A 247,285-nucleotide genomic window follows, 5' to 3' on the forward strand; every position below is an offset into this window, starting at 1 on the left:
AATGAAACAGCAAAAAGCTGGAATGAGAGGCATGGCTCAAGTGGTAGAGTGCAAGCTGTGAGTAGATAAAACAAGGCAAGGGTGTGAGACCTTGAGTTCAAGCTCTAGTTCTGATGATCCATAAGGAATCTATACTGCCAAGGGGAAAACAATCATGTTATATTATGATAAACACTTCGGAATATATGACTATCAAGACTTTTTAATGATATAAGGAAATGGTCATGACACAACTGTATTAATGAAATTGAATATGCATTATGATACAAACAGTGTAAAAATAGCTGTAAGTTGTGCACAAGAAACTGGTGAAGAGTCCCAAAATGTTTGTGCTTTCTACACATGAAGTATAGATGACTTTATTCATTTTATAGACCATCCTGGAAAGACCCATATTGAATATGTAGGAAAATATTATTAAAGGTACAACATCTAAAATCTGTAAAATGCCAGGCAGCGGTGGCTCATGCCTGTAACCCTAGCTATTCAGGAGGCTGCGACTTGAGGATCACAGCTCAAATCCAGCTCAGGCAGGAAAGTCTGTGAGACTCTTAACTCCAATAAACCACCAGAAAACCAGAAGTGGCGCTGTGGCTCAAGCGGTAGAGCGCTAGCCTTGAGCTGAAGAGCTAAGGGACAGTGCCCAGGCCCTGAGTTCAAGCCCATGACATAAATAAATAAATAAATAAATAAATAAATAAATAAAATCTGTAAAACATTCTCTCATTCAGGGCCTCAATTGGTAACAAGAAGCACATTCAAATCACTTTCTTTTCTGGTACCAGTCCTGGGACTTGAACAGAGTCTAGGCACTGTCCCTGAGATTTTTGATTCAAGGCTAGTGTTCTACCACTTGAGCCACAGTTCTACTTCCAGCTTTTTGATGGTTAATTAAGAGATAAGTGTCTCATAGACTTTCCTGCACAGGCTGACTTTGAACTGTGGTCTTCAGATCTTAGTCTCCTGAGTAGCTAGGATTGATTAGAGGCTTAAGCCACCTGAGCCCAGTACAACTTACATTTTGAGGATGGTTGGCAACAAATTTAAATACAACAGCATGGGAATGCAGGGGCTGCTGTAGGATCTCTGATCTGGCAGCAACCATCCTTAAGATGAAGGGAAGAGAGACAAGGAAGGAGTTAACTGAACCTTAAGTTGAAGAAACAGGCAGTCAAAATCCAATGATCCTTTCCTCTGATTTCCTGTGGCTCTCTACTAGACAGAACCAGCTAGAAGCTTATACACTGCATAGGGTCTGAATTAGGAGGCCCAGAGCAAGAGGCAAAAGGATAGATGGAGGGTGAGGGATATAGAGTATAACCAGAGCAGAGTTTTAAAAAGGGATTTATGGGGAAAAAACTCAAGTAATTTATTCAATGGAGCTAGTTTGGATGTTAGGGGATTTCTCGTCTAACTGTATCTATCTTCAATTTTAAAGTATATTATTACCAGCTTCTTCATTGGCACCTCTAGGCATAGGCAACCCCCTTACCACTCCTGGAAAACCCCAACTCTTTGAACAAAAATGGTTATTAGAGAGAGAGAGAGAGTAAGTGCTGTAATGAGAAGAGCAGAGATTAAAAACAATGACTGCCACTTGGACAATTTGTCTTGGTCTGTTTCCTCATGTGTAAAATCACAGCAGAGGCATGTATCTAACAGATTCATTGTGACTATAAGAAGCCATCACAAATAGGAAGAAACCGTGTACACCTCACACATGGGAAGCCCCTGAATGATGCAGCTGGAAACTATTTTGTTGTTGTTGTTGTTGTTGTTTTTAAGATAGAGGTTTACGATGTAGTCCAGGTTAGTCTTGAATTTATGACCCTCTTGTTTCAGTATCTCAAATGTTGGGATTACAGGCATGTACCACCACACCCAGCTCTTCTGGAAATTTCTATCTATAGGTGCCTTAGTAACCTAGAGCATGTTCTCGATCCTTCTCTTAAGGGCCCTTCAGATGCTGAAAGATAACTGGAATATTCCCCTTACCGAGTGTTCTCTGCTTCAAACTAAGTTTTTATATTTCCTTTGGCCATTTTTGTTTCTTTTGAAGATACTTTCTCTTCCTCCAAATGAGGGTTTGTCTTGTTCTCAATGGCCCAATTCCAAAGCTAGAGTGGATTGCATAGAGGAAGTATTTGACTCATTCGATTCCCATCTTGGAAGTTCCAAATAGAAGTAGCTCCTCTCTCCTGCCAGGAGCAAGGGAATATGAGGTATGGAAATCCTGGCAGCCAAGTTTTCTGCCAGGTAACTGAAGTAGGTTGGATGGGACAAAGGATGAAAGTGATCCTGGGAGGAACAGAAAGATGAGGAGTGGTAGAATTCAGGCATCTGGTTGCCATTGCTCTGAAGCCCAGCGCTTTCTCTGTCCCTCCAGGGCACTGTTACTCTGTTCTTCCAGAATTCTGTGAACTAATGAAGTCCCTTTATTTTAAACCAATTCTCAAGTAAAAGGGTTCCATTGGCCACATTTGAAAGTGGAGGGCCTGGGCTTCCAGGATGAAAACCTGAGTTTGGCCGGTGGCTCACGCCTGTAATCTTAGCTACTCAGGAGGCTGGGATCTGAGGATCCCAGTTCAAAGCCAGCCCGGGCAGGAAAGTCCGTGAGACTCTTATCTCCAATAAACCACTAGAAAACCAGAAGTGGTGCTGTGGCTCAAGTGGTAGAGCACTAGCCTTGAGCTGAAGAGCTGAGGGACAGCGCCCAGGCCCAGAGTTCAAGCCCCATGACCAAAAAAAAAAAAAAAAAAGAAAGAAAAGAAAAAAAGAAAAGCTGAGTTTGAATTCAGAATCAACTGTTGAGCAGCCCTGTGACCTTGAGGACGCTAAACTACTCCGTGCCTATTTTCTTAAACAACAACTCCACACCCTCACTCTCCACCATATTGTATGTAGTAAGAAAGGCTAGTGTATGGAAAGCCCCCTTTGGTACCTGGCACACACAGATGTCTCAAGTTTGCAGCTAATTCAGATATTCACATGAGCTGTCATAAAAATCAGTTTTCCCAGCTTTGAACTTATACTGACTTTTTGAGTCGAATTGAGCGATCTTAAGAATTTCCCTGTGCTCAATCTCCCCTTTGTTAATCCCCAAGAAATTGTTTAATAGGAATGTTGAAAGTTTTGAAGAGACAGATGTTCTTCTGTCCCCAAGGAAGCCTCTGACTTGTGTTGTTTACAGCTTCATGATAGGAGCCACGGCAGCAATCCACGTTTAAAGAAGTCTTTCTCCTCTGCTGCGTGCACATTCTTGGGGCCTTTCCCAGAAAAGACTTTCCAGAATCATTGTCCTAGAAAGCCACACACAGATGGCCTGTCTGCTGAACCGCCACACATTACAGTCAATTCACATTCAACCATAATGGTGATATGCAAAAAAAAAAATCCAAACCCTTTGACTTGCAATGAGAAGATTCTGAGTTCCAATCCCAGCTCAAGAAATGTCCAGGCTTTTTTTGGTTTCTAGTAAGTGTTTGCTGGTAGTATAGAAACATCAAGCAGAATGTTTCATTCACGTATAATTCATTCAACACATATTTAATGAGCACACTTTATGATTCAGGCCCTGTAGGGGCTGGAATGGGAGTCAGAAGATGAATACCTACTACTTATCTCAAAGAGAAAAATCTCTTCAGATCCTACAGAAAGAGATCACAAGCATGCCTATAATTTAATGAGTGCAGTAGTCACTGTAACTAATGGTAGGAGCTTCAATAAACAGCCCTCACCAAAGGAATGGTCAATTCCTTTAGCAATAGCTTACATGACTGCTTCCTGACTAGCCAAGCCACCAGCACCTCTACCTACCCTGATGTTATCTTAAAATGTCTTTTCAATTTTATCTCCACTCTGAACTCCTTCTCTGAGTATTTCTATTCAAATTCCTGCAATAGGCAAACTGATGAGCTTAGCAAGTCAAGCCCTCCTAAGCTGTTAGCAATCTTATAGGCTGATGCCTTTGTGCTGGGACTTAACCTCTGCACCAATTGGCTGTGGGGAGTCCAGAGGGTGGGGGAAGAATGTCAGAGCCCTAGGGATTCTCTATCAGAAGGAAGAGTAGGGGTGGGGAAGTGGTGTGAGAAAGGAGTCTAGTGTATTTTTTTGGGTGGAGCACAATGGCTTGAACTCAGGGCCTTGCATTTTTCTATGCAGGCCCAATGCTCCTTGACCTATGTCCATGACCCTTTTTGCTAAAGTCGTTTTTCAAATAAATCCCCATGTTCATGCTTAGACCAGTCTGGACCATGATCCTCCTTTTTATACTCTATCTATCTATCTATCTATCTATCTATCTATCTATCTATCTATCTATCTATCTATCTATCTATCTATCTATCTATGTCAGTCATGGGGCTTGAACTCTGGGCCTGGGCACTGTCCCTCAACTCTTCAGCTCAAGGCTAGTGCTCTACCACTGGAGCCACAGCACTACCTCCAGCTTTTTTTGCTTATGTGGTGCTGAGGAATTGAACCCAGGGCCTCATGCATGCAAGGCAAGCACTCTACCACTGAGCCACCTTCCCAGTCCCCTTTTTATACTTCTTGTGTAGCTAAGCCTGTAGGTGTGAACCACTGTGCCAAGCCTTGGGTCCAGCATATTTTAAAGGATAGTTGGCTTCAGAGTGAATGAAGCCCCTGAAAGTCCAGGTTAAGAGGAAGAATCAGGGCTGGGAATGTGGCTTGCCTTGCACTCATGAGGCCCAGGGTTTGATTCCTCAGTACCACATAAACAGAAAAGGCCGGAAGTGGCACTGTGGCCCAAGTGGTAGAGTGATGGCCTTGAGCTGAAGAGCTCAGGGACAGTGCCTATGCACAGAGTTCAAGCCCCATGACTGACAAAAAAAAAAAAAAAAAAGAGGGAGAATCAGATGCTGAGTCCAACCAAGAAGAAGGCAGGGCTGCTGCCCCTATGTTCTTGTTAAGGAGAAAACCAGTTTGATTTGGAGTGAAGGTTTCAAGGAGGCAGGGTGAGAAGAGGGTATGTGTGGAATGAAGCTTTGTGGGGGTGGCCCTGCCCAGTTTCAAGGAGTCTCAGATTCTAGATATCAGAGAAGGATCATGGGAAGGAGGTAGTGGAGAGCCCAGAAACAGTGCAAAAGAGGTGACCATCCGTCAAGTGTCAACTTCCTCCACAGTGAGCCCTCAGCCTGCCCCTGGGACAGGTGCTTCCAAACCATGGGCTGGGGCCTGCCACTCAGTATTTTCTCCCATTTCTCTAGGTCACCTTACAGCAACCACCAGTACCTCAAATCTCTGCAGCAGCCTTTCCTCCTGCAGGAGGGCCTACCTGAGAGATGTAAAACAAGGGTCCCACAGTTTCATTTTTCATTGCCTTAATCATCTCTCAAGTTGTAGAAGATAGGGCCAGAGGTGTTATCTGCTATCTAGGATGCTGCCTACTACCAGAGTGCCTAGTCTGATGCCGCTATTTAAATCCAGTGATATTTAAGTAAGTTTACTTCTCTGAACCTCTGTCAATGGACAATTGCTCATCAGTTTGTTCATTCCATAACCGTTTACTGAACACAAGTTGTGTGATTAGGGTTGGGGTCACAACAAAGAGCAAGACAGATGCTTGCTTGAAGATCAGCTTCTAAGGCAACACTGTCCAATAGAAAGAACTTTGCAATGATGGGAATGTTCTATCACTTGTGTGGCCCACGATGGTGGGCACTAGACACATGTGGCTAATGAGCACTGATAGGATGGAAACATCTCGGTCCATTTCTCTCTTTCAGTACCAGTACAGTTAAGACTTTATGGGTGCTGGCCTGTTTCCATCATGTGTGCATAATACAATGTGGAAGATAAAGACAGAGCTGTCGTCTGGATGTTGTGCTCCCTCAGAATTCATACATGGAGGCCCAACCACCCTCACCACTATGGTATTAGGAGGTACAGCTTTGGGAGGTCATTAGGTCATAAGGGTGGAGTCCTCATGAACAGGGTTAGTGCCCTATAAGGGCTGAGGAGACCAAAGTTCTTCCCTTTCACTAGGTAGAAAACAGTGAAAAGATAGCCAGTGAACTAGAAAGTGAGTCCTTTAAGAAAAGTGAGGGGCCAGACACTGGTGACTCACACCTGTAATCCTAGCTACACAAGAGGCTGAGATCTGAGGATCGTGGTTCAAAGTCAGCCCATGCAGGAAAGTCCATGAGTCTCTTATCTCCAATTAACATGAGAAAACTAAAAGTGGCACTGTGGCTCAAGTGGTAGAGTGCTCCCCTTGAGCTAAAGAGCTCAAGGACAGTGCCCAGGCCCAGAATTCAAGCCCCACAATCAACAAAAAGAAAAGAAAAAGGAAAAGGAAAAGAAAAGAAAAGTGAGGGAAGGGGTGGGTTGGGAAGGATGGGTGAGAAGTTAACAGGGTTGATATTAAGACACATTGTATTCATGTAGTCATTCATGCTTTGTTGAATGGTAAGCTCCTTTGTATAACTACTTAAAGTTAATAAAAATATCATTTTAAAAAAAGAAACAAGAAGAGTGAGTCCTCACTAGACAGAGAATATGCTGGCACATTGATCATAGAACTTCAATTTCCAGAGCTATGAGGAATAGATTTCTTTGGCTTATAAGCTAGTCAGTGTATGAATTTTAATATTTCATATGATTGGGGTTGGGGTTAGAGATTTCATTCCCTCCTAAAATGACAGTCCAGCCACCAGCTCTGTGCTTCCCCAGGGAGATGGGAACAAGTTGACGGTTGAAAAGAAACTAGGATGAGAAACATTCCTTCTCTGTCTTCTTGGCCACATGCAGATGTGGGGGCTGAGTTTGTATCACCTGTGAGGTATGGGGATCCTAAGTGGAGAAATGAATGCAAAAACTTCTTCAGAGCAGATAAAACTTAGGAGATCTGAGGACTCTTGAGACCACAATACAGGAAAACCTCCAGCCAGGGGTCAGGGGTGCTCACAGAAATCCTCTGAAGTGAGTGTGCGATACATTTACAATCCCACAGGAGCAAATAAGCCATACACAGTTAGCAGCTGCCACAAATTGAGTTTTGGAGCCCAAGAACAATATAGCATAACCTGAAAGCTTGAGGCAAGCAGGTTTAAAACGTTTGAAGACACAGTTACTTCAAGCCCTGAAGCAAGAGCAGCACAAAATAACAAGGATAAGCAGGTTTGATGAAGATCTGCACAGAAATTCTAGGAACGATGTAATACAGTTCTCAAAATTAAGGGAAACCTTGAGGCCAGAAATCGGAGGTAAAAAGACATGGCTTTTCAAAGGATGTTTTTGTTAATGATAAAATCGTTAGTCTTCTGAGAATCAGACACTATTTCAGGCATTGCAAATATATTACTGCATTTCATCTGCTTGGCTGCTCTACTAAGTGAGTAACACTGCTCTTCTTCCTCTTCTTTCTTCCTCTCCCTTTCTTCCTCTCCTCTTCCTTTCTCCCTCCTCCTTCCCTTCTTCTCTTCATCCTTTACCTCTTCTTCCAGTCTTCCTCTGTCTCTTCTTTCCTTCTCCTCTCCCCCTCCTCTTCTCTACCTTTCTCCTCCTCCTGCTGCTCTTTTTCTGAATCGTCTTCCTTTGTAGCCTAAGATGGTCTGGAACTTACAAGATGTACCCATGGAGCAGTTATTTCTAGGACAGTCAAGGAGGAATAATTCTATTAAGAATGCCAGTATTATTAGAAACGGCAGCATTAGTAGAAACAGAAGCATTTTACAGGTGTCATTTCATGGATTCCTTCTAGCAACCTTTCATAGTAGGGGTTACCATCACCTCCATTTTACAAAGCATTGCTTCTTTAATGTTGACAAAGTCACCCAATAGTTTTCTGCAGTTTAAATCAAGGCCAGTTGAATTCATCGTCCAGGCTCTCAACAATGGTGCTCAGGAGCTAGCGGGTATCCAGTCCATGATCACTGCATTAGATGGTACTGAATACAGTGGTCATCAACCTCCAACTGATTTCAAAGGTTCCTAAAGTATAGGAACCTTTCTCTCAGGCAATCAGAGCTCCCAGGGTCTTGTGGAAACTTACAGAGTTATTTGTGCCTAGAGTCATAAATGGTCAGAAGCTAGACACATGTACTTACAGAGATGATATTTCCTATCCTCATTTTCATGCGCTCTCAAAACCTTCCTCGATAGGTTTTCTTGTATCTTGTTGTTTCCATTTGCTCTTGGAGAGCATTCAAGAGTAGTAAGCAATACTAATAATATAGGATGTGGACTATTACTAGTAAATAAGAACAATACAGAATAATAGATTGTATATTATAGAAGAATATATATTATAAGAAAATAATGATTCAGAAGAAAAATAATGAAGGAGCAAAAGTTTTCCTCATTCTTGTTTGTGACTATAGCATATTCCAGGGAAGGAATGTCATAGTTTCTCTAACTAGGGCTGGGCTGTAGCTCGGTATAGGGTGACTTCTCAGCATGCTCAAGATACTGGACTCAGTCACTAGAAACACAGCAGCAAACATTATTTAACTAGACCTGCATGATGGGCATCCAGCTTGTTCCCTCTCTCCTACCATTACCATGCCTCATTACGATGTTGGATGCTCAGTCTACAGATGGAGAATCTGTTCCTGAACGTTGAATTGCTGGGACAAAGCCAAATGCATTTGCAATAGAGGTTATACCTAACCGATTACACAAAAGTCATTGAGACCTTTTGAAGAAGAATTTTTTTTTCTTTCACATGATAAAAAAACCATAAAACAACTATAACAAAGAATCATAAAACACAAAACATAGCAATTATGGAAAGACCTAAGCTGCTCCTAGAGATGCTCATAAATCTTCAGAGCCTGTTTTTGTGTATAGACATATACACAAGCACCCCTTGGCCCTCAGTTGCTTAGTTCTTTTAATCTAGACTTTTGCCCTGAAAACTGTGTTATAATCATGTTTTATTTTATTTGGACATTCTTTGTAAGTAGTATTTTCATGATTGCAGTAATCTTGTGACAGGATCACATCACAATGTGTTGACCCTCATCCTTAATATTATACATTTGTTTCTAAGTTTTCCATATTTGAGAAACCTCAGCAATGAGTGCTGTTGTATATAAATCACAGTTCCAAATCCTGTTTTGTTTCCTAATCACTTTTAATTTTCATCATTAGAATCAGTGACAAGTAGTTTTTCCTATGCATATTTTATTTTAGCATGAGAATTGATAACTACAAGTTGGGCTCGAGAATTTGAATTCAATCTTCTAGAAGGTTGTACTCATTTATACTCCAATGCTCCTGTTTTGCTGCTCCCTTATCAACGTTAAATTCTTTTAAATTTTTTACTACCGTTAAGCAGTTGCACGAAGGAGGTGCCATATAATAAAACAGTTGATGAATACAGAGCAACTTGATCAGTGTCACCTCTTCAACATTCTCTCCCCACCTTTGACCGACCCTCTCACTTACTTTTCTTAATTTTGTTGTATATACAATGAATTCTTGACTGCATTCTCTCCCAGCCTTCTTTCCACCATTTGTTCTCCCCCTCTTCCCTTGGCCCTATTCCCCCAAGTTGGATGAATCCATTTCCTGGTCCAACATTGACTCTTAAAGGGAATTTAGCAAAAGGTTGCACCTACTGTATTTTTGTTGTTGGTGGTGGTGGTAGTAGAGCTTGAACTCAGGGCCTGGGTACAGTCCCTGAGCTCTTTTGCTCAAGTTCTACCACTTTAAGACACAACTACACGTCCTGTTTTGGAGTAGTTAATTGGAGATAAGAGTCTCGTGAGGACTTTTCTCCCAGGGCTGGCTTGGAATCGTGATCTTCAGATCTCAGCCTCCTGAGTAGGCAGGATTACAGGTATGAGCCACCAGCTCCTGGCCTACTATATATATATATTTTTATTGTTGTTGGATTGTTTTTGAAACTATGATACCTAGGCTTGCCTCAAACTTCTGGTTTTAAGAGATCATCCTGTCTCAGCCTCCTGAGTTGCTGGAGTTGCAGGCACATGCCATCAAGCTCTGCTTGTATTTTTCTTTGGATTATGTATGTAAGTCTTGCTTATTATTTTTAAAATGCAGAAATCAACAAAATTTAAAAAAACAAAACAAGGGCTGGGAAGGTGGCTCAGTGGTAAAGTGCTTGCCTGGCATGTATGAGGCCCTGGGTTCGATTCCTCAGCACCACATAAGCAGAAAAAGCCAGAAATAGTCCTGTGGCTCAAATGGTAGAGCACTAGCCTAGAGCTGAAGAGCTAAGGGACAGTGCTCAGGCCTAGAGTTCAGGACCCATGACTGACAAAAAAAAAAAAAAAAAAGACAAAAAACAAATTTCCTATGAAAAGTTTTCAGAAATCTTAAAGGTTGGGCATTGGAGTGAATACCTATAATCCTAGCATTCAGGAAGCTAAGGCAGAAGGATTGTGAATCATAAATTCAAAGACCAGCCTAGGCTATAAGGTAAGACCCTGTCTCAAAACAAAAGCTTCCTTACTCTTTAAAACGCAATATTGATCTAATATTGTTGACTTCCTTTCACTATTCAAATATCTTTTCCATAAAAATGATCATTACATATGCTTCAATTTCACCTAGATTTAGTTAAAAATGGCATCTCATTTTAATGTTATATTTATTGAAAATACTTTTATCCGTTTCTTGATTACTGTTTTTATTGTGTTTATGATGCTCTGAATTGTGGTGTGGAAAGCTCTAGAAATCTTATTCTATCCTTCTATCCACAGCCCTTAAAACACTTCTTGCTATGAGGACAGGATGCTAAATAACATAGGAAGATGACAGGGGTGGCTCACGCCTGTAATCCTAGATACTTAGGAGGTTGAGATCTGAGGATCGCAGTTCAAAGTCCATGACTCTCTTATCTCCAATTAACCACCAGAAAACCAAAAGTAGTGCTGTAACTCAAAGTGGTACAGTGGTAAAGGGCCTGGGCACTGAGTTCAAGCCACATGATCGACAAAAGAAAGAAAGAAAGGGAAAGAAAAAAGAAAGAAAGAAAGAAAGAAAGAAAGAAAGAAAGAAAGAAAGAAAGAAAGAAAGAAAGAAAGAAAGAAAGAAAGAAAGAAAGAAAAAAGAAAGAAAGAAAGAAGAAAGGAAGGAAGGAAGGAAGAGAAAAGAAAAAGGAAGATGATTAGCTTCACCAGAGCCTTGAGTAGCTACGCAACACTCTACTACTGAGCAACATTTCCAGTTCTTGAATGATTTTACTACTCTTGAAGATCTGACTTTGAAGTAATATAGTTTTAATTCAAATAACACAGAGCTGGAGCTGGGTAATTCTTGCATATCTGGATGAAGCTTCTGGACACTCTTCAGGGCAGCATGCCAAGTGTTCTGGTCTGATAGGCTCATTACAGAACTGACCAAAACATCAGTGCCTTAGTCTAGAGTGTAGCTCTCTCCAAATATCCCTCTCTTTCCTTGACATGCTGATTTTCACTGTCCCCCTCCTTCTTGGTAGTACTTGTGAGTTTAAGCTTGGAGCCTTGTATTTGGCAGTCAGGTAGGTACTCTACCTCTTAGAACAGGTCCTTCAGCCTTGTTTTTTGCTAGTTGATTTTGAGATAGGATCTCCCAGACTTTTATGCCCAGGTTGGCCTGAAACTTTAATCCTTTTCAGCTCAGTTTCCTCAACAGATAAAAATACAGGCATCAGCAACCAGCTTTGTAGCTGCTTGAGTCTAGTCATCAAGTGGTTTGCTATTCATCACTGGGCTACAGTGATTGTTCCAATGGGTGAGTATTTAACCTGAGATGCTCCAATAAAAACACTCCACAAAGCAGCACTAAGTTGGAATGGAGGGAGTGCTCTCTATTTTGGAACTTTAGAGACTGAAGCACAATATACTAGGTCATTTGAAGCCATCAAAAATAATGAAGACTGTAAGAAACAAAAGGAGTCAAGAGTCCAATTCCCTGCATCAGTAGCTCTTATATTTGATTTTGCTGGTAGGGTAAATGTTTTTCACTAATATTACTTTTTCATTAATATTAAGATCTTATTACTAATACATGCATTAGTAGCACTATTTCAACCTTGAAATGTATACAAATAATAAGCATTATAAAAATTTACACTACAATTGTAAACAAGAAGAGGAAAGGAACACCCATCTATAACCCTTCTGGATAAAGCCACTCTGAACCACAGTAGCCACGCTGACATTCTCCCAGCTTCCTTTTGCTATCTCTATATCACTTTATCTTTATCCATCCATCCATCCATCCACCAATCCATCTCTGATCTATTATCTACCACCTATCCATCATCTTTGTATCACCTGCTTTTGATCTATATCAGCAGTTTACCTTTTATCCATCTAAAACAATAATAGATTAACACAGCACTTTGATTTTCCACATAAATCAATCTGCATGATACTCCTTATCTCCCATACATAGACAAGCAACTGAAGTTCAGAAAAGCTTCCAGAAGGAAAGCAGGCTTAGAGAGGTTAGGTAACTTTAACCAAGGACCTGCATATCTGAGTGCTGTTGCACAAACAAGCCTTCAACACATTAGCCTTTGGGGACATTTCATATAGAAAATTTAACACAATATTAATACTCCATTATTTTGTGTTTTTTTAATGGCCAAATAATGTGCCATTATGTAGATATACCACATTTTGCTTATCCAGTCACTGGGTAATGGGTATGTGGATTGTTTCTACTTTTTGGCCTATGAAGAATTCTGTTCTAAACTTCTTTTTAGTTCTTAATAGCATGAAGGAAAAGGAAGATAGACCTCTTTCCTGAAGTAAAGGAGAAAGGTTTGAAAACAGGTTAAAAGTGTTTTCCTGGGAGGGCCTACCTGAGTCCAGTGTGCGTATAAGTAGGAAAAGAATAGTAATAGAGGAGATTGGAGGCTGGGTATCTAGAAGGAAAAGGTTAGCTCTTTGGTCACTGTACTCTTCTAACCAAGGCAAATAATAGAAATCTTACAAGTTTTTTGCAGCTGGGGGAAAGCTATTTTTGATGCACTTTAGCATTTGTTTTAGAGTGCGTTCCTCTAGGTTCCTCTCAGTTAATTCCAATTCAGGTTATCGAGTTTTTCTGGTGGCTTATAAATAGTGTGTCTTTTGTTTAGAAACTTGACTTACTGGCATGGATTATTATCAAGGTTGTTCTCATTTACACCCCTTCTGAGTTTGCCAGGTGGGCCTCTCTGGTCTCAGGGAAATTGGAGAGAGTTCAGTTTCTCTCTGGAGCTCCAGGGGCTTAGGTCAAAGTCATGTCACAGCAGGGCCCGAGACTTGCAGCAGCTCTGCTGTGAGCAGGGCTATGTCTTGGGTATGTCTTGAGTATTTTAAAGTATTTTATCTCTTGCACCCCCCACCCTTCACCATTCAGTTTTATCAGCTATGTTGATAGTTGTCACACATGACTTAATACATGCAGTACACAGAAATGAGATAGGAGGCTGATCAAATAGGACAGAGGGTGGGATTTGTGCAATTGACCCCTTGTGGGTGAGGAGACTTCATGTTGTGCTATGTCAGGCAAGAACACCTTTAAACTTTAGAAACCTGAAAAACGTTGGATGGCAAAGAAGTAGATTCTAGAGAGACATTTGATTTTGTTTACTCATCAACATTTGTAGACACCTCCACCACAGAGGGAGGATAACCTCCCGCATATCATGTTACAGGTACAAGAAAGTGCCATTTCCAGACTCTCTTGCAGCTAGGTGTATGCATGTAAGCTAGGCTCTGCCAGTGGAAAGCATCTGCCCTTCCCTATCCCCACCCAGCCCAGTCTGGCCAGAACTCAGAGAGGCTAAGGAGTATACTGCAATAGTTAGTTCCAGGGAGGTGACTGCTGAAGGGCCATTGATAGAGTGGGTCCAGAAATGTCAATGGTTCACACAGGGCTCTGTGCCTAGGGGCAGTGGCATAGAGTCTTTGGAGAATGTGTGGGTGGGATTTTTGGCACTGTTCCTGGTCACGCCACTCTAGAAGTGTCCCCATGCCTGCATGCACACATGCATTTTGTTTGTGGACATAGGAGAGGCTACAGAAGAGACAGCTCCTCCTGTTATTCACGGTTATCTGTGTCTGGCATTAAATGAAAAGAGGCAAGTGAAGGCCTCTCGCACACAAGGCTTATGCTTATCAAATGTGTATTCAGTCAGTTCATGGACTTGCTTTTGGGGGGTAACCAAGCAGTTCTGAAAGTCAACAGAAGTGCAGATTCTTACCCCAGAGTCTCCCATCCAAGAGATGGAAAGAGTTCCAGCTAGGGCAAAGAGGTCTCAGCTTAGACCAAAAAGTTACAAGCACTGCCAAGTTCTATGTGGATTCCAGAACACAACAGAACATGTCTTATGTGAGGAAGGATGGTCCACACTGTCAGCTTGCACAGTGCTAGGGGCTCAATTCAGTGTCATGTAGAGAAGGACAAAGATGGAGACCTAGCTGAGTGAGGGGAGCAGATGTCAGACCAGACAGGGGTGTGGTAGGTTTGAGGAGGGTGTGCTCCCCATTTACACTTTTGAACCCTACCTAAGAAAACCACATACAGTCCCTGTGCCAAGACCACCCATCTGCACAGGACATGGGGCCTGAGGTTTGGGCCTCTCTCTAGGCCCCACCTTGCTTTGCTCTAGAGAGCCAGGCTCTCTTCTTTGTGTTTCCAGAGGCTCTTGGGGAAAGGGAGGCTTCTGGGAGTTCAGGCATGCTGAGAAGGAAGAGAAAGTTCAGGGGCAGCTAGGACCTCTGAATACAATTGAGAATTTGCTGCAATGGATAGAATCATGTCCTCCATATTCATAGGTTGCAGCCATAACTTCCATGGGGATGATATTTGGAGCTGGGAGATAAATAGGTTTGGACAAGGTCATAAGGCCACTAAGCAAGGAGAAAAAGAGACCAAGCCTTGCTTACTTTGCCATTTGAGGACACGGTGTGAAGGCAGCAGCCTGCCAGCCAGCAACCAAATCAGCCAGCACCTTGATCTTGAAAGGCTCTCCAGAATAGTGAGAAAGAAATGTCATTCTACGAGTCACCCAGGCTCTGGTGTTACGTTATAGCAGGGAAAGCAGACTATGATAGTCATGCATTCACTCCAGAGAGGCTGTTTTAATGGGTGGATCTGATTACAGAAATATTTCTAATAAATTAAGATGTAAATAGGAACAACATGACAGTCACTACTGGAGCTATCTTGTTAGTGTCTGCAACAATAGTTCATCTTCAGCCATAGCTGCATGAGCCTCCTGAGACTGGTTATGTCCCTAATGTACTTCAGGGACAAAGACTAAGCTCACCGACTTTCCTACATATAGTGACACCCATATCTACACAACTGCTAACTGGAAAACTTCCTAGTCCTGGCTTCTCCCTGTATGTGCCTGTTAGCCATCAACCATCACTTTCCTTCTCCTGGGAGATAGGTTTGGGCTACAGCACTTACCTCCTTCCTCCTGCTACTGTATCCCCATGACTTTCAGTGTCTGCCTCCTCTTCTTCACTCTTCCTCTGGTTTGGACAGTCCTGTTGGAAGCCTAAGGGCAGCTTGGGGGAAATCCTGGACACTCACCTGATCACAACAGGAATCCAGCGGTTCAGGGACAAATACCCCAAGTGTCCAGAGTACACAGAGATGAAGATTGGCTTGCATAAGTTGCGGGTGGTGCACGTGTGAGGGGCCCCTGGGCAGGATGGTAAAGTTTCCTGAAGAGGTTTTGTCTGTGTCATCAGTCCATTCCTACCTAAACGATGTGTGCCCATGATGGTGTTGACTCTGGCTGACATGCTGAACTTCAAGGTGAGAGTGGGGAGGGCCAGTTTTGCTTCAATGAGAGATTTGTATTTGCTTCTGTGTGTACTGTCTTCCGTGGGTAATTCCTCATAGGTTAGACCTTCAGTAGATTTGAAGACAAGGAAAATGCAGAGGAGGCTGTCATGTGTCCAAATCATCATCTCGCTTCTTCATTGAAATTCCTGGGTTTGGGGTATATAAGGTATTATCTAGAACTCAGACAAGTTTTACCCTCTCTTGTAGTTAGTTAGCAGCCACATGACTAAAAAATTGTGGTGAAATGCATGTAAACCAGAGTAATACAAAACCTTAAGGAGTTACCTTCAAGGAAAAAGGAAGTATCGTAAAGGAAAAATGCCTTTCCTCTTTTTTTCTGGATGTGATGAGTAGAGGCAGAACAATATTGGACCAAGAGGAAGGCATAAAATAATATATTGAGGGAAACAAAGTGACCAAATTGGAGGAGCATGATTTCCTAATGATTGAGGAGCCACTGTTCTAGCTTGGGACTGTCAATATTTACATGAACAAAAAATAAATCAGATACCTTTAGTTATTCAATATTTTTTTGGAGTACTGGGATTTGAACTCAAGTGTTTTGTGCTTGCTGAACCAACACTCTGCTAGTGTCTGTGTTTTTTGTGGAGGTAGGATATCCCTTTATACCTGGGACAGAACTATGATCCCATTTGTGTTTCCTTTTGTTCCTGGGATGTCAGGCATGCACTACTCAGCCTAGCCATTGTGCTTTCCCCGATAGCTGGGGTAAAAACGCATACACTACCACACCCAGCCATCGGTTTGAAGTGTATGTAGGCGTAAGAGCCTAGCCTGGCTTTGAAACAAGATCCTGATCTCTGCCTCCCAAGTAGCTAGGCTTGAGCCTTATAATCTTGGCTTTTATTTTAGGTTTTGGGTGTAGAATTTGATACTTGAAAATTGGGATGCTGCAGATGACACCTAAATGTGATGAAGGAACTGGTAGGTCGGAAGATGGCAAAGGCACATATTGTCTCAGATAATGACAAAACATTTGGAGACTGTCGTCCATGGGATCTTGAAAAAGAGACCACATGCTGAGGCCCCAGCCACAGGCAATGGTGGGAGAGGAAAAGGTGTGAAGATGGTTCCAGGTTGCCTTTCCCAAGGTGCTATGAGAGTGAGCTGAGCCTGGGTTAGAGCCAGACAGACTGCAGACACCAAAGGAGGGCAGGGAGTGAGCCCCATTCTGCCCCAGGAACTGAGGTTTGTGGGCTGCACTCAGCTAATTAAAGTCCCGAAGTGTTGAAAATGCCAACTGTGTTTGTCCTCTAAAATGTAGCTATTAGCAGTGGCCTTGAAGAGAGAGGGAGATGGCTGGGCCAGCAAGACCTTCTTGGCTGTATGTGTGAGCCAGGCAGCTCCAGGACAGGTTGAGGTCAGGTGTCTATTCAGGGGGCAGACTCCTGCTCTGAAGTCTCCTTATCCACCCTGGGTAGCCTGTAGCAGGAATTCCCTGGCTCAAACTTTCCGCTTTCCCACCTCACAAGTGAGTTTTCAGTGGTTGTTCTTCTCCTACTCAGTGCTGTTTATAGAGCGAGGATGGGGTGGAGAACTAGTCTGTATTTATTTATTTATTGTGGTGCTAGGGATGGAACTCAGGGCCTTGAGCATGCTAGACCAGCTTATATCCTATTTTTTAAGTCATCTGAACCACTCTTCAAAATAATTTTACTTAGCTTCTTGTATAGTTTGCTGTTCCTTTGGGGGAAAAGATGGACAGGTTCCTTGTGGGGGGAAGAAGGGCAAAGGACTGAGCTACAACAGAGTCCACTGGTTGTTCCCTCAAGTTCATTCTTTTCTCATTTCTCAAATTGTAGCTAGGCACATGGTTGTTTTGAGTAAAAATCACCCTCCCAGCAGGTATGGCCCTGTGATGAAATTCTAATCAATGGGATGGTGAACATCCAGGTGATATCCCCTGGGTAAAAGTCTTGCTTTTACCCTCTCCTTCTTTCAGTTCTTAGTTGGCGTATGAACATGGCCCAGCTGCCATATGTATTCTGAGAATGGCAGAGCAACAAGGCTCTGCTGAACTACCCTGTAGCCCTACATGCTGTAGGATAAGCTGGTTCCTTGATTAAGCTACTTCTCTGATGACCATGGGATCTAATGCTGATGTGGAATTGGCCTTACAAGATCAAAGGAGAGATAGGGACTGGGGATGGTAGGCCCATGCTTCTAACCAAAGAGAAGGTGAGATGGGAAGAAAAGTATTCTCTTTCAATAGTTGATTGATATTTGGGGAGGGAGGGTGTGGAGAGGAAAGCAAGCAAGCAAAATAAGAAACGAAGCAGAAACCAAACATTCACAAGAATAAAAATGTCAACAGACAATAAGAGTATTGCATAGCTTGAATGTTTTTATATTGATAAAATTATTTCTCCAATAGTCACTGCAAGAACAGGTCAGAATGAAAAACATTCCCATATTTACAGAAAAAAAAAGTATTGCTCATCAATTAAGATACTTTTCAAAACAATATGGCTTAATACAATCCTTTGGTTGCTCCAAATGGAACAGGAGCTATCAAGATGGCAAGACAGCTGGCGTGAGACCCCATGAGTTTGGCTCCCTGGGTAAAAGTCCACCACGTAGGCTCTCCCTAGGATGACAGGCAAGAAGCAGTAGGTGGAAAGCCTTGTCTTTCTTTTCAATAGAGCACAGTTTGAAGGGCAAGCTCTCAGGGACAAGTTACGACAGTGAGATTTGTTGCTCTATGGTAGCTATCTAGATTTGGTTAAGAATTCATTTGACTTCTCTAGAATATGAAGCCCAGATGAAAAATCTTGATCTTTTCTAGTCCAGCTCAACTGTCCCCTTCTACATAAAAGGAAGCTGAGTGTAACAGCTTTTGCTTAGGTCCAGGCCTGGACTGAGTGTTGCCTCTACAATTGTCTCCCATTGATGCTGCCTCTGTATTGCCTCTCTTACTCCAAGTGATCATTTCTGTGTAACAAAAACATACGTCAACCAGAAGCATAAGGACATTTACCCTAAAATTTATACTCGTCTACATAAATGACCGTGGCAGGAAATTAATCATTGGTGTGACTTTGGGTTCCAGCATCCTCACCTCACCACACACAACCAAACTGAGTGGAATTGTTTTCTCTAGAAAATCAAAACACAGCACAGAGGTTCTAGAGAGCGACACCAGCAGGGAGTCGATCCTGATTAAGCCAGCACATTGACGTGTCTAATTAGATCTTCTAGAAAGCGCCAGAATGTAGGATGTTAATGGCTTCTCCATTCATATCTAGCCAAATTTCCCAGACAAAATATTTACCCTGCTTTGACTGCAGTTCTTCACTTAGGATGAATAAAGACTTCTTAAGAGAAATTGCTGAAGTGCAAGAAATGGTGAACCAGCAGTTCTTGAGCTATGCGTTTTAATTGGTCACATCTACAGTATTTACTTGTGTATTCTGTAAAAATTTTGCTCCTTTAGGTAATTTTCTTGTTTTGTCCTTTTCCAATATTTCAACTTTTTTCTTTCTTTCTTGGCAACATGTGCTGGGCTGGAAACTGCTGGCCCACACAGTGGCAGAATAAGGCTGGCGGCAACCTTTTCAAAGCTTTTTAGAAAATGTATGTAACCATAATAGCAGTGTTTTCACAGCCACATGAAAGTGTTTTGTTTTTAAAAATAATAAAACACCCATCTCCAAGGATACTTAAGACTTTTCAAGCATTTTTGCACTCAGGGTGCTGATGTACTTTTACCGAATGGCAATGATCTGCTAAATATCCTGGTGGTATTCAAATGTAGCCAGCGTCTCCTCCTTTTGGCGCTTGACGAAGAATGTTTCTGAGTCCAGATTGAGCAAAGCTACACTGGTATCCTTTACGTTCCTGCTCATGCGTTCTAGAAGAAAACTGCTCTCCTATAAAAACCTGACGAGATTCTCCTTCTGTTTGATGTGTTGGGGGCAGGGGGATCTTTGAGCAATCAGCGTTTCCAGTAGGAAAGTAGTAGGGTCAAGATGATATTCCAGGGATTGAAATTCATATGCATGAACTGATTCAGTTCTCATGTTTGACCCTAAGTCCTAGTATTGTTTCTCTTATTTTACAGATGAGGAAAACAGAGGAAACAAGAGCTACAACTCCTTGGTGCCTGTTTGAGAGCTAGTTAGTATTGAGTAGAATCAGGAACCAATTTCTCAGCTTTTATCCCAACTTTCCAGAAAGTATGGGGTTAAGGGCAATGGGTATCACCTCCTTCCCACTCATGCCATTTAGTAGTAAAATATGCATGGGGAAGAGACGGGAAATTTAGAGTAGAAATGCTGGGTCCAGATGGGTGCTGGTGGCTCACACCTATAATCCTAGCTACTCAGGAGGCTGAGATCTGAAGACCAAGGTTTGAAGCCAGCCTAGGCAGGAAAGTCCATGAGCCTCTTATCTTCAGTTAACGACCCCAAAAGCAGTACAGCACTCTGAGTTCAAGCCCTAGGACCAACACACACACACACACACACACACACACACACACACACACACACACACACACACACACACACACACACACACACACACACACACACACACACACACACACACACACACACACACGGAAAAAGAAAAAAATGCTGGGTCTGCAAATAAAGAACTTTTAGAAACCTTGCCCCCTCTAGATAGGTCTGTATCTACCTCAAACCGGAAATTATTTAAATTGGTCCAGTGTCTGCTAAATACCAAGATATTTCATTATGTGCACTGTAATATGCACACATCCCTTTTCTATAAATACCATTAAGAAACTGGCTGAGCTTCCTCTTCTGGATACACAAAAAAATGCTATTTAAAAATGTCACATTGAAATGCTTATGTAATTTATTTTCTTTAAATAATAATTTGCTACAATCCTGTCACAAATTAAAAAAAAATCAACACAGTATTCACAAAGGCAGAATTCCTTAGGACAATCATGGGGTAACTGAGAATAAATTAACATCAAATTGTGTGTATATTCAGATAGTCTGATCTTCTTCTTTGAAATGAAATGGAGACCATTGTAACTGAGGGTGAATGCACACATTTGTTCTTCTATACAGAGACTCATTCTTTATATAAACTCAACCGTAATTTGAATCGAGTTAGGAATCCTGAGAACACTTACCCGAGGGAGGGTGCATGCACACACATGCACACCCACCCGCAGGGGACTCGGGAGGAGCCGAGTTTTCCGTGGTCAGTGACTCCTATGTCTTTTCTCAGAAGGGCCAAAGATTTGGAATAGTTAGATGCTATCATTACCCCCCACCTTGGAAAATTGTCTCATTGAAGTAGCAGCAAATCCATGTCGTAGATTCAGTAGTCAGCGCGTCCAGTACTGGCATCTGAGTAGACAGGGAGAGGCTGAGAGGCTGGCAGAGGCAAGAGACACACCTGGCTTCTGGCTTCTTCCATTAAGACAAGGGCTCACATGCAGCCTGCTTAGTCTTGGCTGAAAGTCACCTGAATACCCATTATCAATCTGGTTCAGGCACTGGGTGTGAACCTGAAATGGTGAGGGGCGGGGAGGGAGCAAGGAAAGGGGAAAGCAGGGGTGTCTTAGGGATGATTCTCCAGAATCTGGGAGGAGACAGAGAGATGAGGCGAGGGAAGGAGGGCAGCACATGTACTGCTTTTGTCCTTAGCCCGAAGCCCCTGTGCCCTCCGTGTGGACATTCATCAGGGGTCCCTGGCATCAGCAGGCAGTGGGTTGAATACCAACTGCTCCAGTCCTGCCCAAGAGGCCTAGGAAGCTCAGCCCCGAGTCCTACGCATATCAACACACAAAACACCCAAGCAACCCTAAGAACCACACTACTGGTGGTTTCTGGGGGTCAACAGTCCTGCTGGCGTCCCCTCTCAGCTGCTTAGGAGGGCTGACAGGACACGATAATGTCTAGGGAGGAAGGCATTTGGACAGGCACCAAAACCGAGATCCCTTTGGCTTATTTCTCTCTGGCCTAAAGGAAGCCATAGCTGCATGCATATCTACAACAGTTCCTATGTACAGGATACCTCTTCTTTAGAAAGTTAAAGTGCCTGGGTTCAAATGTATTCATCCCTTTCCCACAGCAACCAGTTCCTCTTGAGGCCTCTGGAGGAAAGTGTGTCCCCCTGGGGAATGAGGAATGAACGCTTCACAGTTGTCCTAACTGGGATCCAGCCTCTGGACTAAGCCTTCTTCATACACACGAAGGATTGCTTCACACACAAACTTGTACTGGCTCTGGAAAAGAAGAAACAGGTCAAGTCCAGGATCTTCGGGAATGATGTATCCCGCTGTGTACTCAGGAGTCTTTGCATCGTTCTTGATGACTTGCTAAGAGCCTGGGCCATGGGTTGGGGCAGAGTGGGGTGAACTCAAGTCCTGCCTGATAAGTGAGGAGCTAGTTACTCCAGTGAAGCTCATCAAAATCCTCCTGTTGTGACTTGGAATACTTATGTATGCACAGGGTAAAGTGCAGACACAGGTGGGCTGGGCTCTGGGTGTGGGGTAAGGAGTCTGGATTTTGTCTTAAAAAGGAGGTCACTGAAAAATGCTCAGCAGGATATGGCTATTTATATGGCTTTCCCTCAGTTTCTGAGACTGGTTCCAGGATCCCCTGTAGATATACACATCCACAGATGTTCAAGTCCCTGATAAAAACTGGCACAGTATTTGACACAATCTATAAACAACCTCCACACTTAAATCACCTCTAGGTACTTACATTATCTAATGCAATGTAAAGGCTATGTGCACAGTTGTTATATCAGATGACTTAGGGAAAGAGGGCATGCGTTCCATATAGATGCAAAATTTCCCTTAATAGTTTTCCTTTGTGATCTAGCTGAATCCTTAGATTCAGATACACAGAGCTACTTATTAACATTAGATACATATTTCAGAGAGTATACAAGGAGAATCAAGAGCATGTAGAACTTCTCCAGCCAGGAACATCTGCCCAGGTAAGAGGCTCTTTCTTCTTAACCAGCAGTCAGATTGTCCATGTCATTAAACAAGACAGAGAATGACATTAGATACGCTGATTTCTTTTTTTTCTTCTGGTCATAACCAGAGTTCCTGGGCACAAACTAATATACAACTACAAGGGCTCACAATCTATTAGGGTAATCTCACAAACTGTCCACAAGCCATGAGGACCATAATACAGAGCTGGTAGGAACATAAAGTTCTTGTTCTTTGTTTTGCTTTGCTAGCTCCTTCTTGCTTACCCTGGGGGCTTGCCTGGAGGCCACTTCTGCAGGAAGTCTACCTTATTTTTCCAAGGCTTGCTTTAGATAGCTTTCCAGCATGTTCTCAGATACCCGGCATCCACCTATCACTGCTGAGATGTACAAAGGACTAACCCAGTTCTACTTGATGCAAGCTTAGGCGTCTCCCACTTGCACAATTAGCAGCTGAATGAATGAGTGAATGTGAATATGGAGGCCACTTTGTGGATGGAGAGATGAAGCTATGAGAAAGGCTAAGAGACCATTTAAAGGTGCCAGAGCCATTTCTTTCTATACTACCATCCTGCCTCTTGCAATTCTGGAGCAAAACCTAGAGATTTCCTCTTGAGGAAATCTGTGGTGCTAAGTGTGCAGTTATCAGGAGACAGCCCAGAGGAGGAGAAGAGGGAGGGAAGGGGCAGGGGAGCCCCAGGCCTTTGCTGACTTCTGATGGACAATGATGGGCTGTGGCTCCATGTGCAGAAGCAGGTGGAGCTGCTCCCTGGCAGCAGAACTCAGGCTGGGTGGGTGTGGGTTTTAGGGGTCTGGAGCCCCTGGCAAGTTCTGTGACCTTGGGCAGGTGACTCAGTTCCTTCAAGTCTCAGGCTCATCATAAAGCTCTTTTTCTCATGCCTGTGTCCAGCAAGCAGGAGCTCAGGACATGTGGACCATGGTTATTTTGATTATTGGATTTCTACTCACTGATGTCTGCACCATCATGGCACGCTGGTCTCGCATTTTCCGGACAATATCCAGTGGGTAAACAGGCAGGTTTCTTTCAATTAAGCACATGGCCGTTTCCATGGTGACTAGTACCCCTGTTCGACCTATTCCAGCGCTAGAGAGGGAGGAGAAACAGAGACTTGGGATCTGCCGGAGTAGCCTGTCTGCACAGCCCAGCCGAGCTGCTAGCCAGCGTCCTCAGAAACAGAGGAAACCTGGCTCTGGTATTCGAGAATACAAAGTATCCCCCCGCCCCAAGGTGTGTTCTCAGGCTAAGATAGCCTCTCCTTATAGGGCCTGAGACTGGGGCTTAACCGAAGGAGAGACACCCAGTACTAAGTGCCAAAGCCACGCTTTCTTAGTCACACCTGCAGTGAAGGGCAGATGGGAGCGGGGTAGGGTTCTCCTCTTTGGCTCTGGGTTACATTCATGTATTTATGAGTTTGTAGGGCTTTGTAAGAGCATACAACTTTGTGGGGGGGTGGATTTAGGGTAGGATTGGTATCTGCTGCTTTTCTCCAGGCCTTTCCCAAACAAATGGACAAAATCACAGTACCTGCAGTGAACTAAGACAGGCTCTCCATCCACTCTCAGGGACCTCACATAGTTCACAAATTCCAGGAAGTCTGAGGAGTCATCAGGCACGCCATGGTCAGGCCATGCAACATACTGGAGATGTGTCACAGTGTGTTCTTCTCCAGTCTGCAGAGATACGGGGGCTTCGGTGAATTCATCAAGACGGTGGGCCCTGCCTGAAACCAACCTAGATGGCCCCATTTCCTCCCACTGGGTCCCGCTCCGCTGTGGCACCTGCTAACTCCTGCCACCGCCTCTGGGACACCCATCCTGTTGGGCTCAGCTCAGCCATCTCCTCCAACACTGCCTTCCCCATCTCTCTTGCCTACTGCCATGGTACCTTACAGACCTGACCACCAGGGGGCCACAGAGCAGGCCTGGCTGTCTGGGACCACCTGGCCCCTACCCTCTACTGCCTCAGACTTCAGCTCACCTCCGTATTTGTGACCAGCATCTCTCGGGACACGTAGGCAATGGTACAGTCCTCTGACCGACACTGGATGTGAAAGACACCGTGGTCCATGACGGCAGGAGGATCTGGCCAGTACTGGTGACATTTGGTCTGTAAGAAACAGGGTGAGTGGACCTCCTCTGTGGGGGTTGGCTGCAGGGGGTGGAGCCCAGCCAGGAGGCTTCAGGAGGTCAAGAGACTTCTTTTCCTCCCCAGGGTTCCTTTAATAGATACCCAGCACAGGCCTCGGACATAGGCCTGGGCTTCTGAACTTCTGAACAGCCTCCCCTCTAACTCAGGCCCAGCCAGTCCCTCAGGCCCCTTTTCTGCTCTCAGCAGATCTTCCTGCCTCTGCCCTCCTCCCCCACAGGCAGGCACCTCAGGCTGGCACTTTTGGGTCAGACAGAGCCTAGCCTGTATCATCTCCATCTCCAGACCTGACGGCAAACAGTCATCTTGAAGTCTCTGATATTCAGTTTTTCACTTAAAAGGGGGGGATGGCACCTCCCTCCAGGGCAGTGACAGGCCGAAAGGTGTGCGAGGTATGGCTTACTTGAAGGTCAGGTCAACTGTCCTTATTACAGACATTGTACCAGTTGAGAAGTGGTGAGTAAAGAAACTTCCATGCTGAGATGGCCCTCCCTCACCCTCACAGAAAATTCTCTATGGATCCAGCATTCCCCTAAAAGATTAGGATCCCAGGCCTCAGAACACCAAGGAGCTCACCCAAGGCCAGAGCTGCAGTGACCTCTGTCACTGTCTCTAATGACTTAATACAGCTGTGGGTTCCCCAGTGTAGTGGAAGAAAAGGCTGTTTGTGGAACTTCTAGGTTTTGATCCTGGCTGATTAATAAGCTCGGTTAGTCTACTGGAATGTCTTGGGTAATTAATTTAATTTCTTTGAGCCTGTTTTTACTGTCTTTAGCATATAGGGAACTAAGCACTGAAGGGTGCTTTTCATGAGCACAATGGTATCTTGACTTCAGACATAACCCAAGATGGCTGTTGGTAGTTGTCTGTTTTTCATATGAATAAACTGAGGTTCAGAGGAGGAGTCAACCTGTGTCAGATCACAGGCATAGGAATGGGGTCTGAGCCAGAATTTCACTCCCAGGCTGTGATCTTAGGCAGGTAACTCAGGCAAAGGGCCTGGCGCTGTAGAAAGGGAAGTCACCAGAGGACAAAGTTCAGTGGAGCTGGCCAGTGGACAGGCGGGTGCTGGGAATAAAATCCCCCTAGACAAGATTTTGTGAGAGGAATGCAGACCGCTGAGCAGGAAGTGTGTCTCTCCTTCCATTCTCAAGCCATCCAGAGGCTTTGTGGAGACACTTCACAAAGGGAAATCTGACCATTGAAATAGCTTTGGAAAGGGTGCATGCATGCAGAGCAGAAGGAACATGCTGAAGGCTGGCTTCCTGGTGGGGAAGAGCATTATCCCCAGAAGATGAACTAGATGGGGTTGTGTGGGAGAGCCATAGACCCTCTTAAGCAGCTTTATTGGGAGGAGCTTGCTTTCTTGCTCTCTTGGTCAGTCAACAAAATATCCCTGGGATGGGTGTGTGTGTGTGGGGGGGGGAGGGGTTGTGATGAATCAGGTCAAGTATGGCACTATCTTTGAGATGCTCTCAGACCTGGGGTAGGTGGACAGAAAGAGGCGGTAGCCATCAGGACAAGGTGGCGGGAGCAGGGACTGAAGGCCTAGGGTGCTCCCTAGGCAGGTGGGTGAGGCAGAGGGTGTGGAACATACACGGTAAAGAGGATTCTGTGTGCTTAGGGCACAACACAGCCCACACAACTGCAACAGAGTGACAAGTCTGTCTGTGGAGCAGGACATACAGGCCCAGGCTCGCCTTCCGGCAAAGCCAGCTGCAAACTGTGCTCAGGGCCAGACTAGCCTAGGGAGAGACTGGGTCAGTGGTCACAAGAGAGGCTGCTGCAGTTCCCGCAGAGAAGTGCAAAGCCTCTGACAGCAGGCAGGCTGTGGGGATACGAGGAGGGGGTGGAGTGGGATACAGATGGTGGTCAGTGGGCGGGGGGGGTAAAGACTGTTGACTTGGGTGAGCCGATAGAGGCCTCTGGCTGGGGCGTGGGCTCTGAGGATGGGTGTGTGCATGTGTGTGTGGCTGGTGGCTTTGGGCTCATCTTGTGAGAGGACATTTGGGCAGACACGTCTAATAGGAAGGAGCTGATCTGGGCCAGGAGCCAGCGGAAGTCAGTATTCAGTTTCATTTGCTGGACCACTCACCAGGCAGGATGACACCTGACTCAGAAATAAGTGCCCTGGGGTGGGAGGGAGCCACATAGCCTGTACTTTGCCAAGCACAGATAACAAGAGTTTCCAGAGCACGGTGCCACTTCAAACCATTTCCTGTCATCCTCAAGGCACTCTGGGGTCCCTGATATTACAGAAAAGCCATCTGCCTTTGGTTCAGAGATGACAACGGAATCCAGAGTTGCTGACCCACTCAAAACACTTAGCTTGAGACAGGTCTGAGGTCATTTTGGCGTGTGTCTGTGTGTGTTTGTGGGGTGATACTTAGGTTTGAACTCAGGGCCTCACGTTTTCCTAGACAGGTGCTAACCAAGCCTTCAGCCCTTTTTCACATTTGTTATTTTAAGATTCCTGGGCTGCACCTAGACTTGGATCCCCAGTTTATGCTTCCCACTGCAGCTCAGATGATAGGCAGACAGCCCCATGCCCAGCTTCTTCCCTTGAGATGGAATCTTATGGATTTTTTGCCTAAGTCTAAGCTAGTCTAGAACTGTGATTTTTCTCAATGCTCAGCCTTCTGTTAGCTGGGATATGACAGATTCACACCACTATACCTAGCTATTAATTAAAAAGGGGTCTCACAAACTTCTTGCCTGGGCTGGCCTTGAATCTCAGTCCTCTCAAGCTCAGTCTCCCAATTAGCTAGGATTATAGACCACCATATATCCTGAGGTCATGCTTAATCCTCAAAACAACCCGAGAGAGAGAGACACTACTGCCAATGATGAGGACACTGAGCTGGAGTTCTGCAGGAAGTTATCCAGTTAAAGGCAAGGGTTCCAAATCCAAATGCCACCTCTGATCTCAAAGCCTGTGTCTTAAAGGACTTGCTGCCTGGGAAGGAAGATTTTCTGTATTATTAAGTACATCAGTATAAAAACAACAAGAAGAAACCTCAAGAATATCTGCTGGAAGGTAAAGCAAAAGGAAAATGATTTTTCCCACTGAGAAGTGATTTCTATAGAAAGGATGCCCCTACGCACAGTGAAGGCCACTGTGACCAGAAATGAGAAAAGTGAGCAATTCCAAGAACCCCACCATGACCGGAAGGGGTTGGGGCCTCTGGTCAGTGCTCACCTGCTGGGTGAGCACAATATGGGACAAATGCACAATATCCTAAAAGAAATAGGATGCACTGGGAGATTCATCACTCAGAAAAAGATAATGTGGCAAAGCGGTTCACCCAGAATGACCAGCTCTGAAAACAATCCGGAAGAACTGGCAACCAGGATGCCATGGCGATTGCAGGACAAAGAGTGGTAACCTGAGAGTGGAAACATGAATCCTGGGTTTTGGAAGAACAGGTTTTTTTTTCACAACTGATAAAGAGTTATTTCCCAGGGCCAGACATGTAGAAGGGAATGGCAGGTCTCACGGGAGAGGGGAATCGAATTCAGAAAACCTAAGGCAAGCAGCTGAGCCGTTAAGGAGGAGGAGCTAGAAACAAAGGAATGTTCTGGGTTGGATGAACTGGGTTCAGAGTGGACACTGGCAAGCCAGTGGGAACAGGAGAGCTAGGGCTTTTCGCCTGCAGAAGGGCCTTTTTTTCCCCAGAGCTGAAACAGGTAGAGCCAGGAAAAGAAGGTGGCTGCTATTCCACTGCTGAGGGGGTTCCTTTTTCTCTGAGGATGTCTGTCCGTCCAGCTGGAAAGGGGAGAATGAACTTTAAGAGAGAAAGAAGAAGCCAGTGACAGTGCTGAGCCCAAATGGAGTCAGCTCTGAGGAGCTGCACCATGAAGTAAAGGCACTCAGGAGACAGCGCAGTGGCACCCCCATAAATTGCTCCCCGCCCAAAAAATCTAAAGTACTTACATCCAACATAACAGAATATGGGGCTGAGTGAAAACAGAGAAGGAAATGACAATGTACAAGATTTGATGTTTATGGGCCAGTCACACTGGTGCATGAATGTAATCTTGGCTACTCATGAGGCACAGAATGAAAAAGGACAATGGATTTTGGCTACCCTGGGCAAAAAGTTAACAAGACCTCATCTCAACCAACAAGCTGGCCATGTAATCCTAGCTACAGAAGAGGCTAGAGGTAGGAGACCCTATTCAAAAAATAAAGCAAAGAGGGCTCAAGTGGCAGAGTACCTGCTTAACAAGCTCAAGACCCTGAGTTCAAACCCCTTTATCACAACAAATAAAACCATGTGATGTCTTCTACTATTTATAAAATGCCAGAATGACCCAGACTTGAGCCCATCAGTTTTTCTTTGCCTTGTGGGAGATTGAATCTGCATTAAGCAGTACAGAACCACATGGTGGGAGAGAAATTTCTTTTCATGCAGTATTTTTAGTTGTGCCATGGAGAGAGACTGATTTGGGTTTGGGGTTACTTTAATACTCCATCCCTAATATTTGAACTCTATTTTATAATACAGACAGAGTGAGAAAGAGTAGGCCTCAGGTTCAGAGCCTGGAAAGCAAGAGAATTTAGAGCTTAATAAATATCATTTTGTGCTTTTACATATTTTAAGCATATTTTATATTTATGGCAAGTGATACTTGGACTTCTAGTTAAGAAATACACCTTAATTTATAAAAGCTAAAAAAAAAAGTGAGATGAGTCAATTCAAAGAAAACAATGAACAGACTACAAAATAAATATAGTACAGTTCTGCTAATAGTCATTTGGTTCGCACCCAAGTTACTAACTACTACTGCTGGCTAATATTTATACATTTTCTGTGTTCCAATTACTTTTACAAAAGGCTACCTGTATTAACTCCAATTCTCCCATAGGGGTTATTGTTATACCATTTACACAGCTCATTAATCACACAGGTAGAAAGTGGTAATGTCAGGTATTGATCTTGGGAAGTATGGCTTTCTGCCTTCTTACCTACAACACCACATAACCAGATAGCCATAGGCCTTTTTGAAAAAAATAGCACTACAAGCTGACTTAGGGAACAGAGGCTCCCCAAGTCATATAAAAAATGGTCCAAGTGTCTAGCGCCACAGGCTCACACCTGTAGTCCTAGCTACCCAGGAAGTCCTAGCTAACCAACTCAGGAAGATAATTCCTTGAGATACTTATCTCTAATTAACCACCCAAACGGAAGTTCTAGCCCCAGTACTGACCAAAAAAGATCCAAGTACATTCATTTATTATTAAAACAAAACATAGGCAGTTATGATGCTTCCAGAGAGATCAGTTAATTGCCACAAAGCTGCAGATAATAATTCCAGTCATAACTCAGTCTCCCATGTAACTGGGTGTGGAGATAGAGAAATGGAAGGAGAGGAACAGAGCTGCCTAGCGCCCCCCGCCCCCCCCCCCCCCCCCCCCCCAGCCCAGGGCAGTGCATACTCTCCTTGCCTTTGATGAGCAGCATTTCGGAAGAAGTTTCTACTACTGCCTCTTCTCTATTTCCTATCAACAGTTTATGTGATAAGAAAAAAAATTCTGACCAAATCTGTGACTAGAAGCTACGAGTGATAACTGATGCCATGAAATAAGGAAGCGGCAAAGTGCCGCCTAAAGGTCAGAGGTGAGGACTGAATACAGCTGCTGCTGCTGCTGCTGGTGACAATACAGCACCACCGCAGCATTTGCCAGATACCTGTAGAAGAGAATTGCCTAAGCTCTTTATATGTATTGTCTCATTGTTTTTTCTTTATTGCTGGTACTGAGGTTCCAACTCGGGGCTTTGTACTAGCTCAGCTGGTACTCTCTCACCTGAGCCAAACCTCCAGGCTAGCCTTTTGCTGGTTATTTTTTGGATTTGGACTATCATGGCTTTTCTGCCTCAGCTCACTTTGAATTACGATCTTCCAGATTTCAGCCAATGGAGTAGTTAGGGTTATAGGTGTGAGTCTTCAGGGCTCAGCTGTATTGTCTCTTTCTGCACCAACCAGGTCAAGGTGGTCACTGTATATTTAGGGGAGCCTGGCTCAATGGCAATTTCAAGACAATGTCTACACAAGCTCTGATCTTAGTGGAAACCCAAGGCTATTTTCAGGTATCTGAAGGGACATCACGCAGAAGAGCGGGGAACCTACTCTGTGTCTTCCATGTAAGTACAACTAAATGGGATGGAGGTTAACAGTGACACGTTCATTGTGAAGAGGAAGTTTTGAAAGTCAGACCTGAGCAGCCACAGGACAGATCTTGGGAGTGGTTAAGCAGAGATAGAGATCTATTTATCTAGGACAACATATATAAAAGCTGTCTAAATGCATGGGATTCTGTAGAATTAGTAGGAATTCCTATTTTGTGGTTTCAGGTTAACCTCTTCAAAGGTACTACCCAAGTCATATGCACTCTCATTTTCAACATGGACTACTTCAGCACTGAGAACAACCACTAGGGAAGGAACCACCGGGGGCGGGGGGGGGGGGGGGCAAACAGATTATTCAAACGAATTTATTTATGGTGCTGGAATGTGTTTCTGAATGTACATTTCATAATAAAGATATTCAGATATATCCAGAGGTCAAGGAATTCATGATGGAAGTAGTCTTCACGCACTGATTTCTGTGATGTCACCTGCTCTATTTCTGTGGAAAATGGAACAATAATACAACTTTACTTTTTTTTTTTTTTGGTGCCAATCCTGGTGCTTGAACTCAGGACCTGTGCACTGTCCCTGAGCCTTTCTGTGCTCAAGGTTAGCAGTCTACCACTTAAGCCACAGTGCCACTTCCAGCTTTTTCTGTTTATGTGGTACTGACGAATCGAACCCAGGGCTTCATGCATGCCAGGCAAGCACTCTACCACTAAGCCACCTTCCCAGCCCAAAGTCAAGTCTTTTTTTTTTTTATGTTGGTCGTGGGGCTTGAACTCTGGGCCTGGGTGCTGTTCCTGAGCTCTTCAGCTCAAGGCTAGAGCTCTACCACTTGAACCGTAGCACCACTTCCACAACTTGACTTTTTATAGACATTTTTTGCTAGTACACATTTCTCTCTCAAATGCAGAACTTGCTCCAGGTAGGCAAGGCCAAAGCCAACACAGAAGTCTGGGGCAGGTGGGGTAAAGCAAGAGGATTGCCTTCTGGCTTGTTGGAATGAATATCTGCTAGAGTGGGCAGGAAGACAGACTGTACATTTGAAGAGGGCAGACAGGAGATTTGGGGGTAGCAGAGAGGAGTCACATTCCACATAACATAGTGTGACACTGTATCCATTTGAATTGGAAATCAAGTCACTTACCCGCCCTCGCTCGGTGAGAGTTGTCAACATGACGATGAGTGACAACTTCTGATCCCAGACTACTTGCCAAAATTGTGCACAGGTATGTGGCAAGGGTCCCTGAGTGGCAATGTACTTGTTCACAAGGTTAGCAGCAGGAATTTCCATCTAGCAAGAGATTGGTAAAGCATTAGACTCTGTTACTGCCACCAATTCTACACTTTGAATTCTCCTAATTGCTAGTTGAATCACACCAGAAAACATCTCTATCAAATCAGTGAAGAAGATATAAATCAAAGAAGTGATTTCTACCAATCACTGAATAATGCTAGCATCAGGAACTTTAAGAGTAAATTGTATGATAGTCAGTAGGCAAAACTTGAAATGTCCCTGCAAGGTGCCAAGAGTTTAATTGACTTTAATTGGTCTAGTCTAAATATAGACAACATTAGTTATCTTCATTTCCAGCCATATGTGCCAACCCTACATTTAAGTCTTTCCCCATGCAAGGGTTTCCATAAAAATCTACATAGTTGGTTTTTTTAATGGCTTCATCAGGATATTCTTTAAACATTTTTAAAAATTATCTTTAGTTGTACAAAGGAGTTGCAGTTTATGAAGCAGTTTATAAATACAGTATGTCTTGATCAATGTCACTTGCTTTCAACATTGTCACCTACCATTCCCATTCAAATAGGATATTCTTTATACACCACCAAAATATAGTAGGAACTATTTACTTTTCTTTAAAACAAACATAAACTATGCAGGTTAATGCCACCAACTCAATGCATCTTGCTTCCGACATGGCTCCCAATGACTATACCATTAAGTTGAACAATGTTGGTGTTAAATGTTGAAGTGTTTTAAGTAAATACTTCTTCCATCCTGCCCTGTGGTTACCTTTTCCCCTCAGGACTGGGTCTTTTCTAGAAAAGAGCACTCAGAACAGACTGAGCTTTGGACTGGCACTGCAATTCATTCATTCCTCAGTGAAGCACATCTTCAATGACTCCTCAACCGTAAAGGCACTGGACTTCATGGGGTTACCACCCCACCATTCCTGAAACTATACGTTAAAGTGAGAGCCCACTAATCCTAAAGATGTTATGAAGCAAGTGGACTCACTTGTTTCAGACCAGTTTTTACTAGGGTAATTATTTTGCCATAATTTGAGGACTAATCTGAGAAATCATGATTATGTTTGGATCAGGATTTGGCTAATGAAGGCTTGAGGGCCACACCTGTCTGCAACTTTGAAACCTAAAAGTGGTTTTCAGCATTTGTTGTTTCAGTGGTTACATTTTCAATGTGAAGATGAGAGAGCTCCTACTGGTCCTCTACAGAAAAACTTTGCTGACCCAGGGTTTAGATGAAGCAATTGAAGTGTCAAGAAGTAAGTGATTATAACAAGTGGTTACTTATTATTATTAAGTTTTTGTTGTTATTAAACAGTGATACTAATAATGTGGGAAAAAAACACAGAAAGTTACAAACATACCACTAGCAGAAATAAAAAGGAAGTGAGCCCGTACAGGGACACAGGGGATGATGGAATTAGAAACACAGGGTGTTTTGGTGCTCATCCTCTCTTAGCTTTGTTATTATTCATTCTCTCGGAACTTTCGTTTCCTCCCCTGTAAAGCAAGCCTGCTTTGCCTTCCCTCCCGTGGCTGCTACACTACGGAGAGGTAGCCAACAGGACAGCGCTTATCAATGGCTGGGTCCCCGTTCTCATTACCCTAGTGAATGTGTTCTTTCTTTCTACTAAGATTTCTAACTTACATTCACATAACTCGCATTAATATAATCTTCGTTTCCCTGCAACGTTACCCGGGTGGTGTCATCTGTGAAAGAGAAAACATTACCGATTATTCTGGGTGTTATTTTTATCATATTAAGTAAACAAGGGTTCAGTTCCCAGCCCCATCTGTGGCTCTCTCCTCATTAGCATAAACACTATTCCCCAACTGTTCCCAGTCTGAGATGGCTGCAATAAAGACGGTGGTGTTTACAGAAACACTGAAAACCGTTCCAGAATACCAGACAATCTGTTTGAAAAGGGGAAACATTATCGCAGTGTAAGGCGGGAAGAAGGCATTCAGGCCAGATACTCACAAGGCAGTACATCTTTATATCGATTTTTGTCCAAATTTTGAGGCAGCTTTGCAAATGTGATGGGCAGACCAGGCTTCTTTCTGTAGAGTTGCTAGACACAAACATGAAAAATTATTACATAAAAATGGCTTTTGAACTAGGTGCCAGTGGCTCACACCTCTAATCCTAGCTACTCAGGAGGTGGAGATCTGAGGATCCCAGTTCAAAGCCAGCCCGGGCAGGAAACTCCGTGAGACTCCTATCTCCCAATCAACCACCAAAAGTTGAAAGTAAAATGTGGCACAAGTGCTAGAGCTCTAGCCTTGAGCACAAAAGCTCAGGGCCGTATTCAGGCGCTCAGTTCAAGCCCCAGGACTGGCACAAACAAAACAAAACAAAATAAAAATGGCTTTTGGTGCATGGCACCAAATATGTTAATATATGAAAAAGTCATCCCAATCAAGATTCTATAATTCTAGGAGAAATGGATTTAATTCTTCAATAATTCTTTTTTAAACTTTGAGTGAGAAAAAGTTATAGGCAGTCTGACTCATAGATAATGGCTCCCGGTAAGTAACACCTTCTTTATGACAATTATTTTCAAATAGAATTCTGACTCATCCAAATTCATCTAAAACCCCTCTTCCCTCCAACTCAATGGAATGAGCCATATCCTTTGCTAAAGAGCAAAAGTGTTTCATTCATCATTTTCGAAGTATATTTCCACGGTAAGACATTTACCCAATACACAATAATCTACCAAAATAGTCAAACAAAACAACACTTGCATATCTACAAGCACATCTAATACATGTTACACAGCACCAGACAAGAATCACACCGCAGCCCAGCTAGAGATATAACTACTCTTCTTATTTTGCAAGTGACAGCTAGAGGTTAATTGCTTAGCCCAAGAGCACAAGAGGATGCACTTGGTGCTTATTATCTCTTTTCTACACAGCTTCTCCCACTTAGACAACTATCACCAAGCCGTTTTCAGGAGTGGTTCTTATTAGCTCTCTGGGAATTTAAAAACAACTTGTTTTTTAAATCAATGTTGGAAGTGATATATTCTTTTTTCTAGAAAATTTCTCGATGTTGGAAAAGTATGTATTTCCAGAAAAGACCAGCAATTACATAACTCTGAGATAATCTTTTTATATATTTTTTTCTCTTTTTTTTAATGTATACATACTTACAAATATAAGCAAGTATGTATGGAAACAAATGATACATTTGTATGCGTTTTCTGAAAAGAAATGAGGTTGGACTACTATATATGCTAGCATTCCTCACACACATTCAGTAGAAACCAAGTATCTTAAAGTAATAATAGGTATCTTTTTCATGTGTTTTTTTTAAAAAAATTTTTTTTGTTGCCAGTATTGGGACTTGAATTAGGGTCTAGGCACTCTCCCTTAGTTTTCTTCATTCAAGACTGGTGTGCTACCACTTAAGCCATACCTCTACTTCCAGTTTTTTGCTGGTTAATTGGAGAATCTCAGACTTTTTTGTTTTAGCTGGCTTCAACCCTAGATTCTCAGATCGGAGTCTTCTAAGTAGCCAGGATTTCAGGCATGAGCCCCCAGCTCCTGGTTGGCACAGTTAATCTTGATGATCAACTTGACTAGACTGAGAGCTGCCTAAGAGATTAGTAAAAACACACCCATGGGTGTCTGTGAGGGAAGACCTATCCTGAACATGGGTGGCATCATCCAACAGACAGGGGGCTGGGATGGAAAAATAAAAGGGGAAAAGAGGAAGAAACCTGCTAGCACAGACTTTCTTCTCTCTGCTGCCATTAAGTATCTCCGCTCTACCATGCCCTTCTCCCTTCAGTCATGATATTATTCACTCAGGCCCAGCTGGCCCATGGAACCAACTGACTGTGGACTGTAACTTCTGAATCCATGAGCCAAACTACATCTTTCCTCCCTTTAAACTGTTTTTCTTAGATATTTGTTACAGCGATAAAAAGCTAACAACACTGTAATCCTTAGGAAAAGTTTGGAAGCTAACATACTTTAGGAAATCTTTACCTTAAGTACTATGAATTTCCTACAAGACAAGCCCTCCAATGCACACACCTGTTTAATTCTGATCAATGAAGCATTTCTCAAGCCAACTTAAACATTTAAGATAACTTGTGTCTTGGAAACATTACTAGAATTTTGAAGCCTGTTTTCCTCTTCTTATATAGATGACTTCTATTGGCTCAATAGTCCAGTTTACTCTAATTTACCTTAACTTTTCATTCTCTTTTCTCAATAGGCTGTTTTCAACTGTTTTATAAAGGTCCAAGAACAGAATCGTGACACAGAACATTTTTTTAAGGACTTTGCTACACACAACCAAGTTCTTTTGACAGGAATTTAAGTTATTTATGGTTATTTCACAAAATTGTAGCCAACACCCTTAATTGTCTAAATTCTGAGGAGGAGGAGGGGCTGGACAGGATTCCTTGGCCCTTTAGTTTTATGAATGGTGTAGTGTTTTGTAAACCAGCTTGTTAGTTTGTTTCTCTCTTAATAAAAAAATGGTACAGAACTCTTCTAAATTCACATGGAGATTGGCGTCATAGTGTTTAATTTTATTTATTGAATGTTTTGAATTCCCAAATTCTGTAAGAGTTCAGTTACTGATCTGATCACCCGTATAGTCTCAGTTTATGACAATCAAGTAGCTGCGGGACAACCTCTAGAGACCTTCAGGCTTTCCAGACTCTGAGTGCATTCTAGAAATAAATTCATGATTTATTGGAGGTTCTGGTTTGACACTGGTGGAAGGAGGACATGAGAGCCAACCACATTTATCTAAATGGCATTAACTGCATGGAGACAAAATCCAATTAAGTGAATATAAACCAGCACAACAAACCTTGAGCTAGAAAGGCACTTTTAAGTCACAGAAATGTAAGTGCAATTAACTTGAGGTCTAGCAGATGAGCAGAGCTCTAGCACTTTCGCTAGATTTGCTTATTTATGATAATATTTTAAATGCCTCGTGGTAGTGATGATGTGTTGATAGGACTGTTAAAATGCTGAACTTTTTTCTCACATCCTATGACGGTGTTAATTTTTTTTTAATGTATATACTCTGGACTTTATAGAAATAAATAATGACTCATGTCAGAGAAGTTTGTCTATAGCAAAACATTTACTGGCAGGAAACCAGAAACAGCCTGAACATCCCCCAACGAAGAGAAGGGTTGAACAAAACTGCGGTAAAGTCATGTCACAGAATGTTCATGCAAATAATAAAGCCACTGAGATAGGCTAAAAGTACAGTTGTGGGGAGTGAGTGGTGGTGGTGGGTGCTCACCCATCCACCCCTAAATGAAAAATGCATGTTATTGAGTAAACAATGGTGAGCCCATTCACATAACAGCAGCATACGCACAGTGCATATAATGTATACAAGCACAATCCTATGTGTGCACACGGTGCGAGGTGTATGTATACTTATTTGTGTAAGCATTGGATCAAGTGTGGAAGAGTCCACATCAATCAAACTGTTACTTCTAAGCTATAGCAAAGAGGAAGAAATTGAATAGGATGGGGGTTAGGAGACTTAACTGGTATGCTATTTCTGAATTCTGTGAATTATGATCATGAGAATGATGATTAAATGGCTGAAATGAGAAAAGAAATACAGTGAAAGAAATCTATCGATAAGATGAAAAAGAAATCCATCTCTGGAGAAAGCTGTGTGAACAAAGCACAGTTAAATACTGCGGCGTGTGTTGCGTCTGTCTGCCTTGCAGAGGCTGACGCTGAATGGGGGTGGCAGCGGGGTAGAAGGAGGGCTCCAGCAGCCTTCAGTGGCAGGACTTGGCTTTCAGTTCCTGTACCACACCCACAGGTGGTGATGAACAGTGGTCAAAAGGCAAAGCTGAGCCTCCCCTGCTCACCAGAAGGGTAGGCATGACACAAGACACTATTCACTGGGCTTATTTCAGTATAGGGCAGGCTGGCATTCTGTTGATAAGCCTTTATCCAGCAAACTCTATCCAATGCAATTCCTTCTCCTTGATTAAACAGGGACCTCAACTGAGAGAAATCTTGGAATAAGTCACAAGTTACTCTCAGGAAGGAATGACTTGCGATTGAACTGCTGCAGTCCCTAAAGAAGGAGATCAGGCTGGCATGCATGTGGACTTGAACCCAATATGGACCCAAGCCTACTCCTTCACATGAGAGAGGGAGGCAAACCCTACACTGCCTGCATAAAGTCAGAACTTAGGCAGTTTGAAGCCAATTGGAAATGCTGCCAAACTGTTACCTGTCACTATGGAGGGAAGGATGGCATTGCAGGCTGGGTGAAAGGGTTGTGTCACATCTAGCCATGGTAAGCTGCAACTAGTGGACTGTGAATATATGTGTGTTATATATGTATATGAGCCTGAGTCTTGCTATGTCACCCAGGCTGATCTCAAACTGCTGAACTCAAGATATCCTCCGACCTCAACCTCTTGAGTAGCTGGGACTACAGGTATGTCATACCATGCCAGGTTTTTTATTAACATAGATTCTAATTCTAATTTTACTGAGCTTCATTTCCCCCATTTCTAAGAATGATCTTGGGGTTGAGGGTATAGGTCAATGGTAAAGCACATGCTTAGCTTGAAGAGAAGCCCCTAGGTTCATCCACAGGCATGTTCCCTTCTTCCACCAAAATACTGTTAGTAACTCTGGCCACCTCTATTTCATAGACCCATTCCGAGAGTTAATTGAGACAACATATGTGAAACACACCTGATAGATTTCAAGGTGCTATAGAAATGCTAATTATTAACTGTGATTCTATTGCCGCTGAGACCAAATGCTTTCTGGATTGCACTTGTAATTGTTTACTGAACATCACAGGAGGGATGAGGGAATTCCCTTGATGGAAAACAGCTCTCCACCAATGGAGGGGATCTGCCTACAGTCTACTATCCAGGGCAGAGGCTTTGTGTCATCAAGTTGGGGTGGGGGAGGGCTCTGCTGGGACTAACCTTGTTCTGCTCCACAGAGATCAACCCTTATCAGCAGGCCATTTCTGGTCACACTGGAAGATGAAGAGATGAGAACGGAGCCACCAGAATTCCGGAGTTGGACAGCCCATGGTTACTAGCCTAGGGTCATGTGACCAGTTCTTGTGCTCTTTAGAGTCTTGGAGCCTTTCTTGCTTATCGATAATAAACTGGTCCACTTTTTATGGCGCTGTCATGTGTATCAGCCAATTACAATAAAGTATTTCTTATCCACCCCTTACAATCAACCTATGAGATAGGAGATACTCCAGTTGAGGAGATACCCCACTCACAGATGAGGAGACAAGAGGTACAGAGAAATAAGAATAGAGCCAGGAGTTAAAGTCTACCTGGCTTTATCTAGTGGGACAGTTTCCCAGATGTTCTCTAGCTCTGATGCATACTACCTGAATAACAACCATCACAGGCCACAGCGTCTCATAGTTTCTGAAGGCTCCACAGATAGTGGTTAAGAGAGTAAGCTCCTGAGTTAGCCTGACTGGGCTCCAACTGTGCTGTGCCCTTTCTGTGAGCAGTTGGGGAGGTCACATGATCTGAGATTCTGTGCCCTCCAGTCTACATCATCTGTTGTGAGAATTTTATAAACTGATGGCCCTGTAAAGCCCTGGGTTCTTCCTCTGTTAGCTTCCTGTTTGGCCTGGTTTCCTGCAGGACTCCAGTCCAAGCAGGTGTGGTGCACACAGGATGCACCAGTTAGCTAAGGGAGCAGCGAGGGACACCTGAAGATGCTGGGCTCAGGTTCCCAGATCACTTTTGTATCACTTTTGGAGTTCTGTGAAATAAATTATCTTAGTTATTCACTTTGATAGGAAGGGGGCACTGAACTCGGAAGCTTTGCATTTGTTGGGTTTACTTGGTTGACACTCTACCACTTGAGCCACTCCTCTAGCCCTGTTTTTGGTGGTTATTTTTTGAGATAAGGGCTTCATTAACTTTTCTGGCTGTGATGGCCTCAAACTGCAGTCCTCCCACTCTCGGTCTCCTGAGTAGCTATGATTATCGGCATGGACCACCAGGACATGGCTAAGACACTATTTTATTTATTTATTTTTCTCTATTATAGTAATAGCAAAGGATTTTTTCTAAAGTAGAAGCTATAAAACCAAGAGGAAAGATAATGAGCCTTTCATGGCAAGAGATTTTTTTTTTTTTTTGTCGGTCGTGGGGCTTGAACTCTGGGCCTGGGCGCTGTCCCTCAGCTCTTCAGCTCAAGGCGAGCGCTCTACCACTTGAGCTACAGCGCCACTTCCGGTTTTCTGGTGGTTTATTGGAGATAGGAGTCTCACGGTCTTTCTTGCCCGGGCTGGCTTTGAACCGCGATCCTCAGATCTCAGCCTCCTGAGTAGCTAGGATTACAGGCGTGAGCCACCAGCGCCCGGCAAGAGATTTTTTTTTTTAGAGAGGGGTTTCCTAGTTAATTTCTAGGAAGTATATTGACTAATGGAAATAAATGGACACACACTGAAATTGAATCCTAAAATGTACATTCTCATTTCTATGTCATTAGCCATCTATAAACTCTGAAGGTAAAACCTGGTGTGTCTGATTTCCACTTTCATCCTCTGGATTAGTGTGTGGGCATTCAAACCTCAGTGATCTTGTTAAATGTACTGATATTTGGTAGGCACAGACTGGGCCCAGTGATTGGCAAACAAGAGGTTTGAAGTCATGCTTTGAGAAATACCATTCCAAATTCAGGGGGTGCAAAGCTTTTTAAAACTTCTTTAAAAAGTTCTTGAAACCCTTTTCAAGGCAAATCTTATGGGCAGGAGGTGTGTGTGTTTGGGGGTGGGGTTAGGACTCCTATATGCAAAAGCAAATCAAAGTCCAGCCACCTGAGAGACTTTACAGGGAGAGCCCACAGCGCCCCCTTGTGGACTATCTACCTAAGCAACTGGAGCAGTCCTTGCAGGGTTGACCCCTTCCCTTTACCTGGAAACATCTCCCAGGATTCCTTGCTGTGTAGTCGATGCTGACACCCTATAAGCTTGGTCTGGTCAGCATTCAGGCTGTGGTCTCCCTCCCCTTCCATATGTAATATCACATTCTTTCTTTTTTTCCCTTCCTTTCCTCCCTACACTGCTATCAAATAACACTTTCATTTGAAGCTTTTTTCTGTCTGATGCTCCTCCTCCTCCTCCTCCTGCTCTTCCTCCTCCTCCTCTTCCTCTTCCTTCCTCCTCCTCCTCCTCCTCCTCCTCCCTCCCTCCCTCCCTCCTCTTTTTGTTGGCCTTGGGGCTGGAACTCAGACACAGCCTGGGCGCTCTGTCCAAGTTTCTTTTTGTTCAAGGCTAGTGCTCTATCACTTGAACCACAGATCTGCTTCTGGCTTTTTGGTATTTATTGGAGATAAGAGTCTCACAGATATTACTGCCTGTGTGGGCTTTGAACTGTGTTCCTCAGATCTTGGCCTCCTGGGTAGTTAGGATTACAGGCGTGAGCCACTGGTACCCAGCTCTGTCTGATATTTTTATTACTCATGCTTTCCTGAATCACTCTGTAGCCACATTCATTTGGCCTACTTCTGCCTCAGAATCCTTTATCTTCCTGTGGTTTCTAATAAATGATGCATTGCAGATTTGTGTGTCTGAATCCCATGTAAGACTCTCATCCTTCATTTATGACCCGACTGGGCATGGTACTGTTAACTTTGATCTAGCTTCTTTCCCTGGGCCAACTTAACGCACCCTGTGCTCGGTCTTCTACTCCCACGTTCCTTCCTCACCATTTGGAAGATGAACATGTCCTATTTTCATTTGGTTAGTAATTAGTAAAACTGAGCTAGAATCAGAGACTCCTTTGGGACCTCTGTCAACAATCAGTCCCCTGTCTGCTGGGGGCAGGGGATGGGAGATGGGAGATGACCTGATTTCTGCGGTGCTAGGGGTCTGGGAACGTCAGATGCTTTGTGCTTGTCTGCTCCCCGTTTCTGAGTGAGCTGTCGGGGGTGGGGGGCGGGGAGGAAGGGGTTGAGAAGTGACTGTCATCACTCCTCATCACTCCTTGGGTGGCTCGCCCCCACCGCCGCCTCTCCACTTCCTTCCACTCGGAGAGTTTTGAGCTTGTGTGTTGGCAGCTAAACATGCTGAGTCCCTCCTCCTCAATTTCTGATAGTCTCTCCATGACTACCAAAATGCTACTAGCGAGGAGGTGAGCTGGAGTTCAACGACAGGTGGCAGTCGTGGTCCCCTGCTGCCCGCGAGGATGCTCTAAGCCTGAAGAGGAGCCTCCGCCTGGCCCCCAGTCTCCTTTCAGGAGCACAGGCATCCCCTGGAGCTCCTCACGGTGACTCTACTGCTAGAGGTGCGGGAGCCACACAGACACTGTGGACAGACATGGCGCTCGCTCGTGTCCCTGCTCTGTCACCAGCACCAAACGACTGCAGGTGACGAATGAGCACGTGGCAATGGCTGGGCAGAGTGTCAGTCATAGGAACCTCTTACCTCAAACTGGATCAGCACTGTCCCACTTTCGAGGCCTTTCTTGAGCAGGTCCATAGATCCCTCCAAAGTATCTCCTCCCTCCTGATACGTGGGGAAAATGGGCTCTGGGAAAAGCTGATTCAGTTCATCCTCAGATCTGATCTCAGCAAACGAGTGGGCGGCTGGAAGAGATAACAGGGAGGACCTGTCACCCTGGCGTATCAGTCTCCCTCAAAACACGACCTGTGATATCTGGATGCGGGTGGTTTACGACATCTCATTAAATGATTAAGCACACGGCAGTCATTTTCGCCAGAGATCCTATTTCTAGGTGAATGATTCAATGCGTGCTAATTACATCACACACACACACACACACACACACACACACACACACACACACACACACACACACTTTTTGGTTAGTTTTAAATGACAGTGTTCAGTGGAGTACTGACAGGCTTTGGGCCAAAGGTGAGGGAACAGGAAGAATGTGTTTGAAGAAAATCTGTTTCCTCTCTCTGACCTGGTTATTTTTCTTTCTTTCTTTCTTCTTTTTTTTTGGGTCCGGTCATGGGGCCTGAACTCTGGGCCTGGCCGCTGTCCCTCAGCTCTTCAGCTCAAGGCTAGCGCTCTACCACTTGAGCCACAGTGCCACTTCCGGCTTTTTTCTTTTTGCTTATGTGGTGCTGAGGAATCGAACCCAGGGCCTCAGGCATGCAAGGCAGACAGACGCTCTACCACTGAGCCACCTTCCCAGCCCCTGACCTGGTATTTTTCTACCCAACTCCACACTCCCTTCCTTCTCTGATCCTTTTTTAAAATTTATTCCTTTGTAAGAGGCACTTTTCCAGGCACAGGGTCTCAAGATCTTCTTGTGACACCATCATCCCTCAGAGCCTGGTTTGTAGATAGATGGAGGCCATTTCTCCATGGGAAGTTCCCAGTGTGAGCCTCTAGTCCTCACATCTCCTCTGTTCTCTGGTCCTGTGAAGTCTAAATTCTCCCTTTGTATCCTACAATCCAAGTCCCGTTCCTCTCCCGCCTGCACAAGACTTTCACCTCACTTGCTCTTTTCTCCCAAATCGGAAGCTATGTATCATTTCTGAATTTAATTTTCATTGATTGACTGTGCCAGTAGTACTGGGTCTTAGACTCAGGTCCCAGGTGCCTTGGTGCTTTCCTACATGAGCCGTTCTTCTGGCTTTTTGGTGGTTAATTGGAGTTAAGAGTCTCATGGACTTCCCTGACTGGGCTGGCTTTGAACCCTGACACTAAGATTTCAGCCTCCAGATCTGGCTAGGATTACAGATGTGAACCACCAGCACCTGCCTCTCTTTCTTTTTAGAAAGGGAAGTCACGTCTCATTTACAAGGCACTCTACTACTTTCAACAGGAAGGCAGGAGGAAACCAACACTATCTGAGGTTTCACTCCAATGGTCGAACTGACTCCTTCCAAGACATACAGGAGCAAATGAACTGTTGAGGAAAACTGCTTGGACAAAGTCACCCAGCCTGTCAGGGTGGGATATGGGAGTTTAGTCATCTACATGATTCTAAAGACCACAGAAGCTAAGCTTCTAGGTACTGATGTGATTTCTGTCATACCTTTATCTCCCTAGGCTAATAATGTTGACTTTTTTTATTTTTTTAATTGTGAAAATACCATACAGAGGGGTTACAATTACATGGGCAAGGTAATGGGTACATTTCTTATCAAGCATTGTTGCTTCCTCCTTTGTTTCCCCTTCTCCCTCCCCCCCACCAAAGTTGTAAAGTTCGTTTCTTCAACATAACGACTTGTACATCTCGTTACAATGGGTCCACTTGTATCCCTATTTAAACAATTTGTTTCCCTTCTCCACAAATTATACCAACATCATATACAGTGAAAGCAGGGGTTCTACCATGGGGGAGGGACATACAAAGCAACAAAGAAATCGTCTTATAAATATGTTAGAAACAATCGCAAGAAAGAAAAAACATTTGAATCCTTATCTTGGGGTTCATTTCACCTAACATCAACTTATCTGACCTTTTCTGCTTGTCTCAGACATATACTAGTTATTGCAAATAAGGGAAACCATGGGACCTGTGTTTCTTTGGGCCTGGCTTACTTCACTTAATATAATTTTTTCCAAGTCTTTCTATTTCCTAACAAATGGGGCAATGTTGACTTATTTTTCTTTAAATCAATTCACTTTTTCTACTTACGTTTTGTAAAAAACATACTACTCATTACAGTTATTAGAAAACTGAAGACCTTGCCTTTTTAGCCTTTTTGCTTTTTTTTAAGCTTTAATTAAAATTTTTTATTGTAAAGATGATGTACAGAGGGGTTACAGTCACACAAGTCAGGTAATGAGTACATTTCTTTTTGAATGCTGTCACCTCTTCCCTCATTTTCTCCCATTTTTTCCCTCCCAGCCCCCCTCCCTCACAAGTTGTATAGTTCATCGTCATCACAGTGTCTAATGAGTGTCACTGCTATGTTAGCTCACCCTTTGTCCCACCAGTTAGCTTTAAGAGTCTATGCACATCAATTCTTCCCATTCCCAACAGTCACCAGCCCCTTGCTGTGGCCTGTGGAGGTCCAGCGCAGCCAGCCAGTGCACCACAGGGCCAGCTGTGTCAGCACCTACTCCTTCAGCTACTATCAGTACAAGCAGCTAGACCAGTCATAAGGTCTCAGGGTAACTGCCTTCACCTCCTGAGACTTGATATCCCCACTAGAGGAACAAAAATACTTGTCTCTCAGGAGAGTCATGAGAGGTGAGGGGGATGAGGATATAAAGTGGTCCAGACAGCTGCTTACTGCTGGGCACCTACTGTGCACCAAGCATGCTGCTGGACTTGTAGAGGAAGGGACGGAGCGAAGAGATGCCTTTAGCCCTGGAGGAGAAAGTGGAGCCAGCGTCTCTACTTTTCAGGCCCTGTCTGGTCCTGATTCCGGTACACACAGAGAGCAGATCAGGAGCATCTAACTGTGAGCCAGGGCAGAGATGCCAGCCAGGACTCTGCAGTTACACGTCTCACTCACCATCAGTATTTAAAGCTATGTGGGAGAGTTTTTATTTAATTCTTTTTGGTGGAACTGAGGTTCGAACCCACGACCTCATGCTTGCTAGACAATTGTTCGACCTCAGAGTCATACCTCCAGTAGGAAGTTATTATTTTATAATACAACGATAATAATATTAATGACACTAAACAGAGGCCTTCTTTCAAACACACATGGCCGGTCTCTAGTCACTTCCTCTTCAGGAGAACCTGAGGAAGGGACTAGGCCATGCTTGGGTTTCCCTTGAGGATGCTGAAATGTTGACTGGGGCGGAACTTGTTCAAGGCGCCTCAGCCCTCGGGAAGCAGAGTCAGGCAATAGCCAAGACAGCTGAACTCCGGCCCTGCTACCCTCAGTGCCTCCCTACCACCCTGTCAAAGTCAAACACACAGGAATAAAGCTTAACAACAAAGCTTCAAGAAGGGGCTCGCGCAGAGGTCTGCAGGCCCAGGCAGCTGAGAGTATGCTGTAGACGGAGCTATGCTTGATTGGAAGAAACAGGAGGAGATCCTGCCCAGTATAAGGGGGATGGGAGGGGCTCTCTGCCTCTAGAGGACTGGGCAGGAGGGGTCAGGCCTCTGGTGGGCAGATGTCAGAAGCCAGACACCTCACAGTTCTTGACTTTCAAATGCTGGCTACAGACTCAGCATTAAAAAAAACGAACAACCCCCCCCCCCCCACCCAAACAAAGCACCAGCTAGACTAGATGAGGCGAAGGCAGCTTCCCCGTGGCCCCTCCCCCCGCGGGCAGGTGACGGTTACCTTTCCTCCTGATCACCAGGGCCAGCTCCCTTGAATGGGACTCCCGGCTGGCTTTGATGAACATCACCACCTGGTCGTGGGTGTGCTCCGAGATGTCCCGGCCATTGATCAACACGATCTGATCCCCTTCATTCAGTTTAGGAATGCAGGTGTCTGCCTGGATGGAGGAAGCAAGGTTCTCAGTTACCATAGCACCACCCTCAAGGGAAAGTTCACTGCGGTTCTCTGGGCCCAGACACTTGAGACCATGATCCAGCTCACCTTCTCTCCCTCGGGTAGACTGCCATCCCTCTTAAAGCTAGTGCTATGTGAACCTGGTAGCTTCCAGTGCAGCTGGGAAGTCAGTCGTGAGGTATTTCAAAATGAGGCTGGGAAAACTGCGGAGCCATTTCTCCACAGGAGCCAACCTTTGCTAGTTGGGATAATGAAAGTGATGCCTACCAAGCTTTGTTTTCTGGATGTTCTGTCAGAACGTGGTGTGCCAGCTGGGAGTGAGTATTTATGAGTCTTACCATGGAGAAGGTCATCATCAGCACAATACCAGAGGCAGAGACCATTATGGGTAGAGATAGGAAGGAAAGCCTTCTCAATCCCCAGAAGCCATAAGCAGCAGAGAAGGCAAACAACAGGCTTTTTAAGGACGACTTAAGAGTGAAGCCTTTAAGGAGTGCTTCCCATTTAGAAAGCACAGTGACTCTCTGACTCGGCTCCACTGCTTTATAAAAGCAAAGGAGCACAAAGGAACTACAGAGGGTGATGGGTGTTTAACCCTGTCAACATACGCTATGTGCATGCATGTCAAAACAGTGCAAGGCACACCTTAAATATATGCACTAAGACAAACTAGAAAGAGAGTTAAGTGATCACAGGCCTCAGCAGGAGGCTGAATGGTGCTGGGAAGGGGGGGGGCACGGTGGTAAAATGTGATGTCCCTGACCCTGCGTGGGGTGAGCAGAACAGCAAACTGATTCCCGCTCTTGAGCAGTACTTCCCCAAATTAGTGCACACAAACCACCAGAGCATCTTGTTAAAAATGCAGATCCTGGGTCTGCAGGCCTGGGTGGAGTGGGGCCAGAGGTTCTGCATGTCTAATGAGGTCCCAGGTGATAAGGTCTGCAGCTCAGGGCTCACACTCTGCAGCAAGACTCTATAGAATACAAGCTCCTATTCTCAGTCTCCCTTCCTCTCTCTCTCTCCCCCTCTCCCTCTCTCATTTGTCCATGTGGGCTTACATATGCAAAAATAAAAAAAAAAAACAAGGAAAGAAGGGAAGAAAGGGGGAAGGAAGAAAAGAAGGGAATAGACAGAAGGAAAGAAGGAAGGAAGGGAGGGAGGAGAAAGAAAGGAAGGAGAAGGAAAGGAAAGAAGGAGGAAGGAAGGAGGAAGGGAGGGTGGGAGGGCAGGCAATGAGACAGAGACCTGTTCTATCTAGAGGAAAGCAAACATGGGAAATAAGGTGGGACATGATTACTTACAGGTGATTCTGGATTTATCCTTGAGACCACAAGAGGCATCTTTTGATCCACTCCTCCCTGTACAAAAACATTTAAGTAGTTCACAGCATCAAAGACTCTGAAGATAATCACTAAACGCAAGACTTCTGGTCTAGGGAAGGCCTCAAACTCACAGAGCTTGGCATCCCTCTCTGAATTCTGAACCATACTGTTGACCCTTGTGTACCTGCAGGACTGGCCAGAACGCTGCTCACAGCCTCCCCTGACCCCATCATGATCTGTGAACAATAAACATTCAGTGGGTGTGTACTCCACTTAGCAATGCCAACAGCCCCACCTGGGGGTGGGGGTGAGCTTGGCAAGCTGTTAGAAAAATAGCTGTCAGGGGAGGCAGCCAGGCCTCAGGAGGGGCCATGTGTCATGAGCACGCTATGAGCAAGCAGGACCTCAGAGGGCTGCTGGGTAAATGAGAGGCATGACTGACAGCAGCAGGGCCACCAGACAGGAGCACTCTGCCCTCACTGTACACTTGTGTGAGGATTGAACACATGCTAGGGAAAAAACAAAGAGGGGCGGGTAACAATGCTCGATAGGAAATGTAAAGGGCCAGCGAGGAGGTATTTTAGGCTTTGTAGGAAAGAGGGCTCTGAGGTCCTCACCTCTGCCACAGCATCACCCACACAGTAACGAAATGGACGTGGCTGTTCTAATAACACTGTTTCCACCAACAGACGGAAGCTAGTCTATGGTCACAGTTTGCAGGCCCTGCCTGCAGGCTTCTAGAGCATGTGGAGGCCCTGCAAATGTAACAGCCATTTTCTCTCACCAGTTTTAGCAATACTGCAGGGTTCTTTTAAAGAAAAAAACAAAAAAAAAAACCTCCCTTCCAAGGGGGTAGATCTGCCTTTCTGCTCTTCGCCCATGCCTCTCTGTACCTCAGTATTCACCTGTGAGAGAAACTTCAAAACAGTCAGCAAGGTGACATACACCCAGTGTGTATCAAACATCAGACACAGAGCAGGCATTTGGAATGAGGCAGTTGTCATGGACACATCAAAAACTCCCAGTTCCAAGGGGAGGAGCTTTGATGCCTCCCCAGGGAGTTTACTTGTGTAGCTTGAGCACACACAAGCCCATTTCCAACAGAAATTAAAAATTCTCCTGCAGATGATTTCATGCCATAACAACATCCTTAGGACTACAAACAGCATACCTTAAGATTAAATCCAAATTTCCCATCTTCATCTGGTGTGATACGGATGAGGATTAAGTAGCCGTCTCCATTGTCATTCTGGAAGACAGTTCAGAGTGTCATTGGGTTACTTCTCTCTCCAGCACTGAGTCGGGTGATCTGTGTTCCGTGATACGGCCTTAGTAGCCTGCCCAAAAGAGCGGCTCATCAGATCGTCTGGGCACGGCAGGACCTGAGCCCACTTACCTTGTCACAGTAGTACTGGCTTGCATCTTCCGTGGAGCCCCCTTTGGTCACTCTATGGTAGTCCTCTAAGAACCGCTGGTCAACGCCATCTGGTGAGCAGGAGCCTGGAGCATTTGAAGATGGAGATACAGAACTGGATGACTTCTGGGTCAGGCAGCTTTGTGCTGGATTGTTCTCGGATAAACTCCTTCATCGTGGGGAAGGAGGAGATATTTTAATAACTAGATTAATATTTGATTAGAACAAATATCCCTCACTCTTGGGCTTGGCAAGTCACGGTTTGCCAGGGTTCAATGGGCCACTGCAGGGATCCCAGAGTCTTTGGACCACACTGGTTAGTCAAGGTCAGGATATTTCCCTAAATATCATCATTTAGGGAAAAAGGGACAGTATGACAAGGCTTTGTCTTCCTATAGGCTGCTGAAAACAACATTCCTCCCACTGCTTTGGATGGCTGGTGAGGTGAAGGGTCTAGGTATTTCTGGTAATTTAATTAATTAAAAATCTTTGTGTGTGTGTGTGTGTGTGCATGTGCCCAAACTAAGGTTTGAACTCAGGACCTCCTACTCCCTTTTGTTTTTTTCACTCAAGGTTGAGTCATGCCTTTACCTCTAGCTTTTTGCTGGTTAGAGATAAGGGTCTCATGGAAATTTTTTCTGCCTGGTCTGGCTTTGAACCGTGATCCTCACATCTCAGCCTTTTGAATAACTAGGATTACAGGGAACATACTACTTCCTGGCTTTTTTTTTTTTTTAATGTGTTGCCCAGGCTGGTCCTGAACTCCCAGAGATCTTCCTACTTTAGCTCCTGAGTAATTTGGGCTTCCAAGCTGTGCCCTGCCCAGCTTGGGTGGCATGAATTTTGACACAGACTCTTTCATGTCAGGTCATACAAGTGCACAAGCCCCCTCTCTCCTGAGAGCCATTCCCTTCCATCGCATTTCTGCTGTTAGTTCTGCCTCACAGGAGGCCTGGCTGTGCAAGGAAAACAAGGCAACTGCTGCACATTGAGATCATTCTATCATTCCTGGTCTGCAGTGACTGGCCTGGGATGCCCATGATCTCATTCGTGACGAGACCACATGTTTCATTTCCTCTACTTCATGTAGGTCCTTCTGCATCGTAGAGCTGCGCTGTATCTTACAGCTGCATTGTCCAATATGGTAGCCACTTGTCACATGTGGCTTAGATTTAAATAATTTATGATGAAGTCATTTCCTTAGTTGTACCAGCCACATCTCTAATGCTCAATGGCCACACGTAGCTAGTGATCACATCCCTGGACAGTACAGTCACAAGACATTTCTGTTACCACAGCAGTTCTGTTAGTGTTGTCTTGGACAATGGTACAGACTTCTGTTCTGAGGGAAAGAAAGGGGAACTGGTAGGTAGATAGGAATAAAAAGTGCCTAACACCTGGCAGATAACCTGTGGCCCGTCATGGAGCTTCTTGTTCCCATAGTGCCTTGAGATCTTGCTCAAACACCTCTTCTTCCTACAATGCCCTGGGAGCCTGTTCACCCAATGAAAAGAGTGAGGGCAGTGCACACACAAGCCATCTAGCAACTAGCACAAAGCTCCAAAGAGACATGGGAGGTGCTCTGGGTTACAATAGTTGCTCTCAAAGAGGATACCATTTGATTTCTCTTTGGGACCTCGCTCCAAATGAAGACTTCCACCATACTTTTCCTTTTGTGGCTTTTCTTTCACTTTCAAACAAACTTGCCCTGTCTGCTTTATATACTCCCCTGTCTTTTAATTCTTTAAGGGGTAGAGAAAATGAATCTGTATCCCCCCTCCCCCCCAGCTGGTATCAGTTCCAACTCCAATCTCAAAGATCAAGATGCTGAAGTCAAAAGAGGGTGAGTAACTGGCCCAAGGTCACTTAGGAGACAGAAGTCTGATGCATGTGGATACTGAGTATTTTCTGTCCAGACAATTCCAACCAGCTCTTAAGACTCATTTCTAATCTGGCAGGATCCATTGCTGCCTGTGCCCGCATGTATAGGTCAAGATGTTCAATATTTCTGGGCAACTAAACTCCTAAGTTCAAGTGATTCTCCAGCATCAGGCTTAGCAATATGGGTAAGATTTACTGGTTTGGTTTGGTTTGGTTATCCTGTAAGGGATCCAAGATTCTCACTTGGATAAGTGATCCACCTTTGAGGACCACATCTTTTTTTTTTTTGGATAGGTACTGGGGCCGGAACTCAGGGCCTCACACTCAGTTCAGCTTGCTTGCTCAGCTGGCACTGTACCACTTGAGGCATGCCTACAGTCCAGCTTTTTGCTGGTTATTTTGGAGATGAAGTCTGGTAGATTTTTCTGCCTATCTGGCTCCAGACTATGATCCTCAAGATCTTAGCCTCCTAAATAGCTAGGAGTACAAACATGTGACACCTGTGCTGGCAGTTCTGCTCTTCCCCTTTAGCAGTAATGACAACTGCTAAAGGGGAAGGAAGGATCATGATCTAGCAATGCTCTTGGGCCTTGTCCCAGGAAGAAGCTGCAAAGGTTGTGTCCACATGACAAACGCTGGGATGAGTTTGGAGGAGAGGAACAGCAATGGAAAGGAGAGGAGACAGGTAAAGAAAACCCAGGCAAGCGAGGGGACAATGCAGAAGAGAACAGACTACTTAACAAAATAGTATTGATGAATATAACATTTAACTAAAAAGTTTAGTTTTGGGATTTCATTGTATGATGTTTCAAAATATTCTTTTTCCAATATAAATCTCAGAGCTGGGTGCCCCTAGCTTACACTTGTAATCCTAGCTACTCAGGAGGCTGAGCTCTGAGGATGGTGGTCAAAGCCATCTTAGATAGGGAAGTCTATGAGACTCCTATCTCCAATAAATCAGCAAAAAAAAAAAAAAAAAAGCCAAACGTGTGGCTTAAGTGGTAGAGCACTAGCCTTGGGTAAATAAGCTTGGGAATAGCACCCAGGTCCTGGGTTCATGCCCCAGGACTGGCACAAACAAAACAAAACAAAACATGCACAAAAATACCCCCAAAACAAAACCTCACTGGTCTCTGCATATACAAGGCCCTGGGCTCAATTCCTAGCACTGCAAAACAAATAAAAAACCACCACCACCACCAAATCTCAACAGTCCAGCTAAAACAGCTAACAGTACTACTAGTATATATAACACGTTCTGAGTCATCCTAGTAGGGTTGGAGAGGTTGCTTTCTTGTACTGTATTAAGCAAATGGCTGGTTTCTGGCCTATTCACCTATGTACAGAGGTTACCTGCAGAGTTCAGTGATATTTTGTGTTTGGTGTACAGGATAGATGAACAGACAGACAAGAAGGACAATGAAGGATGAGAAGCAATGAGAAGTTGGCAGCTGGACAGGGCATGGGATGCTAACAGCAAAAGGTGCCAAGATGTCATAGCTTCCTCTCTTATTGGAGCAGGACTTGAGGTACTCCTGATGGGGAGCTGAGTGAATGGGTGAGGAGAGGGGGGAGGGTGCTGCCTTGGGTAGCCGGCTCCACGGAGGCTGTTGTGAAAGGAGTGGGGGAAGGGGTGGGGGAAGGAAAGCAGACTGCGTGGGTGGGAGGAGAAGAGAGAGCGCCCGAGGAGGAGGGCACAGAGGAGGACTGTCTGCTGTCTTCCAAGAAGCAGACCACACACACCCCAGACCCTAAGAGGGGCCAGAGACAGAACTCCGGAAGAGCAGGCGTAGAGAATTCTCTTAACTCTCAGTTACAATGTTAAAGAGATGAAAACTGACCAGGATTTCCCACAGAAAAAAGACTCCTCCTAGATGTTTTCAAAAGTTGTTTGGGAACAGAACTAACATGGTGACACCTAGAGAAGGATGGGGAAAGTAAAAGAAAATTCAATTGTCTAGTAGGTGCAAACTAGATCATATTGACAACTGTCCCTTCACCAGGACCTAGGGCAGCCATGAGACAGGCATGAAGATGAAGAGCCGGGATTCCAGGAATTTGCGAGATGCTTTTCCACAGATGAGTGGGTAAAGCCAAGTGCAGGCCAGGCCAGGGTTAGGGACAACAGCACATGCATGCCTGGTAGCACCCTGTCCTCCTCAGTGGAGTCTTCTGAGGAGAGGCTTGGATGGTGCATGGATCTACTCCCATATTCCGATCTGGTGTCACCCCTCTTATAAGGGGTTCAGAGAGTGATTGGCAAAGAGGGAAAAGGCAGAAAGTGGCCGAAGGAGGTGAGATCGTTTAACTTAAAGAACAGCAGGCAACCCTGTGGGTAGGACTGGAAAGAAACACCATGAATTCTTGTGGGAGCTCTAGGCCAGAACCTGTATTCTAGAGCATCCTGTCGCTCAGGTTCACAGGGGGCTGGTTCCAGGACCCCTGCTGCATGGAGCCAGTTCCCTTATATAAAAAAGGTGCTCTAATCCCTTATATAAAAAGGACACCAGCTTTGCCTGTAACTTAAGCATGTCCTTCCATATACTTTAAATCATCTCTAGATTACTGACAATACAACGCCAATGCCACGTAGACAGTTGTTACCCTGTTGTTATGATTTAGGGAATACTGACAAGAGCAACTGTCCCTACATGTTCAGGACAGACACAGCAACCATCATCAGCCTAAGTAAACTGGATGGCGGGGGCTGGCTGTAGTGACCAGTGTCCAATTACAGCAGGCTACCACACTTAAGGGAGTTCCATGTTGGAGGCGTGCTCAGGTCTTTGGAGCCTAGATGACGGGTGTGTGACTGAAAAAGAGGATCCCAGAGGTTCTATGCAATACACAGAAGTTTTGTCTATAGAAGAAGGTTAAGTTCTCAGGAAAGAGACAAATATCAAAGACCATGACAAGAAACAACACTCGAGAGGGGTATCACAGTGCTGACCCATTAAACCAGTAACAACAACAAAGAAAAGGCTTTTGAGTACCACCTTATTCTGTCCTAAAACTTGTTTCCCCACAGGATATTTTCAAGTCAGCTTTTAGAGCGCATCTCCTGCCATGTATCTTGATGGAAGGATGGAGGGGGTTTTGATTTTTTTTCCTTTTTTTGTCATGAAAAAAAAAACCAAAAACCTTCCTTCTCTTCAGAATTCAGTTTCCCCTGGAAGCAAGGCGAGGAATCCAGAACAAAAGCACACAGCCTGCTTGGGCACAATGCGCATTGCCAAGACTTCATAACTATAATCATAAACTTTGGGGCGCTGTGCTATAAATACGGAACAAGCAGCAAGTGACTCATCTGCCGGGTAATGTTCCGACAGCCTCACTCTGCCACGTTGGGTGGAGAGCCAAAGCCTTCCGCTCTTCTTTGCTTTTCCTTCTCTCTCTTTTATACTGAGTAAAGAGCATTACACTTAATTCTTCTAAAAAGGAACCTTCTTCCCTGTCTGTGAGATTATTCACAGGATTGCTCTGACAGAATGCTTCTTTCTGCTGCTTAACACAAATCTGCTGTAGAAAACATGTCAAACGTTTCTTAAACATTTTGCAAATACTCACTGGAGTTCCGACACAGTTCTTCTCACTGAGTAGAGACCAGCCTGTGCTTCTTGCCTAGAGAATGGAGCCCCACCCTATGCTGCTCTGGAGCCCTGGCCTCTGCTGTCTGTTGCTTCCTGCTGCCTGGTAAGGGTCCTCCATCTTGCTATGTGGGTTCGTAGTGCTGGGTTCCCAGACCCTCACCAAACTTTCAAGTTTCCTAGTGTGTATGTGTGCACCTGGAAGACCTTGGTTAAAAAGAGCCACCTTTCAATCTCCATTGTCTGCTACTTTTCACATTTAGCGGCAACATAAGGTGCCCTGGAATGACACCTCTTGAGGCTTGCAGAGAGAATGAGCATGCAGTATGGAGGAGTGAGCAGGACAGAACTCACTGAAGTCAACAGGGCCCAGTAGCATCCAGCCCCAGTCTTGTTTATTCAATGTGCCTTCCCCCTGGGACCAGGAAGTATATACATCATGCTGGTGGACCTGGGAATGAAAGGAGCTCATGTCTCAGAACAGAAAGCCAACTATCTTGCACCTGGCACTCACCACATGGTGAGACATCAGAGGCCACGAGGCCACGAGGACTCTGGGAGGCCACCCACTTCCGTGCTGCAGCTGAGCAGCCGGGAGAGAGGTGGTGAGTGCTCCAAGTGCAAGCCAGATGATGCTCCTAAATGTCACTGGACATCTGCTTGAGAAATGTCCTTTCTGCTTATAGACATTGTGGGGTTCACAAGGCTGCAGTGAGGGACCGAACAGGCATTTCAGTCAGCACAAGTGCTACCATGGTGGCTGTAGGCTGACAGGAATGGGTTCCCCTGGGCTCATCCCGTGCTGGATTGGTAGCCAGTACTGACGTGACTCCTCACAGTACCTCATGTGGCTTCTGTGTCCTGAGGGACGAGTGCTTTCATTTTATCTTCTAGTTAGCTTAAACCTGAATCGCCTGTGGCTCCTGTACTGGAAAGTGAGGGTCTTCTAGATGCTGTCCAGTCTCTCGCTGAGACTTAAAGCCATGACTGGAAGTGCCTTCCTTCTGCCAATGTGACAGAGCCCAGCGCTCATGGAGGACTTAAACAGGCTCTAGTCGCTTTCCCCTGCCTTGTGTTTCTAGGTTTGCTTATGCCTTGCAGAGCCACCATGTAACAACAGAATCCACATCCATCCACAGTAGCCTCTACAATGGGCAAGCTGGAGGGACAGTGATCATTTCAACAAAAACATCACTAAGCTCATACCATAAGGAAGCAAAGACCATGAGGATTGTTTAGCCAGAGGTGTTAAGAACACAGATCTTGTTTGTAGGAGAGGCAGCAGCCCCTACAGAAGGAAGGAGGAGGCTGGCAGTTAGTGTGTACAGCACCCTCAGAATGTACTTAGTGCTTTAAGCTAGTGTCTACCATGATAAACATTTCCAGATTAATTAAGGTGCCTGCTTGCTAATCCTTTGCTGGTAAGGGAGGCCTTATATTTCTCTATGTTGGCCATCATATGTGGCCTAGCAGATTGGGGACCCAGGGTTGATTTCCTAACAGCTTATCATCCAATTATACCTGAACTTAGAAGGTCATCTATGATCTATATGTTACCAACTTCAAAAAACTGACTTGAGATAGCATACCCTAAAGTGAATAGATATGATAGAATTGTATGATGAAGGCAAAGAAGGAAGAGAAGGAACCTGGGCTGAGTGAAGCAAAAGCAACTGGGCCTAACATGCAACTCTGAGCTCCCTGGGGATCTAGGCAGGGTCCGCTGAAAATGGCAGCCCAAGCCTCAGCAAATGCCACGAAAGCCATCAAGCAGAGACAAGGAAAGGAAAACCACAAGATTCTTACTCTCGGTGTGGGCTGCGGTTCTGAGAGACTTCGGAGTCACTGTCTTTGGGGGACAAGGAGCCCTTGTAGGTATAGAACACGTCTTCAGTCTCCGTAATGTAGGTCATCTCATTTGCAAGGTTGTCCGCAGAAGAGTGTCGTGGCTTTCGGATTTCATGCCTGAGACGAGGGCTTCGCCTGCATGCGGGGAAGGGGAAGTGCATAGTGCTGAGAGTGCATTCCACTCAGAGGTCAGACAGCTGTCAGTGATGTCACTCTGTGCCCTAGCTTCTCCAAGGAGGCCTTGGCTGATACTGTTAGAAGGTCAGGGCTAGAACCAGAGCCAGGCATGGTTGCACACACCTGTAATCCTAGCACTTGGGAGGCTGATGCAATAGGATTATGAGTTCCAGGCCTGCCTTGAATACACAATAAACTCAAGAGCGTCCTGGGATGCATACTCAGACCTGGTCTTAAAACTAACTAGCAAGCTAACTAATTTGAACAGTTAATCCATTCTTGCACCAGTGGAGCTCACCCAGGGCAAAAGAGGTAGCTAACACTGAGCAGGCATAGGAGCCCCCCACAATGTAATTTCAGCCTTCCTTATACATAGGCAGGATGAAACAGGGCTTATTCACTCTAATCAATGGTACTGAAGGGTTTATTTTTGTTTTGTTTTGTTCTGTCGGTCATAGGGCTTGAACTCAGGGCTCAGGCACTTGAGCTCTTTTGCTCAAGGCTAGAGCTCTACCACTTTGAGCCACAGCTCCTCTTCTATATATATGGTGATTAATTGGAGATAAGAGCCTCACAGACTTTCCGCCTGGGCAGGCTTTGAACCATAATTGTCAGCCTCCTGAATAGCTAGGATTACAAACATGAGCCACCAGCACTCAGCTAGGATGAGTTTTAGAAGATCTCAGTCCTCAAGCTGTAAAGAGGCCATGCTGAATGTTCATAAGGAAATTCTAATAATGTTTATGCAAGGTTTAGAAGCTATGTATAATTCTTGGCAACACTCAAACCTCAGCTTGTCTACATCCTCTAAGGTAAATTTCTCTTGACTCAAGAGGAAATACTTGCTTTTAAAACTCTATCCTCTATGGGGGCTGGGAATGTGGCCTAGTGGTAGAATGCTCATCTAGCATGCATGAAGCCCCAGGTTTGATTCCTCAGTACCACATACACAGAAAACAGTCAGAAATGGTGCTGTGGCTTAAATGGTAGAGTGCTAGCCTGGAGTACAGAGAGGCTCGGGGACAGCACGTAGGCCCTGAGTTCAAGCCACGACCAACCAACCAATCAACCAACCAACAAGTCTATCCTTTATTAAGTGCATGTAATGCGATGGGAATCTGAGCTCTGACCTGTTCTTTACAAGTGGCAGAGTCAAGGTACCATAGGCATGTCCATTACCTCTCTGGGCAACCACATTGCTTGCTCCAGAGGTTGAGCCAAATTAGAGAAAGTTCTTGGAAAATCAGGGCCACACTTGGCCATCAGCTCCTGTAGCAGGTGCAGCCAGGTCCTCTTCTGTCCCTCCCAGTTGCCCTTCTTCTATTATTCTGTTAGCTATGACTCCTTAGGCTGTCAAGGGCCTGCCCTCATTATTTGCCAGCCCCTGGACCTGGGTAGTCATCAATGCTGTGTCCACCACAAAAGTAAGAAGGCTCTTCTGACTCCCTGGAGAAGACCTATATCTAGCAGCAAGGGCTGTGGCACCACGCCACAGCTGTGGCAACAACCAACCCTGCTGTTCTCCCAGATCCTGTCTGGTGCTTTCTCTGGGTTCCTTGCATTGTTGCCTGAAGAGATTCTGAACCACATTAAGTGGTTCCCTTACAGCACACATTCACCTCTTTAAGACACCTCTAAGACTGAGGCGTCTCAGTCTTGGAAACCCAAAAAGCAAATCTACTTATCATGTCACAATTTCTAAGATGGAATCCCATCACAACCCTTCCCGGAGCAGGTGTTTCCCAGTGGAGGGCCTTGAACCCAGTAGGCCCTGCCTCTCTCAAGAGTTTCCCTCAGTCCCAGGAGATTCTGGCTCAGGAGCTTCCAGCCCTGCCAGTCTTTAAAGACACAATGTTAATCCCACGTGGAGCTGGGGACAGAGATGATTGAGTTTTCCTTTTGCTGATGCCTAATCATTTCAGAGGCATTCACAAAAATAAAGTAGCATCTTTGAAGGACATTGGGATAGGATAACAGTTTTAAAAATCCCACTCTTTTGTTACATAGGCTTACAAAGCATTTGTACATTATGACTTCATGCGCCATCATTTTTATAAGGGACTGAGCCAAGGCCTCGGCCTTGATCACGCTAGGCAAGTATTCTGCCATGTGCTACACCCCAGCCACACATAGCCCTCACTCTTTTTAAGTTGAGTTCATCTTTTTAGTTTTCCTTTTGGTGGGGTTTGAATGCAGGGCCTCGTGCTTACTAGAGAAGCACTCTGCTACCTCAACCACACATCTAGCTATTTTTTGCTTGTTATTTTTTGGGTAGGGGCTTGAGTTTTTGCCTAGGGCCAGCCTCAGACTGTGATCTTTCTAGTTATTCCTCCTAAACAGCTAGGATTATAGGTGTCTGCTACTATGCTTGACTGACTTCATCCTCTTGAAAGGCTGGCAGACTACTTCCATCTTTACTACTGGTGCAGAGGGTCTTTAATCCTTACATCCTCTACTGGGTTTCCCAGTAAAGTTGATTTTGTGGGATGTTAATGAAAAATTAGATTAAATAAAGTTCCATGTTGTTTACTGCAGGACTTCTCAGCGTGTTTAATATTACTAATGTCTGCCATGATTCTAACAAGGACATCTCAGAGGATCACCACTGCCCAGTTTTATTGTTTATTTACATTGTGGTACTGAGGATGGAAAACAAGGGCCTTGCACATGCTGCGTGAGGGCTCTATCATGGAGTTGCTCAAATTTCTTAAGCTCAAATACATTTTTTTAAAAGAGCATCGAACAATGTACAAGTGGGTTCACTTCTGCAATCTTAACTATGGGGGGCTAAGAATGAGAAAACTGAGGTTCAAGGCCAGCTTGGGCAGAAAAGGAATTGAGAAAATAACTGGGGAAGGGGGTAAGACCTTCACCCTAACCAATAATAAACAGGAGTGGAGGCATGGCTGGGTGGTATTGGGCCAGACTAGCCAACATGAGGCTCTAGTTCAAAGGCCCAGTAATTACTGCCTCCCCCCAAAAAAAAGCATCTCAGAATGGGAGAAATAACATCTACTATTCTAACACAGTAAGGTAACTATGGCTGACAACAGGTATGACAACTATGGCTGACAGTAGGCCGTCTGTGCTGGCAAAATTACCGTGTGTGTGCATACGCGCACACGCATATATATGTACATATTTTTAGAGGTGCTGGAGTTTGAACTAAAGGCCTTACATTTTCTAGGTAGGTGCTTTACTGCTTGAATCACACCCCTCGCCCTTTTTGCTTTCCTTATGTTTCAAAGTAAGCCTCATTTTATTTGCCTGGACCAGCCTAGACCGCAATCCTTCTATTTATGCGTCCCATATTGCTGGGATGATAGATGTGTTCCACTGTTCCCAGCTGTTATTGAGATGGGGTTCTGTGGACTTTTGCCTGGGTTGATCTCAATCTTCTGATCCCTGTGCTTCTAGAGCAGCTAAGATTACAGGAGTGAGTTACAGTGCCTGGCATGCGTCTGTATAAGAGCAAACATGTTTGCTGGTACATGGGACCAAATAGGACATACCAGTTGGGGGTGACCGGAGGGGACCGGGAAGGCAGGCTCTTGGTTTCCAGATGCTCCACCGATAAGGATCTTCTCATGGCTGGATTCCACACCATCCCTCCAATCACCTTTTTACAATATTGGTTATTTACAGACCTGAAAAATCAGATACAACGTCATTTTCCACATGTCCAATAGGAAAGAAAAAAAATATCATCCCTCCTGATGACAACCACGCCAAGTTACAGGAGTGGAGGCGGAGGGTCACAGGAGAGATGTCCTCTCATTTTGGCTTTTCCTTATATTTCTTTTGATAAAAATGCTTTTGTGTTTCAGCTACTTTAAGCCAGCCAGCTGCTTCACGATAACCAAAGCTTACCAGATCATTAGGAGAGCAAAGAAATACAGTTCAAATAACCTCAGGGGAGTGTCACTTTACTCAGGGCGGTAAGAGTGAAAGTATTAACCACCCTTCCAGATGCACTCTGTCACCAGGGCCGGTGAAAGCCGCCACCATAAATCACTGCTAACTCTTGGGCAGAGAACCTGGGAATATACTTAGAAAGTATAGTTTCAGATCACCTTCTTTGAACGTGCTCCCTGAAGGTTTACCTCTGAATTTTAGTCATATCTACAGTGTTTCTAATGAATTCTCCATACTACTAGGGAAATAATCTGAAGGGTGTTAGTGGCTCGTTCTGGCATTTCAAATTTAAACCATGTTCTAATACCTTATGAAAACATTCTACACATTTCTTGGTGGCCTAAAAGTGGACAACCAAGCAACCAACCAACGAAAACAAAACAAAGACAAATAAAACCTCCCTAAAATGTCACACGCTAATTACACAAACCACCCATTACCAACCTGATCAACTGCCCACAGTGGTGTTGGTGAGAGAGTCTTTCCTCAGAGGCGCAGTCACATCAGAAACAGCTACCACTTAAGATTAAAATAAAGGGCGCAAGCTGCAAGACTCAAGGCTTACTATACAAGAGCCCCAGAGCTTGTGTGTGTCAGGGTGCCATTGCCCTGTATGCTTGGGAACCACTTGGGCTGGTTCCTTTCACATGGAACCTTTCAAAGGACCCTCTGTGCATCTCTAGGGGTGGGGAAATCCTGTAACTTCTCTAAGCCCCAGGTTCCTCATTTGTGAAATAAATGGAGGCTTGTAAAATAAATGGAGGCAACGAGAGCAGAACTTCAAAGTGTACTGAAGCCGGTAACTGCTCATGTGTGCTCCCCATCCTGCTCCCTGTGCCCCAAGCAAGCCCCTATGGAGGATTACAGACACCTGCTAGTTCTTTGACTCTTGACTCCAGGCTGTCTGTGACTGTTTTAATCAACAGATGAGCTGTACCAGTTCCCAGCCCTTCCCGTAGGGGGGGAGTGGCTGGTTCTGCCTTTGGCTCATGAAGCCTCTGTAGAAAAAAAAATTCAACCACCCTGCAGTAGAGACCATGTGGATGGGTCAAGAAGACCCGGGAGACCCCATCAGTCGTGTGGGAAAAGCAGTCTCAGATCTGCTCCCAGCTGGGTATCACAGAATTCCCCTCTCTTTCAGAGCAGAAGAGTCATCCAGCCATGGCCTTCCTGAATTCCTAACCCACAACATCTTTAAGGTAAAACAATGGTATTGCTTTAAGCCACTGAAATAGAGGTTGTTTATTATGCTATTGGTGATGAGAAGAATCTGGCTCTTCCACTGGCTACAGGGGAGAAAGTTTGCAGATGGGGAAACTGAGGCAGCAAACTAATACTTGAGGGAGGATCTGAACTCCACTCTTTAGCAGCCTAAAGCTGGGTTCAAACCCTCATGACACTATCTCCCACCAGGCCTAGAGGATTAGCTCCAGTGAAAGGCAAGACTACATTCCCATAAATTCTTATTTGGAAGAAAATGGCTTCTGAGTAACTGAGAAACAATAGCAACATGACAACCCCATCCACTGCCTCCTTAAGCAAGGAAGCTTACCATAATGAGGAACAGGGGGGAGTATGACTAGCAGTTTTACTTCATGGTTTCCCTCTCAATTACATTTTTATACTTGGCTATGAGAACTGATTTTCAATTTCTTCAATTTGAACTTCCTTCCTTCCCTCCTCCCTCCCTCTCTTTGTCCCTTTTTTTTCTTTCTTTCTTTCCTTTCCTTTCTTTCTTTTCTTTCCTTTCTTTTTCTTTTCTTTCCTTCTTTCTTCCTTCCTTTCTTTCTTTCTTCCTTCCTTTCTTTCTTTCTCTTTCTTCTTTCTTTCATTTTAGCAGAACTAGAGTTTTGAACTCAAGGGCTCTGCCACTTGAGCCATGCCCAAAAGGGTCCACTACCTAGTGGTAGCCAGGACATGCTGGCATCTTGGTCTACAGTGCACACTGTTCTTAAGGCAAACTCACTTTTGGGGATTTCTGGAGCCCAGAGTCCAGTACTGGGATAGAACATTCTTTTCTTGAGGTAGTAACTTCTTTGCTTGGAAAAATGAATGGTGCTCCACACAGGATTTCCACAAGTTTTTACAAGATCTATAACTGAGCATGTTGAAGGCCACAATATGTTCCCTGGATTCAGCCTGCAGGGGAAACAACAGAGAGCTCACTATAAAGACACAGGGTAAAAGATCTCACATCAGCCACCCCCCAGCTACCAGGAAGCAAGCTTCCATATGTCTTCACCACAGCCCAGCATCCCGGAAATATCACAGAGCAGCCCTCCGTGAGCTCAAAGCTAAGACCTCTTCCTCACGAACCCCGCCACGTTTCAAACCTGCTCACGTCTCAAGGTTGGATGTATCTGGGACAAATGTCTAATATGCTCCTTTTAAAATTTAGGTCTGGAAGCATCTCTCTCCTCACGAAATATCCTTTCAACTACCAGACAACAGCAATTCTATAACCCTGGGGATTTCTTCATTTGCTGCCTCCACAGTGAGACCTGGTGTGCATTTAAATGATCGACTCTGCTGTCATTTTTCATAAAGTTTTCTGATTTCTCATGCATTTTTGTGCTATGTTGAGCCTTGCAGGCACTAGGGGAGTCAGGTGACCCAGATTCCAGTCTGTGCTTGCTCTGAGCTTTACTGCTCCCATTTCTATGGGTTCAGGACCATGGGGTGGTATCAATTTAAAGACGTATTATCTCTGAAAACCTGAGATGCGGACATAGAGTAAGTGACAAATACACAGCATAACAAGACAGGGTGTGGTGTGTAAAGAGCAGGCATCTCAGATTCCTAATAATCTGTCCAAATTCCATCTTCCTCTCTCACTAGCTGTGGCAGCCTGAGCTTCCTCACCTCTGAATCTGCTTCTCCCTGTGGCTAAACAAACTCAAGTTACCTAGATCACCAGTGACTCATCTTGTCAGACAGCACAGGCTATGGTGTGTTCAACACATCAAAGGAAGGATCCAGCTATTGACATTTCTTGCTACTATGTAGTGGGCTTTGCTGGGAATTCTTGGTTTAATCTTCCTCTTTCCCTGAGTAGCAGGCATCACTGAGTTAATGGAAACAAGGTAGCTAAGCTAGAGGAGATTACATAGCCTGTGCGTATAGCTGGTCAAGGGAAGAGCCAGGATCTGCACCAACTATCTGATTCCAAAGGAAGCTCAATCCTCAACTGGTGAAGGAGATGGCTTATGGAAGGCCTCCTGGGCCCCAGGACTCTTCCTTCTTATTGTTTAGGTGCAATTTGCCAAAGCCCAAAGAACTAAGAGCAGAAGTAACTTCAAAACACTGAAATAGCTGAGCCCTGGAATGGCTCACACCTGTAATTCTACTCAGGAGACTTAGGGGTGAGGATTGAGGTTCAAAACCAGCACAGGCAGAAAAGTTCGTGAGACTCTTTTCTCCAGTTAGTCACCAAAGAGCTGAAACTGAAGCTTTGGCTCAAGTGGCAGAGCATATGTCCTTGAGTAAAAAAGTAAGGGACAAAGCCCAGGCCCAGAGTTCCAGCCTCAGTAATCGGCATGCGTGCGCACGCGCGTGCACACACACACACAGACACACACGCACACAGACACACACACACTCTCTTTCTCCCTCTCTCTCCCTCTCTCTCTCTCACACACACACACATTGAAACAAAGCAAGCATGAACACAACTCACCTGTTTCTGTCGCTGATGTATAAAGAACTTTTTCCTTTTGAAAGAAATTTTGAGAATGTTCACCCTGTAGAAAACAAAACACAACATAAACACACAAAAAAGAAAAAAGACTAAACTGAAATAAAATACAAACATCAGTGCTCATCCAGGTGGTGGTTGATCTTTTCAAGGTATATCCTCTAGTTCATGATCCCAGTGATGGGCAGGTCCCAGTGGCCCAGAGTGCCATTCACCATGGAAACCACAGCATCCCCATTGCCCAAACCAAACAGCAAAGAGCTGACTGAGCCCAGTCTCATCTCACACAGGGCCTCCGGATTGTGATGTAGCTTTTAAATAACAAGAAGCTCGCTCTGCTGTGAGCTTCTTTTGTGACACTGCAGCCCTGTGGTGCTGGTGGGGAGGACAGCTGAGGGCAGTGTGAGGGAGGAGCACAGGCTTGGGACACACCCCAGCTCCATTACCTAGCAGCCACGTGTCCAGGAGTCTCTTGTTTTCCCCCCCCATCCCCAGGACTGAGGGTTAAACTTAGGGTCATGCGCTTACTAGGCAACACTCTACCACTGGAACCACATCATTTTGCTTTGAAGTTTGTTTGCAGGTAGGGTCTTACACTTAGCCTAAGCTAACCTTGGACCAAAATCTCCCTTCCCCTTCCTCTTACATGTCTAGGATTATGAGAGTGAATACCACACCCAGCTTGTTTTTGAGACAGAGTCTTGTTAACTTTTGTCTTAGATGGACTCCAACCATAATCTTCCTATCTCTGATTCTTGAGTGGGTGTGACTGCAGGCATGTACTACTATGGCTTCCTTCCAAGGGTCTCTTTAACCTTACATACAGGCACTCGATACAGAGGTAAAGCCACTGATAATCAAATGTGCATGTGTGTATATGTGTGTGTATGTACATAAATGGAACGTGTGTGAGGGAACTCTGTGTGTGTGTGTAGTACAGGGGATTGAGTTCAGCCTAGAACATGGTAGGCAAGTACTCTACCCATGTTGTACACATCCCCAGCCCTTGGTGTATATTTTTATGTACCGGCCACTACAAAAGGCTCTGTACACATCCTCCCAATTAGATGTTGCAACCATCCTGAAAAGTCCATATTGTTACCGTGGCTCAGAGCCATCACTGCTGGAAGCCAAGACTAAGCCCAGGACTCCACCTGACACCAAAGACAGTGCTCTATGAATTCTGTGGTCCTGCAACACCACCTTGCTCACAAAGCTGCTCATAGCATGATGACTGACACACAGTAGGCTCTTGATGCTTGTTCCTCTCATTAAAACTGGTTTATGACTCATTTTAATAATCAACATCATTTAATGATGACAAGCTACTGTCATCCTCAGGAGGGAAGCTCCCCGCCCCCCCCCCCCCCCAAGTCCTTACTTCTGCACTATTCTACTATTCTCTAGGGTTGTATGAAGACTTTGGTAGAACATTCTAGGACAGAGGCTGAGTAAGTAAAATTTATCCATTTCCAAGGTAGATCAGCAACATGTAGGGTACACCAACAATACATATTCAATATTGCACACTTAATCTGTTGACAAGTGAATGTCTGGGTGAATGCAAGCTCATCATCTAGGCACCTGAGGGTGTTTAGCTTCACTCCTTTGGAGACACCGGCCCTAATGTGAGTGGCGGCCTGCCCCGCTACCTCTCCAAGGCAGGTTTCTCCTTGTTGCTCCCTGTGCTAAAGGGTAGACAAGGGAAGTTCTGTTTCTCGGAAGTCTAGACAATCAACATATTAGCTTCTGAGTCCTTACCCTGGCCTGCTCAGCTCATGGGAAACCATAGACCTGGGGCTTCCCCTTGCCTTCAGGTCAGGAGTCCAGGGGTGTCCAGCGCAGTGCTCTCACACTTCCGCCTTCCTGTGCTGGCCTCAGTTTCTATAATTAACAGCGCTCTCCCCTGAACAAATCTGATAAATGGCAGACATGATCTATGTCACCTCCAGGCTAAAGGGACTACAAGGGGTGCCTACTTCCCCTCCGTTTGTTCATAAGGAAAGAAACAACATACTGCGTGTCCAAATGCCCTAAGTGTTTAGAGAGTGCAATCTTACTTTGATGAGGGAGATAGGCACAAAATAAACAATGACACGCATAGCCAAACCACTGTGTGACCACTATAGGATAAGAGAGCCCCGGATCTCCTCATGGTACTAAGAACCAAGCCTTCCTCCTCTCCCCATGCCCACAGCATGCTCCAGCCTGACCTACCTTTCTGCCCTTACTCCCCGCTATTTCTGCTGGTCTCCGGAGCTGTATTTACCCAGGGCCAAAACTCTGCCCACTTAGTGTCCACCTCATAGTCTCAGGGTCCTTCCTACATGCACCTGACTTAGTAGCCTGGGATTGCCATGTGGGGCTGGCTTCCTGCTGGTCTTTGGGAAGGCAGGGCCAGGCCTCCACAGGGGCCTGGCAAGAGAGGATGCAAGAGAGATAGGAAGGTCTGCAGGTGAGTCTGGAGGACAGGAAGGCTGTGAGTGTCCCTGCGGGTGCTGCCAGAAAGGTTTTTGCTTACAACCTTGCTTCTAGGACAAAGTGTTCTGCTTTGCTCTTGAGGAATCTTTGTGGAACTTTACAAGGTCAGACAGAGCTGGATGCAAGTGGTTCTGGACTGTGGCATCTGGGAGGAAGTCTCCTACCTGAAGTCCCGATAGCTGGAGGAGCTCAGCAAGAGCAAACAAGGCCTGGGTGCACACTGGGAGCTCTGCTCCTGGTCCTAAACAGGTCAAAGAGCTGCCCAGGTCACCATCCCAGCAAGCTACATCAGGGCTGGGTGTCCTGCTTCCTTCCCAAGAGGGACTTTTAATGAGGCAGGGATGAAGAAAGAGGCAGAGAGGATCCTGTTACCTACCATATTGACTGCCTTGTGAAACTGAACAGGGCTACAACATCTTAGCATTTAGAAAAAAAGTAGATCTATTGAGTAATTAACAGAAAAGTCAGGGTTCTCGACTCTGTCGTCCTATTTAAGCATTTTGCCACAAACATCATTTGTGTGAGTATGTATGTATGTGTGTACATGATGTGGAACAAAAGTATAGGTTTGGAGCTCAACAATCTGAGTGTGAGCTTCAAGTATACCAATTATTAGTGGTTTGCTCGCCCTCCCCCACTAGCTCTTATAGAACTTCCCCATTCCTTGGTGTCCTCCCGTGAGAAACAGGACAACAGTGGCACCTGTTTCAGGTTGAAATGAGATAAATGAAATATTTAGTAACTGACTGGAGTGCCAGAAGCGCTTGCTAAGGACATCTGCTATTGTAATAATCACCTCTGTGATTTTATTTGTTTGCAGGGCTTTTCTCCTCTCATATTCCATGCCGAGACAAACATCTTTCTGTGCCAATTCATAAAATTCTATGCTGCCAAGTCAAAAAACAGATTTAGACCCAAGGATCCAATTTACTGTGGTAATGTGCCCCTTAAATCTTCTCGAATCGCTTCCCCTAACTCCTTTTCTTTACAGGCTCATTCTTCTACTTCTGCATCTCCTGTATCTGGCAAACCTCATCCTCCTCAACCTGCCCATCCCATCATCCTGTAGGCCTTCACATGGTCACTTTTAAAAATAGGACTTGAGTGGTATTTATTTGAAGAAAGCTCCCCTTTGGGAGCCAGTGGCTCACTCTTGTAATCCTGTCTACTCAGGAGGCTGAGATATGGAGAATTGTGGTTCAAGACCAGCCCAAGCAGAAAAGTCCAGGAGACTTCATCTCCAATTAATTAACAAGTCAAGCAAAAAGGAAGTTGTGAGAGTGCAAGGCTCTGGTTTAAACTGCAGTACCACCACCACCACCACCAAAAAATGAAACAAACAAAAAATGCCCCTTTGCCCGGTATATCAAACTAAAATTTCTCTACAAAAAGGCAGTCTGCTCACCTACGGTTTTGCTTTCCTTAGTTTCAGGTACTAGCAGCAACCCACAGACGTTATCCTAACTCTTTTAAGACAGTCACATTCACTTCACTTCCTTATAGTACATTTGTGGGGGCTGTTCTATTTTGTCCTTTGTTACTGCTATTGCTCTCTTACTGGGCCTAACAGAGAAACTGGATTGTGTCATAGGTGTGTATGTATACGAACATGTATAGGGTAGGGGACCTGCTGTAGTCTCAGGGCCACTGGGGTTTGGGGTACAGGGGACCAGAGAGACCTGGCCTATATCATTTATCTACCATGTTTCCATCCATCCCAAACTATAGGATGAACGGCATGGTGGGCGGAGGAAGGGATGCACACGTGCACTTGTATGTAAACACTAATGAGAACCAAACTAATTTCCCCAAATATCAAATCTGGATCAAATTCAGAAGTCAGAGGTTAAAACTATGTTTGAGGCTGGAGCAGGGTGGGGGATTGTCTACCCTTCCTTTGGAAATAAAGTTTAAAATTAGAGGCACATTACTTTTGTTCGGCATATTTTTAAAGCATGAATCAGACAATGATTAGGACTGTTTGCACTTACCAAGGATAGAAACTTGTGCAAATGTATTTTCGGTACACAGCAATGCCCGAGGAAGCAATTCCAATCATTAGATCTAAGTTGTGCAGATCCTGTGAGAAGGAAGATGGCAGATTCATGGCGTGTTACAGTTAGGCTCATGCCCGCCAGCAACTTTAAAGCACCCACGCTTTTATAAATAGCAGTATGTATAAGCTCCAAAGGGGAAAATGTTTCTGAACACAGGCAAAAATCCCTACTTAGCAGCTACTTAAGATCCAAGTACCCAGGGCCAAATCCTTCGGAAGAGAATGTGCATGGCCTGCCCTAGCACACGGCTTAGGGAGTTAAGACCACTCATCCCACAGTATCATGCAAATCAACATTTCAGTTTTACATTTTCAACAATTAGCATTTTATAGCCACAGTAAAACCAGAAAGGCCTCTCTTCCTTGAATAGCTTTGTACAAATCTCAAGTTCCATCACTGGAAAGGTTTTAGCTAGTATAATAGGATGATGAAAAATGACAAGTAGAGGATTCATTCGAAAATCCAATTAAGAAACAAATGTTGCTCATAAATCCAACATAAGCAGCATTCACTAAAGGCTCATGTGCTAGGCCCTGCTGTAGAAAACGAAGACACAGGAGCATATACGGAGACATGGGCTGTTTTAAATCCGCTTGAATGTAACCAAATAACACTGAAGACTACAATACTTCCTTCTTGTGAGCCACACAGGTTTCTGTTTGCAGTCAGACACTATGATTGTAAAGACAGCAGAGCTTGAGCGATTACTTAGAACGGGTGCAAACTTTTGGTCAGCTATGTTGCTTGAGCTCAAAAGAGCCTGTTCTTTTGTTTCGCATAATAATGGTTTTGGAACCACCTTAAAGGTTTTTGTCAGGGAGAAATCGGAGAATGCTGGAAAGAACTTGGAACCAGGCTGGGCATATGGGGCTTTAGAGCAGGGTGGAACATGTTGTAAATAGAATAAATGTTCATTCCCTCTTGGCCTGGAGCGCATCAATTCTACTCTAAGAGGAATTAGAGAAGCTGGTCAGGGAAACAGTACTGACATGATGGTGAGTCTAAAATATGACAGGAATCCTACTGTAATCACATGCCTAAGCAAAATTGAGCCCAGCTAGTAAAGAACAGAGTTGCCTTAAATATAACACCGGCAATCACAATATAGGGAGAACAAATCAACAAATGAAATAAAAGTTAAGTGGTAAGGAAATAGATGGCTTGGTAATCTAAAATCTCTAGTTTCAATGGTTTTTCAGTTTGTTCCTTCACTCCTGCCATCATTGGCAGTTACTATTATTTAAATTCCCACACCATCTGAACTCCCAGCTCCTCTGGCAGGAGGCAGGACCCAGTGACCGGTTCTAGCCAGTGTGCTCTGAGTTATGAACTCTGTGCTATGTGTATCTCTCTGAGCTGAGGCACTGAGGGGCATGGCTCTGCCCTGAGAAGATAGCCAAGATGGCAGAAAAGCAGCCTTGAATACCAGCACCCAGTTACTGCTGAGCTGAGGCTGCACCAGAGACGGACACCTGGACCAATGAAGATTCCAAACTACTAAAAAGTAAGTGATAGCTGGACTCTGTTGCTTACCCCTGTAATCCTAACTTTACAGGAAGCTGAAATTTTAGGATTGCAGTTTGAAGCTATCTGGGGCAGAAAAGTCTGTAAGATACTTATCTCTCATTAACAAACAAAATGTTGGAAGTGGAAGTACAGCTCAAGTCATATTTGAATCATACTCAAGCAAAAAAGCAAGGCTCTGAGTTCAAGCCTCAGTACTGGCACGTGCATGTGCGCACACACACACACACACAAATTGAGTGAAAAAAAGTAAACAGTGTGGGACGAACCTAGCTCGCAAAGCACAGCACCTAGTGTACCTTGACAGGTCTCAGCCAAACATCTCATCTTCTGAACCCTAGAGGATCAGACTGACCCTTACTCCCTCCTTCCCACTTCCTCTTCTCCTTTATTTTTCTTTCTTTTTCCTGCTATGTAGCTAAGGTTGGCCCCAAATTCATGATCCCCTTGCCCCAGCTTTCCAAGAGCTGGGAATACAGGCACATGTCACTGTGCCCCCCATGGAAGGGCACTTCACTGACAGTTCCAGTCTGGCGGTGGAGAAGCCAAAGGTCAATGCAGGCAGATATAAAAATTCCACTACTGATTAAGCTTCCCCAAAACATTCTTCCGGGGACAATGAAATTTTTAAAAAAACAAGCAGTTAAACATTCTAGTTGTTATTTTATAAAGCCAATACTTTTTTCTTGCTTTATGATTACCAACATCATGCTTTGTCTACCTCACAGGACTGTTACAGGACTGAAGGGGATAAAGGAGGTTTCTATAAACTGTGACCACAATATGCAAATTTAAAATCTGGCCAGTTACTCCACTTCCACAAGCGTTAGCTTCTCAGTTGGCAAATGGGTAAAATTAGAATAAGAACTTGACAAGACTTTTATGATCCTAAAACAAGGCTTACAAAAGCATCTAGAATATAATTCATGCTCCTTTTTGTGTATGATATGGGGGGAAATGACTGCTAAAAGATGAGGCATGATTAAACAAAGCTGAAGCCCCATACTGAAGCTCCCACTATGTACCAGTGGACCTGAATGTCAGTTTCTCCATCCTGTCAAATGGGAATAATGGTAATAATTAGTCCATGGCATGATGGGAAGAAAGAAATTCAACTTTCCACTGACAGAAATCTGCTCAGCAGATGGCAAATATTAGACAATTCTATTAAAGTATTACAACCTAAATATTTATTGTGACAAGCATCATTGGCTCACACCTGTAATCCTAGCTATATGGGAGGTTGAGATATGAAGACTGCAGTTAGAGCCAGACCAGGCAGAAAGTTCGGAGAGACTCTCCAATTAACCAACTAAAAAGCTGGGTTGAAGTTGTGAGAGTTGAGAGCATAAGGCCTTGAGTTCAAGCCCTAGTACCAGCACAAAAGAAGTAAAAATGAAATGAAAAATAACTGATTTTCACAATTGTTACTACTTTTTTTTCAGCAAAATGAGCACATTTGAGTTGTAGGTCTAATTTGAATAGTGCTGAAGTTGTAGGAACCTTGTTTTTTTTATTAAAGTATCACTTGGAAAATAGATTTATACACACCATTTACTTATTTAGCCACAATATGGAATAGTCTTTAAAAAATCACAGTCTTCTGACTTTTCAAAAGGAAAAATTCCAGTTCAATGGGAAGCATGAAAAAAAAATAGCTGGATCAATGATTAGGAAATCTCAACACTACTTAATAAACCTTCTGAATAGCTATTAAAAAATAAAAATGGGTCATGTTTGTTATAAAGGGAAAGACAGTCTCATCAAGGACGTTTCTAAGCTTTCACAATTTAAAATCACTCTATGGTTACGTACTCTCCCCCCGTGCAGCTCCACTCCGTAGAAGTCCAGGGTCCGGGCTATGTTGATGTAGCAAGATTCGGCCTCTGACTGCTTTAGCCCACTGCAAAAGAGAGAAAACATGGGGTTCACCCCAAAATAGAGACTATTAGCTCCAACTTTTAAGAAAATCCTAATATTCCTAAATGTTAGTAAACGCTTCACATTACTAGTCTTAAGTAATCTAATCCTATTCTACTGAATAGATTTTTCTCTTTGTCCACTGAGCTTCACTTCCTCTGGTCCAGTTCGTTTTTTATTAAGAAATACTCTCCGCTTAGGATCAACTCAACCTTCAGATGGGGAACAGGATCACCTTTCAAAATTCCTGATTTAATGGATTCCCCCCCATTGCCTAATTAACAGGTAATCTTCTGGTCTTTCTGCCTTTGTCTAGTCTCTTAGCTGTGGCCTCACACTTCAAACGCCACTGGCCTTGTGCTATTTTAGGAGGGTGACTTGTACCACAGGAGTAATTCTGGGAGAGAGGGTTGGCAGCGCCTTCTCAGAAGGTACACTGGTTGCTTGCCCTTTGTTTTTATGGCCTTTCCCAAGAAGCAAGAGGTCCTGAGAGCTGGCCTCCTGGGTCAGCCTGGCCCTTGTCTGACAGGAACTGAACAGCTGCCACAGTAGCCCGAGTCACTGAGGAAAGGGAAGGAAGAAGAGGCTGTTTGTTGGAGGTGGCTAGCCCTGGGCAGCTGCTCCAGGGAAGGACTCCTCACATGGAAAAACAATGTTTGCAAGAATTGAACCCATGCACATCCTGCTTGTCTGTATGGACTTTGGTCCACTTGTCTGTCTACTTGATACTATTATTTTATTATGTATGGTAAACCACCTGGGGGTGGGCAATCTGTGGGGCAGTCAGATCTCCAAAGGAGTCTTTCCTTCAAGAACTGATATTTTGCAATAACATCTAGAAAAGGAATATAGCAGCCATCATCCTCAACACCTACTGGGTTTTACAATTCACAGAAATACCACGGTGTGCCAAATATATCTGCCACCATCACCGCTCAAAGGCTCAAAAGAAACCCCACAACTTGAAAGAGGATGGTATCCAAAGGAAGGAGAGAGGCAGTGTTCGAAAATACCTGACTTGAGTTCTCAAAGTAGGCCGCCTGGGTCCTCTCACCTGTGCTGCTCATGGAGCGACTCCACCTTGGCTAAGAAGTCATCGTTTTGATCTGGTATAAACTGGCTGTCCACAAGATAGCCTGGATGATGTATGGAAGGATTAAAGTCTCCAAAGTGCGCTGTAAAGACAGAACAAAGGGGAAATCATAATTGGGTTTGCCTTTTCGATAGTCTGTAGGAACAGTTACAGCATCACAAAGGAAACAGTAACTGGAAACTCTTTAAGAAGTTTTGAACTAGTTTCCCATTGTCTCCAGATTCTAATTTGAGCCCTTCCAGGGGGCTGGTTCTAGTCCATACCACCCAGCCCAATCCTCAGACTCCTGGAGGACAGTGTTGAAACCCAGGTCTTGTTCTGATCCCGGGTCTCTCACTCAGAAGCAGTACTGAAGTTTGCACTCAGGCCCTTGGGCAAGGAGAAAGAGACCCTGCTAAGAAAAAAATGCCGTATTTATGCCAGGCAGATTGTTATATAACAAGGTCATTGTGATGTTAGACTAACCAGCTGTTAAAATATATATGGCATGGACTGAAGGGAGGCCATACTGACCTGCCCTATACCCTAGGATTCAGAAAGGTGTTCAATGGGACCAGGATGTGCTCAGAGATGCGGGGGGGGGGGCAGAAGGGGGAAAGGGGTAGCAGGATGGGGCTAGAGAAGGTTCAGGCAAGGCCAGAGTTCTGAGGGAGGATACTTTGTTTTGTTTAATCTTATTTTTAGTTGTTTTTTTTTTTTTTAATTTGAGACAGAGTCTCACTATATAGCGCAAGCTGGCCTGAAACTCATGATTCACCTGCCTCAGTTTCCTGAGAACTGAAATTACAGGCACAGGTCACTGTACCTGTAAGCCCACCACCCAGGAAGACACATTCTGGAAGGAGTCAGATGTTACACTGTCAGGGAATGGAATGGGCCTGTCGGTGTAGAGGGAAGAGGATAGAGTGTTTTCTGGGAAGGATTTCCATACTATCGCCATGCAAATGGTCCCCTCCCTTGAGACCTATGACTAGTTGCTGTCCATAAACATGAACTGTTGATGTCCAGGTCATGAGTATTCTTGAGAGCTGTGCAGTGCCTAACATGCATTAGAAAACATGGCTGCTCTGGGACCTACCATGCAGAGTGAGGACTCTGTCAGGCCACCAAGGACATCTTGCCTCTTTAAACTACTTCTTACATTTGTATAGAAACAGGAGGGGGATCTTGAACTCCTACAGGCAGGCAGCTGATGTCACATTCTATTTTCTCAACAAAACAAAAAGGCCTATCTATTTTTTCAATATATTTAACCTAATCTTTCTAAAGGTCTTAATTTCTTCCTGCCAAAGGCTACCAAGAACCCTCAGGATCTTCCAACTGAACACAGATTTCCTTCTGTGTCACTAAGCCAAGGCGAGGCTTCCTGGACAATCTGAGGAGGAAAGGGGGTGAGCCAGGAAGCCCACCACACAGGTAAAAGGTCGGGTACACAAGTTGCATCTTTACACCTCCTCCATTCTGCTTGCCCTCACCTGCAAAGGGATCTCTTTTTCCCTTAGTTTGTAGAAGCGGAACCGACTCACCTTTACTGCCTACTACCTGTCACAGCACACAGCTGACCCTTGGATCTGACCTGCCCACAGGCTGATGTAAGATTTCCCTCTGGAAGTGTAAAGGGAAGGAAACCAAGTGATCTATGCAGACTGGTCATGGTTACGCCACAGGCTGGTAAAGCTAATCAAGATGATCATGTTGTAGACATGAATCAAGGGTGTATGATAGAAGTCCAAGTGTGGAGGTGAGTTTCTGTGTGGTTAAGTGTATAACTGTTTGTGGGAAACCATGAATCTGCACTGAAACGAAGTACCCTGTGAGAAGGCCTAAGAATCACCTCTTTCAAACTCATGTCAAAGGGGAAGAAATGGGGGTCCAGAAAGAGCAATCCCCTATCTCAAGGCAGTTTTTATAGTGGGATCAAGACCAGCTGATCTGGGCCAAGATTAATGTCCTACTACTCAACCTGATGAGGACTGTCAGTCTTCTGCTGATATCCCCAAAGTCCAATCAAATGTTACAAATGGCTTTCTTGAACCTGAAAACAGACCCTCCCCCTTCCCCCTGCCCCATTTAATTTTCCTGTTGGGTTCATCAGCTCATGGATAAGCTTCTGGATCCTGATTTGCATCCATCCTATCAGCTAACAGGACCAACCCAAGTGCTAACTCTGCAGACATGAACCCCATGGTTCTTACTTTAGCAAAGTCACCCACTGATTTCTGAACTTAACATCCAACTAATAAGCCTCTCTGTCGGGTGGTTTTCCACAAAGATCTTAATGCACCAAACTGTGCTAACCGCTAGAGAAACACAGCCAAACAGCCATATAGATGTTTGCAAAACACTGGGTGGTTTCCACACTGATTTCAATGACATCATGCTACTTGGTACCCGAGATAGCACAGTAATGGGCTATGTTTTTATCCCTATCAAACAGATAAGAAAATTGAGATCAAAGACCAGAAGAGTGGACTCGCAATTCAGCTAGTAACTGAGAGCCTGAACTCTTCTTATGGTCTCTCCTCTAACCTACTTACCACACCACATGGTCCAAACTCCCTTGCCTGAAGAGAGCCTCCTTGGAGGTGACAACAGGCGTTCTCTATCCTGAGCTGACTTACAGCCTGCACAAGACAGAAGCTCAGACAGTACGGATAACTATTCCCTTTCAAAAACTTAATTCTTTGCACCTCATAAATCCCTGACAGGCTACCAAAAATCTTCTACCACCATCTATTTTTACATACTGTACTACAGAGCACTGTACTTTTTAATCTAGTCAGAAAATGTGCTTTGCTTAGCTGATCACTGCTAGGATTTATATATTAATGATACCCATCTTGGGACAAGTTAGCAAAATGGACCGGATAAAATACTGCCTTTTGATCCAGTAGTTTTCTACCAAGAATTAATCACATACAAATGCATGTGCACATATATGTATATGTATACATATGTGTGTGTGTGTGTGTGTGTAAATATATTTACAAAGAACGTATACTAGCTGGGCACTGGTGGTTCATATCTGTAATCCTAGCTACCCAGAAAGTGGAGGTTAGAAGGACTGTGGTTCAAGATCAACTGGACACAAAGTCTGTAAGATCTCATCTCAACCAACAGCTGGGTGTGCTGCTATCTCAGCTATACAGAAGGCTGAAATATGAAGGATCACAGTTCTAGGCCAGTCTAGGCAAAAAAATATGAAAGGAAGGAAGGAAGGAAGGAGGGAGGGAGGGAGGGAGGGAGGGAAGGAAGTAGGGAGGGAGGGAGGGAGGGAGGGAAGAAACGAAGGAAGGAAGGAAGAAAAGAAAGCTCCTGAGACTCCGTCTTGGCAGAAAAAGCTGGACATGGCAGTGACTGCCTATCAGCTATGGCAAGAAACACTGTAGTCCAGGTGGGCCTGGGCAAAAAGTGAGACCTTATCTCAAAAACAGCAAAGTCAAAAGGGTTGGAGGCATGGCTCAATTGCCTGGAAATTACTTAGAATGTTTGCCTAGAGACGAAAGAGAAGGAAAAGGAGAAGAGGACAAAAATATTGGTTGCTTGACATTAGCATAACACTATTAGCATGAATGTAATGCTAATTTTCCCCTCAGAAACCAGTTTGTACTTTCCTTTAGCCACAGTCTTAGCAGTCTTGAAGAAGAAACTTTGAAGAAGCTCAGGAAGGCATGTTTCAAATGGGGTTCTTAAATTTTACTTGAAACAGTTTATTGGTTAGAATAGGCAATTTTTAAAGGCAATTTTCTTCTTAGAGGAAAATACAGCAAGAGTTAATACTTGCCATGTACTAGGCATTATTCTAAAAGCTTTGCACAGTCATTCATGTTATCTTTACTACAGCACTATAAAATGCAGATACTATTACATCCCCACTTAACAGGGAAAGAAGCTGAGGTCTGATGAGGCTCAAGGTCATGGTGTGCTAAGCAGAAGAGTCAAGATCTGGGTAATATGGCTTCTGCCCATTTTGTCATTGACTCTGTCTGTGATGGCTCTATTATGAAGAAATTTTAGCTCTGTTACCATTACAGGTACGACTGAATCTGAATCACGTAGCCATGCTACAAGATGTCACAATCACACACAAGATGTCACAATCAATCACCCATCCCCTCCATTTATGGGTGAGACCTGAGATTCAGAGAGGTAATATTAACACATAAAAGTGGCAGAGGCAGAGTTTAAGTTGAATGTGACCATCTTCTTCCTTGTGTGTCTGCCTCTCATGTCTGAAGCTCTAGCTGTGAACTGGCTCCGTCATGTGGGAAGGCTGGGACTCCTCAGCTAATCAGCAAAATGTAGGCTGGGGCTGTGAGGTCTAGGAATCAACAAGCACACACACACACACACACTCACGGGTGGATACAATATGGCTGTGTCAGTTCCAGGATGTAGTAGGGGAAGGGATCTTTCAGATCCAGATGTACAATAGGAAGGGCAAGGACCTCTTGAGTGTTCCATTCTGGAGGAGAGGTGTGGGATGGGGACTGATGCCTGCTCTGACTTACCACTGAGTAGGCTCACTGTATGCTCAGTCATGACATCATCATCACCCAAATCCTCTTTTGCACATTTCTGGGGCCCTGCAGATAGGTAGGTAAGCTGCAGGCTCAGCCATTTTGTTCTTTACTTCTCTTATTTCTGATGCTAAGGGAGGAGACAGACTGGGGCCACTTTAGCCTTCTGGTGACATTTTGCTTCTTCGGAGGCCGAAACAGCGTGGCTAATTTGGTGGGTGAGGGCTCTGAGGCCAGAGAACCTTGCTTCACGCTTTGGGAAAGTAGAAGGTATTTCTTAATTTTGCACAGCCAACTCTAAAGAGATAGTGTACCTTGCATCTGGTTGGGCACTATTTACTGTGTATACCCAGCATTTCCTATAAGACCTACATGGAATACCTGCTCAGGAAAGTTTTGCTGATTAAATTAGTGGGTACAAAACCCAGCCTTAATGGAAAATTCTATCTGGATTTTCTATCCAATATGGAAGGTATTAATTATATATGGCTAGCCCAAAAGGAGATGTATAACAAATTTAAAATCCAGGACTATCTTCCTAAGCCTTAATAGAACAAACAAATGTAAAGTATCTTACTAGTATTTTTAATAAAGGATAATATTTTAGATGTGCTGAGTGGAATAAAACACAAAGTTAATTTTACTTTTCTTACTGTTTATATTAGAAAATCTGAACTGTCGAGCAGCCTTCACACTGCAATTCTATTGAACAGCAGTTTTGTAGCTTTAGCTACAACTCATTAGATTGAAACTCTAAATATAAATTCATAAGATCTCAGTATTATTTTAGTCACGAAATAAGCAAGCAGCAGGGGTAACTTCCAGCAAATTCCTTAACCTAGTTAAGTCTCGGTTTCCATGTTCCCAAGAAGTGACCAGTATAAATATTGCTCCGCTGGGATTTATATGGTGATCAAATCCAAATACCCGGGCAAAGGCTCTGGAAAATGCCATGTGTGATAGCTCTCTGCTCTCTTATGGGTCCCTGGGGAGGAAACGCCACACCGGGGCTCATCCACTCCTTTTTCTTGTGCCACTTTCCATAATCCAACATCCCCAAGCAGGAGCAGAGTGCAAGTCAAGGTAGAAGTAGGACTGCCTGGACAGCCAGAGATCTGCTGCCCCACAGGACTGCTGGGGACAGGGGCCATAGTACAAGAGGAGTAGCAGTACCCTGGTCAGGATCAGCTAAGCATCGTGGACCACACTCCCTTCATGACTTACATTGTACTGCATAGGATGCCAAAACCACCGCAGAGTTCAGAGGGCAGGTTAACCTGTCAGGAGAATCATGCATTAGCAAAGTTACAAGAACCAGCAAGAAGACCCAAAGTACTGACAGATCATGGGTAGGGAGTACTTTTTTTTTTTTTCCTCTTGGATTAACCATGAAAGAACAACATGAATCACAACAAAGACAACTCTATGATACAAATCAATTTCTAATTATAAATGTCACACACTAATTATTGTTTAAAATAACTTTTTCATGTGCAAAATCATATACATCACAAATACTGTGAGGCAAACAGTCTAAATATTGACAAGCATGTGGCCGTTTAAGAAAGGGTGGGCTTAAGAGGATGAGGGAGAAAATCTTATTATAAATCAATGGACAGCCTTCAAATCTTTCTAGTAAAGACACGAGACCTTTTGTAGGGCTCTGTGACTAAATTCTTATGTTCTAGAAACTATGGTTCTTGATTACCTCCTTTATAAACAATAACATCCTCTTAAAAGGGAAAAAGTACTTTGAATGTTAATGCTTCAAATTCTTTAGTTAGATTAACTAATTGAAAGTAGTTACTTTTTATGTCTAGTCACAAGTGTTTCGCAAGATTTAACACTGTCTGCCTCTGGGTCTTCCACTAGCTTCTAGAAATGCTCAAACTTAGGGGGGGGACTTACACTCTTTCCCTCCTACACTCCTCTCAGTACCCATTTCTGCCAGCCAGCAGACCTGGGACAGGGTGGGAAATGGCTAGGAAATGGTGATGGGGGAGGGGTCTGATAAAAGAAGCCCTCCTGATCATGATACTGGAGGAGACACCAAGATTTCAAAAGCACTTTCCCAGTAATCTCTTTGGTAATGGAGAAAACATGAAATTTTCATGGTAGCCCATGAAGTTCTCAGGATAATAAATCACCACATCTATGTCTAACCTGATTCTCCACCTGGCCCCCCACACGTTGGTTTCCCTTTCTGACCAGTGTGCTATTTTCTGGTGGTCCTGAAGCTCCACATAAAGATGACATCCCTTCACTGAGAAATCCTGAAGTAACTATGTTCCTTGTGGGACTGCTGTCTCTTCAACAATATGATGCATCTCAGGATGCTTACTATCTTTCTATTCAGTTGGAGGCCCACAGTACCCAGGGGAGAGCAGGCAAGATACTGGATTAGTTTCAGCTACCAAGATGGTCTTCTATCTAGCCAGTATTCTTGGTAGAGAAAGGGCAGATAAATGAGATTTGGGGAGCATTTCACAAAGTGACTAAGAAGGCTTACTCAAGATAGAAGGAACAATTCTATAAAGTCAGAGGAAAAAAACATGGCCAAAAAATAGTATCCGAAACACATACTATACAGTAGTGAAGGCCTGTGTTCTACTCTCAACTCTCCACATGTCCCTAGACAGATTTATTTCTCTTGGGGTTCTAGTGTCTCCATCTTGACCTACATCCCTCATTTCCACAGGGATGAGATGTCGCTTGGAGTAATGGCTACTATTGATGGTTCCAAGTCAGGGGATTTAACATCTGGGAGCAATGCAAACTGCAACAAAACATCCTCAGTCATAAATGGCCTGAGATTGTTTGATAGATGTTTGATAGAAGAGGCTGTCTCCTTATAGAATAGCTGGTGAAGGCCAGCTGCAGACCTGACAAACAACACTAGAGATCTAAGCCAGGACGTGATAGTCTCAACAGGTTCCTACAGAGTCACACAGAAATACCAAGAGGTATTTTACTTGAAGATAAAAATGAAGACAATCTCCAGTATTTGGAGGAATATAATGGAAGCTAAGGAGGCAGGCCCTGGGTTTAGTAACCAGCACAGTTCACAGTGGTGTTTGCAAAATATTTGCAGGAAAACAAGAGTACGTGTGTAGTAGAAAGAGACAGAACAAACCAGTCTCCAAAGCTGTGGACTGTATCTGGACCTACGAAGGGGATGAGCCATTTCATCCGAGTCATCTGAAAGGGGAAAAGGGAGCTCCCCATCTCCAGAGGGATGGAGGAAGATTGACTCAGCAGAGAAGGTTTGTATCCCTGAGGTCAGAATGAGCTGAATTGCAAGGATTCTCTAACTCTGAAACCACTAAACCGGCAATAGCTCTGGCAAGACTTTCTTCAAGGATGCCCTTGTCTCCACTGGCTCCTACATGTAATCACCCCTGCCATGCCCCCCTGGCCTGAAGTTCTGTACTGGCTTCCCCCAGTCTGTCCATTCCCTTCCACTTACACCGAAGCCCTGGCCTTTTTAGTTTTCCCTGGACACACTGACGCGATCATTGTAGATGTGGCTTTGACCACATCCTCCCCTGCTTTCAAAAGTCCTCAACTTTCTTTCCTGTCTGGTTTGTGGGAGATGTTGCCAGTGATTAACAAGAAAAGCCCTTTCTGTTCTCACCAAGTCCTTAACATGTGGCTGCCAGCTGGGCAAGGGGCAGGTTTCTCACTGCCCAGGGAAATCTAACTCTTCATTCCCCCACCAACCTCAATTCTGGCTCATCCCAGCACTCCACAAAGACTTTTTTTTGTCCTAGGCCACCAGCAAGAGAGTTCCTGAAATCCTAGGCCAATTGTGGTCTCGGCCTGTAGTGGTTCTAATTGCTTCATGGGCTTCTGCCTCATTTCCCCAAGCAGGCTGCCAGTTCCTTCATGGTACAGAAAGCCATGGTCGCTGATCCTCCTCAACAGAACTAAACTCTCAGGAGCAAAATGGGGTAAGAAGAACATCATAGGTGGGACTTTCTGTCAATTGACCAATCACCATTTTTTCCTCCTGCAAATTAAGAAAACACTTAAGGAATTGGAGCATGCAGCTCTGGGACCATAGGTGGGGAATTTCATCTTCCTCTGGGGCAGCTCTCAGATACATTCTAATTGCTGAAGGATGGCTACCTCAGGCTTGGGTCTGAGATTGCATGTGAATCATTCCCAGTGCCAAAGGGCTTGGCTGGAAGTGGATCTAACCCAAGCCTGCCCTGCCTTTCCGAGTAGCACATGTTTTGAATTAAAGATCTCTCAGTCCCTTTAAAAAGTCTCGGGTCTTTACCAGAAAGATAACTGTATCTTCTGTAATAAAACTGAAATACTAGCAATTAAGTTTAGCAAACCATAGCCTCTACATTGAGTCTTAGTGGGAAACAGATGTTTGCAGTGAAGGGCATATGGGATACAATTTGCAGCCCCCAGACTTTGTTATCATTTAAATATTGTTGCCAGAATGGTACCCTCATTAGATTAAAACCAGGAATATCTGGCCAGCCTAACAGGAAAAGAAAAATGCAAAATTCTTATTACCTTCCTTCACAAATGTCCATCTTCAGTTGTAAGAAATACAAATGCCTATGAAACAATTATTTTCATTAATTCACATTCAAACTGAAATAAGCAAATTTTTTTTGATGAGTCAAGGACAAATATCTGCACATTTAATACACGCATACATACACACACACTCACATACACACACACACACACACACACACACACACACACACACACACACAAATACCATCTTATCTATTTTAGGTGCTATCAGGTATCAGGTGTTATTCTGCATATTGCAAAGCTGTCCCATCCTCAGAAGAACTGAGCAGGGATGGACGGGGTGGAAACTGCCTGCCAATGGGCTGGTACAGCTGCCAGGGGTACCCCAGACCTCAGCCTTGCTAGTCAGGCATAGAGACCCACAGGCCTTCTGAAAAGCAGCCCCTACATACTGCCAGGCTACTGTCCCAAATACTAAGCCAGCAGGCACACACCCACACTCTCTCTGTACCATGATGCTGGGAGGGGCTTCTATGAAGACATCTCTTTGGCTGAGGTGCAAACACCCAGCTGGGTTTTTTCCTGTGGCCCAGGAACTGTGGGTGTTGGAGCAGAAGCAGAAGCATCAGTGAAGCAAAAGGTGCCAGGCCCCCGCCCCCCCCAAGCTGTATTCCGCACCTGCTGTGAGCCACCAACGCGCAGCTTTCCCAACCCCACACCTGGCTTAGGGCCAAGATTTCACCAGCCCCTCAGCCAGAGAGTCTACACCTTTGTCCCAGGACAGATGGGGGTGGGGGGCCCAGGAGGAAGGAGGCCATCAACAGCCTGCAGTGGGCCAGGAAGCGCCTGGAGACATTTATATTTAGGGACTCGGCATACATGTGACGCTTGGCTCGTGGCTCCTACTCTTTTTTAAAACTCAGATTCAAATGGGATAGACATTCCAGGGTCTAGCCAAGATGACAAGAGGGATGGATACCTCTTGAAATCTAACACGGGCAAGGCAGAAGCTCTCAGGGATAGCAAAGAGATCACTTTGGTAATTTAAACAAATCAGTGTCATATTCCTTCAGGTTGACAGAGGTCAAGGAGCTGGCCTTTTTGAGACATGAAAACTTCACACAGATGGGAGGGAAAAACAGGGAGAGCAAGGGAAGGGGTGACATTGTCCAAGAAGAAATGTACTCTCTACCTAACTTACATCATCATACCCCCTCTGTATATCACCTTTATAATAAGTTAAATGATATATAAAAAAAAACCCACTTCACACAGTATGTGCAGTTTGGGGCTATGTTTCTAGGACTTTGAAGTTTCCCTTCATTTCAGCCACTCAATGACTGCCACCATCTATCTCTTTCTGCCTCTGCCTCTATCTCTATACTTCTCTCCCCTCCCCCATGAGAAAACTGGCCTCCAGATTGGTTGTATGGGATTAGCCATTCCTGACTTTTTAACCTGGACTCTCATAAGGAAAAAAATCTGTATGCTACAAACTCATTATAAATGTAAATGACTAAAAAGCTTGGGCTGTGTCCTAGTTCAGGGTTACTTTGATATAATTATCAAAGCCCTGCCATGTGTTGAACATCAGTGCTGAGGTGGTGCTGCACGTGTTCATGCCTGGGCAGCACCAGAGTCTCTTTCCCACCCAGGAGAATGTAACTGTTCTTTCTAGTTTGTTTCTATGTTTATGCAAGTTGACATTCAACAAGAATTAAGTGTTCTCTCTTCTCACAATGCTACCCAGAGGAGGAGGAGAGGGGTAAGAGGGTACAGATGACCCACTCATAAATCTGGGCTTTAGCCGGGTGCTGGTGGCTTATGACTGTAATCCTAGCTACTTAGGAGGATGAGATCTGCAGTCCAAAGCTAGCCACATCATTAAAGTCTGTGAGATTCCTATCTCCAATGAACCACCAGAAACCGGAAATGGTAGAGTGCTATCCTTGAGCACAAAAGCTCAAGAGACAGTGCCCAGGCCTTTGACTGATGAAGGAAGGAAGGAGAAAAAGAGAAAGAAAAAGAGGGAAGGAAGGAAGGAAGGAAGGAAGGAAGGAAGGAAGGAAGGAAGGAAGGAAGGAAGGAAAGAGACAGACAGAAAGAAAGAAAACAAATAAATGTGAGCTTTCACTGAAGATCCCAGTTAATCAGGACATTTTCCTAGGGATATATACAAGAACAACATGGAGATGGCCATCTTGTCATCTGCTGAGTAAAGTTCCTGTGTCAACCCCATGAAATCACACATTTGAAGAAATTTAAACCATGAAGTGCAACACAAACTTAGGAGACTATGTAGGTATCTTGAATGAGCCTAAGGTTTAATTAGAGATTGCCAGGGAGTGAGATTCTGTTTAGAATGAACTAAATTTATCAGGAACAGCAGTTGTGGGGGCACACAGTAAAAAGACATTTATTTAACAATTAGAATAAAAAATTATTTATAAGAGAAACTTGGGCAAACTAAAATTCAGAAATGTAAAGACCCTCTTAGGTGTACTGCATCCAGGGCCTCAACTTCAGAAAAATGCAATAAGATTTTCCTGCCTAGATACTTAAAAAGAAATAATAATAATTTTTAAAAACACTATATATTCACTTCCTTGACTTTTAGGAACTTTTGGATGAGCTGCAAAACAAAAACACAGGGTGCTAGGATATAGGTAAAACTCTTCATGTATCTTAAAAAAATAAAGGAAAAAAAAAACCCCATGAATTAATGGTGCAATCCTGGTCTCACACAGAAAAAAAAGATCTGGCAGTCCTGGCTGACCATCAGCGCTTCAAATCTGAACCACTGATTTAAAGAGAGACACAGATAAACCCAATTTTATCCAGGACTTAGGTAAGAGCAAATATTAGTCTATTATTCATCTTGAGCTAAAATCTGCCTCTCCAGAGCCTTGCCTACTGGCCACGATTCAATGACCCAGTACGTCTAATTCCCCTTTTCCTACTGTTTGGAGATCTGAAGATTGTTTCATTCCCCCTCCTGCATCTTCTCTCCAGCTTCCATTCCCTCAGATGTCCAGGTATCTCTCCATGGCAGGAAAGATCAGCAAGGGAGACTTTGTCAGCAGCTCCTGCGGGGTGTCTGTCACCAGCTTCTTTCCCATGGGGAACAGAATGGAGAGCTGATGACCAAAAAGGTGACTGGAGAGGGACTCCTGGGTTAATCTGTCACTGGAAACCACTCCCTCCAGCTCTGTCACTAATATGCTCACCGTATGCCACCAACCTGGGCTTCGGTATCACAGGGAGAAGACAAGGGGATAGAGATAAGTTTAGGTTGTGTAATTCACACGTGAGGCTGGAACCTATCAGCCAGCAGCCACATCAGTTTAGAGGGGCACATGAGCATTTTAAAAAAGGAAATAGAACTGAGTACCAGTGGCTCACGCCGGTGATCCTACCTACTCAGGATCCTACCTACTGAGATCTGAGGACTGTGGTTGGAAACCAGCTTGGTAGATAAATCTGTTAGACTCTTATCTCCAATTAACTAGCAAAAAGCCAGAAGTGGAGCTGTGGTTCCAGTGGTAGAGCACTATCCTTAAGCAAAAATACCAAGAATGTAAAGCTCAAAGTTCAATCCCCAGAACACACGCACACACATACACACACACACACACACACACACATTTGTACATAACACAATATATAATGCATATAATGTAGCATACACACATATATGTACACATATACATAATTCTTCATATGAGTTTATTTTTATTTGTTTGAGACAGGGTTTCACTACATTGCCAGGGCTGGTCTCTCCTGGTCGCATGTTGAGCATAAACTCCTGACCTCAAATGATCTTCCTGCCTTAGCTTCCTGAGACTGGAACTACAGGCATGCACCACTATGCTCAGCTCTTCATATAGTTGTGAAATATCCCTCAAATGGAATCTTGTTATTTTGTATTGGTCTGGGGAAACCCTGGTAGGGTCAAGTCACATTTTGACAGATGATGCTACCAACTGTGTCCATTAGCTTAAGAAATGACCTGCTGAATTGAATGTCTTTCTACTGTCCTCAGTTCATCAAGATAAAGGGCTAAGCAGGGAAAAACCACAAAGGAGCATGCATTTCCTTACGGTTACCATGTGAGTAACACCAGGCTTTCCTTTCACTGGCTTAAAATTTAACATAAAGGTCAACACAGTCAAATCTCCAAGGTGTGCTATTGTGGAAAGGAGAGATGCATAAAGGAAGTAACAAGAGGAATAGAGTAACCTAGAGTAATAAACGAATGTTTGGCTGGTAAACATATGAAAAATTAAAATGTAATTGTGAGATGGACAAAAAAGAAGGGAAAAAAAAAGGAAGCAGGAGCAGACACTCCAGGTCAGAGTTTACTCCACTTCCTTGGTTAAGGTCTAATGGTCATAGAATAGGAGTAAACACTGTGACCCTCTACGTTTTCTTCCAGGTGAAATAGTTTCCCTCCCTAAGAACAACAAATGGACAGATGAAACACAACACTGGGAAGGGAAAGTGGTTGACACAGTCTGCTTGGGTTCCTCAGTTGCTAAACATTCTGTTCAGTTCCCTTCCCAGAAACCCCTCTGGCTGAGACCAACCAGAAGCAGCAGACTCCAAGGCCTGCGGGGTAAACAGCTTCTACCCCAGCCCTCCTCTCTTATCTGGTTCACATTCTTCCTGCACCTGCTGAGTCACCACGAAGACAAGTTGAGTCTGGTCTGTTCTCCTTCCTAGCTCCTGCAGCGGGGAATCTGATGGAAAGTTCTGATTACAGAGATGTCATGTCTTGTCATCCTCCAGGGTCTCCCTTCCAGCTCTTCAGTGACAGGGTGCTAGGAGACTGGGGGTGACTGCTCTACTATTTTGTCCTCGAAACTCAGCCTGCATTGGTGAATAAGGACTTTTCACGCTTTGCACTCACTGCTCAGCAGGAAAGAGAGGCAGAGGATATGAAAGGAGAGAGAGGAGAAGGGAAAAGAGGAGGAGGAGGCTACCAGCATGCTAGAATCTACCAATTCGGCAGGTTTGTGAAGTAGGCCCAAGACTGAAAACAAATTTGGCACTAACATTTCAGTACATACCCCCAGTTCTTACATGGATGATGACTATTGGTTCAGTTATATCCAAATCAAGTTATCTGGCCACAGTTATAAAATGAAGAGTACATCTGTAGTGACTCGCTTTTATATACTAAAGAGGAAGCTTTAAGAAAATGGTTTTTTACCTGGTTTGTTCTTGCTGCAGTGTGTTGGGATCAGGTATAAAAAATCTTACTCGAAAATGCAGAGTACAGGGGAAACCTCCTACAACATTTTTCAAAAACAAATTAAATTTTCCCTTAAAAAAAAAGAAGCCAATGTATGCAAGTTGCTATTCTCCCATAAGTGATGCACTTTGCAGTCAATCGTTAACTTTTTCCATTATAAAAGGGCTAATTTCAGTTAAGGAGTGCATAAGTTAACTTTCAGAAATCTTGGAGTCTACAGGAAATAAAAGTGTTAGTGTTTTGAAGCATTTGATTTCATATGGGAATCACAATAAAAATTCATTTGTCATTCACTTATCTAATAAATATTGAACACTAGAAAGAGTATTTACAACACATGGGTATAGACAGCTGTATCGTCCATCGCCTGTTCCAGATTTAACTTAGAGCAATGCACTCCATTATCCATTTTTGAAATCCTTAAATCAGCATGGTACACATCATTTACAAAGAAGAGCTCACATTTATACAGTGGCATACTTTTCAAACATTCTCATGCACATTCTAGACTTTAAATGCCACCATGACTATCAGGAGGCTAGGCTGCTGGTAATAGCTCTGTCTCAGAAAAGCCAACATGGGCTTAGAAATGGAAGCAACTAGCCTTAGGTCACGCAGCTAACGATGAAACTGGAATTACAGCCCTGGGGCTTGAGATTCTGTTACACCACATTGCAAAATCACATTTACAGCAGAAAACATTTTATGCTTTCATTGCAGGGCATGTCAAAATTATTACTATGCTAATGAGTATTACACAACGAACAAACGAATATGGCTTCATGCATCAGCATCAACAGTCAGTTCCCTTGTGTGGATACAATTCATCCATTTCTCCGAACAAACATGGCAATGAAAGATCAGACTGTGCCACCAGGGTCCCAAGATCTTCCTATCAGTGTTACCTTCTTTCTGGTCCTATCTCCATGCTTAGTAGTTAGCATTTTCTCCCTCTCTAAAATGCAAGTCTTTCTCCAGGCTGCTCCCTTCTCTGATCCTACTGCTTACTACCTCCTCTGCTCTGGTTCACCCCAGGTTCCACCCCAGCCTCTTCTTAGTACCTTCTACCACCTCTGGCTGGTGCTCCAAGAATCTCTAATGGTGGTGGGAGCTGAAGTGAATTTGTACATGTCCTTGGGTACCAGTGGGTGGCGCCATAATTCTGTGTGTGCAGGCTCTCCACCCACCTGACAGTCCTATTGCTTTGGATGCTCTTTCCTCTAGTTACTTTTGTGTGTCAGGCATGGACTCTTGCGCTTTCTCATCCTCCTCCTCGCACCCAGACTACCTTACCCTAGGCATAGGACTATCCCAGAACTCTCCTGTCTAAGTCCACACTTGGCTGTGAGCTCCTTGCAAGCAAGGTCCAGATCCAACTTGGACTGGATTTCCAGAGCTTAGCAGGGTGCCTTGCCCACCCTCCCCCCACCCCCCACCCCCCCAGAGCTGGGACACATGCGCTGAAAGAATGAGTCAGTGGCAGAATGAAGGACAACACCCAACCACGCCCCGAGTATGACCACGGGGACAGGCATGGATTGGGAAAGGGGCTCTTTGGTCTGTGGTCCCCCTGGGCACTTCTGAATGCCAAGGTCTTGCTGTGGGAGGTAAAGAGCTTCAAGGACCTGACTCCAGGTGAGGGTAGCCATGGCCACTTTTGTCTGCTTCTGACCTGGGGGCTGGAACACTGTGTGTGTGTGTGTGTGTGTGTGTGTGTGTGTGTGTGTGTGGTGTGTGTGTGCGTGCGTGTGTGCGTGTGTGTGGTGTGCGCGTGTGTGTGTGTGCATCCACCTGTCCATTAATGCTTTCCCAGTCACTGGCCATGCCCCCCGTGTGCTGGGCAGAGAAGACAGCAAGGGTCTTAACTCAAGGAACTTGCAGCTAGGAGAGGCAACCAAAGGTGTGATGAGGGCAAGAAGCCAGGAAGCCGATAGGGATACATGAAAGGGAAGACAGAGCAACTGATGGTGTTTGGTGTAAAAGGAGATGTGTTCTAAGCAACTTGAAGAATGGCAGGTGTTGGCGTGAGGACAGAGGGATGAGACTGAGGGAAAGACATGGAGAAGGCCCTCAACACTATTTGGGGCACTGGGTGTCTAAGCATGAGAGTGCAATGCACGGTGGAAATGCAGGATGAGATGCAATGAGAAGCGCAGGGGTGCGGTGAAATGTGGCCAGATGGCTGCCTGACGTCTTTCACGTTTGTGACATCATCTCCCCATGGCTCTGTCTCCCCACTGCAGCTGTGCCGACGGAAAGTATGAGAACTGTCTCTGTCTCTGTCTCTTTCCCACCCTGACTCATGCAAGGCAGAAAAAAAAAATCTATCTCCTTCCTTCCTTATAAGATGAAAGATGCGGGGCCTCTCACTGTGAGCTGCCTACTCCCTGCTCCTCTATCTCTCAGCGAGCTGGTAAGAACCTTTGAGGACAGATTTGGATGTGTGCTCACTGAGAAGTTGGCTCTCTTTGTGTCCTGAGTCCCCTAGAATTCAGGCAGCAGATTGTGTCACAGGCTCCCTGGTATGAAGAGAGATATGGGTGCCACAGGCTAATGATCAACTGAAACAAAAAGATCATACCAACCTTTCAACTGCTTCCTGATGGGTTTGCTTGACTCAAGCCATCTCTGTTGGGCAAGAAAACATAAGCTATGAAACCAGCCCTGGCAGGAGGTCAGTACATTTTACATGCTTGGAACTTACAGGGGAGTCTACCGGGTCATCACCATGCTGCAAACCAAAATACTCCTTTTCAGTCACGCCCAGGTGGGTGTATGCCAGGTCCAGAAGTGACTGGCCAGTATCTTGTTTCTAGACCAAAAAAAGAAAGAAAGAAAGAAAAGTCAAGTGGGAGAAATATTAAGGCAGATCAAGAACTAGAGGTGACAGCATCTTTTCCGCAGGCAAAAGGAAGTCAAAATTTCAGAGATTTTATAAACACGTGGCCCGTTACATGGTTGCATGATATATAAGGGAAAGAGCACTAAGACAAGCTGTGTAAGTGAGCCTCGAGACCATCTGAGTCTGGTTAATGCACTCTGATTGCTTCCTTCCGCTTAGCCGAGGTTCTCTGGTCTGCCCAAATCAGAAAACTCACACATTGGGATCACAGTAAAGGCGTCTACGGATTACCCTCCGGCAATGCTAATCCCAAGTCACCTTTCTGTTGGCTCCTCAGAACTCAGCTGCAGCTCCTACAACCAGGGAAGCCCAGAAGTGTGGACAGAGAAAGAAAACTCTCCACTAACAGCTAAAAATACTTAAACGCCAGTTGACATACCCTCGGGAGTGATTTGGCCCGTGTCACCCTGTGGGATTATCTGCCTCGCTGCTCCTCATCACCTGAAGTGAGAAAACCAGTGTGGACACGTGGTCGCTCCGGAGTGGGGCTGGGTGCCCCATGCCGGTATTTATGGGGCAGCTGTGGCATGGCATGGCACGGCATCAGGACAGAGCCACCAGAAGCACCCCCTTTCCTGGCTGGCCTGGCCCTGGGTATGGTGACTATGACATTGAGCGTCCAGTGCTGATATAGCCACAGTGGACACACCAAGATGATTAGCCTGAGCTGGGGCCAAGCAGAAGCTCAACCCCTGCAGCAGCTGAGTGCCACCCTCCCGTCAAGCTGCGTGGGCATCAGAAGGGGATGGCCAGGTGCAACAAAGGCAAAGATGCGAGGAGACAAAACCAGCCGGCGCTGTCGGGGAACGGGAAATTCTATTTTCACTTGCATACCTCCCAGGAATCCTTTGAAGCAACACATTTCACTTAGAACAATGTGAGTCAGAAATAGACAGGGTACAGAACAGGCAAAGGTAGATCATTCTGTGAGTTCCGGAGAGCAGGTAATGTACTTGGAAGTGGGTCACGGTGACCAGTGAGGGGAGAGGGGGAGGATTAAGTAGCTCTGGCTCTTCCACAGCCACTGCTTTGGGGCAGCCTTCCTAGGATTTGGTTTGCAGTGTGAGAACATACCATGTGCCTATTTGCTGAATCTGCTCCCTTTCCAGCCCAAGGGGCCCCTGCATCTGGCCCTCCCTCTACCCAGGGCACCATCATTATAATAGAATCTTAAATGTTGTATAGAAAGACTGACAGGGGTGGACTGACAACTTGGGATGTCATGAGACATTCTCTCTCCGAAATTACAAGGGACTCAATGCAGCAAAGAACTGCAAACTTATTTTTCAACTACGGTCTTGCGTTCATGCCCAGGCATCTGGCCAGCACGAACTGCCATTCTCCTATTTATGCTTCCTGCACAGCCGGAATAACAGCTATGGGGGAGGGGGAATTATACACTTTTCCCCCCTTTGGCCTAAGCTAGGATTATAGATGGGAGTCACTATACCTGGCTATAATCTCCATTTGTTGAGACACCTTTGCAAAGTACTTATCAGCATCCTCCTTGCCAGTGAGCAGACAGAGGCACAGAGAGGTTCCATACCTTGCAAACTTAAAACTACCGGCTGATAGACATCCGGACCACCTGACTTAGGTCTGTTCTTGTTTAATCCCAGAGCCCTGACTTCCCACTACGCGGCATACAGTACAGAATTCAAATATTTAAGAAGCAATTCTGTAGAATTCACCCGATCCTCACAAGGAATGCCATTAAAGAGATATTTATCATAAGGAAGGCTTGCCTCTACCTCCTAAGAGGTCACCTTTACTACCCCATCTTGCTGTTAGAGCCTGACTTGCTCCCAGGCTGGGGATGGAATGACAAGGCATCCAAAGCTACTTCCCTGCAGAAACCCAGTCCTGGTCACAGGCAGTCCAGGCTAGAGCCTGGAAGAGACTGGGAGCTATCCCCTATAGGGAGAAAAGTACTTAGTGAGGAAACTCTCAGCAGCCAGGCTGGAGCAAGTCCACTGTGGAGGAGGCTACATGCTGCAAGCTTCCATGGCAGCAGATTTTTTTCTTTTCTTTTTTTGTGCCAGTATTGGGGCTTGACTCAGAGCCTCATACTCTTACTTGGCTTTGTGGCTCAAGGCTGGCACTCTACCACAAGTCACACCCCCATTTCCAGCTCTGGGTGCTAGTTAACTGGAGACTTTTCTGCCTGGGATGGCTTTGAACCATGACCCTTAGATCTCAGCCCCCTCAGTAGCTAGGATTACAGACATTAGCCACCTGTGCCTGAATAATAAAAGATTTCTGGACACCAGTGCTGACCAGGTTCTGTCCTGAGGCTTCTTCATATGAGCCTCGCTGAGGGCAACAGCTTCTCTTTTTGGCAACGCTTTTCTCCAACATTCCTGCTCAGCTTCCTCTGCCTGGCTGGTCCCCTTCGGCCTCCTTAGTGCCTCCGCCTCTTGTTTTGTAACTCTTCCATCAGCATGCCCTGTGCCTGCCTACTTTCCTTCAGCTCACTCCTCACGTGACCTCAGCCAGGCCAAGCCCCTCTCTGCCCTCCCCGTCTTCTTGGGAACAGCCACACAGTATCCCCAGCCTGGTCCTACTCTGGTCTCCTAACTTGTGCATCTAACTCCATTTCTTACACTGCACATGTCCACAGTGCAACTGCCATTTCCACCCCGAAGCCTGCCCCTCCCATGGCTTCTCATCTCCATGCGCTGCAACTCTGTCTGGCCAGGGATGCTCAGGCCACAAGGCTTGAGAGTCCCTTGAGACCTCTGGTGCTTCCATATCCCCAATCCCCAGTGACAGCAAAGCCTATTGGCTCTACCTTCAGAGTGTTTGCAGACTTGGGTTCCTCCTAGCCGGGCCCCAGCATCAGCAGCTCGCTCTGGGACTACAATTATCTCAGCCCTTTTCCTCCCTGGTTACTGCACACAGGGACACGGGCCAGGTCAGCTCCTGTCTGGTTTCTGACCCAGAACCGCTACAGAACCATCTAGGAGGTTCTACATAATCCCCACCATCTACACTTGTTATATCTCTCTGACCTCATCTCCCACTTCCCAGCTAGCTCCTAGCTCCTGCAGTCCAGGCTTCTTTACATTCTGTAACTGCATGATAAAGATTTCTGCCTCAGGGTCTTTGCATTGAAGGCCTTTGCTTTTTCTCTGGAATATGTTTCCTCCAGACAGCCACGTAGTTTCTCCATCTTTTCAGTGACAGGACAGCCTTGGTCATGTCTAAAAAGTCCCATCCATCTCCACCCACTGGGAAGCAAGTTTCAAAAGAGCCACATTTTTGTGTTTTGTTTTGTTTACTACTATGGAACAAAGCCTGGTCCACAGTGGGTGTTCAGCCAACATTTGCTGAGTGGATGCATGAGCTATATACTAGCAAATGTGCCGCTTCTTGTCCAGACAAAGGTGCATTGCTGAAGAGCAGCTCCAACACAATCCCAGATTTGTTCATGGACAGCTAAGCGGTCCGTTTACAGCACCTGGAGGTGGCATTTGTGGTCCTCACAGGAATCGATTAATCACAAAATTCCACAGAAGCTGCGCTTAAGAAGGAAACTGAAATTAAGTCCTGTAACGATGACCCTGCCAAAAGCACTTGGAATCAGGTGGGAAGCGGAGCACTTACAACTCAGATACTCAGGCCTCCCCTCCAGTGGTTGTTTCAAAAGACCTAGTCTGTAATCCTAGCTACTTAGGAGTTGAGATCTGAGGACTGTGGTTTGAAACCAGACTAGGCAGTAAAGTCCCTGAGACTTGTATCTCCAGTGAACCACCAAAAGGCCAGAAGGAGAGCTGTGGGTCAAGTGGTAGAGAGCTAGCTTGAGCACATTGGGACAGTGACCTGGCCCTGAGTTCAAGCCCAAGGACCAGCACAACAACAACAACCAAAACAAACAAACAGGCTGGACAGGTTCCTACTCTTAATTCAAATCCTAGACATTCTGATGTACTATAAGAAATGCTGTTCACTAGGACATGGGGCTGTTGGCTCACACCTATAATCTTGACTACTTGAGAGGCTGAGATCTGGGAATTTCCGTTGGAATTCATCCCCGACAGACAAATCTGAGAGACTTCTCTCCAATTAACCAGCATAAAGCCCAAAATTGGAGATGTGTCTTGAGTCGTAGAGCATTAGTTCAGAGTAAAAAAGCTTGAGGCCCTGAGTTCAAGCCCCAGTACCAGCACACATGCATGTGCACACGCACACACACACACAAATCTCAAAATGGAAACTGTGAACTACAGACTAATTCCATCTTACTTAATGAAGATTGAGTGTTTAGCTCTGTGCTGGCATGAGGCTCAGGGGCAGAGCAGCCCTTGCCCAGCATGGGGCCGGGGTTCAAGGCTGGGAGCAGCTGAGGGTCTAGGGGCTGCAGGGTAGAGGTGGGAATAGACAGAGATCATCTCCACTCTTCACTCGGAAACCACATCCTGTCACTGCTGTGGGGTGCTCAGAGCCCCAGCACTGGGCAATGCCCAACCTCTGATTTGGGAGAAGAAAACAGCAAACCAGGTTTAGGTTTCATGTATTCTGATGATGCCTGTATCAAGCTCCTTTGTGCCCTGGGGTCAGCTGAAGGTAACCTTGTGGGTAGAGAGGAAGACGGGGGAGGGGGGGAAGAGAGTTGTGATGCTTTAACAAGCTTGGGGTGCATGCCCAGCCCTGTGCCAGGACAGCCTTCCTGCCTTCACAGTGAATGGTTAATGGCAAGCCAATTACAGTAACTGTTGTTAAGATATCACATGACATGGGTTCTTGGTGAAGTTTGCACAAAGGGCGCAGAATCTGAGGAGCACTCTACCTCCAGAAGCGATGGGGAAGGAGCTCTTAGAAGCAGCAACTCTGCCCGCACTCCCCAGAACCACCCAGTTCACATCCCTAAGGGATGGAGAGATGAACGCAAGGTTTTAGGGCTATTTCAAGTCTAGTTTTGACATTCAAGACCTGAAATCTCATGCTTTCCTTTAAAAAAAAAAGTTTTAAAATTTCACCTTGCAAGTGAAACCCATGTCGGAATACACACGGAGAACTTACATTAACCTTAAAGGTTTGCACCAAGCCATCTAAAAAGCGAATGCTGCAGATGACTTCAGATCGGGTTTTCTCTTTGGGTAATTCGGAGGCACGTATGTTATTAATTCTTCCACCCAACGCACGTAACCGGGAGGTCATAACTATCGTTGAGTAACCTGCAACAGAAAACATGCCTGTTAGTGCTTTTAGATTCAAATCACCTGTAACTGTGCCCTGTGGCCTGGCCAAGCCCTTCACACCTGTGGGGTCTGATACCCTCCTAGGGCTGAAAGACAATCCATGCTTTCCTTTCCGGTCTGACTTCTAAGAAGCTCCAAGCAAAATGCATTGCTCAGTAATAATACACCCACAGCATTACAGGGCATGCTTATTGTCTCCCTGGTCTACGTTTTCTCATGTCTTCTAGTTTCTCAGACTCTAATTTTTTTTAATGAAGTTTATATTGGATTAGGTCTACCCCTCTGGTTTTACAAAACTAAACATGGCAGAAACACAACTTAAAATATGAAAAGGCTTATTGATAAATTGGATCATATTAGAATTTAGGACTTCTACTTATTAAAAGACATTTAAAAGAGCAAAAGGAGCAGCTCTTAGGTTATTTGTAATATGCAGACCTACAAAGACTAAATGAAGTGCTCTCACAATTCAACGAGAAAACAGCCAACCCAGTAGAAAATGGTACGAATAGGTACCTGACCAGATCACCTGTCAAAGAAATGCCAAGTAAAGCCACGAAGACAAGTCCCACCTGCCCACCAGAAGTGCTATAACTGAAGACTGGCAACCATGGAAGGCATGTAACATCTCACTCCCTGCTCTGCTGAAGAGAAAGTCAGTCTGTATATACACAGATTCTGGGACAAGAATCTCATCTCTAGGCATGTTCCCAACAGAAAAAAGTACATTTCATCACAAAAGATAGATACAAAACTATTCATAATATACCCAACCTAGCAAAGGCACTAACTACCATCAGCCAGAGTAGATAAACTACAGCATAATCATGTGCACCTTTCTCTACAGCAAAGGAAGACATGACATGAACTACAGCTATATGCAACATGAATTTCTGGAACGTTACTCTGAGCAAAAGAAGCCAGACACAATAGATGACCTATCTCATGACTCCACTCACATAAAGTTAGGAATAGGCAAAACTAATCAATCCTGATAGAGAACACCCAAGCCGTTGTCTTTTGAGTAAGGCAATTTAGGAAGAGTCATGGAAACTTCCAAGGGCTTTTTAAAGGTAGTAGTGGGGTTTGAACTGAGGCCTCACACTTGCTATTCAGTCACTTTACCACTTCAGCCATGCCTCTAATCTTTTTTTTTCTTTTTTGCACAGAGTCTGGCTTTTTGCATAAACTACCTGGACCACTTCCTATCTATGCTTCTCATAGCTGGCATGACAAGCATGCACCACTAAGACTAGCTACCAGTTGGATGAGATCATGAATTTCTTCCCAGGCTGCCATGAGGCTATTATCCTCCCAATCTCAAGATACTTCTGTTCTCTTGTGTGGGTGCTAATGACACTTTGTAGTCGCTTGGAGAAAAATTCATAAAGCACTACACTCATAATCGGTCCATTTCTCTGTATGTAAATCTGCTCTGCTTTGCATTGGGTGATGGAGGATCCACAGAGACTGCTCCTTTTGTTATCCTGGGTGGTGCCATTGGGAGGCAGGACCTGGTGAGAGGTATTTAGATTTATAGTCTAGAACAGCAGCAGTACACCGGACAGGCACGGGGGAAGGCTGGGATGGGCGTGAGAGTGAGTGGACATGCCCCATGGACCAGAACTTCCCATGCTGCCCTGTGCACACAGAGCACTTGCTGATGATCAACATGGGACTCTGGTGCCAGCAGGGCTGGGAGGGGCCTGAGCTTCTTATCTCTATCTCCCAGGTGATGCCCAAGCTGCTGACCCAGAGTCCAACCCTGTGAGTTGTGAGATGCCCATAGCTGGAAAGGCAGTCCTCAATGGCAGGGCAGGGCCTCCGCAGAGACAGGCCTGGGCTCAGCAGCAGGAGATAGTGACTCAGCTGTGGAGGGGTGAGGACCATGCTGGCCTGAGCATCAGATCTCAGCATCAGGATAAATCTGCGCACACAGATATTCCTCACTATGCCATTGTTAAAAAATTGGTTTTCCTTACCTAGACTTCACGTGGAAGACAATTCTAAAGGAATACCTCCTTCGGGGGAGGGGGGAGCAAAAATGACCCACCAGACAATGAAAGGGGATAAAAGAATATGAACAGAAAATATTACAGACCAAGTGAAGATGAAAGCTTTGTACAAGGTACAACCATAAAGACAGCCCTGGGCACCCGGTCTCTTATCTAAGGAGCTCTAAGAAACCCCCCATCTTTCCATGTACAGGTATAGGAAATCTCAAATAATCTTTAAAGAAATAAAAAAAATGCCCTTCCAGGACTGGCAGTGCAAGCAAACACACATGCACACACACACAATCACACACACACACAATCACACACACATACATACACACTCACATATAAAATTCCACCCACCCCACCACCTCCTCCTTGCCCTTTTCAATAAAAATGTCATCAGAGCCAAGGATGCATTTTCTGAGTAATACAAAAAGTTATCAAGACAACAAATGTATTCCAGAATGCCTTAACCCACACGAAATTGGAAATGTCAATTTTGCTGCTTAGCTCTTGTCCAAGAATCTCAGGTGTCTTCTAATTTTTTTTAAAAGATACAATAAAATCATTACTAGCACAGTCTGAATGGGACAGGCACTTGCAGTCACCTGGGGAACATCTTTCAAAAATGTTGCAGCTGGGAAGGTGGCTCAGTGATAGAGTACTTGCCTTGCATGCCTAAGGCTGTGGGTTCGATTCCTCAGCACCACACAAGCAAAAAGAAAAAAGCTGGAAGTGGCGCTGTTGCTCAGGTGGTAGAGTGCTAGCCTTGAGCTGAAGAGCTGAGGGGCAGCGCTCAGGCCCAGAGTTCAGGCCCCACGACCGGACCCCCCCCCCCAAAAAAAAATGTTGCCTATGCTGGTCCCATGCGATGGGGTCACTCAGCATCCTGGGCTGGGTGCAGGGTGACATTTCCTGTGGGGGCCATCTAAGGAAGGGTGGTAGTTAAAGCGTGGCAGAGTGCGTTACAAGGACTCTCAGACTGTCAGGATGGTCTAACCTGGAACAGAGCCTCCAGGGAAATCACAGTTATGTACTATGGGCACCTGAGAAAGAGCCAGGCAGATGACACAGAGATCGTCACGCCTTCACCGGGCTAAGAAAACCAACAGGGCTTTCAAACAGAAGCTGCACACAAAACCCACATGGGCTGGTGTGTACCAATCACGGGCACAGCTCCTCACCTGAGCAGCCCTTCAACTATACCAGTATAGGAAGTATGGCCCTGATGAACTTAACCATGGCTAATGATTCCTCCTTCCCAGTTCAGTTGCAGCACCCCAGTGAGATCAGTAAGTCACCTCTGATTATCACATAAAGGGCTCTGACCCGAAGGGCAAGGTCATAAGAAGGTATCTTAGGAGAGGTGTGGAAGTGTCCTTCCTACAATTGTTCCTAAAGCAAACCTTGATAAGAGGATGCCTGCTTTGAACTACCACATCAAGTGCTTCCTAATTTTCTTAAAGTCATATCTCAAACAAACTGTCTTAAAAGGCATATCTCAAACAATCTGGTCAGGACAATGGAAGTTGGCTAGTAGCCTTGTTTCCTGTACCACAGCAATCAGGGAACTCAGGGTTTCTATGGCTTCCTTTATAAGCCTCTTAATTCTAAACAAAGCTACAACCCAAACAGGAACACACTGGCCTCAGTGACCACAGATGATCACAGCCTTGGCTGGTGCCATTTACAACATGGAAGCCCAGCCTCTGTACAAGGCTTAAGATTCAATAGCTTGAGCTTTTAGAACAGTCTGAATACTAGTAGTGGAGGTCCTTCGGTGAACACTGTTTTTAATCAAAGATTATCTACAGAAAACTATGACAAAAAGAGGCGACATCTCCCTGTGCATCCAACAGGCAGTACAGTGACTATCAGGAGACACAGACACAGACACTATGCTTAGCACAGTGCAAGGCACACACAGTAGGTGCTCAATCAAAAGCATTTACCAACGGCTAAGCTACAGATACCATTAGGTGCTGACTACAGATTCTAGATCTTTTTTACTGCTATCCTGGTGGCAATTACCCTAAAGGTAAATATTTTGTTTCTTAAGGTTCATTCATTTAAATGAAGCTGGCTTGCTACAGTTAATTAATAACAGTCATGACTGCAAATGTGATATTCTCTGAGTTGCTCTAAACTCAACGGAACTAGAAGGAGGAGCCAGTTGGCATAAACTGCCATATGCTAGGCAAGTGGCACATGATATCTTCAGGCCACTACAGTCTCTCTGTGCCTGTTCCTCTGTAGCTGCCCTGGAGCAGGGCTAAATGAGAAGTTAAGCTGTTACTTCATTGCTGAAAGATCTTTTGCTATCTCCAGAACTTTGTTCTTTCAGTCACAAACCACAGGCAGAAAGAAGGCAGAGAGAACAGAGTACCCGGTGAGAAAGCCAATCCAGCTCCTTTTGGATTCTTTTAAAACAAAATATTAATTATTCTATCCTTTGCTTTTAAAAACAAAGAACTTAGACCTCTAACTCAGGAATGCAAATTTCTTTTTCTTTTTTTCTTTTTTTGTCGGTCGTGGGGCCTGAGTGCTGTCCCTCAGCTCTTCAGCTCAAGGCTAGGGCTCTACCACTTGAGCCATAGTGCTACTTCCAGTTTTTTTCTGCTTATGTGGTGCTGAGGAATTGAACCCAGGGCCTCATGCATGCAAGGCAAGCACTCTACCACTGAGCCACCTTCTCAGCCCACGAATGCAAATTTCAATAATTAAAAAAAAAAGGATATGGAAGCAGTCTCAATTTATACACACCTGACTTGTGAGTAACCTGTATAAATGAACCATGAGTAGCTGTTACAGCAATTCACCCGAGTCCCATAGCACTCATTTGACCCTGGACAATGCTGCCACCTAGTGGTACCACTTCACCTTCAACCCTGTGACTTCCAAGGGAAACAAGCTCTGCTGATCCTATCATCCATCACTTGCAGTTCACCATATTGATTCAGGAAACTCTCTCTCTAATTCTGTAGCAAGATTTCATTTCCCTAACTCTTCTTCCCTAGTAAACTCAAGAATGCACGAGCTTGCCCTGTGTCTCTCTCCCTCTCCTTCTCCTTTCTCTCTCTGTCCCAAGATGATTGTTCTGGAGAGGGACTGGTCTAACACAGAGAAGAACGTGTGCCATTAGCTACGCAAGCCAGTGACTCACCAAATCAGTTGCAATTTCCATCAAACATCAATATTTAATGTATTGAAAATAAATGCTTTATGATTTGCCTGCTAAAACAGAACCAGGATTCTCTCTCTCTGTCTCTCATCCTTTTCACTGTAAACAAGTTTTTGACCAACTTGGGGTCTGGGGGAAAAACAAGCAGGTCCCTAATAAGCACATGCGCCATTCATTCACTACTTTATGGAAAACATGAGCCATGGTCTCTAAACACTGTCTGAACCTGACTAAGGTTGGCTCCCATTTCTGCTGCCTGATTTATCATTTATTAAGCACTGAGAAAGATGAACTCAGTCTGTAAGAATGTGTGTCTAATGATTGTTACTGTTTAAAAAGTGGTCAAAATGAGATTTTAAACCAATCACTTCAAGAAAACTAATTTGCATGGAACTCATCGGAGGACTTGTAAAATGTAGTTTCTTAGGCACCATACATTGGGGTTTTGGTTCATTAAGGGCCCAGAATACTGCACTCGAAAACAAACATACATTAATATATATACTGTGTAGATGTATGTTTATATATTCATATATATGTAATTTATAGAAAAGTTGGTCCATTCATATTTGCCACATATTTTTTCTGTCTTCCTCTCACCTGTACACACTGTACACACACACACACACACACACACACACATACACACACACACACACACACACACACAGAGCCCATGGTTTTCTCTGAACCATTTGTTATGCATTTAATAAATACACCTTTGCTTCCAGATATTTTAGCATGTGTCTCCCATGAATAAAGCCATTTCAGAACCACAGTACAACTATTGCACAGAAGGAATTAAACATTGATAAAACACTTGTCTAATTATATACAGTCCATATTAAAAATTTTCACTTTGTTCCCATGGTCTTCTATTTCTTCTTTCCATACACAAGCACACTAGGCTGGTGCCTTATTTTATCATCATGTAGAAGATGCCACTGAACAAGCAACCTACACATGCAATGATGCCACACAGGATCACTCTCAACTAGACAATCTTCAGTTTCATCTGGTTTTGACCACCTGTGCTTATGCGTATAGCTGGGATCTTGGCTGAGTCAGTGCCTTCCCAGCCAATGTTCTGGCCTATCTATATTACTGTTACTTCCCAGAGCCACAAAGCATCTCCATGGCTGAGCAGTATGGAATCTATGCTTCCTAAATCAGTGCTGATGGAGTAACAGATTTTCCAGTCTATATGTCAGTGATGGGATTAGCATTGTAGTGAAAATAGAGAAGGAAATAAAAAGGGGTTCTATGGGTTGTTGCTATTATGTAATGAGGCCACCTCTCAGATACCAATTCTTGACCATTTAAGATGCCCAAGTTACAAAACCACCACCCACAGTACTGGTACACAAAATACCCTTGGTGATTTTTGTTTGTTTCTTCTTGGGCTGGCTCTGGTGCTTGAACTCAGAGCCTGGGCTCTGTCCCTGAGCTTTTGTGTTCAAGGCTAACACTCTACCACTTGAGCCACAGTTCTACTTGTGGCTTGTTGATGGTTAATTAGAGATAAGAGTCCCCAGGTGCTCAGACTGGCTTCTAACTGATATCTTCAGGTCTCAGCCTCCCACCCTTGCCAGGCTTAATCTTTGTGATTTAATTAGGCTTGGCAACTGTTGTTAGTGAAATTCAGCCCTACTAATTATAAATCACTGCTTTTACTTATTATTTGTGAAACACATACACATCTAGGAAAACACTTCCAAATCCACTATTTCACTAACTAAATTAAATTATAACAAAGTTACTGACCACATGATACAGAGCCCTTATCTTTATTCTCAAAACTCCAAGCAGATGCTACCAATCCCTGTGGCCGACAAAAAAACAAAACAAATAAACAAAAAAAACCCTTCACACCTTTTGTAAATAGATCAATGCTACATTCTGCTGTCTTCCCTCCCTTTTTTGGCTTTCTTAATTTCTTCACAAAGATAAATGTACTTACTTTTAAAGTTAACTTTCAGGGGCTAGGAAGGTGGCTCAGTGGTAGAGCACTTGCCTTGCATGCATGAGGCCCTGGCTTCGATTCTTCAGCACCACATATGCAAAAAGAAAAAAAGCCGGAAGCGGCGCTGTGGCTCAAGTGGTAGAGCGCTAGCCTTGAGCTGAAGAGCTGAGGGCCAGCGCCCAGGCCCAGAGTTCAGGCCCCGTGACTGGACCCCAAAAAAATAAATAAATAAATAAAGTTAATTTCAAAGTAAAAAAAATCACTATGGAATACTTCCCAAATTAAAAATACCTATTAAGAATATGAAAATATATTGCTAATTTAATGCTAAAGCCAACAAATTAATAATTGTCCTAAGTTTATGCATCAAAAACTCAATGTTTTTTGTGTTACTGAGGATTAAACTATGTTTAGTCATACATGCTAGGAAAGCACTCTGCCACATAAGTCATGCCTCCAGACCTTTTATTTCTGTTTTGTTTTTGAGACAGCCACCTCCCAACTCAAGATCCTACTGCCTGTGCCTCTTGAGTAACTGAGATGAAAGGTGTATTCCACCTTGCTGCACCAAAAAAATTAATTTTAAATGATATTTTTACTCTGACTTCAGTAAAAGGTTTTGGGGTCCACTGAGACATATTAGAGATCTCCCATTTTCTGGTTAAATGTCTTAAAAAGTGTAATTTTCTTACCTCCAATTAACCACCAAAAAGCCAGATGTGGAGCTGTGGTTTAAGTGGTAGAGCATTATTAGCTCTCAATAAAAAAATTCAAGGACAATGCTCAGGCCCAAAGTTCAAGTCCTAGGACCAACCCCACACACACCAAAAAGTAAAAATAAATAAATAAAAATAAATAAAACTTTATGCATTCCTTTATAAATGTTTTCAATACATTTTACTTTTTAAAAGTATATGTCTGGAAGACTTACCACTTAGATCTATACCACATGGGATGAAGCACACAAGTCACCTAAAACAGTACATCTTACTACTCAAATTATCTTACAATTATTAACCTTAATCCTCTGATCTTCATTTCTCAGCTGCAGACACAGAATGAGCCCACCTTAAGGAAGCCCTTGGGGCTGGGAAGGTGGCTCAGAGGTAGAGTGCTTGCCTTGTATGCGTAAGGCCCTGGGTTCGATTCCTCAGCACCACAGAAGCAGAAAAAGCTGAAAGTGACACTGTGGCTCTAATGGTAGGCTGCTAGCCTTGAGCTTTAGAGCTGAGGGACAGCGTTCAGGCCCAGAGTTCAGGCCCCACCACTGACAAAAAAAAAAAAAAAAAAAAAGGAAGGCCTTGGGCTCTTGCTTAAAAAGATTTGTTCTGAAAGTAGCTCAGCGGTAGAGTGCATGCCTTGCAAGCATGAGGCCCTGGGTTCCATTCCTCAGCACCACATAAACAGAAAAAGCCGGAAGTGGCACTGTGGCTCCAGTGGTAGAGCGCTAGCCTTGAGCTGAAGAGCTGAGGGCCAGCGCCCAGGCCCAGAGTTCAGGCCCCGACCGGCAAAAAAAAAAAAAAAAAAGATTTGTTCTGCCAGCCACCAGTGGCTCATGCCTGTAATCCTAGCTACTCAGGAGGCTGAGATCTGAGAATAGCAGTTTAAAGCCAACCCAGACAGGAAAGTCCATGAGACTCTAATCTCCAATAAATCACCGGAAAACCAGAAGTGGCGGTGTGGCTCAAGTGGTAGAGTGCTAGCCATGAGCTGAAACGCTGACGGGCAGTGCACAGGTCCAGAGTTCAAGCCCCACAACCAACAACAACAAAAAAAAGACTTGTTCTTAGCCGGGCATTGGTGGCTCACACCTGTAATCCTAGCTACTCAGGAGGCTGAGGATCTGAAAGTTGCAATATGAAGCCAGAAAGTCCAATTAACCACCAAAAAACAAAAACAAAAAAACACAGAAGAGGAGTTGTGGCTCAAAGTGGTAGAGTCGCTAGCCTTTAGTTATCTTTAACTCAGGGATGGTGCCCAAGCCCTGAGTTCAAGCCCCATCACCGACAAAATTTAACATTCAGTAAAGTGTTACCATGGTGTCATATACTACCACACACCCTCAAATGTCACAGGCCTCCCCCCTGCTACAAGCACATCTCAGAAGACCCAAGGATGCTTTTAGTGCCCAGGAGAAAAGTGACCAAGGCGGTGATTCAGTCTCACCTGTAAGGTCCACTCCTGGATGGCGAGCAGACTCCACCCTCCTCACAGCTAAGTCTCCACCCAGTACCAGCATTACCTAGGCAACTGACACACCTGGAAGAGGTCACATCTGCATCCACTGAGGTCACATCTGGATTTGATGTGGCCACACCTGTCCCTGCCCCTACCATAGATAAGGCCTAGCCCAGGCCCAGACGCTCTCTTTCCCAGGTCTTTCCCAGACGCTTGGAGTGCCAACGTGGTCTGGTGCCAGCCAGAATGATGAGTAAACCTACCCCTTACCTGAATACCACGTGCGTGGTGTGGTTCTTACTCGGCTACCTCTTTTTAAAAACCTAACCTCGCCCAGGTAGTCACTGAACAGTGATTGCTGAACTTTCCCAGGTCTGTGCCATCTGAGAGGACTCAGAAACCTAGAGTCAGCAACCCTGCTACCTCCTGGGAAGAAGGGGAAAGACAAACACCAGTTCACAGACAGAGGGCTGGGGCCACTTCCTTCTCCTTCTCCTTCTGCAACTTTCATCTGCCAACACCCGTTCCCCACTGGCCAAATTCCGGCCTCAGCCTCCAGGCGCTCAGGGACCCGTAGATCTTGTTTAGAATCACTCTTGGCCTCCTTTGTTACTACCTTGCCAAAGGAGTTCCGCGCCATTTACTCGCTCAATATTCATTTACTCACCACCTGGCTAAGCCAGGAAGTGCATGGGGGGGGGGGGGGAAGGGGATGGAGGAGGAGAGAAGGCAGAGGTGAGGAGTTGGAGCCCAGGGCACAAGAGGCACATCAGGGGACTGGGACCTTCTTGGTGGGGATGAGGAGGGGAATGAATTCTTGGGAATCTTGTTGGACAGGGGAGGAACAGAAACTGGGAGTGGGAGGAAGGAGAATTCCAGGCAGCACAAACTTCAAATGCAAAGGTCAGGAGCAGATGTGCACTTCAACTTTAGCAAATGCAGGGAGAGAAGCTGAGTAGCAGGGCCTGAGGAGTAGCTGCAATCCTAGAAAAATCTCAGGGAGGGGAAGACTAGGCTCTTGGGAAGTCTGGGGGAGCGCCACACAGAAAGAAGAGTTGGGGGGGGGGGCAGCCCACAGCAGCCACACAGAAGGGAGAGAGGAACTAGGATAGGGTGTGGGGCTCTGGGAAAGCCACTGGCTTCAGAGTTAGGCAGGGGCGGGCTGAACCCAGGAAGTAGCATCACTACTTCCTGGTGGAGAGAGGAACCTCAGCTTGCTGACCCTCTCTGAGACTTGCTTTCCTTAAGAATAAAAAAGAAGGGAGCTTCCTTGCTTTCAAAGCTTGTTCTAAGCACTGGAGGGAAACATGCAAATTAGCTACTGTCTTTAGACTGGTTTTTCTTTTCTGGACCCAAGGATTTATCAAGTAGAAGATGGATGAAATCGCTTTCTCCAAAACTTCTGACTGAGGATACACAAACATGGGAGGTAGGGAGCTGTCTGTCACTAGAGGTACAAGGCAGAGGTACAGCAGGAAACCCATGCAGAGAAGGCTACAGGGCAGGTTGACACTGGCAGAGGCAGGGCAGAACTTTGGGTTTCCAGGGCCTAGATTCTATCCTGACTTCTGTTTCCAAAGGGCTGAGGGATTTATCTGTGAACCTAAGGCATTCCTCATCATACCATTGTTCAAAATTAGATTTCCTTACATAGATTTTTGCACGAGAAGTAATTCTAAATGATTTCTTCATTCTTGGGATAAAAAACAACAACAACAACAAACAAAAATAGCCCATTAGACCATGAACTAGGAGATAAAAGAATATGAACAAAACACAGAGTATGTTCAAAGTTCAGCACTTTCTACCTAAAATTAAGCTACTCTTTCCATTTTTCCCTCCAAACAGTTCCATCAGGCTCACAACAGACTGGAAAACAGGATGGAATAAATTTACTCTACAGGGACATGAAGCAAGTTGCATAAACTTTATAAAAATACTGTGCTAATATTTGCTTTCAGGCAGACACACCCTTTTGGGTGTCAGTCTCTGATATTTCTGTCTTAGGCACCGGCCCCCACCCCCTTTACAGCCAAAAGCAGTAGAAGCCTTCAGAAAAGAAAACAGCTAAAGTCACTTTGAAGGGTTGGAGATGTGCTAATCACAGTGCACCCCAGCCAAGACGCTAGGATCTCACAAGTGGCCCAGCCCGCCAGCCCCTACCCAGGCCAAGAGATCTGAAGCCAGCAGCAGCTGGGCCAGGGAAATCCAATCCTCACTGCCAGTAGTCCTGGCCATAGTTCTACTTCAAGGAAACACAGAAAAAAACACTTGCACTCCTACCTTGTCTATTCCACACACCCCCACTCCCACTCCAGAACATCTCTCATTTGTCACTAATCTCCTGGGGAAGTCACAACTCCCTTTTCCTCAGCTGGGTTTCCCAGCCAGCATCCTCTGAGGCCCTTCCAGCTTGAAAGCCCTCTGCCTGGAAGGCTCTGGACAGGCCACCTCAGGTTAAATCGGGCATAGTAACCACACAGGACTGCCAGCGCCTCTAGAAAACCAGAAGAAAAAAAAAATGTACTTTTATTCAGTCTATTCAGATTTCCTGGGCTTTGCGTCTAGATAAAATGAGGTCAGAAAATTAATAAGAAACTTTTTCATTAAAAAAATGTGCTACTATAAAGAAGAACAGTATTTTGTGCTGAATAAGTGAATAAAATATGTACCAAAATGTCATGGTCTACACCTTAAAATTATACAACACAGTGAAGCGCCAGTGGCTTTTGCCTGTCATCCTAGCTACTCAGGAGGTTGAGATCTGAGGATTGTGGTTCAAAACTACTAGTCAAGGTAGAAAAAGTTTGAAAGACTCTACTCACAAAAAGCTGGAAGTGGTGCCGTGACTTCAGTGGTAGAATGCTAGCCTTGAGCCCAAAGAGGCTTGGGACAGAGCCCAGGCCCTGAGTTCAAGCCCCAGAATTGGCAAAAAACACACACTCACACTCACACTCACATGGGTGATGGTGGCTCATGCCTGTAATCCTAACAACTCAGGAGGCTAAGATCTGAAGATTGCAGCTCAAAGACAGCCTGAGTAGAAAAGTTCTTATCTCTAATTAACCACCAAAAAGCCAGAAGTGAAGCTGTGGCTCAAGACAGCTTAGATTCAGCACTCTGGCCCTGAGTTCAAGCCCCAAGACCAGCACACACACACTCACACACACACACACACACTATATATATACACACACACACACATATATACATATATGTAAAACAAATTATGCAAAATGAATGTTTATTTGTCACTAAAAATAATAAAAGTAAATGCTTAAGTTAAAAAGTATTCCTGCTACTACATCTGAAAACGTTCACATTTTGGGGGCTGAGACAACAGAAAGAAATATAACCCATTCCTTGATTTAAGAACATCTCTGCCAGGGCTCTGGGTTCCAGCTTCTGCTCTGCCAGAGTAAGCTACCATGATCCTGGACCATCAATGGACTCCTGATTCTCTCATCTCTGGGCTTGTTTTACTAGACACCCATACCGCTCCTAAGTCTCTCCACCAAAGTCCCTGTCCTGGAGCTTCTGTCTCAGGAACAATACGGGTCCTGCAGGGCATTTGTTTTCCAAATGCTTCCACTGCCTGGCAGGCAGCTCGGCAGTTCCCACTCTACAGACTGGTAGATTAGACTGAGAGCCAGGCTCCTGGCACAGACTCTGCCTGTGAAGACTCCTCACTTTGGCTCCACACCTCCTGGTACAGAGTATCATGACCCACACAACAGAGAGGAAGGTGAATTACAGGTGATTCACTGGGGGTGGAAAGGGCTCCCACACTTAATCACTACTGTCTCTGTAATTTACCGACTACAGGTATATTCTTACCTTTTGAGATAATCTTTATAAGCACTCCCTGAGACTCACAAGGAGGTAAATTTCCTCTTATGAAGGAAATGGTCCAGAAAACCTTCTTTTCCCCTTAATTAATTCTGCAACATTAGAAACTTGAGCAGTGATGTTGGGTATTTATTACCATACTCCCTTTACTGTAAAGTGATCTAAATGGTTTAACAGGTGTTTCAGAAAAATCATGTGAAAGAAACAAAGACATCCAGAGGACCCTTTTGATTCTGAAGGGCAGGCATGGTGATTTCAGAACCTTTAAAAAAAATTTAGGACTGAGGAAAAGTAACAAATGAGTTCTCGCTTTCATTAAAGGAAGGGACTGGACTGCAGTCATTTGATAGCTAAGGCCCTACCAGCCTGATCGGTAGCCATCTTTGGGTTAATGTTTAACAGCCTGAGAGCAAGAGTGAGCCACTCTGTTTCCTGAGGCCAGGCCCTGAATCTGACCTTGGGCCCCTCCTATCCTGTTACCAGTGGCTCTTTTCCAGGGAGGTTCAGACAAGAGGCTGTCCCAGACAGCCTCCCATCTGCCCGCAGCTGCAGTCTGAGGACTGCCAGGATTCCTTCCACCTCCTTCCATTTAATAAACTTGAGCTCCATTAGACCCTTAATGACTTGCTTTTGGGGGTGTACCTAATGGCTGTAAGCCAAGTATCTGGTTAAGATAGTCACAGGGTGGAGGTAACAGGTAAACAGAGAGCCAGTCTAGGTGTAGCAGGGGCCTCTGTCTCTCAGAGGATCCAACCCAGCCTGACAGTGTCTAGGCCACTGTGGGGGGAGGAGAGGGGCGTGGTGGGGAGGGGAGGAATGCTTGGGCAGTGCAGAGTAGAATCTACCTGGAAGACTGTGGTCAAGGTGACACTGAGCTGGCCCTGAAGGGGGAGGAGAAAGTAGCTCAGCAGATCTAGAGCTGAAAAGGAGAGAGGTGTGGTACTGAGATTTGCACCGTCAGGTGCAGAACAACCCTATTGTAGTCTTGTTTGGAGGTATGTTTTATTTTAGAAAGTAGTAATGTCTGAATCATCATACAATTCTACTTTTTTTTTTTTTTTGGTTGGTCATGGGGCTTGAACTCTGGGCCTAAACTCTGTCCCTCAGCTCTTCAGCTCAAGGTGAGCATTCTACCACAGCGCCACTTCCAGTTTTCTGGTAGTTAATTGGAGAGAAGAGTCTCCTGGACTTCCCTGCCCGGGTTGGCTTCAAACCTCGATCCTCAGATCTCAGCCTCCGAGTAGCTAGGATTACAGGCGTGAGCCACTGGTGCCCGGCTCAATTCTACTCTTTTGCATTATTATGAACTAGCCTTTGCCCGGGTACTTCAAACATATTGTTGACCTTTTGTGTTATGGTTTTACAATGTTCCACCAAAGGGTGTACCTCTCCATAGCTGGCTTTTATATGACTCCTCATTTGTAGAGCTCAGATTTCAAGAACCCACAGTAAGCCTAGAGAAGGAAAAAGTCACACATGACCTGGGACAGACACAAACAAAAACATCAGCGCTGTGGGGCCCAGAGAAGTACTATGTGAAGGTAAAAACACCAGGCGTGAGTGGGTGTAAGCTGACAGGAAGGGGCTAAGCCCAGATAAAATCAGCAAACCCATAAGCAGGTAATTGATGATAGGAGGAAAAAAAAAAATCACCAAATTTGCTGTCTTCTTCTTCTTTGCCAGGCAGTACAGTCTCTCACACTGGAACGTTGAAATGAAAAGGGTCATGAAAGTATCTTTCAAGAACCTGCCGTGACTCCTAAGCACTCTATGCCTGCCGCACAGGAGGAATGGGGCACCTCAATGCCTCTGAGGCTCTGTGGCAGAAGACACCCCCCCAGTCCCCAACCTCCACAGGACAAAGCAGAGCTCCACCCACACATATCCCTACTGATCCTTTGAAACTGTGGCATTTCAAAATACATACAACAGAAAACTGCCCATTTTAAGGGTGCAATTCAGCAGTATTAGCTTCACACAATGTTGTGTAATCACCACCACTATCTACTTCCAGAAATCTTTCATCACCCCCAAACAGAAACTCTGTACTCATTAAGCAATAATTCCCCAGCCACCCCCTCCCCCACCTATGAGTTTGCCTGTATGTTGGATCTTCATCACAAGTGGAATCTTAAAATTGTCCTTTTGTGTCTTCTTTAATGTTGCTTAGCAAAATTGCAAGTCTCCAAACTTTATTCCTCTTTTATGTCTGTGTTACATTATGGCTTTTCAGATCAATTATGTCTCTGTCCACACACACAGCTGTTTGGGTCTGCAGGTTATGGTGAAGAGCAGGACAATGAACACTGGTATACAAGAATCTGTTTGTGTTCTTGTGCTCAATTTTTCGAGTAGATGTTTAGAAATGGAATTGCTGGGTCATGTGGCAGTTCTGTTTACTTCCTTTTGAAAGAACCACCCAACTCTTCAATAGAGGTGGCACCATCTTCCATCTCTACCAGCAATGTAAGTGTTCTTCTATTTTCTCACATCCTTGCTAAAACTAGTTATTTTCCTTTTTAAAATGATTATTATTATGGCCTTTCTACTGGGTGTGCAGTGGTGTCTCATTATGGCTTGGATCTGCATGTTTATGACTACTGATGTTGAGCATCTCTAAGTGTGCTTACTGGCCATCTGTTCATCTATTCAAGCCCATTGAGCTTGTCTTAATTTGGATTGAGAACTTTAGGGATTCCTTCAATTCAGATTATTACACCTTTAGTATGATTTTGATATAGTTTTTCTCTTGTTTTATAGGTTGTTTTTACTTTCTTGATGATCTTTGATAATCAAAGTTTTCTTATTTGTGTGTGTGTGTGTGTGTGTGTGTGTGTGTGTGTGTGTGTGTGTGTGTGTGTGTGTACCCATACCAGTGCTTGAAATCAGGACTGGGCTTTTTTGTTTTGCTCAAGGCTGGTACTCTACCACTTAAGCCATAGCTCTACTTCTGGCTTTATAATGGCTAATTGCAGAATAGTATCTCTTAGACCTTTCTGTCCTGGTTGGCTTTGAACTGAGATCCTCAGATCTCAGCCTCCAAAGTAGCTAGGATTACAGGCAAGAGACACTAGTGACTCACTTAAAGTTTTCATTCTTGTTGCTTGTGATTTTTGTGTCATGGCCAAGAATCTAGGTTTACCTTATTGTTTCTTCCTCGTCCTTCCCCTATCCCTACCCCTCCTCCCCCTCCCTCTCTTCCTCCTCCTCTTCTTCCTTCTCCTATTTCTCTTCCTCTTCCTCCTCCTCCTCCTTCTCCTCCTCTTCTACAAGTTCTATGGCTTTCATCTTATACTCAGATCTCCAATCTACTTATGGTGGGAACCGTGGCTGCCATCACTGCACAGAGGCTGGCTTGGACCTGCAGCTCATCAGCATGGCTCAGGCAGCAGCCAGTGCCCAGCAACCAGCAGGTGACCAGTAATGCCCCAGTAGTTCCCCTAACGAATGGCAGCTGGAGGTCCCAGACCTAGGAAGTTTACCACACCCTTATCAATCTCTGTCAGGACTCCTACTGCACAGATGAGGACAGCACAGGATGGTGTTTTCTCTGGGAAAGCAAGGCAGGGCTTCACACAGCCTGGCCTACAACTCCTAGGTTAGTCTGCAGCCAACTCAGGTCTCATTGGTCACCCATTTGGATAAGCAACAAAGAATGGTTTCAAAGAGCAGAGGTGGGCTCTTTGAAAGGAGGAGGTGGGTGGGGCATGGGGCAGGGAAGCCGGAAGTGTGACTCCTGGGTCCCAGAGCACCCTTTGCTACACAAGGGCCGGCCCTCATCACACACCAGCCCTCAATGTGCTCACTCGGCTCAGCCATGTCTCCCCTGGCTGTTCAGAGGCTGTCCCATGTCAGATGTCCACATCTGATGCTCCTGTTGTTCTTGCTCGGAACATCTTCTCTCAGATATACATCTAGCTCTCTCACTTCCTGCATGTGTCTGTTGGAAACTTACCTTATCAGGGAGGCCTCCCTATCTGCCCAATGCTCCTCAGCCTACTTTATTTCCCTCCTTAGCATTTATTAACACCAGGTATATAAACTATTTGTCTGTCTCCTTAGATTCTTAGAACCTAGTTCCTTGAAGGCTGGACTTGAACTCTTGGGGCTTGAACTCTGGGCCTAGGCACTGTCTCTTAGATTTTAGGTTCAAGACTACCACTTGTTCTACCACTTGAACCACAGCTCTACTTCCAGCTTTTTGTGGTTAATTGAAGATAAGAGTCTCTCTGACTTTTCTGCCCAGGCTGGCTTCAAACCAAGTCCCTGGATCCTAGCCTCCTGAGTAGCTAGGATTACAGGCATGAGCCACCAGCGCCTGACTAGGCTGAATTTTAATTGGTGAGCTGCTGTCTCCTAGAACCCAGCTCAGCAAGTACCAATGGAATGCACACACAAGTGCAAAGCAAGAACATCTCAGTTTACACAGTACTGCTAAGCATCAGAGGGGAGGCAGGTGGGCTGGGAAGGTGGCTCAGTGGTAGAGCACTTGCCTTCCATGCATGAGGCCCTGGGTTCAATTCCTCAGCACCAGAAAAAAGAAAAAAGCTGGAAGTGGCACTGTGGCTCAAGTGGTAGAGTGCTAGCCTTGAGCTGAAGAGCTGAGTGACAGCGCCCAGGCCCAGATTCAGGCCCCACAACCAGACCCCCCCCCCCCAAAAAAAATAAAAAGAACAGAGGGGAGACAGGTGACTCCACATCCATAGGCAAGCACTGCCGGGGCCCTGAGGTTTACTTCTGGAACCAATGACTCCTAGACTTGACAAGGACAGGGAGGCTGGAATATCACATGTACTCAAACATTCCCACATATGTCCATCAAGTCCACCACAGCAGCCACTGCTAATCTGGCATTGAAAAGAGAGTCTCTACCCACAGGCACTTAATAAATGTTTGCGAGATGCACACAAATGATGAAACCATCAACTACTGCACCTGGGGTTCACACCTGTATTTTGAGTAGCCTGGGTAGGTGCTAACATAGATAATACCATTCCAAAGGGACTGGGGGCTTCTAGAGGATGATTTCTAGACACCAACTGTCAGCATCTATTCAGGCAGGAAACAAGTTGCGTCTAACACAGTGTGAATTATCAACATAAAAGACTATGGCCAACCTTCCAGGGCTCCTCCCTAAGTGAGCCACAAAAATAGCCAGAGGACATTTGTGAAAACTGCCAATAGGGAAAGCGATGCGAAGATTAATAGTTAAAGGGGAGGGGGACTGGTTATAAAAAGTGCATCTACGGTATGATCACAATTAAAATAACAAAGGAATGTTGAGAAGAGAGGGGGAAAAAAAAACCAGGTGTGAAATTTCCATATGAGGTCAAGGAAAATCCAACTGGTAAAACTTTTAGAGACACTGAGAGAAAACATCACTTGATAAATTGTCCTTTGTCCACCTGATCTGCTTCCTCCTTTTAGGTTGTATAGCCAGGGCCCTATAGCTTCTGTCCCCATCTCTCCAACTCTGTAGCCACTCCACCCCTAAAGCCAGTTCCTAGGCTAGACAGGCAGGACAGGCCAGGTGGCCCTGAGCACTTCCCAGCTCTGTTGTTGTGGACAAGGGCTTGAACCCAAAACTCCATTTCCTCTTCAACCACCAGAGGCTGAACAAGCCCCAGGCACTGAGTGCTCAGGGCTAGAATGTGTCCTTGATGGTCAAGTATGCCTGACAGCCTTGGGAAGAGATGTTGATGGCAGTTCCCTGAGGTCCTGGGAGAAAAAACAGGATCCTAACCCCAGGGCTCTGTGCCTCTGTCTCTGTCTGTCTGTCTCTGTCTCTCCCTCCCTCCTAGTTCCAGGCAATGGCTTCTTAGTTATAATTCCCACTCCCCTGTGGACCCTCCACTTCTTCACAGAGCCCACAGCCAGCCCTGTTCTAATTCAACATCCCAAGAACATTCCTGGGGTTTTCATCTGATTCCCTGATGACCCATAATTCAGTGTCTTCCTGGCCCAATGCTGAGCTCTCCTCCCTTCTGGTGTCAGAACTAAACCCATTCTTCCTTCCTGCATTCAGCCCACTAGAATGCTTCAGCCCTACTATGGTTAGACTCTGGGGCAGGATCCTCAGGAAGTGGGTAATGGGCTGTCTTAGTCCCCAGCTCTCTGGGAGTTCAGAAGACACTAAAATGCCTTACTGGCTGCTGGGCTGTTGTCCAGGACATGACCGCAGCTTGGCTTGGGGCAGAGAGCAGCCACCTTCTAAGAGGAATCTGACTGTGAAGCTAACCTTGAAAGATGGGATGTCAGCCAGCAAAACCAAATCACCCCATCCTGATCCAAAAGCCTGGCGGGGAGGGGGTTGCTCTCGCTGCACAGGGTCATCATTAACCATAAGTGACTCCAGTGGAAGCTGCCAGACTCCAGACCCAGAGCTACCCGGCTTCCAATGAGTCTAGCAGAAGGCTGTGTCTGCTGAAGGCCCATATCAGCTCTTTGGCATTTTCAGTTGCCTGCAGTTAATCTGAAAATATTAAATGGAATTCCAGAAGTAAACACTGCATTTAGATAGATAGAGATAGACAGACAGACAGATAGCTATAGATATATTTTGCACTGCAGGAGCTAGAAGGAATCAAGGGTTTTGTGCATACTATGTAAGTGCTCTACCACCAAGCTACATAAATAACTTTTATCACACAGTGCTGTTATAATCAATCTGTATAATTAGTTGTTAATCTCTTACAGTACCTAATTTACCAATTAAGCTCTATCATCAATATGTATGTGCAGTATATACATATATATGTGTACATGCATATAATGAAAAAATAAAGAAAAACATAGTATCTAAAGGCTTTGGCAAGACTTCCTACTATAATCCATGTCCTACACCAGTGTCACTCCAAGCTGGTCTCTGGACCAGCAGCTTTAGCAGCATTGGGTGCTTGTTCGAAATGTAGAATCTCAGGTCCTGCTCCAGGCTCCAGGAATCTGACTCATCTTATGTACCGTAAAGTAGCAGGGCCTCTGTTCTTCGCCCCAAGAACTCTGGCTGCTTCCTGTTCACAGCGGCCATTTTTCTGAGCCTTCAGCATCCGTGCAATGAACATCAACACAGCCTCCAGAGAATCCACCCACAGGCAGCACCACCTTGGCCCTCCCTGCCCGGGCAGCCCACACAAACCTCAGCCTTTCCCATCAGAAGACAAATGTCACAGCAGGCAGTGGCCGAGGACCAGTACTGCCTTGAGTACCCAGCCCAGGCCACAGGATCTTGTGAGGAGTTACCCATCTCTGAGTGATGGGGACCACTGTTGTTCTCAGAGTGGGGATGAGGGAACTGAGACATTAGGGGGCTCTACCAGGGTGAGTGGGGTCCACAGTCAGTCACCCAATAACAACCCACACTGGGTTGTAACACTGAGCACGGTGCCTGAGGTGTGCAAGGACAGACGTGTGCATTCCACATGTGATGCAGTCATCAGGCCAGAGCCTAGACTGGAGTAGAAAGCAGTGCACGAGAGGGAGGGGCCAGCTGGGAAGCTCTCCAATGACAGACCCAAGAGGCGACAGGAAGATGATGAGGTTCTCCCAAAGGAGCAGGCCAGTCAAAATGGCCAACACCTTTCTCTGCGATCACCCCACTCTCTTCCCTCACCCTACAAATCTGATTCATGACCACTTGGGCCTTGCATGTGGCATATCAGTCAGACTTCAGGTGCCCAGTTCTGTCTGCTACCTGCCCCAATTCACTGAGCCCCGAGTCCTCCAAAATGCCTTCCTCTCAGCTCCTGGGAAACCTCCTAAGCTGCAAGGTTCATGCAAAGTCCTAAGACAGGCCTGACCAGGCCCAGCGCCAGGGCCAGATCCCTCATCTAGATTATCCACACTGTCCTCCCAAAAGGCTCTACTGCCAGCCACCAGGGCAGCACCAGGGGTCACCTGAACAGGTAAGGAAAAGGGTGAGACTTGGAGGCGCTGGGAAAGGTCAGGTTGCAAGGGTGCCAGCCAGGTGAGAGCAAAGCAGAAAGATGGACAGAGTGGATGGATAGCAGCCAGGGCTAGCTGGTTATAAGGTTATGAGCACTTGATTTGCAACTTTCAAAGAGCTCTTAAAATGCAAATTTTCCTGCCCCCACCTGCAGGTCTGATTGAGACCAATGGAAAGAAGCTCTGAGAGTACAGCCAGTATCTTACCAAGTTGTCCAGGGGATTCTGAAATGCTCAAGTCTGAGAACTACCACAGCAATGTAGAGAACGTACAGTCTTTTTTTTAATATGAAAAACCAATATCCCAGTAACTTCTACACAAAAGAACAAGAAATGCTTAACTGTCTCAAAGCCAATGCAACTGATATTTATGAGAGAAACACCAAAGGGTATTAACATAATAAAAATACATTGTCAGGCCGGATGCTGGTGGCTCACGCTTGTAATCCTAGCTACCCAGAAGGCTGAGATATGAGGGTCACAGTTCAAAGCCAGCCCAGGCAGGAAAGTCCATGAGACTGTTATCTCCAATAAACTACTCAGAAAAACCAGAAGTGGTGCTGTGGCTCAAACGGTAGAGCGCTAGCCTGGAGCTAAAGAGCTGAGGGACAGCGCCCAGGCCCAGAGTTCAAGTCCCATGACCAACAAAAACAACAACAACAAAAAAACATTGTCAGCAGGGGCACCAGTGGCCGCATGCTTGTAATCTTAGCTACTCACGAGGCTGAAACCTGAGGATTGAGGTTTGAAGCCAGCAGAGGCAAGAAATTCCATGAGGCTCATCTGTGACTAACTACCAGAAAAATTGGAAGTGGAGCTGTGGCTCAAGTGCACATTAACACACACACACACACAAACAAACACACACACACACACACACACACACACACACACACACACGGAAATCCTATGGTATGGATACCACCCCTGCTCTGCCACTGACTGTGTGTCCTTGAGGTGCTGTATCTCCTTCGGGGCCTCAGTTTACCCACCTATGAAAAGAGAGCTTTAGAAAAAGTTAGTCTAAAGTAGTAGTTCAGACACTCTACCCTGTAAAAGGTGATTCTAAATCAAATGCTTTTACTTATCTGTGTATGAGGGGAAAGTTCACTCTTCACAGTAAAAATCGAACCCTAAGGTTTACTAGAAAGGCTACTCAATATTTAACAGTGGCTTACATTCTAAGAACTAGAACACTCTAAGAACTAGAACACTCTTTATTCATTGGCTTTTCCACTAAAACCACAGATGTCCACAGTTACAGAGTTTTAAAAACTACCAACTGCCCTGGACAAGTTCTTAGAGTTCACATCACTGAGATGCTCCCTAGAAAACATCAGGTCTTCACATTTTCATCCTACAAGAATTCATAATCCAGGAGGGCAAGGGTGGAGTCTTCCAGGTTGGAAATGATTTGCAGAACCTGATTGACCAGGGTGTTCACACAATACTACATAGTATCATGAACCTAGGCTTCCTGATAAGTGGTCTGGAAGTGACCTTGTTAGCCAGGACCCTTCGAGGTTGGTTTTGTGCCTGGGTTATCTTGCATCCAAGTCCCCATCAGCATCTCCTGGTCATCTAATGCCATCCTTTTGTGCCTAGGTTAGTCATACCACCTGCTTCCCTGTAAGTTCTGCCTGCAACTTGGTCCTGATTTCAGAAGTAGGCCTGAAAGAGAGGCACAGGCAGTGCGGGAAGGACAGGTGGAAGTGTGACCATGGGGAGAGAAGACAGGTCTAGGGAGACTTGGCCACTTGTGCTACCTTGCTGACACACCTGGCTCTTAAATCCCACTGCAGTTTGCACGCTGGGCAGAAGAGCTGGTCTCCCCATGACCTTCTACTACCAGCCCTATCTGGTCCTACATCCAGCCTAGTAGTTGTGGCAAGATCCAGGCTCTCTTAGACCTTGGTGGGGAAAGGAGCACAGTGATAAGAGGGTTGCAGAGAGGCTAGTACAGCACCATCAAGCTGAGGGGAAGGGTGAGCACAGAGGTGTGGACCAGAACTGTGAGCACTGGGCCCAGAGCCAATGCCAACATCGATCTGTTGTGTCTTCATCTAGGCAGAGGATTCCTAGTGCTAGAGGATTTTCCAAGCTGGCCACTACCTCCAAGTCACAATTAGGGTACAAAGACCAAATGCTCTGATCTGCCTTGGCCAGATCTGGCTGAGACCTATAAGGTCCCTTCCCCCTTACCTTGTATGCTTAAAATGTTCTGGATGGATGCTAAATTCCAGCCATCTTATTTTGGGCCCCTTGGCCTGAGACATTGGAGTCAAGGTTATGGAGAAGGCTGCTTGAGGATTGGAGGGTCTTTCAGGGTCAGTCCTCTCCCTCATCACATGTTCCATTTCCCACCCCAACCCAACATCCCTAACTTGCTTACATAACTGCAAAGATGATATACTAGCTATCTGAGGAAGCCTCTCTTTCAGGGGTAACTGCAAAGATGATATACTAGCTATCTGAGGAAGCCTCTCTTTCGGGGGAACCTTTGCTTTAAAAAAAAAATAGAAGAATTCAAATTTATTTACAATATGATTGCAACAAATAACACCTCCATCGGGCAAGGGTACAAATGGGGAAAACCAAAAAACCTGCTCTTTTCCTTCTACTTCTATTTCACCTTCCCCTCAACTATATTACCAAATATAGTTGATGATCCAGGCATTGTTCATGGTACTGGGGACCCAAAAGTAAGTGAAAATAGACTGGGTATGTGGTAAAATGTCTGATCCAATTGCTCCAAAACTGTCCAGGTAATGAAGGAATGAAGCCAAGACTCTTCTGCCTTAAAGATGCTTAAAGAAGCTGGAAGTGTGATGTCTGTACCCAACACACCACTGAAGATTTTCTTTGCTACAAAAAAGACATCAGTGGGACAACTGCCCAGCCTGAGGTAAGGTCAGTGGATTAGTTAATAGAACTGTAATAATATTAACGTCAAGATTCTAAATGTGTACTGCAGTTATATAAGAGAATGCCACTGCTTTCAGGAAATACATCAAGGGGGAAAGAAAGAACCTACCAATGATCCTCCGATGTTTTGGAAAAGATTATATACACAGAAGGATGAAATAAATGGAATAAAATGGCAACTGGGGAGAATCTGGGTACAGAGGACATGGGAGCTCTTTGTTCTGTAACTTCCCTGTAGGTCTAAATTAGGTCAAAATTTTAAAAGGGGGAAAAAATAAAGCTTAGAGGAAAGTTGAGAGACAGAGAGAGCCAAGTTGAAGGGGGAAGGGAAGGTACTGATGCTGCCTTCGCAAAACACACAGACTAGCTGAAGAGACAGGTGCTAATGGAAATAATTACACCAATTAACTGCAAAATGGCCACTGAAAACTGCCATCAAGGAGAGTGGCCCCAGTATTTACAGAGGACAGTTTAACCACATCAGGAAGATGAATCTGCCATCGCACAACTGAGCCAAACCCAAAGGGTGAGCTAACCCAGACAGAAGGGCATTGCTCTGGGCGCTCTGGGTCACTGGCTGGCAGGAGGAGCAGGTGGGAGGTGGTGCTGAGGAAGGCCTGGACCAGAGGATATATGTGAGGCCAAAATAAATGCCGAGATTTGACTTATCTTTATTCCAGGAGCAGCAGGGATGGTTCTAAGGATTCCTTGGCAGCAGAGCAAAGAGAGGGGTGACAGGTCATGCAAGGGACCACTGAAGTGGTGGTGACAGCTGCTTCCAAGAGAAGCACCTTCAATGTGTTGCTTCTCTCTAACAACCACCATGTATACGTTTGCTGACCAGACCAGGATTTGGGGAGCTCTATGCATAAAGGTGAATCAGGTGGCCCTCGGCCCCTTTCACCAACAACTAGTGGTCAAGGAGTGGCTGAGGATGCTGGCTGCTGCCTCTCAAGCTGAAAGCCTCTGATCAGCCCAGAGACTGAATCACCCGAGGGACGCTGTGCCCAAATCAACACAGCACCCAGACAGCCAGGGCCCCTAAGGGACCTGGATCCTGCCTCTTGGACCATCCTTCAGCTCTGATAACCAGGAACCATGACCACAGAGCCCAGTTCCCACAGTAACGCAGAACTGAGTACTGACCAAAGCACTTGTTGGACCCTAAAGGGAAGGGATACTTGAGTATCTCATTTCAAACAGCCAGTTTGCATTAGGAACTTAATTTTCTAGACAAAATGATCTCTATAGGGTGACTATGCTCCTTGTGAGCACTATGCCCTTTGAGTATCACTTTATCTCTGAGCCTCAGTTTTCTCACTCCATCTACAAAATGGGGTTGTAGGAATGAGAAAGATTTCAACAGGCCAGAAATCACCACTGTTTCCCTTTGGGGGGGCGAGAGGCTCAATACAGAAAAACTCACTACAAACCCGACACTACATAAACATTTGTTAAGAGCTGTATATCCTGACAGTAAATCATGGGACCTGAATTTTCCAGGACCATCCCAATTGTAAACCCTCTGTCCTAACTTTCTATGTAAGTCATCATGATGTCTCAAAAATTCCACTCTCTCAGTATCCAAACAACTCCCAAGCCTCCTCTAGCACAAAGCAGCAGAGATACACTTTTTCGGTCTTTGGTTAAGAAAATGTAGTCAGCAGAACCATGCTAGTCCACTGAAGGAAACAGGGTCAGGAAGGAAAATCCCCAGCCCTCAGCACTCCACTTGGCTCTCTGTTCCTGGCACATCTATGTTAACTACAGCCAGAGGTGCCTGTACCATGTTCCACACATCATCCACAGAGGGACACATACTAGGTAATGAGCTCTGCCCTGATTTAACTAATCCAGCAACCAGGCCTAGAGGCCCAGGGGTGGTTGTAAGAATTGAATGAATAAGTTCATGCTCAGAACAGTTATGGATAGCCAGGGAGGAGCATAATAGTCTAAATAATGAGACATTCCCAGCAGAAGCAGCGCCTGCTTCAAAGATAATCCAGAAGCATTTCCCATCCTGGGAACAGTTAAAAACTTATTTGCCCCTGAGCTGGGGGAGCATACCAGCTACAAGGTAAGTCCTGAACCAGCCAAAGAGGCTGGCCCTTGAGTTGAACAATGACAGGTATCTACTCAGAGATTTAGACAGGATGATCACTTGAGCCCAGGAGATCCAGGCCAGCCTGGGCAGCAGGGAGTAGGGAGGGTGATGCAGTTAGGGAATGGCCACTTGTTTAAATATGCAAAGTCTCTTGTTAGACCCGTGTCTTCACTTTTGCCTTCTATTCACCCTGAATGCCATCATTTTCTACCATCAAGGCTTAATGCAAAGGCCAGCTCTTTCTGGTGATATTTTCTGATGCCCATCAAAAGGAATGGCTACCTGCTCCTCTACTGTCTCCTGCAGCTAGCTTAATCCTCCTTTATAGCAGTTCTTGGATAGATGGATAGATGAATGAGTGGATGGATGGATGGATGGATGACTGGATAGATGGATGGATGAATGGGTAAATGGATGGATGGATGGATGGATGATGGATGGATACACAGACACACACACACCCCTCACTGGCTCCCCAACCCCACCATAAATCAATCCTTTCCCAGCGTGGTTCAGCTTTTGTCTCTGCAGCCCTCAGCCTAACCAAGAACAGAAGCATGTCTGGAATCTGCTCACAGCTGGCCTTGGAATACCAATTAACTAGGAAGCAGAGGTGGTTTTAGGTGCAAGCAAAAGTAAAGGTCCTACAAATGCCAAATCTCTGGATCCCGAAGCCATGGCCAGATCCAATTTCATCCGGGGACCTACCAACCACTTTGCTTAGTCTCCTTCTGAGCCAGAAGAAAGAAGCTGAAGGTCGCTTGCATCCAGGCTAGAATAATATTGACATGACTTGGTCCTGTCCCCTCTGTATTAGACCTTGAAAAGCTGTTTGAGAAGATGCCCTGACCACACCATCGTATGTGCTAAATGATTTCCCTTCCAGCCCCTGCAACAGACCCTTGGAAGAAATGAAGAAGAATCAGCCCTGGTTCCAGGAACTCATCATCTGGTGGCAGGAAGGTGAATTCTGAGTATCAAGAGATACCCTCCAAAGTAAAGAAGGGTGAGACCACCAACTGTGAGTCTCCTCCCAAGCTGACACAGTTCCTGAGACATGTGTGTACATGTGTGTGCATATGGAGGGGTGCCATGTCTTCTTGCTCCCTCCAGTCCCCAAAAATGGACTTCTCTAGTAGGTTATCACCACTCTAGGAAAGTGTCTCTGTGTGCCTGGACCTGTACTTCAGAAGGTCACAATGAGTCCTTCTGCCCCAGTTCCATTCTATCTTCACTAGCTAGCTAGCCTGCAAGGGGATAGGGGGGAAGAAGGCAATAACACTAATTAAACTTCAAGCTCACAGTCAACAACCAAGGATTGAGAACAATTACCATCTTCTTTTTGAGATAAAAGTTGCCTATGGCTTTGTCACCCTGACCTGAATGAGAATGTTAACAGCTACAGGACATGTTTGGTATGTTAACAGGAAACTGAGGGCTCAGAGACTAAGTAGTGAAGGTAGAGTATCCTAAATCTGGTTCTGAGGTTATCTAGGCTCTTCCTCTTGTCCCAAGCTGTACCTTGAGATTCCAGCAAGAGTTTAGCCAGTCCTGAATGACAGGGAAGTCTGTCCAGGCATCCTGGATCTCAGGTGGAGGTCCCCTGGTCTACTCACAGCATTTGCCACCCAGACACTGCTCAATAAATGCTTGCCAAATGGCACCTCAGCTACTCTAAAATGCCTGCAGTAACTTGACCTTTTACATGCCCCAGCTAATGTCTAATTTGCATATATGATCCTTTGTAGGGGAAGGCAAATCACCAGAGACAAGACAAGATCAATACAGAGTATTAGGCACGTTTTATTCTACTCTAATTCTCTGCAAATTGGTATTCCATTAGCTGTATGTGAGATTTATGGGAGCTCGCTATAAACTAGAATACTTAACTACAATGGCCTGCTCTCTGTCAGATAATAGCTTACTGTTGTTAATTTTCAACTAGTCAATCTCAGGAAGGTTTCCCGATTCCAATATGGTCTTCATCTTGATTTAATCATTGCGAGGTCATCTGTACAACAAAGGGTAGTGCCATTCTAAGCCCAGTCCTTGGACAAATCAGGACACTTGCATTACGCCCTAGTCCTGCCATATACATTGCCTCCATTTCCCAAAATGGGAGTAACACCAGCCTGGGAGGGAGAGTTGTAAAAACTAGATGAAGTGACACACATGTGCACTGCTCTGCAAGGTAATGCAAATGTTTGTGATCATAAAAGCGCAGGGTGGCATTCCCAAAGACCCAAGCTAATGACAGAAAGCAGGGATTACCTAACGTGCTAATTCTTCTAGGGTGGAGGAGAGGGGTCACTGCACAAAGCTTAAGAGGCGTTTCTAGGGAGAAGAATTGTTACTGAAATCTATTGGGTCTCAGAGACCTGGGATGCTGTGAAACATCCCACAATGCACCGGGCGGCTCCCACCACAAAGAATACAAGACCCCAATGTCAATTGTGTAAGACCGAGTACCCAGATCAGAATAATTACTTCAAGTTGGATTCGGGAGCTTTTTAGGACAAAATTCTCCCTACTCAGGCTTTACTTTTTCTCAAATCATCGCTTAAGCATTTGCAAGATGGATCATCTTGCAAAAAAAAAAAAAAAAAAAAAAAAAAAACCAGTTCTTTTGTATAAGTGAAGTCCAAACTGCCAACTTCTGGAGTTACGGAACACATAAAACTGCCTCTAAATAAGATGCTCTCTGATTACAATTCAGCTGAATTGTTTTTCCAAAGCTTTTTGCCTTCCGTAGAAGTTCTCCTGGGCACAAAGACAGGCCCCCAAGATGCTTTCCTAATTTCTAATTTCCTGGTGAAATGGGAGCCACGAGGGTCTCTAAATGAATTAAATTCGCATCACTGCCAACTGCTCACTCGCTTTGTGCCGGGCAGGGAGCCAAACACCTCCACATAATTTATCCCACTTAATCCAACGACAACCCAGTGAGGTGGGCATTATTACTGGCTGTTTGCAGGGGAGAAAACAAAGGCTCAGAGAGGTTACACGACTTGCCTAAGGTCACCAACCTGGGGGGGGGGGGGGGTCAGGGGAGCGTCCAACTTGAGCGGGGTATTCCATAGTTTCCCCGGCCACAAACTCTTGGCACCACCTCGGATACCCCAGGTGTCAAGTTAACTTCCCATGAATTTTTAAGGCTACCGCACGCAACTTTGCCATAAAGTTCAGGTGGCAGAGAACGGGAATTTCCGGGGCGCGGGGGCGCTGTCACCTGCACGCCCCGCAGCAGCCCACGGTCGTTTGTGGGTCCCGGTTACCGGATCGATCGGTGGATCGATCGCTCCAAATCGCCCGAGGAGCGGGGAAGGTTTATGGACGCTCGAGTTCGTGCCAGGCCCAGGAAATGCCATCTTTGAAAGCCGAGAGGCGGCGTCATCCTGGGGGCCGAACTCGGGAAGCGGCGAGGGGTTCGTTCCCCGCGGGCTGGGCGCCCCTCGGGGCGGGGGGGTGGGGGTCGGCCGGGGCCGGGGACGCTGCGTCGCGGGGCCCGCGCCTCCCCCCGCCCCGCGCCCCCGGCCCCGGGCTCGGCCGGAGCGCACGCCCACGCCCGCCGCCGCCGCCGCCGCCGCGTCCCGGACGCCCGCCCCGGCCGAGCCCCACCCGGTCCCGGCTCGCGCTCCGCCCCAACCCCGCCAGGTGAGCGAGGCCCAGAGCCCCTTCCCAGCCCGGCGCGGCGTGGGGACCCCGGGGCCACCGCGCCCGCCGGCCCCCCAGCCCGCCCGCGCGTCCGCCGCGCCCGGGGCACGGGCAGGGGTGAAGGGTACGGAGTGCGGAGGCCCCCCGTCCCCCGCGCCGCTCCCGCCGCCTGCGCCGCACCCCGTGCCGCGGGGGGTCGCGCCGGCTCTTACCTGCAGCATCCGGGGGCGCGGGGCGCCCAGGTAGGTAGCGCGTGCGGGCGGCACGGAAGCTCGCTCGCGGCGCGACCTGGCCGCCGTCTGAGCATGCCCAGTGCCGCCCGCGGGCGGCTCCCGCTGGCCCGGCTGGCCGCCTCGGGCCCGCGCGCCGGGCTGGGGGCGGGGAAGCGGGGGAGGGGGAGGGGGCGCTCCAGCCCGGGCCTGAGCCCGGGGGGGGGGGGGGGGGTAGGGGAGGGGAGTTCCCTTCGCCCTTCCCCGAGCTCCGGCCGCCCGGGGGTTGCCTGGCGCGTGCACGCAGGATTGCCTTCCTTACGCAATTATAGGCTGGACACCTACTGTGCGCCCGGCTCCCCGTGATTCGCGCCTTGGAATGGCAAAGCCGTGGAGGGCCGGTGCCTGGGCTGGGGTCCCGCGGACTCCCAGGCCAGTGCTCCCCGGGTTGCACTACGAAGATTCCCGGGATTAGCCTTCTGCCCGAGGCCCGTCGGGCCCCTGGGCCCCCTAGCCCGCTGCGGTTCCCCCGCCTCTCCCGCCCCGCGCCCGCCGGTCTTCCTGCAGCTCCACCCACACCTTTCTGGCCACCACACGCGCACAGCCCCGCACGCCGGGACCCCGGCTCCTTATGCCTTTCTGTCTACGCGGGACATCCTTGCCTAACGTTTCACGTTCCTTTTGGACACGCGTCCCTTGGCCGGACAGGCCTGGCTGGCCGCCCTCCTAACTCAGCTCTGGGCTCCTGGGCACTGTCCACGTTCTTCATTTCCTTTAAAGCCTGCATCCCTCTCCAGCCCACGAAGACTTAAGGAGTTCTTCTCACGCGCTTAACCAACAGATCAAACAACAACAACCTGTCTCCTGGTGGGAGTTTGGAGGAAAGAGAGACAGACAGTAGTTAAACAGCAAATTAGCAAAAGACGTAGTGTATTGGAAGGTGTAACGTTGGAGAGAGAGGGGGGGAGGGAGAGAGGGGGTGGGGAAAGAGAGGGAGGGAGGGAAACGGCAGTGGAAAAAGCCAAACGAGAAGGTTCGACAGTGGAGGTAGTGCCGTTTTTCCATGCGATGCAGCGGATCGCGTCCCTGAGCGGAGGTCCAGGTCTGGGTAACACTGAGAGCGGACATTTCCAGCCTTTCTGATCTAAACAGGGGACGGGCATCGCTGCAGAAGGAACAGCCAATGCAAAGACAATAAAGCGCGAGAGCGGAGTGGCCCCTGAGGCCTGTGGCTTTGTCTCCCCGCTGCCCCCCGATTTGGCTTCCTTCTGAGGGTGCATCCCCTCCAGAAGGTCCCCTCCGGGGCTCCGCCCGTCTTTCCTGCAGTTGCTACAGCTGCAGTTGCTTGGCACCCAGTAGGAACTTAAAAACCATCGGTGGGATGCACACGTGGAACACAAGGGTGAGAGACGGCTGGAACCCTGAGGTTCCAATCCAGGCTCCCCGACATCCCCGCGGTGCCTCTCTGGTCCTTGTCCCCGCGTGGCGCATCCATCCCCGGGGAGCGCCGTCGCCAGCGGGCGGCGCGCCTGGGCACCACGTCCGGGGGAATTCCGATGGAAGGGGGGGGGAGTCCCTGGTGGCAGCACGGCCCGCGCCCCGCCCGGGCCTCCCCGCCCCCCCCCCCCCCGGCCGCCTGAAAAACCTGGAGACGCGGTGCCAGGGCAGCACCGTGGGGACGGGAGGCGGGCGCACTGGGCATGCTCAGCCCTGGCGAGGCGGAGCGCCCGGAGAGCCGAGTCCCCCCCCCCCCCCCACTGGAGGCACCAGGACACCCCCACCAGAAGTCCCCCCCCCCCCCACCTCCCCGCCCCGGCTCTCTGCAGCGCACAGATCGGCCTCCTCGCAGGGAGTGCTAGGGAACATTTATTTTTCCTAAGCGCCGGAGGAAAACTTGGAAATCAGAGTCAGCAGACAATGCGCTCTGTTCTCTTTACCAGCTGCTGTGTGATCTGGAACCAGCTCCTTACCCTGTCTGTGCTGCACAGAACACAAACGCCCACACTTCGTCCGCGCAGCAGCACGTGGGCATTGAAATAAGAACGTGAGCTTGTGAAATCCGCTTCAAAGAATTTTGTTTTTTTCCTTTTCGGAGAAGGGGTTGAGGTGCTGGAGATTGAACCCAGGACCTTGTAGCATGCTAAACAAGCAACCTTACCACTGAGCTCCATACACTCCCAGACCCTTTTCCTGAGCGACTACCTCAGTTCATCTGCCTACCAGTTTGCCAGTTGTTAAGATGAGGAAATCACGGATCGCTTATGGATGAATTCTTGGAGTTGTCTCCATTTGCTGTCCACTAGACTGAAACCACCTTTTCCTCCCCTACTCAACAACCATTCACTTAAGCAACAGTCTCAAACTCGAGCTAGAAATATCCCCACACTTAAGGGAAACGACCTAATGTATCTTAAATGACCATCACAGAATCAAGAACAAAGGGAAAGAAAGTTCCCCAAATTGAGAACAGACCAGATGTTCCTCAATAGAAGAATAATCAAGCAGGTTATGATATGTTTGTTGAAAATAATAACAAATTTATACTAAATTAGAGTAGGGTGTACCGGTAAGTTGTAGTACCATCATAAAAGAAACATTTGAAAACATGAATTGTGTAAAGATGATATGGATATATTCGCTGGGACTAGAAAGAACTAGAAGGAAATGCAAATAATAGTTTGAGTTTGGGGTGGTGGAGTTGGTTTTGTTTTCTTCTTAACTTTACCTAAGCTTTTCTTTAAGTTGATGGATAGCATAATGCTGCATTTGCAATAATAAACATAAAAAAGACCAAATCAAACACTTTTGTAAGTCTAACAATAAGTATACATTTAATAATCTTAGCATAATGGTGACTCAAGTTCAAGTTTCATTCTCTCTTCAGTCCTTACAGTGGGCCTTTTTTACTTAGTTTTACAGAAGAGAAACAATCCCAGGCTATTCACAGCCCATCATAGTCAGGATAGGAATGCAAGTTGGTTTGACTTCAAAGCCAAGGGTATTAGGTCTTAGGGTCACTGGCCTTCTACATGGTAGCTTACCATGCATTGATATAAGATGAGTCTCCATGTTGTTTTATTTTGTGCTTTGGGGGCCTTATTTCTCTCTACTCTTTAATTTGTTTGTAATTTATAGATTACCTTTGAGTGTTCTGGTCCCCTGTTACTATTTTATTATTCTTGAGAGCCAAATATTATGGTCCATACTATCCTTTTCCAGTCCTTTGCATCTGAAGTGATTTAATGTTGCTATCAGCAATGATGGATGATCTCATATCCAGACTTCCCAAATCTTACGTCAGTGAGACTTTTGGATGGACACATAACCTTCTTAAGTATGGTTGAACCCAGCCAAACCTAGAAAAATTTATTCCTGATTGGGACTAAGAATGAATTTAGATAGAGGACTGTCTGGTCAGTCATCCCAAAGACACGGCCACAACCCTATGGAAGCAGGTGACATGAGGATCCCTCAGGACTTTGCTGTGCTAAGGTGTACAGCCAGTAATCCTGATGCTTTTTTTTTTTTTTTGAGACAAAGCTAAGGGTAGCAGGAGCAGCCCCCTTTCTGCTGTGAAACTCCACAGAATCCCATCTCTCCCTTTTACAGGTCAACTGTACCTGGCTCAGAAATCTAGAGATCATGAAACAATAAAGCAGACAGTCATTCCATTAGAGTGGAAGGTATGCCACAGCTGAAGCTTCATCACTAGTCACAGACCAGATTCATGTGGGAGGTACAAGTCATGAGCAATGAACACAGTTCTGAGCAGCATTTCCAGAAGGCATTATTTGGGTAGAAGGTCTATGTCAGGCACTGCACACCAGCCATTGGTAGGGAGGATCCATAGGAAACATTTCCTGGAAGAAGCATTGAGCTTGTCTATCTATCGCTCACATCAAGGCTCAGGAAGTCTAGGCAGCACTTGAACTGGTCTGATGATTGACAGGGCGTGGCTCATGGTTGACATACTAATGCTTATGAATTATTTGTGCTGTTAATGCGAGCCCATAAGGAGCCCAAGGATCCGGAAAGACACGGACAAGTGGTGCTATTAGAATGATGTGAAAAGAACACAGTGTAAAATGATATTCATAGTGTGGGCTCCATTGTGTGAGCTACTGGGTTGAGCCATTTATCATTGCCATTGTGTGAGCCAAAAATGGTTAAACGTAGGCCTGGCTTCCTGTATCTCAGCCTAATGGAAACACACAGAAGAAAAGAGAACTTTAAAGAATTATACTAAAATGTTCATGATGGCTGTGCCTTTTAGGGGAAGATAAGCAGGCAGTGGATGGTATTTTATCTACAAAAAGGATTTCAGGTCTTTAAGAATCTACTTCTTTGTATGTCTTTTAGAGTTCACTCTTATTTTACAATAAGCTGGATTTTTTTTTTGTAATCAGGAAAAATGAATTTGAAAGTTAGTAAGCAGAAAAAAAAGAGAGGGAAAATAGTTACCCTAGAATGGAGTTGTCAGGTGCTGTGGGCTTATGTCTGCAATCCTAGCTATCCAGGAGGCTGAGGTCTACTAAAGGAGGTTTTAGGACAACCCAGACAGACAAATCCAGAGACTCTTATCTCCAACTAACCAGCAAGAAGACTGAACTAGAGCTGTGACTTAAGAGGCCAGCTGTGAGTGAAAATCCAAGTAAGACTACAAGACCAGGAGTTCAAGCCCCAGTATTGGCACCACACACACACACAAAACACATTAAAATGTTTTCTTCATGAAAGGTGGAACAGGATATGTCCTCTAAGGATGGTCTGTGATGGCAAATGGTGACCAATGCCTGTTTCATCAGGAGTGTTCTAGAGAAGTGTTAGTCAAACCCAGCGCCCCTCCACACCCAAACCTTTGCTCCTAAACTCTTCTTTGAAAAGCACAGACATTGATCTTTACTTACCTTGAGATCTTGAAGATAGAACCCACAGACTGAGTATGGTCAGTAGGCACTCTATAACTAAGCAACACCCCCAGCTCAAGAAACACTAACAGTTAAACCTAATTTTCTATGCAGTCCACAGTGTTACTGAATAGTTTTGTTCTGTAAAACTGATTCACAAATTTAGCAAGTATATAAGAACAGCCATGAGATGATTGTTGTCAGTGAGACATTAGAAAATTCATTCATCTAATACTTATTAGGCACATGCTATATGTCATATACTGCTCTTAATGCCTAGAAGATAGCAGTATTCAGAACACACAAAAAACCCTACCCTATGTGGGCAGTATTCTAATGCAGGGATCTATAAGAATAATAAGAGTGACTTGATAGATAAATGAATTGTAAAGATGATAAGGATGATAGAATGATGGAGAGGAGATGCAATCTTAAATAAGATTGAAGCTCTTCAGAGAAGAATCTTCCAGAAAGAGGGAAGAATAGTCACAAGACCATCAAGGAAGCAAATGTAGAAGAAGAAGTCTGGTGGGACCAAGGAGGAAGCTGCAGGAAAGAAAGTGGAGAGGTAGCTGCCAGAATCAAGGGCTGCCTTCCATCCGCTCTGAGAAAGGCTCCACCTCCCATCCTGACCTAGCCAACTTACAAGTTATCAGTGCATTTGTCAGCACATTAGGAGGCAAATGCTATGCCTTCTGATGGTTACTTGATGTTGACTTGATGCTAATCACAGATCCAAATAGCAGCCCTCCGTGACAGGTCAGCAAGTCAACCCAGATTGTGCCCGTGTCGAAAGATAATAAGAACAACTACCTCAAAGCAGAGTACACAGGCTATGAAAAACATTCTTCTGGCACACATGACACTGAACTGACAGAGAGGTCCAGACCATAATAGACCCTAAGGACTTGCTGATAGCTGGGAAAACAGAAATTAGGGCCTTTGAGGCCTTGCTCTGGAAAACCAAATCATTGAGGATGCTTCCATGAACAGATGGCTGGAGCTTTTAAGAGGAAAAGAGCCCATGAGAAATGCAGAGAGTGAAAGTTGGCATCTTGAGCTTGCCAGGTTTAAGCATTGGCCTTCTCTGGAAGAGTAGTGTTATCTTAGAGAATCCAGGGACAGTGGTTCCTATATTGAAAACAGAGGAAGAGGGAGAAGGGAGAGGGAGAGAGGGAGGGAGGGAAGGAGAGAGGGAGGGAGAGAGAGAGAGAAACAGGGAGAGAGAATCATGAATGTAGAGTAGTCTTAATGATAATCATGACTGAAAAAGCAGCAACAAAGAAGAAAACATTCCAAAATCCAGAGTCAGGAATATTACTGCAAGCAGTGTTTGTGTTTCTCAGGTGACCCAGGAATCTACCTGTTATAGGTCAGGATCACCTTAGAGAACCAGTCCTTGTAAAAGGCAGGCTCCAGGCCTTAGACCTTCTGGAGCTCTGAATTTTATAATCTGCTATACATTTTTATGCACACCAAAATGTAGTTTAATTTGGTTTTGGTGCTGGGAACTGAAGCCAGGGCCTCACAGAGGCAGAGATTTGCACTAAGGTCCCACACTTAAGTTTAATAGTATTTGCTGATAACCTGCAATGTAAGTATACCAAGAACATAGACTAAAGATGGGAGATTTTATTAAGAGATTATGGTCTTCTAGGTATTCCTGACTGATGCTTGGATGAATGGGACTGTGGATCAGAACATCACTTTCATCTGTTCATTTTTTCTGTCCCTCCTTCCTCCCTCCTTCCTCCTCCCTCCTCCCTCTTCCCTCCTCTTCCTCCTCCTCCTCTTCCTCCTCCTCCTCCACACTGGGATTTAAAATCAGGGCACCACATTTGCTAGGCAGGCCTTCTATCACTTGAACTACACTTCCAGCCCTTTATTTTTCAGATCATGTCCTGAGTTTTTGCTTAGAGCTGGCCTCAGACCATAAGCCTCCTATTTATGCATTCCTTGCAGCTGAGATGACAATCATATCTGCCATGCCTGGCTTGTTGGTTGAGATAGGATCTCAATAACAATTTAGGCTTCAAAGTTCCATCTTCCTGATCTCTGCCTCCTGAATAGCTGGGATATCAGAGACTTACCACACAGCCTGGCTTTTTGTTTTTGGACAGGGTCTCATTATATAGCCTAGGCTGGTCTTGAACTCCTGAGCTTCCTGAGTGTTGGGATTACTGAAACTCACCACTACTCCCATCTATGAATCAACTTCATGAGCGAGGTGCATGTATAGAGAGATAGGAAAGGACGAAGAGATAGAGAGAGGTCAATTCCCTATACACAAGTAGGAATAGCCAGCTGTCAAGCCCTCTGCCCTTGACCTTGAGTCCCTGACATCATCCTGCTCTCCTGAGACCAAGAGCAATCTAGGAGTCAGTAATGAGAGTGGTGATGATGTTTGCTCAGAGGAGTGGACCTTAAAATATACACATTGAAGTTGGTAAGATGCACACAAAACTGGACCTGGGAAGGTCATTACCTCCCTGAAGAGGAACTAGAGGACTGGCAGTGGGGAAGTGAGAGGGTGGAAGTTTATGTTTTGCCCTAAGCCTGTTTATATCTTCTGAATGTTCTCCCATGTGATATCCTAGCCTATATTATTTAAAAATAAAGAAGTGTCTTCTAGAAAAAAATAGAAGTATGCATTATATTTATTTTTTATTTTTATTTTTTTTTGTCGGTCATGGGGATGGAACTCTGGGCCTGGGCGCTGTCCCTGAGCTCTTCAGCTCAAGGCAAGTGCTCTGCCACTTGAGCCACAGCGCCACTTCCGGTTTTCTGGTGGTTTATTGGAGATAAAGAGTCTCACAGACTTTCCTTCCTGGGCTGGCTTTGAACCTCAATCCTCAGATATCTGCCTCCTGACTAGCTAGGATTACAGGTGTGAGCCACTGGCACCCAGCTGCATAATATTTTAAAAAAACATTTTGTTTTTTTCCACTCTTCCTTAATCTTGCTGGTCATTTGACAAGGTATGGTTTTAACTGTAATCAGGATCCAACAATATACACGTGGCCTAAAGAAAGCAGCCATCATTCAAGAGTACTTACTCGTACTGGAAATTCACATGGTTGAAGGATGGAACAGATTTTTTTTTAAAAGAGCTTTTGGATGAGGATAAAAGGGAAAGATGCATGGATCTGGTGACCTTAGAATCAGGCTTGAACTTCCCTGCCATCATTGCTAACAAAATGGCCGAGGATAGATGGAGAATTTGACTCCCACCCCCAGGCCCATACTGGAAGTCACATCTACCAGGATGGATGGGAGGAGATCACTTGAGAACCTGCTCTTGCTGGGCTCAGCGGTTCATCTCTGACACTGTGAAAACTCCATGTGGGCCCAGCAGAAAACAGCACTCCCATCTCCCGGTGACATTTCAAGAACGGGGACGCTATTCAGCCTGCCCAGTGCTCTGGTGACCTTCTAGTGTTGCATGGATGACACATCACAGGATTTCCTCAACTGCACCCTGGCGTCCTGCTGGGATGGGCTGTCTCATTTTTTCCAGGGTACACACAGTCATTGCATCACAGTCCAAACACACTGTCCAAAGATGCCTCTGTAAACATGAGTCACATGTGAAGTTGAAGGGATCCATGTTCAGTCAGGGACAGCAGAAGTCCTGAGGCACGTCATCGTCACGCAAAGGGTGTGGGTGGATGAGGGCTGTAGGATTGCCTGACAAAATTCAGGAGCAGTGATCCAAGGTCACCGAGGCCAGGCCTGGCATTCCTCATCTTATCCTAACTTCCTTACCCACAATGCAGTTCCTCCAGCTATCACATCAGAATACTTAACTCTTTCCCCATTTCTTCATCTTTGACTTGTCTATCTTCTTACTATAACAGAATGCTAGAAACAGGGTAATTTATCAGGGAAAAGGATTTATTTGGGGGGGGTCATGTTTTATAAGACTGCAAAATCCAAAATTAGGTGACCACGTCTAGTCATCTGCTAAGGCTTCATACAGCTTTTTAACACAGGGAAAGTGAAAAAGTAGGCACTTGAGGAGCCGATGATCTTGAAACAATGCATTCAGTCCTGTGCAAAAGGCATTTTATTTGTTGATTTTTTTTGTTTTTTTCTTTTTTGGTACTGGTGCTTCAACCAGGACTTTGTCCTGGCTAGGTAAGCCCTTTGTCACTGAGCTACATCCCAGCCTGAAAAAGGCATTGGAATCCCTCTTCAATACCTATTAAAGGCCCTACCACCTCTCCACACCATTACATGGCAACTTGAATTTTTCCCTGAGTTTGAGAGGGGACAAATCACATTTAAATCATGACAACCTTTTTAGTGTGGTCATCCCAACCAAGATAGGCCCGATCCTCTTTCTTGCTTCTCTCGGAAAGCCACCACCATCATCTTCCCAAAACAGTTCAATCCACAGCTCTGCCTGCTGAAATCTCATCTACCTTTTAACATCCATCATAGATGCTCCCTCTTCCCAGTTATCTCAAGTGATGATGAGCTAGCTAACTCCTGCGTGGTAGGGTTTTTGGTCTTTTCTTTTAGGATTCTTGCCACATGTTGGCTTGCATTTAGTTATTAATAGGCAAGCCTTACCCTACCCCCCCCACATACCCCAAAAAGCTCTCAGAAAATCCCCTGAGTTATCTTCCAAATGCCACATGGACTATGCTTATTATTGCTAAGTATATAAAAGACTGTGGGCCCCTTCTGGAAAAAGTATTCTTGTGTGTGTGTGTGTGTGTGTGCGCGCGTGTGTGTGCGCGCACGTGCGCACACACAAAGAGGACAAAGGTTAGCAGCAGGAAATCAGAAACATAATAAGAGAAATATCATGACCATATGTAAGAATGAGCACTTCTTTGTCAAAGACAGACCCTGACTTCCACACATTCAACCAACAGAAGTATATGAATTCCTGCTCTGGGCTAGAGACATAGGACAGAGCAAGCAAAAGCCTCTGCCCTCAAGGGTCTGGGACTCGTGGGAAGGGGGTGGAGAGTTCACCTCCTAAGTACAGCCAGCTGCAGAGGCTTGGCAAAATGCCCAGTGTGTGATGGGGGTGGGGGTGGGATGGAGGAGATCAAAATGGGGCCCATCAACCCATCTGACCAGAGGGTAAGAGACTGGACAGACACCAAAGGTAGAAAAGTCCCAGGTGAATGGGGATGGGCAGGCACAAAGAACATTCCAGAAGTGGTGCCTAACTTGTATTAGAATCAAGAGGTAAGTCAGCATAGGCATTGGTGCTTCAGAAGGAAACCAATTGTCAGGACTAACAATGGTGGGGGGGGCGGGGAACCATGAAGAAGGGGCAACAAGGGCCAGAGAGAGAAAACAAGAGATGCCAGGCCCAGATCACCCAGGGCTTTGTTCCCATAGATGTGTCTGGGGATTCCCTTCCTTAAACACTGTGTGTGTGTGTGTGTGTGTGTGTGTGTGTGTGTGTGTGTGTGTGTGTGTGTGTGTGTGTGTGTGTGTGTGTGTGTGTGTGTGTGTGTGTGGTCGGGGGGTGGTTCTCTCTTAGGAGGAATAAGAGACTTCATAATGAATTCTGACTGATTTCCTAAAAATAGAGAAACGACTTAATCCCATGCATGCTATGCTTATGATTAAAGGCTTAAAAATCCCGTGCTTGGTGTTTCTAGTTCTAATGTGAGATCATACGCCTTGCTTCATTTCTTCCTATGGCACTCAGGAGGCAGGGACAAATAACAGCAGTGTGACAGATGAGCCATTAGACTTAGAAGGAATCCCTAACAGGCACTTATTGTGGCCAAAACCTCTCTTCAAAAAGCTTTGGGAGATTTGTGTGATAATGTTTTAAGTAGGTGCATGTTCTCTGTTCAGGGAAGTGTGCATGGCTGCCATATGCCTTTTGGAGGTTGTGTGGGTGGGGCCGGGATTTTCCAAGTGTCCTCATTTGGAACCAGCTACACCATATCTACCCAGGAGCTTTTCAATATGGACTGTGGGTCTCCCTCTCTAGGGATTTTCAGATTCAGTGGGTCAGAGGTGAGCAGAGATTAGAGGCATTTTATTGTTTAGAGGAGTTCCAGGTGATGGGAATTGATTAGTTCTGTCTATAGGCCACCTGCCTTAATATCAATCAGCTAGCTCAGTAATCAGTTTTCTGGACCCGCCTACACTTCCAAATCACAACATAAGACGGGGTCCTACTTAACACGTCCATTGCCTTAAAAAATTTTTTCCTTTTAAAAATTCTTCAGGCCTGGCTATGTGACAGACACTGTTCCAGGTCTAGGGTAGACTGATGAACAAAACCCACAAAGTGAGTATTTGACTTTTCTTCAGCTCTTTACGTTTTTGTTTTTTTTCCTTCTAAAATTTATTAGCATAATTTAATTTGTAAAAAAACCATTTCACTGTGATAGTTGTGTACATGCGTATAATGTACTACAATGAGATTCACCTCATCTGTAGGACTCTTTCTTAACCCACTTCCTTCTCCCCCTCCTTCTTAACAGTGTATAATGGGATTCATTAGAAATGGCACAGTGGCTCAAAGTCGTCCAGCGCTAGCTATGAGCACAAAAGCTCAGGGACAGAGCCTAGGCCCTGAGTTCAAGACTCACAACCACCACCAACAACAACGAAATATAATGGGATTCATTATGCCATACTTATGCATATATTTAATATAATTGATTATGTTTACAACACCCTCTCTCCCATATATAACTTTTCCTTTTTTCCTTTCCTGCTGGCCTGCCCTTTACAATTATACCATATTATTATTGTGTTTTTTAGGCCTAAATTCCTTATATGTCACTCATGCCTTTGTAGGTAGGGCTTGAAAACCACTGCTTTAAACTAATGTTGAGTCATTATAAGACAATACGAGGTGATGAAGAAGATGGGGATCTCAAAGAACCCCAGAACAGACATTCAGCTGGGCCAGGAGTGAAGGTCTTTTGGAATCAGGAGACTCAAGGAGCAGCAGCAGCCACAGGAGACCCTTGTGTCTCTTACCTGCCTATTGCTGGTAATCAACCACTGGCTGAGAGTGGCAAGGAATTTCTTTTTCTTTCTCATGATTCTGTGTGCTGACAAGATAGTTCTACTGCTCTGCTCTGGGTTCAGCTAAAAGTAAAGCATGCATGGCTGGGCCTCTCTCCATGGAGAAGTTAATTCTAGGCTCTGGGGGTAAGAGCACTGAAGCCAGGTAAGCACATGTTGTTCTACTAAGTTACACCCTCTGTGCTGACCTTAAACTTCTTAACTGGATCATGATCTCAAGTTCAGCAACAATGTGCAGATTGTATCTACCCGTAGAGTTCATCATCAGGTATCTGCCCACTGTGTTCGCGGAATGCTCCACTGGCAAAATCATGTCAAGAGGAGGCCTTGCTCAGCCCCAGTGTGGGGTGTGGATACTGAAAGACTCTTCTTTGGAGATCACTGCATTCTATCAGTTACTGTATGTGGGATCTCTTGGGGTCTTTTTGTGTGTCTTCTCTCCTTTTTCCCTTTTGTAATCCTGTTTACAGTCCTGCATGAAAGAGTCCAGTTGATATTGCTGAGCACTTCCCTGGCCCGTGGCTTCTCTCCTTGTCGGGTTGTAACCCCTCATTGCAAACACATCTGGTATAGAGGATCTGAGAGGGCCACCATGGGTGCCATAGGCATCATGGTTAAACCACTCATACAACAGTCATCAGAATCCCATAGCCAGTATTATACTCACTCTGGTATGAAGATGCATTTCTATATATTTCATGTATTTGATCCTAGGAGCAAATATACATATATATGCACATATATATATGTATGTATATATATATATATATATATATATATATATAGGTAGATAGATATAGATAGATTTTAAAAAATGTTTCTGGCTGGGTTGCTGGTGGGATCACACCTGTAATCCTAGCTCTTTAGGTGGCTGTGATTTGAGGATTGCAGTTTGAAGCCAGCTCAGATAAGAAAGTTCATGAGACTCATACATCCAATTAACCACCAAAAAGCTGGAAATGGAGTTACGTAAAAATGCTTAGGGACAGTGCCCACACCCTGAGTTCAAGCCCCAGGACCAGTCATGCACACACAAAAAGTTTCTGACTTTTGAGATGCTACATATGTCATAGAAGTTTGGGAGGAAAAAAAGACAATAAAACTGCTTCTAGCTTTAGAAATAGGGCATCTTCTTTTGAACTTTTGTATGTGCACAGATACCTTTTTCCTCACAAAGTTATGCTGTGACTCAGCTTTATATCTCTCTACCTTTCTCAGAATTACATCACTAACATTTTTCAATGCAATTACAACCTCTTTGTAAACTAATTTTGAATTCTGTAATGAGTAGTGAGACACTATTTTATGTTCATTCAGCTTTATGGTTCATATTTCTAGTAATTATCAATGGTGCTATAATGAGTCACTTCTGTTCAGAAGTTCTGATCTGCATTTAAATTTTCCTTTGAATAGATTGAATCCATATTTTTTTTCCTTCTTTGCCAGAATCTTCAAGTTGTGTCAATGTTATTTTTTTCCTTTTTGTTTTTATTTTGTGCCTGTACTCGGAGCTTGAACTCCAGGCCTCATGCTCTTATTTGGCTTTTTTACCTGAAGCTGGCACTCTACCGCTTGATTCACACCGCCACTTCCTGCTTCCATGTTTAACACATAGCTACAGAAATAATTTCCCTCCTGATTGGGACCAATACTTCTATTCCACTTGCAAAAAGTTGTCCTTGTACAGTGGGATGTTATAAAATGGGCCTATCCCCTTTTGCTCTATTTTCTCTCGTGGACAGTTTCCCACTCCCCGCTCTTCTGCAGGTGTGTCCAGGACAACTGGGTGGTGCTGGCTTCTCAGTGACTTTACAGAATAAGAGAAAGACCTGTATGTCCATGTTCCCACGGCTGCCTCTTTATCCAAACCATGGAAAACTGGCTTTTTCTTTTTTTTTTTTTTCGTATTTGGCACAGACTGTGTTTGGGTCAGGAACCCAACATTAACTACAAAGAGTGACCTCGGCCCAGGGAACTTGAGAATAATCTAGATAACACTGTAAGGAAATTGTTTCCTCATATGAACTGGCATTTGAAATATGTACTGGTATTATGGACTTTTTTTTCTATCACTGAACCACAGTGTAATGGAAAATAATAAGAACTTGGCTTGATTTAAGTGTAGTAAGAAATTAATCTAGGAGTACAGCTTGATGAGAATGTGTTTAGTATGCATAAGAGCTGGGATTCAAGTTCCAGGAGGAAAGAAAGAAAGGAAGGAAGGAAGGAAGGGAGGGAGGGAGGGAGGGAGGGAGGAAGGAAGGAAGGGAGGAAGGGAGGAAAGAAAGAGAGAAAGAAGGAAGGAAGGAATGAAGGAAGGAAGCAGAAAGAAAGAAAGAGAAAGAGAAAAAGGGAGAGAGAAAGAGAGAAAGGAAAAATGAAACTAAGGTGATCAAGTTTCAACAAATTTACTCACCCCTGTCCTACTCTCAGTAAATACCCAATCCTATCTAGGCTCCCAGCTTAGGAAGAAAAGATAAGAGTGAGTTCACAGTTGGGCTGGCAGGTTTGTTCAATTGTATATAATGTGTGAAAGTGTGAAGCTAGTAGAATCTAAATACAGAGGGAGGGGTCCTTCCACCTGCCTATGCAGCCAAAGCAAGCTGCTCACTGCAGATGGTTTCAAACAGGAAGAGAGTGAGGAAAGCCTGTAGTGTGAGGATAAAATACCACCACTGTGGCTGAAAGGTTGGGGCTGCTTCCTCTGGCTGAGACTATTTAGCATTCTACATGGTGATGAAATCAAAACCGTGACCCCAAGGGGGCCATTTCTGTGAGAGATTATATTGACTTTGATTCTTGCAGTCCTGCATATATATGGAGATGATACGGCCCCAGAGCTGGTTGAGAATTAACTTACTCGGCAATGCAGGTAGATAACACCTGCATAAAGCTGCACCCTTTACCTAGAGAACTTCTGACAGCACAACTCAGCGAATGTTAGGTGTGGAGAGCAAGGGGAGAGGTCCTGAGTCCTTTCATAATTTCACACGGGAGAGAAATGGAGAGTTCATCATGCTAATTAAGCACAGACTTATTATACCTATTTTGGGGACATAGCCGGACGTGTCTCTTTATCTGCCTGTATTCTTTTCTATCAATCCAATCATTGGTTATCAGGCTAGCAATCAGAATTCTAGAAGACTTTTTGACAAAGGACTTCTTAGCTACAACATAATTTTTCTTGCTTACTTCAGAAAAACAAATACTTTTAGCTCAGTATCGGTAGTATATGCCTATCATCCTAGCTGAGATCTGAGTATCTCAGTTTAAAAGCCAGCCCAGACACAGAAATCTACAATTAAGTTGCAAAAAAGCCAGAAATGAAGAGTGCCAAGTATAACTGACATACTCAAGTGAGAGCACAAAGCCCTGAATTCAAACCACAGTAGCAGAGCTTATGTGTGACATATGAACCCCAAACAACTTACAAACTACTTGCTTGATCATTAGTTGGGGTTATCCAACAGGTTTAGAAGAGTTTGCTGAGTAAACATCATAATTAAATATACTTGATATAAATGACTTGATGAAGATAGTAACGAGAAATCTCTAAGGGCCACTTCTGAATGTGTGTGTGTATGTGTGTGTGTGCGCGTGCACACACACACACACACACACACACACACACATGCCACTTCTAGGGCTTGAACTCCTAAGCTTTTGTGCTCAAGGCTAGCACTTTACCACTTGAGCCACAGCTCTGCTTCTACCTTTTTTTGGTAGTTAATTGGAGATAAGAGTCTCACAGACTTTCCTGCCTGGGCTAGCTTTAATTGCAATCCTCAGATTTCAGCTTCTTGAGTTGCTAGGATTACAGGTATGAGTCACTGATATCCAGCCATGTCTGATATTTTTGTACTCACTACAATGCTCTAGCTGATGTCCCACAAACACTTCAAACTCAAGAAGTTCCTATCAGATAAACTGTAGCCCACACAATTGTCTCTTAGCCATTGTCTGTCAGATGCCAAGAGTGGGCTCCAGGTCCTAAGGCCGCTCTCCCTTTTGCCATCTAAGAATATGGCATGATCTTTTCATTCAACTCTCACAATATCTTTCACAAGCTCCATTTCTACTTCTGGACATCCTCCTGGCCGCCTGAAAATACCCTCCCAACTGAGTACTGAAAATACCCTGCCAACTGAGTACTGGCAGCTGTGGATCCTGGCCCCATTTCATCTCTCCAAATATTAGAAATGTGCTGAAGTTACTAAAGCACAGCAGTGAACAAGTTGGCACCTCTGCTTGAAAACTTTCAATGCTAGATAGAGATTAAGCTTCTTTGTCTCACATTTGATAGTCATAAACTTATCTAATCAGATGCTGATAAGGAAGTGAGAATGTGCAGAAAAAGCAGCAAAGGACATTCATTCATTCATTCGGCAGAGTGACTAGCAAATCTATACGCCATCAACTGTTCTAAGTTCGGGGAACACAGGGAAGACCTTGATTTCAAGGAGAAGAAAATCACTGGGAATCTCTGGTACCTGCTCCTAAAAGGACAGTAGGAATTAGAATCTTTTTGAGTGAAGTGGTTGCTTGACATAAGCACTTCCATTTTAAGGGTAGCCATCATTTTACAGGAAGCTATTTTAGTTAAACCAAATCTCTTGTTTTCCTATAAGTTTCTGTGTGGCAAGATTTTCTAGTTTTGGTGGATTGCTTGGATAAACTTCTTTTTATTTTATTTTTTTTCCAGTTGTAAAACCTGGGCTTGGGTGCTGTTCCGTTCACTTAAGCTCAAGGTGAGAGTTCTACCACTTGAACCACAGAGCCACTTCTAATTTTCTGGTGGTTAACTGGAGATAGGAGTCTCATGGACTTTCCTGCCTGGGCTGGCTTTGAACTGATATCCTCAGATCTCAGCCTCCTGAGTAGCTAAGATTACAGGCGTGAGCCACAGGTGCCTGGCTCTTGGATAAACTTTTAAACCCTTCAAACTAGCCAATGGAGAAGATTGTGAACCTAAGTTCTGACCAGAATCAGGGGTAGTAATGTGTTATGGGTAAAACTTGGCCAGATTGCTCACCTTGTGTGCTTACTTATTTGGCTTCCTGTTAGTAGCATGCCTTTCTGCAGAAGTGAAATCTTTGCCTTGTGGAATTTCTCTTGAGCTAGTGTCCTACTTTCTACATAGTACCCCAGTATCCTGAGACTCTTCCAACAGTGAGCATGGTAGATTGTGTAGCCTATGTTATTGGATCTACTTCTTCCCTCCTCTCTGTACACAAGTTCTTTGCTATGTGGCATTGCAATTTGTTTTCCAGCAGAAGTAGGTGGAAAGAGGGACTGGGAATGTGACCTAGAGGTAGAGTATTTGCCTAACATGCATGAAGCCCTGGGTTCAATTCCTTAGTACCAAATACACAAAAAAGCCAGAAGTGGTGCTGTGGCTCAAGTTGTAGAATGCTAGCCTTGAGCAAAAGAGCTCAAGGACAGTGCTCAGGCCCTGAGTTCAAGTCCTAGGACTGGCAAAAAAAAGGTGGAAGGATCCATCTCTTCCTAAGCAAGCATATTTATTTACTTTGGTGTTGCTAGACCTTCTAAAGAAGCTCCATGTAAGGAGCTGAACATAGGTACATATCCAGGGATATCACATGAAAGGATGAACAAAGGTCCTTGTCCTTTGGAAATCATAGATAGGAACCAAACTCAGCAGGCCCCATCCACAGCACCATTCTATAGGTTCAAACGATGAAGTCACCTAGCTCAGAATTCCCACATTTCCCTATTTCCCAGAGATCCCAGGCTGCCTTCCCTAGTGCACCACTTAAAATAATAGTTCTTGCCAGGTACACCAGTCATCCTTGCTTACTCAGGAGGCTGAAATCTGAGAATAGTGGTATGTCATGAAGGAAAGGAAAGGCCATGAGACTCTTATCTCCAGTTAACCACCTAAAAAACCAGACATGGAGCTGTGGCTTGAAGGGCTAGAGTGCTAGACTTGAGCAGAGAAAAAAAAAAAAAAGCTCAGGGATAGCGCCCAGGCACTGAGTTTAAGCCTCACTGCCAACAACAATCACAGCAAAAAGTAGTTCTCAAAACTCCATGTGAATTAGAATCATTTGGGAGCAAATGCTTTAGAGTCCTGGGCCCTAGAGAAAGATGTTTTAATTTAGGAGCACGGGTCTCAGAATCTGCTTTTAAATTTAGCACCTAATGATCTACCATGTAGACCCTGTTTGGGGGAAAAGCCACTTGTGTGGGACATTCCTTGTTTGCCCATCTACACAGGTTCTTTTCTTCAGTCTGCTGTGTGCCCAGGGGAACTGCTTTCTGTGACCAGTACTGTATGGACATCTTGGGCCTCTCCAGCCCTTTAGAGGCAACAGCAGGAAATGGGCAGGAGGAGGGAGAGGGTAGGATGGGTTCTTGGAAGCCTTCCTGGTTAGGCTGTGGTTTGGCAGTGGCTCTACACTGTCAGGCTGTCCCTCTCTCCAGCCACAGCTTGCTAAGTGTTTCCCTCGCTCCCTTCCTTTACCTCCTTTGGCCTGGGAGAAGAAACAGTTTCTTCTGGCTTCCAGACTCAGGTGCTCTATTATTTCTATTTCCTGTCATTCCAATCTTTTCTCTCTGAAGTAATTCCCTTCATGAAACACTCTGCAATACTTTTTTTTTTTTTTGAGTGAGCCCTCTGATTCCTTGCCAAGATAGGAAAATAAAAACATTGATCCAGACTCAGTTCAGTTCAGTTCAATTCAATTCAGCAAACATTTACTGAGTGAGCTTCTCCCAGGCTCTGTGGCTGGAGCTGGGAACAGAAAATATCCATCTACCATCACCCCACTGTCAGGGTGGGAAGCTGAATGCCTGAGGTGGCAGGCAGCAAAAGACTCAGAATGTGGAGTGGGCAGAAAGAGAAAGATCGAAACCAACTTGGGGGCAGAGACAGATGGATAAGGATGTGAGTGGAAGGGTCCAGTGAGATACCTTGGTGATGGACTAGAGATGGGGTTGTCATGACAACGCTGCTGAGAAGCAAACACAGGTCTTGAGCCATGCGACGCTCCCCTGGGCAAGCGCTCGTTACGGTCTCACCTCCAGGTGATCTGTGTGGGCCAGGTACCTCCGACTCTTTTCCAACTCTTTCCTCCAACTCTTTTCATTTGGGCATGTTTTCTTTCTAAAGCAGTCCTAAATTCACCTCCTTCCTGGGAAGGACTACCTGCCTTTCTCCACAGGGATGTCTCAAAGGAAAGAGGGAGTCTTGGAGCCATAGGCCTGGTGACTATGATGACAACAAAAGAAAAAAATCTCTAAATGATTTATACCACTGATTCTGTAAACTATGTCCATTAACTCAGAGGAAGAGGAATCTGGCAATGTCCTATTCACTCTTCAAAAGCCAACAAGACTTCACATTCTCTAGTACGACTTTCTGGAAACTCTTAACTAGTGCTCCTTGTGTTGTCATCAAGGTCTTTGACATTTATATGATCACTAGCCTAGGTAGAGCACTCAGCTGTGAGCTGCTCAGGTAGATAGCTTAGGCTGATCGTCTCTTTCTCTCCAGGACCAAGCAGTGGCTCTCAGTCATAGCAGGACAACCAAGAATACTTGTAGTTTAAAAGGAGTTTTTGCTGCATATAGAAGTAGTAGAAATGATCTGATCACCTCTCTTTGAGTGCTATCTCTTATCCTTTTTGGGGGGGGGGGAGGGGAAGTGCTGAGGTTTGATAGACAGGCACTCTTCCATTTGAGCCACTCTGTTAGACCTTAACCTCTTTGAGGAATGAGAGAACAGTGGCCCAGGGCAGAGACGGGACTATGTCATCTATTACACAGCCTATAAACAATATGGCAGATCTAGGATGGAGGCAAACCTGCTGGTTGTAAGGGCTGGGAATGTACATTGGGCCCCTCCTCCATGCAGGTGCAACACAGCACAGGGTGGCCAGCCGGCCAGGGTTGTTAGGCAGCTCGTGAACAGGAACTCTCCTTGCCAGAGCCATTGCACCTTGCCAGGAACTGTCTGGGGGCATATTTGCCTCAACTCAATGCAACTCACAGTCTGACAGCAGGTATGTGAACACCGCCTGCCTTTACAGGTTGGGAATGAGAGACATAGTGCATCTGCCATCATCCCAAGAAAAGGCACAAGTTAAATCCTACTGGAGAGGTCTTCCATGCTGTGAACCACCATGCTTTCCCCAGGAAACACAATGCCCATTTCAGATTAGGGAAGAAAGGGCATGTACAGTCCAAAGATTTTTCTTTTCTTTCTTTCTTTCTCTTTCTTTCTTTCTTTCTTTCTTTCTTTCTTTCTTTCTTTCTTTCTTTCTTTCTTTCTTTCTTTCTTTCTTTCTTTCTTTCTTTCTTTCTTTCTTTCTTTCTTTCTTTCTTTCTTTCTTTCTTTCTTTCTTTCTTTGTGTCAGTCTTGGGGATTGAACTCAGGGCCTGGATGCTGTCCCTGAGCTTCTTTTTGCTCAAGGCTCATGTTCTACCACTTGAGCCACAGCTCCACTTCTGGCATTTTTGGTCGTTTTGTAGAGATAAGAGTCGCACAGATTTTCCTTGCCTGGGTTGGCTTGGAACCACGATCTTCAGATCACAGCCTCCTGAGTAGCTAGGATTACAGACATGAGCCGCCAATACCTGGCTCAGTCCATGAAGGACATTTATACCGAAATATACCTCCATATCATGGCTTCCCCCTTTCTCCTAATAAAAGGAAAAACAACACAAAAATAGTTCTAGGAACATCCTAAATTATATGAATTGAGAGTGTTACCGGCATGGTGAAACGTGCTGGCCTGCTCCTGAGGAGCTGTGGGATCCTGGGCAGATTCCTTACCCTATCTGTGCTCCATCTGTTTCCTGGTCTTTCAGAAACTTTCACCTGTTTCTTTGGGGCCTTTCTCATTAAGCATCGGTCCTTTGGCTCCCTCTACTGTTTAGCTATGACACTGCCAGTGATCTGGTTTGTTAGGATGAGAACTCCAAAGTGAGGGGAAGCTTCTTACACCTCAACTAAGCCCAAAGCCACCACGTGCACCAACACCAGCCCTTAATGTTGTAAAGAAAAAGCCACTCCTGTTCCATCCCAACAAAGATGTGGAATCTGATTGGTCCTGCCAATACAATTTCTGTTCTTTTTCTAAGTTCTTGTTCCTGAGTGCACAGACCTGCCACCCTCCATCCCTCCCACAAAGCACTTCCTCCATTATCATGGTTATCATGTTGGATGTCAGTTGCCTGTGGATAGGTCTGTCTTTTAAGCTTGAGGCCCTGGTGTTGCTCACCTCTATATCTTTTCCCTGTCACCCCCTAGTAGAGCATGTACCAGATGGGTCCTCTTCTCAGGTTTATTGTCTGGTTAATGACCAGATGGTTAAGAATGAGTGAATAAACAAGAAGACATAGCAATCTGCAGAAGCATAGAGGGCATGAGGAAGCACTTAATTTGGGACTAGGGATTTCGGTTCACAGTGTGCAGGGGTCTTTGCAAAACTGGAGGGCAGAGGGAAGGTTAGTAGCCAGAAGGGGGCAAATCAACGGTTTTTGGGGTGCTACCTGGGTTGTTGGTTGTATAGCTCCCCTGTGAAATTCATGGAGCTGTAAAGGTAGGTGCACTTAGGATTTGTCTGCATAGTTTTCTCTAGGTATGTTTTACTTCAATAAAAGTCTGCTTGAATTGAGTTTGAGAAGAGTGTGGGATTCTTATGTCTTGTTATAGGGTTAAGGCAGGTTGCTGTTGAGCTTCTTTGAAGAAGTTTGTAGCTTTTCTGTCTTAAAACCTAGCTCTTTGTGTGTGTGTGTGTGTGTGTGTGTGTGTGTATGTGTTGTCTGTCTGTCTGTCTGTTTTGTGTGTGTTGCTTGAGATTGAAGCCAGGGCCTCATACATGCTATGCAAGTGCTGTACAAGTGAGCAACCCTCTAGCTTTTGGTCATTCCATGCTATTTAAACTGATCTCTAAACTCTCTAAACTCTTTTTTTTTAATATTTCGAACTCTGGTGGCATCCCTAATCCTAGCTGTTGAAGTGGCTAAGATCAGAGGATTGCAAGTCAACGCCAGCCTGGGCAGAAAAGCCCATGAGACTCTATCACCCGTTAGCTAACTAAAAGCAGTACTTGGAAATATGCTCAAATAGTATTACTCCAGATATAAGCAAGAAAGCCCAAGCGAGAGTAGGAGGCCTTGAGTTCAAACTCTGGGTACTGGTAAGACTGAAACAAACACAATAAAGACCCACAACCTCTTGTCATTTTCTCCATCTTGAAATACTCTGTCATTTGCCTTGGAGGGACAATATCCTCAGTCTCCTCTGCAGGTGTTACTTCCAAGAATTGTTCCTGAAATTTCAAATGTGCCTTGCTAGGCTGGCTTCATTCCTAACTCTGTAAATTCTTCCTGGATGAGCTCATCTCTTCTCCTGACCCACCCCATACTCATGACTCACCACGACTATCTGGAGTCCCTCCTCTCTGTTCTCTGGGGACCATGTATCCGGCTGCCTCTTTGATACCTGTACTGGCACATCTCAGAGGCCCTGCCACTCAACATGCTCTGAAGTTCTTTTTCTCAATGGGTGTCCCTGGCAACTGGGCTTAGTTCCTTATTTCTGTTGACCAAATACTCATTCTCCCTTGGGGGCAGAGTATCCTTTGACTGTACTACTTTGACTCTGAGCTTGTCTATTGGTCTTGCTTTGAAAAAGGGACTGTCCAGATGGATGTTCTGAATAGAGACTCTGGTGGCTCCATGCTGGGGGAATCTCTTCTTCTCCTTGAGCTCCTGCCATCTACAGTGAGAAGAGCAGGTGCAGATACCCCAGTAGATCCCTGAGGTGTATATCCCTCAGTATGGACACTGGGAGGCAATGTGGAACAGACCTGAACTTGACCTGTAGCCTAGGGCCAAGTCAGGTTGAACTAGAAGACCCACAGTCCCATGAGCAGAAAAGAAAGTCACTAAGACAAAGCATGTTTCTACGTATGTTTTTCCTTATCTAACCTGTTTGTTCCTCCCATTTGTGTCCTGTTTCATCCATTTCTCTAACTTCCCACTACTGCTACTCTGGTCCCCTTTTATCAAGGCCTGCTTCAATCTCAGTCCTTCTAACATCTGTACAGTAGCAGAACTGATCTTCCTAAATTCCAGTGTCTCCTCCCATCAGAGAAATGTCCTCCTGTGCACAGGAGGCACTCAACCCCCAAGACCTTCCACATCAGTCTTCTTCCTCTTTCTCTTCTGAGTTCAGGAAGCTCCCTCAGTTTCTTCTGAGCCCCATGCTCTTTCTTACTCAGGGTCCTCTGTGATGCCTTTCCCTCTGTCTGGCATGTGGTTCCTACTTCCTTTGCCCAGGTTTGCCTCAATGCATCTCTCATCCCTCCTATCACAGCGTAGGAGCTACTCTTTGGAAAAGTCCCTTCAGTACCTACTAATCTGGGTGACAGTCATTTTTCTGTTTCCTTCCACAGCATCTTGAACTTTTCCTATGAAAATACTGATTCAACCACTCCTCTAATTTGCTCCTCCCTTGAGTTTCCACAAAAGCAGGGACTCGGTTTAACAGGTTGATCCTTATATTCAGTATTAAACAGGGACTTGCATCCATCCTTGGAGCTCAAGCATTGTTTCTTGAATGAATATTGTGTGGAAATAATATGAATGGTGAAATAATTCCATGATGGAAATGAAAACCCTTGAAGAGACTCTGAGAGTATTGGAGATTTATTCTTTCCATCTCTAGATGGAGAGTCTCAGAGAGGGCTTGTCTAGACCAAGGTCCATGGCAGAGGTAAGATAAAGGAGTTCTGGTGTGAATCCCTGGGCTTTGCCATCTGACTTGTCTAAGGAATAAAGGAGTCGTTTTAGGCTCTTTGCATGTAAATGATGGTCCAGGGAGCAAGAGCATCAGCAGCACCTGGAAGTGTGTTAGACTCCAGACTGTACCCTCGATTCCCTAACCAGCTGGATGGGTCTTCATTTTCACGAGCTCTCCAGGTCTTTCTAAATGAAATAGACTAAGATCTACTGGAGGACAGCTAGTCTGGCTTTCACATCCTTCTGCTTTCATGAAATGAGGAGAGAAAACCTAGCCAATAGCTTATGGCATTCAGCATTTGCTGCAGTGGGACCAGAAGTGGGGGCCTCACCTCCAAACTTCCAGATAGTTTGGAAGTCCAGAGACCGACCTGAAGCAGGATGAATGTTCAACTTTAGGTGAGCTGACTTGGTGAATAAAAATGCAAATGGATTCAGAGACCTGAATACGTTCACGACTGTAGTTTAAGTCTAATAACAAACTCACTTTACTGGCCATCCTGCTTTATGCAAGATTATTTTTATTTATTTTTTAATGCTGGTTTTGGATCTCCATTTCTCCAGATCCTAGACTCCTAAGGTCTTTCCTTCCTTCCTTCTTTCCTTCTCTCTCCTTCTTTTCTTCCTTCTTGCTTTCCTTCTCTCTCCTTCCTTCCTTCCTTCCTTCCTTCCTTCCTTCCTATTTTTTCAGATTCCTTTCTCTCTCCTTTCCCTTCCCTTTCTTTCCCCTTTCCTTTCCTTTCTTTCCTTTCTTATTTTAAACAGTCAGGTGCTCATGCTGGTGACTCACACCTATAATCCTAGCCATTCAGAAGGCTGAGATCTAAGGATCAAGGTTCAAATCCAGCCCAGGCAGGAAAAGTCTATGAGACTCAAATCTCCAATTAACCACCAAAACAACAGAAATGGAGCTGTGGCTCAAGGGATAGAGGGCCAGATTTGAGCAAAAAAGCTAGGAGATAGGCTTTGAGTTAAAGCCATAAGTACCAGCACCAAAAAAAAAATAATTATGAAGTTTTAAACAGACTTTCTTTTTTCTTTTTTTGCCTTTTCCTTTTTTATTTTATTTTCTCTTCTGTCATTTTCCTTGTCTTTTCCTTCCTCCCATTTTCCCATGCAAGAGAACTCAAGAATGTCTTTTCAGCTCCAGAAAAGATTGTCCAGACCTCTTGTTATCTTCCTGAGCACAAGATGGAAGAGAACTCCTGGACAACAAGACATATAGCTTTGGAGACTTAACACCAGCCCAAGGCCACCACCTGGCTGGTAACATCTGGCCCAGACTCTAAGCTTTTCCTTCAAAATCCTGCCTCCTATCTTGGGGGCAGCCTTTGAAATAGTAGCTCACTGAAGTCCTTACTTTTTGCCTGGAAAATTCATAAATTTCATTTCCTTTCCTCTAAGTCCCTGTTCTTCATCTTCTTTTTTTTGGGGGTGGGGGTGGGGGTCAGGTCATGGGGCCTGAACTCTGGGCCTGGGCACTGTCACTCAGCTCTTCAGCTCAAGGCTAGTGCTCTACCACTTGAGCCACAGCGCCACTTCCGGCTTTTTTCTTTTTGCTTATGTGGTGCTGAGGAATTGAACCCATGGCCTCAGGCATGCAAGGCAAGCACTCTACTACTGAGCCACCTTCCCAGCCCCCTGTTCTTCTTATTTATGAATCTGGCATTGAGTCCAGGGACTGGAATTTTAGTATTGAAACAGAGAATCCTAGCTGATCAGTAAGCCTGATGCCACATGTTACTAACCTTAGAGTTAACAAATTTTAAAAATGTAGAAATGTATATTAAGTATGAAGATAATTCCACCTATGCTGGGTGAGGTGGTGGCAAAAATGGTGAACTCATAACCCACTAGTGACACTGTAAACTGGTGTAGTGTATTTGGCAACCTCCACAATAGGTAATGACAGTTCTAAAGTCATTTATCCTCCAGGATCAAATCATAAAGGAGACAACTCTAAAAGTTTACAAATTCACCGTTGTGAAAATGTTTCATTCAGGAAAAGGTTGATTTCAGCTGAAAGTGTAAAACACTAAAGGGAATAGCTCAGCAAGTTATGGGAGGTTATCCTTTTGAAGACTATGCAAAATTAACTATAACTTCCAGGTGCCAGTGGCTCACATCTATAGTCCTAGCTACTCAGGAGGCTGAGCTCCAAGAATCAAGGTTCAAAGCCAGCCCAGGCGGAAATGTCTATGAGACTATTATCTCTAATTAACTGCTAAAAAAGGAGATGGAAATGGGGTTGGGGCTCAAAGAGGTAGAGCCTTAAGCATTGAATGGTTATCCTTAAGCAGTAAAGCTCAGGGACAGTGTCTAGGCCCTGAGTTCAAGCACACAAAAAATTAACAAGCACACAAAAAATTAATGATAACTAATATGCCCTCTTTCTGTGCTTTGGTATAGTGATGGCTAAGAACAAGTATGGTGTCTAGGTTTGGGGTTCTGACTCTGTAGTTGACAGGGTAACCTTAGATTCCCTATCTGTAAGATGGAATAAGAATAATAGTAATAATAATTACTTCATAGGATTGGTTGGAAGCTACAATAGCATTATATTTTATTTATTTTGTGCTTATACTGGACCTTGAACTTACGGCCTGGGTACTGTCCCTTAGCTTTTCCCACTCAACATTGGCACTCTGCCACCGGAGTCACAGATCCACTTCTCGATTTTTGGTGGTTAATTGGAGTTAAGAGTTTTATGGACTTTCCTGCTCAGGCTGGCTTCAAACCATGATCCTCAGATCTCAGCTTCCTGAATAGGATGGCATGAGCCATCAATGCCTAGCTCTGAATAGCTTCATTAAGTTTATTAAGTTGCCCAGAACAGTGCCTCGCCATAGATTTGTGTCATGATTTTTGTTTACATTCAGACAAAATGGCACAATACTCTTACCCTACTGGACAGACGGGGTGCTCTTCTCCCCTCGCTGGGCCTGGCATGCTGTAATAAGTCTAAGACCTTCTGGGATCTCCCTTACCCTTCTTGGAGTCAGCCTGGCCTTTCAGACTCCAGGAGAGGTAACAAACAAGTGTGCTCAGCTGGTCTGTACATTCCATTCTCTATGGCCCTTATGGTTGTTACTGTGTTGTTATTGAAACAGGTGATCCCACCTCCCTCACAAATCCCACCCCCTGATATGCTCATGTGTGGGCAGTTCCCCCTAGCATACACATTCTTAGTGGCTTTCTGCAAGCCACTCTCCTGGGGCACCTGAGTTCTTGGTGCTGAGTAGGAATGAGCCTCCCTCCTCTCTCTACCAACCCTCTGGCAGTCTCTATTTCCTGCCCAAGAGCACGATTCTTTCAGCCCTACTTGCTCCAGTGATAGAAACATTTATCATCCACTGAGAGCCTAAGAAAGCCCAGGTGCTCTGAATGTGCCAGTGCTAGGGCCTGATTTCAGGGCCTGGGTGCCATCCGTTAGTGTTAGTGTTTCTCCTCAGTGCTAGTGTTCTACCACTTGAGCCATACCTCTGCTTTTGGTTTTTTGGTGGATAATTGGAGATAAGAGTCTCATGGACGTTTTTGCTTAGACTGGCTTCAAACCTCCATCTTCAGATCTCAGCCTCTTGAGTAACTAAGATTACAGATGTGATCCATAGATGCCCTCCTCTAGAATGCCTGTTTTGTCGCTCAGATATGTGAAAGCGTTTTCTTGAGCCTACGGCTTGTATATAAAACACGAGATTATTTTTTGTCGGTTTTGAGGCTTCAACTCAGGGTCTGAGCTTTTCTGCTCAAGGCAACACTCTACCACTTGAGCCACAGCTCTACTTATGGTTTTCTGGTAGTTAATTGGAGATAAGAGTCTCATGGACTTTCCTGCCCAGCTGGCTTTGAACCATAATCCTCAGGTCTCAGCCTCCCAAGTAGCTAGTATTACAGGCATGAGTCACAATTCCTGGCTCTGAGGTTTTGTTTTGTTTTAGCCCAGGCTGGATCTGACTTTGAGCCTACTCTGGGGCTGAGAAAACTTTTAGCTGCTTCCCTGTATAGGGTTACAAGCATGATGTTTATAATAATTGATAACCAAGAAAGTAAGAGCAAAATGGCTTTGATATAACTGGTACAGTCGTGCAAAATTGTATGTGCATGTGGGCAGCAATAAGAACCTTTTCTGGACAAGAGTCAGAGAATGCGGTAGAGTTTAGTTTGAAATTATTTCCTTTTGTGACAATTGCTATAAGAGTTTTCCCAGCTTACCCTCCCCTGGCAAAAGTTCCTTCCTCTAAGCCCAATGGTACTCAGCCTTGGTTGTCTGGAGCAGCTGCCTATGGGCTATTAAAAGATACCCTGTGCCTGAGCTCCATCAAGGCTCGAGTCTGTTGGGCTTTCTGGGGTTGGGGCCAGGCAGAGGCTACCAGGATTGAAGGCACTCCACAAGGACTTCATCTCCCTCTTCCATGGAAACCAGCCATATATATTCTTCAGCTTCTTGCTAGTTAGCTTGAGCTTTTTCTTGGCATACAGGAAGGAGCCACCATAGAACTTTTTTCTCAACGCTTTTTGGGAGATTGAACTATTCTGTAGCATAATATTGGGGATGATTATATATGATTGTTTGCCCAAATTTATTAAACCTATACTTAAAATTTGGTAAATTTTATTATACAACCATATTATGAATATTACTATTTAGTATATTAATAATATAATATTAAAATTGTGATGTAATATTAATATTTAGTATATTATAGAGCATAAAGCTAGTTTTCTAAAAGCTATGTTTATGGAAAACAATATTATTCACAGATAACATACACACATATGCAAGGAATTTTACCTAAGTAAGTTTAACCAAGGAAATGAGTACCAACCAAGTTGATGAATAAAACTCATATACTTCTGCACATTATATTATCACAAACAGCTCAACTATAAAAAATTAAAAATAGCATTTACAGGCTTGGAATGTGGCTTAGTGATAGATTGCTTGCCTAGTATTCATGAGGCCCTGGGTTCAATTCCTCAGTACCACATAAACACAAAAGGCCAGAAGTGGTGCTATGGCTCAAGTGGTAGATTTGCTAGCCTTGAGCACAAAGAGGCTCAGGGACAGTGCCCAGGCCCTGAGTTCAAGCCCCAGGACTGGCAAAAAAAAAATAACATTTACAATAATATCAGCCACAAAACATGGAAGGACAAATCTAAAGAGCAATTAAAAAAAAAGTATACCAACAGTCACAAAATATTGTTAAGGGAAAGTAAAGAATAAGATAAATTTAGGATAGATTTATGCTATTTCTGGACTAGAAAACGTAGTGTTTGAGGTTAATTTCCTTGACTTCATCTAGAGCTTTAACACAAACTTAATAAAAACTCTGAGGTTTCTTTTTAGGAAACATTGCAAGCTTATTCTAAAATTTATATGAAAGCAAAAGACCCTGAATAGTGAAGGCAGTATTGAAGAAGAACAGAGCTAAGAACGTCTACTGACAGACGAATGGATTATAAAAGTTTGGTAGCTAGGCACTGGTAGCTCACTGGTAATCCTAACTACTCAGGAGGCTGAGATTCAAAGAATTACAGTGTGAAGCCAACGGGGGCAGAAAAGTCTGAGATTCCATCTCCAATATAGCCAAATAAAAGCAGTGCTGAAGATGTGGCTCAAGTGGTAGAGCACCAAGCAAGCAAGCAAGCTGAGCCAGCATGAGGGTCTGGAAATGCATCTCTGCCTGCCCCCACCCCAAAAAGTTGTAGAAATTAAGTCATTGTGACCCAGGGACAAACAGCACTAGAACAGAATAGTGCAGTGGTCCTACCCATGAAAAGTCACCTGACTTAGGACAAATGTTCTACATCAAATTAGTAGAGACATTTATCAGAACACTTTCAGTATATGTTGAGTCAATTCACTATCCATTACAGAGAGAAAGAAAGAAAGAAAAAAGAAAGAAAGAAAGGGAGAGAGAGAGGAAGGGAAGGAAGGGAGAGAAAGAGAAGAAGGAAGGAAGGAAGGAAGGAAGGACGGACAAACAAATGAATGAATGAAGGAAGGAGATAGAAGGGAGGGGGTAAGTCAAGATTTTTGAAAATATGATACAAAAAGTCCCAAATGGATTTTAATAAAATGAATAGTAAAGAATATTAGCCACATACATACCTATGACAAATGACTTGTTCCTACCATACATAAAGAATTCTTACAAACCACTAAGGAAAAAAAGCTCTCAATAAAAATAAAGATTATAAAGAGTTACTTCATAAAGGATATCCAAGTGATCAATTTAAGAGCTCTAATTCAAAGAACAATAATATCTAATGTTGGATATAGATCAGCTAGAATTCTCACACATTATGGGTGGGGTAAAACATTTTAGAAAGCTGGCATTATTTATTAAAGCCAAACTGAAGTAAATCTTAGGTCCAGACAGTGCCAGGCATTCATTCAAGATGAATACCCTTCAGAATATATGTGTATGGACATTCTTAGCAGCAACATTTATAAGAGCCAAGCTGAAAACAATCCATATATCCATTAGTAGTAGAGTGAAAAACTGTGGCTTTCACTAGAGAAATACTACCATCAAAGATAAAAGGACAGACTACTGCTACGCACAATGAGGAAGATGAATTTTTCAGACAAACATTGAGTATAAGAAGCCAGACAAGGCTGAGAAGGTGGCTCAGTGGTAGAGTGCTTGCCTTGCATGCATGAGGTCCTGGGTTGGGTTCCTCAGCACTGCATAAGCCAAAAAAGCCAGAAGTGGTGCTGTGGCTCAAGTGGTAGAGTGCTAGCCTTGAGCTGAAGAGCTGAGGGACAAGGCCCAGGCCCAGAGTTCAGGCCCCATGACTGACAAAAAAAAAAGAAGCCAGACAATAAAAAAAAGTACCAAATTTCTGATTCCATTGATATCAGATTAAAAAATAGGTTATCAAGGATATACTATCAATTTTGGGGGATTATTAATGGGGGAACTTTTGGAAATGTGTGTGTGTGTGTGTGTGTGTGTGTGTGTGTGTCGTGTCTTGTGTCACCTCATATGGCCTGGATCCCCTGCTCCAGCCTTCCAAGTGCTAGGATTACAGGTGAGCACCACCATACTTGGCCTAGTGTATTCTTTATTTTGACCTAGGTGGTGATTTCAAAGGTATTTAACATTTACTGAGCTGTGTTTTCAATATCTGTGCATTTTCTATATATTGTACTTAAATCCAAAAGCCATGTACATGCATATAATTGTCTCTTTCTCCTCTTCACATTCTCTTCCTCATTCTTTCTTCAGTGTGCATCTCTACAGTCTGGCTTAGATGATCATGCATATTTTAACATCCTTTCATTTGATTAGTTCTGCTTCCTTGTGCTAGTGTTGGGGCTTAACCTCAAGGCCTGGCACTCTACCTTTGAGCTATACCTCCATTTCCAGATAAGAGACTCAGATTTTCTTGGAGCTGGTGTTGAACCATGATCCTCAGATCTCAAGCCTGGGTAGCTAGGATTACAAGCATGAGCCATTGGTTCATGGCTTTCGGCTTTCAATTCTCTTTCATGATGTTGATATTATTTTCTGATTTGGCTTTTCTCGAATGCTTACGTGTCTGATATTACCTGTATGATGAATATAGACTTGTCCTGGTAGCTGTCTTCCATCAGTGTGTGTGTGTGCGTTTGGGGAAGCTGGCACCAGTCCCCTGGAATGGAGATTGCTGGTCCTCCACTCTTGCGTTTTCTTGTATCTATACTCTGCACTTCCCTAGGAGAGATGCTGTGTCTCTCAGACAGGTGAAGGAGGTGGAAGGGCAGCCAGATGGAGCAGCACCAACATCACTGGGGAAATGCAAATCCTTAGTCTTTATGCAAATCACCGGAATCAGAAACTCTAGGCTGGCTAGAGCAATCAGTGCTTTAACCAGCTCTTCAGGTATACAGATACCTGCTCAAGAATCAGAGCCACTGCCCACAGTGTCCCACTTAACTTCTTTTTTTTTTAGGTCTGGTCATGGGACCTGAACTCTGGGCCTGGATGCTGTCCCTCAGCTCTTCAGCTCAAATCTAGCGCTCTACCACTTGAGACACAGCGCCACTTCCGGCTTTTTTTTTTTTTTTTTCTGCTTATGTGGTGCTGAGGAATTGAACCCAGGGCCTTATGCATGCAAGGCAAGTGCTCTACCACTGAGCCACCTTCCCAGCCCCCCACTTAACTTCTTAATAATCACTTTTCCCCTTCCCCATCTCTTTCATAGCCTGGTGTCTGATGAAAATTTCTAGTGGACATTTTCTTCATCCCTGTTTTCCATGAGTTCAATCCTTGCCACGATTCAGAATTTTCCACTGTTTTTGGAGGATTAGTAGCATTAATTTTTGCTTTCCAGTTATATATATATACACACACACACACACACACACACACACACACACACACACACATATGTTTATATGTATGAATGTATGTATGCATGATATAGTCTAGGTTAACCTCCAACTTAAGATCTTCCTATCTCTATCTTCTGAGTGCTGGGGTTACAGGCATGTGCCATCATAGCTGGCTTTCTAGTACCTCTTCTTCAAGATTCTAATTGTGGTAAAACATACATCAAAATTGCCATCTTGCCCATTTTTAAGCATATAGGTGAGTAGTCTTAAGGACACACTTTATTATGCAATCTCTAGAACTCTTTATCCTGTGGAACTAAAACTCCAAAGCCATTAAATAGTTCCTCATCCAGTGTAGTTTTTTTAAAAGACTGTTTTTTTTTTCTTGTCATTAAATGCAATCTCCTGTTTTATTTTTATTTTAACAATGTTCAGCCTAATGAGTGGGACGTGGTACCCACTCATTTCCCTAATGAGTAATGATGATGTGCATATTTTCATGTATTTATGGGCCATTTGTATTTCTTATTTGGGAAAATAAGATTTATTCTAGTACTTTGCCTATTTGATTTGTTTTAAAGGTGGGTTTTTGTGTTGTTGCTGGGTTTTAGGAATTCTCTATATATTCTGTCTGCTGAATTATTAGATATGCAAATACTGTCTCATTCTCTGGATTCCCTTTTTACTCTGTTGTAATGCATATATAAAAACTTTTCAGTTCATTTATTTTTTGTTATGAGTGTGGGTTAGGCCTTTGGCGTCTTACCCAAGAAATCATTGCCAACCCCAATATCATGAATTTTCCTTGCTATTTTTTTTTTCCTCTGTGTACCTTTCCATCTGCCCTCTAAGAATGGTTTCCGGTTGTTGGCTAGTTAAATGTAAACATCTAACCTTTCATCACCCCTGCTATTAGTATGCAGATTTCAGACCCAGCAGTTTTGCTTTCAGTTGGGAGTGTAGACTGGGCTGCTCTTTGGTGGCAGGCCTACCAGAGCAAGCATAAGGTCAGCTGATGACTGACATCTTGACCTTGGTCTCACTGCAGGGGACCTGGAGCCCGGTTCTGCAGGCAGGGCTGCAGCAATCAAGTGGGCCTGGCTCAGGTTTTTGTTTCCATTTTGTCTCTGCCAGTATGGTCTGGGTAGCCTTGGGTAGATCTCAGAACCTCTTCAAGCTTCAGTTTTAATTTTTCTAATCTATAAGATGAGAATGATAACACTCCCTTGAGGAAAGATAATATATATAAAAGTATGGCTCTTAGAAGCTGGGACCTTTAATTATTAATTCCACTGTATGAAACTGGATTGTCTCCCTGTCAATCTCCCCAGCTTGCCCTGCAGCCTTGAGGATCTCCTGAGGCCAGATGCACATATCCTTTTTGCTATAGTCTTTTGCGAACCCTTGTCCTTGAGCCTGCATTTATTTATTGGATGATTTCTTTGTATGATAAAAGTAAATCCTCGGTAGCTCACCTGAAAATGTCATTGTCATGTTTGGAGTGGAGAGCCTGAGTATTCACTTGAAATAAATTCTTACTCAGTTCTAAATTAAGAAATCCCTCAGGCCTGGGATTTTCCTCCAGAATAACAAGGAAAAGTTGACTGGCAGGTCCACCCACTATAAGACTTCTTTCCTATGCCCTTGGAAGTTCGGCTGGAATTGAGTGCTTAAGAGAATATAGACAGATCAAAATTTCCATTCTGGCCTTATTCAGACTCTTACTCTTTGTTTTTCTGTTTTGTTTTGTTTTTGTTGTTTTCGGTCGGTTGTGGGACCTGAACTCTGGGCCTGGGCGCTGTCCCTCAGCTCTTCAGCTCAAGGCTAGCACTCTACCACTTGAGCCACAGCACCACTTCTGGCTTTTTCTGTTTATGTGGTACTGAGGAATCAAACCCAGGGCTTCACACATGCGAGGCAAGCACTCTACCACTGAGCCACCTTTCCAGCCCCAGTTTTTTTTTTTTTTTTTAAACCTGTGCTATGGTTTGAACTCAGGGCCTGAGCACTGTCCCTGAGCCTCTTTGTGCTCAAGGCTAGTACACTACCATTTGAGCCACAGTGCCACAGTGGCACTGAGTAGTTTATTGGAGATAAGTGTTTCATGGACTTTCCTGCTTGGGCTGGCTTCATACAGTGATCCTCAGATCTCAGCCTCCTGAGTGGATAGGATTACAGATATGAGCCACTACCATCTGGCCAGACTTTTACTTTTTATACAGAATCTACTTGGCTACATTAACAAAGTGATGCTGTTTAGTGTGTGTGTGTGTGTGTGTGTGTGTATGTGTGTGTGTGTGTGTGTGTTTTCAGCACTAGGGTTTAAACTTAGGGCTTTGTGTTTACTAGGCAGGTGCTCTACCACTTGAGCCACATCTCCAACCCTTTGCAGTATTCTTGATGTGGTAATGTGGCCAAAATTGACATGGAGATAATAAATCTACCTTTGGATCATAGCTCTTTTTTGTGGTGGAGGAGTGAAAGATCTTGCTATGTCACCCAGGTTAGCCTGAAATTCACCAGCTTCCTGCCTCAGCTTCCCAAGTACTGTGATTACACATATGCACTGCCACGCCCACCTCATAGCTCCTTTCCTAAACTTACTTTTGGATTGCAATTTGCTCTCATCAGAACTAGGCTTGCTTCATTGGTACAGAGTTTATGCAAGAACAAGTCTTGTTGAGCGATCTTCACAGGAAGAGGAAGTAGGTTCAATATACCTAAAAAAAAAATCTGAGCTGGGCGCTAGTGGCTCACACCTATAATCATAACTACTCAGGAGGCTCAAAGATCTGAGGATTATAGTTTGAAGACAGCCTGAGAAGGAAAGGAAAAGTCCTCTATGAGACTCTTTTCTCCAATTAACCACCAGAAACGGGAAGTAAAGCTATGGCTCAAAGTGGTAGAGTGCTAGCCTTGAAAAGAAAAGCTCAGGGACAACACACAGGCCCTGAGTTCAAGCCCCATGACTGACAAAAAAAGAGAAAGAAAGGAAGGACGGAAGGAAAGAAGGAAGGAAGGAAGGAAAGAAAAGAAAAAAAATGTTGGATACCAAAGGTAGGCTTATGTTGTTTAAAAAGAAAATCACTGGCCAGGTGCAGGTGGCTCACACCTGTAATCCTAGCTACTCAGGAGGCTGAGATCTGAGGATCACAGTTCAAAGCCACCCTGGGCAGGAAAGTCTGTGAGACTCTTATCTCCAATAAAAACCACTAGAAAACCAGAAGTGGCACTGTGGCTCAAGCGGTACAGCACTCGCCTTGAGCTGAAGAGTGCAGGGACAGCGCCCAAGCCCAGAGTTCAAGCCCTACAACCGAACAAAAAAAAAAAAGAAAAGAAAAGAAAATCACTTAAAAAATTGTGGCTAATATTTTTCATTCGGCTAATATTTCCGTGTTCAACCTTAGCAAAAGCTTTTGGATGGCAAATTACATTGTATTTCACCTCATTTGAGAGAGAGAATGAGAGAGAAGGGGAGAGGGAGAGAGGCAGAGGGGAGAGAGAGAGAGAGAGAGAGAGAGAGAGAGAGAGACAGACAGAGAGAGAGAGACAGAGAGTGAGAGGTGGGGGGAAGGGAAGATCTCTAAAGCAGCAGTAGATAAACCAGGAAGTGGGCTGGTGGGATTGGTGGAGGATTCATTCTTGCAATCTCCTGTGACTCTGGGTTTTTTCATGGAGCTGTGGGTTGGCCAATGAGGATCCTCAAGCATGAAGATGGTGATCAGCTAAGTTTGAGCCTGGATGTACTGAGGGGAGGCTGACACCAGTAGGGGAGCAGAACATATAGAATCCGCTAACCCAGGACATAACGGAAATGGGATAGGGTAGGTATTTTATGGCTAGTACATTCTTCTTGACTGCTCATTGGGTTAGTGAGGTGAAATCCACACCATGTAAATTAGCCATCCAGAAAGGAATAATTCGTTGCAGTTGAATACATTTACAGTGCTGTACAGTTATTGTTGCTATCTCATTTCGGGACATTTTTATCACCCCAAGAGAAGACCGTGTTCCCAGGCACTTCTCATTCCCCTCCTGAGTCCTGGCAGCTACCCATCTGCTCTCGGTTCCTTATGGATTTGCCTCTTCTACAGATCACTTCTAAATGGAACCACACAATTGGTGACATTTGGTGACTGGCTTCTTTCCCTTTTAGAATAATATTCTTAGAATTCACCCATGCAGTAGCACATACCACACTTTCATTTCCTTTCATAGTCTGGTAATATTCCACTGTATGTATAGATCATAATTTATCCATTCATTCTGTGTGTGTGTGTGTGTGTGTGTGTGTGTGTGTGTGTGTGTGCAGGCATGTATGTTACTAGAGAGCAAACTCAGGGCCTCCCTCTAGGTTGAAAAGTGTCTAACCACTTGAGCTACACCCTTAAATCCTGTTTGTGTTTTAGGTTTGTTTTCCCACTAACATTCCTGAGCTGGTTTCCAACCTCTATATTCCTACCTACTGAGCAGCTGCAATTGCAGGCGTGTGCCACTTTGCCTGGCTTGATTTTGAGATGCAGTCTCACTAATATTTTTTTTTCTGTGTTGTCCTTATATCGAAATTCTATCTTTGCCTCCCACATGATTGGGATTACAGTCATGAACCACCATGCTTGGGCTTATCCATTTATTCTTGGGTGGACATTTGGGTTGTTTCTACCTTTCAGCTAATACACTGCATATAGTATATGCGTATGTACATATTAATATATTTGGGGGATATTACTTATCTGTGCATGGACTTGCTGGCTCCTATGGTGATATCTATGGTTAATGTTTGAGGAACCACCAAACTATTTTCTTTTCTGTTCCAACAATAAAGTACAAAGAAGAAAATCTCTGTCTTCATACAATTCTAAAATGAGGACAGGGATTGTGTTTTTGAATTCTTAGTTTGGAACTCTAATACTTGGCACAAGGTTTCACAAAGAAGATGCTTAATAAATGTGTGCTTGTTGACTCTAGACCCCTCTAGAGTCATAGTTTTATCCTGGGGGAATATATGGGGCATACAGCAAGACTTTGCAACCTGAGAATTGGGGGAATGGAGCCTAGAAAACCATACTAAGCCCTTTGCACAAAGGGAAGGGAAGAGCTGTTCAGTGGAACTGGTCACCCACACATGTGGCTTTTACTGTTGGTTTGTCCCTAAGAATTTTTGGGGAAGTTAAAGTCTTCTCTCTGTCAAATGAGAAGTTGGAGTATTTTAGTGATATTTAGTTTTTTGTTTGCTTTATGCAGTGGAAACATTTTTGTCTCCCATGTGAAGTCATAAGTGAAAGCTCAGTGTGTTTGGAATATGCAGTTAGGGGAGAGAGTAGGAAGGTGGGCAGGCTACAGGACAGGGCCTGAGCTTGGCCTGGCATGTTCTCTCTCTCTCTCTCTCTCTCTCTCTCTCTTTTTCTCTCTCCCTCTCTCCCTCTCTCTCTGTGTCTCTGTCTCTGTTTCTGTCTCTGTCTCTCTGTCTCTCTCTCTGTCTCACACTGTCTGTCTCTCCCCCCCGCCCGCTCCTATCCCCTAATAACTTCACAGGACTTCATGACTCCCACCCAGGTCTCTACATAATCTGAGATCCTCTCAGTGGCCCTGAGAGTCCCCTGTTCTACAGAGATGAGGAAAGCATGAACTGGCACAAGTACATATTATTCTTTCCCCTAAAGCGAAAGCATTTTTTCCCCTTACAGTTGAAGGAAACTCAAAAGATTTAAGTGATAAGGGCAGGGGATAGAGGCAGAGGGCTTGCCTAGCATACAAGATCCTGAGTTCAATCCTCACTCATCCCACACACATACAGAGGTGGGGGGTGGAGGGAGGGAGAGAAAGAGGCTTTAGGAAAAGAATCAAAGTCTTTTTGAAAAACTTATCATTAGCTAAAAGTGGGGGAGGGAATCTAAACTTCCTTTTCAACTTTTAAATTCATAAAATGAAAGGCTACTGCAGGCAGATTTCATGACCAGAGCTGCTTGAGTTACACTTCCCTAACTGAGTTGATTCCTGATTCCTGCCCCATGAGAACATTTGCACTGAAAATGGCCCGCTCCTACCAAAGCTGAACACATGAGCTGCAGGCCTTGTCTTGTCCTTACTTGTACCCTGTGGTTTCTTTGCTTTCTCTGCCTTGCTCTCTTCTGGTGAAATGTCTTCAAAACCTGACATTTATACTCTGCCTTCCTGTTATGCTGCGCTGCGCTCTCTCTGTCTGTCTGTCTGTCTGTCTGTCTTTAGTTCTTGGTTTTTGAATTTGCCTGCAAAAATTGGGGATTGGCTTAGTTCTCTGATCATTTCCTGAAAAGCTGATCCCAGTACATTGACCAGCCTAACTCATTTGACTTCCCATGATCCAGTTTTGCAATTTATTTCCATGGAGGCTCATTTATAAGACAACGCTTCAGGAAATCACTGAGCCACAAAATCACTTCTGGTTATTCAGATTGAGAAAAGTCACTTCAGGCAATGAGGTGGAAAGATGATTAAGACAGATGTTTGCTTTAAAAGTATTTTTCTTTTTTTTTTTAATTGGTAGTACTGGAGGTTGAACATAGTGCTTCTTGCTTGCCAAGCAGGTACTTTGTACCTGAGCTCTCCCTTTGGCTTTTTTGCTCTGTTTAATTTCAGACAGGGTCTTACTTCCTGCCTAGACATGTGCTTGGACGAAGATCCACCTATTTTAGGTTTCTGGTGGCTGAAATGACAGGCATATACTATTACACCCAGCTTGAGATGGAGTCTCATGGTCTCCTCCTGGGCTGGCTAGGCATTGTACTCTTCCTGAACTCAGCCTACAGAGTAGTTAGGATGACAGGCATGAGCCACTGGCATGAAGCTACAGAAGCATTCTTAAGGCTGGACAATACTGTTTTTGTAGTGCCTGACAAAAAATAAATGGCAAGGAAACTCTGTTTTAATACCCCTCAGATTTCACCTGCTTAGCCTTTTCCTTCACCATGGGTGTTCAGTTTGGGCCCAGCAATCTCCCCACCCGCAGTTGTTTTTTTTCCTTCCCCAAGAGAACTCACAGTTTTCTGGAGAATTCCCTCCTGATGTTAATCCCTCTTGTTCCACCATGACGCTGTGGGGCTAATTGTGACTCCGGATGCTGTAATTCTATAAATAACACTTAAAAAAAAAAAAGAGTCTTCAGAAAAGCTCCAGTCTGCTTTGCAAACCTCAGAACTTGTCTCAGAAATCTTGCTTGGATGGCCTTCTGAGATCTAATGTAACACGAGGAGTTTCCTTTGGGGAAAACCAGTGCAACAGGTCTGAGCTCCCTTGGCTGTGTCAGAGTTTTAATTGATTCTTCACCCCGTCTATCCTCCACCCCATAATAGCAGTGCTAAGCACAAGGACGTGTTTTACAGGAATAGTCACCCAGGGCTTAATTTGTTGTCGCATAGCAGACGGCTGTTTCACAATAAAAACAAATTTGTTTTGTGTCCTGACAATGTCTGCTGATGAAGTGGGCTCTTGGCTAGGACTGAGAGGACAATGTCAAGGTCCCCAGCCAGCACTGATGTGTTTCCAGGGGTAACTTACCCACTGTCCCATGCCAGTTCTTGAAAAGCAGTTTGGTAAAGAGGAGGGTGGTGTCACACTGGGTTGGCAATGGCTCACAGCTGTAATCTTAGCCACTCAGGAGGCTGAGATCTGAGGATCGAAGTTCAAAGCTTGTCCAGGCAGGAAAGTCCATGAGACTCTTATCTTCAATTAAGCAATAAAAAAGCTGGAAGTGGCACAGTGGCTCAAGTGGTAGAGGGCTGGCCTTGAGCAAAAAATGCTCAGAGACAGAGCCCAGACCCTGAGTTCAAGCCCCAGGACCAACCAGCAAACACACAAAATAAATAAAGGAAAAAAAGACAGTTGTCACAGACTTTGGATCCTTGAGTTCCTAAGCCACATGACAAGGGTAATCTTGTCCACCCCTTTATTAAAATCCCACACTAAGAACCTTCACATATACTGTCTCATTTAATTCTCCTGATCACATTGTAAGGAGTGCAGGGAAGCTATCATTAGCTCCATTCTACAGGTAAGAAAACTGAGGCCCAATGAGGCTTGTGACCTATGGAAGAACCACAGATTAAAAGTGGCCACACCAGAACTAGAAAGCAGATCCTCTTTTTAGTAATTTCTTTCTTCCTTGGAGAGTGGTAGGGATTGCTCCACTGAGCTAGCTATGAAGAACCCCTCCCCCCCACTCTGACATTCATTATTCATTCAATCAACAAACATTGCTGAGGAGGATGAAGTTTAGGATTCCATATATTGATCTGAAAAATAAAGGTGGTTTTATTTTTTTCCCCCATCACTTCAATTACATTCTCTCATTCTTATTGGTGGCCGAGAGTCTGTTTTAGGTTTTCTGAGTCATCACAGAGATTTTTGCCTCCTCTCACTTTTTTTAAAGATTGTATATAAATTCAAGCCATTGTAATGTGTGTGTGTGTGTGAGAGAGAGAGAAAGAGAGACAGAGAGAGACAGAGAGAGACACAGATGGAAAGAAAAAGACAGGCAGACAGACAAACAGGCAGACAGGCAGGCAGACAGACAGACAAATGGAGGGAGAGAATGAGAGAGGGAGATATATCTGTTAATGTTTCATAATATCCAAAATTTGTTTGTGTAACATGTTTCAGGTTCCTTAATACATTGGGGAATTATTATAGAGACAATTATTGTTGTCTCTACAGGGGAGCTGTGGTTGCTGCTGGCTGAATGCAAGTCCCCCGCAACTGTACAATTCCACACTTCTCTGTTCCTAAGCTACTCAGTAGTCACAAGATCAGATAACTAATCTGAGCTAAGACCCAAAAGGCAAGTCCAAGAAAACTTAGAAATAAAATGATTTATGTATTTGTGTCACCTCTACTTTCCATTTTTTGTTGGTTAGTTGGTATGATTTGTGGGGGGAAAGGGAAAAAACAAATTGTTTAAATAGGGATACAGGTGGACCCACTGCAACAATGAGATGCACAAGATGTCATGCTGAAAATGAACTTTACAACTTTGGCATGGGGTGGGGAGGGAAATTAAGGGGAAAATGTCAATAATTAGAGAAAAATAAAGATATATGACAAAAAAAAGAGTCTTACAATTTTGCCCACTGCTGGTTTCGAACCACGATCCTCAGATCTCACACTCCTGAGTCTCTAGGATTATGGGCATGAGCCACAGTCACCTGGCACAACTATAATTTTGAACCTATGATTTTCATTCGACCTTTCACACCTCAGTGGGGCTTCAAGGGCTATCCTTGTGTGGCCAATATAAAACTAGGATGACTCAATAGCTTCTTCTAGGCACCACTACATGCACAGATACACCAATCTGGCATACATTTCAAGAAATACTTGAAATGGTTACTTCTGTCTCTAAAAAGTTCTGGGAATATGTCTGTGACCGAGTCAAATCCCTTATTCTCTTCACTCTCCTCTTCCTAGTTGTCCTATCTATCTATCTATCTATCTGTCTCTATCTATCTATCTAGCTAGCTAGCTAGCTATCCATCCACCCCTTCATCTATCTGTCTGTCATCTATTTACCTACCAGGTATCATCTATCTACTTTCCTAATTCATACCGTAAATCTCTCAAAATGAGCTAGCATATGTTGTCTACAATAACCTTTCTCAATCCCTTCCCATTTTATTTCCTTATATTTTTCTCTATTTCCTCCTCTTCTTTCTTTCTCTGTTCTTTCTCCTTCTTTCTGTTTCTTCCTTTCCTTCTTTCTGTTTCTTCCTTTCCTTCTTTCTGTTTCTTCCTTTCCTTCTTTCTCTTCCTTCCTTCTTTTCTTCTTTCTTTCTTTCTTCCCTTCTTTCTCTCTTCCTTCCTTTTCCCCCTCTCCTCTTTCTCATCCTCTTTCTTCTCCTCCTTATCTTTCTCCATCACTACCACCTCTTCCTTCTCTTCTTTTTTCCTTCTCCTTCTCTTCTTTTTCCTTCTCCTCCTCTACCACTATCACCTCCTCTTCCTTTTTCTCCTCTTTCTCCACCTTCACCACTACCACCTTCTCATCTTCTTTTTGTTCTTCCTCTTCTCCCTTCTCCACCTCCTCCTCTTCTTCCTCTTCCTTTCCTTCTTATTTTTCTTCATCTTTCTCTTCTAACCTAATAGCTATACTTCCTTTTCAATAAAAATAGAAATATTACCTCAATCTGTACAGTAGCTCTGGGGAAGAAAAGTCTAGTGAAGACAGAACCAAGCTGAATATGCTAGGGTAAATGAGATGGGGTGACAAAAAGGAAGAGGCTAAGCCAAAGGAAACAGAATTTCCCTTTGTGGATGAAGAAGCAAAGCAATATTACTGTTTGCAAGTAGATTTTTTTTTTTTGGTTCCCATCAAGTCATTTTGCAGATGGGGAAGTAGAGGCTCAGAATGATGTAAGCTGCCCAGGGTTGTGCAGCTGGCCACAGAGCCATGATTTCATTCCGGAGTATTGATATGAAGTCTTGGGTTCATCCCACTAACAAGTACAGTGAGTTCCTGTTCTCTACCTCAGCCAAATAACTAAGAATCTCCTAAAGCAGTAATGCAGAAGACGGCTTGTGGGGGTGGGAAGGGGGGAGGGAGGGGAGAGATGCAAAAGCTAACCGGAGAATCCATCCTACCTGCTGCCAGACATTGACTGTGTGAACCGAGACTCGTGAAATGCGATGGGCGGGGTGGAGCGAGCTGAGTGCTTTAGGTTTTATCAGGCTATAATTACACAGGTTCTGATAGTTTAGTGAATTAAGAGTCTGCCTCAGGGAAAGCTGAGAGGTCTCCATCCAGTGCTGAGGTAAAACGTGCCTATACCTGCCAGACAGTGGGAAGCGAAAACTATTTCCTGCTTCCCAAATAGACCCTCTAGAAAATTACAACACAAAAGGATTTGCAGAAAGTGAGCAATTCCTTCTAACACTCTGACCCATGAATTCATCAAAGTCTTGAATTCTTCTGTACTTCTTTTTCTTTTCTTTCTTTCTTTCTTTTTTTTTTAACATACAAATATTGTTGTTGGATATCATTTACAGTCTGTTTCTCTTGTGGTATTAGGAGTTGAACTCAGGCCCTTATGCTTGCTAGACAGGAGCACTGCCACTTGGACCGAGCCTCCAGCCCACCTTGGTTACTTTTGAGATAGGGTCTTACTTCATGTTCCAGACAGCTTGGACTATGATCTTCCTAATTTTGCATTCTTGCACCTCTGGGAATGACAGACACTTGCACTGCACTCAGCACTGTGCTTTCCCTGTAGCTGGGATAACAGGTACATGTCAGTGTACCCAGCCATTGGTTTAGATGGCTGACCTGAAACTTTCATCTCCTGATTCCTGCTAGGAATAGCTAAGACTACAGGCTTGAGCCATCATACCTAACTCCATATATGTGTCTGTGTGTATGTGTATGTGTGTGCATGCGTGTGCTTGTGCTTGAACTCAAGCCTGGGTACTGTCCCTGAGCTTTTTAAAAGTTTCTCTTCAAGAAAAAAAACTTTCTACCACTTGAGCCACAGCTCTACCTTGTGTGTGTGTGTGGTTAATTGGAGATAAGACGCTCATGGACTTTCTGTGTCAGCTGGCTTTGAACCATGGTCCTCAGATCTCAGCCTCCTGAGTAGCTAGGATTACGGGTATGAACCACCAGTGCCTGGCCTCTTTGATTATTTTTGTTTGCTTGTTTTTATTTATTTTTGAGGCAGGCAATCTTATTGCTGCCTCTCTCCATTCCTTATCTACCTGCTTTTGTTTACTCTTCCAGTAATTCCTTTTTGAATTTTGTTCAGAGTTTTTAGTTATAACTAGATATAAGGAAGAGATGGGTTTTATGGAGGGCCTTTTGATGTACGGAGCAATGAAATGTTATTTGTATGGTTGTTGTAATTGTCACAGGAAATCTTTGGAGATTAGGTTAGGAGAATAATGTAGGAACCTTAGTGGAAAGAATATGGGATTTATAGTTAGTTCAGTCTGAGTTCAAGTGCTTCATCACTTCATAACCTTGAACTTATTCATACCTTGAGTTCATAACCTTGAACTTGTAATCATTTCCCTAATCTCAGTTTCCTCATGGGAACAGTGGGGACATAATGACAATATTTGCTTCATAGAGTTGCTTTTTTAAGGAAGACAATGCTAGCAAAATATTTTACTCAGTGTTTGACCCTTAGTGGGGACTTAATAAATGACAGTTATTATGGATGCAATGATGGTGATTATTATTGTGATACATAATGAGATAATCACCATGCTGTGGGTCACATGCACCAAAGGTTTAGGAAGCTGTGCCTTATGCATAGCACATGCTTTGCATAGAAAGCTAATTTGTATCCCACACTGGGTGTGAGTTCTGGATCAATGGACAAATTTCAGTTGGATATGACTGGAAAATGGAGACTGTTACAGTTAACATCCTTCACAATGCCCTCATTTAATGTCTGGAGACAAAGAAAATCAAGACTTTGGATTTCTATGACAATTTTTTTTTTTTCAAAATGAGGTGAGAGTTAGCTGGTATACTTGTTAAGATACAGATTTTTGGGCTATCCCAAAGAAGTCAGAACCACGAGTAGGTCCTGGGAATTGACACTGAATAGTCTTGCCTAGTAATTCTTTCATCCACCAAAACAGTGCAGGCTCTATCCTATACCTAGCCAGATATTCCTAACCCAGCTGTTTCCAGAAAAGGGTTCCATCTTCTTCCAAACTCTCAGCTCACCGAAATGTAATCCTGTAAAGCAGCAACATTGGAAAAGAAGGATATTTGAAAAACACAATAAAAGGACACATGTTCTTTCCTTGTCCAGAACTTGGGCCGCAAGTAATAGAGAACTCAAAAAGATGGTGGCATAAACTCATAGGTTATCATTTAAAGCAAGTTCAGAAGTCAACATTAGAATGGCAACTCTACAATGACTGGGAGCCCATGTTCATGCTTTCTTGTTTCCCTCCTCTTGTTTAGAGGTGATGCCAAAGTCTGATCATCACACCAGCATGCTCTTTTACAGAAAACCCAACTCCAGTTAAGTAGGAAAGGAATAAAAGGATAAAGTGCAGGCTGGGCATTGTGGTACATACTTATAAACCCAGCTGTTTGGGAGGCAGGAGGATCTTGAGCTTAAACCCAGACTGGGAAAATGTAGTGTAAGACCTTATCTCAAAAATAAAATTATAAGCAAAAAAACTAGGATGTGTAACTCAGATGTTAGAACACTTGCCTTGCAAGTGTGAGACCCTGAGTTCAATACCCAGTACAACTACTCCCACCAAGAAAAAGTTCAAGCAGTCTTTCCAGAGAATGCCCAAACATTCCCATTTCTATCCTTGGCTGTTGCTTAGCTCTAGAAATGGATGACATTGGGAAGTCTTTAGTCCAAGCTACTCTGTGCTCTGCTGAAGCTTGGAGCTCTATTCTCAGGTGTGAGGCAGGGATGGATATGGCCAATCTCTTGTTCACATTGCCTGGAAGAAAAAAGGTGATTAATTGTTCAATGCAGAGGCAGAGGCAGACCATAAGAACAAGGGCTGCTAGACTGTGTACCATTCTAGTAGGGTTTTGTGAAGAAAGTCTTCAGATCCTGGGTCGTGTTGTGCCCAGAGTCTTCTTGCAGAGTTAACCCTGTCACCTCCAGGTTCTGGCTTTGCTTTCCTATGAACTGAACTTCTCAGTCTGGTACTGCACACAGATCCCAAGTTTTCCTTCCTACCTTTAGCAACCTGCCTGTCTCCTATACTGTGACTACTTGCAGCCCTTTGTCATCTCTAAACATGCTTTGCTGAGGCTGTTTCAGTCTCTCTCCCTCTATCTAGGCAAGGACTGGAGCCCGGAATGTTCTGTGCTCTCACCCTTGCACAAAACTTCCCAGACATAGACTTCCTAAGTTCACTCTTGTCACTATCTGCTTCCTGGGTTCATGGTCCATCATTCTGTCCACCATGGTTGCAAAAGCCTTCCTCACAATTTCTATCCATTTTTGTTTTTTTTTTTGAGACGGGGGTCCAAATGTAACCAAGGCTTGAACTCATTTTCATCCTGTCTTCAGTCTCCTGAGTGCTGGGATTGCATCTGCGCACAGCTTGTTTAAAATAATGTCTAAACAGGACTCAAGAAACAAAGGACCTCTACTTAATTTGTCGTTATCATTTCTAGATAACTCCATGTTTTTGACCTCATATATAGTATATACACGTGCACATCTGAGGGAAGCTAGGAAGGGGGCAAAGAATCAGAAGAAAACAGGAAAAATACAACAGAGGGGCCCCTTAGCTGCACTGGACATGGATGAAAATGAACTAAGCAACTCAAGGGCAGCAATGGGAGGGAGGGAATGAGAGAGAAAGAGGGATTCCAGCTTACACTAAGCAAAAGGAAAGAAATGTACATATCACCCAACCTGGAAGAAATAGTTGTATTGTCAAAGTTTATAGAATTCACAAATTTATAGACCATGATAATGAAAATTTTCCTTGTGAAGGTTAAAATGTTTGTGACTTTAACTAAATATCACTTTCCCATAATACTGTGAAATTTGTGAAATTTATGTAATTATTTAATCTCAATAAAAATTATTAAAAAATAATGCCCATAATAATAATCAGGAAAATAATTTTTCTAGAATAGAGTAATACTAAAAGTTTTAGAGATTTTGTTTAAAAATTTCCATAAAATATTCAAATTTTGTTATGATCCAATATGTTATGGTAATATGTATATATATATATTCCAACAAGATGTGGTTTGTACCTAATTTCAATATTTGATAATAGAAAAGCTTAAGACAGCTAACATGCATGTGAATTATTTTTTCAATGACAAATGTTTCAGGTATAGAGAAATTTCTTATCTATCCATTGATTTGGTTTAATTGTTAAGAGTGAATCTAAAAGCATTTTCAGTTAGGTACATATATATAAGAGGCATAACCTCTTCCTTAAAGATGAAAATATTCTGTCTCCTTCATTCAGCTCAAGTAAATACCTCCTTAGCAAAGCCTGCTGAGGATCGCATGATTCACAATAATGGAGACCTATTGCTACTTCCTAATCTTCTCTTTCCCTTCCGCTTGCCACTAAAACATATACTCCCAGGAAACAGGGGAATTAACCTTGATTAGGAATAAACCTAATCAAAATGGTCAAAGATCTTATACACAGAAAATTGTTAAGACATTGACAAAAGAAATTGAAAAGCATGTAAATAAAAGATATTCCAGAATAAAAGATATTCTGATTTCCAGGAATCAGAATGTTGCCAAATTTTCTACACTATCCAAAGCAATCTATGGTTTCAGTAAAATCCATATGAAATTCTTGTGCATTTTTCACAGAAACAGAAAAAAGTGCTAAAATTCATATGGAAACAGAAAAGACTGGATAGCTATGCCAACCAAAAGAAGACTAATGCTGAAGCTCCATACATCCTGATTTCAAATGATATTTAAGAACTATAGATCTTAAATGCTACCCCTCTCCATAGAATGTAACTGTGGGATGTGGTGTTTTATTTGCTTGATTCTGGTCATTTCACAGCAAATACATACATGTATCAAAACATTACATACATGTTTTAAGACAGTCAATTTTTACTTGTCAATTATACACCAATAAAGCTAAGAAAAAATTACCAGGGCAATATGAATTCGCCACTTGACAGCTAACCTTTAAGTCAATGCAGTAGCAAAGCAATAATTAGTAATGATAGTAATAGTAGCAATAAGATCTAGTTTTTAGCTATTGGTATTTGACACTGGGTATTGGTATTTGACATCTTTAAAGTTTATTATGTCTATGGAGTAGCTGGTATTATCATCCCCTGCTTTATTACGGATGGCATGGAGGGGTTAAATAACTTGCTGTCATGCAACTAATAAAAAAGAAAGCCAGGAGTTGAAGCTAAGAGTGCTCAACTTCATGCTGTTTCATTCTATACCTGCCTCCAGAACAATTTTAATCTATATGTAAAATGGCGATCGGTGTGTCTTTCCAGGAGAAAGGAAGGCACACATTTACCACCTCTATGAGCAAGGTTACACAGAACGTTGTGCCTGGTTTATGGGATCCATAAACTGGTGTCCTCTGAAAGGGTCCAGAAATAAACCAGGAAATGAGAGGCCAAGAGCCTCATGATGCTTGACAAGGGGAGGAGGAGACTGCTCCCTTAGACTTCCCTGCTCAGGTGTTGCTTCTCTAGGGAGGCATTCCCTCGTTTAAAATAGCAGCCCATCTCTCTCTCCCTCTCCCCCCTCTCGTCCTTCTCCTGTTTCATTTCTCATCGCGGCACTTAATGTCACCTGACCCTTTGTGATGCACTTATTTTTGACCATCACCCTTTATCTCCCCCATCCCATCCCTGACAGAGTAAATGTTTTTGTCTATTATTGTCTATTGTCTAGTATTGGATTTTCAGGGACAAATACAGTACCTGGCACAGAGTAGATGTTAAATGTACTTGTTGAATGAATAAATCTGAATCCCTAAGTAAAATATTTCCGTTTATTGCTATCATATCCTAGTCCCAACCCAGGAACACATTTGATTTGCATAGATTTGTACCAATCTCACAGAACTCTAGATTCTGTATTTTGCACTGGTAGAGCTAGCTATGCAGATTTTTTTTTGCTGCATTTAAACCCTATTTTCCCATCTCCACTTGTCCAAAGAAAATATGGTCTCTCTTCCCTGCTCTGTGATCAGACAACCTACGTTTACGCCAAGTGTTTTTTTTTTCGTTGTTTTACAAAATAAGTAGATAGAAATGCTTTCCTACAGTCTTTGACATATGCCACCCAGTATCTATCTCTTTATTTCTGTCTTTTCTATTTAAGTGTGTAGTGGACAGTCTTCCAGGTCAAAAGATAAAATGATCATTAAAAAAACATACAACAGAATAATACTTTCTGGTAAGAGGGTTCAGTAATTTCTGCTCCACTTCTTATTAATACACATTGACATTCATATCAAAAGTACAAAAGTGCAAGTGCACTCTTGTTCTCCTGCTACATTTTTTCCTTGTTATATTCAAGAAAATGAAATGTCCGGAGTCAAAGCCCATGTGCTCAGGGTTGGGTTTACTAGACTTGTCTTCTCCCAAAGGGAAACCTCAAACCATCTCCAAACCTCAAAATTCCTTCTCCTCTCTGCTATATTATGTGGGAAATAAGCCAGGGCTGGTGAAGCACCCTTATCCCTGAGACACAGAAATTGTGCGGTAGGAAGATGGAGCGGGGGAGGGGGTGCTTGTTTTCACTTCTAAACATGTTTAGCTTATCCTAAAAAGCTCCTAGCAATATCAAGGGCCAAACAGTCAAAGCCTGACAGGGACTTTATTCCCAAAGTGACAGAAGGCTGCAGTGCACCTTTTTAGGTGTTTACATTTCCAGAGAAAGAAGGCCAGAAACAGAGAGTTCTTGGCTGTAAATGTCTGAGCCTGCCCACCCTTTGCTGGTCCTTGGAGAGATGTCTTTACATTCCAAAAGGTTAGAGAGAGAATCCAGGATCTTTCTTGTCCTTTCTCAAGGAGCACAGGTCCTGGCCTTCTTGTAGAGCAATGGAGGAAATCCATGTTCTCTATCCTGGCTGTGGACTGAAACCTGCCCATGGTAAGGGAGTTTCCCTGTGGATAAGATGGCCCTGGAGCAGTGTGGGAATGTTCCTGTGGATCATTACATCAATGGCAAACACTGTTCTCTGACCCAGGGTCCTTGCATTTCTATAATCTCCCTAAACATAGGTGCAAACTCAGGGAAGGGGGGTAGCTTCCCAGACCCCATGTGCCATTGACAAAACATACTTCCCAGCTCTGGGAATGATCAGTCTTCTCATGGCGGCTTTGCGCTGTGTTTTTCTTGGCTATCCATGCAATTAAAACCTAGGTTTATTCTTGAAAATGTTCTTTTTTGAGTGTATAACTGTGTGTGCAAGAATTGCCTTTTTGTTATACTCTGTGTTCTCCACATTTTTATGGACCTTTTTTGTTTCTTTGAAATCAATTTGTATGCCCCTTCCTTTTTAGCAGTGAGAAATAGTTATAAATATAGCTATAAATAAGGACAGTGAGTGTCTCTCTGGCAAATCTTTTGCAAATATACAGTCATCTCACTAATCCTCTCATAACCTGAGCTCTCTGGTTCTTGTGTTAGCACATGGTCTGGACTGGGGGCCAGTCAAAAACACCTGCTATTTGCAGATCTAATGGAAAAGTGCTCTAGCTTTCTGGTTGTTGAGAAAGGGTTTGGAGCCCCTGGGAGCTGAGCCCTTTTGAGGGGCTTATTGTGAGGAGAGTATGTCCATTGGAAACTTCCCTTCTGTCTGACATGGAGGAGACAAATCTAGAGGAGAATGCCTGGTTTCTCTTCTAGGCTCCATTCAAGGAAAAGAGAAGCAAGTGCGGACCACACCGTCTGCCTGTTCCCAAGGACACTCTCCGTAGGAAGAGTTGTGACATCTCAACTTTCACTTCCTCAGGGGTCCTTCTTGTCACAAACACAGTCAGAAAGCAGAGGTTGGATCTGCTCCTCGCACTCTTGGGTAGCGGGGTATCAGTAACAGCTGCAGCAAAGCAAGGACTTAAGCCAGAAGTAATGGTCTGGAGGCTGTGTGTGTGGCCACGGGTGGGGGTCGGGGCTGCTCCGACACACAGGCAGAAGCAGGGGCTGCGGGGTGCAGCCTGGAGGCTGGAGAATGAAAGCTTGGGATTCGCCAGGTTGGAAGGAGCTTGGATGACCTTGTGAGGTGTGGCCCTGAAGATCACCTTGACAGCCTCAGTGCCACCATGCGCTGGGCAAGTGAAATACCTCTAGAAAGGTGGATGCTGATGAGAGAATAACAACTCTTTTTCAGACATAAGCTCTGAGTGCAGAGAACCCATGAGGAGTACGGGACTATTGGGCAGACACGCGTTTCCTTGGTCTTGGAAGTCCCCAGCCACCATGGAGGCTTTGCTTCTAGGGCCATTGCACAGCTTGGCAGGCAGATTCCCATCAGCAATATCCAGGCTGAGGTGGGAGTCAGTCATTCTGGGTTCTTCTCAGGGTCCGTGTTGGGGGGTGGGGCGGAAGTGGTCCCTTAGGGAAACTTTCCTGCTAGATGGCCCAGCACGTGTCTATCATGACCCCATTCTTAACACTCAATCTCATTCTTGTGTCTTGGTGGCCAGGGTGCTCCAGTACACTCCAAGCGGGGCTGGAAATAGCTGAGGGAAAGAAATGAAAGACAAGTCAGGGTCACACAGTCCCACAGAAGCATGGGGGCTTCTCCATTTCAGAGAATGGATTGGGATGGGGTGTAGTGAAACTAGGCAATGACGTGATTCTTTGTCTAGATATACAGATCAAGATCAACTTCTAGGCTGTCTGGGAGGGCTTACTCCAAGGGTGGAAATGTTCTATCTTTGTGTGTGTGTGTGTGTGTGTGTGTGTGTGTGTGTGTACTGAGGGTTGATCTCAGGGCTTCACACTCTTACTCGGCTTTTGTGCTCAAGCTTGGCACTCTACCTCTCGAGCCATGCCTCTGTCATCTTTCTTTTTTGCTGGATAATTGGAGATGAGAGTCTCTTGGATTTGTCTGCTTGGGCTGGCTTCCTTCGAACCTCAATCCTCAGATCTTAGCTTTCTGAGGAGCTAGGATTCCAGGGGTGAGCCACTAACACTCATTGAAATGCCCATTGTGCTTTGTGATTTGTGTCCACTTTCTCCCTGTGGCTACTGAATACTTACAATGTCAGGGTTACCATTTAGCAAGTAGATTGTTAATTGTACTTCATTTTAATCCATTGAAACCTAAATGTAAAGAATTATTCTGGGGGCTAGTGGCTGTCATGTCAGATAGCATGGTGGCAGGGTCTAAGAATCTGGATGGTAGGAGGGTCTAAGAGTCTGGATGCTGGGCTCTCTGACTTTCTGGGCCTGTAAGCTACTTTGTACTTCTTTCTTCTCTATCTAAACTGGGACAAATGGTGTCAACCTCTTGGCCTTCTCCCTGCTGTGGAAAGTAAGTGCCCATTAGGAGACCGACTTCTATTCACAGAGATCCTATCAAATGTGTAGAAACAAAAGCCACATTATTAGTTGCATAATTCTATCAACAATCTGGAGATTGTTGATTCTAATCAACAATCTATTACTGTCCATCGAGGTGGAGCTACCAGGTACTTTCTAGGTTACCTAGGAAGCTCTTAGAGCTGGAGGTGAGAAGGGAGGAGTTGGTTTCTGAGAAACTGGCTCCTACCCGGACTGTGTTAAGGGCTGTGTCTCAAATGATGGGGAGCGGGGTCTGTGAGGGCTTTCCTGGGGGCTATAGTCTTAGGATGTTCAGTATCTAATGAGACTCCCCCTAGGGGACCACTGGACCAGAGTGAGGAAATGGAGAGATGGAACCCAAATCTTATAAGTCTTTCTTGAAGGCAAGGGAATGTGACACAGCAGGCTGGGGAAAGGTTCCTGCTTCTGAGACAAGATCAGCCCAGGGCATTCCAAAGGGCGGCATCAGGGATGGTGTTAATCCCTTATTTGCAACACCTGCATCCAGGTCCTACTGGCTGCTAGGAATAGGGCGGATGCAGAGAAGCCACAAGCCTGGGCAGTGGCCAGGTCAAGTCTATCTTCCTGTCTCTTGTCTGTGAACTGAAAAGTACCTTCCTACCTGGCTTGCTAAGGAAAGGCCAGGATGAGATTTCCCAACTCAGTGTTTTCTTCAGTTCTCAGCTGACCTCCAGTCCAGGGCCTGAAGGTGATCTTCCTTGGATGATCCAGGGATCAGGACCTAGGTCTGACCAGGTGATTTAGTCTATGATAGTGATGTCCCTGGAGTCCTATTGGCCTCCATTTTCCATTTCTTCTGGTCTCTGCTCACCCTGAGTGTGTGTGGAAACCAGGTCCGGAAACCAGGTCCCCTTGGCCCGGCCCCGCAGTCATCCTCTCTCTTCTCATCCTCAGCTCCCTGCTCTGACACCTCCCTCACATCCTCTCTTTGTTCCTTCTTCCACACAGCCTTCTACCCAATGCCATACTCTGCTGAGAAGATCCTTCCTGTCCATAGCCTTTTTCTTTTGCTCAAAAAAAATCTCAGAATCATCCCTGCCTTTTCCCAAGTCTACATTCTCCTCTCTACTTGGTGTTCACCCCACATGCCTTAGCAGGGCATTTGGTTATGACTAGAAGGCTGTTAAGTCGCTTGGTCATGAAACCCTGCCCCTCACCTGCTCATCCTACCTCCACTAAATCCAAGGAAACAGAAGGGACTGATTAGGTTCAGATTAGGTGGTTCAAACCCAGCCTGGACAAGAAACTTTGTAAGACTCTGATCTCCAGTTAACCACCAAAAAAAAAAAAAAAATGGCAGAAGTAGGGCAGTAGAGTGCTAGCCTTGAGTAAAGTAAGCTCAGAGACAGCACCCAGGCCCTGAGTTCAAATCCCAGGACTGTCACAGGCGCCACCACCAACAAAACCCAAAAGGCTGCAAAGTTGTGTTTTTCTTGTGATTCCCAAGATCATGAATGGAGCTAAGGACAATGGTGGCTAAGGACAGATAGCCTGAGTGTCCCTCCTGATTACCTAAGTTTGAAGTTGCCTTTGAATACTGATGACATCATGCTGAGCAAAAGCAATCCAGAAAAAGCAAACAGTAATCACAGGTTGGGCCTCACGTGGCTGGAGCCCCTCCTCCAGGGAAGCAGTTGGGTGGAGTGGGAAATGGGTGGGGTCGGGCACTGATGTCACTAGTCACGTCACATGGGTGAAGGGAAGTCTGGACTCAGATTCCCACCTGTGTGCTGTCCTCCAGGCCATGCCTGGAGAAATAAACCTCAAATCTTGATCTTTCCTGTGTGCACAAGCTGTGGCAGGAACAACATTCTGGGCTGGGAGACAATGGCAGTCACTTTTCTAGTAGCTTCTAATGGGTACTGAGTGCAAAAAAGAATGGCACACTGTGGCTCTGTTTCCTACTCTCTGCCCCTTCTAAAGAGGATAGAAAGTGACCAGCGGCCATTGTTATCTCCTGCCATCAGCTGCAACGCTGGAGGATCACTGTTGGGTGTTCAGATTCCTCTACTTCGATAAAAGAAGAGAAGGGAGAAAAAAGACATGATTGGACAGTAACAGATTAGAAGGAATACTGAAGTCTTTGTACCCCAAAGCCAAGACCAGATGAGGCAATGAATTATATTCAAGTACCCCATCCTCCTGACTCCTCCGAGACCATGTGGACAAGCTCCGGTGTGGGAGGATTATTTTATGTGGCCTTTTGCACAGCCCCATGACTCAGGGGCCATGGTGCCTATTTTACAGAGAAGGCAAAGGAAGCTCTGTAGGAGTTTAATTCCTCCACTTTGATGCAGCTAGCAAATAGAACTGGAGCTCAGGTCTGTTTGGATCTAAATTGTATCATTCATAATTTGTGTTTTAGGACTCCAGTATCCTCCTTGGTACAGTAGAGCAGTGAAACCCATTCTAAGGCAGTTCTCACTGCCAATGGGCATGGGTGGCCTTGGTCAAATGTTGGACAGTGGGCAGGCAACAGGACAGAGCCAAGGTGCAGATCTAGGCCACAGGGTGGCAGCTTTGGCTGGGGTAGCTCTGAGAGGGTGGCTCTTCCAAGGTAGGGGTTCTAGGTCACTCTAGTCCATTAGCAAGTACATTGCAAACACAGGCCTTTTGTTTTTCCTATCATGACTCCTGGCTTTTCACTCCATTCCCTTCCTAAGAGAGACTCAGTCCTATCTAGCCATCTTCCTGCCATCAGACTGGACCTTCCTCAACACTTAAAGCTATGTTTTCCTTACCCAGCAGCTCTTCCTTTCAGTCCTCTCCACCAGAGGCCAGAATCAGCATGGCTGAGATCCTGGAAACATGTCTGGAGACCTGGTTCCCTCCTCAGTATAGCCCAGCCCATCTTGCTTCTCTGGGAACTGGGCTGTGATTGACACAGCCCCTCCTATGCCTCGAGACCTTCACATGTCTCTTGATCTGGCAAGAGCAGAGGCCATGCTCTATGCCCACAGCCCTGCTATGACTGTTGAGGATTCAAACTGTCATCACCGGATAGGCTTCTCTGATTTCACGGATGATGCCAGCACATTCCATGTTCCAAGGGGCCATCAGTAACTGCCATGCACTCCAAGGGCAATTCTTTTTTTTTCCAATTAGAAAAATCCTCTTTTGAGTTAAAAAATATTTAAAAGTTTATTTATGCAACTAGTTCTAGGATGTCTGTCACCCAGATAAATAACTTGCTTTTACTAACATAGAAAAATAGAACCTCTTTGAAATCAGAGCAAAAAGGGCTGGAAGTATGGCTCAAGCAGTAAAGCATCTGCCTGGCAGGCCTGAAACCGGGGTTGGTCTGGTTATTTCTGAGATAACATCTTACTTTTTATGTAAGCTAACCTGTAGTTGGGATGGCAGATATAGGCCACCATGCCCAGCCTTTTCTGTTAAAATGAAGTCTCTTGATCGTTATTTGCCCCTATGCTGGTTTGGAACATGAGTCCTCTCAAAAACCTCAGTAAAGCTGGGATGACAGGTGCATACCGCTGAGTCCAATTATTGGTTGAGATAGGGTCTAGAGAATTGTTTTTTGGTCTTGGTTGGCCTGGAACTTTAATCCTCCTGATATCTATTGGTGTATGTATTCATATGATCCTTCATATGTTTTCACATATGTCAGACACAGCTCTCTAAAGACAATAATAATAATAAAGAATTTGTTGTACATGGGCTTTTTTTTCTTTTGCAAAAAAAGAAACCTCAAAACTCCTGGCTATTGTAAGAGAAAATGATAAGCTTCACAAAATCTAGAACTTAAAATTGAAATTTGCTATAATTACCAGAGATAATTCTTATAGTTTAGCTTATTTCAAAATACATTTTTTTAGTGCCTGGCTGCTGCTGTCCCTTAGCTTTTTTTCACTCAAAGCTGGTACTCTACCACTTGAGCCACAGCTCCAGTTCCATCTTTTTGCTGAGTAATTGGAGATAAGAATCCCATGGACTTTCCTGCCAAGTTGGCTCTGAACTGTGATTCTCAGATCCAGCCTCTTGAGCAGCTAGGATTACAGGCATGAGCATCAGTACCCAGCAAATTATACTGTTTTTAACCATTAATCCTTTTTTTTTTTGGGGGGGGGGGTCGGTCATGGGGCTTGAACTCTGGGCCTGGGCGCTGTCCCTCAGCTCTTCAACTCAAGGCGAGTGCTCTACTACTTGAGCCACAGTGCCACTTCTGGTTTTCTGAGTGGTTTATTGGAGTATCACAGAGTTTCCTGCCTGGGCTGGCTTTGAACGGTGATCCTCAGATCTCAGCCTCCTGAGTAGCTAGGATTACAGATGTGAGTCACCAATGCTAGCTTTTCTTTTCTTTTTTTTAAAAGGAAAGTAATATCTAGTCAGTTAATAAAGTTTACAGTTTGCAAAATGAAAGTCTCCCAAATTTTGGAACATTGAACTTGGTTACACTGAACTTGGTTATAGTCACATGTATCCTGGGGAGGCCTGTTATTTCAGAGAGACAACTGGTCAAATCTTGTGAGTTAAAAATAAGAAAACAAAAATATGTATAATATGCTGTATATTATATACACTATAATATATGTGTTTTTAGATAAGCCTTTTCATTAATATTGGATTTTTAGGACTAAAACATTAAACTTTCAAACCTGTAAAACTGTGTACCTTAGAAAGAATTTCTAATAACCCAGTTTACCAGAGGTAACAGCCATTTTTCTTGTCAACCAAAGATACCAAAGGTCTTGACAGAACGTCAATTTTGAATGCGTATGCTTGTTCCATAACATGCAGTAGATTACGCTATGCTCCCATCTGAGAAGTTCCTTTTTCAGTTCTTCAAATCAGAATGAATGGTTCTCTTCATGATTGGGCCTTGTACATAACTCTTCCATAGCATTTGCTTCATTGAAAGGGTAGAATTTGACTATAATCTATCAGTTTCCCTGCTTTTGTATGCTGTGCTATTTCATTGGAGTTTTTCTTTTTTTTTTTTAATTTAATTTAATTTTATTTGAGAACATACTATACAGAGGGGTTTTCTTTAGGATTTAGAACAATGAAGTAAGATTCTTAATTTGTCATTACTACCTCTTCCTTTAAAAAAAGCTAGATATAATTTGTCTATTATGAAATTCACCTTTTAAAATAGCACTATTGCCAGGAGTTGATGGCTCATGTCTATAATCCTAGCTACTTAGGAGGCTGAGATTTGAGAATCATGATTTGAAGCCTACTCATGCAGGAAAGGCTATGAGACTCTTATGTCCAATTAACTACCAGAAAACTGGAAGTGGAGCTGTGGCTCAAGGTGATAGAGCACTAGCCTTGAGTGAAAAAGCTCAGTGACAGTGCCCTGAGTTCAAGCCCCGTGACTGACAAAAAAAGTGAAAAGATTAGGGATATGGCACAGATGGTAGAGCACCTAAATAGCAAGCTTGAAGCCATGCATACAATCTGTAGTATCACCAAAAAAAAAAAAAAAAAAAAAAAAAGCCTTCTAAAAAGCAATGTAGCAATGTTTACTGAACAAAAGACTAGATGTTTACCATATGTTCTAAGGCAGTACTTCTCAAACTTAATATACATATAAGTCACATGAGATGCTGATAAAAATCCAGATTCTAATTATGGGGTGAAGCTAAAGATCTAGTTCTAACAAGCTTTTACAGTGATGTCTAGGTCTGCTGATCTGGATATCACATAGCATCACAAGACTTAAGGCCATCTACCGTGTAGAACAGAGGTAGTTACGTTGAGTTTTCACAAGGGGGTGCAATAGGCAAACATTAGTACTTAGAACAGTGTATTGGACACATACTTTTCAGCAGCTGTTTGATAATTATTATTTATTTCACAAGAAGATTTTATTATATCAATAGATTTAACTTTAATCTACATCTTATAAAGAATTCCCCAAGATTATGATTGCAGAAACTGGAAAGATCCAGCATGTCTGCCTTTGGAAATGTCAAATAAGAATTACTAAAGGGAGGATGGTGGAAAGGTAAGACTGATTAGGATGTGTTGTACACATAAATTGATATGTTGAATGTGATCCATTTGCATAACAACTTCAGGTAATAAAAAACAGATTTATTAGAACATAATATGAAAAGCATTGGATAGGAATGACACTTTAATAATAGTAATAATAATGATAATTGCAATAATTTATTGGTACCCAGTAAATATGTGGGATAATAGCATACTTGTTTACACAAGCGTTTTCATTTAATCCTCAAAACAGTCACATGAAATAAGTAATACCTTCATTTTACAGGTAAAACAACTAGTGCCTAGAGAAGTTTGTTGTTTGCCCAAGCTCTGGAAATTAAGAGCAGGAAGATGGAATCTGATTATACCCATTTCCCCCCAAAGTACACACTCTTCTATTTGCTGCTTATTGAAAATTTTATGATTTAAAGTAAAAATCTGTGATTTTAAGAATTATACTTATTTTAATTGAGATATGATTTGCATATCATAAAATCCACCATTAGAAGTATGTACAGTTCAGTGATGTTTCACATAACCACGAGGATGCGCAACCACTATCTAATTCTAGGATAGTTTTTTAAAATCACTCCCTGAAGTAACCATATACCACTTGCCCCAGCCTTGAAAACTACTAATCTACCTTCTGTCTCTGTAGATTTCCTTATTCTTAACACTGTATGTAAATGAGATCATCCAATGTGTGGCCTTTTGTGTGTAGCTTCTTTCATTGAGTACACTGTTTTCATCCACCCCTATGTAGTACAAATCTCTGCATGCCTGAATAATACTCCCTTGTGCGACTATATCACCTCTTGCTAATGACTGAGCTCATTAAAGAGTCAGAAAACAGAATTAGAAGCTCACGGAGAGAGCTTCTAATATAGGTATAGAGATGGAGATGTGTATCTTATCTCTGTGTATAAATATCACACACACACACACACATGCACACACACATGCACACACACACACACACACACACACACACACACACACACACACTCCCACACTGGGAAGAGCTCAGGGCTGAGGACTTAGCCCCCAGAGGCTTAGAGACAGTCAGGAGTCCATGAAGGACGATGGGGCCTGGGAGGTTGGGAACACCAGGAAAAGTGAGACAAGGAAGGAGGAGTATCAGAAGCATCAAGTGATCAGCAGTGTCTGTGCTTCAGAGAAGGCGTGTGTGGCATGCCCTGGACATAGCCATGTTTATGCTGAGGTGTTTTTGGAAAGAATGATTGGGTAGTGTTTGGGGGTGAAGGCAGATTTCCTTGAGAAGCAGTGAAGGAGAAATGATTGGTTAAGTTTCTTAGAAAAACATAGATTCAAGTCAGATGCATGGCTCTTTTGTGTGTGGAGCGGGGAGGAGGATTGGCACTGGGGTCTGAACTCCTTTTACCTTTTTTTTTTTTTTTTTTGCTTTTTCCACTCAAGGCTGTTTCTTTTCCTCTTGATCCACATATCTACTTCTGGCTTTGTGCTGGTTAATAACAGAACTTTCTGCCCAGGGTAGCTTTGAACCACAAGCCTCAAATCTTAGCCTCCTAAGTAGCTAGGATTACAGGTATCATCATCAGTGCCCAGTCAAATCCATGATTCTCATTATTTAAAATAACCACTTGAGAATTATGTCACAGTACTTGTGACTGACAGACGAGATTCCACAGTTGACATTTATTGTGCACTGACACTGTACCAAGTGTTTTGCACACACGGCGGCATGTAATGCTTGCAGCAACTGGACCCACAGTGTGACCCTCAGATAAAAGCATAGTCTGACATTCAATAACGCTAAGCCACTTACCTGCTGTCACCCCACTACTGAATTGTACCTACCTCAGCCTCACCTCAAAGTCAACTTTATTTCCCTGAACCTCAACTCCAAACTAAAAACATCCCTCTTGTTTAAGAGTCTAAAAGGAAATGAAACAACTCCTACTACATTGTAACATCATCATCGTCATCATCATCATTATTTGGTCCCAATATTGGGACTTAAACCCAGGGTCAGGTCTCTCTGTTCCCTAACTTTTTCTCTCAAAGCTGGCATTCTACCACTTGAGCCACACCTCCACTTCTAGCTTTTTGTTTGTTTGTTTGTTAATTGGAGATAAGAGTCTCATAGACTTTCCTGCATGAGCTGGCTTCAAATTCTGACCTTCAAATATCAGCCTCCTGAGTAGCTAGAATTACAGATGGAAATGAAAAATGCTGCTACTTCAGGTAATTATCAAAGAAGGAATCACTTATCTGGGTGATTTTTACTGGGTAGCTTTTATACAACCGAACAGCAGAAATGTTACAGGCATTAGAAAAGCTCAGCCCTTGCTGAGAGAGAGCAGCCAGTAAAAACAGACCTTTCTTTTTCACCTGAACCCTGCATTAGGGGAACAAGGAAACGCTGTGTGTGTTTCCATGCCAGAAAATGAGGGCCTTGTGCCCGAGTGAAAAAGTGCAAGTTTCATCCCACCCTGAAGAATGATGCCTTTTTTTTGTTTCATGGGGACCAGAAACCCTGCTCACAAGTGGAAAAGCAGACCCTGGCCCACCCCTGGGCAGTCTTACCAAGCTTGATACTGCCTTGAGGCCACCAGCACCGTGTCCTTGAGGACCTTATTCTCTATGCCACCTCATGTCACCATCAGTGTCCTGCGTGGATGGCATATGAAATCCCAGCACTTGGGAGCCTGTGACAGGAGGCTAGCAAGGCTGAGGCCAGTAAGGTTAAGTCCAGAGACCCTGTCTGAAAAACAAAAATGGTTCTGTGGAAATATCACATTGCAAAATAACACGTGCAACATGTTACCTATCTAAATGCAAGAACTAAACTATGAGTCTTTTTTTTAAAGTAGACATAATCCTAGGGGAAAGCACGTAATGAGGATTTATGCCATTTTATAATCATGCGGGAGGTGGGGCTCCATACCCAGGGGTTGTCACCTGTTTGAATTGACAATGTTTTTCATGGAACCTGTTTTTATCTGAAAGAATGGGTCAGCCGCACAAACTGTGCTGCCTCAGCTGAGAGGATCTGGCAGATATTTTCCTGGAAAAAAAATGGACAAAATGAGCCTGTCACTTAAAGAAAAGCAATCAACAATATTTGTTACCAATGTTGAAACATGTTTTTGAACAAAAATGAGAATTTTGCAAAACTTGGCATCTTGCCACCCTGAACTTGCAATACCTAAGGACTTTTAAGAGTGGTGCAGAGTATATACTGGCTCAATCCAGTATAGTGGCATTTGCATCTGGAATATTCATTATCTTCTTGAATCCACCAACATCCCTGTAAGGTTCTTGTCCTGTCAAAGGACTGGCTGGTTTCTTGCAAACCTGTTTCCCATTCTTGGCATCCACTAAGACTGTATTTCCCAGACTCCTCTGCAGTTACATGGCAACATGATTATGTTTTAGCTGTAGGTATATAAGTGAAAATATGGCAACTTCCAGGAGTAGTGGATTCTTCCATGCCTGGCCCTTTTTTCTCCTCCATTGTTTCTTTTTTTCTCCTCCATCATGTGTGGACAGATAGAGGGATATAGAAGCTGCAAACCTGGATATGGCTGCCACTGGGTCAGATCTGTTTTGGACTCCATGGGAACTTCTATTGTGTGAAGGCACTGAGATTTATGGAGTTCACCTTTTGGAGTACCTTATAGTACTCACACTGATCTTTGTCCCCATTATTCAGGTGCAGAAGCCAAGTGTCAGAACATATGATCTGCCCAATATCTAGCAACTTCATAAGCAGCTTGAACATATGCTTGGACTGTTGGTGGTATTCCCAGGGCTTAGAAGGGGAAGGACCTTGTCAGTCACAGGGCCTGGAAGTTGTATGCATGCACATGTGTGTGTTCATGTGTCATATCCTTCCATCAGTGTTTATGGGTTATAAAGATCCCTGCTGTCCTCCATCTCCTAAGCATATCTCCTAAGTGATATCATTTCAAGTACCACCCTGTACTCTACTTGATACTTATTTCTGGGTATTTCTGATCAAGAAGCAGTGGCTCAAAGAGAGACTGAAAGTCATTCCAGTCTGGCTGTACCATATTGCTGACCAACAAGAGCCCTGCTTTTTCCTGAGATATGGAGGACGATGCAGACCTGGGAGAGAATGTAACTCAGTAAGATGCTAGTTGTTCCCAGGGCTATCAGTATCAGGAGCCTGGCACATGGGGAAGGAAAACAATTTCAGGTCAGCTTACCTTGCTGGGGACATTCCCCTCCCACCTTGTCATGTGGGATTTCCATTGCAGCAGAACAGAACAAGCCACTTGCTTGTCAGCTGAGTTCCAAGGGCTGGCTTGCCTTTCTCTCCTAACTGCATGTTTGTGATGCTTGGGCCATGAGTGACAGGGTTGGTTTCTGTCTCCCAAGCACACACCCATCCTTTTGCTGTCTTTATATTCAGAAATGGTTAAATGGTTGGGGTTTAAAAAGAACATGGTGACTCGTTGGGTCTGATTCATTCTGGAAACTGAGGCCAGGCAGGAGCGACAGGTGGAGGTCAGATAACTTTTTGGTGGCATATTTAAACCCTTATTACATGCTCAGGTTATCTTATTACTGCAGTATTATGTTCCCAGGAAAAGAGACCTGGGAAATGCTCAAGTTTCTGTTCAAGATTTGCAAGGAGAAAAGAGCAGTCAGGACTGTCCAGAAGTTGAACTCCCATGGAGTTGCAGCTGATACTCTGCTGATCTCATGGGGACCTTTGAGGTTGGGTGATCTTTCAGAAACGTCCCCACAAGAGGCAAGAGGCCTGACACCTTGTCTCCACACCAGGACCAGTCATTACCCAGGGGATGTACCCAGAGAACAGTTGTGATAACAGGGACACAAGAGCTGTTTCCAGAGAGAGTCTATGCTGTGTGTGCGGTGGGAGGTAGAGAAGGTAGAGGGGAGGAAAGGTGTGGAGGGGAGGAAAGGTGGGTGAGTGCCCCCGGCCTAGGTTCTGGAGGGAGTGTGGACAGGAGACCCATGAACTCACCATCTTGCTGAGGTTTGGGGTCACGAAGCTAGAGTAAAGTCACATAGCCACTAGGTAGGGAAGCTGGTAAGGACTGGCCTCCGTGTAGGGGCAGGGGGTGGGACGCTGAGCTCAGAAGAGGTGGTGAGGCCGAAGGGTGATTTGGGGAGAAGAGCTTGAAGGAGGATGACTCTTCTTTTTCCAGCAGAACCCTGCCTGCTAGGAACACAAAGACATTGATGGTATCAAGCAGATGGTCTTAACACCTGGGAGCCATATAGTCTGTCAGGCAAAATTAGGAAAGGGGATCTATGTAGAACTATCTACAGAAGAATCAACAGGCTGGGTGTCAGTGGCTCACACCTATAATCCTAGCTACTCAGGAGGCTGAGATCTGAGGATCACAGTTCAAAGCCAGCCCAGGAAAGTCTGTGAGACTCTTATCTCCAATTAACCACCAGAAAATGGAAAGTGGCACTGTAGCTCAAAGTGGTAGATGGCTAGCCTTAAGAAAAATTGCTCAAGTATACTGCCCTGGCCCCGAGTTCAAACCCCACACCAGACAAAAAAAAAGATTGGACATTGCACTGTGGCTATTGACTGGTTTTACATTCACGTATTGAATCATTTCTGTACCCTAGATTATCTTGTATGTGTGTTTGGTGAGTGCTTCTTTGGCCTTATAACATTTTTCTTTTTTGACATTTTTTTATTGCACATGCAAATCTTTTTTTAATATATATTTTTTATTGTAAAGATACTGTACAGAGGGTTACAGTTAAATGAGTAAGGTAATGAGTACATTTCCTATCGAGCTCTGTGATTAATGCGTAAAAATGAATCTTTGCCACATGCTCATCAACAGACTTTCAGAGACACAGGTAGGGGGAGGTAGTGAAGGTTTACTTAATATCTACTCTACAACCTCTTGTCAATCAGGTTAGCTCTATTCTTGTCTGCCTTTGTCTTTTTTTCTTCAACAGATAAGATTTAATTAGAACCAAGATATCATCGTTTAAACCATGTCAACATAAAAGTCATTGAAGTCCTACCTCTCAGTACCTGTGAATACAACCTTATTTAGAAAGATGTTCTTTATTTAGAAAGATGTTCTTGGCTGAGGTTAAACTTAGGATGAGACCAATAGGATGAGTTTTTACCTAGTGTGATTGTGTCTGGAAATGCAGACAGACAAGTACACAGGAGGAACACTATGTAGAGATGCCAGCAGAGATCAAGATAATGCATTTACAAGCAAGGGATGCCCAACGTGGTTGGGACCATGATCTTGAACATCTAGCTTCCTAACCGTATGAGAATTGCTGTGTGAGAGACTAAATGAAATCACTGTCTGTGCTATTGTAGCTGTGGACAGACCCGTGGCTACTTCATGCAAATGGAAGCTGAGCCGCCAGACTTTGGCTGGTGATGTCCTTTTTACCCCCCAAGGAGTGGAATCAGAACTGTGGAGTATGCAATGCCTCAAGTACCTTAAATACAGCCACCATTCCAGAATGTGGGAGGTGGACCCTTCATCTTTTTGGTTGTAAAATTCCAAGGAAAATATGAAATCCAAAATAGCGCTCCCAGCTGCAGCTTGACATTGCATAATTACAGCTCTCCTGTTTGTTGTCAGCAAAAGAGACCCTCACTGTGTCAGGATATCCGTTGCCTGAATGGCACCCAGTTACTGTGCCCTTAATTTCCTAATCACAACTGTCAGAGATTGCACTTAATTAAGCCCTCTTCACAGCCTTGTGGCATCCAGGAGGTTCCCATGGTAATGACTGTGGGTTTTCAAGTGGGGCTGGCATTCCAGGCCTTTGCACATTCTCAAGGGTGGTTCGGGTGACATGGGATCTTGACTTCCTCTGAATCCTATTCTGGAATAAGCAGAGATTGATTTGAAATGCTATTTTTGATTGATCTAGTCTCCCAGCAAGAATCTGAATACCAAAGAGAACCCAGTAGGACTTAGACAAGGAGTGGTCCATAGACCAGGCCACTTCCTCTTCCTGTGTTGCGAAGGAGCCTCTTAAAGATGCTTGGAGCAACAGAGGATGAGGGTGGGCAGGTTATGTACGTAGAGAATCAATCTCTGGTTCTCTCAGACAGAAGAGTTGCCTGTTGGTCTTTTCCTTCTGCTATTTGGTACCTCTGAGATGCCCACATATCCCCATAGTTCCCTAGATTGATAATGGGCTGGACTCCAATGGAAAATGCCAATCAGTTGTTTCCCAGTCGAATTAAAGTTCTCAAAGTTGGAGAGGGCAGCAGGGGACAGGCAAGAATTGAGAAGTAGGATTCTGTTTGGCATTCTGTTTGCTCATTCCAGTTTGCTGGGCATAAAGGGGTACCTCTTCCTATGATGATCATACCTCACCCTACTAACATCCTTCTCTTTAAGCTTACAGACTCCACTCTACCATTGGGATTCAGTATGTCTTTAACCATCAAAACAAACCAAAACAAAACAGTCCCATCTAATGTTCTATAAAATGTGACTCGTTGGTCTCTAGCTGCAGAGTCCTGGAACCACCTCTGAGTTCTCCAGGATGCGTCTCATATGGATGCCTTTATCAAACTGTCAGTCCTTTCTGTCACCCCTCAGAAGTGAGCTTCTCTCCTACCCAAGAGGCAAGGCCTCCATACTGCTGCTAGCTGAGCACCCATCATTGCAACGTCTGGCAGAGTTCTGGACAGGACTGGGAAGGAGGCTTCCTCCACACTCTACAACATACTTGGGATAATTTTTGTTCAGGTTTAACCCACAAAGAAAATGTATATTGAGCTGTCTAAGCTAACACCAAAACCCTAAGCCATTGCCAGCAACCAGTCTAACAGTGGCAAGTCCTTGTTGGTGTAGAATTCCTTGTCCCCAGGGGTGAGTCAAACTGAGATGGCAGAAAGTGATGTCTCCATGGCAGAGCTGTCTCTGTCGCTTCTCCTCACTGAGGAGATGATATACAAGGTCTTTGCTTTTCTTGGCATAGAGCAGAAACTATTAATTGTGCCCTTCTGACACTCAGACTTAATGGTGCCAGTCGCTTTGTGACTGCTTCATAAATATTTACCCAGAAAACGCTTGCAAGACCAAATCTGTCTAGTCAATTGTATTCTCAAAGCAGAAACTTCCACTGATTTTTTTTCTGTTAACTGGGAAGAAGATTCCAGAATAGGCAAGCTTATCTTTCCAATGAGACTAGCAAGAATAGCAGTAGCTTAGAAAGGGGCAGCCGAAATGACAATAAAAGACTCTATATACCCAGAGCACTCAGTTTTTCTTTTTGAGCAACAGAGTGACTCTGAATGAGATTTTTCTCTTGTTTAAAAAAAGCATTTCTGCTCCCTGACTTAGCTAATTATGTTTCAGTTATATATATTTTTTTAAATGACAGGCTACTGAAGAATGTGGAGACTGTCCAGAGCTGTTGATTTCTCAATTGAGGAGGAAACCCAGCTTGCATGAACATGGTGTTTATTCACCTTACCTGGCCTCTGAGCTGTCATTCAGACTCCCTGCCTCAGAAGGGAGTTCCCAGCTCCTTATTATCATGGTATTCCCCAAATCCATCAATCAAGGTCTACTTAGGAGACAGAAGCCACAAGGAATAATTATTATATTAACAGTCTGTATTTGCATACAATTCAGGGTAGAGAGGTAGAGAGTTCTCTTCCTAGGCCTAGTCTCATTCAAAATCATCATAAATTGAAGTTAAGTAGACAGAGCACTTTTTCTTTTGTGTAATGAAGCAGATACCTAATTGTTTTAAGACATTTTTGCATGTTTGTGGAAAACTATACATGCACAGAGAAAACTATCAAATGGTACAAAGGGATAATTAATAAAAACTCTGATACTTGATTCTTTTTTCCAGCAATTTTCTTTACAAGTATAGGCCCTCACAAATACACATGCATATACACAGAAATAATACATAGTAATGCATATACACAAAACAGAAAATTAATCTAGCTTGTGTGTGTGTGCATGTGCATGTGCACGCACATGCCAATATTTGGGCTTGAATTAATGCCCTGGTACTGTCCCTTAGCTGTTTTGTTCAAGGCTGGCTCTCTGCTAGTTGAGCCATAGCTCCACTTCTAGCTTTTTGGTGGCTAATTGGAAATAAGAGCCTCTTGGACTTTCTAGCCCCGGCTGGCTTTAAACCATGATCCTCACAGGAGGTAGGATTACAAGAATGAGCCACCAGCACTTGGCTTCTGGTTTCTTTTAATTCATCTACACATAGTTTTGTATATGCAATAGACTCACACAGAACTCTAGTTACATTAGCAATATGACCTTAGGTTTGTGATGGAGATGATGAATCTTGGTACTTGCCACTCCTCAATGGAAATCTGTGGAGGAAATGCATGAACACCTGCAAACATGAGTGAAAAATTCAGTAGGACACAAATATTACAATCCAGGTTTTCCATCCTTAATTTCTGATAGCTCTGATGACTTGAGAAGTTGCCCTCACATTGAGCACCAGTCTCAGGGCGAGTGGGGGGGTGGTCAACTGTGACATTCCTGACAGGGGGTGGGGCACATAAGACATGTGCAAACTGCGAAGAGGGAGCTTGAAGGAAAACCTTCCTCTAAGGAAGTGACAAGTTGAAGGGAGCTTAAAAAAGAAAGACAAGACATTGATCCCCTCATGATGGGAACACTTTGCTGTCTCTGTGGAGAAAAATCAATGGGAGTTTTCGAGGAAAAAGAGGAATCTCAGGCTTCTCAGGCAGCCTTGCCTTCCGGGTGTCCTGACAGATTGGCCTTAGGGAATATTGTTATGTGACAGGAGAATGGCAGCATCTAGTGTTGGGGAAGTCCTAGGCCAGCCCGGGAAGCAGTTCTGATGGTTTGACTGGAACGGCTTTCAGAACAGAAGAGTGACTCTGGAAAAATAATAAACCCTAAGGAACTGCAAGGGAAGGAAGAGGAGGCATTTGGTTCAAAACAGGAAGAAGAGCTGGATAATGACATGATGTGGATGAGGACATGTGGCAGGGAAGCTGATGGGAGACCAGAAGCTCAATCAATGGAGGTTGTCATTGAAATGAGCCCAGGAAGGCAGCCACGGGTAAAAGGCAAAGAACACTAGTCTGCAATGACTGGGAGGATGGGACTGGGGGAGAGGGAGGATGGTGACAGTAAGCTTAGAGGAAGAAACGCTAGAGTGCATGAAAGAAGAGTGGTATTCCCACAGCTTGGCCCAGGGCCAATCTGTTTTTTCTTCCTCTCTCAAGGACTTGATCTTCAAACTAAAGGGTAAGAGAAAGAATTCATGGGGGCTGGGAATGTGATTTAGTGGTAGAGTGCTTGCCTAGCATGCATGAAGCCCTGGGCTTGATTCTTCTGTACCATATAAACAGAAAAAGTTGGAAAGTGGCACTGTGGCTCAAGTGGTAGAGCACTAGCCTTGAGCCAAAGAAGCTCAGGAACAGTGCCCAGGCCCTGAGTTCAACCCCAGGACCTGCAAAAAAAAAAAAGGAGGAGTACCAGCCAAATAAAAGTAATGAAGCGGTGAGAGCCAGGCCCAGAAGAGCCACATTTTGGGAGTTAAAGGAGCTTGATGAAACTATTCTCAAAAACTTTGTGAGAATTGATAGGAAATGCCTGATATCCATCAGACTGGAAGGCTCTGCTGGCCTGTATGTAGCCTTTGTGTGCACTGGAAGAAGTTATATATTCCTTTCTTCAAAATACTTTGCTCCTATCTATTGGAAAATGGTTATAGTGATTTGCATTTGTGTGTGTGTGCGTGTGAGTGTATGTGCACGTAAGCGTGCATGATCTTAGGGCCTGAGTGCTGCCCCTTAGCTTTTACTCTCAAGGTTGATGTTCTACAACTTGAGCCAAAGTTCTACTTCTGTTTTACTGGAGATAAGATTCTTATGGACTTTGCTGCTTTGGCTGGCTTCAAACTTGGATCCTTAGATCTCAGTCTCCTGAGTGGCTAGGATTACAGTCATGAGCTATCTATTGGAAGTTTTTACAAAATTTAATACTCAAATCTGCTATCAGCACCACATGAGCAGTACTGCCAAAAAATGTGGGCTCTTGTGTAGTATACTACCTACAGATTCTAACTGTGCTTGCTAAAACTACTTCTCAATGCTGAGGTTATTTATTATAGATGTATCTTTCTCTAGAACTATAAGTTTTGGGTGGATTTTGTGCATAAAAATAATTCTGTCTCATGTGGGTGGTATACTTCCCCTCCTGACTCCATCTCCAGCCTTTTCTCTGCTCTAATTAGGAGTTTGACTACATCATGATCTTTCTTGTCCTAAAGCTTCTGGTCAGGTTTTGCCAATGGAAGTCACAGACAGGGTATGTAGAGTAAGGGGTGACTTTGTTCCCAGTGCTCAGTCCTGTTAAGTCTCTGTGGGTGGGCTCTCTGGTGGTCCTCTCACTGTTCTTGTTCTAGTTTGCAGACATTTAGGTGTGGGAGTGACAGCTATCCTGTGTTTTAAGTCATAGGATGGTATACCACCTAAGGTTGCTTTTCCTAAGTCTTCCCTGGTTTAGACAGGAAATACAGCTACAAAACAAAAACAAAAAACCCCAACAAAACCCTGAGATAGTGAGCGTTGAAGGACGAGAGATTTATTTTGGCTCATAATTACAGAGGTTTCAATCCATGGTCACTTAGCTTCACTGCTTTGGGCTTTTGGTGAGGCAGAAATTCATGGCGGGGAATACACAGTGTGAAGCTTCCTCATCTCATGACAGCCAAGAAGCAGAGTGGTGTGTCTGTGTGTTTGATGAAGGAGTCACTATTCTAAAATCCTCTTTCAGGGCACGTCCCCAGTGACATCACTTCCTTCCACTGGGCCCATTTCCTAAAGGTTGTACCACCTCCCCATAGCTCCACCTACTGGCAACCAAGCATTAGCACATGGCCTTTGGGGAACACCAGATCCAGCTTCTTAAAACTTCTCCATTCCTCTTGACTGTGTAAAGAATCATTCCCAGTGTAACTCTATCATCTGTGGGTTTCTGGCCAGATTCCTAAAATGTTTATGTTAATGGATTACCAGAAACAACCCAAAATGTTTGTAGTCATAATAGTCTAGGATTATCCGACTATATCAGTCTGTCCAATTTAACAAATAAATGCATGTCTATGTGTAAGAATGCATAGAAAAAAAAGACTTGAAGTTGACATTTGTTCCTTATAGGATTGTGGCTAAGTCCAACTTAATTTATAGTTTTTATGCTTCCCCAATTAAAAAAATAAAAAGGTTGCCTTTCATCAATATAAAATCAGTACATTTCATTATTTTTACTTTAAAAAAATCAGTCTTCTAGTTAATGCTGCTGTGAATATCAGTCATAATAGTATGAAATAGTAACTTCAGGCAAATATTCATTTCTATTTGTATATTGTTATGATGCCTGTAGTTTAAATTACTTGAGGATAGACATGGGTCCGTGCATGAATATAAGCATGTGTGTATGAGTATGTGTCTGTTGATCTGAGCTACTTGAGGGGAAGTCAGTTGTCCTAAACAACAATTGACACCCCAAGAGCAATCAGCTAGCATTTGAACAGAAGAAACATATTTTAAAAGCACTAGCTACAGTCTTCTAGTTGCTTGTATCTCAGTCACCATCAGAGACATTATAAATTAATGTAATGAGTGCCCAGCTTGAGTTTTCACAAATAAAATATGTCTTGTTAGTCTGTGTGTGTAACAGATATTAGGTGCTTGAATGAAAGGTTTTCCTGATGTGTGACGTGTTTTACCATTTCAGGGGCAAGTTACCACCCTCGAAAGTTCTATTGTCTTATTGTCTTATCTATTGTTCTATTTCATTAATGATGGAACCTGAAACTGAGCTCTGAGTGGCTCTGAGGTGAGCCATTCAGGGGCTCAATTCTGATTACCTTCTGTTTGCCTTCAGAATCGCAGGGCTTGCCTCTAGAAGAGGTTAGTGTCTGTTTTCGGTTAATTGTCTGTGTAAGATGGGTCAGAGAACCTTAAACACACCCACCCCACCCCCCACCCCCCACAAAGTGGTTTCATGATCTTTTTTGTGTCTACTTACTAATAAAAGTTTCTTTAATAAATATCATGTGGCAAAACTTGGTATGAGACTTGCTTTCATAAAAATCTGATAGCAAGGTTGTGGGAAAGTGGCTCACTGCCCGGATCTCCCCGGATCCCCTCCCCCCTGCCCCCTCCCCATTTTAGTTTGGCCAAGACTATAAGCCCAAAAGTCTCAGATGACTAAAATAGCTTAAGCATGTTTACAACCTAGAGCATTTGACTCTAAAGCTGAGATATTTTCTCATAAGGTGTGGGAAGACTATGAACTGCGAAAGAGCAACTTGGGGATCAAATTAGGATGGAAAGTTAAATTAGGATGTCCAGTTAAAAGTGAAATCGCTAGAAGGCAGGCAGCAGACATGACATGTTCAGCATTGTGCCTTGTGATTTTTGTGGAGTTCCTGGCCCTTCTCTTTTCTTCAGACCAGCAGGCGATTTTTAGAGAGCTGTAAGTATGACAGAAGCAACTGGGTCCCTTCCCAGAAGGTGGCATGACTGGACAAAGATGGCAGACTTTTCTGGGTAAAAGGAGGTGGAAGAAAATGTGCTGATGGTTTCAGGTCCTGTTAGAGGACCCTTGAGTATCTACAGAAGATAGTACATAGAAGTAAGCCACTTAAGGATGGGCACACTGTGTCATGCCTGTAGTAACAACTACTTGAGAGACTGAGATCTAGAGAACTGAGGGTCTGGGCCAACCCAGGCATAAAAGTTTGTAAGACCTGATTCAATGTCTCAAGGGGTAGAATGCCTGCCTAAGAAAGGCAAAGCCCTAAGTTCAAACTTCAGAATCGAAAAATAAAAAGTAAGGAATCGCCATGAATGGTGGGCAGGTCATTGTACTTGCAGACTGAACTTGCTTGGCATTGTTTTCGTATTGGCCACTGTCAATTTTTGTGGAAAGCATAGACTGGAAAGTCACATATAACTAATATCCTACTCAAATTCTGCCTTTGGTCTGAAATTATTGAGACAGCTGAATAATCTTGAATATTTGATAAAACATTTTATGAGTCATTCTGTCTCTATTTAACTATCAGTCTCTATTGGCATCATATGACCAGCCTACTAAAAGGAAGAACTTTACTTTTTCTTATCATTGCCCCTTTAAACTCCTCTGTTGGACAGTTTTTCTTCATCATTGGGTGAAATTTGGGACTGCTCGGGTAGATTTTCTTGTCAATCTCAGGTATTTATGCATTTTTCTGACTTTTTAGGCATTGGGTTCAGTCTGAGTAGCAAATAGGAATCTTTTTTTTTTTCCCCATAAAGTTTCTGACTCCTACAGCTAAGACCTGTGTCAGGCACCAGACTGTAACTGAGGAAAGCAGGACATACATCGGGCATCCAGAAGTTCCCATAGGTTTTTGTTGTTTTACTGGTTTAAAAAAAAAATTTTTTTTTTTGGGGGGGGGTTGATCATGGGCTTGAACTTGGGGCCTGAGCACTGACCCTGACCTTTCTTTTCTCAAGGCTAGTGCTCTACCACTTACTTTTTTTTTTTTTTTTGTCAGTCATGGGGCTTGAACTCTGGGCCTAGGTACCGTCCCTCAGCTCTTCAGCTCAAGGCTAGTGCTCTACCACTTGAGCCACAGTACCAGGTCCTGCTCTACCACTTGAGCCACAGATCCACTTCCAGTTTTCCAGTGGTTAATTGGAAATGAGTGCCGTGAACTGACTTGCTGGGACTGGCTTCAAACTGCAATCCTCAGGTCTCAGCCTCCTGAGTAGCTAGGATTACAGGTGTGAGCCACTATTGCCTGGCAAGTCCTATAGTTTTCTAAAAAAAATTATTGTGTTCTACTTTCTCCACTCTGTTCCAGAAGAGGTTAGATTAGAAACCAAGCAGGAAATGGGGGGTGGGGGATGGGGGCGGGTGTTGTGGGGGTGGAGTGAATGGTTGTAATTACACTGTTGCCCTCTGGGGGCGCCAGTGGACAAATGTCAATCCCCCCTATTTTGTTCTTTGCTGGGACCCTCCCACTATACACTTGCCAGATGTGGCATGTTCTTAGGCCATTGTCTGGCCTCAGTGGATCTCTCTGGTGGAATCAGTTCATCTCTCCAGGTGACCCGAATTGTTCTCTCCTTGGAGGGATCCATGATGAACATCCAGGAAGGCAGTACATATGCATCTTTGCCCTTTTACAATCTTCAAGTGTAAGCCATTTCAATGCAGCCCCTTTCCCTTTGCTAGCAGTGACCCTTCTTGGATGGCTAGCCAGCACCTCACATTTTGACCATCGGAAGTATGGTAGCTCTAACTTTAGTCATTCCACTTCCAGATTCATTACCTATCAAAGATCTCTAAGATCTGAAACCTTGCCTCTTGTGTCTTAAAATAAAAATTTCCTTTCCCATTCCTCCAGGGCAAAGGAAGAAGAAAACTGCAATAGCACATTACGACTTCTAAAGAACCCCCCACCTTCCAATGGCTAGGACAAATCCTCAAGCCCCTGGCCTTGCTCTGCTGAGTGCTAAGCAAAAGGATACAAAGCCTGCTTCACTTTTCTATCATATCCTATCTAGGTGGTCCATCCTGTTGTTCTTAGCTAAAATTCTGTGATGAAAGGGAAAGGCAGACTTAACATCCCGTAACCCTAACCACACATACTTATTTGGAGACAGTTCTATTTAAAATGAGACATTCCAGAGTCCCTATGATTCAGATTCTACTGTAAAGGAAGTGGGTGGTGATTCTGTCAAAATCCATCAGACCAGCATCATCACAGTCACTGTGATTCATCGTGAAGAACTTGGAGACTTAAACACATTCAATCCGTAGGACTCCATGGCTCTGGGGACTTCCCCAGAGACCTTCACTTTCGTATCAACTGCCAAATCATTTCTGTGGATAACCTAAACAAAGTAGGGATAGCCCAACCGTTTCTCTGTATGAGACCCACCTCAGGATGGAGAAGATCCCTCACATAATGGTCTTCTTAGGACTCTGACCTAACTCCATGGGTCTTATGGTAAGTACAATGAGCAGTCAAATATAATCTCCTTTTAGTTATCCTTGTAGAGTAAACCCAATGGAGAAATAACCTGTCGATATTGGTTAGTAGAAAACAGCTAATCAGGGAACTGGAGCCTCAGAGCTGTTCCATGTACCTACTTTATCTTGTGGCTGAGTTACTCGGGCCCTTTGCTCTGCAGTTTTTCAGTCTCAGGGTCTTCAGAACAGGGCTCCTACCAGACAAATTCATCTGTCTTTTGTTAATGCCCACCATCTCCTAAACTAAATTTTGATGGATTATCAAGATTTACCATTGGGGAAGACAAGGAGAAGGGGAAGGAATGAGTGGTTTGTTCACTTGCCTTCCTGTGAGCTGATGAAAATCTCAGAAAATAGGGAGGTATTTGAGTTAGCACTGTTCACTGCCAACTCTGCCAGACTCTCCTCTCCATGGTTAGACCACTGAGCTCCAACTTTAGAAAAATTGCAACAGATTCAAGAGCTTACTTAGCTCATCCCCCCAAATTTTTGTGAATTCTTTTGGGTAACATAGCCAATGGCCTTGAACTCCACCCTGGGGTACATAGAAGAAACCAAAGACACAGCCAGTTAGGCTGTCTCAGTGAGACATTGGGCCTTAGAAAAATCTGAAGAGGTTTTTTTTTTGTAGTGTTGGAAAGGACTTAGGACTGGTTATCACTTAGCAAGGGGTCTATTCTTTTGCTTAACTCTTGCTCTAAAGAACAGCCCTGAAAACCGGAGTAATCTTAAATGATTCTCAGCATTATTAGCCAAATACCAATTGGTCTTTGTCAGTGGTAGCTGCTAAAATGAAGAATTGAAGTGGATCCACAAGACAAAGGTTATTGGGTTACTGTATTCTTAGCGGTGTGCTGATCTGACTTTTAAAAAGCTGCAAGGCTAGCCCTGCATTTTGAAATGGCATTTTGATAAACAGGAGGTTTAAGTTCATTTTGTAGCTTATTGTTTACCTACCATCCTTGGTTCTTTTTTGTCTCTTTTTTTGAGACTTAAAATTTATAAAAAATAAAGTACATTATTTCTTACATTAAAAATTTTGTATAATTTTAATAAGAAACAAATGACATTTTGCTGCAAGATTATCAAGCTATATAACTGCTCAATATAGAGAAATATAATAGCAAATTTAAAAGGCCCAAAATTCTGATAAATGAAAGTATTTTTTTGTTTTTTGTTTTGCCCGTTCTGGGACTTGAACTCAGGGCCTGGACACTGTCCCTAAGCCTCTATGTAAGCACTCTACCACTTGAGCCACAGTACCACTTGCAGATTTTTCTGAGCAGTTTATTGGAGATAGAGTCTCACTGACTTTCCTGCCTGGGCTAGAATTGAACCACTATCCTCAGATCTCAGCATCTTGAGTAGGATTATGAGATAGAATTATGTGTGTGACCCACCAGCTCCATGCTGAAATGGCTTTTCAATAACTAATTTGGTAACATACAACTTCTTGTTTTTGTTTTTGTTTTTTTTGGTTGGTCTTGGGGCCTTAACTCTGGGCCTGGGTGCTGTCCCTGAGCTCTTCAGCTCAATGCTAGTGCTCTACCATTTGAGCCACAGCACCACTTCCGGCTTTTTTCTGTCTATGTGGTGCTGAGGAATCAAACCTAGGGCTTCATGCATGCAAGGCAAGCACTCTACCACTGAGCCACCTTCCCAGCCCCCAACTTCTGGGTTTTAATCAAGGACATATCCCTGGAATGGACTTAAGAGCAGAGAGTTATTCTTCCTTCTCCTCCTCTACAAACTGTCACAGGCACTGTGATGATGAGATATAGTAATCATAACCAAATAACACCTCCTTTCACAATTCTCCCAAATGGCAGCATTTAGGAAAGGAACTGCGAATCAGTGTATCAGTATGTATCAGTAGCTGGCTCTGCCTTGCCCTGCTGTGCCCTCCTTTCCTTCCCTTCCCTTCCCTTCCCTTCCCTTCCCTTCTCTTCCCTTCCCTTCCTTTCCCTTCCCTTCCCTTCCCTTCCCTTCCCTTCCTTTTCCTATCCCTCTCCTTCTCCCCTCCCCTTCCTGCTTTTCTTCCTTCCCTCCCTAGACTCACCTGTGTCTGGCCTTCTATATAGTGGTTGCACAATGATTATTCATTGATATAATTGAAGAATGAATAAATAATAGTTTCCAATTTACTTTCAAGAAAAGGGCATGTAAATACACTGTTACAGTAAGATATCAGCTCACACTTTTTATTAAAAGAATAAGAGATAAAAAGTGTTGGTCAGGGTATGGAAAAAAGGGAAGTCTTTTACAACTGTTGATGAGAAAGTAGCATGGTACAACCATTATGGAAAACCGTATGGAGGTCCCTCATGTTGCCAAATTAAAAATAGCCCTGCCTTGTGACCCATCAATCACATTACTGGATATATATATATATACGTATACATATATATATATATATATATTCCTCCCAAGGGAATATAGTCAATATGGTGAAGAGATATCTGCATACCACTATTTGCTGTAGAATTATTACAATAGGGAATCAACTCTAAGTATTCATCAGTGGATGAATCTGTCTCCTTTTTTCTAACTGTTATTATCAAGGTGATGTACAGAGGGGTTACAGTTATATAAGTCAGGTAATAAGTGTATTTCTACTGAGACAATGTCACCCCTTCCCTCTCTCCCAGTTTTTCCCTCCTGTCCCCACTCACAAATTGTACAGTTCATTTTCCATACAGCGTCTAGTAAGTACCACTGCTGCATTTGTTCACCCTTTGTCCCTTCATTTCTATATTCCCCTATACCCTCCCAAAGACAGCCTGTCTCCTTTTGTCATATGACAGTGTAACTCTGAGTGCCAGAGCTTCCAGTGCATTCTATGAGTCCTTATAGTAGTGAATGATCAAACTTGAGGGCAGTATTAGAGACCCTTGCAGTGGATACCCTAAGGGATGGTGACTTGGAGACCACCCATTCTGTAATGAGGGTGTACTAATTTCAACAGCAGAGGTTCTGGGTGGCCTAGGTCTCATGCTCCATTGGTCAGCTGGTTCTTGGGTGGCCTAGGGAGAAAGGGCGAGTAAAGAAGTCTGGCATCCTTGGCAAGTATCCCAGTCCAATCCTCTCCTTTCAATCAATGTCACACTGAGAATCTTCTGGGCAGAGAGCTGCCTAGGGCTGGAGAGACAGCAAAGAAAGGCACTTATCATGAGACCCAGGGGAAGAAAAAACATTTTTGATCTGCCAAACACAAATACAGCTTCCGTCTCCTTGAATTCATTCATCATTCTGTTTTCAAAAAAGAGGCTGACAGAATGGAAAAGTGAGTTCCACCAATCCATCTTCCCACCAAGATAGCCTGGTGAGCATGTGCCCACACTGTGTGTGTGTATGTGGACATGTATGTGTATGCATGTGTTGATATGGATCTCATCCTAAAGGCAAAAAAATGAGTCATGGCTTCAGGCAAATGAAGGTTTATTTCATGTGGCAGCCTCTTTGCCTGAGCTTGATGACTGTAGCATGTGGAATTGTTTAAAATTGAGGCCTTCGCCTGAAAATGAGGAAGTGGCACTCTATTTATCATCCTCTTCGCTGAGGTTTAAAGGGCTCTTCAGAACACCAGCCAAGATCAGTTACTATTTTAACAAAGTGGTAAATATCTTTGCATGGGCTCAATAAGCACTTCCTAGGTGGCATCTCTCCAACTCCCCCTGCTTTCCCCTTCCCCCCAACAAGGAGGTTGTCCTAAGTGTGACAGATACAGGCAGCTTGGAAGTGAGTGCCTGTTCAGACCCTACCAAGGACTAGCACAGTGACAGCAATTATCCCAAACTTTGGCGCCCCTCCCCCCCAAAAATAGACGCCTTCCTGAACAGTTCAGCTTAGATCAGGGTTGCATTCGTTGTCTATTGCTGCATAATAAATCACTACTAAGTGGCTTAACACATCCCACGCATTGATTATCTCACAGTGTCTGCTGAGGGAGATTTGAGGCATGGTTAGCCGAATCCTCTGCTTTAGGGTTTCTTACAAAGCTGCAGTCACGTTGTCAGCCAGGGATATGAAAGCTCAAGTGTAGAAGGATCCACTTTTCAGTTCACTCAGGTTGTAGGCAGAATTCAGTTTGCAGAGAACTGTCTGATTGTCAGATGTTGCTTGGCTGCTGGCTGGAAGATACTTTCTGTTCTCTGCCATGTAGGCCTCTCCAACATGTCCACTAACTGTATCAGGGGAAGCCAACTGAGAAAATAAAAATCCCATTAGCAAGGCAGAGATTGTGTATGCACATCTACATTTTCAGGTATTTTGACTAGTGGATCTAAATATGACCTAGAAATCTATATGAGTTTTTAGCATTCCTCACAGTTCACATGATGACTATAGAAGTGGCTACAGAGTACCATTTAGAAACTTAACAAAAACATTCAAGGGATGCATTGGTTATTTGGTTTTTTCCTTCCATGATTTCAAACACATAATCACCAGCGAAATACCATCTTCCCACTACTTTTGACCAGAAGTAGCATGATTGCAATGCTTACTAGATTCAGGAAAGCTGAAAGCTGCTTAAATCAGCCAGCCATTCATCTAGTTTATCTCAAGAGCACCCATTCAGGTCCTTTCTTCTCCCTCATTCAACAAGGCAGTCACCTATCCTCTATGAATGAGAGTCAGTAGCCTTTCACAGCTAGAGAAATAATGCTGCCTTTGCACAACCAAACAATGTCGCCTCTATATTTATGTCTCTCTATAAGTCACCCCCTGAGTACCCACTGCTGTTGTTCTGGAATTACAAAGAATCTAAGTGAAGAAAAGAGAGCAAGGATTGGTGTTGGAGGCATGGCTTTGGCGGGGTGCTAGCCAATGAATGAAAGTGTCAGGTATCAAGTTTGACTCCCAGTTTTGGAGAAAGGAAGAAAGGAAAGAAAGAAAGAAAGAAAGAAAGAAAGAAAGAAAGAAAGAAAGAAAGAAAGAAAGAAAAGAAAGAGGGGGAGGGAAGAAGAGAGGGAGGAAGGGAGAGAGAAAGAAAGAAAAGAGGGAGGGAGGGAGGGAGGAAAGGAGAAAGGAAGGAAGGAAGAAAGGAAGAAAGAAGGAAAGAACAGAGAGCAAGGACACAATATAAATGCAGTATAATGGGTTGTAATATACAGGCAACCTGGCATAATCAAACATCTATCCATATGTGTATATACATGTAGAAAGTTTTCATTCCTTTGTGAAATCTTATATGTATATTTGGTAGGAAAAGACAAAGAAGATCTTCTACATGTTGTTCAAAATGTTTTTCTCTTTTTTAGGATATTAGGGCTGAGATTGATTACCAGAAACTATGACCTTTACTATTTATATCTTTGATGTCTTTACCATATAGTTTTTGTTCTTAAAAGTAGACTATTACAGTATAAAATAATTATGAGGAAATCCTAGCTCTCAGAGAGTAATCTCAACTGTGTCCAAGTTAAAGGCAGAGCCTGAGTTACAGGTAGAGGTACTTTGGTAGGCTCCTAGTCAAGTGCCTTTTCTCAATGTCTTTCTAGATTAAAGATATTAGAGGTTTGTAATGACCTGCAATCTGCTATCTTCTTTCCTAAGTAGTGCTTGCTTATAAGGATATTATTGTCACCCAGATATCTGCAGACATTGATATGTAACACAAAGCACCACACTGAGTGATAGGACTCGAAATTTCTGGTATCAACTGTGTCCTGATATTGTAATTCCACTTACTCGGGAGGCTGAGACCTGAGGATCTCAGTTCAAAGACAGCAGGCAGAAAAGTCCATGAAACTCCTATCTCCAATGAACAAACAAAAATCCAGAAGTAGAACTGTGGCTCAAGTGATGGAAAACCAGCCTTGAGTGATAAAGTTAAGAGTATCTAAGGCCCTGAGTTTAAGCCACAGTACTAACATGCACATAACACACAAAGATGACAAATTATATGTCTATATAGTAGCTATATATTGTGTATATATTTATGCATACAAGTATACAAAGATGTACATCTATGTACATGTACATCACATTCATACATTTTTGTTCATATGTATTTCACACATGCATGCATGTAACATATGCACAGAAACATAGGTGCATATACATACAATTTGCCATCTTAATTGCAATGGTTCCTTTTATAAATGCACAAACATACCCATTATCTTGTTACCTTATAAAGTATTATACTGGTATATACCATATATAATATATATATATTCTATATATATGCCCCAGATAAAACAATCATAAACTTATACCAAAATTGGAAATACTACAAAAACATTTCATTTCCTGAGTCATTCCAGAGTAATTTGCTAAGCTGATTCTCTATCATTCTGAACAGTATGTACATTTCCCACAAAGCCATTCTTTCATAAAACCACAATACAACCATCAAAACTGGGAAATTAACCTTGATGTATTACTATCATGTGATCATTGAACTGCATTCAAGTTTCTTAACAATGTCCTTTATAGGAAAAGTATCCAGTTGCATTTAGTTGTCATGTCTTTTCTGTTTTCTTTAATCTAGACTAGTTCCTCACTCTTCCATTGACTTTCATGATCTTGACAGTTAGGATCAAGTTATTTTGTAAAATGTCCCTTAATTTGAATTTGCCTGATGTTTCTCTGGGGTTGTACAGATTTTACATCTTTGGCAAGAATGTCACATAAGTAAAGATGTATTCTTTTCACTACATCTTGTCAGGTGACCCCCTGATGCCAGTCTGTCCCATTACAGGTGACGTTCACTTTGAGCAAGTAGCTAAGGTGGTACCTGCCATGCTTTTTCACTATGAAGTTATTTGTCTCCATAGCTGCTTATTTGTCCACTTTCGCCTTCTTTCCTCCCTCCCTCCCTTCCTTCCTTCTTTCCTACCTTCCTTTCTTCCTTCCTTCTTTCCTTCCTTCCTTCCTTCCTTCCTTCCTTCCTTCCTTCCTTCCTTCCTTCCATCCTTCTTTTGTTATCTCCTTCTCTTCCTCTTTTCCTTACTTCTATCCATCTAATATAACAAGTTTCATTTTGCTTTTCTCCCTTTCTATGTACTTATTCCCTTCTCTAATACTGAGAAAATTGGCTCCTTTTAATCCATAATATATTTAGTCATTTGCTCACTCTTCCTGTGGGTAACCAACCTCCCAACAGTGCCACTATCTTTATTTAGACTTGACTGATGTTCAACCCTGATGCGATGTGATTTGATAATGTCTCATATTAAAACTAGTCATGCTATACTTTGTTTTCATATAATTGTGAGATATTTTATTGTCCATATTTTGTTACCCAATAGTGTATTTTAATCAGATAGCCACCTCATCAGAGGTTTAAGACTTAACATCTATATCCATAGTGGATATGTCTCCAGGACTGGTTGTTAATCTTGACCTGGTTTAAAACTAAGTCAATAACATAGGGAAGATACTTCAATGTCTGAAGACAAGCTTCTACTTAGATTAAGGCCTAAAGTGAATGTCCCAAGTGACTGTTTGACAAATATGTACCCATGTTTTGCAATACAAATGCAATACAATCCATACCAAAAGTTCTGAACTCCTTCCTGCTGCTTCTGAACAGCATTTCTGGGGTAACAAATGAAGAAATGCCCATGAAGTGATATCTCAATTTAATAATTTTAATGTTAAGTAATAATCCAATAATACCATAGAGCAAGGAATGGATTAACTAACAGACACTGCTAAACCCAAGTTCTCTTCCAGACCCAGTCCACTTTTATAGGTTCATATTGACCTAGGGCTAGCTTAAGGGAGTTCTAGAAAATGAACCAAAGGGCACATTCACAGAGGTAGAGAATAAGAAACTAGGATGTTCTGAGGTAGGCAGTTTCCCTAACAGGTTCCTATCTTTAGGAATCACTGAGATAAGTAAATACAGGGATCTTCCTGTCTGTGAAAGGATTACTGTAGAAGGTCAAACAGTCCTGCGCGCGCACACACACACACACACACACACACACACACACACACACACACACACAAAACCAGGGTTTCCCGTTTATAGCATTCAAACACCACTCAGAGCTCCTGCACCCAGTCCCCATCCCCACAGAGCTCTCAGAATTCTGATACTCATCTATGGAATCCTTTCAGGGTCAGGGTTAGGGGTTATGAGTCTCTGTTGACCCTTCCTCTAACAAACTCCACCTTGTTGTACTCTGATTTCATGTAGTTAAGGTTTTTTGGGGAGGCTGTCTTGTTCTTCTCACTTTGTACCGCCTCATCTGGTGTTGACCTCATATGATTGCTAAGCCTGGTGTCTTCCCCTCACCCCTGCTTAGAATTGATAGTCTGCTCCTGCTCTGGCTCCTGACCTAGCTCCAAATGTTGAGGGGAGCAGAAGCCTCTTGCCTTTTCATGAGGAATAAGGGCACATGGCACAGAGACAAAGTACTTTTTGCTTTGTAGCATAAAAAGCCAAATCCCAAGAGTCGTCTAGAAAGTATGTTTATTTAGCATTTTATTTGGATGATAGAGTCTTATGATTTGCACAGGGTTATATTTGTTCTGGTCAACTTGCAACAGTAGACTGAATGCTAATATTCTTTTCTTTTATTTATTTATTTTTGCCAGTCATGAGGCTTGAACTCTGGGCCTGGGTGCTGTCCCTGAACCTCTTTGTTTGTTTTTTTTTTTTTAATTTCCAAGATACTTATGTATTTTTATTTTTCCTCTAGAAATGGGCTATATTACACACATAAGCCTAGTAAACTTACCTAACAGAAGCATTGTGCTCCCCAAAACGTTGTAGGTGAGTGTTAGGTACTATACAAGAGGAAGGATCTGAGGACTGAAGTTCAAAGTCAGCCTGGGCAGGAAAGTCCTTGAGACTCTTATCTCCAATTAACTGAAAAGCTAGAAGTGGAGAAGTCACTCAAGTGGTAGATTACTAGCCTTGAGTGAAGAAGCTCAGGGCAGAGCCCAGGTTCTGAGTTCAAGGCCAGGGACCAGTACAAAAAAAAAAGAAGTTGTGGGTAAACAGGACTTTACTAGTACTTTTAAAATGCACACTACATAGCGGTTTTAATTTCAAGAAGAGTGCAAAGACAAAAGAAAACACATTGCCAGCAACAAAAGAGTAATAAAGCCTTTGACCAACCTCACTACACATTTCAGAGACCACCAGTGAGAACACTGTGGTTTAGATTCATCTAGATCCTTTCTAGTGCATTTCCTGTTTTAAAAAAACAGTGGTTATTACTTATATAACTGTAACCCCTATGTACATCACTTGACAATAAAATTAAAATTTAAATAAAAATACAGTGGTTCAGGTAATTCCTCCCTGAGACTATTCTCTGTATTAGCAGCCTCCTAGTTTGGTCTGTTTCCTGTGCCCTAATTTTGATTTCATTTTTCATATAGTTACACATTAATACCCCCAAATACCAGATGTTATAAACAAGATATGAAAGGGTGCTGGATTACAGGGTGGTGTATTTTTCTGAAAGTTTGGACTTGAACTCAAACAAGTCAATAAAAAGAGACATATTCAGGACCAGAACCAATATTCCAATTCCGACTGCAACTATAATGTTAAACAAAGCCAATATATAAAGGTGATGAATGGGGGAGTGGTTACAGTTACATAAGTAAGGTAATGAGTATATTACTTTTTGAACACTGCTACCTCCTGTTTTATTTTCTCCTGTTTTCCTCTTTCCTCTTCCCTACTTCCCTCCCTGAGCCTGTTTGTGCTTAAGGCTAACACTCTACCACTTGAGCCACAGTGCCACTTCTGGATTTTTATAGGTAGTTTATTGGAGATAAGAGTCTCATTACTTTCCTGCCTGGGCTGGCTCTGAACTGTGATCCTCAGATCTCAGTCTTCTGAGTAGCTAGGATTATATATATATATGAACCACCAGTGCCTGGCTAATATTTATTTTTCAAAAGTGAGACTATTGAAAGGTTTCCCTGTTCCAAAATATTCTTCCTGAAGCTGGTCACAGAGCCTGACATCTGCCCATCAAAGATTGTTGGATAAAGAAGAGGGTTATAAGAAGATGCTTTCTGTCTTTAAATGCCCTCTGTGAAAATATGAATCTCCCCAGGAGGGTTCTGAAGTCCAGTGAGGTCCTGTGATTCTCCAGAGATCTTCCCTCTCAGAGCCAGCCCATCCCTTACTTTTCCTACTATTTTTGTTTTATCTTCTCAAATACTTTCTGTTTTGGTGTAGGATTTCTGTGGGAAGGATGCTTATGAGTATGGGAAATTTAAAGGAAGGCAGTTATTGTCGAGACAAATGCATTTAGTTTAAGTTCGTTTTCAAATATAGGCAGAGGAGGGTCCAAGTTCAATTGCAACCTGGAAAAAAATGATCTGTGATGTCAGAAAGAATTGTGTATCAAGGATCACAGGCAGACCAGGTTGGAGAAGCTGTGGAGGTAGAGTTGCCACCTTAAGCAGAGGATCTCAGAGGTCAGGTCCTTAGCATCTGATGACCAGCTCCTGCATCACACCTGCCAGGAGCAAAGAAGCCTTGAGGACAGTCAACATGCAGGGGAGATGCTACAGGGATGTATTTTCTCAGTTGACCTGCTCACTGGCTAAGCTTCTGCATTTAAAGCCTTTTCTTCCATTTTCAGCTTCAGCTCCAGTTTTATTTTTAATCATTTTTCTTCTGGACCCTCACATGGCCAAAACCCAGATAGCATTGCCCACTGTGTTGTATGTAAATGGTGTCATTCGGACTGCTCAGTACCATGGCCCTTTCTTTTGTCCCACACTCAGGAGAAAGCCAGAAATATTCACCCTACTGGTTCTTGTTTCTTGCTCTGTGATTTTGCTGGTCTCTCTTTCTGGAAATAGTCTTATCATTTTCTTGGACACACAGGTGTACACAGGCATGCCCACTCACTTCTGAGTAAGTAATATTCATCTCTAGAGACACAGATAGGCACCAACTCCTTCATCAACCTTTTCTGAGTTCTTTTCTTTTCTTTTTGTATTGTGAAAATACCATACAGAGGGGTTACAATTACATGAGCAAGGTAATGAGTACATTTCTTATCAAGCATTGTAGTCTCCTCCTTTGTTTCCCCTTCCCGTCCCCCCCCCCCCCCACGCCAACCTGGATCCCTATTTAAACAATTGGTTTTTTCTCTTCCCCTCCACAAATTATGCCAACATCAAATACAGTGAAAACAGGGATTATACCATGGGGAAAGGACATACAAAGTAACAAAGAAATATCTTATAAATATGTTGAAAATGATAGCAAGAAAGAAAAAAACATTTGAGTCCTTATCTCAGGGTTCATTTCGTCTAACACCAACTTATTTGACTGTTTCTGCTTGTCTCAGACATATACTAGTTGTTGCAAATAAGGGAAACCGTGGGACCTATGTTTCTTTGGGCCTGGCTTACTTCATTTAATATAATTTTTCCAAGTCTCCAGATGCCCCTCAGTAGATGAATGGATCAAGAAAATGTGGTATATATACACAATGGAATTCTATGCCTCCATCAGAAAGAATGACATTGCCCCATTTGTTAGGAAATGGAAAGACTTGGAAAAATTCTTTTCTTTTCTTTTCTTTCCTTTCCTCTTCTTTTCTTTTCCTTTCCTTTCCTTTTCCTTTTTATGTCTGTTGTGGGGCTTGAACTTTGGGCATGGTCACTGTCCCTTAGATCTTCAGCTCAAGGCAAGTGCTCTTCCACTTCAGCCACAGCGCCACTTCTGGTTTTTGGTGGTTTATTGGAGAAAAGAGTCTCACAGATGGGGCTGGGAAGGTGGCTCAGTGGTAGAGTGCTTGCCTTGCATGCTCAAGGCCCTGGGATCGATTCCTCAGCACAATATAAGCAAAAAGAAGAAAGCCGGAAGTGGCGCTGTGGCTCAAGTGGTAGAGCGCTAGCCTTGAGCTGAAGAGCTGAGGGACAGCGCCCAGGCCCAGAGTTCAGGCCCTACGAATGGACCCCACTCCCCCCCCCCCAAAAAAAAATAAAAGAGTCTCACAGACTTTCCTGCCTGGGCTAGCTTTGAACCATAATTCTCAGATCTCAGCCTCCTGAGTAACTAGGATTACAGGCATGAGCCACTGGTGCCCAGCTACCTTTTTCAATTTCTATAGACTTTTGCTTTTATCATCACTTACAACATACTATATCAACATTTATTTTAAGTTTTACCATACTAAACTCTGATATCCTTTGGGGAAAACACTACGTATTATGCATCTCTGTAGTCCAAATTTATACCATTAACATCGTTTTACCTCTAACCCAGCGCTAACATTTATCCCTCTTCACAACTTACATTTTCTATTCCAAGACGAACCCATTACAAGGATGCCTGAATGAGATTCTCTACTCCTTCTCATGGAAGCTTTGCACTACCTACAGGGATATAATTTTATCCCATGAGCCTTTGAAAGACATCAGACGCAAAACTTGATCTCAAATATATGTTCCAGGTTTAAGATAATTAATATCATTAATATCATTGGAAGAACATGGACAGCCTTAGACCAAGTTGTATTCTCTCAAATAGACTAGTTCCTTTTCATTATTTCCAAGCATCAAAGGAAGAAGACAGATTTATATTTTCTTATTTTTTGCCTCTGTGTATGTATGCATGTGTGTGTGTGTGTGTGTGTGTGTGTGTGTGTGTGTGTGTGTGTGTCTTCTGGATGCTTTAGATTGCAACACATACACACACATACATACATGCATGCATGCTTACATACATACACACATACATACACAATGCCATGCAGGACTAAAGCAAGTAATGCACAAAGGGAAATATCACTATGAGAACCATCAACTATTAAAAACCTTGATTTGGTTGAAGATGAAGTAAGAAACTACAAGTGCTTTGTGTCTTTCTCAAGAGGAATTTCTTCATCATTTGATTGAATGAATATTGAGAGCTCACCGTGTTCTAGGTGCTATTGTCAAAGACATAGGAAAGGACGGAGTAGACAAATCCCTGACCTCCAAAGGCTCGCATTTTGGTAGGTATGGATTATGTTTACAAGAAGATATTTTATCCACATTTTTCCCTAGGGCAAAATAGCAGGGAGAAGTAGTTTTTCATTTTTCATATGATCCTTCTCAAAAAAGTTCCCCCAAATTTATTGAAGTTTATCTTATCTACTGTTTGTTTTAATGTTGACATTTAATGCTGTATTAGGAGATGAAAGTATTTAATGATATTCTATACAAGCCTCCTCTTAAAGATAACCACCAAGTGGTTCCTGAAGCTTCTTTCAGTCTAGCATAGCTGATAGGATTACAGTAAATTAAGTACCAATAGCTCTGTATTAATTAGCACCAAAGTCTTCTGTCTCTTAGTTTAACCATTGTTCTGCATATCTGGATGATATTGGGCTGGTTCTCTCTGGAGTGTGACTGAGGGGCAGCTATTGTCCTTGGCAAAGTCCCCTAGATGAGTCCATGTGTCACTGGGTTGTCTCTGAGGGGTCATTGTTCATCTTCCCTCATAGGTCAGACTTGGCAATGACAAAATAAATGTTCTGACTACATCTGTATACACATAATCATGAGCTGTTCTGAACACATACGTCATTTTGTGGGTGGGTGAGAAGAGTCTAAACACAAACAACAAATGGGTCTTTTCAGCATTTCCAGCTAAAGGAAAGCAATAAACATGCTTCAACAAGGAGGATGAGCCCAGGTCAAATGCAGAGATTTGTGCTGGCGATTGGTCTAGGTAACCCCTTCTTCCATTGTGGATAGACTGTGATTCCAAGAATCAGCCACGAGTCAGAAGTCAATGCGATTAGTGTCTTACTCACAAATACACAAGAAACAGTAGAAAGATCATACAGAACAGCAATAACCTTTTTCAATGTTTAACTGAAGAAAAGAAACCTTGCATTTCACCAGCTTTCTTCTTGTTACAGTCAGGAGGCTACCTTCTTTTTACTCAGTATCTACAGCATTATAGGCAAGTATTTGAGATGACATGTTTCAGAGAGAAATTATTAGTGGCAGAGAAAGATTGAAATGAGAATGTTGATAGGGACTCCATAAATCAAGTGGAAATCTGCAGCTGGAAAAATCGTGGTACTTTATTAAATTATACCCTCTCCATCCATTCACACATACATTTGCTCTGGTTTGTTCTAGAAATGTGTCTCTTTCCTTTAAATCTCTCACAGTAATAGCCCTATATAGATGTACAGGTAGAAAATAAGCAGGGCATGTTATACAATGTAAAACATGTAGGAAGTTTCATAGGACAATACTTCTCATGGAGGTGCAGAATTTAAATCCAGTAATGTTGAGTAAGTCTAGGCCTGCTTTTATGTTTTTCTGATCAGTGGAAAAATTGCTTTGGACTTATTAACATATTGAAATGGAGCCTTGAGCTTCACATGTCTTGGGCTTGTTTTTATTCACTTTTTGTTCAGATAGACATTTGAAATTATACTAGTATTTTTATTTATCTAACATTGACAATGGAAAAAAGCGTGCCACATGAACATCAGACACATTTTCCAAAGAACCAGATTTTAACGTCTCTAAAATATAAACACAAAAGGCAATGTGAATGAGAAAATTTGTTTTATTTTTTATTTTTTGTGTTACTGGGCGTTTCACATAGGGCTTCACATTTGCTAGGCAAGTGCTTTACAACTTGAACTAGGACCCTCATCCTTTGGTTTTTAGTTTGTTTGTCAGATAGAATATCATGATTTTGACTGGATTGGTATGAGCCCATGATTTTCCTATCTCTGCCTCCTGAGTAGTCAGCATTATAGGTATGTACTCCAGTGCCTGGCTTGGTTTTGAGATAGGAGCTCACTAATTTATGCCCAGACTGGCCTCCTATCATCATCTTCTTACTTCCAATACTGTAGTAGCTGGGATTATAGGAATGTGCCACCACAACTGGCCCTAATGGGTAACTTCTGAAAACCTTTTAAATCTTAACTATAGTACTAGACATGTTACCATTGGTGTTGCCAGGAGTTACTGAGATATGTACGTTTCTTCCAAACTTGTAGCTATTAATGTCTAAAGTAACACCTTTCCATTTCTCTCTAGCCCATTCTAATTGCATTTTTCTATTTCTAAGAGACCAGAAAACTATTGTCAAACAAGTTAAGAGCTGTAGGTAGTTATGTTTAGAGTTGGTTAGTTTGTTGTTGTTGTCGTTTTACAATGAGGCCTTCATTGTCTATCCTTTCCATCCTCTCAAGACACAAGTCTGCCTAGTAACTTGAGTGGATACCCAATGTCCATTCATCACCTAGCTTATGCATCATACCTGTCTCCTGGGTTTTCTGTCATGGCTGGCTCCTTCCCTTTTAGACCACAAATTAGAAAATTTTGACTCTGGGATGCATTTGACTCTTGGTCTGAGCATGTTATTTAATGATTTATGGTTCACTCTGCTCACTGGCAAAACAGTAAGAATAATAAAATTAAACACACACATACACACAGATACAGACATGCATGTGTTGTAAACTCCAGACAGTTAAAACAGCTTGAGGCCAGTAGAAAATGGATGGGATGTTTAAGGCCAAATCACTTTAATGTGACTGTCCTGAGGAAGCTAAGCAGGGTTAGACTTGGTTAATACTTAGGTAGGAAACAGTGGATGGGTTTCAGGGGTCAGTAAACAATCTGACATTGTAAGTAAAATGTGTGTTTGTGCCACCAGTGTTTTTCTCCTGTGCCTTTAATCAGATACTTAAGTTTCTGACTAAAATTCAGACTAAATTTCAGATGGGTGGAGCTATTAAGAGTTACTGATTTTCAAGGTACAGAGGTGTGAGTATGTACTTGGTATGCAAAAGATTCCTAGTACACTCAACTTAATGAACTAGCAATTTATTAGTCAGTTAGCTAATTGTTACTTAATGATTAATCAGGGAATGCTTATCCGTGTATCTGCATAGTACATAGTAGATAGAAAACCTCCTACTTTGTAGTATATATTTACAGATATATCAATTTTTTAAGAATAAATATATAATCTAGACTCTCATTTCAACAAGCATCAACACGTTGATCTTCTCAGTATCTGTAATCCATTTTGTTTGCTTCTTCAAGGGAAAATGAAATGAGTAAGAAAACAGCTATTAAAATGTTTATAATTTCAGAAGAAAGGTCCAATAAAGTAATAGTGATGACAATGATATAGTTTATTAAAGCTAGTGTTTAGGGCTGGGAGGGTGGCTCAGTGGTAGAGCGCTTGCCTTGCATGCATGAGGCCCTGGGTTCGATTCCTCAGCACCACATAAGCAAAAAGAAAAAAGCCAGAAGTGGCACTGTGGCTCAAGTGGTAGAGCGCTAGCCTTGAGCTGAAGAGCTGAGGGACAGCGCCCAGGCCCAGAGTTCAGGCCCCATGACCGGACCCCAAAAAAAAAACAAAAAAAAAAGCTAGTGTTTATTGGGCACCAATTAAGTATCAGATTGTGTGGTAGGCATTTACTACATATTATAAGAAAATTTCAAAGTAACATTTACATATAAGCACTATTGTCCCTCTTTCATCTAAAATAATAGGTACAAGATCACAAAGTTAGTAAAGAATAAGCTGAAAATGTAACCAAAGTCTGTTTGAATCTAAAGCTTATTATATTTCTCCAGTTAACAAGGTGTAACTCAGTCCTATAAAATGAATGCATTCTTAGTTTTGTATTGCACTTGAAAATTTGTTTTACTCAATCTGCTGATTTAAAAGTATAGGACATATGTACAATTGAATATATACATGTTAACAGGTTTTAGGTGAAAAGAATATAGTTAGGTTTGTGTATTTGGCAGATTTCTCTGGCTGTAGACTTCATTAGGTTGTAAAAGCATGTGACTGGAGGCAGGGAGACTGAGAAAGCTGATTTAGCAGTAGCAATAGGATTGGGGAGAATAAGTGAGTGCTGTGGGTGTTCAGGGGCTCACCTGGATAAACATGGGAAAATAGGAGTTCAGAGTGGCAAACAATCAAGGCAGATACCCAAGTTTCTCTGTGGACATTTATACCTGTTCTAGGATTGGCAGGAAAATTATGTGAAAAGGATGTATGCATTTTGAGCCTAACAGGTTTCAAGTGTCTGTAAAGATGTTACAATAGCATTGGATATGCGGTGTCAACATTTAAGAGAATGATCTGGTGAAAAACTCAGTTTTGGAAGAGTATTATATCTGTGGTTCAATAAAGCCATGGAGGTAAATGGAATTGTTTAGGGATGAAATGTGCACTGTAAGAAGTTATGAGATGGGAGAGAGCAAGGGAAGGGGAGAGATGGTTCAAAAAAGAATTGTACTTATCACCTGATCCATGTAACTGTTACCCTTTTGTATACTAACTCTACAGTGACAATAAAAAAGAGAAAATTAGAAATATTCAAAAAAGGAAGACAACTTAGGCAAGAATCCTTTAGAGTACCAAGGGCTAGGAAGTAGCAAAGAAAGGAGTAGTTGGACTATGTTATTGTGGGGTCACTGAAGACAGCATTTCAAAATTTGACCCCCAGTGTTACCCAAAGAAATAAAAAATCTTGACCACACAAAAATCTCTATATGAATGTTCACAGAAGTTTTATTCATAATTGTCACAAACCAAAAACAACCAAAGTATTCATCAATGATTAGTGAATTGATGGTACATCTGAGCAATGGAGTACAGAACAGAAACTACCTACCTATATGTACACAAAGTGAATTAATCTCAAAGAGATATGCAGAGTGAAAGGGATCAAACACAAAAAGCTCTATCCTATTGATGCTATGTATTTGACAATTTAGAAAAAAGATGTATGGAGACAGAAATTGGATCAGCAGTTGCCAGGGCTGGAGGTAGTAGGTGTGAATTGATGGTCAAAGGATTCAAATGTGGGGTGATGGTAGTGTAATAATAGCTTCACTGTGGTGGTTGTGAGGCTACACAATGTGTCCAAACTCATTGACCTGTTAACACTTAAAAGGGTAAATTTTACTCTCTATAAATTACACCTCAATAAACTTGACTTCAAGTTAAAGAAGCAAACCAAAATAGTGGTCTAAAGGTCAAATGCTGCTTATCAATCACACGAGAACTGAGATGCGGCCTTCATTGCACATGGCATTGGGGACTTCATGGTAACAGCATTGGGGAGGCAGAAGCCAGAACGCTAAGGATTGAGAAGTGGAACAACCTATGCTGGTTGTCCATTACTCATGGTCCCTTTCTTCCATGGGCCTAGAACCCCCGAGTTTTGGCAAGACACATGACCAGACACAGGGAAAACAAATTTGCCTGATCTCCTTAGAAATTGAAGATGACTATGTGACTGAATTCTGGACAAGGAGATGAGGGTAAAGGTTTCGGGCAGCAGCTTTTGGCAGCTCCTTGAGGAGGAAGAGGCAAAAATCCTTTGCCCTTCTTTGCTGTGTCCTCTATTGTGATGGCTGAAATGCAGACATCATGGCAGCCAAATTGCACTGTGAAATGCCATTAGTTATGTGGGACCATATGTGACATTGCAACATTTTGAAAGAGCCTGGGTCTCCTCGCGCTTTGAGGGTCTGGGGTGCTAAATTATCCTAGCACCGCAAAGGCCTGGAGAGTCATTACTCACACCGGAAGTTGATGGACTCTAAGGAGGAAAGGAAAGTGACGTAGAGGCTGGGAAGAAATAGGAAGTGAGGGCCTGGGCCTCTGGGAGGAGACAGGAAGTGAGGACGTAGAGACTGAGGGGAGACAGGAAGTGAGGGTGTGGAGCCTTGGAACACATAGAAAGTGAGGTCCTAGAGCCGGGAAAGAAACCGGAAGTGAGAACATGGAGCTTGGAAAGAGACTAGAAGTGAGGACTTAGAGCCGGGAAAGGCACTGGAAATGAGGATGTGGGCATCTAGAAGGCGACCGGAAGTGAGGAGGTGATGCTTGGGAGCAGGCAGGTTGTGAATATGAAGAGGTGAGCCTGGCCTTCTTCACAGAGAGCCAACAAGAAGGGAAAGGGAAAGGTAGGAAGGCAGCTGGGAAGGACGTGGGTGGAGGGCTGGCTCCATGGTCTCCTAATTCACATCATGTTCTCTGTGAAGGGAAATCTGGAGTGGATTTACCATTCCACTCAGAACATTCTGCACTGACCTTTTTGGTCCCTTCCTGGTATTGTGCTTTGTCCCACCTGGAGCTCTTAAACTGATGTTGGCCAGAACTCTCCCTACTTGCATGTCTGTGCACGTTCTCCTTTCCAACTGAGTGGAAAGCCTTTCCTGACGCCTCCCAAGCAGCTCTCTCCTCCTTGTAATGCCCATTCTGGACCTTGAACTCAGGGCCTGGGCACTGTCGACGAGATTATCCACCTCAAGGATTCTCTACCACTTGAGCCACAACTCTAAATTCCAGCTTTTTAGTTGTTAATTGGATATGAGTCCTATGGACTTTCCTGCCCAAGCTGGAAACTCAGATCTCAGCCTCCTGAATAGATCAGATTACAGGCATGAGCCACTGGTGCCTGGCCAAAAACAATCTTTGAAAGATGTCATTTGCAGGGCTCTGGTTCAAAGCTAGCAGCAGCAGAAATGTCTGAGACTTTAACTTCAATTTACCAGCTAAAAGCTGAAAGTGGAGCTGTGTCTCAAGTGATAGAGCACCAGACTTGAACAAACATGTTAATGGACAATGCTCAGACCCTGAGTTCAAAGCCCTGGGACCTGTACTTGCCACAAATACACAGTCATTTACCATGAAATTCACTCAAATTGTACATTATTTTTTGAGCCAAGGCTCCTCTTCTGGCTTTTTGCCATTAAGTTGGGGATAAGAGTCTTTGACTTAGGGCTGGGAAGGTGGCTCAGTGGTAGGGTGCTTGCCTTGCATTCATGAGGCCCTGGGTTCAATTCCTCAGCACCACATAAGCAGAAAAAGCTGGAAGTGGTGCTATGGCCCAAGTGGTAGAGCACTAGCCTTGAGCTGCAGAGCTGAGGGGTGCAGGCCCAGAGTTCAGGCCCCATGACAGATAAAAAAAAAAAGTTTCTGACTTTTCTGCCTACTCTGACATTTTATTAATTTAATTTCTATAGCAGCATTTTCAGACTATTTTTTTATTGTCCTTTGCTGGTGAGCTCCACTAGGGCAGAGACTGTCAGTCTGTGCTGCTCTACCACACCTAGCAGATGCAGAGGGGCAGTAAAGTAGGAGATTCTGAACTTGTCCCACTTAGACTTGTTGTAGGGCATATGAGGTGGGTGGGACCAAGTCCTGCCCTGGAACCTGCTAGTAGAGGATTCTCAGAGGGCTATAAGCAGGGAATGCATGCCGCTGGGGAGGAGGGCTTATTACTTGGGATGGAGCTGTAGTGATTTGAGAAACCTTGCTCAATATAACTAATAATAATAATAAAGGTCAGGGAAATAAAGCCGGTCAATATCTTCCTGGCAGTAAGGAGTACTCAGAAAATGGACTGACAAGGAGAAGGGTGTGGGGGTCACCCAGATGCCAACACACTGCAGTAACTTGCCATAAGGTCTGCTTGGCTGGGTGCCTCAGAACTCAAACAGGACGCTCCCTGCACTGACACAAGGGCTTTTGGGAACCCCTGCCTAGCTCCCTGCTGGGGTGTGTGTGTGTGTGTGTGTGTGTGTGTGTGTGTGTTGTGTGTGTGTGTTGTGTTGTGTGTGTGGTGTGTTGTGTGTTGTGTGTGTGTGGTGTGTGGTGTGTGTGTGTTGTGTGTGTGTGTGTGTGTGTGTGTGGTGGTATTATTACTTGCAGAGGCCAGCAGCTTCTTGGAACTTCAAGCTGCGAGAGCTGCCACCTTGCCAATGACTCAATCGTTTTCCCCCCACGCCCCGTGGGCTGTGCCGCCCTTTGCAGCCGCCCCTCGCCCCCTCCCACTCATCTCCCAGAGCTCAGAGCAGCGCCCATCGCCCCCCCTCCCGGGCCGGGGAGGGAATCGGCATCTCGGGCACACCTGCGCCCCGGGGGCGCCGCGGGGGCACTGAGCGCTGGTGGCCACGTCGCCGGGCACGCAGCTGCCGGTGCCGGCGCGCTCCCTCCCCGACACCCTTGAAGTGGAGAGGCTTGTCTGGCGCCCGCCCGGGCGGGCGAACCACATTATCCAATTGCTTCCCGTTTTATTCGCAGGCTGGGATCCAGCCCGAGCCCGAGCCTTCTTCGCTTTCCAGCCTCCGGGGGAGGAGGGCGCGCTGCGGGCCAGGGCTGGCGACGACTCTCTGGGCTCCACCTGGCGCCCGGCCGGAGCCCCGCAGAGCCTTGCAGCGCCCTGAGCTCCACCGCAGCGCAGAGCCCCGCGATGGAGTGAGTATCCCCGCGCCTTCTCTGCATGTTGCTATGGTGACTGCGGCGGCCGGCAGATTCCCCACTCGGTCCTGGTCCAACCTCGGTGTTTAATTTCAGCCTGGTGTGTACGCCCGTGGTTTCTATAGCAGCCACTGCCGCCGGAGGCCGGGGCAGCAGCCCTGGGATGCATGGCTCTGTGGGGCTGGCTCCATGTCCCTAGGCCAGCAGGGCCATCCATCCTTGTGTGTGTGGGGGGGGGGAGGGGGGTTATTGCTAAGGAGAGGCACAAGCTCTTGGCTTCCCTGTACCTGCCCAACCTCCGCTTCTCAGCGAGAGTTGGCCGAAACAGCCATTACTTCCGATACGAACCATGTCAGCATTATTGGACTGCAGTTCAGAAAAGCAGGGGAAGGGGGTGGCGGTCACTGCGGATCGGAAGCAAATGTGGTTTGGCGAGAGGCATGTGATGGAAGAATGATGAGTGTGGTGGGTAAGATGAGCCCAGGCTTCCAGAAACCATCAGAGGACCCCAAAGAATTGATTTGTACCCTGAGGGAATGGAGAAACGGGACCGACACAGATTAGTGGCAGTCAGAGGTTCACTTACAACCTTGGGCACCCTGCCATCCCTTGGGAAGGGTGGGGTAGAAATGGCATGAAGACAAGAGAGGCGTTAACCAGAAAAATGACACAATAAAGGGCTTCGAGCTTGGGTCTGGAGTAGGGTTGCTCTGTTCTGTCTTTGCACCCCTGCGTTTCTGTTTGGTCACCCTGTCAGCCAGCTGCGGCAGCCAGGGCACTGACTGGCCACAGCCTGCCCTTCCAACACAGACTCGGCTATTAGATTCCTGCTCCTTCGGTCAGTTTCTCCTCCATTCATTCGGTCAGCTTCTCCTTCTGTTCTCTTCCCACGGATACTCCCTGACACTGAGGCCTTAGGAAACCTTTTTTTTTTTTTCAGGTTGAAGATAATGTCATGTTTTCAGGTATCAGAACCTACATGCCAAATGTAATAAACCCTGCATACAGCTTTTTTATCCTCCAGCATATCTGATGGTGTGTATGCAATTTAATCCTTGCCAGCAAATCTGCTGAGGCAAAAAAAAAAAAAAAAATGAGAGCTGGTGTGGGTAGCGTTTTAGGAGTGGGTAGTCCAGGATTTCACACCCTGCCAGGTCCCAGCGCTAGTGATGTTCCATTCTAGTAGTAGCTTAATGTCTCTGAGTTTTACTTTCCCAGTTTGTATAAGGGAGACAAAGCTGTTTCTTACTATTACACATGACTGAGAGGAGCGGGTACTATTTGTGTCTCTTTGGAAGGGTTTTGTGGATGATGAGGTAGGTATAAATGTGAGGGGCTGGAGTGGTAGGGTGGAGCTGGGTTCTGGAGTCAGATTGCCTGGGTATGAGTCCTTTGGTACATTGCTGATGGGCACTGATCTCTCTGGGCCTCATTTTCCTCACCTGGACAATGGGAATTACAATTGCAATTATTTTATGTGATTTTCTTTGAAGATTAAAGAAGTTGATGTATGAAAGATTCCAAGACATAGACTAGAACAAAGTATGTACTATCTATAAATATTATGTAATTAATATTGTTATTGGGGTTTCCAGCCTTCACTGATGTTTTCTGGGGTTTCAGATTTGGCATCAAGCTACATTTTTCGGACACAATATGATGTCCAAGGGCAACTATGAGTAACACAGTCCTCATGGTACTATTTAAGATATGGAGAATGATTCATAGCTGTAACAGGTTTGTTTCCACAGGACAGAAGCTAGTCAATACAGCCTCAGCCATGCTCTGTTCCTGCTCCTTGTCCCTTCCCATACCCTCCTCTTCCTTTCCCTCCTCTCCCCTCCCCTCTTCTATTTTCTTTTTTTTCTTCTTTTTCCTTTTTTTTGTGCTGGCAGTGGGGATTAAACTCAGAGCCAGGGTACTCTCCCTTAGTTTTTTGCTCAAGGTGAGCGCTGTACAGCTTGAGCCAGAGCTGCACTCTGACTCTTTGCTCTGGTTAATTGAAGATAAGAATCTCACAGATCCTGGGTACTGTCCTTTTAGCTTTTCCCCTCAAGGCTAGTGTTCCACCACTTAAACCAGGCCTCTACTTCTAGCTTTTCAGGTTAATTGGAGATAAGAGTCTCACAGACTTTCCTGTACAGGTGATTGTGAACTATGATCCTGAGATCTCAGCCTCTTGCATAGCTAGGATTACAGGCATGAGCCCCTGGAGCCGGGCTCTTTGCCCAGTTTTAAGTACAATATGTAGCACTGAACAGTTAAACACCGTTTTAGTGGAGGAGGCAGGCTATACAAATATCCTTCAAAAACAGTGAATGTAAATGCTTTTTTAATGTTTAATTTTATTCTCTTTTGTTGTATAAGGGAGCTTGCAGTTTAATAAAGCAGATTATGAATACAACGAATCTTGATCAGTGTCACTCCTTCCACCATTCTCTCCCATCCCACTCCTTCCCAAGCTTTTCTTAATTTTGTAGGCTATGCATTGAATTCTTGACTGCATTCTCTCTGCCTTCTCTTCATTCATCCATCTCTCTTCCCTTGACCTCACCCCATTCCTTTTGACTACACACTTCCTGGTGTTTATTTTGCTGAACTTTGCCATTCTAAGGAGCTGTACTATTTGAATTCTCCCTTGAATCTACCATATTTCAGTTAGTACATTTGTGTACACTTGAATGCTACCCAATGTATTTACTTATATGTTTATAAACGAATTCTAGTTTCTACATATGAGTGAAAACATGCAACCTGTATCCCTCTGTGCCTGACTTACTTCACTTAACAATTTTTTCGAGGTCTTTGCATTTCTTTTAAAATGATACAGTATTATTCTTTCAAATGAATAAAATTCCATTGTTTATATATCCTGCATTTTCTAGATACATTCATCCATTAAGGGGCATCTGGGCTAATTCTATTACCTTGGTTATGGTGAATAGTGCTGTAATGAACATGGTTGTGCTGGTGGTTTTACTGTATCCTACCTTGTAGGATGAATGCCCAGGATTGGAATTCTTGGATTATAGGATAGTTCTGTGTTTAGATTTTTTTTTTGGAGAAACCTCCATAGTATTTTCTAGATTGGTTGAACAACAGTGGCCACATCCTTGCTAGTATCTGTTCTTCTCAGCCTTCTAACTGGGGTGAGGTGAAATCTCAGTGCTGTTTTGATTTGCATTTCCTTTATGGCTAGAGATGTTGAGCATTTCTTCTTGTATATATAAGAATAAAAAATAAAGTTTAGGGGCTGGGAAGGTGGCTCAGTGGTAGAGTGCTTGCCTTGCATGCATTAGGCCCTGGATTCAATTCTCAGCACCACATAAACAGAAAAAGCTGGAAGTGGCTCTGTGGCTTAAGTGGTAGAGTGCTAGCTTTGAGCTGAAGAGCTGAGGGACAACACCAGGCCCAGAGTTCAGGCCCCATGATTGACAAAAAAAAAAAAAAAGTTTAGGAGATGAAGGGTGGGGTAGGTGAGAGGGTTATTTTTGGTTGGGTTGTCAGGGAATAGATTTCTGAGGTGATGAGTTTGAGTAGACTGGAGCAAAGGCAGCTGTGAGTCATAAGAAGAGAGAGCAGGTGTGAAGGTCCTGAGGTAGCACCATGTTTTATGGCACAATCTTTGCTGAACTTCTTATATTAATTTAGTGTTTAGTTGAAAGGTTGTTTTTAAGTAGGGCCTAAAGGTATTAAATTCTGAATATCTTTCTGCTACTGCTCTGAATGAATGCAATGAGTGTGTCTAAAATTATAGAACCATGTCTTTTCCCCTCTTGATTCTGTAAGACACTGCACCAGTGTGTTCTGGCATTGACTGTTGCTCCGGGAAAGACTAGCCTGATTGGTTTCTCTCTGTAGATTGCCTCCTGACCACACCTGTATTTTTCTTGTTTAGGTCTTGGTGTTGATAGAATTATTATTATTATTATTTTATTATTTTGCTGGTCCTAATGCTTGAACTCTGGACCTATGCAGTGTTCCTGAGCAACTTTTGCTCAAGGCTAGTATCTTCTACTTGAGCCATAGAATTATTTCCAGCATTTTCTGTGATTTAATTAGGCATAATTGTCCAACTTTTCCTGCTTGGGCTGGCTTGGAACTGCAGTCCTCAGATCTAAGCCTCCTGAGTAGGACTAAAGGCATTAGCCACTGGTGCCTGGCTATAGAATTATTATTATTATTTTGTCAGTCATGGGGCTTGAACTCAGGGCCTGTGCACTGTCCCTGAGTGTCTTTTCCTCAAGGCTAGCACTCTGTTACTTGAGCCTCAGTGCCACTTCCATCTTTTTCTGTTTATGTGGAATTGAACCCAGGGCTTCATGCATGCTAGGCTAGCAATCTACCACTAAGCCACATTCCTAGCCCCTATAAAATTACTTTGTGTGTGTGTGTGTGTGTGTGTGTGTGTGTGTCCGGTCGTGGGGCCTGAACTCTGGTACTGGGCACTGTCCCTCAGCTCTTCAGCTCAAGACTAGAGCTCTATCACTTGAGCCACAGTGCCACTTGCAGCTTTTTTCTTTTTGCTTATGTGGTGCTGAGGAATTGAACCCAGAGCCTCAGGCATGCAAGGCAAGTGCTCTACCACTGAGCCACCTTCCCAGCCCTAAAATTACTTTTAAAAGCTTTGTAACTTCTCTGTAACACTTACACTGCAAGAAACTCTGTTAGGTTTTTTTCCCCCTGGAAAATGGAAAATAACTCTGGAGATTTATATTTTCCTTTTTTTTTAAAAAATATTTTCTTTCTGGATTTCATTTTTTGAAAGAGCTACTACAGCTCTGTGTTATAGTTACTGATATTAAGTTGCTTTTGTTTCTCTGAGTTTGTAATTATATTTAAGTTTGTAGATAGTTCTCCTTTTAAGCAGGAGTTGTTTGATTCTTATTCTAATGGTTTTATTGTGATATTAATTTTACCTCCTGACTCTGCTAAATTACTTTGCTCTTATTTTTAAAGAGCTCATCAGTGCTTTAATTTTTTTGAATGTATGAAGAATTCATTTGAAAATTTCATGTGCTTTTCTCTGAAATGTATATATCTTCTATTTGCTTATGAAGTTTTTTCTTAAAGAAAACCCTGTGCATGCAGAATTTATACATGTTGGAGGGTTTGCATTTATTAATCATTTCCAAATGGAAATAATTGTATCCAGACTTGCTATTTGCCCAGGAATGACTAGATGATGTAGAGGCAGATACAGCCATTTGGAGAAGGCATGAACTTTACGTATTTTGTTTCACCAACACTTTTATGACTCCGCCATACTTTTGTTAAAAAACTGCCTCAGAGTGAGTGAACAGATTATTTGAACTTTGGGGCTTGAACTTTGGGCCTGGGCGCTGTCCCTCAGCTCTTCAGCTCAAGGCTAGTGCTCTACCACTGGAGCCACAGCATCACTTCCCACAAAGTCTTATTGCATGCATGGAGTGTGGGTACACATATATAGATATTCAATGGTTATTTATTACGATTTAGTTTGTTGACTTTTGACTAGCATCTTGGAGAATGACATCCACCAAAGTAATTGCCATTTTCTTTTTTTTCTCCCTACACTGCTTGCCTCCAGACTTTTTTTTTTTTTTTGGGTCCAGTCATGGGGCCTGAACTCTGGGCCTGAGTGCTGTCCCCCTGCTCTTGAGCTCAAAGCTAGCATTCTACCACTTGAGCAACACTTCTCATTTTCTGGTGGTTTATTGGAGATAGGAGTCTCATGTCTTTCCTGCCCAGGCTGGCTTTGAACCTCAATTCTCAGATCTCAGCATCCTGAGGAGCTAGGATTACAGGTGTGAGCCACCGGCCACCTGGCTGACTCTGACCTCTTTTTTTTTTTTTGTCGGTCGTGGGGCTTGAACTCTGGGCTTGGGCTCTGTCCCTCAGCTTTTCAGCTCAAGGTGAGCGTTCTACCACTTGAACTACAGCACCACTTCCAGTTTTCTGGTGATTTATTGGAGATAGGAGTCTCACAGTCTGTCCTGCCTGGGCTGGCTTTGAACCATGATCCTTAGATCTCAGCCTCCTGAGTAGCTAGGATTACAGGTGTGAGCCACCAGTGCCTGGCTGACTCTGACTTCTTAAGGTCACTCAAAGGCAGCCTGGTAAAGAGGGCATGCTCCCTGAAGGAATCAGAAACACTTCTGGGATGACAGTGTAGAGAAGGGTCACCCATAAAACTAAACAAAGCAGAGTAAATGAATAACAAAGCAACAAACATAGATGAAGATGTGCTGGGTACTATAAAACCCTTGTCAAATACTTGCCTGCTTTTTACATCTGCTGAAATCCCACCAAAAGCTTCCATACGTGGGAAAGGCATTAAAATCTGCCAAACTGCTATGAGCCAGCCAGTCAGGGACACATTCAAAAAGGGGGTCCTGTAACAGTTTTGAAGTTCTGCGTATCCTTTGTATCTTACCTCTTGTCTTCCAGTGGAAGGTATCTTGAAAATTAATGCCATCAGTTGGGCCTGGTGGAAGGTGCCAGCAAATCTTCACATTTGGGAGGTTAAAGCAAGCAAGAATGAATCTGAAGTCAGCTGGGGCTACCTAGCAAGACACCATCTCAGGGCTGGGAAGGTAGCTCAGTGGTAGAGTCCTTGCCTCACGTACATGAGGCCCTGGGTTTGGTTCCTCAGCACCACATAAGCAGAAAAAAAGCCGGAAGTGGCACTGTGACTCAAGTGGTAGGGCGCTAGCCTTGAGCTGAATAGCTGAGGGACAGTGCCCAGGTCCAGAGTTCAGGCCCCACGACCAACAACAAAAAATCTAAAAAAAGACACCATCTCAAAAAACATAATGACATTGGCCTAGAGCAGTGGCTCACATCTGTAATCTTATATACTCAGGAGACTAAGATCTGAGCATTTTGGTTCAAAGCCATCCTGGACAGAAAAGTTTGTGAGATTCTTATCTCTAGGTAATCACAAAAAGCTAAAAGTGGAGCTCAGGTGGTTGAGCACTAGACCTTGAGCAAAAATCCTCAGGCACAGCACATGGACCCTGAGTTCCAAGACCCAGTACAGGCACAAAAATATGAATCTGAAAAATTTTGTGGTCATAAACTATTTAAAATAGTTAGATGTGAATTAATTCTTTGTGGTCACTTGGGGTTGAAAACCAGTAATATATTGGTACAGATGTCAAGATAAGATTGTATGAATATAACACTCAGATGAGTAGGATGTGTTATAGCTGAGAAGCTTGTGATAGTCTAGTTCTTGAACAGAATCAACAAGGCTGAAGGTTCTTAAGGGAAGAGCAGTCTCTTATAGATGATTCAACAGGTTGGCATAGGAATTTATATTTATTTCAGTAAGGTAGGGATCATCTCAATTCTCTTTATTTTCAGTGTTTCACATGAAACGTTCTAAAGGCAATGTGTATTTGAGAATGAAGCTGCCCAGAAAAAGTTCAGTTATGGGTTCTTGATTGCTTAATGAAGTGCTGGTTCTCCAAACCTAATTAGATTTGAGTGAATTAAAGCACTGTTTCTAAGGACACAAAATATTTCTTTGCCTAGTCTTCATGAGCTGACAATATGTTTTTCTGTTAGTTTCCCAAGTCTTGAAATGAAAGCAGTTTATTTTATCAGGGTGGTATATGTGTCTGGCTTTAGTGCAAACAGAGTAGCTGTGTTCTGCCTTAGAGAAACAGATACTAGATGTGTATAAGAGACCAAAAGGTCAGAGTAAGAGACTTCCTTCTAAAACTTCCTTTTAAATCCCACCCTTCAAATATGCACATTTTGGTCCTGTTTTGATACCCCCCTCTACCACTTGGCCCTTCCCATCCTTTTCTTGGGAATTTGAAAAGGATTCCTAAGAGCAAAATCACAAATTGTTTTTTAGCTTTGGCGCTTGTCACTCACCAAATTTGTCTACTTTATTAGACTGTTTACTTTATTACAGGCTATCTGTAAGTCCCTCTGGACAGAGAAACAAAAGCTTTGTGTCTTTCTTTCTGGTGTGTGTGTGTGTGTGTGTGTGTGTGTGTGTGTGTGTGTGTGTGTGTGTGTGTGTGTGTGTGTGTGTGTGTGTGTTTTGTTTTTCTAGGTGCTAGGGATTAAACCTATAGTCTCATGAATGCTAGGTAAGTGCTCTTTCATTGAGCTACATTCCTAGTGCTGTTTTTAAATAGTCCATTGCACAGAATGAGGGTTGAAAGTAATGTGTATATATATGTATATATATATAGATATAGATAGATAGATAGATAGCATGTACATACACATATGTATATACTTAGCAATCTCTGTGTAGTGAAATATATATAGCATCAAATTTAAGGTCACAACTATTTATGAGCATGTAATTTAGTGGCATAAAATATATTTTCCATCTTGAGACACTGACACCACTATCTACTTACAGAACTTTTTCATTATCCCTAACTGAATTTCTATACTCATTAAAATAACTCCTAGCTAGACATCAATGGCTCATACCTGTAATCCTAACTACTATAGAGGTCGAAAAGTCTGTGAGACTTGTATTTGAAATTAACTAGTAAAAAGCTAGAAATAGAGATGTGGCTCAAATAGTAGAGTACCAACTATGAGCAAAAAAAACCAAACTAAACAAACCAAAACAAACAATCAAATAAACAAAAACCAAGCAAGAGCTCGAGACTGAATTCAAGCTCCAGTTCTGGTACAGAAACCATTGTCCTGCCCCAACTCTTATTTGACTTGGCCTAGAAATGTACCTAATCTATGTGTCTTGTATAAGTTGCATCCTGTGGCATTTTCCCTTTTGTTTCTGGCTAATTTACTTTAAGGTAATGTTTTCACAGTTCATACACATCATCGCAGTATCTGGATTTTAATCCTTTCTAAAGGCTGAATAGTATTCTATTATAGGCTAGATTACATTTCATTATCCTGTCTGTTGATTGACAAGGGTTGTTGCTTAGACATTTTGGCTCTTGTGAATAAGCCTTCTACAAACATAAGTATACAAGCATCTGTTTGAATTGAACCCCCAATGGATACTTTTGAAAGCCTATTATGAGCCAGGTACAATATTTTCTAGAAGCTGGGAATATAAGAAATGGATAGAGTCCCAGCATAAATAACAATACCCATAAATGACAAACAAGCAATTTTAGATATTTACAAACCACACTAGAGACAAGTCAAGAACTGTGTTAGAATATATGGGCATGGGGTGAGAGGTGGGTTCCAGCAGCCTCCCTTAAGGTAGGATGGAAGCACACTCCAAGCACAAGTAGGGACCAGTGTGAAGCCTCCCATGGAAATGAACACTGTGGTAATGAGAGGAACTGGAGAATGAGGGAGATGAGGCCGGTCACCTAATCGGTGGGTCTGGCTATCATGAGCCCTGAGTATCATACAGTTTGGGTGGTCCCTTTTACGAGAAAGAATGAAATAATGTCTTCCTTTTGCCAAATTTATAAGAAACATAACCTGTACAGGGTAAGGAGGTTACTAGGTTCATTCCAGAGCTTTTGGAGGCATTTGATATAACTCTACCCAAAGCACCCTAAAAGAGTACTGTGTTAAGACTTTGGGTTTTTGTTCTTTCTTAGTTCATTTTCTGTTACTATAATAGAATGCCTGGTGCTGAGTAATTTGTAAACAAAAGAAGTTTACTTTGTCTCATTGTTTTGGAGGCTGGGAAATCTAGGAGTATGGATGGTATTGACCTCTGCTGGGTTTCTGCTAAGGGACTTCTTTTATGCTGGTCCTGGGACTTGAACTCAAGGCCTTGGACTTTACCACTTTGAGCCATGACTCCATTTCTAGCTCTTTGGTAAGTAATTAGAGATTAGAGTCTCATGGACTCACTTGTCCAGGCTGGCTTTGAACCACAATCTTCAGATATCATCCTTCTTAGTAGCTAGGATTACAGGTGTGAGCCACCAGAGCCTGGTTTGAAGTACTTCTTGCTGTGTCATCACATAGTAGGAGGCAAGAGAGAGCTGAAGCTTCTGAACTTACCTTTGAAATGACCAACTCTCTTGAGAATGACCCCACTTCCACAACTCACTTTGGAGAAAAATGATCCTCACCAGGGTGGAGCCCTAGGCCACACTCATCTAACACTGCTGCATTTAGAGTTCAGGACCCATCACATAGATATCTGAAAGACATTTTCAAAACACAATTACTTTGATGGTGGAAGGAACTCAATGGAGGGATTTTAAGCAGAGACGTGACATGATCTGAATGGTGGGTTGATTTTAGCAGCTTTGGTGCTGTGAGGAATGAACTACCGGGGACAAAAGAGGATATGGGGTGTGGTTTGAAGGCTATTCGAATATTGTAGCTAAGATTTCATGGTGGTTGGGTTGAGGGCTTCAGTAATCTGGATGATAGGAAATGGCCAGATTTCCTACAGTCTCTGAAGAAAGAATTAAAATCGGTGTGGTGATGAAAGCAGGTTGGTTCCTCTCAATTCATCTCAGGCTCCTTAACTGTGGCCATATTGCTAGCCAGTTAAGTTTAAGTACTCAGTGGTCTCTTCCAACATGGTGATATTAACTGGAGCAAAGTCAACTACCTGTTTGTCTACTTAGTTTTCATTGTCTCATGACTGAAAGCCTCAGACAATGAAAAATGAGCTTTTTTATTTTTGATGAAAGCGATGTCAGTGTATTACATGAAGGGTCAGAGGCCCCAGGTCCAGGACCTTTGTGGTCTAACTATCCACACATTTCAACACTGACAGATTGTTTCAGATTTGAGACAAAAGCAATAATTTGTCATTTGCATTTTATGACTGTTCACTTCTTCAGCCACCAGCTGGAGCTTCTTATCTGGACTGTGAAATATGATGACAGATTTTTTTTTGAGAAGAGAGAATGTTCATATTTTTTAAACCAGTACATCTGAAGGCTAAGAAGGATACTTTCCCTGTGATGAATCAGCCAGTTGTTCAGCATGGTGGCTTGATGTTTAATAAAAACAAAAGTGATATGGAGTGTATCTGTATATGAGAGTACATATGTGTGTATGTATGTTTATGTGTCTGTATAAAGGTCTTGGAATAGGGGAGACAGATGCAGAGGGAGAAAAGGAGGGAGACATGGAAGCAGACAGGGACAAAGGCAAAGATTTATTAGACTAGAGGAGGAAGTTAAGATAGTTAAATGTAGCTTGGCTATTTAGAGAATCTCAGGTGGAGGAATGTTGATCAGAAGCTTACTGATGAGTAGGAGGTGAGGCCACTGAGTTCGACAACCTGAGCTCTCCCTGCTTGGAGCAATTTTTCTGTGGGCCTTAGGAAGTCAGGTGAGATGGTGGTTGGCAGCCAGGCAAGTGGCAGTGGAGGTGATGAGAAAGGATCAGGATTTACACACACACACACACACACACACACACACACACACACACACACACGGAATATTTTTGAAGATTGAACTCACAGAATTCTTTTTTCCCCAGATTCTATATGTATTCTAATAAAAACAGAGAACTTATGAAGGAAAATGAGGTATTTTGGCTTGAGCAGTGGGTAAATGTTGTGCCATTTGATGAGACATGGAACCCCTACCTCGAGAGGGGAAAGCAAGATTGAATTGGGGATGTGCTAAGTTTGAGGTGCTAATTAGACATCTAGACGAAATGTAGAGGATATGGAGGAGCAGGAGGCAGCAGGCCTTAGGAGTGTGGTGCTCAGGAAGGCTAAAGAGTGAAGTCAGAGTTTTGAGTCCATAGGTGCTGAAAGCCACAACAGTCGGCAAGATTGCATTAGTAGTGACTCTAAACAGTATAGAGACACGGTCAAGTTTTGATTTGATGGGTTTTTGTTATCAATTTGTTTGAAATATTTTCTAATTTATATTGCAATTTCTTTTATGACTCCTGAGATACCATTTGGTATGTCTGTCTGTCTGTATTTATTTATTTATTTATGTATGTCAGTTGTGGGGCTTGAATTCAGAGCCTGGATGCTGTCCTTGCACTCTTTTGCTCAAGCTAGCACTCTAACACTTTGAGTCACAGCTCCACTTGCAGTTTTTGTTGTTTTTTTTTTTAAGTGGTTAATTGGAGGTAAGAGTCTCCCAGAGACTTTTCTGCCCAGGCTGGCTTCAAACCACAATCCTTAGCTTTCAGCCTCCTGAATAGGTAGGATTACAAATGTGAGCCACTGATGCCTGGCTTTGTCTGATTTTTTAACATCTGAAAATATTCTTTGAGTGTTTCTATACAACCTATTTTGGTAGGTGATGACTTTTACTGAGTTTGGAAGATATATTTGTTAGATAGAGAATCATAGGTTGAAGCTTTTGTTTCCTCTTTAATCACTTTTGACATTTTATGCTATTCTTTTGTTTTGCATTTTCATTCATTCATTCATTTTTTTTTTACAATGCAACTTTTTTTAAAATTGTGAAAATACCGTACAGAGGGGTTACAATTACATGGGCAAGGTAATGAGTGCATTTCTTATCAAGCGTTGTTGCCTCCTCCTTTGTTTCCCCTTATTATCCCTACCCATCTCCACCCCCCCCTCCTGCGCCGCCCCCTCCCACCAAAGTTGTAAAGTTCGTTTTCATTTTCATTATTTCTAACAAGTTACTCAACATCCTTTTTATTGTTCCCTTATATGTGATATGCCTTTTTTTGGTTATTTTTTAAATATTTTCTCATTACAATTGCTTTTCAATTATTTAACTCTGATGTGCTTGAGTCTAGTTTTCTTGTACTATTTATTTGGGGGAATTTTGGAGAACTCTTAATGTATATCTATGCTCATATTCTTCAGATACTGTTTCCTCCTCATTCTTTACTCTTTCCTGTGGAAGTTTAGGTATCCATGTATTATTAGATTGCTTGATGTTATGTCACAAGTCATTGAGGCTATGCTCAAGCTTATGTACTTTGCACACTTAAATAAAAAATTAAGTTTCAAAATAGTTTTAGATTTACAGACAAGTTGCAAAGATAACTCAGAAAGTTTATATGTAATTCTATTTCTTACACTAAAATCTTATATTACTGGTGGGTGTTTGCCATAACTGAGGAACTCAACAGTTAATTCAGATTTTAGTAGTTTTTCCCTAATGTTCATTCTTGTTCTGAGATCCTAGCTAGCATCCCAGTTTCTTCTGGTTTATACCAGCTCCTCAGACTTTCCCGTTTTCTTTTTAAGGTCGTCAATTTTGGGGAGGGCTGGTCAGATATTTCACAGAATTTCTTTTTCTTTGTGTTTTTTTCTGATGGTAATAAAGGAATTATGGGTTTGAAGAGTAAGAGCCTAAAGAAGAGGTGCCAGTCTCACCAAATTGCCTCAGTGGTACATGGTACACTATAACTACTTGGCTCAACACTGAAGATGTAAGATGTTCACCTTGATTACCTGGCCAAGGCAGCATTCACCAAGATTCTCCATTGTAAAGTTACCACCCCCCACACTATGTTCCAAGGAGTGAGATGTTAAATTCCTCCTGTTAATGTGGGGACTATACGGAACATTTCTGTATGAGAGTTTTATTTTTTCGTCTGTGTTGAGTCACTTACTTATGATAATCAATATGGGTTTATGGATATGTAGTTTGTTCTTTAGATTATAATCCAGTGCTACCTTTTAAAAACTCTGTTGCGGGTCTGGGAAGGTGGCTCAGTGGTAGAGTGCTTGCCTTGCATGCATGAGGCCCTGGGTTCAATTCCTCAGCACCGTATAAGCAGACAAAAGCCACAAGTGGTGCTGTGGCTCAAGTGGTAGAGCACTAGCCTTGAGCTAAAGAGCTGAGGGACAGCGCCCAGGCCCAGAGTTCAAGCCTCACTACCGACAAAAAACAAAAAACTCTGTTGCTTATCTATTTTTTATTTTGGTCATTGGGAGCTCTCTCAGGCTGATTGTCACATGCCAACCATGGTGTTCCCTCATCCTTTGCTTGGCTATAGCTGGCAGATACATACATTACTTGATAGCACTACTGTTCATTTTTACTACATATTAACAAAATGTCTTATCATTATGTTGGTAGAGTTCTGTCTGAAGTTAGAGGCACAGAGCTATTCAACTTCAGCATCTTGATTTTCCCAGGCAGAGTATAATTTTAGCATGCCAGTCATCTTTGTTTTAATTTAATATGTAAGAACAAAGGTATTCTTACATCCTTGACAGGAATATTATTCCATTGGGCCTTGCTGAGTCAACACTTTCTTCTTTCCAGTCTTAGGCAGACACAAGTGGGTGTTTTGCATGCCAATTTTGCACTTGCACATTATTCAACACTCATATATGCCTTGCTTCCCTTTGATAACTGACTTTTACTGTGTCTGCACAAAGTTTTTGAATGATGATGGAAGACTCCCAAATTAGGTGATATTGTAACCAGACTTAAGACAGCCTGTCATACTAAATTTCTTAAGAAGAAGCTGGGTACTAGTGGCTGATGCCTGTAACCATGGCTACTTGGAAGTCTGAGACTTAGAGGAGCATGTTTCAAGGCCAGCACATGCAGAAAAGTCCGCAAGCTTCCATCTCAACAGAGGGATGTTGAATGCACTGGCATGGTGCCTGTCATCCCAGAAAATACAGGAAAAGCATAAAATAGGTAGATCACAGTCCAGATGCACACCTGGGCAGAAAAAAAGACTAACTTAAAATTGAGCAGTGAAAATGAGACTGGAGGCATGGCTTATATTGGAGTAACAGACTAGCAAGCTCAAGGTTCTGTGTTCAAACACCAATATTACCTGTAATAAATAAATGACCAGAAAAATCCAAAAAAGATAAAAAATTTCAGTATGCCAAATTGAGACAAAGGACCTCTTGTCATCTGTTGGAAAGGATTTCTACTAATTACAGTCAATGGAGATGGGAAGAGGAAGGCATCCAATCTGCTCCCATGCTTTGGTTTGGGAAAGATTAACTTCAAAGCCATGGTAGATCTTGAGAGAGATTCCCACCCCATCTTTCTCCATCAACTGAACAGATTTATCTCTTGTTTATTTCAAGGCATGTATTCAATAACTATGGTGACAAGAAAACAGCCACAAAACCAAAAAAAAAAAAAACAACACTCAAATTGCTTGTTGTCAGTTTTGGGTGTGTATACTGATGAGAAGACAGTAAAACAAAACAATCTGGTAGATGGTGATACCTTTGTTAGGGTAGTAATGGTAAGAGGCAAGAGACATTACATAAAAGATGATAAATTTAGTTTTGTACCTGTTGAATCAGAAACTCATGACATAATTGTTAAGACTTGAAGTGTAAGGTTTGAGCAGGATGATGGATCAGGAGTATAATCCTAGCTATTTGGGAGGCAGAAACAAGAGGATTACAGTTCAAGGCTTGCCTGAGATCCCATCTAAAAAGCAAACTGAAACAACTAAAGAACTGTGGGCATGTTCTAATCCATGGTAGAGTTCTTACCTACAAGTGTGGTAAAGTTCTTACCTAATGAGTATGAAGCCCTTTGTTTAATCCCCAGTACTGCAAAAATAGGGAAAAAAAAGTCTTGCTTTCCATTTCATCTATAATCATTAAATGATTTCAAATAGACTTGTGAAATACCTAGTAGGAAGTTAGCCATGTGATAGGCATTTCAGACAGGATTCTGGGGATCTGTGAAACATTGTAGGGGAAAACATGGATTTAGATGAGAAGAGAGAAAAAGACCCTGAGTAAATCCACAGAGAGTACCAATATTTTAAGTACAGGCAAAGGAAGAAGCAAAGTTAGGATGACATAGAAGACATAGAAGTCAAGGACAGAGTAATGTCTCCGAATGCAAGAGAAAAAAGTGTTTCAAGAAAGAGGTGACAATCATTCAGATGCGTTATCCTACTGACAAATTGACATTTTGGATTGAGACTGCTTTAGACCATACTTAAGGATAGTGATTTTTAAAAAAAGGAAAGAAGGCATAGTTTATATTGCAGTGGTGCATGCTGTTGAGTGAATAACTAAGTAAATTAACTATCCTTATGTGTTGCCTAAGTATGAAGTAAGATGAATGTTGAGAAATTTTACTTGGTGAAGAATTTTTACTATATCAACACGGGGTTGACTTTCTCTTACATTTAAAAAAACCTGTAGGTTTGGTTCTCTCATTTGAACACACATAATCAATCAACATTTATAATGTCAATGGAACAACTTAGTAAAAACTGTTTCACTCTTATAAAGGCTTTGAGGAGACTAAAAATAAAGCAACACAATTGAATAAAAAGAAAGGGATTATAAGATCAAGAAAAAAATGTAATGATCTTTGAGAAAAATTAAAGTGGGCAAGATTAGTATACAGTAAATATTACATTGTTCTGTTCAGTTGGGCTTCAAATGTGACCCCCAGGTTTGTTAGCATCTGGAACAAGGAAGAGGAAAACCATTCAATTCAAAATATCTCCAAACAAAAACAAACTAGTCATTAAGGGGAAAAGATATTCCTAGTGATTACTGTGGCTTGAGAGACATTTGGGGATGCTCTACATTTCAGCAAGAAATACACAAACAGATTTTGTAGGAAGTTTTCTTACTGGGTTTCTCACTGAGAGATGGCAGTGTGGCTGTGTAATCCACTTTTATTAAGAGAAAACTTTCATAGGTGCTACATGCTTAAAAGACTTTTGCTGCTTTAATTACTACTTACACTGAATTGTTCCACCAACATATATCCAGTGTTCATGCTTAATTTTCAGTCTTCCTAAAGACTTATGAAATAAAGATGATTCCCAGTTCATTTCTGAATGGATTAAAAGATTACCCCCATTGTAGTTTTCTTTCTCACTGTTTACTAGGCTTTACATGCATGATTTGAGAAGCAAAGCACTTGGTACTAGGAGCTGATAAGAACATTAGATTTCATTTATAATCATTAAGGTTTTCAAATAGAAAGCACTTCTTGGGACATATACTTATCTAGGAGAGGCAATCAATAGGCCTTTGCCAGTGTCCAGCAGAGAGAGAAAAGGTACAGACAGAGGAAATTAAAGTCTTGGGAAGAGGAAATCATTGTTAGTCCAACTGTTATAGTGGCTTTTTTTTCCTGACCAGAGGTAAGCTAAAATTTAATTATGCTGCTGATAGCTTGGTTTGATAAGCATAACGGATAATGTCACAGATAGCTGAAATCAATACATGTTTTTTAGTAAGTAATACCATGTTTGCTTTGGAATATTTTATCTCCGTATATGATTCAATGTGTAAAGCATTTCCTTCACCTTTGAGGAAGATCATATTAGAAATCTTCATGCATTCGTGAGGTATGGTGGCTCATGTCTGTAATCCCATTGACTTAGGAGGTGAAGATCAGGAAGACTGTGATTGAAGGCCAGCCTAGGCAAAGAGTTAACAAGATCCAGTCTCAACAGATAAGCTTGGCATTATGCTGCTTACCATTTCAATGAGGCAGGAAGCATGAATAGGAGAATTACGGTTCAGGCCAGACCTATTAAAAAATAACAAAAGCAAAGAGGGTTGAAGGCATAGCTCGACTGGCATCCTGAATTCAAACCCTAGTGCTGCAAACAACAACAAAATCTCTACACCACTCCGATCTGGACATTACTTTGTGTGTAATGACCTACACTGCTTAAGTAAAAAATTAAGGAATGTTTAGGAAAGAAATCTCTATGTACTAAAATTCCTTCCAAGTGTTGAGACTCTTGTATATAGGAGACAGGGCTTCTATTTGGCTGGAACAGCATTGTCTTTGTGCTTGGTGCTTCTTCCCTTGAGAATTCCAGATTGCACATTGCCACGCTGTGGCTGTGAAGGGCTCCCTCTTGGGAGTTCTGACATAAATGAAAATGTTGTTTTGGAGCTCTACCGATTAGAGAGAGGAAAAATTTAATGACAGTTGCTTTAGAAGTGAGAATAGTAAAGATATGACATGAAGGGACATGTGGATTGAGAAGGGGACTGTGAGTATATTGAGCAAAAAGCTAGTCTAGGGCCTTGAATCTAGTTCCTTAACTACCTTCTGTGTTCAGACACTGACCTTCACCAGGAGTCTTACCCACACAGGTTGCTGTGGAAGAGAGTATTTTCAACTCCTATACATTAACAGTATTTTATATTTCACTGACCTTTATTTTGAGAACTAGCCAGTTTTCATCAATGACTCATATTTGCATATGGTCCAGCAAGATTTCCTGGTACTGTTGGCTTACATTTGGGTCTGATCTGTCAGTTGTGTCCCACCTGGCGTGTTTATGGTTTGGAGTTGATCTAAATCATTTAGGTCATGGTTAAACTCCACTTTGTAGTTATGCAGTCCAGGCGCACACACACACACACACACACACACACACACACACGAGTCACACCCAAATTCAGGTGCAGATGGTTCACTGTTCTCTCATGGGTCAGGACAGCCACAGAGGGTGCACATGAGATGTCATACCTATTCTCAACATGTGATAGTTCCATAGCAGGTAAATGTCTATATCTGGCTAAGTATCTTTGGCCAAAATATTCCTACCTTTGCTTCCTGCTTAGCTGGAACTGTAGGTATGTACTACTGTGCTGAGTCTACCAGTCAAGCAGATCTGTTTATCAGTGTGGTAATACCCTATGGACTTCTTTTAAGATTTCTACAAATTTGGGCTGGGAAGGTGGCTTAGTGGTAGAGCGCTTGCCTTGCATGCCTGAGGCCCTGGGTTCGATTCCTCAGCACCACATAAGCAAAAAGAAAAAAGCTGGAAGTGGTGCTGTGGCTCAGGTGGTAGAGCACTAGCCTTGAGCTGAAGAGCTGAGGGACAGTGCCCAGGCCCAGAATTCAGGCCCCACGACTGGACCCAAAAAAAAAAAAAAAAGATTTGTACAAATTTATTTAGAATTACATTTAAGCATTGTGTTTAATTATTAAATATATTTAACAATACAAGTAAAATAAAAATTTAGTAATTAATAAAAACAAAATAAAACTCATATTATTTAAATATAGTAGGTATAAGTAATAGATAATCATAAATAACAAATTTTAATCAAATTAAAATTTCTAGCAAACCATTTGTTGATATTATAAGATATGATTTTTTTTAACTAAGGACTGAATGCACAGAATAGCAGCAGATTAAATAAATAATTTCAAAGTTTTGATGAGCCTAACAGTTATTTCAACATATCTGCAATGAGGGTAATAGAATATGAAAGTAATTTATTTCTGTTGATGACAAAACCATAGGTACTTTTAGTTCACGTGTATAAATAAATGTTAAATTTCAGTTAGCGATTACTGAATCTCTATACTATACAAATTCATAAATACCCTGGATTCCATCCAAAGTTAAGAATTCTAATTCAGACAATACAGCAAAAGAAGAAAAGGTAAGTATAAGAAAAATAGATTGACAATAAAATTTTAAAAAGAAAAATAGAAAGCCTTATTTGTCAATGAGCAGAGCTGTTAATTATATTTCAAACCAATAGCTATAAACAGTGGTTAGCACTTTTTTTTTGCATACAGTCATCTCTTAATAAATATCTGTTGGGAAAAACTAACAAAAACATTGTTTTGCATTATAGTTCATCTGTTGACTTGTTTTTTCTTATTCTGCTAGACAGTGAGCTCTTTGTGGTCAAATTAATGGCCCCATGACTCAAGAGCCCAACAAATACTATTGAACGGAAAAATTGATGTAATATACATCATACATTATAACATATGGACTAAGTCAGAACATCTTCAATATGTCATCTGCATAAATTTACAATATTCTATTAGGAAAAAAGAGAGCTCTCATTAATTGCTGACAGTTCTATTCAATAGCCCTTATTTATTGAGAACTTATTTCATGTCAGAGATATACCACTCATAGTAAGTTTGCACCATCCCTATTCAACAGTGTGATTCAAGTGTTGTTGAGTGTTTGTGGCAGTAAGCCATAGCAGCCACTGTAGCATAGATTGGGGTGGGGGAAGATACACAGATGAGAAAGATACAGTTTCTGCCTGTGGAGGGCATACAGTCCAGCAGGGTGGGAAGATCTTAAGCCTAATTATGAGACAAGGTAACAGGGTAGCTTGAGGGATCTACATTACAAAAGGCACTGAGAACAGGATGTTTTTCTCTGAAATGATGGGGAGGAAGAGTCACAGAATTGGGATGTAGTTTGAAGGAAGTGGTGATGTATTTTAACTATCTATATAGAAAATCTAAAACACTTAGCTTCATAATTAAGCTCCCAGCCTACCTTTCTTCAGCATTCTGTAAAAGGAACCTCTTAGCAAACCATAATGAATTTTGTTATTTTCAGAGTAAGTTTGACTCCTCTCCCCATCCCATCAGGCAATGCTGGATGTATAGCAGGAATAGAAGCATCTAAATGCCTTCTGTTGCTAGTCCAGCAATGCTGATCTAGAGCTCTGTTTTGCCATTCGAATCAGTGAAAATGTTAAGATAATTAACAACACATTGTAATTTGATCAGACTTTGTTCTCTTTGACCAGGCAAGTCAATTAAGGAGCAGGCATCTATGCCAAGCACTCAGACCAAAAGCACCCTGATTGATAAGGACGGCTGGCAGTTTAATGCTGTTAAACACATAATTTGTAAACTCTAATGACCAGAATGTTAGCCTAAGAGCAGTATAAATGGAGCTATTTCTGATACTATTTGCTAGGTTGATGTTTCTGGATCACTTTGCATTGATCACTCTAGGAAAAATATTGCCTTGTGCACAGTTCACTGGATAATCTTAACAGTTGTATCTCCTGAAAAGGTTTCTCATAGACTCATCTGTCTATGTCATCTTTGGCCTTTTAATACATAGTTATGGAGTATTTGAATTGGAAGGGGCTTAAAAAGGTTTTCATGCTTTATTTTACAAACTAAGACTTAGGCCTAAAAAAATGAAAAAAACTTTCCTAACATGAAATGACCTCTTTTTAGGATTGAATCCAGACTAGTATAGTTATTCCACATTTAAGTAATTTTCAGGGCACTTGACTCGGTGTGTGCATGCCTGCATGTGTTTGTGTGTGCATGTGTGTGTGTGTGTGTGTGTGTGTGTGTATGTGTATGCTGGTACTGGGGACCAGGTCACTGTTCATTACCTTTTTTACACACGTCTGGCACTCTTTGCTTTTGAGTTGCTACATCACTTCTGGCTTTTTCCTGGTTAAATGGAAATAAGAGTGCCATAGACTTTCCTGCCTTGGGTAGCTTTGAACAATAATCTTCATATCTCAGCCTTCTGAGTATCTAGGATTACAGGGTGGGCCAGTAGTATCTGGTCTGATTTTTGGGGGGACTTTTTTTTAATGCTGTGTGATTGTGTGTATGTGTGTGTGTGTTTGTCTGTCTGTCTGTCTCTCTGTCTGTCTTCAGGTTTGCAAATGCCATTTTGTATTTTACACTAAGTGGAGAACGACATTGGGCAAAGCATCTTTTTCTGTCCTTTGGCTTCTTGTCTTTCTTGTTGAACTAACTGTGGTAGGCTGAATAGGGGCCCCCCTCCCTGCCAAGATATATCTAGGCATCCATGTCTTGAGCCCCAGAACCCATGAACATGATTTTATTTAGCACAAGGGCCTTTAAGGTATAATGAAGTTAAGGATTTCAAGATAAATCAGTTAGGGTGAACCATAAAGTCACATATCAGATGTCCTTTACAAGAGAGTACATTTGAGAAACAGAGACACTTAAGAGAAGATCATGTGAAGATCATGTGAAGCAGACTAGAGTTGTACAGTCACAAGCCAGGGAGCACAGAGGAAGGCTCACGGCTACCAGAAGTGAGAGTGAAGCAGGTACAGATTGGTCTTCAGGAACTCTAAAACTGACTCTGCCAGTACCTTGACGTCAGACATTCACAACTAGGAGAGAATAAACAATTTGTGGCAATCTGTTACAGCAGCTTTAGGAAATATATTTCCTGTGTCCTTTCTGAGGACCCGAAGTAGAGACTAAGAGCGTTAGTGCATAGAGGAGCTGACTTGGGTTTATATTCTTTCCCACAATGACTGGGTCCGACTCACAGTGTCCAGTATGATAGTTAAACAAAATTCAGCAGTCTTCCTTGATGAAGGGAGAATATATCCCTAGGCCTCCAATGGATCCTTGACACTGGATAGTATACAACTCTACAGAGACTATGATGTCTCCTATGCATATAATCTATGCTTAATTCATAAATAGCATAGCTTTAATTAACAGCAATAATAAAATAGAAAAATTGTAAGTTTAATAAAAGTTCTGTAGATATTCCCCCCCCTCAAAATAACTCCTTATTGGACTAGAGTAGTAATTTTTTGGAGCATGGTTGATCACTCATGATGAAACCCTGGAAATCAAATGCACAGGTAAGTAGAGAGATCGTAACACGTGTACTAGGCCATTGCTGAGGGTCTGGAGCACACTGAATGCTACATCATGTGGACAGATCTTCTAATGAGCCCAACCGCTTTGGCTTGCCCCTTCGTTTATGCAAAGGAGACTTACATCCCTTCGTCTCCTAGTCAGATGAACAATGATGGGTATGTGGCAAGCTTAGAGTGTGGGGGGGAATAATCCTCTCTCACATGTGGGATTTCTAACTGCTTCTTACCATGCCAACTCACCTTCAAAGGTAGTCCTCAAAAATCGCCTCTCCCTGTAATATCCAGGGTTGCAGTATCAGCTCTGGCTGCACACTGGAACTACCTGTAGAGGATTTGAGGTGCCAGTGCTCAGGCCCCACTCGATCCTTTTGGAAGTTGAACATATTTATGGAATTTTTGTTCTAAAAGACAGGCTCAATATCAAGAAGGACTTGATTCTGCCTTGAAGTACATAACTATATTAGAGTTTCTAATCTAAAAATCTGCAGAGAGGGCAGGAAAGACAAATGAGAGAACAAGTTTTCAGATTATCTAAGGTAAACAATCAACTTACAAAACATGCCTAGCCATCTATCAGAGTCAATGTTTGAATAAGAAAATAAAAAATGAAGAAGGAATATTCTACAAAATGCATCACCAGTATTCCTCATAAATGAATTAGTTTAAAAAGGGAAATTTAAGAGATTCACAGAATAAAGCTTCTAATTTTTAAAATCAGACTAAAGAGATATAAGTTATTTTGTCAAATTGCTAAAAAGAGGATAAACATATACTGAAGATTTGGCCTGAGAATTCCAATAGAGAGAAATGAAATGTAAACAGTCAGAATGCCCCTAAACTAGGAACAATCCAAATGTCCATCTGCAAGTGAATGAATAAGCAAACTGGTATATCTAAGACAGTGAAGTATTATTTAGCAATACAAAGGAAGGGCTTGGGATTGAGCAGTGTAGAGTACTTTGCCTAGCAAGTAGGAGATCCTCATTCAGTCCCTAGCATAAAAACAACAACAACAACCAACCAAATAAACAAAAAGCAAACAATCAATAACTGATATACAGCTGGATAACTCAAGTATTTACATTAAATAGAGTACCCAGACTCCAAACACTTCACTCTTACAAGATTTATCTGAAATTCTAGAAAGGGTAAAAGCACAGTGATGGGAAGCAAATCAATGACTCCTTCCTGTAGAGGAGCAGGAGGGAGTTTTATAGTGATAAATGTCCTATATTTTGACCATAAAATCAGGCAACTTCATATTTCTTTGTATTTGTCAAATTTTACTAAATTGTGTACTTAAAATAGATGAATTGTATATAAATTATACTTCAAAAACACGATGTTTTATTTGTATAAAACTTTTCTGCATTATATTTTTATTGTTGTACGGCAAGAAAGTGGAGAAGTTGCACTTTGAAAGATTGAATTTTGGAGTCATTAAAAGGCTGGCAACTGCATGGTGGACTCCTGTCTCAAAGACCAGCAGCCAGCAAATGCACTTAACAGAGCCATGAAGGCCGGAGAGGAAAGAACAAAACCAGGACAAACAAACCAGTTCAGCTCCAATGGAGAACTGAAGACGGACGCCAGGGCAACTGGAGAAGAGCCAAGAGACAGGACATGAACATGGAGACATGTAGCATGGCGTTAGTGATGCCTGAGCTGGTCCGGGCCTAAATAGGGTTAGGTCAGGAGGCAGGGTCACAGGAAACTGAGTCCCAAGCATTGGACTGACAGTTTTAGTAATCTATCATCCAAGTCCCCGCCCCTGTCTCCAGGGATTCAGGCAGGCCCATTACCTGGGAGGCGAGACTTTACCTTCTCCCACCCTGAAGACAAGATGCCAGACCCCACCGTCCACCATGTGATCAAGATGGCGCCACCCAGACCTGATCTCCCTATTTCATTCTGGCTGCATTTGCTCACCTTTCCTTCCTCCATTTGTGTGCCCCTCCCAACACCCATGTCTCTGTTTCCTGGTACTCATTTTGTTAAACTGTTCGGAGGTTGCTTAGAGGAGTTATACCTTTCGATGCCTACCCTAAGCAAACTATTCTTTAGTCAGTTTATGTGTATTTGCAAAAAACCTATATATGTTATCATATATGTTTGTATTTTAGATCTAGCTTCCATATGTGAGTGAAAACATACAGTTTCTCTCTCCGAACCAGACTTAATCCACTTAATATGATAGTTTTCTATATCCACCCACTTCCCTGCAAATGACTTAATATTATTTCTGATAAGTAAAATTTCATTGTATATATGTACCACATTGTCTTGATCCACTCATCTGCTGTAGTGAGTGTGGGCTGCTTCCATAACTTGGTTATTGTGACTAGTACATCACTGAACGTGGATATGCAAGTGTCTTTGCTGTATCCTGACTTGTACTATAATGAGTAGATGTCTGAGAGGGGTGTTGCTGAATCATAGGGTAGTTCTATGTTTAGTTTTTCGAAGAATCTACAAATGGCCCTCCAAATGTGCATTCTTAATTTCTGTACATACTGTTTCTGATGAACACTAAATAGTTTTGCACCCATCTGTGCAAGCTTGAGAAGCTTGAGAAGCTTTGACTTAGGAGATGGGGCTTCTATGGCTGATAACAATACTTTGCTTTTCTCTTAGGAGGCTGTTATCAGGAATTTGGGAAGCAACCACCAAGTTAGTGGCTTGAAAAATCTTGAAGCACATAGGGAAAAGTTGGAGGGACAGAAGAATTTACCATTGACATAAAATTACAAAAAGTTAAAATATAGCCACAATATACAATAAGCAAGGGTTCTTGAAAGCACTTCAACCCCAGAGATGTATGATTGTTCTATATTTTGTTCTATATTTTGAATTTTATACATATACATAAATACAAGTACAGAGTACTTTCTGTGTTCTGTAACTATAATCCATCGGTCTCAAAGCAGAGATAGAGGGTGAGATTGAATCAGTGTAGCAAAAAAAATATCCTCCATCCTCTTGCAATTTTCATTCCACCTTAATTATTTTGACTTTTACTTACTACATAGCATTGTGGTTGCTGGGAGCTAGAAAGCCATTTTAGTTTTAAGTATTTTCTGGTGACATATTTTTCATTATTTTACTTTTAACATATGCCTTTATGTTTTAACTAGGGCTTTTTCTTTTCTCTTCTTTTTTAATACATATATTATTATTGTAAAGATACTGTACAGAGGGATTACAATTACATGAGTAAGGTAATGAGTACACTTCCCATTGAGCATTGTTACTCTCTCCTTTGTTTTTCTCCTACCATCCCTTCCCTCCCCTTACCCCCTCCACAACTTCCCCCCTCTACAACTCCTCTCCCCCCCGCCCCCAGCCAAGATGTAAGGTTTGTTTTCAACATAGTGTCTTGTATATCTCATTGTTACAATGGGTCAACCTATATCCTTATTTCAGTATTTTGTTATTTCCCTTCCACTCCCCAAATTAGAAAAATGTATATACAAGATGCAAGGCACCAGAATCAAATACAGTGAAAAAAGGAGTTATACCATGGGGGAAGTACATTAAAAACAAGGGCAAGAAAGATAAAACCTTTTGTGTTCCTATCTTGGGGTTCATTTTACTCAGCATCATCTTATATGGTCATATGTACATAGCTTATGACCTCTTCTGCTTGTCCTAGATATACACTAGTTATTGTAAATAAGGGAATCCATGGGACCTATGTTTCTTTGGGCCTGGCTTATGTCATTTAATATGATTTTTTCCATGATTTACTAACAAATGGGGCAGTGTCATTCTTTCTGATAGAGGCATAGAATTCCATTGTGTGTGTGTGTGTGT

The 247,285-nt window shown here is 43.6% G+C and overlaps 1 protein-coding gene across 1 annotated transcript; it reads right to left on the bottom strand.

Annotated features, from left to right (window-relative positions):
* Nucleotides 1-20,382: 20,382 nt before the first annotated feature.
* On the bottom strand, nucleotides 20,383-126,081 carry Ptpn3 (protein tyrosine phosphatase non-receptor type 3). Its single transcript, XM_042697644.1, has 26 exons — nucleotides 125,993-126,081; nucleotides 95,807-95,961; nucleotides 90,587-90,694; nucleotides 90,468-90,510; nucleotides 87,841-87,919; nucleotides 82,659-82,703; nucleotides 79,353-79,405; nucleotides 73,570-73,690; nucleotides 72,411-72,498; nucleotides 69,006-69,094; nucleotides 64,516-64,579; nucleotides 62,806-62,978; nucleotides 60,437-60,571; nucleotides 56,706-56,882; nucleotides 49,414-49,600; nucleotides 49,189-49,266; nucleotides 47,997-48,053; nucleotides 46,522-46,678; nucleotides 42,719-42,879; nucleotides 34,262-34,352; nucleotides 33,929-33,990; nucleotides 32,165-32,311; nucleotides 24,716-24,844; nucleotides 24,263-24,408; nucleotides 23,686-23,821; nucleotides 20,383-21,994 (listed from the first exon to the last, which is right to left on the bottom strand). Exons 2-26 carry the CDS (start codon nucleotides 95,942-95,944, stop codon nucleotides 21,917-21,919), a joined length of 2,742 nt encoding a protein of 913 aa, XP_042553578.1. The 5' UTR covers nucleotides 95,945-95,961; nucleotides 125,993-126,081; the 3' UTR covers nucleotides 20,383-21,916.
* Between the last annotated feature and the right edge of the window lie 121,204 nt (nucleotides 126,082-247,285).

The sequence above is a fragment of the Dipodomys spectabilis genome, unplaced genomic scaffold, assembly GCF_019054845.1.
Source record: "Dipodomys spectabilis isolate Male_0828 unplaced genomic scaffold, ASM1905484v1 ptg000006l, whole genome shotgun sequence".
Taxonomy (NCBI): Eukaryota; Metazoa; Chordata; class Mammalia; order Rodentia; family Heteromyidae; genus Dipodomys; species Dipodomys spectabilis.

What these genes read in the sequence shown, in the direction of transcription:
- Ptpn3 (XM_042697644.1), bottom strand. Translation starts at nt 95,944, where the DNA reads ATGACCTCCCGGTTACGTGCGTTGGGTGGAAGAATTAATAACATACGT. An exon ending in TGCACAAGTTTCTATCCTTG is followed by an intron (nt 64,580 to 69,005) that starts GTAAGTGCAAAC and finishes TGTTTTCTACAG; the next exon opens with GGTGAACATTCTCAAAATTT. An exon ending in CTCTCACCGAGCGAGGGCGG is followed by an intron (nt 24,845 to 32,164) that starts GTAAGTGACTTG and finishes TGTTTCTTACAG; the next exon opens with ACCAAATGTCACCAGTACTG.